Source organism: Lontra canadensis, unplaced genomic scaffold, assembly GCF_010015895.1.
Source record: "Lontra canadensis isolate GAN:19392208 unplaced genomic scaffold, GSC_riverotter_1.0 scaffold56, whole genome shotgun sequence".
Taxonomy (NCBI): Eukaryota; Metazoa; Chordata; class Mammalia; order Carnivora; family Mustelidae; genus Lontra; species Lontra canadensis.
The window spans coordinates 10,385,005-10,609,532 of record NW_022631050.1 but is presented as its reverse complement, the minus strand read 5'-3'; the positions used below and the strand labels follow the sequence as shown (position 1 = coordinate 10,609,532).

The following is a 224,528-nucleotide window of genomic DNA, read 5'->3' as shown; positions in this document are numbered from 1 at the left end:
GTACCTTATTCCTGTACCATTCATCTCCCATCCAGGCGACAAAGTGTGCTGTTGTGTATTTATACCAGACATTCCCCTTGACCTATTATAGACCCTCGTTTGAGAACTAAAGTGTAGACCAGGCATCGGCAAACTACGGCTTGCCACCTGCTTTTAAATGGCCCATGAGCTGAGAATCGTTGTTATATTTTTAAAAGGTTGAGAAAATCCAAAGAAGAATAATACTTCATGACATACTTCTTCCCCCCAAAATGATATGAAATTCTAGTTTCAGCGTCCATGAGCAAAGTTTCATCTGGAGCCCAGCCATGCTCACCTGAACGGTCTGTGCCTTGCTTTTGCACATGGCAACAGGGCAGCATAAGTACAACGTTAGAGCATATAGCCTACAAGGTCCGAAATAGCACCAGTGACACCTGGCAGAAAAAAATTATCCGTCCCTGGCATAAACCAATGCCCTCTTTTGAGGATAAGGAAACACAAACCCAGAGGCAAGCAGTACCTCGGGCTCCCAGCACTGGCATGCGGCAGTGATAACGCTGGGATCACTTGAATCTCATCATGTAGGGGCTTTTCTCATTATACTCCGTGGCCTGGAATCCCAAGGACCGTAGGGGGCAAGTTAGTGACTGAGCGGGCCATGGTCACAAGACCCACTTTTGGGGGTCTTAGCATCAATGAATATTTCCTAGAGAGAGGAGGAAAAAAATAGACAACAAAACCAAAATGCTGGAACTAGTTATGAAGGTGTTGTGGTGAATTTATCATGTCTTCTCATGTGCCCTGTTGGGTGACATGGCCATATATGGAACCTTCTGGTCTGAAGCAGATGCTGCCTGCCCTACAGAGTACCCATCTGCTGCTTGTACCCATCCCCACATCGTGGCTGCTATCTAAGAGCCACCAACGCCGGGGTGTGGAGTGCTTCATGTGAAGGAGAGTACTGGGAAAAGACAAAAAAACAAAAAAACAAAAGGGAGAATCTGGGAGCTGGGGGGAGTCAAACTTGGTTTTCTGCTGGAGGCTACATTTTTATTTTTATTATTTTTTTTTTCTGACTGGCACGCGTCTTCTTTGTTTTGAATAATGGAGATAATTATACATTCAAGGGATCACACTCTAAACCCCTTGAACGATTAAGAAATCTTATTGCAGGCAATCATGAGAAAATGTAAGGGAGGATTACCGGGAGAGACAATGGAAATCATACTTCTTCAAGTCGCTTGCTTAGCAGAGAGACCTAATCACTATTCTCCTCTCTTTCCCATGGTCTGATTGTTGATATTCCAGGTCTGTCTCAAGGAAAGGCCATGCTGTCTCCTAAAGCCTGTTCATGTGAAGTTAGAGGTTTGGATGGCTCCCTCTTGGGAAAGTGCTGCCTCAGTGATTTTGACACTGACCTGTAAGCTCCCACTTAGCTGCCACTAGGAGTACAAGAAAACCTCTCATTATGTTCAGGCTGCAAAGTTCTTTGTGTAGGGGAAGGAATCCTGTGGGTCGTTTGCTTAATTTGACAAATATTTATTGAGCCGCTATCCCACGGCAGACATTATTCTAGAGGCTGGGGATAAACCTGAAAAACTATAGTCCCTGACTTTAAGGGCTATGTCTACTCCAGCCAGACAGATAGACAAGGAAGTTGAAAAATCAAATGTGTGTCATAAAAAAGATGAGAAAAGTAAGGACAGATGATTCAGGGGCTGTTTAGTGGAGCTGAGCAAATTTGAAGAGTAAGTGGAATTAACTTGGAAAAAAGGTTGGAGAAGACGTGGGTCATGAAGCCGTGCAGATGAGGGACATCATGGGTTGTTTATAAAACTAGGGTGGGACTGATCCAACCTTGGGGAGGGGAACAAAAGGCTGGTAAATTGGGAGGGAGAAGGGCAAAGGATGGGGCTGGGAACATCTGTCAAAACCCAGTACTGAGCCTTATCCAAGGATAAGGAAACATCCTTAGACTCTGAAGGCAATGCAGAGCCTCAAGAGTATCTTTCTTTTTTTAAAAGATTTTATTTACTTATTTGTTTCTTTGTTTGCTTGAAAGAGAGGGAGAATGGTAGAGAGAGTGGGAGCTGGGTGGTGGGGGAGGAGCTGGAGCAGAGTGAGAAGGACAAGCAGACTGGGGAGCTGAGCACAGACCTACTCTGGTCTAGTTCTCAGGACCCCAGATCATGACCCTAGCTGAAATCAAGAGTCAGATGCTCAACCAACTGAGCCACCCAGGGGCTCTGCCTCGAGAGTTTCCTCATGACAGTGGGTGATGGAATGACATTTGCCTCTTTTTCATGACCATAAAATACCCCTCTCTCCCCTCATTAGGGACTATATATTTTGACCCCCTGTGCCCTCAGTTTCATGGTATAAAAATAATAACAATAATAGCTAGTACATATTGTATTAACATGTGCCTGCCACTGTGTTAAGCACTTTACCTGAATGTATATCATTTAATCCTTACAATAATCCTGTGAAATAAATAGAATTTCTGACAGATAAGGAAATTGAGGCACAGGTGTTAAATAACATGCCCCAAAATGCACAGGTTTGTTTGTTTGTTTTTTTTTAATATTTTATTTATTCATTTGAGAAAGAGAGATTGAATGAGCATGAGCAGGGGGCCGGGGGCAGAGGCAGAGGGAGAAGCAGTCTCCCCACTGAGCAGGGAACCCTAGGTGGGGCTCCATCTCGGGACACTGAGAACTTGACCTGAACTGAAGGCAGATGCTTCATGGACTGAGCCAACCAGGCACCTCCCAAAATGTACAATTCTTTTTTTTTTCTTTTAAGCTTTTATTTATTCATTTGTCACAGACAGAGATCACAAGTAGGCAGAGAGGCAGGCAGAGAGAGAGGAAGAAGCAGGCTCCCCGCTGTGCAGAGCCCGATGCAGGGCTGGATCCCAAGACCCTGAGATCACAATGTGAGCTGAAGGCAGAGGTTTTAACCCACTGAGCCATCCAGGCGCCCCCAAAATGTACAATTCTTAAGGCAAGAAGCTGGAATTTAAATCAATGCAGTCTTCCTCCAAAGCTGAAGCTGAGCATAAGCCCAAGAATTAAAAAAACAAAAACAAAAAACAGAGCTTCCAACTCTGCCTCTCAGAGACTCTGCAATCATGGGCTTTTGCTGGCCGAAGCCTTCCTTTCATTTAATGAGAAGGGTGGGTTAATAATCCCCTACTTCAAGTCTAATATCAAGATGTTTCATTTATCATGGTGCCTGAGTGGCTCAGTGGGTTGAGCAACTGCCTTCAGCTCACGCCATGATCCCAGGGTTCTGGGATCCAGCCCTGAGTCTGGCTCCCCACTGAGTTGCTTCTCCCTCTCCATCTGCCCGTCCTCCCTGCTCATGTTCTCCTTCTCTCTCTCTCTTTCCAATAAATGAATAAAATCCTTTCTTAAAAAAATGTATTTTATTTCTCGTAGATGTCTGCAGAAAAAGAGGAGGTCAGCATAGCAATTTAATTCTTGCTATTCCTAAGGCAACAACCAAATTTATAAGAAATCAATGTTACAGCATACATATGGTCTCTCTAAGGGATAATTCCCAATCTCTCCTCCCCTCCCTCACCTTCTCAGTCTTTTTTCTCAAGAGTTGGGTGGGAAATCCAGTGACAGACTGATTTCCATAAACACATCTTGACTGTCAGTGGATCAGAAAATATAATATCTCTGGAACTTCTCCCCCCATGTCACTGTCATCAGGTTTTGTCTTCTTTATGGTCCATCAACAGTGACAATAATCCAGGCTCTGTTTTCTCTGTCAATTACACTTTAAGCTGATCAGAGTGAGATTTTATTAAGGAAAAACGAACAGCTCTGAAAAGGCAGGTGTTAAAAACTAACAAAAGGGGGGGGCGCCTGGGTGGCTCATTGGGTTAAAGCCTCTGCCTTTGGCTCAGGTCATGATCCCGGGGTCCTGGGATTGAGGTCCTGGGATTGAGCCCTAAATCGGGCTCTCTGCTCAGCAGGGAGTCTGCTTCCTCCTCTCTCTCTCTCTCTCTGCCTGCCTCTCTGCCTACTTGTGATCTCTGTCTGTCAAATAAATAAATAAAATATTAAAAAAAAAAAACTCGCAAAAGGATTCAAAGGATTCTATGTTAAGAATGGCTAATATGTTTGGTAAATTTGGAGTGGCCAACAGGTGCCTTTTTCTGAGTTTATACCATGATCCATAATAGAGAATAAAAGTCATGATTGGAAAAGAAGAAGAAGGAGAAGGGGAAGGAGAAGGAAGGGGAGGGGGAAGAGAAAGGGGAAAGAAAGGATATGAAGAAAGAAACATCTAGAAAAGGATTGAGAACCATCTCGTGTTAGTTTCCTAGGGTTGTCAAGGCAGTATCACCCTTCAGTTGGCTTTTGATGCTGGAAACATAACTCAGTGGTCTCAGCTTCAAAATTCTTAGACTTCCTGGAACCACAGGTTTAAAGTCTTGGCAAGCTTGAGTCATGGCTTCAGTCTCTGTTTCCTTAGAAAAAAATCTGAAGAGCAAGTGATTTATGGTATGTTCTTCTAGAAGAGCTCTCCAACCCCTGGCCACTGAATGGACTTTGAAATATGCCCACAGGGAGCCTTTATCCAAGGACAATCTCTGAGTGCTTATTATTCACTTTACTAGTGTAGAAGCTCTTTAATCATTGTCTCTGCATTTGCTTTAATCTACAAACTGTCAATTTATTAGCTTGTAATGTGCCTGAAGCTTCTCACCATCGTCCTGGAGAAAGACTAGTTTAAATTCAAAAGTTGATTCTAAAAGTCAGATTGATATGAGAGGATAAAAAATACAAAATAATATAACAATTGTAGTAGAAAATTAAATTTTATTTAGGAAAAGAAGCATTCTATACTTTAAGTGGAATAAAACCTCTTTTTAGCTCCAGCCAACACCTGAAGGATTTTCAGCACCAAAACTTTGAAAGATGCATGTTTGAGAGATGCTCCTGAAAACAAAAGTGCTTAGGAGATACCAAACAAATTATTATTACACACACACACACACACACGTGTGTATATATTACATCATATATAAATTATATGTATATACATATATAAATATATATTTATGTAACATAAATATATATATGAGAACAACAGAGCATCAAGAAAAATAATATTTAAGATACAGGAGTCAAAATAGTACAAGACCAAAGCAGTAATGGGACAAATGTTAAAGAGAGGATGACATAAAAGAGTCCAGGGAAAAAGGACTAAAGAATAACAATGTCCTTGGCTCCTGGATAACCTACAGACTGGCCACAGATGGTCTAATCACTAGAATCATTGAGCTCTACTTATGGGATTCCTAATTTGTTGCTATTTGTTTCAGATCTCTTCCCAGTGCTGTTTCATTCTTAAGCAAAATGTTCACTCTTTTTTTCCCTTACAGAAGCTACCTTAAAGATTACCTGGTTCAATTCATTCACTTTACAAATGAGGAAACCAGGTCCCTAAGAGCTTAAAATGAATCTTTCAAAGTGGCCAAGGTAGAAAGCACCACAGACAGGACCAAAATCCTGGATCTTCTAATGCCCAAACAACACTTCCTTACAAGGGCTCATTCCTTCTCTCAAATAATCACCACTTTGCTCTTAATCAAAGTGGTGATTTCTGCAAAGGCATAGAAATACCACAGGGAATTGCAAATGTCAGATGTTAAAATGAGCAATTGGAAACTATGTATCTATATAGACTCACCCCAAAGTGAGAAGAAGAGAAAATTATCCTGTTCCTTTTCAAGAGGGTCTCAATACAATCTTCCAGCCTATTGGTTAAAAATCATAGGTTCTTCCTGCCCTGTCAATTAGCCATCCTGTTAGTTTCTTAACAGAAATAGAATTCAGGGATTCAAAAGATCTTAGACATAACCTGGACTTACTTTCTTATCTTATGAATGAGAAAGTTGACGTTCAAAGAGAGACACAAAATGATAAAACAGAATTTGAAGGGGTAATAGATATTTAGTCAATCTGAAGTTTAATTTAGAGAAATAGATGTACAAAAAGTACTCAACTATTACAACACCTGTGCTTCCCACCACACCTCTTTGACAACTGTTCATATTTTGCCATATTTATTTCAAACATTTTTATTATAAGAAATAAAACCATGCAGATATTGTCGAAATTCTTTTTCCCCAACCCTAAATCTCCCTGCCCTCCTTGTCAACCCAGGGACAGCCAGTATTAGAAAAATGTTTTAAATCCTTGTAATCTACCATGTATAAAAGTCCATCTGCCCATGTAGATATCAAGGGATCATATATATTCTCTACTAGTTTCAGGGGTTTCAGGATCCTTCAGTCACAATTATTCTGCTTCTGTCCACTTCTATATTTTTTTCCTAGAAATAGTTAGTAGAAAACTACCGTAACATAACAAAACTGTAAATAATTTCAATCTGACACACCCATTTAACAGACACATCAAAGAGGTTACCAGACTTGCCCCAAGTGATACAGTGTCGTCTTTCAGTTAGAACCCAAATGCCCTCCCCCTCTACCCATGTCTTAAGTTCCCTTTTCACTAGAAAACCCCACCTGGTTGTCTTGTTCCCCCTCTTCTAAGTGCTGTGAATGCTTTTCTTCATTTTTTAGAAAGTCACACTTCTCTCTCACACCTCCATTCAAAAAGAAACAATTCTGGGGTTGAGAAATCTCATCCAGAAACAATATACTCTTTAACTTCACACTTCGTTCTCAACAGCGAGGCAGCCAGGCTCACAAACCATTATGAATCTGTCAGCAATTAGAATTCTAAACCCTGTTCGGTTTTTACTTGCTTCAATCAACTTGTCACTGCAGCAAGGATTATCTACTTTCTCAACATAAACATCAACAGGAGTGAGTGCAATGGCTTGCGTCCTGGGCCAAGGCACCGCCAGGGAGAATGTTAAAGAGCACATTCTGCAGACAGGAAGGATCTGGGGCCTTAATGGGCCCTAATTAGAGGGGGCAGAGCCTACTAGCCTTTGTGAAAGGCTTCAGAATTCTGCTCTCTTTAGGATCCAGAGACATTTGGGGAAATGCAAGGAGACTGTTGTCTGCTTCTCCCTTCTCCATTTCCTGAGCTAAAGAAAGGAACACAAGAGAATGCATCCATGCAGTGTTTGCAGTCAGATTCCAAGGGCCCAGGAGGATCATGCCGCCCAACACCCTCATTTAAAGGATTAGGAAACTGAGCTCCAGAGAGGGGAAGACCAGGCCAAGGTTAAACCTGTGACAGAACCCCATGTCCTGACTCCCAACCCTGTGCTCCATCTACCTCACCACACTGCCCTCTGTAGGGTGGGGCTGAGGGGTGGAAAGAACCTGAGAAATGAGGTTCATTCTCCTCCCACCCTAAAGGCTCTCACAGATTTCTATTTGTAGTTAACGGTGCAAAGGACAAAGAGAAACAGTACAAGTGTGAAAACAAGCCAAGCCCAGAGTGCCAGGGACATCTAGAGGAGGGTTTCATTCTACCTCAAATCCCTTGTGAAAATAGTGTGTAAGGACACAAGTAGAAATTGGTTTAATTCCTTTCAACAAACTATTTTGTAAATCATTGTCTAAGGACATTAGAGTTGGGTGAGTGGAGACAAACAGACTTTGACATCTTCCACTACAAATAATAGCTAACATTATGTAGATCAACTTGTTAAATCTTCATAACAATTTTATGAGGTCAGCATTATTATCTTAATCTTTATTTTACAGACAAAGAAACTGAGGCACAGAGTGTTGGGTGATTTGATCAAGATTATGCATTGACAGTGGCAACACTAAGATTTTATACCAGATGGTCTGGCCCTGGAGCCTCCACTCTTGCATAGAAGAGTGGGGTGACCACCATCCTGATTTGCTTGGGATTATCCCAGGAAAGCCCTTGGCCATGGAGAAACCAGGACACTTGATCACATTACACATAACTGCACTCTTTTATATGTCAACAGTTAAACTCAAGCCTTAAGAAGTGATTCAATCAGTCAGGTTGCCATACTTGTCTTCATGCCCTTGGTAGACTGAGGTCAGAGGGAAGAGCGTAAATATTAACACATGCCAGTACCATACTGATTTCCATGATTTGTGTCATTTGAATTCTCACATGCAATTTATATAAGGATCCCCTCCAGTTCTGCATGCGTATAATCCATTAATTCTAATAGTTAGAATTATTCTTCCCTCTAGAGGAATAGTCTACTCCCTACTATAATAGGAAGGAAGGAAGGAAGGAAGGAAGGAAGGAAGGAAGGAAGGAAGGAAGGAAAGAAGGAAGGAAGGAAGGAAGGGGAGGGAAGGAAGGAAGAGTAAGAGAGGATTGGATCGGTTGCATAAAGTCTCAGAGTTAGCAAATGGTAGTGCCAGGATTTGAACCTAGGCAAGCCCCATCACATTGACATTTCTTTACAGAGACATGCCTAGACAAAGTCTCAAAATATGAAAATCCTGCCTGTTTCCCCACCCCCACCCCCGGATATGGGAATTCACACCTAGAAACTTAGGTATAACTCTTTGAGTAGCATTTGTGCTTCCTCCTCCTTCTTACTCAGCTGTGAGATATAGTATCAGCTGGGCACAGAGTGGTGCCTAAACCCTCAGTGCTCACCCCCGGCCCGGTGCTATGTCCACACTATTTCCCCATCTTAGATTCTTGCTCTTCTACTGATGTGCACAGGCACAATTCCTACCCAACTTTTAAGACCAGTTCAAAAAATACCTTCCCTAAAAGCCTTCTGTGCATAACCTGGTTTAATCATTCTGTCTCTTTCCCTAAGAATCTTTTACCTTTTTAAAATAAGTATCCTGACCCACCTTATTCTAGAATCTCAGAGTACATAAATAAAGGAACTTATGCTCTCTTTTTCCTGGGAACCCCACCAAGGCTTTCCCATATTTCCTTTCCCAGCACCCCCACAGTACCTGAAAGAGCACCTGCACAAGCAATAGTCAGTAGTCAGTAGTTCACGGTCAGATGGCTTGTTGAATGAATATGTGAATGCATCAACGCATCTAGTTATGAACCATCATGGATGTATGTGGCATCTGGATAATGAAAACAAATGTCCTGGATTTTTGTGTATGTCATGGGGTAATTTCTTTGGCACTTCTAGACCAGGCTCTACTCTAAAACTAAAGAAAAAGATTAAGACAATCAGCTAGTTGATTGTATTAGGTACCAACTTCTATAAATTTTAAGTACCTTTACAAATTACTTGGTGTTAAGAATAGTGATTTTGAACTGGTTTCATGGAAGTGAATACAGGGCAAGGAATCAGTTTCCACTTTCTTGGTAATAGCACAAACTCACAGTGTGAACTTTGGTTCTCCTTTAGCCCAAGTGATAGGAGAATGGTGGTAGAATTACATGATTTCTAGGATCCCCTCTAGCCCTACGTGCTTACAATCTATTAATTCTAATAATTAGAGCAATTCTTCCCTCCAGAGAATATTCTGTTCTCTTCTTTTATAACCTTGGCTTTCAGAAAATTTAGGATGAATAGTAATATCAATAACAAATCGGGAAAGGACAAGTGGAAGCTACCTGAGGAAGAAAAGGGTGTTCTGTTTAAAGGAAGGAAGCCAGAGATTCTGGAGGGACCTGATGTGTGAAATGTAGGCTGGGGGTTTAATGAGTTTGAGGCGTGAAAAACCCAAGCTTCAGGGCCACATTCTCTGGCAGTGTTGAGCACAGCATGTCTCCATGGCCGTGTGGCCGAGTTCTATTTTAGAATGTACTCACGCCTGAATCCTCTAACACAGCTGTGACCGTCTGTTAACCTTTAGGCATGGTTTTCCATTCAAGCAGATGGCTTTTAGGTTTATTTTGACAGACCTTGGGGAAAAGGCAACTAGAGGAGGTCGAATCCAAAAACCATCAGCAAGTCAACTGATGGCAAAGAGGCGGGCTTTACTGAGATCGAGATGCAGTGAATTTAACCCAATGGGCCAGGGAAGAGAGAAGATTATCTAGGAAGGTCAGAAGCAAATGTAATAGGAAGACTCACTGGACAACCCCACCCATGAAGAAATGTTTCATTCAGCCATCGAGGGCCTCTCAAGGCTTTTCTGCCATTAACGTTCCTTTCTAGCTAGGACATACCCCATGAGACCTTAACCCATGGAAAAAATGAGACCACAGATGAGTGGTTTCACCATGCTCCCACCCTTCTCCCTTCTGGAATCCCTTCCAAGGTCCACAGTGCAGAGCTGTCAAGTCCTGCCCTGAATGTTTGGCTTAAGTGGATGCCCAGCCCAACTGAGGAAGCTGTGTCAGACCTGGATTAAGCTCTCCAGCTGCTGGGAAGGGCTGAAGCAGTCACCATGGAAACAAGCCCCTCATCAATCATTTAGTGACTCACCAGGAGATCATCGGGATGCAAAGGGGACTAAAGTCCCTGAAAGACCACACTTTTCTCCTTAAAAAGGGCTATCAGATGGCATTCTTGAAAAACACGGCAGCCACTTCCAGAACAAGGTGGAATGGCTAGGGTTGCTCCTGTCTCTTGAATTTAGGCCTAGATGCTATGTGTCATGAGCCTGTGAAGACAGGAATGCCCCCATCTGTGTGGATTTTGTTACTACAGCCAGTTCTATTTGATAACAATATCACGTCAAAGGGAGAAGAAAACTTCAGGGGTTATCTAGCCAAAACTAACTATTTTAAAGGAATAACTGAGGATCAAGGATTGAATAACTTTTCCAAGGACCATACAGTGGATCAGTAGGAGATCCAGGACTGCAATTAAGGTCATGCACTGCAAATCTGTTACTCCTTCCACCTTCCTGCAGTCAGAGTAGATTTTACTGGGAAGCTAGTAAAGATTAAATTCAAAATACTTCCTTTAAGGTATCCCTTCCAAGGCTGTGAGAGGGATCTTAGCAATGTATTCCTTTGGCCTCTCTTTCTTTTTCTTTCTCTTTCTTTCTTTTTTCTTTCTCCTTCTCTCTTTCTCTTTCTTTTTCTTCCTTCCTCCCTCCCTTCCTTCCTTCCTTCCTTCCTTCCTTCCTTCCTTCCTTCCTTCCCTTCCTTTCCTTCTTTCAAAAGTAAGATATTTTAACTAAAATGGGTTAAGAATGCTGTTCCTTTCTATTTTGCCTTCCATTGTCACTTTCCTCTCCAGATGGAAACTAGAACGGACATGGGAATTTGTGAAATCTGGCTAAGAGAAAGTTGAGGTAGGTTAACACTTAGTTGGGGGACTGGTAAGATATTAGTATGTGGTTCCCAGTCACTTTCATGAAGAGTGAAGTTATTGTTTATCTTGCTTGATAAAGGATGGGCCTCTGAGAACACTTCTACAACTAGTACCAGTATTCAAAAGGAGGGCATGGCCAAAGTTCAATTCCCTGATGATATTAATAGGCCCTAAGGCATCTAACACAGGAAACATGAGGATAATGAAGAAGAACAAGGTTTAAAACACATGGTTTCAGGGGCTCCTGGTGGCTCAGTTGGTGAACCATCTGCCTTTGGCTCAGGTCATGATCCCAGGGCCCTGGGATTAAGCCCCCTCTTTGGGCACTCTGCTCAGCCGAGAGCCTTTTGCTCTCTCTCCCTCTGCTGCTCCCCCTGCTTGTGCTTTCCCTGTGCCTGTCTGTCTCTCTCTCTCTCTGTCAAATTAATATATAAATAAATAAAATATTTAAATCAATCAATCAATCAGTCAATAAAACACATGGATTCAGGGGGCTCCTGGGTAGCTCAATCAGTTTGGCTCAGGTCATGATCCCAGGGTCCTGGGATCAAGTTCTGCATTGGGCTCCCTGCTCTCCCTACTTGCACTCTCTTGCTCTCTCTGTCAAATAAATAAAATCTTAAAAATTTTTTTTTCCAAATCTCATGTCTTAAATGTGAAAGAAATTTGATAGTCATTTTTCATTATCAGTGATAATTCATGAGGCTAAATGAAACTTGTCTGCTTAGAAATAACAATTTTGTAAGAATACATTTCAATAAACTGAGGAAAAATAGAATTATCTCCTCTTTTTACAGAAAATATTTTTAAAAATGCATAGTCATAAGAAGAGGCAATCAACCAATACGCAGTCAATACCAGGTTTGAATAAAGTATTAAAGGTGTGGGGTGTTTTAATTGAAGTATAATTGACATAAAATGTTATATTAGTTTCAAGTGTACAACATATGGATAGGTGAGATAATTAATAAAGGTAGTATGCTATTTTCTGGATTTTTTATTTTTTGTAGCATTTGTCAGGTTTGTAATAGCTACAATTTTTTGTAATTGCGATGTATTTTGTCATTCAAAAATATTCATTTCTGTGCCTAATTTTGTATTTATAATATTATATTATTTTTTCTTAAAGAGAGCCCGTATGTCATATAAGCTGAATGAAATTTGGATCTGTCCCCAGTCTGTGATACTTCTTTAATAATGTTGCATTCACCACAGGATCACTAAAAATGACAGGACCTGTCCAGTGTGGGGTTTGTGGGTCAGAAGCTCATCCTTACTGTATAATCACTCTAGCACTATCCTCATGGGAATTGGGCAGTTTAGAAGAGTGTTCAGAGTATTTTACTTTGTGCACAGGAACCATCTCCCAATGCCAGTCTGGATCACCTCCCTTGCTGCTAATAGGAACCAAGCCTTATAACACTTCCCTATTACTCATCGGCATTATCTTTGTATACTGCCTATCTCCCAAGCAACCAAACCACTTAATCTCTTTTGATTTTACCAAATCCAATTCATCTTCCAAATATGCACATCCATGAAGTATGTCCAGGAGAGAGGCTATTCCAGCCCATTTTCCAGAAAGAGAAGACTCAATCATAGGGATGAATTATTAAAATTCCAACTACTCAATTCTATCTCTGAAATAGTCCCTACTGAGGGACTTGCTGTGAGGGTTAAATAAGATAACATATATGAACTATCCAAGCCCCAATTCTAGGACATGAGTGCTTGGTAAATGTTAGTTTAATGTTAGATGATTCTTTACCCATAGGTAAGCATTTGCCAAGTTGAGTTCATGAAGCACCCAGATGCCTGGAGGCATTTCTACAGTTCCTTGAAAGAAAATGTGGTCACAGTACACAAGCTTCAAATTTCTCTGCTTCAACATGAACCATGGTTTTTAAACCTGAATCAAGAAACCCAACCCATAAACTTTTTTGCAAACTTGACTGGTTAGAAAACCTTACTGAGAACAGATTTGTGTGTGTTCTGTCACCAGAAAACCTAATCGACTCTCAATGTACTTACCTCCCAGTTATGTGACCTTGGTCAAGTCATTCTACTTATTTCTATTTGATTTCTTTCTTTGCAAAACAAGGATATTAAAAATTTATGGGCCTGTGAGAGAATCATTAAAATAAAGTACGTGGTAAGTTTGAAGACATACAGATAATGAGTTGCCATGTTTGCACCAACAAAGATGGAGGACTGAAGCTAAGGAGCAGATAATTTATTTCACATCCTTCCTTCCACAAGGAAGTGATTCCCATCACCACTTACCTCAGAATTACTAAGTACACGGATAAGGGTGACACATTTAATATGATTCCAGAAAAGAATGTTAATGAACTATGTAGAAGCTAAGATATATTTGACAAAGGGAAAAAAGAGTGAGATAACTTTAGCCTAGAAAAGCTAAAGTTATCTCACTAATGTCTTTATTAACCCTGAGGGGGGATAAGATAAAAACGAAAGTTGATAGAGAAATCAAAGTGAAAGCATATCATCTAAGTAAGAAATATAATCAAAAGAAAAGAAAATAATGAACATTTAAGACAGCAAGGGAAATGTGAAGTATAGTATATGTGAACTAAGTCTGGTTCTTTCATAGAGGAAGTCAATAGATCATCCCTGATGTTGATAAATCAATACACAGAAATAGAAATGTATTTGTCAGAGTATTCAAAGTAACTAACAGCATCACCAGAAAGGTTTAGAAAATAAGTTGCCACTAAGTTGGAAGTTGGCGATGAATGTGGGAAGCTGTTGGTTTCCAACAGAAGCTCTTCTGTATCATTTATTTTCTTTAACATTTGACAAAATACAAAAGAAAAAAATAAATAATTCAGAAAGTCCTGTGTTCTGGTTTGTCTGTGTTCTGGTTATCAAGATAACCTCAGATATTCAACATTTTGTTTTTAAGGATTTGTTTTCAGTCATCTCTTTTCTTCACTCTATATATGCTGTTCAATAGAACAAGACACATGTGGCTATATGGAAATTAATTAATTTAAATAAAATAAAAATTTGGTTTCTAAGTCTCATCTGTCATATTTCATAGCTCATGGCTACTGTGTCTGACAGCACAGAATTATGGTTTCCATTATTACAGGAAGTCCTACAATCTCATCCACATGTACAATTTTAACTACCACTCATTCTTGGATGACTCCTTGATCTTTATCTCTAGCCAAAGATCCTCTCTCTTGAACAACACACCTTCATATGCACCTGCTGGTTAGATAGGAATTATTTTCACTTGATGTCCCATAGCCCTCAAATGCAACTTATCCAAATCTGGACACATTGTATTTTCTGTGAAAATCACTTCTACTCTCTATGCTCCCTACCTGTAGTGTTGAAGTCATTCACTTTTAGTGAGAAGTCACTAGAATCAGATGCCTGGTCTCCACAGCTTGCAGGTCAGGTCACTTTCCCTGAAATCAATGGCAGTCTGGGAGACCTTAGCTTATCACTTCCTTTAGATACACCTCTTCTGGCTGTAGTATCTACTAGGTCATCGCCTTCTGTTTATTCTAGATGTGGCCTATACTCCTACTAACTGAGCTCTGTTCTGAAACCAACAAGCCCCTGACTGGCCCCCTGGGCATCACTCTGCTAGTCTTATACGATTTTTTTTTTAAACCCCGGTGAAATGTCATTCCTCACTTTCCAAAATTATGATACATTCTGAGAATTGCTATGTGTTTTTGATGTAACCACAACGATATCTGGAGCATAAAAAGGATTTTGCTAAAATGAAAATACTATTTTTTTTCTAACATCAAGGAGAAAGCTTAAGCTGGGCCACTGCTCTGTAAAACCTGACTGCAGAAAGGCAATGGTTACATGGCAGCTTAAACATGGACTACTGGAATGGGTTGAACCCCAAATGCCTATGGCATCAGTGTCATAAAAACACATTTACTGATTGCATATTATGTCAGGTTCTGTGTTAAAGGAGAAATTGGGGTATCTTCAAGGACTTCACAGTAAATCAGGGGAAAAAACACTTTAGCAGCTCTCTTTAATAAAAGGGAGGATCCAGTAGGATGGCCAGTTCAACAACCAACCTTGCTATAGTAGGCCTTTTGTACTACAGAAGGTAGAAAGCTAAATATTATAACCTCAGATTCCTCTGTAGCTAGATATGGATATCATCAAGTTCCGACTTAATCCAGGTCTATCTACAAATACACAATCTTGGACAAGTTTATTTGCCTCTTTGTAGTCTGCTTTCTTCATTTCAAGATGGAGGTTGTAACAATATATTCTCGACAGAGTTATAAGATTCACTGGTGCAGTGAATACAAAAACCTTAGCCTCCTGCTTGGTACCTAGAAACACTCAATAAATTCTTGCAATTATTATTAAGAGGAAGAAGTGGAACATCCTTACCATGTCCTGCTTCAGGATAAGTTAGGAGGAAGGAGACAGAAAGCGTCACATTTACTTTGCTGGTGCAGTTCTAGCAGATACAATATAGCTCTGGACCCGGTGGGTCTAATGGAAGCCCCTGATCATTGGATGGTGACTCAGGGGTGTGATCCTGGTGCTTGCTGTCGGAAGAGTAACTTCCTGATTGCTTAGCTTCCTATAAGGCTTTGACAACTAATCCTTAGGTGGACCAATTTTGCCCTGTTGTTCTGGGAATCACTTCTGGAGCTCCAGCCTAGAGCCTGGGCCTCCAGACTTCCTAAGAATGCTGTGACTGCTTAAATCCATCTATTAAAACACTTTGCTTTCAAATAGTGAAGTGGTTTCTATGATGTAAAACTGAATCCAAACAGGATAGAGGCAGGATGAAGGAAGGGCCATCATCTCTCTGCCATTAGCAAGCTGAGGTGGCTGTGTGAGGTCCACGTGGCAGTAACTGGGTCATATCACTAGTCCAAGTCTCCATTTCTTCATTTATAAAATGGAGGGTAGTAGTAAAGCAGTACTCATAAAGGGCATTTGATTCATTCTGCTCACTACGAGGAATTTTCCTTACTACTCGGTCTCAGGAACCCCAATGGAGTAAGTACCACAACTGGATACTTCTAAATCATAGAAAACCTTCTATATCATCTAAAACCATTTGTAAATATGTTCAAAAAATTTCCCCAAAACCACTGGTTGTAGTAACTCTCCACAAAGCTGTAAGTGTGGGCCGAGAGAGAGAAGGAAATGTAGTAGGAATACATATCATGGTTCTCTGGGACACTTACTCATGCAACTTACATGTGACTTCAGGACCTACTTGAGATTTAGCATGTATATATCACCCTCAACTGATGGAGTTCTGCTGTGCATGCTCAAATATTTGACTTGATGGGTCACACAACATTGAGTTCATCATGGGCAATGTAGGCTGTACCACAACTTGGTGGCCTATGGCCAAGTGCTCAGTCTGTAAAATTGCCCAGTTGTGATCCAAAAAGAAAATTTTTATCTAAGAGAATGGAATATCTTTGTTCAGAATCCTAACATCTAGCCAGTGATTCACCTACAGGGGCTGGCCAAAGGTCCCATGCAGGATCTCAATCTGCCACAGATAATACAAGCAACATTGGATCTGCTGTGTATACAACCCGAGTGATAAAATAGCCTGCACTGCAGCCTGGACCTGTTCCAGATCTTTCTCCTATTCTGTGCACCATTTGAAACTAGCAACTTCTTAGGCTAAATGCACAATGGGTTCAAGTAGCAGACAAAAGTGAGGTATACATTACCTCCAAAATCTAAAGAACTCCATTAGGCACTGTGGCTCTCTCTTTGTAATAAGAGGGTGGAAAATTTGCCATTTGCCTTTGGACATGTATCTTGACATGTCCCAGACCACCGATCCCTTAGAAAAGTCAGCTGTGTGACTTTTGATGACAAAGGCCTCAGAATCTGGGGGTGGTATATTTCCATGCATGTGTCACACAAGTGTTACAATAGTTCCTACTCCCTATTCACCTGGTTAAATCAGTATGATCTCATCAGTGAAACACACCAGGGTGATGTCTTACAGGATAGCGAGGTAATCAATTTCCCTTTGACTAGATTCTGACATAGGTTTGGAAGGTTGACATAACACTGAGTGTACTAGTGGTCCCAACAGCTGAAAGCAAACTGCCCCTGATGATCTTTAATAACAGGTAAAAAGAAAAACAAAACAAAACAAAACAAAAACCCAGCATACCAGTTGTCAGGGAATGTATTTTTTGCTCAAGCAAAAAAGAAACTTTCACACATCTGCATTCCTGGTAGAGCTGGAGTCAGCACTTGATTAAATGCACAATAGTCCCTTCTCACTGTTTGTAGACACATAACCAAATTCAGTTTCTAACAAGTCAGTAAAAAAGTGTGACTCATGAGAAGGCATAATATACCCAAAATAATTGTGAGGTTTTGCAAATTTATATTAGCAAAAAACCGGAGAACATGAATGAGAACCAATCCTAAGGATATTAGAGCAGAGTGGAAGAAATATAATATCGGAGCAGACAAAATTTATTAATTACACTGCACCAAGTTACAATTCTAGTTTTGATGCATATAAGCCACTAAAAACAGCTCAAAGAGTTTGCTTCATAAATTACCTAAAACATGGGGCCAAAAGAAGTATATGTTGAGTGAAGTTGAAATGCCCAAGGAAGGTATCCAAAGGCCAAAGTGGATTACTATGTATGACTCCACCTCCCTTCTGTGAACGTCCGGAGATGCTTCCTTCACCAAAGCTATGAGAGATACGTTTATGAGGGAAATCTCGACATGCTTAAGAAGTAGCCCCACTGTGGTTATTCTCTGTCGACAGAAATGGCAGTGGGAACTGCTGCCACTGAATTGGGCATTCTGGATTCAGTGAGGAGAAGGGTATCCTGGGGTGCTGTGTTCTGACTCAAGACACACTTCCATTCATTTCTGCTCAGATCAAATAAGACTTGAGTGGGCTGCCCATTTATTTGTGCTCTAGGGACAAAACAATCAATTAACCAATGCCAAATATCTCTAAGGATCCAACCATGCTGACTACTGTTTTGGTTCAGCTCCCATCATGGTAGCCATGCCCACCACATCCTCTAGATTGGAGACAGGGGAAAAAAAAAAAAAAAAAACCCACTTAAAAATAATTTTGGGTGCCAGGAACCATAGAAGAGGAAATGTCTTACCAATTTAGGGTTAAATATTAAACAGATTCTTTAACAACAAAATTAAAAAATAAATTTAAAAGTCAGGAAGAAAATCAGTAATTACTAGGAACTAGTACAGGTTTACTATGAGTAATCCATAAAAAATTAGTCTCATTTGTTTGTTTGTTTGCTTTTGAGAGAGAGGAGACTGCACATGCATGCATGAGCAGGGGCTGGCGGTGGGGATTGCAGAGGGAAGGAGAGAATCTTAAGCAGGCTTCTTGCCCAGTGCAAAGCCTGACTTGGGGCTCGATCTCACGACCCAGAGATCATGACCTGAGCCAAAATCAAGAGTCAGACGTTTAACTGACTGAGCCACCTAGGCGCCCTTCATTTGTTTCTTAAGTGAGATTACTAAATCAGAAAAGAAAGTTATACACAGTACGAAACTGACCCTAAGTTTCCTGTAAACAAATAGTATGATAAAGAAAACCCAGATTTCCTCAATAGTAATGTGGTGGCAAGTGAAGAAAAACTACACTCTAATCTGTATATGAACTTCCAGGCCTGTGTTGAATATGATATTTTCAAAGAAAGGTTAACCAAAGCGAATACCACAAGTAAGAGACAAGTTCAGTAAGGCTCTCTATAACCCATCACATGAAGAACGGTTGTAGGAACTGGGACTTTCGTGTCAAAAACAAAGAGGAAAACCCCCACACAACTACTTTGTTGGGAGAATACCAGTTAGCTGTCTTTATCTGAGGTGTGACCACGTGGCATACAAAATTGATTTATTTGGGGTAACTTCAGAGGAAGCTGTTAGGATCAAATAGACAAATCTCTAGAGAGGAAGATTTGGGGGCGATGTTCAGAAAAACTTTCTCCTCACTGCAGCTGCTGAGCTTAGTATTAGCTGCTTTAGAAAGCCAGGGATTCAGGGCGCCTGGGTGGCTCAGTGAGTTAAAGCCTCTGCCTTCAGCTCAGGTCATGGTCCCAGAGTCCTGGGATCTAAGCCCTGCATTGGGCTCCCTGCTCAGCAGGAAGCCTGCTTCCCTTCCTCTCTCTCTGCTTGCTTGTGATCTCTGTCTGTCAAATAAATAAATAAAATCTTAAAAAAAAAAAAAAAAAAAAGAAAGAAAGCCAGGGATTCTCTGCCTTGCAAATGTTTTTGCAGAAGCTCAGTCTGCAGCTGCTTCTACATGTTTTGGTAAAGGGAATTCCTGCAATAGGTAAGAGGCTAAAGTAGATGATGTTTAAGGTCCCTTCCAGTCTCAGCTTCTAAAGAGTAAGCAGAATGTAAAAGCAAAGACGAGGAATTTCTGAGATGCATGGTGTGGGCACTGTTGACAGGATGCGAGACACAAGGGGGCTATTTCAGAGAACTTGATTGTGACATATTTCCCATTCATAATGTAGCATCCTGATCCTTCCTATCTACCTAAAAACATGAGTCATTACATCGGACCTACATTTTTCTCACCTCAATTTAACCCATCAATGGTGATACAGTGATTTAGATGTCATGCCTTTCCCTGGGAATGGAAGATATGTGGAAGAAACAGTGGGCCAGAAACAGGAAAGTGGAAGTTGTAGGATCTAATCCTGGTATTACCAAAAAATCACCATCTGTTTTTTGAGCAATTCCTTGCAAATTCCACATGGCTTCACCGGGAGGAGACTTGGGAGATGTTTGCTAAGATCCTTTTAAGACTGAGTACAAATAGCCCATCAGATACAAGATCTAGACTCAGGTGCAACCTCATGACTTTGCCTCTCATTATTCCACATTGGCTGCAGATCTGAAATGAAATCCAGCTCACGTATTTTTTGTCCCAGGTTTTAAGGCTGAAGCGAGAAATGAGCAGAAGATTCTGTGACTCCTCTTTGTGGCTACCGCAGTCAAGTGGAATAAGGAAAGCATGGATCAAACCTCAGTCACTTCCAAGGCCTTAGAAGGAGTCCTTCCCTAGCCTCCAAGGAATGGGTATCTGCCAGGCAGTCGGGAGGCCTGGCCCCTAACTGCTTAAGGAGCACTTTGTGGGAGGTGCAGACCAAAGGTGAGTTTACACATCAGCGACTAAAGTTTCCTGCCACTAAGCATAAGAAGTCACTCATGAGCAGCGTCCCTAAACCACAGCTACAGGATGTGGGCATAAGCCCTTGTATAATTGTTGGCCAGGAGCCAATGAGCATTCATCCCTGTGCAAATACTTGGGTTTTTTTTTTTGGTTTGGTTTTTTTTTTTTTTTTTTTTTTTCGCTGTTAACCTTTGAAAACCACAGGCATTAGTCTCTCTTTCTTCCCCTTGGCACGAGTCATCTTCTTTTCTCCAACTTGGTCTCTTGTGTGTAAAGAATTTCTGAGGAACTTTTAAGCCTAAATTTAATACTTTTGCCCTCCCCTCTCTGGCCCCACCAAATGCCAGGCAGAGGTAAAGCCGCCTTACAAAATATCTGCTGGCTCGGCTGGCTTCCGCAGCTTTGTTTGGGCTCTTCGATCAGATAGGAAATCAGAGAGTTCTATGAGTGACCTTAGCCTTTAAGAAAAGACAGGTAATTTCTGGAAATTCCCCTCAAACAACGATGACCTATTGTTTTCTTTACCTCAGAATTGGCCCAGCAACTATGAGGCCCTGATTTAGATGCTATGCCTTTCCCTGGGAATAGAGATATATGCAAAGAGCAGTGGGCCAGGAATAGGAAATTGGAAGCTTTAGAGTTTAATCCCAGTACCATCTGCTTTTTGAGCAATTTTTTTTTTTTCCAGTTTCTATCACTTTGCTTCATTGTGAAAGGAACGCATAGTGGTTGGATGATTTCCATGCCTCCTTAGCCCCAGGGCTCTGTGCGTGGCTTTCTTAGTATTGCTTGAGCAAGGGGACAAGGAGAACAGGCCTCGAGGCAAAAGATCCAAAGTATATCAACTGGTTTCTCTTTTCTGCCTTAGAGAATGGCCAAAGGTCAGGCCTCCTAGGAGGCCCTATTGCCCACTTGAAGGTCAGGCTCAACCATTCTTGACAGCTACCCTTCTTGTAAACAGAGAATCCACCAACCTCGCCTCTGTACCCAAGTATCCCACATCCCAGTATACCAGTGTGAAAACTGAAGCTAAACTCACTCCAGCAAATGAATTTTTTTTTTAATCCCTGAAGTCTCAGCAGGTGGATGTTACAGAGTCTTAATCAAAAGAAGAAGAATATTGTAACCATCAGAACGACCCAAGATCTATCAAGAAACCTTGAACTATCTGTCAATAAAGATGTTCAAGAAGTTTTTGAAAGGAGATTTATCAAGGACTTCCTGAATGGGATAAAGATCAGATAAAGAAGATGGCCAACCATGACATTTTTATGATGATGTGCCTAATACTTAATGGCTCTTATAAAAACCATATTCCCAAATTAATGATGTCCCTTTCAGAAACTTTATTAGTACAGTTCAGATGACAGTCTGAATGAACAGTCCAGGCTTATAGTAGGTCCCCTGATTTGTGGTTTGTATTTCCTGTTGAGCTTATGGACATGGAACCCAAGTTAGAACACCAAGAATCAAATGGGAAAATGATGGTCAGTAGGACCATAGTGACCAAGGAAAAATTCCCAGGGGGAACTAAATAGAGTTCCCTAGGATGTTGTCCTACTTTCTGCTTCTAAGTCTTATCACTCTACAGGCAGGTACTCAATGGTTTTTTGGGGTTTTGTTTGTTTGTTTGTTTTAATACAATAATTTAACCTCATTTCATTCAGTTCTTACAAGATCTTTATGAAGTGGGCAGAAAAGTTATCACTGTCTCCATTTTACAGATGAGGAAATTAAATCTTAGGAAAGTTGAGGTAATTTTCTAGGGTCTCATTTGACTGATTCAATTCTTTTCAAAGAAAAAATGATTTAATTGTCTAATCATTCATAACAATTAGTTGGAGGATCATATGAGGTCTCTAGCTTTAAAGTGTAATATCAATCACCCATTTGTCAATCCTGTTCATAATATCCACTTCATCTAGGCCCTACATCAAGTGATGGCAGGCTCCCTCTTCCAAGGGGCAACGATTCCATCTTCGACATCCCAACCTGTAAGAAGTTCTTTTTTACCTTAACACTCTTTCTAGATTCCTGAATCCTTTCATTCTCTGGTCATAGCCTGCATTTTAGGTCCCACATATCAGTTTATGGGATATCACACTAGACAGTCTTTGTGAAATGTGCAAAGCATTCTCATGTCATCATCCCTGAGTTCATTCTTTTCCATAGCAAACAGTTTCAGTGTTATTAAATGCTTATCCTATTTGTTAGAGGCTAGACCTCAGGGCTAAGAGACATCTCCCTCCTCTCATCTTTTGCATTGATGGGCCTGCACTGTGCTCTTTAGAAAGTCACTTGGGAACAGTCTGTCCTAGGTTACAAGGGGGACAAATGTGCAGAAAGAAGTCTATTGTCAGTCTGATCCTTAAATGGTAACTCAAAAGAATGTGCTGGACATTTCAGATGCTTCTGCCAACAAATGCCACTATCTTGAGGCAAACAGGGATTTTCGGGCAACAGTGTTATAATAATTTGCCAATTATGCCTGCTTCAGAACCACTGCCAAAACAATCCAACGACTTTTCATTCCACTACTGTTGACAGGACAGCTAAGGATTTCAACATTTCCTTTTACAGTCTGAATAGAAGTTTCCTGCCTTGGGGACTATAACAATATTTGCCATCATGGTGGGCGGGGTGCTATTGAGGGGAAGTGGGTGCTGCGAAGGGGAAAGAGAGAGAAAAAGAGAAATGTTAATGGAAGTAAACAATGACAAAGACTAAATAAAATGAAGGTTATTTAAGGTGTGGGTTTTGAATGTCTGCATCAAATTGATGTTTGTTAATGAATCAGAGGACAAATCTTTGAAATTGAAGAAATAAAATTTTAGAAGAAAAAACTTTAAAAATAAACTCTTCACAAGCCACCCCCCCAAAAAATAGCTGGAATTTTTAACTTGAATACAAACCAATGTGTCTTAACTTTAACTCTTGAGACAGACTTGAAAAGCTGATTGTAATAATATTTATGGTGTTCATCATTCAAAGAAACTTTTCAAAATATACTAAAAAAATTAAATTGTAAAATTGAAAAAAGAAAAACTCAAAGAGATGAGAAGAGATGAGATAATCTCCCGAGTTGTTCATCAGGGAAAGGAAGAGAGAAAATATGAGAGAAAAGAGCAAAGGAAACAGAATAAGATAGGACAGTATTTTTGAAAACATACTCTTCAAAACCTTCTGGGACCCATCAACATTCCACAGGGGGCACCTCTGAGACCCATAAAAAGAGGAATCCGAGGCATTCTCATGTCCACTTCAATCTCAGTGGCCTTACTTCTATCTGTTCTACACATTAAGAGTCTAAAACATATTCCAATAGAAGAAAGTGTCTGCTATTGTAAAATAAAATGAAATAAATGTTTGAACAAAAAACTGCAGAAGAAATGAACCATTAAAAGTTCTTACGCAGGGAGTGATAGGGTCAAATTGTGCTTTAGAAATCTGACAACCTAATGCAGGCTGGATTAGAACAGAGTCAGCCTCAGATCAAAGATCCCAAGTAAAAGGCAATGGCAAAATTATCCAGGGGAACAGAATTAGAGACTTGATCTAATAATACACACCTGTGAAAATGGAAAGGCAAAAGAGTTCATGAACAAGGTTGAAAGAAGAATGAACTTTAAGTTTGATATCTGGGCATTGGGGTACAATGCTAAGCCATACATAAATTTGGTATTGTTATGGTCTGACTGTTTGTGTCACCCCAAAATTCATATGCTGAAATCCTAAAACCCAATGTGATGGTATTAAGAAGTGGCCTCTGGGAGGTGATTCCATCATGAAAGCAGAGCCCTCATGAATAAGATTAATAAAAGAAGCACAAGAGAACCCTCTTGTCCCTTACTGTGTGAGGATATGACAAGAAGTCTGTCACCTGGGAAGAGGGCCCTCACCTGCCTATGATGGCAGCCTGTTCTGAATTCCAGCCCCCCCAAAAATACATTTCTGTTGTTTATAAGCCACCCAGTCTGTGGAATTTTGTAATAACTGTCCAAGCAGACAAAGAAAGATACTATATGAAATTATTTAGCAAGGAATTTAGATATATCAAAACTGATGGCTTTCAGGGATGATGACTGGAACCATAAAAATGCCACAGAGAACTCTAGGATTTTGAAGATGTTGAATGTGAGTGGCTGTTGGAACACTGATATATATGATCAGCAGAAAAAAATACAAAACTGAATCTTGAAGCAATATCAGGGATATAAATATGGACTTGTAATTCATCCTCACAAAAAGAGTAGCTAAAATGATATAGTCAGACCCCAATGAAAGAGGAGATCAGAATCAAAGGACTCAAGATTAAGATCCAGAAAATGCCTACATTTAGAGGACGGAAGAATAAGAACCCAGAGTCTACCCTCAGTTTATGATCAGGCATTCATTGATAACATTATTTGATGAGCTTAAGAGAATGTATTTTCTGGTTTTAGGAAATTTGGTCATACTTACACGAGGTCTGAAGTGTACACATATCAGTCTAGTCAAGCTTTTAGATTTCCTGAGACACTAAGTATTCAAAATCATGTTATAGTATTAGGAAGTAATGAATTGTTTCAATCCAAAACTATGGTGGCCTGAAACAGAATCTTTGATAAATATGTATCAGTGGATGACATACTTAAACACCAAAAAACATCTCAAAAACCAATACTCCCACGGGCAAGGGAATAGCCAAGTTTGTTGCGGTTTCCAATGAATGACATCAGCCCCATGTAGGTTTCAATCAAAATGGGTTCAGTTAGCACCATCAGTCCGTTTCCTCTTTCAGATCCAGTGGAATTCTTGTGGGCATTCTGGATAGCTGGAACAAGCTTAGACGTGAACCCAGACAACTGAAGAGGAAAAGAAGGCACAGTTAGTAAATGTAAAGTAGGTTCAGGGACACTTCCTCCCTAGCCAGTCCTCACCAAAGTGGACAACTCTCCTGAGGCTGCAACGATCCTTATTTATATAGAAATTGTTTCCCAGATTATCAACATTGCTTCTGTTAGTCTTTTATAAATTCATCAGTCAATAGATTATGTACATAATGAAATCATCTGCCTCATCCTGTTTATTTTTCATCCTTCATAATTTGTACAACATTAAGAAGTCAGTTTAATAAATATTTGCTGATAGTCTATTATGAATCAGATACCTGTTGGGTGCTGCTGAAGATTTAATGACAAGTAAGATAGAGTCTCTGTCTCCAAAGAAGTGATACTATAATAATCTAAGAAATGAAGTTCTTTTTTTTTTTTTAAGATTTTATTTATTTATTTGAGAGAGACACAGAGAGCAGAGTAGGAGTAGAGGGAGAGGGATAATCAGACTTCGGTGCTAAGCATACAACCCCAGGTGGGGCTCGATCCCATGACCCCAAGAGCATGACCTGAGCCAAAACCAAGAGTCAGGTGCTCAACAGACAGAGATACCCAGGTGCCCCTAAGAAATGAACTTGTAACGATTACACAAAGTCTGTGAAAATAAAAAGCAAAAGAAGCACAAGATGCTAAGGTAATACAAAAGAAGGAGAAATCATATGTAATGAGAGGATAAGAAATGACTTCAAAAGGCAACTTTTGAGACAATCCTTAAAGGGTTCACAGGGTTTCATTAGGTAAAATGGGGTTAGGAAGAGCCTTGTCAACAGCTGTTGTTTTTTTCCAACCCAGCATCCTTTCTATCATGGGAGATACTTCTTCCAACAGGAGTGCCTCCTTTGTTCTTTGGAGAACCACCCTATCCCATTTAGCCCACAGAGTTTAAGTGGCTCTGACTTGAGCATATGGTTCAGGCCTAGCCAATCAGAGGACTCCATTTTTCTGGTCACAGAGATTGGTTCAGAATGAGCACATGAACAGTATTGTTATAAAACTGATAGAATGCAAGCCTGGAGGTATTTATGGTCATTTTACCACACATAGTAAGAACCTGACTGAGAAATAAGCCCATAAAAGTGAAAGAACTAAGATGTAGAGAAAGATGAATTCTTGTCAAAGTCATTCAAGTTATTAGATCAGTCGACCCTGAACTTTTAAGTTAAGTGAGTAAAAGAAAAATTCCTTTTTGTGTTCAAGCCAAGATGAATTGGATTAAGAGGAGGTAATTCAGGGAGCATTCTAAACAGAGAAACAGTGCTCGCTTCGGCAGCACATATACTAAACAGAGAAACAAGCAAGGAAATGAAGTAGGAAAGCTCATATCTTTTTTTTTTAATCTTATCCAATAAGCTCTTTTTATTTCCATGATCTCTTTCTTATATAAATGTGTTAGGTAAGTCAAAGAATCTATCATGACTTCCATGTTAGAAAACCAAGGTTCATGGAAGGTAAATGACTTACCCACAGTAACTACACTTTCTGCATCACAGTGAAAAAGAACATGGGGAATAAAATCTTATTCACAGTGAGATACAAATCTGTCTCCTAGGCAACTGGCCATTAATCTAAATTAAGACTCTTATTAGAGTATATTCCTATATCAATTCAAATTATTAAGCGTACTATGTAAAGTGATCATTGTTCTTCCCATTTGCCCATGAGGAGATAAATCTTTGCTTTAAGGGACTAACACAAGATTGATGATTCAATGAAGATAGAGAAGCCTGTAGTCCTTCTCTATAATACAATTTTCCATATAGGTCTTATCCTGGGTTCTTAATTTTATATTACCCTTGAGCAAACCACTTCTTCATTCTAGTCTTAGTTTCTTTATCAGTAAGAAAAAAACATTTAAAATTTAGAATGTATCTACTATTGCTAGTTAACCTAACCCATAAGAAAAAAAAAAAAGCCATGCAAATAAAACTTCTATAATTTTCTGTGTAACATTGTAAATTCATTTCCCCTTTTGAGCCTTAGTTCATTCTTTTGAAAAGCATTGAGATCTATGGATTTTAGATAATATCATATCAGAAGTTAAAAAAAAAGATTATGATGATAAAGCAACATAGTTTTCTGGACTACCTCAATATCTCTAGGTCTTCCAAATAAACAGATATATTTGTCTCTCTACTTTTCTTTTCTTTTTTTTTTTTTAAGATTTATTTATTTGAGAGACCAAGTGTATGTGCAAGCGGAGGAGGAACAGAGGGGGAGAGAGAGAATCTCAAGTAGACTCCCTGTTGAGCATGGAGGCTGAGGAGGGGCTCAATTCCACAACCCAGAGATTGTGACCTGAACCAAAATTAAGAGTTGGGCACTTAGGGCACCTGGATGGCTCAGTTGGTTAAGTGACTGCCTTCAGCTCAGGTAATGATCCTGGAGTCCTGAGATCGAGTCCCACATCAGGCTCCCAGCTTCATGGAGAGTTCACTTCTCCCTCTAACCTTCTCCTCTCTCATGCTCTCTCTCTCTCTCTTTCAATTAAATAAATAAATAATTCTTAAAAGAAAAAAAATAAAAGAGTTAGACACTTAACCATCTGAGCCACTCAGGTGCCCCTGTCTCTCTATTTTTCTTTAAAGTAAGAGTTAAAGTAATTGAGTGATACCAAAACATTAATTTTAAAAAATGGACTCACTTCACTGAGGCTAAAGAATGTAACTAACAGAGGAGTAGGGTTTTGCTTGGTCTCCATGGTAACAGCAATGACAGATAGAAGATACTTCTTATTACTATTTGCAGTTCCAACATCCTCTTTGATATCTTAAAAAGGATCTAAACATTGCTGCTTCTGAAAGATACAAGCTACAATCACACATCTAAAAGGAAGGATATCCTTCCTTTCAGCAAATTCCACCAGTGTTTTAGTTGATTGAATAAGAAAAACAGAAAGAAGTAATCTTTCTTCAACTTCCAAAGAGGAGAGTAGAAAAGAAAGAATAAGTTAATACCATGGACATTTAATCACTATGTTTAATAATCATATATTCTCAAGGTCAGAATTGATCTTAAGCTTATCAAGTCACCATACATCTATTGTTATGCCTTGCCACATCCTTACCAAGAAGCCACATCCCTCTCCATGGACATATCTAATGATATGGAACTCACTGCTATCTAACCATGTCTACTTCATCACTGTATAGTGGGAAAATGCTTAGCCTTAGATACACAAGGCCAGGTATGTTTCCTTGTCCTATCAGTTACTGATGGTTAGACCTTGGATAAAACCATATAATCTCACTGAGCCTTACTTTATACATCTGAAAATGGGAAAATAATAATGATGAGGATAATAATACTAAAGGCCAACCTCGTCAGATTGCTTATGAATTTAAGTTAATTAATCAAAAATATTTTATAAAGCATAGTATTTATAGGTACAAATATTTTCATTATTTATAGGCAGAGAAGACTTTGACTTCCACAGTCCCATTCCCTTCAATTCCATACTTGGAATGCTAATTTCTTTAATATGAATCTTAGACTCCAAAATACAATTTTTTAACTCTGATATGAGCTTTTTAAAAGTAACAGAGTTCTCTGGATGCCAAAGGATATATTAAATTCTACTCAGAAAACAGGATTTCAAAAAACATGGCTTGAACATTAAAGTATCTCCGCCAAGTTATTTATAATTTATAAAGGCAGAAATACAGACTTTGCAGAGGGGAAATCCAGCATACACCATTTTAAACAAGTGATCAAGGTTAACATCACTAGTAACAAGGCATATACGCGTTGTGAGCCTACAGTAAAGACAAACAACATCATCTCTCTAGTATCTGCACCAAAAAAGCAGACCACAATTCAATTATGAGAAAACATCAGGCAAACCCAAATTAAGAGACATTCTACCAAACAACTGACCAGTATTCACCCGAAGTGCTAAGATCATGTAAACAAAGGAGGAGTGAAGGATATGATGAACACTGGGTGTTATATGCTACTAATAAATCATTGAACATTATATCAAAACTACTAATGTACTGTATGTTGGCTAATTCAATTTAAATTTAAAAAAAAAGGAAGAATGAGAGACTGTCACAGTTTGGAGGAGAATAAAGGGACAGAACAGCTCAATATAATATGTTACCCTGATCTGAAGCCTGGGACAAACAGAGGATGTTAGGAAACATAAAACAAACAAATAAACAACAACCAAAAAATTTGAATAAGGCCTCTAGTTTACTTAATATTATTGTACCACTGTTGAATTCCCAGGTTTTGATTATTATATTATATTATATTATATTATTATGTAAGTTGTTAGAAGAATTTTAATGACAGGTTCATGGAAACTTTACCATCTTTGCAATTTCCTGTAAGTCTAAAATTATTTCAAAATAAAAAGCCTTTAAACTCTTAATTGAAAGAAAATCCTAAATATTAGTTCCTCAAGATTATTAAAGTTTTCACTTGATCAAGGAGAAAAGTTCCAAAGAAAACCAGGTGCAAGATGACACTTTCACTTTGTTTCTCTTATCTCTGTATTTTTTAATATAAACCTACACCAAAGTTATGCCAGCATTACTGAGTTTTCATTAAGACTCTATTTTCTGACATGAATTACACGAAGACAGTTGGGTTCACTGAAGAATTTTCCATCTGAAAGAAATAATTTATAAATTGTTCCATTTTATTTTTCTGAAAAATTTCCATTGGATGAATTCATTTATATGCAATTAAATTAAATCAAAAAGTTGATTTTTATCCATTTCAAGTTTTGTCATTTTTAAGTTTTCTTCTGAGAAGATTACTTTTAATATTATTATTTTCCTGAGTGTGTTTTTAGTTGTCAATTTAATTTTGTGTTTAACTCTACTAAAACTAACTTTTTTCAGGCCAAATTTTGCTTCTTAATGTAAAAACATGCAATTCTTCACTTTATTTATTAACTATGTGAGGTTACCAGCTGTCATTTTAGTTTTAACAGCTATCAATTTCTATGCGTATATGAATTATTTATATCAGTATTAATACTGTAAACTAACTCTCTATGTCACTAATAGACTAAAAAGCTCTAAAATCATCCAAAAAATATTAATGAAACACCTACACTATTCACCAGGCATTTTCTAAGCACTGTGACTAAAGAGGCAAGACAGTCATCCTGTTCCCATGGATATTACAATCTTGTGGTATGAGAAAAAGTAAATATAGGTGATTTTGATGGTGATAAATTCTAGGAGAAAATAAAATGTGGAAAAGGGTAAAGTAATAGGATTGAGGGTTATTTTAGATATTGAATTCAAGGCACATCTTTCTGAGAAAGTAAAACTTGATCTGAGACCCAAAGGATGAAAAAGAGGCAATCATATGGTAGTCCAGGGAGAAAATAAAAGCACTTGTACAGGCTGTGGGGTAGGGATGAGCTTAGTTTATTCAAGGAACAGGGAAAAAATCCTATACAGCTAGAATATAGTGATTAAACAAAAGAGATTGAAGTGAAATCTTAGGCAGAGAGCATCTTGTGAGCCATATAAAGACTTTGAAGTGATTTTAAAGATTTTTTTTTAAATTTATTTATTTGAGAGAGAGATATCACAAGTAGGCAGAGAGGCAGGCAGAGAGAGAGGGCTCCCCTGCTTCCCAATGTGAGCAGAGAGCCCGATGTGGGGCTCATCCCAGGACGCTGAGATCATGGGCTGAGCCAAAGGCAGCAGCTTAACCCACTGAGCCACCCAGGTGCCCCGAAGTGATTTTAAAGATAAGTTCAATGATGTATGTTTTTTGGGTTTCGGTGGGGTTTTGTTTGTTCGTTTTTTGTTTTGTTTTGTTTTGTTTTGTTTTGTTTTAAATAATCCTGGCTATTCTATGAGAATTTACTGTTAGAGTCAAGAATGGAAACAGGAAGATTAAGGGGAATTTGTAGATCACTTCATTAGCCCAGGCAAGAGATTATGGTGACTTGGACAAAAAGAGCAGTGGAGAACATGAGAACTGGTTGACTTAGGGATACTACCTGAGGCAGAGTCATAGAAATTACCGGTGTAAGAAAATATAGAGGATGAAGAGGCCAGAGGAATCAAAGAAGACACCTAGATTTTTGGTGTGAGAAACTGGATAGAAAGTGATTTCATTATTGGGTTGGGAAAACTCGGTGAGAGAAGAGCTTGCACTTGGTGAGGTACAGGGATCAAGGATTCTGTCTTAGATGTGTGGCTTGAGGTGTCTACCCAGTAAACCTCTAAGTAATTTCTAATGTCAGCTGGATACATGAGTCTGGGGCATGAAGAAATATAGAGATGATAGATCTGTGTCTATAGTCAATGATTCCAAAATAATAATTATAGATCCTGAGGTCAAGAACAAAGTTCATAAAGTGAAGTTAATAGGCTACACAAGATAGGTTATAGGGCAGAGATTAGGAATCCACAAATTCAGGGGCACTTGGATGGCTCAGTGGGTTGAGCCTCTACCTTTGGTTCAGGTCATGGTCTCAGGGTTCTGGGATCAAGCCCCATATTGGGCTCTCTGCTCAGAGGTGAGCCTGCTCTCCCCTCCCCCTCTGCCTGCCTCTCTGCCTGCTTGTGATCTCTCTCTCTCTGTCAAATAAATAAATACAATCTTAAAAAAAAAAAGAAATCCACAAATTCAGAAAGCTTTGTTGGACAAGATGCTAGGCATTGGGGGTAACACATAGGGGATCTAATAGGTAAACTGAGGGTCCAAGTGTTTCAGAGATTTTTCCAGTGATAAATAATTTGTAAGCAACCGAGAAAAGTCTTGGACCCAAGCCTCCTGACTTAAGTGTTAGAGTCCTCTTTTCTATAACATACTGTTATTATGAGCAGTAAAACTCTAATATTTAGCAAAGGATTTATGTTCCTTATTTTTCAGGAATGACAGAAAAAAAATTATACTCAGAATTTTCACACCATGTTCCTTAGAACACCAGATTTCCTAATAGGTTGGATGACCATATGATTTATCATCCAAACCAAGATTCTTTTGAAAAGAAAGAAAGTGTTCTTATTAATGTTGGAACAACAGATATTCCTGATGGTTTGGGGAGAAGATATGGGAAGGCAAGGAAGTAAGATACGCCTGTTGCTACAATCACATCAATTAGAGCTGTTCTCTTTTTAACGGGTTTATATATTTGGGTTTCAAGTAAGATTTTATTTTTAAAAAGTCTTTTGCTTCTAAAAAATTTTTAAAAAACACTATACTATGCTTGCCTAGCAACCTCTAGCTCTGACAGTGTTTTCAAGTCCACAAAGATCTATATTGTCTATGTTCCTATTCATTTTTCAAAACCAAATGCAAATCCTATCTCTCCCACTTGCCTTCCCATCTACTGAAGGTAAAAATTAATATTTTATTCTATCACATTTCATTTAGATCTCCACTTAAATATTTCATCCAGTTTTCTAAGAATTAGAGTCATAAGTGTGGCTGTTTGTCTATATAAGTAAACCAAGGTTTCTTTACCTTGGGACTATTGTTACTTTGTGCCAAATAATTCCTTGCTGTGAGGGACAATGTCCTCTATATTTTAGGATGTTAAGCATCCTCAATAGCCTCTCCCCACCAGATACCAATAGTATCCCCACCCCAGGTGTGAGAACCAAAAATGTCTTAAGACATTGCTAAATGTCCCCCAGGAGGTAAAAATCATCCCCTGTTGGAAAGCACTGAACTAAAGGAAGTATGCATGATGTAACATGAGTATTGGGATCAAACAGATCCAGTCTTAGGCTGCAAATAAGGCACTCATGAGCTGTGTGACTGTGAGCAAGTTATTCAACCTCTCTGAATTTCATCGTTCCTTTTCCATAAAAAAAGAATATTAATAGGGTCAAAGGCAGAGGGTGGCTGTGAAGATTAAACCAACTTTAATAACTGAAGAGTTTGTGTATAAGCTCTCCATGTACAGATACACATATTCATGTATTTCAGGAAGGGCTGGGGAAATGGAATGAGATGAGGCTGGAATGTGGAGACATATTGCAAGGGTCATTAAGGAAGCCTATTACCAGGAATCAACAAATACTGTCAAAAAATCACTGACAATATCATCATCAAACTATGACTTCTTGAAGACCAAAATGCAATTCACCTCAACATTTCCATTGCAAACACCCTCTGGACTGTCAGGATATCTTTTCCTAGCTCGACAAACGTCTTTAGATTAGATGACCGGATGCTTCTCCAGTCCTCATCATCAGCTTCATTCAGAGAAGCCTCTGTGGCCTCAGCATCTAAGTGCTGGGAAGAAAAAGTTGACACTATTTCATATTCCATGAACGTGGCATTTCATTAGCGTCAGATGCAGTTCATTTCTAGTCATTTTGGTGAGCCCTCTAAAAGGAGGAGGGACCATAAAGACAAAGTGACAAGTAGCACATTGAAGGAAAGGCAGACAAAAGGCCAAGTCCCCAAACTGGCTTTTGAGCATCTCAAGCACCTGAACTCAATCTGTGTGACAGGAATGCCGTGTCATCTGATATGAATGCCACCAGCCACATTCTTTTCTCTAAAAGCTTTTATACACCCACCCTTGGCTCCTTCTTCTATTCTAGTCTTAAAGACAGAGGGTCAAGTTTTAACAACTCAAATTACATAGGAGCTGAGTGTTGCTTGGGTAAAGTATAGCAGTGTGTGTGGGTGGGTGGGTGTATTGGAGGTGGGGGGGAGGGAGGGTGGTGGGAGCCCGGAACGTTCTTCTTGACTCTACAGCAATTATTTACCAGCTGAGTGACTGGGCTCCTGGGCTGCTTCAGGTGCCGTCTGCCAGCAGTTCACTGCCTAGAGTCTCAGTTTTCCTTATTACAACCATAACTTGCTTCCTGTTTACACTGGGTAAAGAGACCAGGTTTCATGCCTGCAGGCCCACATTCCTCAGCTGAGAAGTTTTCCAAACCTTCAGGCTATAAGTTTCCCTCTGTAGGAAGTGAAGCATGCTGGGATAAAGAGCAAGTTCATCCAACACCCAATCCTGGAAACCAATTGAAAAGCCACACAGCTGGATAGAATGTTTCTAACATCCTGGTACATTTCACCTGGAATTATTTTTATGGAGACGCTGTCACTGTGGGTATGTTCAGGTGTATAGAGAGAAAAAGGAGGCTGAGACAGAAGTTTCTTTCCTCTAAGAGAGGATCCTCTACATCCTGATTTTCATCCTCTTCCTATTCCATTCCCTCAACTCTTCCCGATTAACACACACTTGTTCTAAATTCTAGCTAAAACGAGCTATTCTTTATTCAAGAACATTTCATATACCCTGGTAATTTGCAGGTTCCAGCCACTTTTCTTTTAAAATGTTTTTTCTCACATCCTTTGATGCTTACATCACTCATACTTTGAGTTTCACTTCAAATGTTATCATACTTGTTAACTTTCGGATTTACTTTTTCCCTCTTCTGGGCTCCCGTAGAAACTTGTGAGTCCCTCTATTAACCGTCTTAGCATATTAAATTATAATTTGTTAATTACCTTTTTTTGCTTTCTCCCTCTACTCTCTAAGTGTCTGGAGGGCAGAATCTGTTTTATTCTTCTCAGTATCCCAGCTTACTAGCACATTGTTTAGCATGTAGTATTCAATGCTAAATGGGCAATTCAATGAATATTTGTCAAATTGATGAGAAGGGAAACTAAGGAACTAAGGATGTAAAGTTACATTTGATTGCCAAAACATGAGTTCACTTTCATACTTCCCTTGAAAATAAGGGTAAATATGCCAGAAAAGAGTAAAAATGATTGGTCTATAGATCCCTTTAATTTGATTATAGATCATTCATGACCCATTCACTATTATTCACCACCTCTGGACTAGGTCATTAGTTCACCCCAGCGAGACTGTCCACACATCCTAAGAACCCAGCAAGGCAATAGTTAAAATAGGGGAAAACTACAAATTACAGATATAAAGTGGTTGAAACAATCAAGGATAATTGAGTCTTGTCATAAGTATAATATATCACATTCCATTACATCAATCAATACACACATACACATATACACAAAGAATTTCTTCAGGTTTATACCCATTTCCTCACTTACTAGTAAATTGATTAGGTTGGCAATAGAGCATTTTATTGTAATACCTTAGTCAATTCATTTAATCATTCTAAGTACACTCATTTTAAAAATAGAGATAGCTATCTTGACCTCACAGGATTTTTGTTAGTTGAATTACATGAAAACATGCAAACTGTAATCAATAAATATCGTCTGATTATACAATATTACATGAGATTATTTTTATATCTTGTAACAAGAAAGTCAATGCTAAAAAATTATTATTTCCTATTTTTACATCTGTTTTAAATGAGTAATGCAAAGTATATGCATACACAGATTGAAACAGGTTGGTGAGGCTCGGAGATAAGCAAGAATGTCTGGAAAAAGGCCATTTGACCATCATATCTGCCAGATGTAGAATGCTATAGAGTTAGTGAGATGAATACAAGAAAAAAATGATGTATTTTGAAGCTGTATTGCATAAATTTGATAGTAATTTTTTAGATAAGTGTTAAGAGACTTAGAGATCGTATGAATTTGGATTTAAGCATAATTAATGTGTCCATTGATGATCTTTCCTATGGTAACTGCCTGACCAGCAAAGGCCATGACTCAGCTTTGACCCAAAGTTATATGATTTGAGACCTCTATTACCAGTTTTTCTTTCTCTCTTGAGCTTCATACCTAAATTTCTAGCTGCCTGAAACCAACTAAGCTCCATGTTCCATGACGTCCTAAACTCAACAAGTCCTACACTGAACCTCCAAATGTACTCTCCTTTAGGTTTTCCCCATTGAAATTGATGGAATCACCATCTACCCAAACCAGAAACTACATCATCTTCAACCTCTTTCTCTCCTCCACCTACTAGATCATGTAAGTTACCTGCTTCCATTAATTCTGTCTTGAATATCTCAAAATTTCTTTATTTTCTCTCCATTCTTACTGACCTTAACTTAAGCCTTTATGCCTATTATTTGAGCCATTATAATTACGATAGGAATATATAAGATAAAATTCCATAAACTCCAGATAAAATAAATTACCCTGTTTCTACGAATGTTACTTGTACCTTCATGTGCCTCCACTCCTCTTCATTTGATCTAAACTTCTAGTTTAATCAACTTAGTACTCATTTAAAAATCTTTGCATTTTTATCTGCCTCCTCTGTTAAACAATGTCTTCCACAAAGATATGAATCTTGTCTCATTTATGTTTGTATCCTGAACAATAACACCTATACTTTGTAGATGTCAGAAAATACTTGTTAAATAAAGAGATGTCAGGTGCCATACAAGAAAAGACTCTGAGTAAGAATAAATTTGGATTTTTTAACGTATTTCTTAAATAAGTCATTCCATTGGATTGTACATAATTTGAAAATTTTGACTATATGTAACCCAGCTCTATAGGATTCCTTTTTCTCTGCTATAATAGACTTGTTAAATTGAGTTAAATTACTTCAGGTATTCAATTTAGTTATGCAATTTCCCCATATTTTTCCACTTTTTCCCAACTTATTTATAAGGGGAATGGAAAAACTAGTTTATATCATCCTTTTAAAATCTTATGTTATGCCAAAATACTCACATGAAAGGAATTATATGTCCACAGAATCATCTTTCTTCTTATTTACTCATTTACATTAATATAACTGAGTGCTAATCAAGGCCCATCTTGGAAAATATCCTAAACACAAATAATATTGTGACATAAAACCAACAACAAAGGAGAAATTAAGACTCAAAGAACTGGATCAGAGTATTCATCATCTGACATCACAGATGGAGATCATTTGTTTTCATAGAGAATCAGGACTTGGGGTGGCCTTTGAATAAGAAATAGTTTGGCAAATGAAAAATGCCAGACTGTTGCCAGGAAGTTAAAAAAAAAAAAAAAAAGCTTTGGAAGAGTAGATTAAGAGAAAAACCTTAAAGGAAATACACTTGACAGATCCACAAAATAGTTTGATTGACTGAAAACCAACCAACTAAACAACCATTCATTATATTCACATCCACACATGGGAGCTCGAGTGCACACACACATACCTGCTATCTTACTCCCATGTAACAAGAGCTTTATAAATATTGAGTTTTCCTTTTAGCCTTGACTAATAAGAAGGCTTTTGTAAAATTAATATTCCATTCTACTAACCACATTCATGGTATTTGGGAGTCAATTATTCTATCACTCTATTTGACATTTTGCTTCTTATCTTCCTTTTAAAATTATTTTATTGTATTTATATATATATATATCAGAATAAAACAAAGTACCATCAGAAATTAGAGTAATGCAATGCCATTTCTCTGCAGTGAATAGAACTTATTCTTTAATCCCTTACCCTGAATGTATTCCAGCAAAGAACACTACAGTAGTAAGCACTTAATGCATCAGATATGAGGAATAAGAGACTTGGCTCAGAAAGTGATGGATGTAGAAACCAAAGATGTTGGTATTTATTTTAACTTACAATAAAATACAATTACTATTAATGCAAAATACATATTATTTTAATGACCAGAACTAGACTTTCTTTAAAGGTGGGAGATTACTTTGGAAGAGTACATTATTAAGCATTTGGGGTTGGATTAGCAGGTGTTAGAAAAAAAGAAACAGACAAAATAATCTGAACTGTTAATAAGAAGAAAAGAAGAAGGAGGAGGAGAAGAAGAAGAAGGGGGAAAAAAGAAAAAGGAGAAGGAGAAAGAAAAAGAAAGGAGAAGAAGGGAAAGAGGAAGAGAAAAGGCAAGTATTTGGGGAGGAGGAAGACAGGATCCAGAGGAGAGGAGAAAGGATTGTGAAGCAATGTATCAGAGTATTATAATTAATAAGAATTTTAAAGACAGGGACACCTGATATTCCCTGTGAAGTTTGGACTCATTATGATATAAATTCCCACTCCATCTCCCTGAAACCCTCAGCAAGTCTACTCTCCCATTAATGCCTTTGTGTAATGGTTTTTGTTGTTCTCATTGGTTTTCATTTTGTTCTGTTTTGTTGCTTTTGGGTGGTAGAGTCAGGTTAGGGGCTGATGCTGATGATGAAGCTTGGGCTTGCAGCATCGTGAAACTGGACTATTACATGATCCATACAATGAACTAACTCAGTGCCTGCAATTAGCTGGAGGTTCACCTGGAGACCATAAGCCCCTGAGGACGTTCGCATCAATCTTGTAAAGACCATTGATCTTTCTGAGAGCAGAAGGGATTTAAGCCAACTCCATCTATATATGAGGGAGAATGAAGACTCCATCTAGCCTATAATCACATATGTTTTTGCCTCAAATCCTTTTTAAAATAGGGGGCTTATCAATCAAAAATATTTTTATACATATGCATACTTGCATGAATAGGTGTGTTGGAAACAACACAGGCAATGCAATGCATGCCATCCCTTCACAGAAGGACTTTAGATGTATGTTGCTAATTTTTGAATTTATACCAAATAGAGAGTTGTGATGTTTGGAAGTGAATGACAGCATATAAAAGTAAATGTAAAAGACAGAGAAGGCAAGAATTTCTTCGTCTATCCCATTTAACTTTACAGTGCTCCAATGAAGTTAGGGGCTTATGGTCTCCAGGTTTACCTCTGGCCTATAAGCACACTCCTATGTGTATATGGATTTTACTGAAAATATAAAAGTCTGATCTTTCTCTGCATTTATAGCTCTAATTGTTTTACTTCCTGCCTACATTTATAGCTCTAATTGTTTTACTTCCTGCCTACTTAGTGTGCTAGCACTGCCTGAATTTCCCTAGGGGGGATGAAAGAAGAGTAGAAAGACTCTCCCTGCCACTATCCCTCCCTGATAAAATCTATTTGGGGAGGTGAGATGGAAAGACAGAAAAATACTCTTAATTAACTCCTGATTGCTTTACCGTGTATGGAGCATTTATATACACATTATCCCATTTAACCTTACAGTGCTCCAATGAAGTTAGGAGGAAGGGCAGTGATCATCATTATGTCCATTTTAGAGAAGAGACTACCAAGGTCCAGAAAGAAAAATGACAAACATGACCAAAGAGCCATATCTGACTTTACTTCATAGTATCCCACACGCCTTCTCTGAATAAAATAATTAGAATTTAATGACATACGTAAAATTATATGTATCCTTTCGGCAATAAACAGAGTCAGACACAAGTATTGTGATTTTTAAATAATATTACACTCTAATTTTTGGTAAGAAATTAGCAAGGAGGAATCAATATGGTTAATATAAGCATTATATATTTTTTATTTTTTAAAAGATTTTATTTATTTATTTGACAGAGAGAGAGATCGCAAGTAGGCAGAGAAGCAAGCAGAGAAGAGAGGGGGAAGCAGGCTCCCTGCTGAACAGCGAGCCCAATGAGGGGCTTGATCCCAGGACCCTGAGATCATGACCTGAGCCGAAGACAGAGGCTTAACCCACTGAACCATCTAGACACCCTGACACTTTATATTTTTAATAAATAAAATAGCTCCACTGTTTATTAAAAAGTACTGCAAACCTTGTAAAGTTTGTATCTGTATAAACCCAGGTTGTATCTTACCTTTTTTTTTGTTTGTTTTTTGGAACAGTACATGTTTTAGAAGCACATAGCTTCACCATCAAAGGTGATCTAAGAGTGATGCCCAAACTGCCTACCTCACAAATTTCGAGGAACTTCTCATTGGAATATTTCATAGGGTGCTCAGTGAAGGTCGCATAAGGCACCTCAGTGGACCATGGGTTCCAGCGGGAAAAGAAGGACTGCTGTTCCAGACTCCCCCAGTAGATCCTAAGGCCTTCTCCTTGTCTCCTACAAGAAAGGAATTTCCTTTAGATTAGCCATTGCCATTAGATTAACACAAAAAGAAAAGGATGGGAAAGTAAGGTAGTGTCTCAGTTAACCTTTATAATGATGCTAAATGACTTGCCTACTAACTAATTGATTATTCCAGGAATTTAGGAGGTAAGAATGAAAAGATAAATTCGGTTCCAAACATGATGAGTTCTGGGTGTTGTTGAGAATCCTATATGGAAATGCCTTGCTGGAAATGTGACTTGGTGTTGAGGACCAAAGCCAGGGAAGGAAATAGGGATATTAATCTCATGCCAATATTCCGATGATAATGGTTAAATGGGAAAGGGACAGGAAGATTCAAGGTGGTCGGACAGGAATTGAAGTGCTGAGGTGGCAGGAAGTTTCAGGAAGGAGGGGAATGACAGCAGTTCCAGTTTCCACAAAAAAAGAAAAAAAAATGCAAGCAGGAAATGACTGAGAAGAGACATGGGACATCAAGAACAGTAGCGTATATATGATCCTTAAGAGGGATGATGACCTTTCAAAATATCTGTGACTTCAGCTTTGGTTCTCTGTTCTCTGCACACATTCCATGCAGCAAAGTTGCAGAAACAAACATATCAAAGCTCATAAAGGAATTGTGCCTGCCTTTTCACACACTACCTGGTATAACCCAGGCCTGGTCATCTGGTAAACCCAAGTGCAAAAACAAGAGGAAGCTTGGGAGTGATGGGAGGGAAGTTGTGGCAGGAGAGTGTGGCCACGTTGAATAACAAAACTGTAATTCCTGTGGTCTCTTCTTTTACATGTGCCCATCAGAATTTATGGTTTGTGGTTTTAGACATTTCTAAATGCAAAGAGATTCCTGGAGGTTAAGCTAAGCTCAGGTGCTTTGCATTCAACAAGCTTTAAAACTAAGTTGCCTGTAATTCTAAACAGCCCCATGGAACATCATAGAGCTCTCATTTCTTCTAGAAATTAAATCCTGGGATCTAGAATAAAAACCCAGAGCTTAATTGTGGTACCTTCACAAAGCTGTCACTTCCTGTATTAAGGAAGAATACCTTTGGGAATGCTATTGTGGCTTCTGGGTGTTTATCCAAGTAGAGATGTGTATAAACACAATCTCACACATAGACATATGCCACCCCTCTTTCCCATTGGCTGATCTCTGAGATTCTATTTTCAAAAGGAAATAAGAAAAGAGTCTGGTTCATTCTACTGCCCAGTTCTCAGATTTTTGATCATTATGTTTGAAAGCTGACACGGAACCATTTTTCTTTTTTTATTTAATCCTTCCCCCACAAAGAAAAAAAAGAAAAGAAAAGAGGAAAAGAAACATATTGTACATACCTCTAAAGTTCCTTTTCTAACCTCTCACCTTCCCAGCTGCTATGCTCACATTTATCATCCCTCACGCCCATACGTTCCTTCATTCTGTTTCTTTTCTTTCTTTCTCTCTCTCTCTCTCTCTCTTTTTCCCCCTGGCCGGGTAATAAACTCTAAGCTCAGTGAATATTCTATGCATGCTGGTTAATGGAGCACTCTGGCTTTAGTCCATTCAAACAACTTGTACAATGGAATTATTATGGAATTATCTACTGCTTCATATGTCAATTTATGTGCTCGGTGCAATTTTGCTTTTATCCAAAGGCAATGAAATATGCCAAGATAGCTTCTCTAATAAGTACACTTTATATTCTTTTACCTTAGGGAAACCTCAAATGAAGTTTAAGCATGAAATTCAAGAGGGACCCTATTTCTAAATAACCAATCAATTTGAGCATGACAATGACATTTCTCAGAAATGTAGCATACTTCTAAATACACAAGTTTATACTCAGCCATCAGAAAGGATGAATACTTACTATTTACATCGACCTGGATGGAACTGGAGGTATTAGGCTGAGTGAAATAAGTCAACCAGAGAAAGACAATTATCATATGGTTTCACTCATACATGGAATATAAAAAATAGAAAAGAGGATCATAGGGGAAGGGAGGGAAAACTCAATAGGAAGTCATCGGAGAGTGAGAAAAACCATGAGACACGACTATAGGAAACAGAGTTGCTAAAGGGGTGGCGGGTGAGGGGATGGGGTAATTGGGTGATGGACATTAAGGAGGGCATGTGATGTGGTGAACACTGGGTGTTATAAGCAACTGATGAATTATTGAACACTACATCTGAAACTAGTGATACACTATATGTTGGCTAATTGAATTTAAATTTAAAAAGAAAATAAATAAATAAATAAGTATACAAATTCAGCCAACCTTCTCTCTTAAGCTCCACTGGTGATATCTAAGAAGATAAATCTGCAACTAAGAAGTCTCTCCAAAGGTAGAATTAAGGCAGTGCTTCTCAGCAAAGACTTTAGTACGAGAGACCTGTGGAAATCTGTCATCTTCTGTTCTGTCAAATGTCATTAGAATAATTATGGAGAATATAGATGCTTTTATGACCAGGAGCATTCTATTAGTTACTTAGGCTCACCATGAAAGATAGCATATGATGTAACAGAATATAGTGAAAAATGCAAAGAATAGGATGTCATGTATAATTTTATTAGAGTCTTTGTTCTGACGCTTAATGCTGTGTGACTGCAAACGAGCTAGTTTCATTTTCTAAATCTCAGTTTTACCTTATGCTCTTTGGCATGTTTCCATGTGACACCTCATGACCTCAGTAACTATGTAAATGGTGTAGACAGCTACGGTCATGATGCTACTGACATTCATCCAGTCAAGGACATACAAGATCTGAAAGAAACCTCTGGGTTATGGCTTCAGTTTAGAGGCATCAAATTAGCCCCCTGAACACATCTTCTGGTGCAAAGACTATACCAAGCATTGTCCCATGATTCCTAGGGAACTTCAGCACCTACCATGATACCTCACAAACATGTAAAAGCACAAATCCGTACCGGTGATGGAATAGCATTTTAGTGTTTATAAACTAGAGAACTTCGTAGCTAGAAGGGCTCTTGGAAGGTAAAACCCAGTGCCTTCTTTCAGGATATGAGAAAACTGATACAGAAGGATCAAGAGCTTCCTTGAAGCATCATTACACACACGGCTGAGCTGTTGAGAGCCCTGGTCTCCCAAGACTTCATTTAGGGGTCTTTTCACCATTCTGGGCTATCATCACAAAATGCATTCCAAGTTAAGGTCCTGCTATTGCACAACACAGCCTTATTTCCAACTGACATATAGTTAAAAGACTCGCCCTGAGGAGACCGTCATCATCTGTAAGCAAAAGGCCTGCCCAGAGATCATAGCTAAAGGTGAAAAAGGAAATCGCAATCACAAAAGGAGCTCTGTGTGTGTGTGTGTGTGTGTGTGTGTGTATGTGTATATATATGTATATACACACACTCATATATATAAATATGTATATATAATATATATAAATAAATATTTATTGTATATTAAATATATAATAATAAATTATATATATATACACACATACGTAAACGTGTGTGTGTGTGTGTGTGTGTGTATACTATTTATGAGATTACAGGAAAATAAAGTAGCCATGGGAGTGAAGAGAGAAATTAAGAAATTACAAAAAAGTTATGTCTTCAGGGTAAGAAGACTGATCTTTCTCACCGAGCTGCTATAGTCAAGTTTATCAAAGTGGGGGTACAGTTCTGGATAAAGAATGTCAACACCAAATTATTATTATTATTATTATTATTATTATTTTTAAAGAGAGAATTTTTTTTTGAGATTTTATTTATTTATTTGACAGACAGAGATCACATGTAGGCAGAGAGGCAGGCAGAGAGAGAGGAGGAAACAGGCTGCCTGGGAGCAGAGAGCCCGATGCTGGGCTCAATCCCAGGACCCTGGGATCATGACCTGAGCTGAAGGCAGAGGCTTTAACCAACTGAGCCACCCAGGTGCCCCCCAAATTATTAAGTAAAGAAAAATTTGCCAGCTTTCTGCTCCAAATCATACTTTGAGTGTAAACCCTGGCTTTGAGCATTATATACCATCTTTCCAATCTTTAGGTAACAACAACTTCATGAGGAACAAGAGGATAACAGGTGAGAAAGTGTTTTGTATGCTGTAAGGCATTGTCCCACTAGCAAATCTTGAGTTCTTAGTGTGTACCATAACGCTTACTGTGTACTATTAGAAACTTTATATTTTTAAATTTTATTTAACTGTTACAGAATTTTTCTAAACATCTTTGGTATAAATAAATGAATTTAACAAGAAATATGATAAAGAATATGACCAGGCTTAATCAGATCAGCAAGTCAAGAACCAGTAAAGGAACAGACTAAGAAGGGGGAGGAGAAATACCAGGATCCCTACATAGACAAAAGCAGAAAAACAAATCTCTAGAACAGAGAAAAACAGAAGGTTCTGGAATAGTCTACATTTTTCTTCACCTATTGATCTCTTCCTCCACCTGACTCTGAGTCTCTGAATACTTATGAGTTTAGCTTCTGTTTTATCAGTGTTTTGATGTGTATAACTTCCTACTTACATTAAACCTATCAGAAACTTCCATTCAGCTGAAAACATCCCTATAGCTCTTTTTTCTTCAGACTGAATCAGCATGGTTCCGTAAAACTTTTCTAATAATTTAAAAATAATCTTTTAAATCGCCTCAGAGGTGAATCCCTGAAACAGTCCCAAGAAGTTTAACTTCACTCCCACAATGTAATTAGCATATTCTCTGTACAGTACAGTGTATTGTTGCAGGTAGAGAAATGAATAAGACTCAGCCTCTGAACTCCAGAAGCCCATCACCCGTTTTACTATCATCTCTTTCCCATACCTCAAATAGGTACAAATAGAAACCCACAGATCTCTTTATAGAAGCAGAAGTTCACCCATTACAATTTACTTTATTCCCGTTTTCTATCATCAGGGAAACCATCTGGATGTGGCCTCCATTCCCACAGTAGTAGAAGAAAGTCAATGTACCCTTCACTTCTGATAAATTTCAAAAACCTTCTAGAAAGATATAAAAGTAGAGGAAAGTCTCCATAAGGATTCATAAGAACTTGGTGGAAGAAGAGGGCTTATAACAGTTGGAGATTTTTAGGATCCTGGACTGTCTGAGTTAGAGGCCTTTTAAGGGATACGTTTCCAATTCTTTCATTTTATAGATGTATAAACTGAGGACCAGAATTTTCAAAGATCAGAGTTCTTCCTTTAGTCTTGTTAATTACATGTTCCACTCAGTGACTCAGACTAGAATTCTACTCAAACATAGTTGTTGTCAGGGTAGAAACCTAAGCAATTACTACTTTAAACCATCATAGCAGCTGAAGAGATTTGCCTTCTACACCACAAAAAACAAAGGCATGTTGAAGAGATGAGGTTTATACAGAAGAAACTATCATCCAAGTGCCAAAGGACCAATCATGAAAAATAAATGAACACCACAAAAAAAGGAGCTTCAAGTTGAATGGAGGGAAAACTTTCTTTGATAACAATTTTCGTAAGACAATACATTATTTTTGACAGGAAAGACTCCTCTCCTTGAAGTCATTTTTAGCTGAACCAGAAAACTATTCCAGCCAGTCACCAGACTGAGTTAATTTGCTCATTCCACACATTCTACTACCTTCAGAGAGAAGCCATGCATCCTTCAGCATAGTACAACATAGCAGTCATACAACATAGCTATTCTTTCTCTTGACTTCCTACTCTCCTTCCACCCTGGCCTTCACAGAGGCTGAGCTAAGGCTTTCAACCACCTGAGAGAAGACGAGAATGAGGAGGCAAGTCCCCAGAAGGAGAGATGGCAGCTTCCATTATTACCTCCATCAGCTGCCCCTCCTTTCTACTCATCTCAGATCTCAAAGCTCCACCACAGAATTAAAAACATAGCTCCAGGCACCAAGCCGAGATTTATGAGGAAGCACAGACATTAAGTCCTGCTCTAAACGCAGGGCGTGTGCTTGTAAGTATGTGAGCAAACAGAGGGAGGCCGCAGGGGAGGAGGGCGGGCTGCCCAGGGGAGAGAGCTGTTCAGAACAACACAATATATTTTCTTAACGTCTCCTTTTTCCCTACCTTACAGCCTGTACTGTTGAAAAGCAGACCTTCTAGAACCATGAAATGTTAGTCCCTTGCTTATTTAATCTGGACAAAAGGGGGGGTAGTTGGCACCCTGGAGGGTATTCAATGCTTCTTTTTGCTCATTGAATGACCTCAGATGAAATATTTTCCATGACAAGAACCCCAAAGACGCTGGCACTGTGTCAGACAATAAGATTTGCAGAATGTGTTTACATTCTCTCTGTGTCCCCAGGCTGTTCTAACCCATCGGCAGGTGGTGCCTTTATCTGCTCTCTTTGCTCACCTGGCTCCCTCCCAGAAGTTTCCAGGCCCTTGGGCTCAGTGAGATTAACCATTTCCTGGCATGGGAAACCAAGAAATTCGTGGGTTATTTTACATGAGAGAGAAGTAAGTGATAAAGTAAAATAGACCAGACCTAAAGAAAGAACTCTGGGGCAATGTGGTGTCATAGCAAAAACCTTGGATGACAGGTAGGACCTGGGTTCAAAGACTAAACCTGCTACTGACTTGCTGGATAATTTGAACCATTTCTTCTCTCTGGGTTCCAGGGACCCTCTATAAAACTAGTAGTTGAACTAGATCACCTCTAATCTCCTTTTATGCCCTGATAAATTAATATCTATTATGAAAAAAATAATTTATATCCTATTTTAGTTAGACAAAAGCCAAAGGATAAATTAGTGACTGAGAAATTCCTAGAGGGCTGCTGAGACTTTTTCTTCTTCTAGAGGAAGAATGGATCTTAAACTACAGAATAAAAGATGTAGGGTTAAACCAAAAGCAGAACCCAGAGAAAGTGAGATGAATTAGAAAAAGAGCTACAGAAAAAGGCTATGGAATCTCTCAGGATGAAAATCCTTAAAAGAAATGTTTATTTGCTTGGGAAACTTAAATGTGCTTGTCCTCGAGGGCGCCGTGTTCAGGGCTAAGGTGAAGAAGACTAAGATCCAAACCAGAGGTCCAACCTAAGATCTTGTGACTCACAGTGTTAGTGTATATGTCTGTGTGTGTGCGCGTGCATGCCTACGTACATACACACACAGTGAATGTTTAGACTAAAGTTACAGTGTGCAAGGTACATAGTAATCACTCCATAAATCCACGTTTAATAAAGATGAATGAATGAATAAATTCACAGAATTCATAGGCCAGTTAGGATGCCTGTGAATGCGAATGCCATATCATTCCATTCTTAGAATCTTACATGTTGCGGTAGTAAGAGCCCTGAATTTGTAGTCAGTAAAATGTGGGTCTAAGCTTATTACTGATGCCTACTTTCTTTGTGGCTTAGAGCTGGGCACAACATCTCTGAGCCTCCATTTCCACTTGCGACGGTCTGATTATTTGTGTCCTACCAACATGTATATATTGAGATCCTAATGACCAAGATGATGAAATCAGGAGGTGATGACTTTGGGAGGTGATTAGGTCACAAGGTAGAGTCCTCATGAATGGGATGAATGCCTTTATAAAGGAGCCCCCAGAGAGCTCCCTCACCACTTCCCTTATATGAGGACACAGGGAGAAGGTGCCACATGTGAACCAGAAAGCAGACACTTCCTAGAGACTGAATCTGCTAGCACGTTGATCATGGACTTCCCAGCCTCCAGAAGTATGATGAAGGAATTTCTACTATTTATAAGCTACACAGTCTCTAGTATTTTATTATAGCAGCCCCAGAAGACCAAGACATCCCTCTTATAAAATAATTGCAGAGAGCAAAATGGAGTCTCTCGTGTCAAGCAGGAGACTGTGTCAAGCAGTGACGCAAGCATTTAAGGTATTGCAGCCAGGAGATCTCACCAGGACCAAGGTCAGCTGACCTCCCCCTAGGACTGATAACGAGCAGAACCCGAGGAGGTCTGCAGAGACCCGACACTGACTGAATCCCTTAAAAAAGAGAAGGATTTTGTCAGCAAACTGTGAGACTCTTCAGACATGACCCCTCTATGTCTGACCACTTAAAAAGGAAACTGCTACAATCTGCCCAATCAATCACCTAACAGAACAGAGATCCTTCCCTCCATGAACATCAGAAGCAGTTAAGTGCCCAGAGCTGACCCAGACCAGCCCTAGGCCTTATCTCAACTGTGCACCCACAGACCGAGTTCGCATTCGTTTGTTTTCTTCCTACACCCTTCTGTTACCTTGTTTGTTGTGTGGCTTGTCTTCTCTCCTGCTCTGTGGGCTGTGTAAGAAGCCAAATTTAATCACATGATGAATTGTCATTGAGTTTGGAATTCTGAACCTGCTTTAGAATTGTGATTTAACTTTGCTTTCTGATTGAACAAAGCTGACATTGCTGAAAGACACAACTCCTGTGTGCGCCTTCGCTGTGTGCTCATGACAATGATGGAGGCTTTGGATCAGATATTCTCTAGAGGACACTCCAAGTATGTGCCAGTGGAACACTCCTGACTCACCAGACTTAATCATTACCTACCTCTGGGTTTCACTTAAATAACATACAGAGATATTTTATTTTCCAGAACTAACATGAATGGATTATTTAGATAGAAATCATTCTAAAACATACATACTTATTTTCTCAAGCAAATTATATTAAATATAATGAGTATTTTTATGGCTTAATAAAAATCATCACAAACCAAATTTTAAGATCTAAAAGGGATTTATTATTAACCATTTGTGTCCTATGTTCCTGATCCCTTAATTTTACTAAAACAAAGACTGAAATCTAAAAGATTACCTGGATTCATACCCGATCTCCTCCTAATATTTTCCTACACTTCAATGCTTCTCTTTATGAAAGCCAACTGCTGTACATGAAGAATAAAGCTATTTACCCAAACTCTAAAAGATTCTTGACTGCCAATTTTCTTAGTTCCTATATCAGCCCTCTCTTCCTTCATCTCTCTTATTTCTTGCTGCTGTCAACATTCTGGACTCTTTCTAATTTGTTTTTTCTGAACTTTCTACTGAGGGGGAATCTAGGAATGCATTACTTTTGGGGTCATGGGCAAATAATTAAACAAAATGACACTCTTTTCTATGCCTTTTCCTGTAAGGGAAATTTATAGCAAAAGCTTTGGTTTCATAGATGATATTTAAATGGAGAGCTAACCCAGTAGTGTTGATGGTGAATAACTTTTAGATGGGGATCTGAGTGGCTCGAGTTTTAGAAAATCCTTTGGGAGTTCTATGTCTATGAGAATGAAATCTGATCTCAGAATTAATAATGATAACCACCTTTCCACCAATGGGGTTGACATGAAATTTTGTCATCCTTCAGGTCATACTCTGGTAGACTGGCACTGTCATATTCTGTATAAAAAGTCCTATACGTTGACCCATCTTTCAAACTGTTTAGAGTATAGCTCCCATAATACTTAATGATCAATCTGAGTAGCAACATTATCAGCATATCTCTGCTAGTATTCTTCAATATAGTCCAGAGAAAATGCTCTAAATAAAATGTAATGGGGACTTAGCTGCAGGAACAGTCCCTTATATTTGAAGGTATCAAATAGGGCCTCATTCATTCCATACATGTTTAGGAGATCTGAGGGTTGATTGACAAAGAGGATATTTCGTGGCATTGCTGGAAGTCTGCCTACTCCTAGCAGTGCTCGGAGTAAATGTCTAGATCAGAACTGTGTCTACAGTGATGAAAGAGAAAGGCAGTTAGAACCTATCTGGTCCAGGTTCTGTTCTTGTAAACAGCAAAGCAAATCAGGAAGCAGTCAAGTCTCAAGAAGGACAATAGTAAGCTTGTTTCCCTTCTGGTTAAAGGATTGAAAGAGACATTCTAGAGTATTAACAATATTGATGCAATAGGATTACTTTCCTCCTTTTAAAATTCCCTACTTTCGGGGCACCTGGGTGGCTCAGTGGGTTAAGGCTTTGGCTTAGCCTTTGGCTAAGGTTATGATCTCAGGGTTCTGGGATCAAGCCCTGCATCAGTATCTCTGCTCAGCAGGGAGCTTGCTTCCCCCTCCCACTCTGCCTGCCTCTCTGCCTACTTGGGATCTCTCTCTCTCTCTGTCTGTCAAATAAATAAATAAAATTTTTTAAAAATTCCCTACTTTCTGTAATAAGCATGTATTATTTTTACACGGAAATGAACAATTGCATATTTAAGATGATGTCATCCATCACAACCAGAGCCACGGCTAATTAGTACCAGCAGTGGGCTAAGACCTCTGCATCTATTACCTCTAGTCCTTACCACAAACAAGTTTGGTTTATAATCTCTATTTCACAGAGAGATCCAAAGCCATCAAGTGGTAAGTGGTAGAAGTGGGATTCAGATTTAGATCTCCCTGGTTCCACACACCCCCACAACTGCATGGAACCCATTGGATATACAAAACAGAGACGAAAATGAACATTGGTGCCAACCAGCTGCGTGTTCCCCTCACAAACCTAAATAAAGCCCATCAATGCAGAGCTCACATTTTTATTTGTAGTTTCTGTTCACCTCAACTAATCCACCTTCTTCCACTTTTCTCCAGAATGCTGATTCCGACACCTAAAGGGGTTTTCAGTTGCCTTTAAAATTCAGAAACAATCTCTCAGCCTCACAGTCGAGACTTTTTGCACTATGGTTCCAGAATTCTTTCATTTCCAAAACTCAAAGCCGCAACTCTTCAATGATCCAACCAAACAATGCGACTTGCTGAGCCCAGCTTACAGCATTTGTGATCATTTCACCAACATGATATTATTCTGTGTATTTGTCTCATATCATCAAATGAACCGCGAACTGTCCAAGATGAGGGTCCATGCATAAATCATATACGTCCCCCGACAAGATCTTATATAAGATATACTTATATAATATAATATAATAATATATTATTATATCTGATTATATATAATAAGATATACTTATATATAAGATATATGATATCTTATATAAGATATACTATCTTACAGTAAATGATTTTTTTAAAATAAGTAGACCCATGGTCTTCACTATAAAAAATACACATCAAAACAGAACAAAAATATTCTCCCTCAAACCAGATAGATCAGGCTGCTGTTTTTGTCTTTCATTAATCTACATTTCTGAATTGCACTCTTTAAAACTGAGCTCTCCCATTGTTTTCTGTTTTTTAAGCGGGGGGGGTGGGGGGGGCAGGGGGGCGGGGGGGCGGTGGAGAAGGTGTACCTAAAAGGACATGCTTAGAGAAAAGCCCAGGATGGAAGGGGCTGTACCTTTGCCTGCAGGTCATCTAGGACCCTGCTCTAAGAGCACTGGCTGCAGGGGCTGGCATGTCATGCCTGTGCTGAGGTTTCTGTGTGTACAGAGGAGAGGGCAACTTTTACAATCCAGGAAAACGCCACACAATAAAGGAAATGATTCGGAGGCATCTCCCTCTATTATGAATGGGGATATTTGGCAAATCACATTAGCCTTGGGTTTGTGTAAGTTTTGGTCTCCTCTCTCAACAGGAAGTTGCTTTTAAGCACCCCAAACAGCCAAGTTTCAACAGGCACGGAGTAGCTAAGTTAAAGGAAAGAAAAGCATCCGAGAAAAACATTTTTTTTTAATCTCCTCTGTTTCCACTTCCTCTTAAGGGAGATGGAGATTAGATTGTCTGGAATACACACAGAGACAATGAGAGAGACCGGTTACCAGAAACTTGTGGTCCAGCTCTCCTGTGTCCTTTGGGAAGCAGACGGGCCACCCAGGAAGGCAATGGGCATATGAGAGCTCTGAATGAGAGAAGAAACTCCGCTCTGCCCACCAATGCTTCACCTTGATCCTGCTCCTGAGTCAGCAAGCATTTTGCCTTTTCCCACTTCAGAGGAATTTGGAATGAAACAAATCTCAAGAGAATATACGTGATATACCTATTTATTTTCCCCTTGATGCTTAAGAAAACATTTTATGGGGAAGCTTATTTATGGTATTCCCTACAGTATGTTGCGTCAGCCAATAAACAATAAAAACCCGTCCATCTCTAACTTCTACACACAGACATGGTCCACCATCAGCATCACATTCTTCCCTGGTCACGGTTGACATGAGCCATTCAAACTGTTCAGCAAGAAAGATGTGCTCAGTGCCCACCCCCATCCCTGCCCAAAATGGATATACTCTGTCACAGGTAAAATTCAGACAACATAAGCATCCATGTTATTTATGAGATACTTTGATATAATAAAGAAGTCCTAGATTTTAGAGAGATGATGCAGACCTGGGTTCGAATCTATGCCTTCACTTATTATGTAGCCTTGGAAAAAACACTTTAATCCTCATAGTCTGTTTTCTCTTTTGCAACATGAAGAGACAGTTGCCTATTTAGCAGAACCGTTGCTGGCTGGGTATGGTATGCCTGACACCTCTCATCAGAGGTTTCAAGCCCTCCTTTAGCAGACCTCTGAAAAGTCAATCAGAAGGCAAGGTATTTCTGAATTCTCTTGCACTCTTGCTAGTTTCTTTTCCATCCACCAAAAACTGCCAAATCATAAATATGGGGGGTGGGTGGTAGTGGAGGACAAAGAAGGAACAAGGGGTGAAATAAAGGCTATGTACAAAGTTAAGAAATACAGACATTTCATGAAACAGAACTGATTTACCTACATTCCACAGTGCATATTTGCTTTGTGGTATGTGAGCAAATGTGTGTGCGGTTTTTTTGTGTGTATGCATTTTTTTTTAATCTTCATGTTGCAATTGTATTGCTTTGCATACATATGAGGTTGGAGTTTTATGATTTTATTTTCATTTAAGATTTACTTCTACCACAGAGCTTTATTTTACTATCCAGGCCCAGAGCAACAATACAGATAGAAACCAGGATCTTCTCTCTTATTTTTTAGGCCTGGTATCCAGTCCCTCAGTGGGGGGCATTGCTTACATAAGTGAGAACAATCAGCCCGTATCTCCAAGTTCCACCCCCAAATGTCACCTTTTAGTTACCCCTCAGGCTTAAGGCTATGTCTCTGGGCAGCACAGTTTGCTCTGGGAAGGACAGGCCCTGAAGGCCAATGTAGGACATTTTGGGCAGCAAATTCTAGGGTCTGTGGTATCCAGAGCATAGTCTAGAATAATTCCTGACAAGCTTTAATTTGTGTTTGAATCACATGGGGACCCTGTTAAAATACAGATTCTGATTCACTTGGTGGAGTGTATCCTGAGAATCTAGAAAACTCTGGTCTTCTAACAAGCTCCCAGGTGATCATGATGTCACCAGTCCCAATAACAAGTAGCTCAGTGGGGGAAGGGTGCAGGGTGTAGGTTAGACAGAGCCCCATGGCCCTGTGGCCTCCTTAGTCTGTGGGAATGGTCACAGCTGGATAAGGATCAAAGGAGGGCTATCTACCATGTGGGACTAGGGCAGGAGTCATGGTTGACCAAGGGAAGGCCCAATGGTTTGTACCTGATTGCAAGGCAAGAATCTAAGAGAAGAGAGTTCTATCGATAATCTGTGGTTAAAGGCAAAATCCAAAGCCTGCAGTCAAGATAGTTTTCCTATCATTCAATGGAATTATCTAACAGAAGTCCTGAAAAAAATTTATTTTTCATCAAGAGACTAGTGTTAAATTTGTTTAAAGATTACTCAAATGTTCAGTGATATAAGTTTTTTATCATAGAATCTCTTCCCAGATAGATAGATAGTATAGATATAGATATAAATAAAGATATATAGGTATAGATATAATGTTCCAACTTTCCAGTGTCCTATTTAAAGTATATGGCCAAGAAAGGAAAACAATACTCCAGTAGTGATCCAGTCAGTGTGGAATACCATGACAACTCCATCTCTCCTTCTAGAGGCTGTACATCAGTGAATTTAGCCAACAATAACATTGGCTGTGCAGGTGACTTACCACACTGCTGACTCACCTAGAGTTCACCATAAAATACAGTTTCTAATTTCTAAGTCTTTTTCACGCCTGCTGCTGCTAAATTACATTGTGAAGAGTTGATTTTTCAAATTGACTTTGGAGAAAGTAGACCTGGAAAATACAGCTCATACTTAAATCCCACCTTTGGCACCTGATCTTTCATAAGGAAGCTTTTGATCAGAAACTATAAGGCAGAACAAACAAACTCTCCTGATGACTTATTTAGGCTAAATGCTCAAGGCAAAAACAAAAGGAATTTAATGTGTTATATTCTGGTAGGGCAGGCATTAAATTAGCAGCTCATCATAAATTGTTATCTCCATTTTAGATTAGTTCTTGAATTAAGGGAGGTAGAGCTAAAACAAATAATGGATTGATGGATGGATGGATGGACAGACGGATGGATGGATGGATTGTTGGATGTATGGATAGATAGGTAGGTAGGTGGATAGATACATAGATAGATCAACCTCCTCTCTTGGCCAAAGCTTAAAAATGGTTTAAGTGTTTAAAAAAATAAGGAAAAAAAAATCATTTAAAAATGAAATCAAATAAATAATTTTTCCACAATATAATTAAGAGGTGGTAGGACATTTCAGTAACCACAACTACTTTTTGCATTATAAGCATTATCCAAAAGGCTGTAGGAGCCACAAAGACAAAAGCTGACCACAGTCTCAAATTAATCCTGCATCAGGCCCACTACAGCAGCATGCACTCTTGGGAACTTCTGATCACTGAAATTAAAATTCGCACATACAAAAAATCCCCCAAAGATACTTGGAGTACAACTACAGTCTTCTTATACCATATCCACTCATATTTCTACAGAGAGCTGATAAGAGTCTCGGAATATCCAAATAGCATCTTCATAACAATTTAAAGGTCAAGGAGATTAAGAACTTTTTTTGCAATTTGAGTTATGCCCAATAGAATATACCTAACTCCTGAACACAAACAAAAATGAATTATCATTTAAAACCACAGAAACAATATCATTTAAAGATGTAGTCCTTTTTCCACTGGATTTTTTTTTTTTTTCCTGCTTTGTCGAAGATTAATTGACCATAGAGCTGAGGGTCGATATCTGGGCTATTCTGTTCCATTGATCTATGTGTGTTTTTGTGCCAGTACCATGCTGTCCTGGTGATCATAGTTTTGTAATATAGCTTGAAATCAGGCAATGTGATGTCCTCAGCTTTGTTTTTCTTTTTCAATATTTCCTTGGTGATTTGGGGTCTTTTCTGATTTCATACTAATTTTAGTAATGTTTGTTCTAGCACTTTGAAAAATGCCATTAGTATTTTGACTGGGATGGTGCTTAAAATGGAAAAAAAGACAGTCTCTTCAATAAAATTGGACAGCTATATACAGAAGAATATACACCATACACAAAGATAAACTCCACATTGAAAGACCTCAATGTGAGACACGAATCCATCAAAATTCTAGAGGAGAACGTAGGCAGTAATGTTCTCGACATTGGCCACAGCAAATTCTTTCAAAACACATTTCCAAAGGCAAGGGAAACAAAAGCAAAAATGAACTTCTGGGACTTCAACAAGATAAAACCCTTCTGCACAGTAAAGGAAACAGTCAACAAAAATAAAAGAGACAACCCATGGAACGGGAGAAGATATTTGCAAATGACACTACAGATAAAGGGCTCATATCCAAGATCTATAAAAAACTTCTCAAACTCAACACCAAAAAACAAATAATCAAGTCAAAAAACAGGCAGGAGACATGAACAAACACTTCTCCAAAGAAGACATACAAATGGCTAACAGACACATGGAAAATGTGACACATCACTAGCCATCAGGCAAATTCAAATCAAAACGACACTGAGATACCACATTATATCGGTTAGAATGGCAAAACTTGACAAGACAAGAAACAACAAATGTTGGAGAGGTTGTGGAGGAAGGGGAACCCTCTTACGCTGTTGGTGGGAATGCAAGGTGGTGAGGGCACTTTGGAAAACAGTGTGGAGGTTCCTCAAAACTTAAAAGGAGAGCTACCCTATGACTCAGCAATTGCACTACTGGGCATTTACCCCAAAGATACAGATGCAGTGAAAAGAACCCAACGTTCACAGCAGCAATGACCACAATAGCCAAACTGTGGAAGGAGCCAAGATGCCCTTCAACAGATGAATGGATAAAGAAGACGTGGTCCATATATACAATGGAATATTACTCAGTCCTCAGAAAGGATGAATACCCAACTTTGGCATCAACATGGATGGAAGTGGAGGAGATTATGGCGAGTGAAATAAGTCAAGCAGAGAAAATCAATTATCATATGGTTTCACTTCTCTGTGAAACATAAGGAATAGCATGGAGGACATTAAGAGAAGGAAGGGAAAAATGAAGGAGGAATAATGAGAGTCTGTGGACTCAGAGAATCAAACTGAGGGTTTTGGAGGGGAGAATAGGTGAGCCCAGTGATGGGTATTAAGGAGGGCATGTATTGCATGGAGCACTGGGTGTTATACACAAACAATGAATCATGGAACATCAAAAACTAATGAGGTACTATATGACTAACATAACATAATAAAAAATAAATAAAATAAAAATGTAAAGTATTGAAATTTATCTTAGAAGCAATACTCATTCAAGAGATGTGTGCTCAGTGGAACTCTGTTCAAAACACTGCCCCGGCAGTATTTATCTGAGATAAACAACGAAATTCATCTTCATGCAGGTTGCTCACAGTCAGTAGGAAAGACGTAAGTGTCCTGAGAAGGAAAGATAAGAGGAGAGAACTGTGAAGATAAGCTATTGTTACATACAGGAAGATTCCACACCTGATTTGAGGATCAGCGAATCCTGAAAGTTGTGACAATCAGAACACGGAGATATAAAATGCAGTGGGCATTCAACGATGAGGAAGATACTCCAAATGGAAGAACATAACATAAAGTCATGAATGTGGGGAAGTATTGGAGTTTTTCTACTTCTCACCCTGGGCCAGGTAAATTCTGAGTATTATTCTTGAGCTTAATCTTTAACCAGTTCCTTCCTGTTCTAGAATGAGGGAGAAATTCTCTCCCCTCACCAACATCCCCTCCATGTGTGCGTGCATATTGAGAAATTGAGGAAGATGCAGAAAAGGGGAGCATTCATGTTCCACATGGCAGCACACAGTTTGCAGGTAGCAGACCCTCTCTGGTAAGTCACAGCCTGGTATAATAAGAAACCTAGCTCCTATGTATTAATCAGATGCTTTAGGGGTTCCTGGGTGGCTCAGTCTGTTAAGCCTTTCTTCAGCTCTGGTCATGATCCCAGGGTCCTGGGATGGAGCCCCGAGTCTGGCTCCCTGCTCACTGGGGAGTCTGCTGATTGGGCAGTCTGCTTCTCTCTCTCCCTCTGTGCATCCACCCTGTCCCACATGCTCATACTGTCTCTCTCTCTCAAGTAAATAAATAAAATCTTTATTTTAAAAAATCAGACACTTTACATTCCTCAACCACACATCTCATGACAATTTTGTGGCAGATATTATTTTCTATATTTATGAAGAAATTAAAACTCAGATTATTCAAAAACCCTACTTAGAAGTATTGAAGTATTTTCTTCAGTTTTGTTTGACCTTGGGGCCTATGTGTTTCCTCCTATGATAAATAAGTCCACTCTCCATCTCTCCAAAGAGGATGCAGGTGGGCTAGTAGTATGTTTTTCTCAAAGTCCTCACAAAAATCTTCAAAGATACAGAGTGTTTTAATAATGTTAGTTTATCATTTCACTTCTGCCTTTGCTCATTCTCTTATACCTAAAAAGAAAAGTGGGCAGGAACACAAATTTTATTACATTATGGGGTGGTATTATGCTATCAACCTGGTTATTACATAATTTAGAATAGATTCCAAGAAATAGCTTGTTTTTGTTATTGCTTTGCTTTGTTTTTGTTTGTTTACTTTTTCTCTTTCTTCCCAACTATGGGTTCTTACATATCACCATAGAGGTAACATAGTTTCTGAATACTGGATTCCAAATCTTCACTTTTATCCTTCTCTTTAAACTTAAATTTCAGTCTTCAAAATCACCAGTCAGTCCCCCATAGACAAAACTATCTGGTGGGAAAGGTGAACTGATAAGGAGACATTCACATTGTTTTATGTACCCAATTAATTCTTAATCTTAAAGCTTCATATAGTATTCCCAAAAGAAATTGTAAAGCACATACAAAAGCTGTTGAATTTGCCAGTGTGACTTAAACCTAACATACGTAAAAGAAGAAGTCAACAGAGGGGCTGGACAAATAGATTGAAGTCGGGTAACAAAAGATAAGGAAAACTCAACCAGGAGTCTATCTTTATGCTATAAACAACTGGGGGCTGAGGAAAGCTTTTAATAAGGGAAGAGATATGAACTTGAACATAACTTTGACTTTAAAGATTAATGGTCAGAACCTGAGGGGTAGGATGAATTTGGAGGGTACAGAGTAAGGGATACCAGTTAGGAGTCTCAGTGTGGATAAATCGTGAGACCTAGAGCAGAGTGTTACCAAGGAGAATAAAAAGGAGACTGAGGGAGACTTCAGGGTTAAAGATAATAGAATCTCGATCTCCACCTGGAAATTTCTTTGAAAAATCGTTCAGTGTATGTTTCTTGCAATGATCCTATGGTCCTGAGGGTTTCATCCCTAGTGAGAAGACAGTGGTGCCTTTGACTAGAGCAGTCCCTGTGGGTATGGGATGGGAGAGAAGTCTATTCCTGGGCCTGCTGGTTTTGAGGGGTCTGTGGTGTAGCAAAGTCATTCTTGACATTTCCCTGCTCCCTTTCCTGACACATCTTTCCCCACCTTCCCTGTGCCAAACCCTCTCCAGGAGTGAAGAGCTCTTTAATTATCCACACCCCAGATCAGGAGGCCTTCAGTGTTAAGTGCAGCAGGAAAGAAGAGAGTGCCTACCCCCCTCCACTCCCCCCCCACCCCCTACAAGGCAGGTTGCCACCAGGGCCTTGACCAGTTTGTGAAGGGGGAGGTGCAAGGTGAGGTCTTCCCATCCAAACAGACCAGGCCTCCAACTCTAGAAACTGGGAGCTAAGGACACTGCCAGAGGAGCCCCCACATCACCTCATTTATAACCTGGGGAATAACAAAACAGATATGGGTGGTATGAACTCTCTCCTCACAATCTGGCTTCAAGTCGCCAACTTTAAAGAAAAGAAATTCCTAATGAATGACATAAACCAATTAGAGAGCTGCCTAAACCAAGCCCAAACCCTGCAACAGAGGCAGCAGGCTCTTAATAGGTGCAGTGATCTGAACAAGGGCCAACGCAAGCAGATGTAGGACCCTGGGACGCCTGAATTCTGGCCTGTCCTGGAAGACAGCCCAATACTTCAGGCTATAGAAGCTGCTCTCATCCATCTCCTCACATTTAAGGATGTCTTTACAAACATGCTTCCCCATGTCCCTTCCATGATCATCTGTCCTGGCTTCTTTGCTCATTGCCATGTGGCATTTAATTACAATATTCTGTAAGAGCCCATCACCAAAGGACATGTGGAAAAGCGTTAAGACGTGGGATAACTTCTCACCCTATAGTTTTCACCTGCTTGTTTTTGCAAACGAGTATGTTTAATTCATAAAGAATTGAGAGTTATCACTTAGATTTTTTTCTAGCCTGAAACTAATATAAGTTTGAAAGGAGGGAAGAATTCAGTCTGTCCAACTCCCAAGTGGTGTTTGTAGACATATATTAGCTGGTGGTGGTAGACCTATATTAGCTGATCAGTCGCACGCCAGGTTCCTTATAGTATATTAGTTTTTAATCCTCCCACAACCCTGTGAGTTGTGTATGATTATGATTATGATTATTTCTATTTTATACAAAGGAAATTGAGAAACAGGGAGGTGAAAGAGGTTTTCCAGGTGGTAAAGGTAGCAAGTTGGGGAGATACACCAGCTCCAAAGTGTGGCACTGTAGCCAAGCTAATATAATTGCTATTTTTACATAAAATTTAGTGGGGAGAGAAAACAGCTAGCAAGTAAGGATAAGCAAAAAAAAAAAAAAAAAAAGACAAGAAAAGAAAAATTGCATCTAATCCCACCACCCAGAGATAATCACTCTTAATATTCTGCTGTAAATCCTGCAATTGCAAAAGTTTTAACTCCCTTTTTGGAGCTCCTACACTGATGCTACAGAAAGCTTTTGAACAAATTACATCTTCTTGTCATATTCAGAATCATCAAGAAAAAACAGGAAAGATATTTTCATGCTTTAAAAAAGTGAATGTGAGAAGTAGTCATCAAGTCTGGAGAATTAGAAGGTATTCCTATTCTGTTGGTACCTGTCCTCCACAAGCTCCCCTAAAATGGCAGCCATGGATAAACAGAGGCATGGCCAGAGCTCTGGGAGGTCTCCAAAGTCGCAGTCAGAGGGGTCCACGGTATTTTCCATAAGCTTGTTCTGTGACCATGGACAAAAACTGAGGCCCCCAGATTCAGTCTGTCCAACTCCCAAGTGGTGTTTATCACTCTTACTCTGCCTAGTGATCAGGATTGTTTTCAGAAGTTAATGAGATAAATATTTATGAAAGCACTTGGAAATAAAGCAGTATGCAAATGAAAGATAACTGCTCAAATCTCTAATAATTAGGGACCCAACTTCAGAAATAAAGATTTTGCCACAAAGTAAAGGGAATTGTGATGCTATCCCTTTACAGCCCTAAACCATAAATTAGTTGCCAAACCATAATCAAAATGCTACTGTAATAAAAATCCATTTTCATAGATGTAGTATATGAAGAGTAATAATTGATTATGATGATGATGATAGCTAATATTTATTTCTTTTGGCACCTTATTTTCAACACTTTGGAAGGGATTTGCATGGTTTTCTCATCTGAATCCTCACACTGACCCAGTGTGGAGCCATATTATCTCCATTTCACAGATAAGGAGGCTCCATTGAAGTTTACAAAGTGTTTTTACATATAAACCAATTGCCTCATTTGATTCTTATATCCCCAATAGTTTTTCTATTTTGTTGGATGATAGAATTATGAATCAGCAAGTCAATTTGCCAAGTTCACAAAATTTTCACAGGGCAGATTTTGTCTAGAACTTGGTCTACCTTGGGTTTTTTTCAACTAAACTGCTGTTGGCTCTGTATTCAAATAATCACAGAAAGCTTCACCACCCAGTTAACTCCTCAAATAACCCAAGGTCCATACATATGATCCCTGTTTTGAAAGGGAGTTTACCTGGCTTCATTCTAGCCTATGTAACTCAAAAGATACCTGCAGAGGTTCTCCAGCATTGGCCTCATGCCAAACCTCCTCCTCTTCATCATCATCATCATCTTCTTCTTCTTCTTCTTGTTTCCTTATTACTACTTAATTTTAATTTTTAAATTTTTTTTGTTATGCTATGTTAGTCACCATAATTAGTTTTTCATATAGTGTTCCATGATTCATTGTTTGTGTACAATACCCAGTGCTCCATGCAATATGTACCCTCCTTAATAGCCATCACCGGGCTCACCTATTCCCAACCCCCCCAAACCCTCAGTTTGATTCCTGGAATCCATAGACTCTCATGATTTGTCTCCCTCTCTGATTTCCCTGCCTTCATTTTTCCCTTCCTTCTCTTAATGTCCTCCATGCTATTCCTTATGTTTCACAGAGAAGTGAAACCATATGATAATTGATTTTCTCTGCTTGACTTATTTCACTCGCCATAATCTCCTCCACTTCCATCCATGTTGATGCCAAAGTTGGGTATTCATCCTTTCTGAGGACTGAGTAATATTCCATTGTATATATGGACCACGTCTTCTTTATCCATTCATCTGTTGAAGGGCATCTTGGCTCCTTCCACAGTTTGGCTATTGTGGTCATTGCTGCTGTGAACGTTGGGTTCTTTTCACTGCATCTGTATCTTTGGGGTAAATGCCCAGTAGTGCAATTGCTGAGTCATAGGGTAGCTCTCCTTTTAAGTTTTGAGGAACCTCCACACTGTTTTCCAAAGTGCCCTCACCACCTTGCATTCCCACCAACAGCGTAAGAGGGTTCCCCTTCCTCCACAACCTCTCCAACATTTGTTGTTTCTTGTCTTGTCAAGTTTTGCCATTCTAACCGATATAATGTGGTATCTCAGTGTCGTTTTGATTTGAATTTGCCTGATGGCTAGTGATGTGTCACATTTTCCATGTGTCTGTTAGCCATTTGTATGTCTTCTTTGGAGAAGTGTTTGTTCATGTCTCCTGCCTGTTTTTTGACTTGATTATTTGTTTTTTGGTGTTGAGTTTGAGAAGTTTTTTATAGATCTTGGATATGAGCCCTTTATCTGTAGTGTCATTTGCAAATATCTTCTCCCGTTCCATGGGTTGTCTCTTTTATTTTTGTTGACTGTTTCCTTTACTGTGCAGAAGGGTTTTATCTTGTTGAAGTCCCAGAAGTTCATTTTTGCTTTTGTTTCCCTTGCCTTTGGAGACATGTTTTGAACTACAACAGTGTACACTCAAACATAGCCAAGCCTCTCTGTTCTGGAACCATTCAGAGATTTTTCCTCCACAAAATCTTATTCCTTCCAAAGAGATCCAACAGCTCTCTAATAAACGCCCATCCTGAATTTCTGATTTCATCGATGACAAACAATATCTGTTTTATTTATCTCTAACAGACTTAAGAGACAGCTTTCTGTGTGAGGGTACTCCAAGGACAAGACTTTCAAGTCATCTTTAACATTTCTCTTTACTTCATCAGTTCTATCAATTCATCACCAAGACTTGGGCTTTAGGATATGGATGAATTTAGAACAAAGGAAAGTAAATACAGTATGCATGAGAGGTGTCATAGTTGGATAGCTTAGAGATGCCCAAGAGGAAGAAATTATGTGAGAACATTCACTGGCAGTAGAATGATGGTACATGTATGGCAAACACTGATATGTCTGAATTTATGAGGTTTTGAGTTATATAAAGAGAATATAAGAATGGACAGACTAAAAAAAGTAGGTTGGGATCATACTGCAAAAGTTTTGTAAGCCAAGCTATGAAACTGTATGTTACTGCTTCTCATATTTGCCTGTGGAATATTCCTAAGGCTGTAAGAGCAAGGTCACTTGCTTTAAACACTAAATTTATTTGCAATCTCTTGTTTTATCCTTAAAAGCATATGATTCGTTTTCCTGCTATATTTCATTTACATGGATTGGTTTTAATTTAAAAAAATAGTATTTTAAAATCCAAACCATTTAACACTGGTCAAAATTTAGACTTCAGATGGATAAGGCATATTTATCCTGTGGCTTCTCAGAGACCCCAGCATATCTCTGTTACTTGCGATTTTCTGTAATACAGCTTGTGAAGCATAAGGAGATAATGGAGCATCACTAAAGGAATTTTGAGGAAAGAGATGAATCAATCAAAGTGATAAATTAAGAAGATAATCCTAGAGTATTAAATTGGATGAATTTGAGGACTGGTGGACATTGGAGGTGGGAAGATGCAATAACTTCATAATGTTCAGTATTTATTTAGTGCTATAGCAGACACTTAAGATAAATAGTCTTAGCTAATCCCAATAATCCAATCATCATCTCCATTTCACAGATTTAAAGAAACCAAAGGAAAGGGAACATAAGAGACATTCTGAAGAGTTGGTAAGTTGGTAAGTGGCTGAACCTGAACTTAAACCAGCACAAGTCTAGAGAGTCCAGGCTCTTAAACACTACATTGAAGTGCTTTGGGAACCACCATATTCATTGAAATGAGAGGTAATAAAGACCCAAAGTAACATCATGACAGTAGCCATGGAAAGGGTTAGGTTTGAGTAATGTGGCAAAGATAGACTTGACAGAATTTGACAACCTGGTTAGATTTGGGGGAAAATAAGGAGTCAGAGATGACTGATTTGTGAAACCTGGATAATTGGGACGATAATGAGGCCATCCTCATAAATAAAGGCCTACAGAAAAGAAGCAGGTTTGTTGGGGAAGCATGAGATAGGAGGAAGATGATGTGTTGAGTTGGAGATGCCTGTGGGGCATACAGGTGGAGACAGCCAAGGGGAAGAAGTGCAGGTGTGGAGTGCTTCCCATCACTGGGCCCCCAGACTTGCTAAAGTTTCAATCAGCTATTTGCAGCCTATTTTCAGGCTTAGACTCACTCTGAAAATTGGTGAGTGACAGGATAGAATTTTCCATAAATGCTCAGAGTTGGAAAAGAAAAAAACAAAAAACTATAAATCCCCTATAAATTCAGCCACTTCATAATAAGCTGGACCTTTTGCAAAATCACCTTACACTGCTTATATTCCAAACTCAAAATATTAGGCACACAAATCAGTGGCTTGAGGATAGATCCAGTAACAGTGGAGTAATTCCTTCCTTCCCTGAAGCAAACTGCTCTTATGAAGGTGAATTTGCTCCTGCATGATAACGAAGTCTATTTGGAAGTTTCAGAAGTGCAATTTAGCTCAAAATTATTTCCTTTGTCTGGAGTGAGGTCTAAGAGAGCCCCTAATCAGGCTGAGGAAGTAAAAGAAAAAAAGAAAGAAGGGGACATTGGGGAAGAGTCCAAAGTTGGCAGAGGAAAGAAGACTTGGAACACAGAAGCCACTGGGTCCTTTAAAATGCTGATGTGGGGGACACCTAACTGGCTCAGCCAGAACAACATGGGACTCTTGATCTCAGGATTGTGAGTTCAAGTCCACACTGGGTATAGAGATTACTAAAAAAAAAAATAAGTAAACTTAAAAAGAGAAGTGGATTTTGCGTTTCAGTTAGTAGGGATTTCGGATCACAGGACAAATTGGGATTGGTCTTTCTAAAAATAAGCATATCACCCCAAAAGTAACAGTGAGTAATAGAGAGCTTTTCATAGTAGTTCTGTCTGTCATACCAGCCTTTCCTTTCCTCTTGCAATATATGTTGACCTCTGGAGCTTGTTCTTACTTTGCACTGCAATCTCACTACAGAGTCCAGAAAGAACCAAACAGAATATGTAAACTTTGCTCTCACAGTTTTTCACAGATAGCAGCATCTGCTGGTTATAGACAATATATTATTCATTTTTTTAACAAGGGAAGGGAATACATTATTGGTCTGAATTTTAAAAATTTTGAAAATGAATTTTATTACTTTAGGCTGAACTTTGGTTGTGTTCACACATACACACACATTCTCTCACTCTCTCTTACTGTGCTGTTTTTGATACAACCTTTCTGTTAAAAATCAAAACACTAATTTCCCTGATTATAGTATTGGGTGAAAAAGTCCTATCACTACAGATTCAGTTCTCTAAATCTGTTCCCACACTGCCACCTCAGAAGTTTTTTCTTCTAAAAATTTATCCAACCATAAAATTTATCAAACCATAAAACATACAACGATAAATGCATTTATGTTATGCTTTTAGAGTTGAATTTTCACTGAAAATTTTTAATAGTCATTAAATATTTTCACATATAATAGTTATTAAATATTTTAAATAGTCATCACCAGTGATTTTTCTGGGCAACATTAACTTAGCATCCTGAACCCAAATAACATCTGTACTGACAGATATTGTGATGCCCCATAGCACTTAGAACATTAAGCAACAGCAGCATCTCTGAGTACTTCCTCTCTGAAATTATCAGCACCAGAGCAAATTGCTCAGATATTAGAGGCACTTTCTAGAAATAATCACAATGCCCTTTGAACTGCCTGGGGCTCTCAGGTATTTCTTGTGTCTTTTCTCATTTTTTTTTTCAGTGTTCCAAAATTCATTGTTTATGCACCACACCCAATGCTCCATGCAATACGTGCCCTCCTTAATACCAGGCTCACCCAACCACCCAACCCTCTCCCCTCCAAAACCCTCACTTTGTTTCTCAGAGTCCACAGTCTCTCATGGTTTGTCTCCTCCTCCAATTTCCCTCAACTCATTTCTCCTCTCCATCTCCCACTGTCCTCTGTTATCTATTAGCTTCTACTTCCCCTCTCCTTTGGGCTCATATCCAAGGCTCATCTCCATCACAACATTTGCAGATTACAACTTAAAACAAGCATTTTAATAGTTCTCAGCAAAGTTTATAGTTTTTCTTTTTTAGACAACTGTAAGTGTCCAGTAGTATTTATAGGGGAACTATACACATTACTTCTATTTGAGTTCTAGAAAATATGCAGACAAATGAAATATTACCAATAAATCAGTAAATAACACCTTCTGACACAGAATTCTGAGATGTAGTATTCAATGACACGTAGATTCACTTATTATGGATTCACTGAGTCCTGACTATGAAGACAATTTGTGTTAAGAGTTTAATGGGAAAGTTAAGGCCCAGCCCAACCAGCAAGTGCTTACAATGGAGATGTGGAATCTTTAAGACATGCAGTTGTGCAAAAAATGCTACTGGAGTCAAAAAAGTTGGCCATTGATATGGGTTAGGAGCTGAAACTTCTTTGGTAGAAAATAAGATGCTTAGGGGTTCCTGGGTGGCTCAGTTGGTTAAGCACCTGCCTTCGGTTCAGGTCATGATCCTGGTGTCCTGGGATCAAGACCCACATTGGGGCTGCTTCTCCCTCTCCCTCTGCCCCTCCCCACCACCAACTGTGCTATCTTTCTCGCTCACTCTCTCTCTAAGATAAGTAAATGAAATCTTAAAAAAAGAAAAAAAAAGAGGAAGATTCTCAAAGACCAAATTAAAGCCCATAATCAGCATCTACATATGATGGAGGCTGTATGTTCAGCATGTTCTGAAGGCCACAGCATTAGACATGGTCCCCCTTTCAAATGTAGTACATTCAAACTATAAAGAGAAAACAATTGAGAATGAGTAGAGCTAAACTCTGGGATATGTAGCAGGTTCTTTTGGCTGCTGTTTACAATAAATTCTGTTGAACTAGCCAACCAAGAGCCATTTACAGCCTTCTTTTCTTTTGCCATCCTCATATAGAAATATCAAAAAAGCTAAAATACTTGATTACTCAAAGTCAGGACGCTGTTCTAGACAGTAAGATATAGGAAGACAACCTCTCTGGAATGAAAAGGTAAAGAAAGACCCACCAGGAAAACCTCTTAACCTTGGTCTCCTTCCCCTTTCTTCCTGTTTGATGTATAGAAGTGATGCTAGGGGAGGTATGGCACCACCTTGTAACCATGAAGTGACAGCATGAATACCACGGTCTTCAGGGGAAGGGCAGCAGAATAGGAAGATGAAAGGAGGCTGAATTCCTGATGGTTTCAGGCACCATCACTGGATGCCAGTGCTGAACTTTTTCAAACAAATGTTAAACCACTATTTGTCTTAACAGCTGTCTACAATCCTTACAACTAAACCACTCAAGCTCCTGCTCTGGTCTGGTACTGTTCTAGAAACCAGGGACACAGCAGTGAACCAAATCAAACCCCAGCTCTTATGGAGTTCTGCTTTTGGTTCACGGACACAGGCAAGAAACAAGCCAACATATAATATGTGGTGGAAATATGTGGTACAGAGTAAAATAAAACAGGGTAAAGCAAAAGGCTGATATGACAGGGAAAATTACTATTTTCCATAGGGTGGTCAGGGTTCTAGGAAGGTGACATTTAAACAGAGATCTGTAGAAAATGAGAGAGCATTTTATGTGATATCTGGGGAATGATTCTAGGCAGAGAGAAGAGCAGATGTGAAGACCCTGAAACTAGAGAATTTATTTACTTGACAATTTTCTAAGAAACACCATGGAACCAACACGTTTTTAGCAGTCTGAATGAAGGGGCAAGTTGTAGCAGATAAGTCAAGTGAGGGGTCAGACTGCATCTTCTTGGTGTCCACCTTTGAGAGTAGGCCCCTGATCAAACAAGACTAAAATGGGCTGGGAAATATTTCTCAAAAATGCCTACTACACATTGATATAAGGGGGCTAGAGTACATAGTTGGAAAAGAGAAATAATCATGTGCAGAAAGTCACAGAAGTCTGTATGGAGAAAGTACAAGGCAGGATTGCATAAGGGAAGATCATGGGTTTGGAGTCAGAAAGACCCAAGTTCAGATCCTACCAGGACCATTAGGACAGCCGGCTCTTGGACAAGAGATCAGCCTCTTTAATTCCCAAGTAAAAGAGATTTAATGTCTGCCTTCAAAGATTGTTGTGAGAAAGAACTAAGTTAAATTATGCAGTGCCTGGCTTATTTATATGCAGAAAAGTGCTGTGAGAAAAGAGTTCTTATGATCAAAGAACTTGTGGGAAAACCACTCTTTTAGACATTCACAATGCACATTAGTCTACCAGCATTCTAGAAGGGCCTTTTTAGGAGACCTATTTAACTCCTGCATTCTGATACTTCTTCATTTACTTGGAGCACTGAACGACTTTTTGATGTGTGTGATTCCATGGAGAACTTTAGACCTGATGTCCTCAAAGGGCCCGGCTCCCTCTGATACAGAAAGGCCACAGTACTTTCTCTCAGTGAGCCCTACAGCACTGTGGGCCCAATTTCCAGAGGTCTGGCAGGCCCTGGCAAGAAAGACTCACAAGTCAAGTCCACTGACACTTTGCAAACTGCATGTGACACCTTTCCTCTCCCAACAAGGCAGCATCCCGTACTGTAGGAAAATAACCAAGGGCATTCCTAAGAAAATGTGGGGAATTTGAAAGCTCAAGTTAAAATGGGGCAGGGGACTGGCAGGAAGTTTTCTTCCTGAAGTTAGTGGAGAAACATTGACGAAGAGTCAGGGAATATGAGCAGAGCTACATTGGATGCCTGTCTCTAGTACATCTGTGCATCCATTTTTTATTAGCTGTCCTTGATCTGCCCCCACTTTTAATATAATTCTGATCACAGGAGAAGAGGGAGAAGTCTCTAGATATCTTGTCTGTTGCCAAACACAAAAACAGCAAAGTAAATTTGGAAGGGTTCACCCCTCTGTCCACATCCTTAGTTTATTTAACTTGAGATTTGGGTTTGGGTCCTGGCCCTGCTAGTTACTAGCTCTGTGATCTAAACAAGTGACTTACTTTCCCAATGACTTAATTTTTCTGTTTTTAAAAAGAAGAAAATAATTTTTACCTTTCAAGATTATCATAGATATTAAATGAAATAATGAGTAGGACAATCCCTTGCCACGCTCAGTTTTACCAAATATTTGTAGAATGATGGCTCGTTGTGCTGACCATTCCCCCATCATAAAAATACCCTCTCTCTTGGCTTCTATGACTCCATCCAATTTTATTTTTAAGGACACTGTTAAAAACAACAATCTCGTAGTAAGCAAATCCAACAGCATTCAGATACATTCTATTAAGACATATTAAAAAAAAAAAGCACTGAGAATTTCTAACAAATCGTATTATAAGAAAATTGTATTTTGTTTTTGAATTTGATCTAAAAGAAATGATTACTGATCTAAAATAAATGATTATTTGGCTTGCTGAAAAAAAAAAAAAATCAGAATAAAGCCTGGGAGTCACAAAGGAGACATTCCCAGTCCGGAATTCTGAAAGAAGTTGAGTACCAGTTTAATGAATCTGAAAATCATTTTCAGTCCATCAGATCTTAGGTGTCTCATTACTTTAAAAAATAGGTACAAACATGATGCACAAATAACTGAGGTTTGATACAAAAATGAAAATGAACGATGGAGGAACTCCAAAGCCTTTAATAATTAATACATAAAACTTCTGGTAATTTAAATTATGGGTGAGGTAACTCAGACCCAATACATTAATTCACCTTGAGAAAAGTTGACTTAAAATTTCCTTTTTAGATATGCATGGTTTACTCAGTAATCATAATAAAAGAGAACCACAAAATTCCACTTCTACAGCATCACTCCCTCTCGACCAGCCCCAGCACGCCAGGCTACAGAGCACTTAAACCCACACACCAAGAGTTTAACTTGAGCTTGGCTGGGGGGCTTGGATGAGACTTTCACTATTCAGACACAGAAAATATTAATTATCATCAAATCTGTCATTATCTTCCCATCCCCCCCTCCACATCCTCATCTTGCCTATCTGATCCTTTCTCCCTCCAGCCAGCAAAATGAAAAGCAGTGATTTGCCGAGTGGATTGTGGTTTTACTCGAAAAGGGGCCAGCTGTGTATGCCTGCTCCGAGTAATCAAAACAAGGAGTTGGGAAAGGTATTCCTTGAACCGCCCCAAGGCATTTTTATAGAAAACCCCAGAAAATACAATTCCATTAAATCAGCTACAAAAGAAAGTCAGAGAGGAAGAGGGGAGAGGGACAGAAGAAGACACTGACTGAGCTTGGGGGCCGGGGGACTAACAGAGAGGATTGCAGGGAAAAAACAAGAAAGCGGAGGGAGAAGGAAGGAGAAATGAGACCGAATAGAATGAGACACAAAACCACGTGTTTCATGCCCTCTCCCCAAGTTTCTCTGCCTTCCAAACTGCGTGTCTGGGCAGATAAAGGTGTTAGAAGAGTGTGCAGAAGCAGCCCCCAGAGCCAGCCTGGCATACTGAAGAGAACAGACGGAACGCCTACAAGATATGACTTCAGGTGCACCTAGATGACCCACTGCCCAAAATAACAGCACTTTATGCATTGACTGATGCCAAAGATTCCACACTTCCTGCTTCATTTATTTTGGAAAGAGCTATGATGCCCACTGACATTGCCTTGGGCTAGGAAACTCTTTCAGCCTTTTGCAACCATTTATAATCTTCTCGTGGTTGCCTTTCAAGAGCTTTCCTGGGTGCTGGTTTGGACCCAGGGTAAGAGGAGAAAATATAAAACTCAGAGGTACCGAAGCCGGAAAGAGTCAAACCAGAAAGCTAAAGTCACTGAGGATAAAACTTACCTACTCGGCTAGAACTCAAACCTATGAACCCCAGGAATGACAGTGATCATCTAGTTTATATTTGAAAATTCAGGAAGATGAAAAATATCAATTATATTTTGATGTTGAATTTATAAAGTTATATGTGTCACATAAGTAGATAACAAAAAATTGTCCCAATATCACATAAACACTCATGCATACACATGCAGATCTGCTCTGATACAGCTCCAGGGTTGTTTGGTTCAGGAGCTAAGTGTCATTTTTAAAAAACAGGCTCTACCTCTGCCTTCGGTCAGGTCATGATCTCAGGGTCCTGGGATCGAGCCCCACATCGGGCTCTCTGCTCAGCAGGGAGCCTGCTTCCCCCTCCTCTCTCTCTGCCTGCCTCTCTGCCTACTTGTGATCTCTGTTTGTCAAATAAATAAATAAAATCTTAAAAAAAAAAAAAACAGGCTCTAACAATCTTTTTGCTTTGCAATCCTATATATTTCACATTAGTTTCTTTCATGGTAGTAAGGTGGCTAGAGCTATGCCAGGTCTCACATGCAGACCTAACAATGCAGAGCTCATTTTTTAAATCAATGAAGGAAACTTTTCAATGAAGAAAACTTTTCCCTGAAGTTCCTTAACAGAATTTCACTTATGTGAGAAGGTATTTTGCTTAATGAGGAGGATCAGACTTTGGGGACAGGTTCTTGGGTTTGAACACAGTTCTACCACTGATTAGCTGTGTTTCTGTGGACCAGTTACTTAACCTCTCTGATCTTCAGTTTCATTTGTGAAATGAAGTTAATAATATTTACCTCATAGGAGGTTAACTGAATTAATGTATATAAAGACTTTATGACAGCATCTGGTTCATAGTAAATCCTATTACATGTTAGCTAATGAGCTTGAACTGGGTTATGCTCATGCCTGAAGCATTAACTGACAAGGGAAAGAGCTTAACCAATCACTCATCTCCTGGGACTGGAAATCCACCTTCCCTGAATCACATGACTTATCCGAGGACAGCTGGATCTGGTTAGAATGGAGGGAGGGGGTAAGGGGTTGTTAGGTAGGCAATCAACATTGGTTACTACCTGTATTATAGACATGAATCCTGATTATAGTCCTGAGATGCAGATAGCATCATCCTCATATTACAGAGAAAAATTTAAGACTCAGAAGTGTGAACTTGCCGAAGGTAATGGAAATAGCAATGGTAGGGTTGGTCCTTGAAACCAGAAACCAGAATGTTTGCTAGTCATATGTTCTCTCCATAATGGCAATCAGCTTCACTTTAATGGAGGATGCAAGGCTTCTCTGAGTCTCTATTAGCAGAGTTTTCCTTTAGCCTTATGGAGGCATATGCTGGAAGGATTCATGCTTGTCTCTGTGCTATGGCTTAGGGAAGGAAAAAATGGAAGAGGAAGTGGTTAAGAAGATCTACAGGTTCTTTAGTTTGCATTACTAATACATGCATTTATTTTTTTTATTTTTTTAAGATTTTATGTATTTATTTATTTATTTGACAGAGAGAGAGAGGAGAGGGGGAACACAAGCAAGACGAGTTGGAGAGGAAGAGGCAGGCTTCCTGCTGAGCAGGGAGCCCAATGCAGGGCTCGATCCCAGGACCCTGGGATCATGACCAGAGACGAAGGCAGATGCTTAAGGACTGAGCCACCCAGGCACCCCTAATACATGTATTTATTTAAATGAACTACGTCTCCTATCACTCATGAGACTCCTACTTTAAAAACAAAAAAAATCTTCTACACTCTGTTAGGCTGGAGGGACAAAGACCCTGTTCATCATCTGAAATACCTTCTAGTGTAGCATGGTGATGGTCTATGAAGGGCTGATGCTGATATGGGATTCATGCTAACAGCAAAATCTCTGAGTAGCAGAGAGAAGGTGTAATAGTATTACTACTGCTCCTGTCCTCCACAATAGGAATTTTACCTAACCCCAGATAACTGAAAGTGGTTACAGAGTTAGCTCAGAGATCTTCCAGATAAATACCCATGGTCTACCAGAATATTCTCACTCCGTGTTGAGAGACCCCTTCCTCTAATTCCTCTGCCTATCTGAAGGACTAGACCCAGTTTACCTTTCATTCATCCATCCCCCTCTGTAACTTTCCTTAAAGACCTTGCTAGAGAGGGAATCACCTCTCTGTACTGTTCCATCCAAAGTCACAATCCACAAGTTGATAATGATACTCCAGATACAATATGGAACAGTCATCAGGGGAATCAGTTTATGTGAGTTCTCCAAATCAGGTGATTTTCTTCATTTTGGTTGTGACCCAGAGAGGTTTTTCATACTACCTTGTACTGAGGACTTACTGTGTGTCAGACATTGGATTAAATACTTCATGTATGTTATCTAGTTTAATCTTCGCAATAAACTGAGACAAGGAAAATTATGCTCATTTTACAGATGAAGAAAATAAAACTCAGAGAGGCTGCATACAAGTTCTACAAGTTACTAAGAATTGTTCTAAACAGAAAATGGTAGAATTGCAGTTAGAATGTAGGTCTATTTAACTCTAAAGGCAGTGTTTTTGGCCACTAGGCTATATCTGGTTCTTTCTGCACCCTAATCATGTTGCAAAATATATTAAAGGACATTCTAGATTTCTGAAATCCACAGATTTACCAGGCGTGCCCTCTGCCTTTGACTGAATCATGCACAGGAATGCTGAACAGGAGAGAACAGGGCCCTTTCTATAAGCTGCCAAGCTCTGTCCTCCAGTTTGTTAGCTGTCCACCCTCTGGGGCAGGGATTGGCAAATGAGGGTGTGTGGCCAGATCTGGTCCACTGCCTATTATTAAAAACAACAACAACAACAACAAAAACAAACCTGAATTGGAACAGAGCTGTGTCCACTCATTTACATATTTTCTATGGTTGCTTTTACTCTAAAAGAGCAGAATTGAGAAGTTGTGACACTCACCGTATCGTCCATAAAGTCTAATGTATTTACCATCTATTCCTTTACAGAAAAGTTTGTTGACCTCTAGTCTAGAATATCCCTGACCTCAAATACAGCCTAAAAAGTCTTGACTTCTGAGGTTTTATGATTTTATATTCTGTAAAAACTTCCTAAGTACCGGGGCGCCTGGGTGGCTCACTGGGTGAAAGCCTCTGCCTTCAGCTCAGGTCATGATCCCAGGGTCCTGGGATCGAGCCCCGCATTGGGCTTTCTGCTCAGCAGGGAGCCAGCCTCCCCCTCTCTCTGTGCCTGCCTCTCTGCCTACTTGTGATTTCTGTCTGTCAAATAAATAAATAAAATCTGTAAGCAAAACAAAACAAAACAAAAAACTTCCTAAGAACACTGAGCATAGACGCTAAGCATGTTTGTCCCTCCATTATGAGATCCATAGCCAACCTTATTTAATGAGCACATGGACTAGGGAGGTGGGGAGAAAGAGGCATTTCTCATAGCATCATTTACCATGGTACTGAGATGAGATATTATGGATCTGGATGAGCAACCTGCTCCCTCTGTAAGCCAGTCTGCTTCCCAGCACCAGCTTCTGTCAACCCACACTGGCCTACAAGACCTACATATCAGGGCTATGATAGTCCAGACTTCTCCTGACCTCTGGACCCTTACTGTTCTTCCCCGACCCAGGGAAATTCTCACCATTATCTAAATGTTCATCTTGGGAACAGCCAAACAGATGAACCAAGTGGTAGGTTCCCCATGTCCTTCACTGCTCCTGAGCCTTGGAAGTCACAGTACATTTTTTTCTTAAGATTTTACTTATTTCTTTTTATTTGAGAGAGAGTGATCAGGGGAAGGGGCAGAGGGAGAGGGAGAGAATACCAAAGAGGCTCCCCACTGAGCACAGAGCCTGACTCAAGGCTGAACTTAGGGTTTGATCCCACAATCATGAGATCACAACCAGAGTCAAAACCAAGAGTCAGATGCTCAACTGCCTGAGCCACCAAGGCACCCCTCACAGCACCATTTTAAATCCATTAAGACTCAATGTCATAGAGGGATGCCTGGGTGTCTCAGTAGGTTAAGCAACTGCCTTTAGCTGAGGTCATGATCCCCAGGGCCCTGAAATCCAGCTCCGTTCTGGGCTCCCTGCTTGGTAGGGAGCCTGCTTCTCCCTCTTCCTCCACTATTCTGCCTGTTCCTCCTCTCTTTCTGTCAAATAAATAAATAAAATACTTAAAAAAAAAAAAAAAAGAGAGAGAGAATGTCATGAAAATAAAAGTTACCAAACCTAAATCAAGCAACCAAAGGTATGAGTAGGCATATATGATAAAGGTCTTAAATATGAATGGATGTCCTCTGTGAAGAAGGTCCATTAGCCAGGAGTCACATAGCCCGAGAAAGCACATGTTCCCAGATCTGAAGCCTGTGAATAGACAGGAAGAATTAGACTTTTCTGTGGCTCTTGATGCAAAGAAAGCACAGAGGGGGGCAGACTGGGCAAAACAGAAGAAGCTTCTAAGAGTTGTAGCTCAATAAAGAGCAGAACAGTTTGCCCGAGGAGGTAGTGAGTTCCCCATCTCTGAACATGTTGGAGCAGACACCACTCTCCCCTTGAGTAGAGAATACAATAGTGATTCCAACACAGAATGTGAAATTGGTCAAGCAGAGCTGAAAAATAGTTCTAGTTCAGGGATTGATGCTACCACTGCTGCTCATAGGGGTGTTTTGAAGTGGCCTTTACTGTGCATAATTTTTCACAACTGACCTCCCTACTTGAATCATTGGCATTCAGGACTTCAAGGCCATAAATTTTCATTTAGTCTGTTCTATTCTGTACACTGATCAAACACTGCTGACTGCAAAGTCCTACTGAGTGACGCATTTTGATTTGGGGAGACTTGAGTCGCAAATGGAAAAAAAAAAACATTTAAAAAGAACTGTTTCAAATAGAATAGAACTGTGTTATAGTCCCATTTTTTTAAATTTTATGTATTTATTTGAGAGAGAGAGAGAGAGAGAAATGAGCAGGAGGAGGGGCAGATGGAAAGGGAGATGCAGCTCAGTGAGGAGCCTGATTCAGGACTCAATCCCAGGACCCTGAGTTTTTGACCTGAACTTAACTGAGCCACACAAGTGCCCCTGTTATAGTCCCATTTTTTTTTTTTTTTTTTTTTTTTTTTTTTGTCAAAGAGAGAGAGAGAGAGAGCAGCACACAAGCAGGAGGAGTAATAAACATAGGGAGAAGCAGACTCCCTCCTGAGCAAGGACCCAAAGTGGGACTTGATCCCAGGACCCTGGGATTATGACCTGAGCTGAAGGCAAATGCTTAACTGATGGAGCCACCCAGGTGCCCTTATATTCCCATTCTTAACTCATCCTACCATCTATATTATTTTCTCCACTGAACTATTAGTTGCTCAAATCAATAATCCTTACCTCAAACGTACTGTTTTCTGATACCTAATGTGGTCTTGAAATTCCCCTGGGATCTCAGGGTATGAGGTGTTGTGTGTGTGCATGTTGCATTTACAGTCCCCCCTCTGTAGCTGGAGAATTATATCTGGGGCAAAGGCAGCATAGAGACCTACCCCCATCTCATACTCCATGCTTTCAGAGTGCTAGGAGGGCTGGAGATTATAGAGGAAGCTGCCTTGGTTGGGCAGAATGCCACAAGGCTACATGTTTCACACAGGCCTCCTGTTCCATGTTATTTCCTCTCTACCCTTCTGTTGCCAAACCACCACAGTTCAGCTAATTCCTCTCCGAGCAGCATCTCACCCAGTGCTGCAATTATAGTGGAGACAGAAATGGAGCTAGAAGTGAAGTAATGAGGAGGCAAAGAGAAGAGATCACCATGATTCATGCTGATAGCATGTGAGGTCAATAAATACAAATTTATTTATTTATTTATTTATTTATAGTATTTATATTTATTTTATATACTATATATTTATATTTATATATTTATTTATAATATATTTATATATTTATATGTATAAATATATATAATGTATACAGTTTTATATTTTATATATATATTTATTTCTATAATCATCATGCATGTATGGTCCATTAATCACCAATTTTATCTGCTAATTAAAAGAAAGAAGAAAGAAATGAAAATTAGGTGTTTTGACAAAACCATGCCCCTGTTGTTCTCTTCCCAAGGAAGCAGCTTGCTGAAGAGGCATGTGTAAGTTCCAGAGGAATGCCAAAGCAGTAATCCTATGTAATTTCAACATATTATTTAGAATGTCCATAGCCAAGCCAAGGGAGTCTAAGAATTCTTAACAATGTCCGGTGTTACACTTTATAGTTCATATACATGATCTTTTTGTCTTAGACATCAATACTTTAAAGTGTGCTTGAGGCAATGTTTGGGCAACAGTCCTGTGGCCTTGATTTTTGGGGGGAGAGAAAAGAGAGAAATTATGACATCATAGCTTAAGAAATTTTGTTCATTGCCCAGTTTTATGGTGATTAGCTTATTTTGCTCTCTAGCAGTGACCCAACATTGAATTCTACACATTTCCCTGGAAACCAACTTCTCCTGACCGCTGCATCCTTACCAATGGGAGCAACCATCTCCTTGCCTCCCAGACCACCAGTGGTACTGTTTCAGCTCCTGTTCTATTCTCCACTTCTGCAAACCCTTTTCCAGCAACTAATCGATTCTGCTGATGCTGCCTCTTCTATAGACAAGGTCACCCTCTCTTCATCTTTACCACCATTTTAGCTCGTGCTCCCTTCCTCTTTCCCATGCTGCTTCAGCAGCCACATAACTGGTCTCCCCTAACACCATCTTCCTGCCAAATCTCCCCTCCCGGTGTGCCTTGCTTTAGCAATCACACAAACTGTGACAGGGTCTTCTGGGCCAGCATTTCTCATTCTCACCCACTCGACAGACTCTACCCCATGCTTGAGGTCCAATTAAGCAACTTTCCACGACAGCCTAGTTATCCGAGCAAGATGCCCCCACAATATTTGTTAAATATATTAAAATAATTGTATTTGCCTCTCTTCCCACCCAGAAATGAAGACTTCGTAGTATGAGATTATCTGTTTTTTTCCTTTGAATTCTCAACAGTTCACAAGTCCAACCTGGAGAGAGTATGTCAAAAACAAACAAACAAAATCTGTTTAAGGACGCACTTCCACATTTAAAATTCAACAGTAGCTTCATAGGGACCAAGAAGGCACAAGCATTTTACAATGAAATTTAAAGCCTCCTTCTTCATTTGGTCCCATTCTAGCCTTATCATCCACTCTGCCTTCATGATACTCAAGCAAAACTGCACCTACTCACTTTTGTCTCTGTTTCCCTGCTCTTTTCCTGACCATATGGCTTTATTTTTGCTATACCTTCTACGTGGAGCACCCTTTACCCCTAACTAGCTCTTTACATCCTAACTCCCACCAATATCCTAGTTCCATCCTTCAAAGACCATGTTATAAACCACCTTTTTTATGTTCCTCAGGTGTAGCTACAGTTGTATAAATATTCTCTCTCATGTCAACTCCGTATAACCTTATGGTTATGCATAACCAATGGCATAACCAATGACATAACCTTACCGCACCTTAAAGCAAAGCTCTCCAGATGCTTGACTTAAATTTTCTCTGCTATTAGAATGTGCACTATTTCCAGCAGGGACTGTGTCACTGAGCTCTGTATCACTATGACACGTAACACAGTGATGTGTGCATTTTTGTACCCAGAGCATGCTTCCTACATTTGAACTGATTGTTTGAACCTGGCTTGAAATGGTGTCTTTATGCATGTTCCTTGGTGCTTGAGCCAAACTGTCAAGTACAAGCTTGATCTTAGAAGAGCTCCGTCAAAGAGGAAAAGGCCTCAGACCTCCCTAAAGGCAATGCATTTTCTATTCTCTTCTTCTTAGAGCAATCAAAAGACACAAATATGAGTAGTACCTAACCTTAATAAATATTTCATAAATGAGTGGTTTTGTAGTTTATAATTATCACAGTCAATTATGACTTTACTTTTACACATCCCTCAAAATTCACAAAAAGCTAAGGTATGCTCTTGGGAAAACTCAGTGGGTGTTATTTGTTTTAGAAAAAGCACAGATCAAAATTAAAGCAAGAATTGAGACCTATTCATATGCTTTCAGATATGATCAAAATCGCCAACTCTCCAGAATTTTTTAAATTGGTGAGGAATTTCTATTGTCAAGTTGAGGGACAAGCCTCATTTCTTTTGGCCTAGAGAAAAGAGAGGAGGTGGCAAATCCTGGGAATTTCTTTGCAAAAATCTGAATCAATGATGAAAGCTTACTGAAATTAGAAAAATCTTTATTCTGACATCACAGTCTTAGAGAATTCTCAGAGCTACTATGTGGGCCCCATGCCTCAATTACTAGTCTCTCCACCATTCACATGAGAGTCATTCAGAGTCCAAAAATCAGTGAGTCCACTGTCCTCTCGAGTCCACACACTGATTTAAGTTCTGTATAATATAAAAACTCCCAAGAGAGATTGGCATTGACCCTGAAATTTATCCGGACAGGCTAAACAAATGGCAATTACATTTTTTCCTATTCCAAGAAAAAGAATATTTCATGTAACAGCACTTGGAGACTAGATTCTATATCCCATCATTAAGATCTTTCCTTCCAGTGATTGTGAGACGCCCCTTTGACCCAATATTTTCCCTTCACTCTAGCTCCAAAAAAATCATCAGAGCTTGGCTGAAGCAGGTGGGAGTAAAGCCTACTTCAGTTCTAACAGACTCCTTACACCTCTGGGTCGGAGTCATTAGCTCTTTCCCTCAAAATCTCTCCAAGGATCAGTGAAAAAAAAAAAAAAAATGAAGTGCACAAATTTAAAAAATAAAGGATTTAAGGTATCAAGGCACTTGGGGTACAAAATAACCTGTCATCAGGCCATTTTCAACATACGTTTTTTCACTGGCTTCCAGACAAACACAACATTATTTCCACATAGGAGTGGGCAGACACTGCCTTAGTCATCTTTTTTGTGCTGGTCAATGGAAAGATCCCAGGGGCAACTTCCAATTTGCCTGGGCATGTCCAAAATTTCTGTGGGTTTTTCTAAGTGTGCTTTCAATTTTAATGATTGCTGAAAACATCTCAATTACAAGTTAAGGGTCACCCCAATACAGTCCATAGCATGGAAGAGAGAGCTCAGAGGGATTTGATAAGGCCCAGCTACAGGGAGAAGTAAGTACTGATCATCTACTTTAGGCTGACCAGTGACGAATAGAAATAAAGAGGTGAAAAATAACCTGTCATCCAAAGGCTAGGCCAGACTCATCAGATAAGGGCATCAGCTATTTGTCTTAAAACATCAAGGATGAATAACATGAAAGTATGCCATTTACATCGTCTACTATGGGAAATGAATTGACTTGTTCAGTGTCTCATAAGGATGATGGCGGCAAAACTGGGATTAGAACTCAAGTCTCTTGAGTTCTAGGACTTCCAAAATTTCACTGCCTGTCACCTCCTAGAGGTACAGTTAGCCTGAGGAGGATAGAGGTAAAGGAAGACATGAAGACTTTTGCTTCTCATACCCTTTGGGGTATCTCTCCTGCCCCCTTTTCTGATTAAGAAGAACTCCTCTGTGCCCCTCAGTACTCCATGTTGACACACAGCAGCACATGTCACAACATACTGTGACTGGTGGTTTACTTGTCTACCTCTCCAACCACACTGAAGCCCTTGAAAAGAAAGATGACTTATTTTATCTCTCCAGAGCTAGGCACAGTGTGTGACATACAATAGGAAATAAGCAGTTGTTGAATTAATGAACTGACTCTTGATTCTATGCAGCTGTAGTGAAAAACACTAGGACCAATAGATGACAGCTTCAAGAAGAGCTTATTTCAACTCAATATAGGAAATGTCATTCTTGCCAGAGCCTCCCAAGAGTGGGACAGGTGAAGCAAGAAACAGTGAATTCTCTTTTTACCAGAAGAAGCTGGACAATCACCTGCCAGGGTTACTGGAGAGAAGAAACCTGCTTTGGGGGGGTCTCCAGTTTAGTGATTCTAGAACTATTCCACTCCAGCCCCCAGGTCTCATGACTGATTTGAGAGAAGAGTCTCTAGCACCACCTTCCTGTAACCTGGGGTACTTTATAAAGGTCTGTCCTCCCTAGAGTGGAATAGTGGGGTTACTGATTCTATTTCATGTGGAGCCTCTGCAGTTAAATAGCAAAATCAAAACCAAACAAAAATGCTGATTTTAGTAGGAGAGGTCTCTGGCTGAGAAGTCAACTTAATCTTCCACTATTGAGTTGATTTGAGTTAGAATGACACATGCTCCTACTCCACAAGAAACATTATGAAAGTCATAATAAACCTGGGTCCCAATATATGCTAGGTGAAGAAAACATAGACAAAGCAAATCTAAAAACTGATCAGAACCTCATAAATCACCTGAACTAAAATGCTCGCATTCAGGCCTCAAAGGGAGACATCTCTAACCACATTCCTAGTGCCTGGTAGGGTTGGCACAAAATCCCGCTGATTACAAGGCCAGAATTCTTTTCATTACCCAATGCTGTGAAGCCCACTATAATATAACACTAATTATACAGGTTCAGGAATACAAGTCAAAGCAGATCCCAAATGTAATAATAGATGCTAAAACTACATATGGGAAAAGCATGCTATAACATGGTTAACCTATGACGTAAATAAATTATAAAGGGATTGATTGCACTGTATTTTTCCCATCAAAGGCTGAGTTGTACTCCTCTATCATGCGGGTCATCTGTGCTGTAAACTCTAAGACACATGATTTCATTAGAATCCAAACCAAATCAGGGTCGTTGGGGCATCAGGGTGGATAGGAAAGGCAAAGCATATAAGCATTACATGAGATTTTTGAATATACTACCTCATTTAGACTGGCCAACTACCATGCAAAGTAGTTATAATTATCTCTATTTTTAAAGATGAGACTGGAGCTCAGAGACATCGAGTGTTTAACCTGTGGTTATACTACCAGTAAATGACAGAGTCAGGATTCAAATCCACATTTGTTCATTTCCCAAGCCCAAACTCCTCCCCAAGGGATCAGGACACCCGAGCTGTCTGTGGCCCTGTACATGGATTTGACTTGACATAAGTACCTTTCCTTCTTGGGGTCTTCGGTCATCTTGAAGGTCCATTCTCTGACGCAACCTCAAATATCTAAGATTTGAAATGAAGATCTAGTATATGTCCTATCCAAAAATAAATAAGGTAAAACATATAATGCACAATTTCCACAATGTCTAGATTGCTTTCTTTTCTATTTTCTTCTATGGCACATTTAGCTGGATTTGTCTGAGTGTTGGCACCAAATGAAGACCTTCAGTAAAGATGCAACGTATTCACAGTTCCTTTATATGCATGATGTGCAAGCTTAAATGAGGCATCTACTGTGTGCAGAGATCTGGAAGCAGCTGCGGCTTAAACAGGCATCATCGTAAACATAGGCAGGAATTAGCTCAGGCTGACAGAAGAGGGCCTTCAAATTGGGGACAATCAACTCTGTGCACTAAGGCTGAAGACTGTCCCTCCACCTTTAAGCCTACAGATCTTAGAGGACTAATCATGTAGAGAAAACAGCCCATCTCTTCAAGCCACTGTGCTGTGGTGAAAATGTCCTAGACTTAGCTATGCATCACGTACCCCAAGGACTTTGATAAGATGCCTTATCTTTAAGGGAGCCTCAGTTTCTTCATTCACAAAATTTAAAATTAACCACCCTCCTGCATTTATTATGGAATGGGGTGTGTGTGTGTGTGTGTGTGTGTGTGTGTCCAAATAATGAGTGCAGGGCCTTGCAGGTTCTAAGACTCTGAAGTACTGAGAGCTGACATTCTCCTTTCTCCAGCCAAAATTTTGCCTGACACTTTCCTTGATTCCCTCACCTCAAAAACAGAGACGTGATTTTTGTGGTAGGCTTTCTCTTTATTTATTTATTTATTTATTTATTTTTATTTTATTTTTTTTTTTAAGCACTCCTATGGTGGGGAAAGCATAGGTTTTAGTGTCTTTGGTTTTAAATCTGTTAAACTACCGGCTGGCTTTTTGTTGCCTTAAGTATGTTTGTTAATCTTTCTTTTCTTCAGGTTCCCAATTTGTCAAATGGGGTAATAATACCTTTTGAGTGGTGATATTTGAATTCACAGTGACATATTGAAAGAGCCTAACACTGTCTGGTCCACAGTGGCTGTTCAATAAATTGTGGTGGGTACTGTAACGATATACTACACTTTTCAAATGGCCAGTGATAAACCAAGGGAAAGGAAAGATATGCACCTCCCCCATCCCAGTCCCCGCTCTCACCTGCCAATCCGAACCCTCACAGCCCTTCCGGCTTTGTCACTGACTTGCTGTGGGGGCCACTCAGTGCTAAAGGAACATGGCCAGTTGTCTTCTCCTGTGGGCTAATACTTCAGTACGTCTGCTGCCACCCAGCAACTGCCCAGGGGAACTGCATGCATTTCATACATGCCCAATTGAAAGCGGTAGTTATTTGAAAAGTCTAAGAAGCAATGAGGGGAAACCTATTTTGAAAACCCCTGCCCCAGCAATGATAATTTATAAATGCGGGAGAGGTTCCATGCTAGGACTGGGTCAAATTTCACACTCCTGACAGGTATAATTTCTATAGAACCACTTGGAGCTTCTTCTCTCCTCAGCATACTACCACTACTACTACTACTACTACTACTATTACTACTACTATTATTATTTAAGAGTACCCAGATAAGAATTTTGAATTATAGAATTTTAGTTCTGAAGGACACCTGGAAGATCCGAGCCTACACTCCCATTGCTCTGCAGATGTTTAAGAAAAAAAAGTCCAGAGAAGAGAAGAGAGAAGATCATCAAGAGCCAGGGTCAGGGAGCTCATTTATAGAAAGTCAAAACTCTAATTCCACATCTACTTTCTGATGCTGATGCTCCCCTCCCTAGATGTTTCTAAAGAGTAGATTTCCTGTTTTCTGATGATGTAAAGAGAACAACACTAAAGATTTAGTCAATGAACAACCTTCTTAGTTAATTACCCTTCTGTAGGTTCTCCTCTCAGCCTTGTCCTTGGGGTCCCGAGCACAGTCCCCTAAAACCACAGTTTATATCTCTCCAAAAAAGGAGACTGAACCAGACACTCTAAAATCCCTTCAAGCTCCAAAAGCCTGTGTTTCTCGTCACTCATTCTCATTTACTGAATTATCATAATGGCACCTTGAAAGAATTTAAACACATCAAAGTTAACAGTTTTTTTTTTTTTTTTCCCCTGCAATAAATTAAAAGAAACAAATCCTGAACTCTGACTCTCTGCCAAGCGTCCCTAAGTTTCCATGTCTTTCCTCCAGGTGGGTTCTCTCTGAGACATACCCTATATAGCCCTGGGGTACAGGCCAACCTGGTAATTACTCTTGCTTTTTCTTATTTGTATGTAAGCTTGTACACATGGGTAAGAGCTCTTTTCTGAGGCAATCCATTAGTCAGTAAACATTCATGCCACCCCTAATGAAAAGGAGTTCGGGGGGTTAAAAAAAAAAAACAAAATAACATATGGTTGGTGATCAAGATATGATTTGAAAAATCATGGGGAGAGTCACAGCATGTGACCTTGAGGTCACACGTTCTTATGGCAATTATATGTTAAAGATGGATCTTGACAGAAGGATCAGAAACACTGAATTTGAGTCAGAAAGTTAGAATAACAGGATTTTTATTTCTGTTTTTGCCTGATGCCCTGCTTTTTGCTGTGTGTTTTTATTCATGTTTTGTTCTGTGTTCTTTCGTTTGGGGGGAAAAAAAAACTGAGGATGTTAACTGGGGTATTTCTAAAGATAGATGATCCAAATACCAGTTCTAAGATTTAATTGCTGATTCTTCAGAGTCTCATTTGGTGAAAAGGAAGGAAAATACATAATATAAGAGCATTTTCCCCACAGAAAGAATAGAAAAGCTAAATTGATGGGGCCTGAAAATCTAACATCTAAATATGGATTACAAGTAAGAAGAACAAAGTTAAGAGTGCCCGGTGTGTGAAAGATCCACATTCTCCAGCTTCCCAGACTCTGTGCTTTGGATTCTAGCAACGATCATGCTCTCTTTCGGAGAACTGATTTGTCTTTTCATTTATTTATTTATTTATTTATTTTCTATTTTATTAACATATAATGTATTACTATTTGTCTCTTTAACACCGAATCCCTGACTTGGATTCCAAATGTGCTTCAGAATTCGGCCATTACGCCACTGAAGACCATAAACGCTTCTCTGAAGAAACCCAGTGCCTCTAACACTGATGGGTTCTCTTGTTATTTAGAGCAACAGACTTTAATAGAACCTCAAACTGGATGCCCTAACAGTAAGTACATAGTAAGTACATGCAGAGTAAGTTTTGGGGTAGTTTTCAAGCATATCCCAGCAGGGATGGGATCCTGCCCTCTGCAGGAATTCCTAGGTAACTACTTCCCAAGGAGGTATTGCTCATTTAAATATAACCTCCTGGCAACCAAATATTTATCTAGAAGAAATTGGGAGTGGCCCTGTCCAATCAGGCACCTGGGTTCAGCCAATTACTCAAAAATAACAGGATTGTGGCATCCGAGGCACGCCTCCTCCCAGGGCTTTGCCAAGAAATAGCTCAGCCAACCCCCACCATCCACCCATCCTTGTCAACACGCCTCCCTGGGCATTATAAGTGAGTGGACAACACCGCACCCAAGATCCAATCCAGGGCATTCTTGGCACAGACCACACTCCCCCCACCCCGAAGGCAAAGTGGCGAGCATGCGTGACAAAATCCTTGCCTGCTGCCCAGTTCATCATAGAATGCCACGTAATGCGATCCTTACTGAGGATGGTAGCTCCATAAACCTCAAGGCAATGTTTTCAGACTTTATTTCCATCCAAGCGAATCTCAAGCAACTTGGTTCCTATGGAATCTGGAGCCATTAATCAGTGTTGCCCATAAGAAAATGATACTCAGACTCTCATATATAACTTCTTTCCACACCTAGGTTAAGTATCCAACATCTCTCATCAAGACTGACTTGAAGATCTGATCAAACTTTTCTCAGTGCTCTAACCCACGCCACACACCACCACCTGTCCTAATCATTTATTTACCACCCATTGAATACACACAGAATATTGTGTTACAAGCTGTAGAAACACCAAGATGCATAAAAGCCTTTCTGCTCTATAACTTTTATGACTCCCTTTGGCCAATCAAAATATAGAAAACCTCCTTATCCTGCCTTTTAACACCATCAATGAACAGGTTTTCCTTCCTCCCCTCTCTCCCTCCCTCTCTCTACCCTTCTTGTCCTCCAGTGGCCTAGGAGGCTAGTCATGGCTTCTGAAACAACTTTCCACACTTTTTATCATGTCTTTTGATAATACTCTTTCCCTAGCCCATGAGGCACTTACTGTTCTCTACCAAAATTCATTAGTCTGTTATATCTTTAGCAATAATTTTCATGCTTAGGAAAACAGTTGCCTAATCAGTGCTCCCATAGTACACTGTCTCTCTCAGTCATTCAGGGTTTGTCGTGTATGTGTGTTATATGAGGCTTAGTTTTCTAGGTATATACTCTCCCAGTCCCAAATTAGATCTCAGGTTTTTGAGAGTAAGGCCAATGTGTAATTCATCTCCTTTCCCCTGTAGAAACTACAACACCATTGTTCTCATTGGTTGAATCACCACATTAATCCTATAAAAACTAAATCTTTCTTCCAGGATCTGGGTACAGCAATATCTAATTTACCATGAAAGAAAACAAAAAACACACAAGGAAAATGCACAATGATGGTAACTATATGAAACAGCTGAAATAATTTTTAACTAAAAAAAAAATCAAGGAATATTTAAAACCAAGGTAATATTAATATTAATCAAGGTAATATTAATTACCTATCATTCTTAATTATAAGTTGGGTTTTGCGCCAGAACCAACTTCCTCTACCTGCCGCGCCTTCAGCAAATTGGACAAAATGCAACACAAGGTGTCTTAGGTAGGCACACCCTGGATTTCGGATCACTTCTCTGTGCATACCTATAAAGTCATTCCTTCTTATACATACCTTCTGCTTGGTCTGAACTGGGAGCTACATTCTCATTCCTAGGAGCATTTTAACAAGTGCTTCCCCTACTCACAGAAATAGATCCCTTATCTCCTGTTAATACGGCTCAGACTCTCCCAAACCAACTCATGAAGTTGCTATTCCCCCCAGAAAACAGGCCCCAGCTCTCTGTTAGCTTGACATGGAGGGACAGGCCTAGAGCTGAGTGAACAATTAACACTCCTTTCCTGCTGAACTTACAGCGCAGACCTGTAGTCCCAGCTGCCCCACTTGGTGACTCAGCAGCTTCTTGGGGGATAGCTGTCTACGAGCATTTCCAATACCTTGAAGAATACATGTAGCGTGTCGTCTCCCTAATAAAAGCAGAGTTAAGTGGAAAGCGAGAGGGAACTAATATGTTTGGAGCGCGCCTATAGCGGTCACCAGCCCGGCATCTCTCAAGTGTCCTTCCCTAATCCTCACAACTCCATGAGGTGGGTATTACTAACCCCATTTCAGAGATAAGAACACTAACCTGAGAAAAGTCACGTATCCAGGATAGCAAGTGACAGATCTGGGATTGGAACCATGGTCTGTGGAATCCTGAACATTCTACCACATGAAACTGCCATCTCTGTCATCACCAGCCTTCAGGAGTTGGCAGAACTGCCTATGCTCTGTTAGGAGGAGGTTTGGTTGTATGTAACAGAAAAAATACCAGCTAATGATGAAACGCATGTTCTCACTTGGTAAAAGAAGATCAGAGGTGGGCAGTGTAGGAGGGGCAGGGAAGTTCCACAGAGTCATTCAGAAGCCAGGCTCCTTTCAGCTGACCCCCGCCACCCTTAAGTTTGATCCTTGGATCCACCATCCAGGATTGGGGCCAGAGCGTTACATCCTTGTTATAGATAGAAAGAGGGGGAAGTGGAAAAGGACAGAGAAGAGTGTGTCCTTGCCTTTTGAGGAATCTTCCCAAGGCCCTCCCATTTCTTCTGGTTACAATTCATTGGCCAGAACCTCATCAAATGGATATACTTAGCTTCCAGAGAGTCTGAGAAATGTAATTTCTCAGTTAGAGCTATGGCTGCCCCCAATAACTTAGGGATTCTGTCAGATGGGGAGAGAGGAGAACTTTACTGAGAACTGGCATAATGACATTTGTACTTTGCAGACATTGCTCCTACTCTGAAGGTTAATTTAAGGTTTTAAAGACAGAATGTGCCAGATTCTAATGCAGTTGGGAAAAGGTAGAAAAAAGAAAATTGGGTCATTTTTATTCATGCTTAGAGATACTCTAAAGAGAAAGTAAAAATTGTTGCTTTTATTTTTTATTTATTTATTTATTTATTTATTTATTTATTTATTTTTGCCATAGTTCGAGGATCAGATGAACCAACCCCGTCAGGCCTCTAAGTGCAATGTCCTTTTCAGAAGAGAGGACTCCCTTGGCTTCCAGGGCCTCCCCTCACACTGAAAGCAATACTAAAGATTTTGTGACCCTAAGCACTGTAAAGATTATGGCCTTCTCTACTCCTGTGTAAGTCAGAATATAAGCAACACAGAATCAAAAAGTAGAATATGTTCATAAACACTGAAATTGAAGTAGTTTCTTTCAAGCTTTGCAGATTTACAATGGCGAGTGAATACATCAGGATTAAGCGCCTGTCACCATTTGGTGACTGTACCCCATTACTGCCATACGCGCAGGGCTTGTCTGCCTGTTGTGCAATCTGATGCTATTTATAATTTTTCTGGGATTTCAGTTGTTCCCCAGTCTTCTTATCCTGAGTCCTGTGGAGTGCAGAACTACCTCGGTAAATAAGGATTAATTTGGGGAGGAAAGTACTGTTCTACAGTATCTTAGTCACTTAGGGAGTATTTGGGGAAGAAGAGGATGAGAAGCCGGGCAGTTACTTCTCAGGAAAACAACAGACTAGACTTTGGTCCAGTCACCTCTTACCTCACTCACACCTAGTGAGGAGAATTTGCTTTGTGAGTTTTTTAAAATACCCTCCTTTTGAGATAAACGCTCTGTTGGATAGATAATCTAATATTCACACGTATTTAAATGAAGAAGAACTTAACCTGTTTCACGCTTGACTGGGTGTTTTTAATAAAGAGAGAAACAAGGGATGACAAAATGAAAGCATGAACCATATGAGTGGGTCGAGGGACTCTGGACTAAGAAAAACAGGGACTGCGAGAGAGAGAGAGGGAGGAGAAGAATGCATCTGCACAAGCTGGAAATAAGTGGACCAAGTACCAACTCGGAACTATTTTCTCTTCACCTGTTCCATCCTTCTCATAGGTCAGCAAAGTAGATGCACAGATGTTTAGCTTCTGCCGCCAACATTCGACTTTCCCAAAGCAAAAGAACTGTCATTGGCCAGAGCATTTTTTGACTGCTGACATTAAAGTAGTTCCTATTCTCTCATTTCATGGAAGCAAAACCGGAAAGAATGTTACAAAAACTTGGTTAATCCCTGGCCCAAGAAATGGCAGAGACCCTAAAGATCATCTAGTTTAACCCCTTTCATGTTACACGTGCATAAATTAGGGCCCTGAGAGGGGAAACAGGTATCTTTTAAGGATATACAGCAAACTGAAGACAGAATATGGACAAAGAATTCAGACTTTTCTTTTTCCCAGAAGCAGAGACATCATATTGCATTTTTAAAGTCTCCTTTAACTAGGATTAATAAGAGCCATGCTCTTATTAAGGTGAATGGGTTAAAAGGAGCTCATCCCCCACCAACCTGCCTCTCCCTGCTACACCCATGGCAATCAATCTCTGATTACCCTGCTGCCTCCATTTTTGGACATAAATCCTTCCCAAGAACTCTGGAAAACTTCACAGGTCTCTTGGTTTGGAGTAAAATGCCATAGCATCACCATGCACATCTGATTTTAATCCCCCAAATCTGTTTCCATCATCACTGATAAAGCCTTATGTTTATATAACACCTTCCCCCAAAAAGCCCAGGGAGATTTATGAACATTATCTCATTACATAATAAGTAATTATCCTAAGAGATAAGTGGGCAATTTTATTCATTTCATACACTGAATCAGACCCATTTCCCAGCAGTCCAGAGACAATCCTGCAGTTCAGAGCGAGGGCTTTCAAACTCGTTTTAACTCTGAGCCCCCTCACTCTCTAGTGAATGCCAGCGCAAATGACAGATAAAAGCAGAATTACTCTAACTCCTCCAAAATAACATAGCTCATCCACAGCTAAACACAGAACTCATCTCCATGTTGGCATCCCTCTGGACCTTCCTAGCGAGCGGGCCATGCTGGCTTGTTCATAGTTCTTCAGAGGTATTAAATTCTCTCCTCCTTCGCACACATTCATTCTTCTCTCTGCCTGGAACACTCTCTCCATAACCCCCTTCACTTTGTCAACACCTATCCATCCTTTTCCAACCCCGGCTCCAGAATCCCTTCCTCAGAGAAGCCTTCCCTGCTCTTCCCTCTCCAATGTTAGGTCCAAATCTTGTCATAAATGCTCTGGTATCCTTCAGATAATAGGCTACCTGTCTTTCGGATGGCCTCCAAAAATGTCTGCTTCCTGATACGCATGCCCTTGTGCGACAGCCTCTCCTGGAGTGTGAGCTGGATTCGCTTGCCTCCAATGAGCAGAATGTGGTACAGATAATCACATAATGGTAATAGATGTCCCCTCCAAGATTAGGTTACTTAAAGATGGTGGCTTCCATCTTGCTCAACCTCTCTTGCTCTCTCTCACTTTCTCCCTTGCTCTCTCTGACGGAAGCAAGCAGCCATATTGTCAGTAGCCTTAGGGAAAGGCTCACAAGGCAGGAACTGATTTCTCTAGCCAATGGCCAGCTAGGACCTGAGCTTGTTGAAATGAGCAATCTTGAGACTCATCCTCTCCCATTGAGCCTTGAGATGCTGTGGCCCAAGTGATCTTGACTGAAGCATTGGAGAGATCCTGAATGAGAGGATCCAGCTAAGCCTCACCCACATCCCTGACCCAGGGATAATAAATGTTTTTTATTTTACACTACTAAGGTCTGAAGTAAATCATTACATGGCAATAGATAATTCACACATCCCATATATGTCCTTCAGAGCATATCCCTGTTGTAAATTTAATCTTATTGCTATGATGATTTCATTACTGTCTGATGGGGCAGAAACTCTCTTTATCACAATAACATCACAGTACACAGCACAGCAACTGGCATGACAAGTGCTTAATAAATGTCAGTTATGTGAACACTTTATCCAAACATAGCCCCATAGCCAGTCAGTCTCCCCAGGAACAAACATGAAGAGCACCTTCCACCTGGAGGCTCATGGTCACCATCTCCCTCTGCCATCTCAAGAAAACCCAATCCAGTCACCATGTATCAGAGTCTATTTCAACTGAGTCTTCTCACACCCATGCCCTCCTTTTGCCACTCACTGGTCTAGTTCAGGTCTCTCCATCAGAGAATCTGTCCCCTAGCCAGCCCCTTTCTCCAGTTTCTGTCTCTCCCAAACCATCTCTTACATGGTTGCCACCTTTAACTTCCTGAGAAGAATGTCAATGGTTTCAGGCTTCTCCCCACCTCCCAAAATTCATCCCTTTACATGTTAATATGACTAAATCCCAAACTCCTCATGTTATTATTCAAAACCATTCAGAAGCTTCCACTATACTTTCCCAACAGCCAGGACCAAGCCCCATGGAAGACTTGGCGTGATCTCAGCAGTTGGGCATTCACCTACCTATGCCTGGACCACACTGCTCCTCTCCATCTCTCTGCCCAAATTTGACTTATCCTACAAAGTTCTGCCCAGATTCCACCTCTTCCATTAGACCTCCCCATACCTCATAGTAGAAATTCTTTTCCCCTCTCCTGTGCCCATGACACTGTTGCCTCTCCACCAAAGCATTAAATAATGCCTGCTTAAAGCATGAGTGTGTATGGGTCTACCTTCTTGTGAGACTATGAACATCTTGGGGACAGAGTCCATGTCTCATTATTTTGTCATGCTCAATGCCTGCCACCTGGCCAGGGCTCAGGAAACACTGAATGTAATTGAATTACTACTCAGAAAGAGCATACCTTTAGGGGGCCGCTTCTATTTGCAACATGCTGTTGGGAGAGCAGATTATTAAATCAGTGTTTTCTTGTTTTTTGCTTTTTGTTTTTTTAAAGCAAAGACCACAAACCACCTCTGAAGCCAAGAAAAAGATGCGATTGGAGTGAAATAAATCGGTACCTTTAATCCTCCACTGACTTTGGAAAAACAACAAAATGCCAGCTTCCACCAGATCATTTCTTTTTAATTAAAAGTTAGCCAGATTCTTCTGGAGCACTCAATTTTCTGGTCAGGTCAACAAAAAGCAACCAATACCTTTCACCGCCCCCCATCCTCCACCCCCACTCCTGGGAGTTAGGCAACCCTTGGGGGCGGAATAGACTTCAGCTGTTTGCTCTGTGCTCGTAATTAGATTGTCTAGACAGGAGATGTTGCTGGAGCAATAGGAAAATATTTTACAAGGTGTTCCACAGAACCACACTTATAACAGTGATTAGAACACACTGACAGACGCAGAGACAGCAGAATTGGCCTGGGCCACGAGCCGGTTTCACCCAGAGCAGAGCAGAGGCACTTTGAAGCTCTTGTCTGGGAAAAAGAAGCCCAATTAGACCTCTGGGGGTACAGAGCAGCTCACTGGCCTTTGGATCCAGGGGAACACTGCTGAGCTGATGGAGTCATGTCTGGGATCCCCTCCTACTGCCCCCTGCATGTGCTGACACTAAGTCAACAGGGGGCGGCTTCTATCTCCTGCTTCCACCAGCATCTCTACAGACAGAATGAGTGGTGGTGACCTCCACAGGAAATTTCCCAAGCCTTACTTCTGCAGCACAGTCTATCCCTTCTATTATGCCAAATGCAAATTTTAAACAGCATGGAGAGATCAATATGTGATGCCTACTCTTGCAGGAAGACATTGCTAGGCATGACCTTCCTGCTCTGCTTTTGTTGGCATATCAATGTGACAGAAATAGTATTTTCCAGCATAAAACCTCTTTAGAGACATTTTTCACAGGAGTAATTGATTAGGTAAAGTCATCTAGCCTTCTAAGATGAATGACTTTTGAAAACTCGCTATACCAATAGAGTACCATAAAGGTATAGAATTTCAATATCAAAAACACACACAAACCAAAAACAAAACAAAAACCCAAAACCAAAAAACGAAAAATCCTTACAGATTTTATCAATGAAGAAAATGAGACTCCACAAAGGGCAGAGACACATGAGGAAAGCCATCAGGACCCAGGTCTCTGAATCCTAAGCTAGTATCTTCCCACCAAACCTAGTAGAGAAACAATAGGTTTGCTTCTGCTGCATCACATACTGGAGTGCTCACTCATACCAGATATTTTTCTGAGCATTGGAAATGTATTATCTCATTTAATTCTCCACACATACCAATGAGATAGATACTATTACTCTCTTCAGTTTATAAATGAGGAGACTGAAGCACAGGCTGCTATGGGACTTGCCCTATATGTTACTCGTAAGCAGATCTAGGATCAGTTCCCTGGGCAGCCTGACTTCAGAACCTGCTAAGTCCTAGAGTTCTCTACCTCCCCATTACAAAGTTCAGACAGGAATGGAGCCAAAGAAATGGGGCCCATTTATCCTCAAAAAGGACAATGCAATTGAGGACTAGTAGGAATCAGGAGCTTGACAAACAGAGGATTTGAAGTCAGAGGACCTCAAGTTTTCAGCCCCACCACTGTCTACTTACATACAAGTCACTAGACCACTCAAGATCACAGCTTCCTCACCATTAACTCTTGTGCGCATATTTTTTTTTTTAATGAGAGAGTTAACAAGTAAGTATGGATTTCTAGAATTCTGTGACAATTTACTTTATATTAGCAGCTTTCAATTTACAAAACACTCTCACATTCATCATTAAAATTGACAGTAATCTATGAGTTAGCCTGGTAAGAATTTTTATTATTGACATTTTATAGATTAGAAATTGAAAGCCAAGGAATTAAAATGCATTGTCCAAAGTTGAACAGCAAGAAAATCGGTATGATTAAGATTAGTCATAGCTTTGGGGCACCTGGGTGGCTCAGTGGGTTAAAGCCTCTGCCTTCGTCTCAGGTCATGATCTCAGGGTCCTGGAATAGAGTCCTGCATCCGGCTTTCTGCTCAGCAGAGAGCCTGCTTCCTCCCTCTCTCTCTGCCTGCCCCTCTGCCTGCTTGTGATCTCTCTCTCTCTCTCTGTCAAATAAATAAATAAAATATTTTTAAAAAAAGATTAGTCATAGCTTTAACCTGTGGTTAATCTCACAGAAGCTTAGTCGTCTCTCTTCTACTTTTTTTCTTTTTTTTTTAAGATTTATTTATTTATTTGAGAGACAGAGAGAGGTAAGGGAGAGGAACAAAGAGAGAGGGAGAGAGACTTTTCAAACAGACTCCCAGCTGTGCATAGAGCCCAACATGCGGTTCCATCTCACAACCCTGAGTTCATGACCTGAGCCAAAATGGAGCCAGATAGACACTTAACCGAGCCACTGAGAGGTGTCCCTCTCCTCTACTTTTCCGAAAGGTTACAGATACAACAGGATCATGAAAATGGGTTTCTAATTAAAATCTGAAAATAAATCCAATAATGATAGAAATAAGGTGTAGGGTTCCATTTGAGACAAGAAATAGTAACAAACGCTATGTACTAGCAACTAGTTGACCTAGAGCATAAACCAGGTCTTGTACCATTTCCTGACTTTGTCTCTGGTTAATGTTCTGACCCAAAGAGAACTGGCCTTCATCTCACAAATACCTAACCCACAGCCTCTAGTCCTCTCTGGCTATTGCTCTCTCCTTCACATGAAGCCAAAAGGCAAGCAGCAGATAAAACAAAACAACTTTGTTTTGTAAGCCCCAGTGTGTGGGATTTGTTGGCACACATTCCACTAGGTTCCAATAGTCCTCTTAGTGGCTTCTTAAGAGAAGCAGAGCTACATTAACAGGGGGAGATTACCTTCACCCAGAGGGATGGAGAAGAGGAAAGGAGCAGGGACAGGATGAAAAACACAGAGGCAAGATCATAAGAAGAGGAGGAGGAAGGAAGAGAAAGGACTGGACCAGAAGGGAAGGAGGACGAAAGGGAAAGAAAGAAGCAAATAAAATAGTATTTATCCAAAAATAACACTGGACAGGGAGTTGGAAGAATTGATTTCGAAACCCAGCTCTGATACTAAACAGCGGAGGGTGCCCCAATCCCAGAGCCTCTTTTGTCTTGCCTCAACTCTAAACTGTATTCACTCAGCCTATTTCTTCTTGGGGGTTGAAGGGCAAATGGCACAGGGTGGGGGGGTGGGTAAAGCTGTTTGGTAAACAAAGTCAGCATTACCACCTACAGCCAGAGGAGGCTAATATTAAATCACTGCATTTTCTTATGAGAAGGGAATTTTCTCTGACTCTGTCCAAGCTTTCCTCTGGGATGGGCTTATGATTATTTAGCAGCTGGTTTTCCCTTGCCTCTTCTCCTTCTCTGCCAGCTGCTGCCTGACCTCCGACCTTATAATGGTGACTTAATGCCCAACCAAGGAGGGCCACCTGACTTGGAAACAAAGACAACAATCAAATCAACCTACTTAGTTCCATGTTAACAAAAGCTCTTATCTGAGAGAAAAATCAGAACTCGTTAACAGCTGATATCTATGGGGCATATTACAAAATGCTTTCAAGCTATCTCATTAGAACCTTACAATATGACTATTAATGAAGCAGAATGATGATCAATGTCACCTTTTTTGAGAGATGAGGAAACAAAGTTAACAACTATAAGATTAGGGCTGAAACCCGGGCTCCACTCCTAGTCCAGCAATCTGCTATGGAGGTTTGCTAGAGAACTGAGGGGACCTTAGAACACCACACGCCTTCCTCACACTGTGTTCCTACTATCTGGGGCCCAGGAAAGCCCATTTACATTTACCAACATGCCAGCTGCTGGCACAGGCTTTCTCTCCCTAACCCCAGAATGTCAATCTGGAGAAAGCCACACAAGTTAATTAGGAGGGCTGGAATTACATCAACTCTCTGTGGTAATAATTGGGTGCCTCGTGGGAAATAAAATAAAATATGCCATAAAAAAATGAAATTTGTCTGGTAAAACTAACAAAAGAAGGGAGATGAAAGATGAGAGAATGTGGGAATAGTATGAATATGCAGATTTCTTGGAGGTTCAATGTAAGCTATTTAAGATAACACATCGAGTGGAAACACATTATTTAAATAACCACTGAAGTAACTAAAAATGATCGGTATAGGCATTTTTTTAAAAAGTGAATGACAGAGAAGTACAAAAAGAAGATGAAAGAAATGTGTTCTTATTCGTTAATGTGAATGGGTTTATATTAGGAAGTCACTAGATATTAGTCAAAAAGGCTAGGATAAAAATACTGTGCTAAGTTACACCTCTAGTCACCCACAGAAAAAGATAGACTATAAACCTTCTTGTTAAAAGAAAAATACCCGCAGAACACCTAGGTGGCTCATATAGTTAAGCATCCAACTCTTCATTTCCGTGAAGGTTATGATCTCAGGATCAGAAGAGTAAGCCTTTGACAGGCCCTGTCAGCATGGAGTCTGCTTGGGATTCTTTCCCTCTCCATCTCCCTACCCCTCTTCCCCTCCCCCTGCTCAGGCATGGGGGTTCTCTCTCTCTAAAATAAATAAATAAAATCTTTTTTAAAAAGAGAGAGAAAATACACTCAATGGAAAGCAAAGGAAATCTAGAAAATATGGCAATATGTTTAAAATAATATAACAATACAAAAATCAAGACGGCGGAATAAAGATTATCATTGTCATATCATTATAGGTAAGTAGGTTCTTCTTACCAATTTAAAGAAAAGACATCCAGGTTGGATCACAAAGCAAAATTCAATCATATGTTATGTATATGAACATATGAAAAACACAGAGACTCGTGTTTATAGTATGAACTAGGCAAATATATATGAAGAAGATGCAAAGAAAACCAATTTAAGTTTTACAATATTCACCAGACAAGAACAAAAACAGGCAAGGCACTAAAGAAGATAAAATTTATAAGGAAAATATTATAATATAAAATAAATATCAAATTCTGTAAGTGTTCCTATACTTACAGATTGAAATATACTAATCGTCTGTCTTAAATAAGACAGTGTCAATATTCATAATGTAAAGTCATGAAAGAAAAAAAGACATAGTAATTAAGGAAAATTTAATTTTTGACTCTCAGTCTATGACAGATCAAGTAGCCAAAAAATAATAATAATTGGTTAATTAATTAATAGGCAAAGACAGAGAAGACATATATAACATAATGATAGTGGATCAAAGTACCAGTTATCAGGTTCTATACACAGAAACAGAGACTGCACATTCAAGTATTTATGAAATGTGGATAAAAATTAACTATTTAAGTGTAAAAATATTCAGTAAATCCAAAAACACAGAAATAGAGAAGACAGTCTCTAAAAACAATGTATACATCTAGAAATTAATAATATATCACAAAGGAGTAAAAATCCTTCTAACTTAAAAAAAAGTTACCTTAGTCATATCCTTGAATCAAAGATAAAACAAATGAAAACAAAAGGGCATTTGAAATATAATAAAACATTATAGCTAGAAAAGCATAAGTAAAGAAAATTTAACATTCATAAAATTTATGCAATTAATACAAAATAACTCTAAATAAACTTTAAGTGAAAAGGTTACAAAATGCACAACAGAATTTACACAAATAGAGCAACAGGAAATACAAATAAATATAAAAAATAATAAATGGGAAAATGAACAAGTAAACTCAAGAGGTGGTATTTTGAAATCAACTATTAGCTACTCAATTACCTACGTAAGGAAAAAAGCATTACATACAAAATAATCTTTTATTATTACTTTAATCATCTGTCTTCTTACTTCTCTCAGTTCAATGAAAATTTAGAAACCTGAATGAAATGGAATGATTTTCTAGTAAAAAATAAAGAAAATAGCTATAAATAGAGAGAATATCTAAATATGCCAATATGATAGAGAGAATTGAGAAAGTTGTAATGCTACTTCCCCTTAAAAAGCACCAGGTCCAGTCATGTTCATAGGTGAAATATACCAATCATCTTAGTAGAAGATAAAGCCATTTCTTTATTTGGTAAAAATCAAGAAGGGGAGGGGAAACATTGTCTTTTAATATAATTACCAAAATCTGCAAAGATGGCCCAATAGAAGATAATTAAATATCAATCAAATTTATGAATATTGATATGAAAAACACTTTCAAAAGTTGCAATGAATATTCAATAGAATATTTATACCTTGAATATATAAAAATGTCTCAATATTAAGAAATATGTGACAGTACTCATGATATTAATCAGATCTAAGGAGAAAAATAGTATCTCCAAAGATGTTTTCTATAAAAGCGTTTGTAGAAATTCAATATCTAGGCATAGATGCCCAGCAGACTAGCTCTTCTGAAGATAACAACTAGAAATTCTACACAAAATACCAAAAAACAAAACAAAAGCAAAACAAAATAAAACCCAAAATACCCATCTTCCTCCCCATAAATATTCTACCTATGGCATTAGAGAGTAAATAAAAGAAGTCTCCACAATGCCAGGAGGAATAAATTTGAAAGTAATCAGTATACAAATAATCAACAAAGTATGACCTATCCTTAAAAAGGACCATCAATGGAAGCAATCCATTGATGACCCATAAGCTTGAAATGACCCTTAAGTTGGAATTATCAGGAAGAACTTTAAAGTAATTATTGTAATTATGCTAAGTAAGATAAAGGAAAATATATCCATAAAGAAAAGAAAATATATGAAGTATTTTAAAAGAAATAGAAAATATAAAAGAGAACTAAATGGATGTTTTAAAACAAAAAGAACAATTGAAGTAAAAAAAAAATACTTGATAGACTTAATAGCAGAATGGAATGAAAAAGAAAAATGTCAGTAAATGTGAAGTTACATTAATAGAAATTGCCAATATGAAGATGAGATAGAGAAGAGACTCGGAAAAAATATAGAGACTCAGATACCTGTAGGATAATACCAAAATTTCTATTATACATGTAATTGAAATATCAGGGAGAAAAAACACAGAGAATGGGACCAAAAAAGTTTTAAAAGGTAATAAGCCCAAATTTTCCAAATTTGTTGAAAGATACAAATTTTAAATGCAAGAAGCTCAGGGAATCCCAAATACATACATGCCCACACACATAACTAGGCACATCACAGTCAAACTTCTGAAAAGTAAAAATAAAAGTAATGTGAAAGCAGCTTAAGAATACACAGAATAGCAGTTTAAATAACTATGAACTTCTCTTCAGAAATTATGGAGGCCAGAAGACAGTGGAACAACACCACGAGAGTACTGAAAGAAAAGAAAATGTCAAGTCAGAATTCTCTAACTAGAGAAAATATCATTCAAGAATGAAGGCTAAATAAAGATGTTTAAAAAAAAATTAAAATTATTTTTAAGTTATATTTATATATATATATATATATATATATATTTATATAACCAGATTGCAGTACAAGGAATAAAAAATGAATTTTTCATATGGAGGGCATATGGCATCAAAAAGAAATCTAAGTCCTCTGGAACAAATGAAGAGTATCAGAAATGAAAATATCTATTTAAGTATAAGATACAATTATATATCCTAATCTCTTCAAAATACATGTAATTTCTTTAAAAAAATATTTAATTTATTTATTTATTTGAGAGGAGAGAGAGCAAGCACAGGTGTGTGGGGGGGGATGGGGGAGGGCAGAAGGAGAGGTAGAAGCAGACCCATCCCTGCTGAACAGGAAGCCTGATGTGGGGCTCTATCTCAGGACCCTGAGATCATGACCTGACCCAAAGGCAGATGCTTAACAAACTGAGCCACCCATGTGCCCCACATATAATTTCTTAAAGTTTATAACATTATTGTGGGGGGTTTTAAATGCACATACAAGTAATATGCACGACAACAGCGCCATGAAATTCAGTGCAGAGAGGATGTAAATAGTGCTACGTGCATATTGTATATGTGTATGTATGAAGGTAGGTATATATTTTAATGTATATTATGATGTTTTTACATACTAAGGGAGACTTTCTGTCTGGGGAGAGATAGCCCCTTTGGGCAATAAACTCTTGGAGAAGTTAACTTTTAGAGATAGTCCAACCCAGAGTACACCATTGATATGCATATAAAACAACCCAAAGTCATACCTCTTCTATCTGGTCCATATACCCCATGAGGCAACATTCTTCTGCCTTAATTAATCCAGGGTCAGGTACTAAAAAACAATGGATTACTCCTATGGCTTAAAGTCCACGAAAATTATTAAAACTAGCCAATCCCCAAATTAATTACCCTGTCATGCCTTGCCCTTCCTGTAGAAACTCCAGTAAAGGCCATGGTCAAATTTCTCTCATAGCTCCTGCCCTTTCAGCCTCCTGACTGCCACTGGTGAATTCCCCTGTGGCCCAATGTGGTACGGTGACCTCCTATCTGGGACCTGTGAGTATAATAAACTTCTTTCTTCTAAGGTGCTTTCTCATTTTCGCCTGTGACCACACCAACTTTATCATACCATATCCAACACTTACATTCCTAGAACAAAATGTTTACAAGGTTTCTATGTTTGAAATACAGCATTAAAAATTTAACTCTAAGTAGACTGTGAAAAATTAAATACTTACATTATAATTCCTTCAGGAATGGTTCTCAATATGGAGTGATTTTGCCCTTAGGGTACATTGGCAATGTCTGGGGACATTTTTTGATTGTCATAACAGAAGCAGGGTACTACTGTCATCTAGTGGGTATAAGCCAGAGTTACTGCTAAACATCCTACAATGCACAGAACAGCTTTCCACACCAAAGAATTGTCCTGTCCAAAATGTAAATAGTGCTGATGTTAGGAAATTCTGCCTAAAGTAATCACAAAATGACATAAATGTTATAGCTAAAAAGCCAACAGAAATATTAAAATTGAATTAGGAAGATTTAAATAATTAAAAAGACTTGAAAAGAGGATAAAGGAATAAAAACTAGAAAGGGGAAACAGAAAACAAGTAATAGGTAGACTCAACTTCAATCAAATTAAAATTATATAAAATGTAAAAGGATTAACACTCCAATTAAAAGGCAGAGATTATCAGAATGGATTAAAAGCATGATTCAATCATGTGATCTCTATAAGAAATTAGGTTTGGGGACACCTGGGTGGCTCAGTCAATTAAGCAGCTGCCTTCAGCTTAGGTCATGATCCTGAGATCCTGAGGTCCTGAGATCAAGTCCCTCATTGGGCTCCTTGCTGGGTGGGGAGCCTGCTTCTCCCTCTTCCTGCTCTGCCTGCTATTCTCCCTGCTTGTACTCTCTCTCTCCTCCCTCTGTGTTAAATAAATAAATAAAATCTTAAAAAAAAAAAAAGAAAGAAATGTAGCTGGAGTACAAAGATGTAGAGAGTAAGTGGATTTAAAAAAGATTTACTATGCAAAAAAAGTATTAAAATGATGGAGTGGATATAATAAAATTAAATATAAAAATAAACTTCAACACATAGAATGCTGGTAGAGATAAAGAGGAACAAACATTTCATAATAAAAAAAGCTCAATTTTTCAGGAAGTCATATTAATTATAAATGTATATGTACTTAATAAAAGACTCTCAAAATACATGAAGCAAAGAATAATAAAATTAAAGAAGCAACAAGAAAACCCCATGATGATAGATTTCACCATTCTTTTCTCAATAACCAATAAAAAGCTAGACAAAAATCTGTAAAAATATAGATAACCTAAACAATGCTGTCAAATATAATGAACTAAATGATATTTATAGAAAACTACATACAGAATTTTTTTCCAATGAACAAGATCATTCACAAAGTTGTACTACTGTTCAGTCAGTAAAAGAAGTCTCAATATATTTATAAAGATTAAAATCAAAGCCATATGTTCTCTAAGTTAAAATTAAATATATTAAAATCTTAAGAAGACTCAAAATATTTGGAAAATGCCAAAACAATTTCTAAAGTAGTCATGGTTCAAAGAAGAAATCACAAGAAAAATTAGAGACTACTTCTTGCTGAATGATAATAGAAGCACAATATGTCAAAATCTATGAGGTCCAGTGTAGGCAGTCCTTTGAAAAAAATCTAGACCTTTAACCACTCATATCAGAAAAGAAGAAAGGGCTAAAATTGATACCCTTGGGTTTCAAATTAAGAAGTTTAAAAAAAAAAAAAAAGAAAGAAAAGGTAAGCCAAAAAGTAAGTATGAGAATGGGGAAAAAAATAAATCAAAGAGCAGAAATCAACAAGATAAAAATCAAATGAGAGTGAAAATTAACAAAATTATAAGCAAGTTCTTATAAACCAAAAAAAATTGAAAAGTCCATTGGAAAAAAAGAAAAAAAAAAACCCACAAATCACCAAAATCAGGAAAGAAAAGGGATGTCACTAAATATCTTATACACATTAATGTGGTAAAAAAAAGAATGTTATTAACATGTTTATATTTTCAAATACCACGATGTTGCTAAGTGTAACAAATTCCTTGAAAAATAAAATTTACAAAAATTAACACAAAATCAAAGAATTATGATGTTACCCAATATTTATAAAATATTGCAAATGTGAAATAACAGACCAATATCTCTCATGAACATAGACACAAAACTCAATAAAATATTAGCACACTGAAACCAACAATGTGTAAAAAGAACAAAACATCATGACTAAATGTGTTTATCTTAAGAATTCAAAGTTGATTTAATATTTGAGAATCCTAGTATAAATAGGATTTTTTAATTAAGCAAGCAGACAAAAATAAATATGCATAAATAAACATAAATTCTTTAAAAAGTCTTAAAAAGAACAGAGAATTAATTCTATCAGATATGAAAACATAATGAAATATTATAATAATGGAAACCACTTTGTACCTTAATAAACAGATAAATGGAATGGTGATTCCAGAAATAAAGAGAAATACACATGATAAAGGTTATATGTTAGAGAGGACAAGATGGAATATTGAACAAATTTTGCTGAGAAATCTAACCTGCCATTTAGGTAAAAAAAAATAAAGCTGATTGCATATCTTTTTCCTCACTTAAGGTAAATGCTAGATGAAATGCAAATTTAACTATTTAAAAAAATGAAATTATAAAAACACTGGAAGAAAATTTGGAATATATTTTAAAATTTCAATGTGGAAAAAGGCTTTGCAAAAAGAAATAAATGTAGAAAGTTGATTTGAAAGACTGATACATTTGACAACCCAAAATTCAAAGAAAGTAAAAAAAAAAAAAATAGCCTATAAAGAGAGCTATGACAAGCTGAAAAAAATATTTGTAAAGTATAAGGCAGAACAGAGGACAAATTCTTTTATAGATGAAGAACTCTTACAAATCAATAAGAAAAAAATCAATGTCCCAATAGAAAAAAATATAGGTCATTGTCGTGAATAGGCAGGTCACAGAAAAATAAATAAAAGGGCTTTCTAACATAAGAAAAACATCCTCAGCTTCCTTCAATTTCTAGCGATGGAAATTAAAACAAAAATGAGTTGTTTTCCTTTATCTCACTGGCAAAGCAAGAGAAGATTCATAGTGTGTGATATTGGTGAAGATATGTGGAAAAGGATACTTGTATACTTTGTATAAAGTGTAAATACTGTAATACACTCTATAATACACTTCATAATAACGTATAGAGTATAAATTGGTGTTATCTGTGTAGAAGGCAATTTGACAACATCTATTAGTTAAAATTCACAAGACTTTTGACCTAATAGGAATTTACATTATATGAATATTTTCACATCTGTGCCAAGTCCTTTACACAAGAATAGTTATAGTAGCATTGTGTGTAATAGCAAAGGTAAAAATAAATATCCATTAATGAAGGGCTCAATAAATAAATTAGCTTTCAAATAAAATATTCTGTACTATTAAAAAGATTGAGGTTGATCTATAGATGATTATATAATAAAATCTCCAAGGCATATCATTGAGTAAAATATCTTAAGGGAAAACAATTTATGACATGTGTTCCCATTGTGTAAAGTAATTTATGACAAATGTACATGTGCAGATATTTACTTATAAATATGTATAAACACACATAAATGCATACAAAAACATTTGTATTCTTTTATATTTGCACACTATTTCTTTAAAACAACAACAACAATGTGTAACTATTGGCTATTACCTAGGGAGATAATGCTTAAGAACTGAGAGTCTGGGGTGAGGGAGAGATTTCCTGAAAATAAACATTTTAAGATGTTTAAAAATATATTTGCAACTGCTTATATTATTGAAAAATCCAAAAGTTTGAAAACTTAGCAAAAAATCAATTTGTTGCATCTTACATCTATGAAAAGTAAATTAAAAAACAGATCTTTGATATGGTGTGCTTTTTGTAAAGAAACCAACCACTTGACTGAATTGCACTTTTTTTTCTCTGCTCTTACTATTTGTTAGGCCCAAGGCCAGGTGTTTAGAGAAACAAAACTAAACAAACAAACAAAAACAATGTACTTGCCCTCAAGGAGCTCACCATTCAAGGGGAGCAGCTCACATTCAAAGACTCAGAGGAAGACTGCTGTCCTTCTGGCTTAGATATAAGATATATAGAAAAAACAGTTCCTTCCAAAACCATAACAAGAGCTTAGTACAGCAACTTTCTACAGATCTCACCAGGTATCATGGTGAATGCCAACACATCACTGAGATGGTTGATGTCATCTCCACTAAGCTGACAGGGCAGAGCTCAAAGAGACTTCTTTTAAGAAGAGCTATTAAGGGTGCCTGGGTGGCTTAGTGGGTTAAAGCCTCTGCCTTTGGCTCAGGTCATGATCTCAGGGTCCTGGGATCCAGCCCCACATTGGGCTCTCTGCTCAGCAGGGAGCCTGGTTCTCCATCTCTCTCTGCCTGCCTCTCTGCCTGCTTGTGATCTCTGTCTGTCAAATAAATAAATAAATAAAATCTTAAAAAAAAAAAAAAAAGAAGAAGAAGAAGAGCTATTAACCATCATAGATTCTGTCTGCTCAACTTACTGAATAATTTCAATTTCCAAAGGCATTACACTCTTCCCACCTCTACTCCTTTGGCTGTGCTGTTCCTTCAGCTTGGAATGTTAAATTTTTGTTGTCCTTCTTTGGCTAATTCCACCCAACATCAAATGTAGGCTCAAATACTTCTCCAGAAAAACCTTTCTGATTCTCTACCACACAACTTAGGTTGAGAATCTTTCCTCCATGCTCCCACAGCTCCATCCACTTTTACATTCAACCATTTGTTTCTCATGCTCTCATATTAAAGTACGAATTTACTTAAAGATGTGTCCCTGGTGTTTGACACACAGTAGAAACTCAATAATTGATGAAATCAACTGTAGAGCTTCACTTTTTCCCTATGGATTCACGAAGCTTACCATACTAGCCTGAACTTTGCGACTGACTCCCTATGTGACACACCCCCACTGAACCACTATTCCAAATCTAAGACATCACACTCACTTGTCCAGTGACATCCCAGGAAAGACAAACTTGCCCAGGCAGATTCTGTAGACGGAGCTCAGGGGAATCCGCTGCAACTGCACACAGCTGAGCATGATAAAGTCATATTTACAGATCAAGAGAGTCTTGTCTGTGACCAGCAAAATCCTCTCCTTCTCATTGTTCCAGTGGTCTATCCTGTAGGAATCATCACAGAGGATACGAGTTAATGGCATGGTCTTTCCAAGTTAAAGATAATGGCACTCCCTGAAATGCCTCTACTAACACGGAAAATAGGGAGATTTGATCACCTCAGAAGAGGGGTTGAGGGATACCTAATGCCATCCTCTCTCTCTCAGTCCAGTTCCATGACCAAGGGAGGAGGGAAGATGGAAGATTGCAGAAAGAATATGATTTCAGAGATGAATACCCATGAAGAGATCCATGAGGGGAATGACAAGCTTGTAGTGTGTTGACAGACACCTGATTCATGTTCCTTCATATCTTCCCTGTTTGCTAGAAAACCTTCATCTTCCTCCAAGGACACCAAAACATTGTTTTTTTTCCCCAACTCAGTTCTTACTACAAACTTTACTCACCACACACTAGTTTTTTCTAATCCCCAAAAGTTATGTTGCTGAGTGAAGATAAAATGGAGACAAGTGCACTGACTCCCTCCCCCACAAGCCATCTGCTCATCCTATCATATCCCTGAACAAGTGAACTGGTGTTCTTTTGAGCCAAGGACAAAGTAGACACTAGATAAGTGTTTACTAAATTGATTTGCTTTGGCTTTGAGAGCCTTTCAGGGCATGAATGGAAAATTCTGACTCCAACAGAATCTCCACCAGAGAAAACAAGAAATCCAAGCAATGCTGTCTGGTTAGAAGAAAATGCACATGGTCTGGAAATCCTCTCACTCACAGCAATTTTGCTGTCTATCTACTATAGTCTTTAGGATAAAACACTCACGATTTTTATTAGATTTATTTCAGTACATGTTTTGTTTTCCTTAGGTGACTTGAAAAGGGTGATCTGTGACTGATTCATACCTGAATCCTCACTACACAAAATCAGTCTAATGTAAAGACAGAAAGGACACCCTACTCCCATCCATTCTCACACAGTAACTACAGTGCTATTTTTAAAATACAAACAGAATGACATCACTCCCCTATTTATTTTATTAAATAGCATCTCTTTGATCTTAGGAGCGAATCCAAGTTAGGAGCAAATCCCACGGACTGTAGCATTATCTCATAACAGGTTAAGAACCCTAACTGTCCTATGATTTATAGGTCAAATGCCTCATGCAAGAGGATTTCTTCAGTTTCTATATAAACATGGTACACCATTATGTTCTCTCAAAGCATCCTGATCCTCCTCCTTTTTTGGACCCATTGCTTTTTGTAAGGAGGAATGATAAGTAAAACGTTTAGAAGTAAGTACCATGTGGACACTGACTGATCAGAATGAATGCCAAAATACAGAGGGAAGACAGTGGCAGTCAGCGTGAGCTCAGTATTGTGTGTGTGTATGTGTGTTTGTGTGTGTGTGTTTCAAAAAGGTAAAGCCTCTATCCAGCTCCTGTCAAATAGCCTACAGTAAATAAATTCCTGTTGAGTGAATAAATGAGTGCTAATCAAAAATTTTGAAGGTTGTTGGGCTAGATGAGGGCAGAGCTAAAACTTCCAGCTCTATAACTTACTGACTCTGTAGGATTGGATATTTAACCTGTCTTTGGCTCCTGCTCCTTACCTGCGAAATGGAGACAATACTAGCACTCATCTCCTAAGTTCGGGGAGAGGATTAGGGGAAATGATTCTCAATCAGTGCTCTATAAAATCAGCTGTTATGATCAGGGGCAGGGACCTCAGTCACTAAGGAATTTTGGGCAACCCAGATATATGCCTTTCCTCAGTACAGCATAACCTAAACCCACACAGGCAAGACAAGCCAAGAATTAAATCAGTGCAAGGAAAAGGAGACATGTAAAAAAGAGGAAAAAAGATAGAAGAGAAGAAAAGAGAGAAAAACAGAAAAAGGAAAAACAAGAAGACTGGGATCATTGATAGAGGTCCTGTTGTAAGGTAGCCATAATGTGGTAAGAGTATTAGCTCTACATCCCCCACAACCCTTTGAAGAAAGTCACATCTGAAGTCAGTCAACTAGAATATGGTAATAGGATCAGTGGTGCAGAGTCTGAGAGATTTGGTTTAAATCCTGTTCCACCAGTGTCCCTCCACTTCAGCGACACTGCCATACTCAACTCCTGACGCACTGGGAAAAGGAAGGAATTCTAGATGATCTGTTTAACACTCTCAGTCTTAATCAGAAAGAGACTGGGGACTCTGAAATGTCTTATCGGATATCTACATAAATTTCTCTAAATAGCTTGCATCTACTTAGCAGCAAGTTAAAAGCTGCTGCCTAATAAACCAGACTTGGTTTTAGTCTAAAAAAACCACAGCTTTTGGTTGAATGGTTTTACTGAAAATGTCAGCACTCCATAATGAGATTTATTTTAAAAGGTAAAGGATTTGGGAAAAAAGAGAATTCTTTTTAGGAACACAGAGTGCTCTGCTGTGACACAGATTTTGCATAATTTACATGTCGGGAAAGTCTGAATTCAAGTAAACACACAGATTTATAAATAGTTTGGGGCCACATCTCTAGCTCCTGGGTGGTATATGTATTTATTTAGACTTCAATTGCACCTTTTTCCCCAAATAACTCATGGAAAAAACATTGAATTTCATATCCCCAATATTAACATAATTGAAGTTGGGTTGGCAACAGTATCCACCACAAATATAGGGATAGGAGTAACAGTGAAATATTGTGGAGATTTACAAAGTCCTTGGATATTGATGGTCCTATTAATCCTCACAACAACTCTTTGGACTGGATGTTATTACCTTCATTTTAAAGACAAAGTAGAGACATAAAACCCAGCCATGGTATTGGCTTTCTTCCCAGTACCATTCACCTCCAAAGAGAGGGTCCTTCAGGTGGTATGAGAATGTGGTAAAACCCACTTCTGGAAGAAGCTGACGTGATGATATATACCACTCCTGGGACTGTTCTCTCTGGGAAACATTTCTCCTGAGAAAACACACATTACTGTCCCTTTCAAACGTTGTCCTCTTCCAGTGTTCCCAATCATGGCAAAAACCCTCCTTCCAGTTATGCAAGCCAGAGACATAGAAGGGAGTCATTCTGCACTCTCCCTTTCCTTACCTTATCTGCAAGGTCCTAAAAATTTGATGCCCAAAATATATCTCAATGCCACCCACTTATCTCCATCTTGACCTTCACCTCCTCTTGACTGGATCAAGTCTTCCCTCATCTCCTGCTTAGACTATCACAGTCATCCTCTTACTAGTTCTGGCTACTAGTCACAGAGACCCATTTTGCCTACATCTACTCTTGTTCCCTCCTAATCTCTCCACCTTTTGAGGGAGACCTTTTGAAAAAAACAAATTTGGCCCTCACCTCTCCACTTTGGCTTCAGACATTTCAATAATTCTCCAGAGTTCTCATAAGAAATGACAAAAGTTCTTCACCAGGTCTGAAATGCTCTCCACAGTCAAGCCCTACTTACTTCTTCAGCCTCATCCCAGGTCAAGTCTCTGCACTCATTCTTCTCCATCTTTCAGTTTCTTGTCTTCAACATCCCTACTCCTACTAAAGTGACTTTGCATTTGTTGCCTCCTCCTGGGATTCTTTGCTTAACTTCTATAGTGCTGAGCTCAATTACTCCTTACTCAGGCAAGCCTTCCCAGACCTCTGTGACTACTTCTGCTCTTTCTAATGTACACTTACATAATGCCGCACACTTCTCCTTCATAGTGCTTACCCCAGATGCAATTTTAGTTATTTCTATGATGACCTAATTAACATCTGCCTCCTCTCCTATACTATGAACACAACAAAGACAGAGTTAGTTCTGTACATCGTGTCTCCGAAGTTGCACGTGTCCAAAAAATATTTCTGAAATGAATTAGTAAAGAATGAACAATCCTTGTGCTGCACAAGCCATATGCCTTGGCTCATGCTGTTTGGGAATCCTATCCTCACGTTTACACATTGAAATACTCCCCCATAAAATAGCACAGTTTCAAAAACTAATCAGTAACATTGGGAAAATGTTCATGCAGTGTAAAAATCAGAAAGAGAGGATACAAAATGTTACTTTCAGTATACTTCCAACTTTGTAACAACAAATCCATAGATCAAAACGGTAACTGATTATTTCTGAGTGCTGGGGTTTTTCATGTTTTTATTAGCCAGTATTTAATTTCTTTTGGCAATGAATATATTCTACTTTCATGATAAAAAATATTAAAAAAAAAAAAATCTCACCTATCCTTCAAGTCCCCAGTTTAAATGCTATCTATTTCATGGGGACTCACCCTCACCAGTCTCCAGCCTACCTCTTGCAAAGCAGATGTCATCTTTCTTTGCATTAAAGACACACAAGCTTGGGGCGCCTGGGTGGCTCAGTGGGTTAAGCCTCTGCCTCTGGCTCAGGTCATGATCTCAGGGTCCTGGGATCGAGCCCCACATTAGGCTCTCTGCTCAGCAGGGAGTCTGCTTCCCCCTCCCCCTCTGCCTGCCTCTCTGACTACTTGTAATCTCTCTCTGTGTGTGTCAAATAAATAAATAAAATGTTAAAAAAAAAAAAAAAAAAAGACACACAAGCTTTTTATCAGAGCCTCAGCTGTGGCCCAGGTCACAATCTGCTCTATATTACAGTGATGTTTACCTCCAGAATATCCTCTTGTTCCCCACATTTGATGAGAGACCCCCCCCCCAGTATAGAGAGGTGTTTTAGTCCTGTCTGGGTCCCCTCATTATGCCCAACACAAAGCCGAGAGAGAAATCATAGCAAGTGAGCAGAGCATGAAAGACGAAAACCGTAAGATTCATCCTCTTAGTTGTGAGACTCACTGTCTCCTGGCAGAGGCTTTGCCATATCTCCTGTTGCCACTGTTGTTCCTCAGCACTAGTGTCATTTCCCAATTCGATGAGGCCTGGACACCCCAGTGTAAAAGGGAATCTAGGAACTCCAGATTTGTGGTTTCCTGGGATGACAACAGTTTTGCCAGCAGAGGGCAACAGCGAACCAGCAATGACAGGCAACCGGGCAGAGCAAGTTTCCAGGGCCCCTACCCTGTCACTCAAACCATCCAGATGCTTTCCTAGTGGCCCCAGCCCTACCCCAACAATACTTTCAGTGCTCTTTTAAGGCTGTGTCACATCAATTCGTGGTTTAGAAATTATTTTCGTCCAAAAATATTTTTTCTAACATTATTCCTTCACACTTACACACATGTATGCGTGCGTGCACGCACACACACCCACACCCACCCACACACACACACACCATTCAGTAGAAACATCTTTCCTAATATTGCATAGACTGACTATACCTCGTTTACAAATTCATCTTCCTTCGTGTGTCCCTCCAGCCTCTTAGCATAGCCCAGACCTTAAAAGAGGAAGACAGTTTCTTGGCTAGCCAGAAATCGGAAGCCCAGGAGGAAAACACTGAATCATTCATTCCACACATATTCCCTGAGCACCCACTGGGTTCCAGGCCCTGAAGAGAATCCAATTTGGGTTTGCTCTTGAAACATAAACAGATGAAAAATGGATGGCATTGAAGCAAAGCAATTTTCCTCCCCCTGGGTTAAGTGAAGTCTTAAAAAACCTGTAGCTAAATAATTCACATTAAATTCTTTCAATCATTTGGTTTTTCTTTCCTGGGCACTCTCCAATTTGTTTAAAATAGGGGACCCTCCAAGTAAACATGGTATTCTAATAAAAACCCGATGCCCACAAACCTTCTTTGTTCTCAGATCCCCTGACCTGACTTCCTGTGGTTCGGTTTTCTCCCCACTACCCCACAGAGCTAGGCATGTTCCAAGCTCCATGGTAGCTATTGGGAATAGTGAGAAGAATATTCTGCTTTTAAGGAATACACAATTTTCTAAGACATGAGATGAAATCATGTATGGAAGAACTAATATGGCACCCAAAGCTGTGACGAGATTTTATAATATTAACACAAGTCCACAGACTCAGGTCTCCAGATTCCCAGCCCCTGTTCACAGAGCTGAGGAAAAGGAACCCCAGGAATCTACCTATTTCATGCCCTTGAAGAACATTCTTTTATCAACACTTCATTTCCTGCTATTAGGTGTAAGATCTTTGTGCTGAAAAAACATACGTTGCAAAGCAGGAATGATTCTTGGGAATAAACACATGCAAAAAGTTTTTAGGAGTATTAAGTTGTGTGTGTGTGTGTGTGTGTGTGTTTAACACTTCCTTAATGTATACCACTGTAGGATAGACAAAGTGTCCCCATAAAACATAGAAGGATGGACCTGGAAACATCCATTCATGTACCCACAAAGACTGTTTTTTTCCTGAGTAAGAAAAAACAATGGCCATTTTTTCCCTCAGAAAACAACGGAGTCTTTGAATTCTAAAAGATATAATGAAACTATAAACAATCAGTTTTTACTTAGGAAATTATACACATATATAATTTATATGTGTGTATGTGTATATGCAAATATATATATATATATGTATGTATATATACACACATATATATGCCAATTCTAAAGCTCCTGAGATCTACATGCATATGAATAATTCTGCCATTCATTTTTCTTAGGTTATAATCACAACCCTTCATTTATTGGGGGTCTTCTCTGAATCAGGTAGTGTGCCAGATATTACACAAATATTACCTGTTTTAATCTGCATCAAACAGTCTGGATGAGTACAGGTGAGGAAATGGAGACTCAGGGAGGTATAACAGACTGAATATTTATTTCCCCTCAAAATTCTGATGTTGAAGCCCTAACTTCCAAAATGACGGTACTAAGTAGTGAGGCCATTCAGAGGTGATTAGGTGTAGAGGAGGTCATGGAGATGGAGCTCCCCCCATGAGATTATGGGCCTTATAAAAAGAGGAAGAGCCTCTGCCTTCGGCTCAGGTCATGATCCCAGGGTCTTGGAATCAAGCCCCGCATCGGGCTCTCTGCTCAGCGGCAAGCCTGCTTCGCCTTCTCTCTCTGCCTGCCTCTCTGCCTACTTGTGATCTCTCTCTCTGTCAAATAAATAAATAAAATCTTAAAAAAAAAAAAAAAAAGAAGAGGAAAAGACAGAATTTTCTCCCTCCAGGATGTGAGGATACAATGAGAAGGCAAGCCAGGAAAAAAGTTCTCACTGAGAACCAAATCTGTGGGCATCTTGATCTTAGACTTCCCAGTCTCCAGAACTGTGAGAAATAAATGTCTGTCATTTAAAAGACTCTATGGGCATTTTGTCACAGCAACCCACGTTGACTAATAAAGGAAGCTAAATTTTTCCAAATAACATAGCCTGGCTTCATCCAAGGTATGTTCCACCTTAAACCCTTATGCTCTCCTGTCTACAAAAACACCACTTATTAGGAAGGTAATGAAATCTCATCATGTAATCAATTAATATTGCTGAGTGTTTATACACTTGATACTTGAACAACATAGGTTTGAACTGTGTGGGTCCACTTATATGCAGATTTTTTGGTAAACAGAGCATAGTAGTGTAAGTGTATTTTGATTTTCTTAATAGCATTTTCTTTTCTCTAGCCTACTTTATTGTAAGAACACATATAACTTTCAAAATAGGTGTTCATTGACTGTGTTATTGGTAAGCTTTCTAGTCAACAGTGGGCTCTTGGTAAAGTTTGGGGAGCCAAAAGTTATAGATGGATTTTTGACTCAGTACCCATAATCCCTTCATTGTTCTAGGGTCAGTTGTGTTTTATTAAAGACATTATGTAGGTGTTCACACTGTAAAATCCTCTACAATTTTCCCTGTTCTTAAAAGCTTATACTCTAATGTGGAAGAATATAAATCAGTACTATGGTATTGAGTGATAAATAATAACGCGGAAGTTTGTATACTTGTATATGCTATGGAAATCCCAGCTGTCTACTATTGATTTAATGTTTACTTTGAATAATATTTTGGACTAAGTTCTTTGTATAAATTACTTCATTTATGCTCACAGAAAACCCGTGAGGATGTATCATTATCCCCATTTTATAGATGAGGAATGAAAACATAAAGAGGTGAAATAACTTGCCCAATTCTGGAACTACAATTCACACTGAGGGTGTCTGCCTCTAGAAAACATACTTTTGATTAACCACTCTGCTACTGAAAGGCATTTAAAACTCCCAAGGAAATGAGGCAAGGCTCTGGATAAAGTGTGCTTGAAGAATTTTTTTGAAATAACTTGATGCAGAAGGTGGATTAATTAATTTTAGATAGAGGGAACAGTATGTGCAAAGACAAACAATGACATGTACAGAATGACTTGTTAGAAGACACATGTTTGCACAGTATGTAAAGGAAATTCATGAAAACAGATTTACCATAAAAAGGGAAGGTAGAACCCAGGAGGATTCTGATTCAGGGTTGCTGAGATGGAATCCTGGACCTCTATCTTTTTTTTTTTTTTAAGATTTTATTTATTTATTTGAGAGAGAGAGCATGAGAGAGGAGAAGGTCAGAGGGAGAAGCAGACTCCCCGTGGAGCTGGAATCTGATGCGGGGCTCAGTCCCAGGACTCTGGGATAATGACCTGAGCTGAAGGCAGTGGCTTAACCAACTGAGCCACCCAGGAGCCCCTGGGCATCTATCCTTTTAAAAGATATCCAGAGGCAGAACCAAGGTTTTGAAAGGGCAAGACACTGTTAGGAGCTGATCTCTCAGGCACTGAGGTGGAACCATTTTGAGCCTAAACCCAAAGAATTTAAAGGTGGTACTGGAAGATGTGTGGATTTACCCAACTTTTCAGAGTGGAATGCTACAGAGTATTTCTAAAGATTACTTTACCAATGCAAATAATTGATCATGACCACCCTCACTTTATCAAAAGTTCTTTAACCACCAGGAGTGAACCTCTTCTGCTTCTTAGTCTCCCAGCCAAAATAACTAACCAGAAGGGATCATTGTATTATGTCATAGTCCCAACCTAGTCCTGGTGTACCAGAAATTGCTTTGTGAATGTTAATTCTTTTTTTATGTCCCTGTCCTGAAGACAAACAGCCCTTGATCAGTAGTTTTGCTGATACTCCTGTGAGCTTTAGACTCATTTTAACCGCAAATGGGTCTTCATTTCATGGTACATTTCACGTGCTAGATTCCTGAGCAATGGTGGGCTTCCTGTCACACAGACCAGAGTTAGAGATGCAGTTCTGACCCTTACTAGCTGTGAGATCTTACAGAAGTTACTTATCTTTTCTAAAATCCATTTTCCACGTATCTAAAATGAAAATAATAATAATACAGATATACTTCATAGGGTTGTTGTGAATTTTTAAAATAGTGTTACAGAGCATTTAGTAGAATGCAAAGCACACATAATGCACTTAGTTTTCATTGACTATTAATATAATGGTGATGGTGATGATGATGTGATGATGAAGGAAGAGGAGGAGAAAATGATGATAAAGAATTCTTTTAAATTCCCTTTAAACACTTTTGCAGCAGGGGTGCCTGGGTAGTTTAGTTGGTTTAGAATCAGAATCTTGATTTCATCTCCAGGCATGATCCCAGGGTCATGAGATGCGGACCCAAGTAGAGCTTTGCCCCATGTGTGAAGACTGCTTAAGATTCTATTTATTTGAGAGAGAGAGATAGAGAGAGAGAGAGTGCACAGGCAGGGATGAGGGGCAGAGGGAGAAGGAGAGAATCTCAGTCAGACCACACTGAGTGTGGAACCCAATGCAGGACTGGATCTCATGACGCTGAGGTCATGACCTGAGCCAAAATCAAGAGTCAGACACTTAACCAACTGAGACACCCAGATGCCCCAAGGAAGGTATATCTTTAGAGAAGCAATACTAGATATCTAGTCCAGACATAATCCCCTTTAATGATCCAACAAATATTTACCGAGCCATAATTATGCTCCAGACTCTACTGGTATAGTGGTGAGCCAAACAAGCCCCTGTTCCTCTCATGCTTACATTCTAGGAAGGCACACAGACAAAAGGAAATGGACACGTAAATGTGGAGACCTAGGTAAAAGGGAGATGAGAGTATCTGTGGAAATTATATCTAGGTGAAGTGAAGAGCTAGTGCAAAAGCCCAGAGACAGGCTCCATCACTTTTCATAAAACAGCAAGGAAGCCGGCATGACCAAGGTGAAGGGAGCAAAGAGGAGAGTGGAGGGAGATGTAAATGGAAGCCACATCCCATGCCAGAACAAATACAGTTTCTTTGTGATTTATGAATGTTTTTCATATTAAATGGTTGTTATCCTCCACTTTTCAGATGGAGAAACTAAGCCCCAATAAAGCGACATGCACCTAGTACTGAGTAACAGAGGCAAGACCAGAATCCAGCTCTTTGGACACCCCTAGCCCAGGCAATATATATCCCATCCAGCTGCTTCTCCCACTTATTTTTCATACACAGCCAGGCAACTTTGCTTTCCCTGTCATAGTACCATCAGTAAGAGGATATTTTAAAAGCTACACAGAAGAAAAGACTCTGGGCACACCCCATCCTTCTCTCTTCTCCACAAAACAACTGAATAGCTGTTAAATAGCTCAAGTCCCCCCAGCGCACCAGGGGCTAACAGGAGGCCCACCCCCTGAGGAGCTCTCTCCTCCCCTGAGTTGACTTTGGGGGTATTCACTTGATCAGAAGCCAAAAAAGCTGGCAGGAGAACAAGGCCTAATTTTGAGAAGGCGGCAGAGAAGAAAGAACAGTGGGACAAGATACAGCAAATGCTCACTTCGTGCCACCTCCATTGTATTATTCTTTTTAACTGGGAGAGATGTCTATTTACTGCACCATGTCGGTTCAGCTCTTTGGGTACAGAAGACACAGCCCAGATTGGGCGAGCCCAGAAAGAGGCTCTAAGGAATCCCATAGAAATCCAAGAGCAGGAACCATTGCGCAGTTGGGCTTTATGAAAGCTGGAAAGCCACAAGGATCAAAAGCTATTCCCTCGGGGGCTGTCTCGATCATGACTTCTGGGTCTCTCTGCACACTGCATGTTTCCTCTCGATTGCCATGCTCCCTTGCTTACTACCAGTGTTTGTTCCTCTTTAATTTCACCTTGCCTATGACCTTTGTTTTCTTCATCCTAACTGGACATGAACTTCCAGACCCACTTTCATAGCCATGATAGCTGTTCCTCCCTGTTCAAATGCTCAAGATCTGGAATTCTTTTGGTCCTGAGCTTTCCTTTGAGCTGTCTTTTTGGATCATGGGCCAGTTAATGGATCAGCTCCTCTTTGTCCAATCAGCTATGGCCAGGGGCTGAAGTCACAGAGCAGAACATAGGAGCAGTCAGTGAAATGCACTTTAGTCTTCATTTTCAGAACTGTTCCAGCTATTCTGATTCCTAGGTCTCTATAAAAATTTTAGAAGTGTATTGTTTATAGCTGCAAAAAACCTTGCCGAGATTTTGAAAGGAATCACGTTAAACCTACAGGTCAAACATTGGAGAATTGATATCTTGACTATACTGCATCTTCAGATCTATGAATATGGTATGTCTCTCACTTATTGAGGTCTTTGATTTCTTTCATCAGTATTTGATAGTTTACAGCATGCCAAATCCTATACATATTTTATTAGATTTACACAAGTATTTCTTTCTTTGGATGATTATAAATGTTACTGTATTTTTAATTTGTATTCACTTCTTGAGTGCTAGCCTATAGAAATACAGCTGATTTCATATGATCCTGTACCCTGCAACTTCACTAAAGTAATTTATTACTTCTGGGAATTTTGTTGTAGATTTCTTGGGTTTTTCTACAAAGATCTTCATGCCATCTACAATTAAGGACAATTTTTATTTCTTCCTTTCTTATCTGTGTGGCTTTTATTTCCTTTTCTTGCCTTATTGTGCTGGCTACAGCTTCCACTACCAAGTTAAATACTGGTAGTTAAGAGTTGACTCTTTTGCCTTCTTTCCAGTCTTAAGGAGGAAGAAAGCACTAGTCTTTTCCCACTAGCATGCTGTTAACTACAGGTGTTAATAAATATTCTTCATCAAATCAAAAAAGTTCCCGCTGCATTTTTTTGAGAGCTTTTATCAGAAATGTGTGTGTTTAATTTTGCCAAATGCTTTCTCCGCATCAATTGATCTGAACGTGTAATTTTTCTTCTTTAGCCAGTTAATATGGCAGATTATACTGATTAATTTTCCAATACTGAACCAGTTTATATCCCTCGAATAAACCCTACTTGGTCATGATATATAATTATTTTTATATGTTAATTTCTATTTGCTAACATTTCAATAAGAATTTTTGCATTTATATTCATGACAGATATAGGTTTGTAGTTTTATTTGTGACTGTCTTTGTCTGGATTTAGTATCAGGTTAATACTGTCTTCATAGAATGAGCTGGGAATTGTTTCTTCCTCTTCTATTTTCTGAAGAAGATTATGGTAAATTGGTGCTCATTCGTCTCTAAACATTTCATAGAATTGTCCAGTGAAACCACCTGGGCTGGGGGATTTCTTTTTTGGGAGCATCTTTAATTATAAATTCAATTTCCTAATTGTTGTAGAGCTATTGAAGTTATCTGCTTCATATTGAGTGAGTTGTGGTCATTAGAGTATTTTGAGGAATTGATCCATTTCTTATAAATTGGCAAATTTATGTGTGTAGAGTTTTTAGCTATAATCACTTATTATTTCTTGCACTTATTATTTTGTTGTTTGCAGGGTCTGTAGGGATATTCCATTTCATTTCTGATATTAATAATCTGTATCCTCTCTCTTTTTTTCTTTGTCAGCCTTGTTAAAAGTTTCTCAATTTTATTGAACTTTTCAGAAAACCAACCGTTTCCTTCGTTAATTTTCTCTATTTTTTAAAAATTATTATTGACTTCTTCTCTTATCCTTATTATTTCCTTCCTTCTGTTACTATTAAGTTTGTTTTCTTATTGTTGTTGTTTTCTAGTTTCTTGATGCAGGAGTTTGGGTTATTGGTTTGAGACTTTTCCTCAGTTGCCTTTGGCATTCTTCCATTAGTGCTACAAATTTCTCAGGACTGCTTTATCTGAATCTCACACATTTTGATATGTTATATTTTTATTTGAACTCAGCTTCAATATACTTTTGATTTCCTTTGAAACTTCCTCTTTGACTCCTGGATTGTTTAGAAATATGTTGTGCTCTTTCTAACAGTTTGGAGATTTTCCTGTTCTCTTCCAGTTATTAATATCTTGTTTCATTCCATTGTGGTGGAAGAACACTTTCTGAATGATTTCAATAATTTTAAATTTGGTGAGGTATGTTTTGTGGCTCAGGATATGTTGGATCTTGGTAGATATTCTTTGGGTACTTAAAAAGAACATTAATTCTGCTTTTTCTGGGTGCAGTGTTCTATAAGTGCCTATTGGGTTCTGTTGGTATGGTGAGTTCTTCTAAATCCTTGCCGACTTTCAGCATATTTGTCATATTGTTTATTAAGGGAATGGCATTGAAGTCTCTAACTAGAATCATGGATTTGTCTATTTCTCCTTCCCATGCTATTAGTTTTCATTTCACATATTTTACAGTTTTCTTGTTTGGTGCAGGCACATTTAGGGTTGCTCTCTCTTCTTGGTAGATTGACCCTTTTATCATTATATAAGTCTTTCTTTGCCCTGGGTAATTGTCTTTGCTCAGATGTCTCATTAATTCAAAAAGCACAGCATTTCATTTCTTAAACTTTTTTGTTCTTCCTACTAAAGAGACCAGTGGAAGCAGAAGTTCCCACTTCTTCACACAGATTACTCTTCTTAGACTCACCCTATGTTCCCTAAAACAGGGCATTTGAGGACAGCCTAGGTACCTCATAGAGTAAACACAGTTTACTGTTTGTGAATCAGGCAGCATGTTTATTCATAAGACTCTTTAATAGTTGTTTGTATAACAGCTGTAGAGGCCCAAATGCGTTGATAGCCTCAATATTAAGGTTGAGGTCTTATTTGTTTTCTTTATTGAAACACACATTGGCAGGCCCCAAAATAATCAAGATTAAGTTTAGATTATTGGTAAATCATTTTTAGAACCTATTACCTTTCTAAAAATGTCAAAACCTTGTTTGATATCTTTCAGTAACTCAAGAAAGAAATGCCTATGGTGGTCACGAGGGAAACATAATGGCAGTGGCGTGTTGTAAACTGTAAACTCTTTCTAAAATAATAGTAATGATAATGATGATGGCCCCATTTCATTTCCTTGGTATAAATTTTCCTACTACACTGATTTCAAGATGCCAAGCTAAGGTCACTGATCATGAGAGGCCTACAGCTGGCGCTCATGACTGGGAGAGACCACCACCCACCACTGCAACAAGGGAATAAAGAGGAGCCAGTATAAGGTAATGAGGAGTGACATGATGTTGCCAAACTAGAAATACATAATCAATTTAAAGCATTTGAATGATCCATGGATCTCCGATTTGTGGCTGCAGGAAAAAAATGCAATCCAAACTCCTTAGCCTGGCATTCAAAATTCCTGACTTTCTGCTTCCTTTCTACCTTCCTAGCTTGTTTCTAGCTTTTTTTACTCTGGATCACTATAACCCAGATACACTGAACTGTTTGTGGTTCCCAGAGCCTATGTCTGCTATTCTACACATATTCTTTCCCTATTCCTCAGATGTTCTTCTTCATCATATATTTTTGGAAATTTCTCTTTCTTCTTTAATCCTGGGTATCCCTTTACCTAAGTCAACAATACGAAGGCAAAGTTCTATGCTCCTGAAAGATCATTTGCAGGACTGTAGATCAGCATATATTATATTCTGACTTCATTTACATATCCTCCTTCCCTCCAGACTGAGAGCTCCCTGAGCAAAAAATCTTGTCTTGTTACTTTGGTATTTTCATCACTTAGGGTGGAGTCTGGCTTATGGGAGGAGCTTGGTGAATACACAAATGAATGTATGAATGAGTCAATATAAAAATAACAATAACAATAATAATAATAAAAGCCAGCTCTCAGGTGGTACATACACACATTGTATGTGTTCTACAAACATTGTGAGTGTTCTACATATATTAAGTAATTTAATCCTTAAATTAATAACCTGTTTTCCATCCCCATCTTATAAGTAATACATAATAATATAAATATAAATAATATATAGTATATATGTCATATATACTATATATTATAAATAATAAACAATAATATAAATAATATATTGTTTATATAATTTTATATATTATTATATATTATGTATAATTGATATGTTATTTATATAAATAATGAAGTAATAGTTTTATTATTTATAAAACTGAGGCCTGGAGGATATAAGAGATTTGTATAATCAAAGTCACATGGCTAGTAAGTGATGGAACTGGGCATTTATCTGCATCAGACTTTTTCACCTCTTGGCTCTTTCTGACTCCTCCCTAATTGGTAGCAGTCTTGGGAAAAGAAACATTTTCAAACATTTCTGTGACTGCAGTAACTAAATGCCCTCGCTGTCCTATAATTCAGGTCACTCCAGGACCATCAGCTATCTGGATGTGTCTGCTGCCATGGGGAATTTATAGAGAAAGGCAATGTGTTTAATTAAGTGGTTGTCGAAAACACCCACCCAGTATAAATGGTTTCTGGCAACAGAGGTGCTGTTGTTGCTGCCAGAGTCCTGCCACAGGTCATTAACATCTTAATGGATTTGAGGCTCTTTCCAGCTTGAGTGCTTTCATGGGAGGATGCAAGGGGTCTCTTGGAGGCCCAGGGAAATGGAAGCTGGACTCAATGGATGGACCATGTTAGTGTCAGTGGAGGGCTTCAAACAGGAGATGACTCTATCAGAATTAAATTCAAGTCAAGTTCCTGATGGGTTCTGAGCCCCAACATGCCAGACACCACTGGGAGGTGGACAGAGATGGGCTTGGACAAATGTGAATCAGAATCAGGCTCTGCCTCAAGGAATTAATCCCTCACGGTATGTAACCTATGCTATGGGGTGTAATGTGACCAGAAAGAAGAAAGGGAGCATTCTGAAAGAATTATATGGACAAGCTTGATAGACATATCACCTCTGAAGATCCAGAAAGTTCTGAACAAACAGAATGGAGGGAACGGCATACGAAATAAAATGAGGGAGTACAATCATGGCTATGATGCCAAAGCACTGTGTCGGGAACTTTAGGAAACCAGTGTGCTTTGAGTTTACTTTGAGAATTTGTTCACTTTGAGAATTTGTTAAGGGACATCATAGTAAATAGGGCTAGAGAGCCAAATTCATTCCATAATACACAGGGTTTTAAAGATACAGCAGAAGAGTATGTAGGCAGTGGGGAGCCACAAAATTCCTCAGACGATAAGCACAAGAGTGACCTGAACAAGAACTTCTTAAATTTTAATGTACAAACGAGTCAACTGGGGAACCTGTGAAAACAGATTCAGGTTCATGTTCCGTAGGTCGGGGGTGGGTCCCGAGCATGAGCCCTGTTAATAAATCCCTAGGTGGTGTTGATGCTACTACTCATTCCAAGACCCTTCTTTCAGTACAAAGGTCTAAAAGAGAATGCATGTAAAAATAGATGGGGATGGGTAGGAGATACACTTCAGAATGTCAACTCAATTTGCACAGTAAGTTTATTATTCAGGACTAAAAAGATCAGAAATCCGTGGTTCCAGAGTTCTTTGGGGTCTTTCTACTTTTCCGAAGTTATCAGTAGCAGTATTTTTTATTAAAAAAGTAGTTCAATACTCCTTACAATTAGACTGGAACAAGATAAAGGATGATGGGCCTTAGCCCATCTGAGGCATCCACCCACCCCTATAGGTATTGGACTTTTTAGTTGATTCAGGGAAAACACTAAGTAAAGTCAGATGAACAACAGGAGCAGAGTAAGATCTGGAGAGGAAAACAGGAAAATGTCTCTGAACCTGCTCAGTGAGTCTCTGTCCTCCTCCCTTCAGACAGCAGACAATCAACAAAGAAACTGGACCCAGGCACAAAAAGTATTCAGGTAATTTAAACTGTGGTGATCACTGTCTCTGGAGATGAAGATTCACAAAAAGCAGCATGAGACACATAATGAGAAGACAAGGAGGCTGGGCGAGGGGCCCTGTGAAGTTAAGCACTACTGTGACCTTAATAAGTGGTTGCCCTTAGGCAGGACATTTAATCTCTGGGTTTCTTCATCTGTAAAATAAAGCCAATAGTTCCTTCTGGCCTCCCCCCATTGGTCTGTTTGAGGATCAAATGGGAGAGCAGCTGAGAAAGTGATCACCCACAGTGCTGCTTTCGGGATCTATTAGTGCCTGGGGCACCCTGTGCCTGGGAAATACTTCCCAGTAGTCTGTTCCTCAACATCCCATTCTCTCTCAGGATGGATCTCTTTTTATTTAAGCTTCCAGGATAGCTCTTTCTTCTGGGAAATCTAAGTTAAGCACCCTTCCATTTACCCCACCCAGCCCAAGAAACAGAATTCTGATTTTATCCAACCTGTTCCTGCTAGAAGAACGACAGACAACAACCCAGTAAGGGCCACAAATGGAATCTGGGCACAACAGCAAAAGGATCATTTTAGCAAAAGTCAGGGCCACAGAATGCACTAGAGCCCCAGCTCTGTTACTCTCTGAGCCTTGATTTCCTCACCTCCAAACTGGAGGTAATGTTTCCTATCTCAGAGAACTGCTATGAAGATTGGATTAAATGAAGAAGAACGCTTTTTAACTACAAAGTGCTATAGAACATGACTTAAAAAAAAATCAAAACATAAACGGAGAATGCCTTATATATTTTCCTTTCTCTTTCCAACTGTGGAGTCTCATTCTACCCTACTGGTAAATATCTCTTACTGAGGGCTTCAATGTAAACAAAATAATATCAATCCTTAAATTTGCATAGCCACTGATAGTTTGGAATTAATCACCCAGTAATAGATGAATGGTCAAGTAACTTTATAAAAGCTACATGGAAAAATATGAGGAAGAGCCCAAGGGAAGTGCCATTTAGAGATCATCTAAGTCATGTGTATTATAACAGTATAATGGCAAGTGCAGGGAAATCACTTATCAGAACACGTGGTACAATTTAAATGTTCAATAAGTCATTTATTAATATTATTTCTGATCTTTGGCAAAGATGCATGAAGAAAAGCTGGAATAAAATACACCAAAAATTAACAGTAGTTGTGCTTCTGTCAAGAACATTGAATTTCTAATGGACTAAAGACTATATTAAAACAAGATAAACTCAAAATGGATGAAAAACCTCAATGTGAGGCAGGAATTCATCAATGTCCTAGAGGAGAACACAGGCAGCAACCTCTTCGACATGGGCCACAGCAACTTCTTTAAAGATACATCTCCATAGGCAAGGGAAACAAAGGCAAAAATGAACTTTTGGGACTTTATCAAGATAAAAGATTTCTGCATAGCAAAGGAAACAGTTAAAAAAACAAAGAGGCAACCCAGAGAATGGGAGAAGATTTTTGCAAATGACACTACAGACAAAAGGCTGATATCCAAGTTCTATAAAGAACTTCTCAAGCTCAACACCCAAAAAACCAAATAATCAAGTCAAAAAATGGGCAAAAGACATGAATAGTCAGTTCTCAAAAGAAAACATGCAAATGGCTAACAGACACATGAAAAAATGTTCATCATCATTACCCATCAGGGAAATTCAAATCAAAACCACACTGAGATACTACCTTACACTAGTTAGAATGGCAAAAATTGATAAAACAAGAAACAACAAATGTTGGAGAGGTTGTGGAGGAAGGGGAACCCTCTTACACTGTTGGTGAGAATGCCAGTTGGTGCAGCACTTTGGAAAACAATGTGGAGGTTCCTCAAAAACTTAAAAATAGAGGTATCCTATGACCTAGCAATTGCACTACTGGGTATTTACCCCAAAGATACAGATGAGTGAAAAGAAGGGCCACATGCACCCCAATGTTCATAGCAGCAATGTACACAACAGCCAAACTGGAAGGAGCCAAGATGTCCTTCAACAGATGAATGGATAAAGAAGATATGGTCCATATATACAATGGAATATTACTTAGCCATCAGGAAGGATGAATACCCAACTTTTGCATCAACATAGATGGGACTGGAGGAGATTATGCTAAGTGAATTAAGTCAAGCAGAGAAAGTCAATTATCATATGGTTTCACCTATTTGTGGAACATAAGGAATAGAATGGAGGACATTAGAAGAAGGAAGGAAAAAACAAAAGCAGGAAAATCAGAGGGGTAGGCAAACCATGAGAGACTATGGACATCGAGAAACAAACTGGGGGTTTTAGAGGGGAGAGGGCAGGGGGATGAGTTAGCCCAGTGATGGGTATTAAGGAGGGCACGTATTGCATGGAGCATTGGGTGTTATACGCAAATAATGAGTCATGGAACACTACATCAAAAACTAATGATGTACCGTATGGTGAGTAACATAACATAATAAAAAAATACCCTAATTAAAAAAACAAATGCCAAAACCTACTTAAGTTTACTTCGCTGCACTGATAGTGAGTAGCAGAAGGATTCAAACCCAAGTCTTCTGAATGCAAATCCAAGACTCTTTCTATGACGCTAGATGGCCACCTTGATTTCACTTCTTTTGTATTGTCTGTATGTTCAACATAGATAGAGAATTGGATTTCATATATTTATTATGCCAAAGTGCTAGGATAGAAACTTTGGTGGGTTTAGGGGAAGGCAGACAATAAAACACACTGTATTTTCCACAAAAATGAAGAGTGGGAGTTACTTGACCCCCAGCCACCAGAGGCAAGACTTCTCATTTAAGAATAAGAGGAATGAGAACACCCGCCCCACCACTTCAGACTAATGTGTTGGAGAGAAAGATCCCATCTCCTCCTGCCTCCTTAAGTATCATATACAAAGACATCTTGAGTACATTCTACTGAAGAGCTACTTCATTGCCATTATAACACAATTTTTGAGACTTACAGAGTGTCAAGATGTTCTCCTTGGTGCTGCCTTAATGGATCATTTCTGAAACGATACACACAATTTCTTCAATAAGTTCTTTCCCAGTAGGGCCAAGAAGGACAGTGAGAGGAGGAGATAAAGTTAAGATAAATACCATCCTGTCTTTATAGCTATAGAGGCATATAAAGCTCCAGGATGGGCTGGGCTGGAGGCCTGGGTCCTAAGTAGAGTCTTCTTAGGGTTCTATTCTTAATGGTTTCAGCTAACTGGGAACTAGCTGGAGTTGATGGTTGCATCTCTCCAGTTCTTCATTTGGCCTCTCTGTCCATCCTCCTCATATCCTCCACACAAGTGCCTTCAAACTAATTTTTCTAGTTTTACTGAATAATCTACCTGTATACATTTAGAACATCACAAAGCAGTTCCTCTGAACTGGGGTGATAGCCCTTGGAAAATGCCTTTACTGACTTAATGCTATTTAATGCCCTTAGAGACTATAGAAGGCAAGACTATAAGAAACAAATGTGTGAGGATCACTGTCGCTTTTGAAAACACTACTTAAGAAGATAGTACCTAGATCCCTATGTAAAGCCATCCACTCAACATCTCCATGCAGATGCTCTATGAACACCTCACACACATTTTTCCCCAAAAGTGTACTCAGCGAGTTCTAAAAAAAGCAAATGACAAGACTATTGGGATAATTAAAAGAGATTACATGCACCAAGTTCTTTCTGCAACGTTCAGGATATGGCATGTTCTCGATAAAGGAGAGTTATCTTTTCCTTCTAAACCAGGGATGGCGGTAGAGTGAACCCATGTTTCCCAGGCCAAAGACCACCAGCTGCCCTGAACTCCTTCCTCAAAGATGGTTAAACACAGAGATCCACAAAGTCCGGCTCTATAGGTTATTAGTTCACCTCTAATCCCAAACGCACCCTTCAGCACATGCTCTATGCTGAACAGAATTCTGTGAAGCATTTCTTCTTTAATGTGTGCCCAACGTTACACTTTTGCAGTAGAGAGCACAAGAGGGATGAAATAGAAAAAAGAGGATTTTTATAATTTCTACCTCATACTGGGGGTCAGCAGTGCAGGTGTGAGAGCAGCAATGGCCTGGACCCTAGCCTCAGGCCCAGAACACGGACCCTCAGCAGCCTTGCAGCCTCTGCTTGGCAGTAAGCTTTCCTCAGCTGCCTGTTCAGGGTTCACCCCCTCTTCTGTGAAAAAAGTGACTTTCATGGAACTGTATAATAGTTTTTTGTTTGTTTGTTTGTTTGTTTTCCTAAATGCTGGAAAAATATTTCAATATTTTGGTATATTATTATAGTATCACAGCCACAGACATGACATACTTTTGAATTTCATCGGCTTTTTAAAGACATTCTCTCTTGCTTTCTGGAGTTCAGACAGTCCACAGAGCCATACATTGAGCTCTAATCTCTCATATTTGCTGACTTCCATGGTTTACTTGCTGCCACCAGGGCTGATTCCAAGTGACCAATATGGTGGCATGGAAGGTACAGATGAGAAGAGGTGTGCGATAACACCCCTTCCTGTAGCATTTCCATGATACAAATACCAGAGGCATGAAGAGCAAATGGAACAACAAAGTGAAATCAAGAACGTCAGAAAGTAAGGAGGCTTGAGTTCGTTATCTTTGCTTTAAATTGAATTTACTTGGTGTGGAATTTTATGTTTTAATAATTAACAATCAGCTCTCAACATTGCTGAAATGGTAACATTCACCGGTCATAAGCCAGCGTGAACCGGTACAGGCCTCCACTGGACTGGACTCCGCTGACATTGCATGGTTTCTAATCCATCAGCCAGACTTTCTGCCCCTCCACCCCTGTACGCTGATCCTCCACATATCAAAGATGTACATACTCTACTCCGTCAGCCATGATTTCAAATTCAATAAAGCCCTGAAAATGGCGACTGTGATGCAAGCCAGACCTGAACCCTCATGCAGCCATCACTCTACTTTTAATGTCACATATTTTCCTGAAAAAATGTTCATGCGTTTGATTATGGGGAGCTGTCCCAGACCTCTCCTGGGGACATCAGATAAAACACATATGCATTGTTTTCCCTTTCAAAAATTTGAAAAATTCTCAATCTGATTCACATCTGGTTCCAAAAGTTTTATGTAAGGGATTGTGGGCCTTTAGTGATCCTTACAAAGTAGAAATAGAGTCACACTTTGGTTACCCATCAGTGCCTCCCCGTAGCCTATGGGGCAGAATCTAAGTTCTTAAACATGATACTCAAGGCCCTCTAGCCCTCACGATTGTGCCCACATCACCCTCCTGTATCAAACCACTTCTGGGACTCTCACCACTTAAAGGTTGAGTTGAGCTCATTAGTCACCCCACATCTACACATCACATCCTTTGGGCAAGAATCAGAACCCAGCTAGGGCAGGAACGCAGTCTGCCTTCTTTGCTTTATCTGTTATATGATCTTCATCTGCCTACTTCCTCCTCCTTCACCTCCAGTTCTCACCTGTCAAATGGCAGTCACAAAACCAGCAAGGCTGTCACACACATAAAGCAAGTTCATTGACACCAAGTTAGCTTGTCATGTGCCCTATAGTTTAAAGGAGTCTTCACTCTAACATTCTGAAACTGAAAAAGTTGTTTGAAAGCAAACATTCTTTAAAAATTGCTGGATAGTAGCTAGGGGCTTCTCATTTCCATAAAAGGAGTTAAGCATTGATGTGCATAAAGCCCAGTCATTCCTACCACACAGAGAAAAGCCTTACACTTGACAAGAGCCTTGTGTGGTTGGTGCAGTTGGGGAAGCTGACCTATAGAACAGTCTCTGTAACTCATAAGAACAGAATGGATGGGTCTCATCCCATTAGAAAAAAGAGAAAAGGAGGGCAAGAGTAGCCCCAGGCTCTCACCTTTCTGGGCCTGAATATTTATAGGTTTGTTTAGGTGTGTTGTTTTGTTTTGTTTTGCTTTGCTTTGCTGTTGTTATTTTGGGGATTTGGGATTTTGTTTGATTGTTTTTATTGTTGTGTTTGCCTTCCCTACATTGGTGCACTACAAAAACTTAAGTGTGAAAGGTCATTCAGAACCTCTAGGCATGCCTTTCCTTTGACAAATGCCTCCCATCTTCTGCTTGAACAGTCACAGTGACTCAAGCCTATTCATTTAGCCCAGATGCCTGACCCATCATAGTTACAACTGGCAACTTGTTCCATGACAAGAAGGCGGTCTCAACCAACTTTAAGGCTTAATAGGCAAAGAAAAGCAAACAGCAAATTCTTACTATGGTAGAAATGACTTAATTGCATAAGACTGATGAATCAAAGACCTGTACCCCTGAAACAAATAATTCATGTTAATAAAAACAAATAATTTTTTTTTAAAAGTAGCTTTTGATGGAGCATGGGAAGAGGTGTAAAAGGATTTTGGCAGAGAGGAAGACCAAAGAGAATACAAAGGAACTACCATTTACAGAGGAGAAATGAGGAGCGCCTGGCTGGCTCAGCTGGTTAAGCATCTGACACTTGGTTTCAGCTCAGGTCATGATCTTGGGGTCTTGGGATTGAGCCCCATCTCAGCTCCATGCCCAGCATGCAGTCTGCTTTGGATTTTCTCTCCCTCTCCTTCCCCCTCTGTCCCTCCCCTCTGCTTTCTTGCACTCTCTCTCTAAAAATAAATAAATAAAATCCTTAAAAAAATAATAATAAAAGAGGAGAAATGGTTCCAAACTGCAAATGGAAGAAAGTCTGACAGGGAACAACAATTGTTTAAAATTCCTTATGAACAAGATACATCCCTCATTACTGTCTATGATATAAAGAAATACCACAACGCAAAAGAGAAGCAGTTGCCAGATAGTCCTTACCAACTCTTTGAACTTCCTATTATGTTCAGAGCTAAGTGTAAAACTTGGGTCTTTGGGGCATAACTGTCCATATTTATCTGAAAACTCCTGGATTTATTAATCATCCTAGTTGATGTTAAATCAAACAGAATTATGATGCTAAGTCTCAATGCAGATCACATTGTTTCATTTATCTTTGGACAAATGATATATCTAGGCCTTTATAATCACTGAACAAAGACATTTAAACAAACAAACAAACATAAAGCCAAATTTCTATACAAATAAGACTATTCAAACATGTACCATTAAAGAAATTACTGATTCTATTATTTGAGAATTCAAAATGCCACCCCTGATTTTGAAAGACTGGGTTTGTACATTTTTTTCTAATCAATGAAATGCACTGTAGAAAAAAATAGGTGTCTATTTCTGATTAGACCTTCAGATTTTAAGTAGACATCAGTCCTAATCAAGGTAGACGTTTTATTTGCACAAATCAAATTTTACTTTGCAGATGGAAGGTGGGTATGAAATGTGCATTGGTAAAAGTCAATCAGTAAAAAACCTGAATTATAGATCTTTCTTTTCATTAGAGATAACCCAGAGATGAAGGAGATAGAGATGGATGGGACAGTAATAAAGGCAGGGACAACCAAACAAACAAAAAAAAAAGGCCTTTACCAATAGTTAGAACTTGTGAACAGAGGAGAGACACTGACATATGTTGAAAATCCACTATGGGGTGGGGACTTTGCTAAGATTTTTACCATGCTGTCTCATTTAGCTCTTGTAACAATTCCTCAGATGCATATTATTATCTCCAGGGTATACATGAAGAAACAAATGCTCAGAAATGGTCAGGTTGGTTTTCCAAACTCATTTTCACTCAATTCTTAGAACCCATTTGAAACAATAATGTAATATGGTGGTCAGTCAGATGGATCCACAGGTGATCTGATTCTACATTCCACTGACTGAGGGAGTTTTGTTGGCTTGGAAGGTTGAACATTCAAGTGTTACCCAACCCCCCACTTATCCCCAACCCTCCCCTCCAAAAAACTTGGTTAAAGAAGATGTCCTGCCCAGGGGTGAAAGATTAAATGATCCTCTACTCAAAGTATATAAATTACTGAGCTTTTCTTCTGGATTCTCTGAAGCAGGAAACCTTACTGAACCAACTGAGTATCCAAAATGGAGTTCTAAGTACAGTCTCCATTTAATATTCTTGATTCTGTAGGAGGAAAGAGGTGCTTCTTTCTGTTATTATGTAAATTCTATTATATGAATATATTACTGCTATTCTGTAGCAGAAAAGAGATGCCTCTTTCTCTTATTATATGAATATATTATTATGTGAATATATGTGAATATATACCTTTATCATTGTAAAGACCATGGCATTCCTAATAGTCTGCTGGTAAAAGTCACAGATTCTAGAATCTCAGGGTAAGACACAAAGATAACCATCTTCTTGGTGTCATTTGCAATTAAAGCCCTTAGAGCTAAGATAGGCCTTAGGATGAATAGAGCACTTATTAAAGGAAAGGAATCAAGTGTTAGACTTGGTTTTTATCCTAACTCTGGACTGGTGGCCTGTCTTCTCTATCCTGCATGATTTCCCTGGTTTCATGACCCAGGTTATTACACAAAAGATAAAATTCAAACTGTATACATTGACCTCATTCATCTTTTTAACCTTCTTTTCCACTGTCCCCAGAGTGTGATGGGTTAGTAGCCTGATGTGCTGGAAGGAGAGTATTTATAAGAGACAGATTAGAACCAAAGAGGTGGGTGAGGAGGCCCCTGCAATAGTCCTTGAGAGCCATGATGAGGGCCTGTAAGGGAGTCAGAGTGATAGCTGAGTGAAGCGACTAACTAAGAGTCCAACCTAGCCATGCATCAGCCATAGGGCACCATGAAACTTTACTCTCTCTAATTAGGGGATATGTCAAGCAATGATCTTACCTGACATCCAGAATAAATTCTTCCACATGTCTGTCTCCTATTTTGTTACAGTGGTCTTAAGGAAAATGCCAGATTTCCACTGCCCTTCACTTAGCCATAACTACTCACTCTGTCAAGAGCCAGAAGCCTTGAATTTTCTCTCCAGAAGTCTCGGCTATGTGCCCTTTCAAGTCTTCCATGGCAGTCTCAATGGCCCCTGGCTGGATGGAAAAAAGAAAACACCTAGTTTAGAGAAAACTGAGCCCTCTTTGTACTTATGATTAGTGAGTATAACCCACAGCCTCCTCCGGAAAGTCGATGGGAAAGATAGCTCTTGCATTTGTCTGTTTGTCCTAGGCACAGCCTGCCGGGGAGCTGAGTCTTGAACTCTGGTATTTACAAAGCTGTTCTCCTTGAATGGGAACAAAGTGATCCAAGTGCTGTCTCCCATGATCCAACTCATACTTTCTCACAGAAATGAAGACAGCCATTTTCAGAGGGCCAGTTTTCCTCAATAAACATGTTTAACAGAAATTTCAAAACATGTAGCAATAGATACATTTTTAAAATCAAACGTTTCTCTCTTCAAAGAGCACATGGCAATAAAACACCTAAGAGAAATCCTTTTCTAATATTTTGACCATAATTGTAGCTGGCTCTGGGCAATTAGCTTTTTTGTCTCATTATCTTGCATTCTTTACTCTTCTCCAAACAGGTGCTCCCATGCATGGGCCTACCTCTAGTTAAAAGTTGATTAACCCTTTTCCTGATAAGATATTCAGAGATCTCTAACTCAGTGATCCCTAAACTTTCAGTGCACATCAGAATCAGAAACACAGATGTCTGGGCACTGTTTCCAGCTTTTCTGATTTAGTAGGTCTGGAATGGGCCCGAGAATTTACATTTCCAACAAGTTCCCAGGTGGTGCTGTTGGTGTGGGCTATACTATGAGAACTATTGTTCTCTAGACCATTATCCTCAACCTTGGCTACACATCAAAATCACCAGGGGATCTTTTAAAAATCCTAATGCCCAAGCTGCACACCAGGGCAATGATACCAGATTCTCAGTGGATGGGACTCACATATCAGTACACCAGGATTTTTTAAAGTGTCCCAGATGACTCTAATGTGTAGACAAGTTTGAGAACCACTACAGCCCAGAGATTATCTAGCCTGAGCAATTTCATTTTATAGGTGTGGAAATGGAGGCCATTGTGGGGAAGTAAGTTGTCAAGTTCATTCAGCTAAGAAGTGGTAGAGACAAGACAAGAAAACAGACATTTCATTGCCCCGCCTACAAGGCAGTGCTGGCCTCATCCTCATTCCTGAGCTACTGACAAGTAGGTTGTCAGTTCTTGAATATTCTCTGTGTAACAGGACTTTGATACTAACCACCTAATCTTTTCTAAATATTAACATTCCTAATCCCCCAGCCTGAGACCCTTCTCTCATGAAAGGAGACCAGGACACTAGTCTGGCCTAGGACCCATTCAAATGCATTTTCCTCTTGGAGGTAGAGAGGTGGTAGATTTGGGTTTGCTCGCTTTCTCAGTCCTATGATGAAAGGCTTGGAACATTTTGGCCACAGAGTCCATTGGTCAAGAAAAAGACCTTAGAATAGGAGAATCCATATACAAAAAAAAAAAAAACAAAAAAAAACCAAAAAAAAAAAAAAAAAAAAAACAGGAAAAGAATGGCACTGTTTCAGATGAAGTGATAGGAATGGCACGGAGCTTTCTCAACTTAGCTCTGCCCCTCCCCCTCCAACTCACTGGACAGAGCCCAAGTCATCCAGGAAATGTCCATTAAACAGAGTCAAGTGACCTGGGCTCCTGTTCCAGATCTGTCGTAAATCAGTCCTGTGATCTGTAGCTAATGGTTTGAGCTTCCTTGGCCTACATTTCCTTATCTACAAAGACAAATGAGGAGACTGAACCAATGCTTTCCAAGCCAAGCTGATGATGGAAGCCTCCTGGAAGTCTTTAAGAAAATATGATCATAGCCCTGATACTGAGACATTCTGAGTTCCTCATTTTAACACATTTCCTGCTGAATGGAACAGTCAGCCAGTGGACTGAATGATTTCTGACTACTTTGTCATCCTCAGCTGCTGGTTCATGGGTTGTCAGGGAGCTAACATGGCTGCCTATGTCTGCTGGAAACTATAAGTCATAAAATCAGTTAGTTCTGGAGGATTAATCAAGTAGGCCTTGAGCCTCTGCTGACAGAGAAGGTTGTCCCAATATCACTGTTCAACCCACTGGCAGGACCAAACTAGGCTGGAGAGAAATCCCTTATGATCCCATGACAATGCTCCCATCTCCCAACCTGAGCTCCCCGGGATACAGCCTGACTGCACCAGACCTACTGCTCAACATTATCCTTTCTTTGATGACTCATCAGGCTATTTTTCCTGTCTCTCCTCTTATATCCACATAATTTCTTCCTCTAGCTAACATAGCTCAGTAGTGAAACTAATACTTTTCAGAAGAAGAAAAAAAAACTGTAAGTGAAATTGGAGAATAATGAAATAATCCTAAAATAAGCATTTTGTTGAATGCTTTTGCACCAGGCACTTTGCCAGAACATGTGAAGATGAATATAAAATTGTAGAGTTTCTCAAAACCTTACTTGTCTTTCCTATGGAAAGCAATTGGCAAAATCTATCAAAATGATCTATCCTTTGATCTACACATTCCACTTCTGTGAAGTCATACTATGGCTGCTCTTGCATATGTGAAAAATGACAGATGTATAGACAGCGTTCTCCACAGACTTATTTGTGAATAGCAAAATTTTGGAAACAAGGCAAATATCTATCTGTAGGGGACTTGTTAGATATAATAGGGGACACATCCATACAATGGAACATGATGAATATGCAAAAACAATTAGAAAATCTATGCTAATATGGAAAGATTTCAAAATGTATTACTAAGTGAATGAAAAAATGTTCAGAAGAAAGGGAAAATATGCCACATTTTTTATAAAAGAGAGAATAGATAAGGATAAATATTTGCATGTGCTTATCTATGCTAAGGCAACTCTAGAAGGATACCTAGAAAATGTTAATTGTGGTCCCCATAAGGGGGGAGGCACTTGATGGGACAGTGGCTAGAGGTGACGTTCTACTGTATACCTTTTCAAAACCTAAACATTGGACATCACTGTGGTTTTTATGAAATGGCTGGGAAGTCTCTAGAGTTCTGTCAGTGAGTGTCCTCACTGAGTGTGGTGTCATCACACCTTTAGCAGAAACAGTCGTTGGGCCTTTATGGAACAGTTAGTTATAATCACTGTATCTTAATATTTTACTTTCTTCTGTTTGCCATTGTTAGTTAACTGGAATAAATTAACTGCTGCCATTCGATGTAGAAAATGAGATAGTGTGTGAACACTCTGACTTGTGTCCAGGACAAGGTTTAGATCTCAAACTTTCTGCTCACCATGAGACCCATATTATGTCCTTATTATTCCAGATATCAGTTTACTCATTTGCTGGGTGGGTAAGATAATATTAACTGTAACAGAGCTGTTGGGAAATGCCAAAAACATGTGGGAACATTGAATAATAGAACACTGTATTTTCATTCTTATTGTTATTATTAAATGCAGGGAAAATAGTTGTGCCAGGATTTGGGGGTCGAATGGTCACAGCAATGGAACAATTAGCTCGAAGATGCCATGCTGCCTAAGACTAATAGGAAAGTACAATGGAATAATAAGTACCCATCATTGAATATGTGTATATTTCTAATGTTAAATTTGAAGAAAAATTATGAGGGGGATCCTTATTTATAAGTTATTACACAGCTGAGTAGGCAATATCTGTTCTAATATTTCAGCGCTGAGTATCTTCAGTCAAAACAAACCTACTAAAGGAATTTCAAAGATGTGTGTGTGTGTGTGTATGTGTGTGTGTGTCCCTATCTTTCCTGAAACTAGACTAGCCAGGGGCCAGTTGTCACACAAATAATACTCCCATCTGCTGGTAATAGTTTACCATGTACTAAATCCTTAGACCATAAGAGGAGAGGGCAGCACAGAAAGGAGTGCTCCCAGGGACTCACACACAGTAAGATCTCTCTTGTGGATACCATCATGCCCAGATAGAAATCACTCCGTGGTAAACACATATGGGAAGAAAAACAGCTCTAAATTGGATGCAATTTGTGAAGTCCAGGGCAAATTTGTCTCTCTTTGAAAATAAAGGTAATGTTTCTTATGTTATTATTGGTAAGTGCCTGCCCTCAGAAAGAAACACCACTTTTATTACAATCTTCAAGGGATTTCACTGTAAGGAGGGGAATCAAGAAACCTTTTGCCCAGTGAGATGTGTAATTTCTAGACCAGGAAGAAGCTCACACAGACAATAACAATACAACTAATATATTTAGTTGTTCCCAATGCAAGAGCAAGACACAGGGAACCCTATAGTAAGAGAAGAGGGGAAGGGAGAGAGTATGAAAGCCAAATTAGTGTCATGAAAGCAATGACATCTTGCTACACAATGGGAAGTCCCAAACCTGCTTATTAAAGTCTCGTTCCTCACAATAGAACACAGGCTATAAAAAGGCCATGGGGAACCATTAATTAAATATTAAAAGATCAAATAGTTTTAGTCCCATTAGTTTGTATGTAATTTACATTCTCAAGTATAAATTTAGAGATAATTCCCCATCCCTAATCTCTTTCAACTTTCTGATAAGGTATCTGCAAATATAGAGTCCTACAGGGAGTTTAAAAATATCTTTCCCCATGCGTATCAAGTATTGTTCCTTTCATAAGAAGTTGCTTTTGAATATCAGTCTCCACAACTGAAGGGATTATCATAATATACCTCGAGTTATTAGCCTTGAGTGGTACTTTTGTTCAGAAAAGGCACTAGGCCTTTTTTAGATATGTCTAAGCAATAAAATAGCAAATGAACAGAAACAGGAGGAAAAAATTATCCAAGCAGAGTGATGGCAAGTGCTTCAGACATTCATTCCTATGAACTCTCAGTCATTGTCCAAGGTCAGAGGCTCTGGAGGGGTGGTAAAAAGTGTCAGGAGTCCTGGCTCTTAGTCTTGGCATGGCCCTTAACTGCTGGTTGACTTTGGACAAGTCACATCTTCTTTGTGTGTTTCAGGGGTTGGACTAGATATTCCTCTAAGGCCCCTTCTGGCTCTGAGCAAGAATGTCTCTATGTTGGAAGGCCACATTTCAGGAATAAATAATAGTCTGGAAGTCTGAGGATAGGAAGCAATATCCCAGATACCCCATGAAATAACATGAGAGGTTTAAGGAACCAGATTGACTTCTTTTAAGATCTGGTATGACCTAATGCATTAGAGGTATGACCTAATGCATGAGGCTATGATGCTTAAAAAATGACTCTTGGGGACATCTATGTGGCTGGTTCAGTTGGCTATGTGTCTGACTCTTGATTTGGCTCAGGTCATGATCTCAGGGTCATGAGATAGAGCCTCTTGTTTGCCTTGGATTAATTTAAACTTCCAGAACAGTCACATCTTTGCATATGCAGTTTGACACTCATATAATTGACTTTATAATTGACTTCTTTCTTATCATAACATTGGGTATCTGCTCTTGGTACCTAAGAAATTCCATGCCATTCTGCCACAGCAAGCCAAAGACTAACTTTCCTTTCTGGGTTAAAAAATTTAAGTAGGAAGGGACATCTGGGTGGCTCAGTGGTTAAGCATCTGCCTTCAGCTCAGGTCATGATCCCAGGGTCCTGGGATGGAGCCCAGCATTGGGCTCCCTGCTCAGCAAAGAGCCTTCTTCTCCCTCTCCCTCTGTCTCCCAGCTTGTGTTGTCACTCTTTCTCTCTGTCAAACAAATAAATAAAATAAAATCTTAATATATATATATATAATATATACATATATATATTATACATATATGTGTATATATATATGTATATATATACATAGGAAACAACATGTCCATCAAAAGTTAAATAAATTAAATCATATCTCTATAGTGGAGTGTTATTGAATGGTGAAAAATGATTTTATGGAAGTTTAGCTATTGACATAGGAAATATTTTTATGCAACCAATTGTACATGTGAGGAGGAAAATACGAGAGAATATACACCAAAATGTATAAGCACACACTCAATATACTTTGGTTAAAGTTGGGCAGGAAGATTACAGTGACTTTTACTTTGCTTATTGACATTTTCAATAAACCACCTTCTGTGAAATGGTCTTAAAACATTTAATAAAATACTTGATCAAGTAATTCCTCAACTCATTTACTTACTGTTCTGAATTTACAACCTATATGCTTTAAATTCTTGTACTGTAATAAACTTATTTTTTTTTAACTTGGATCTGTAATTTTTTAAATTTTTTTAAATTTCTTTTCAGCATAACAGTATTCATTGTTTTTGCACCACACACAGTGCTCCATGCAATTTGTGGCCTCTCTAATACCCACCACCTGGTTCCCCCAACCTCCCACCCCCCACCCCTTCAAATCCCTTAGATTGTTTTTCAGAGTCCATAGTCTCTCATGGTTCACCTCCCCTTCCAATTTCCCTCAACTCCCTTCTCCTCTCCATCTCCCCTTGTCCTCCATGCTATTTGTTATGCTCCACAAATAAGTGAAACCATATGATAATTGAATCTCTCTGCTTGATTTATTTCACTCAGCATAATCTCTTCCAGTCCCATCCATGTTGCTACAAAAGTTGGGGATGAATACCCCAATATATACTATGGAGGCATAATACTCCATAGTATATATGGACCACATCTTCCTTATCCATTTGTCCGTTGAAGGGCATCTTGGTTCTTTCCACAGTTTGGCAACCATGGCCATTGCTGCTATAAACACTGGGGTACAGATGGCCCTTCCTTTCACTACATCTGTATCTTTGGGGTAAATACCCAGTAGTGCAATTGCAGGGTCATAGGGAAGCTCTATTTTTAATTTCTTGAGGAATCTCCACACTGTTTTCCAAAGTGGCTGCACCAACTTGCATTCCCACCAACAGTGTGAGAGGTTTCCCCTTTCTCCACATCCTCTCCAACACATGTTGTTTCCTGTCTTGCTAATTTTGACCATTCTAACTAGTGTAAGGTGGTATCTCAATGTGGTTTTAATTTGAATCTCCCTGATGGCTAGTGATGATGAACATTTTTTCATTTGTCTGATAGCCATTTGTATGTCTTCATTGGAGAAGTGTCTGTTCATATCTTCTGCCCATTTTTTTAAATGATTGTCTGTTTTGTGTGTGTTGAGCTAAAGACCACCTTGCTTAAGAATGCTTGGATCAACCAGGAGATCAAAGAAGAACTTAAACAATTCATGGAAACCAATGAGAATGAAGACACTTCGGTCCAAAACCTATGGGATACAGCAAAGGCGGTCCTAAGGGGGAAATACATAGCCATCCAAGCCTCCCTCAAAAAAATTGAAAAATCCAGAATACACCAGCTGTCTCTACACCTTAAATAACTGGAGAATCAACAACAAAACAAACCAACTCCACACATAAGAAGGGAAATAATCAAGATTAGAGCAGAGATCAATGAGGTAGAAACCAGAGATACAGTAGAACGTATCAATGAAACTAGAAGTTGGTTTTTTGAAAGAATCAATAAGATCGATAAACCATTGGCCACACTAATCCAAAAGAAAAGAGAGAAAGCCCAAATTAATAAAATTATGAACGAAAATGGAGAGATCACAACTAACACCAACGAAGTAGAAACAATCATCAGAAGTTATTATCAACAGTTATATGCCAATAAGCTAAGCAACCTAGATGAAATGGATGTATTCCTGGAAAACTTATTTCCTTTTAATTGCTTCATGGGATCACAGAACTATGAATTGGGAATTGGAAAACTTGAGTTCTAACCCTAGCTTTAGCACTTGTTACTAGCCTCTTGGGGAAGTTGGTGCTCACTAATGGTTATGACACTGGACAAGCATCCCTCTCTAAGTGTTAATGTTGACTAGCTCATTGGTGTTCCAGGTGTGGTCTGTGGACAGATTGCATCTTATTGCCAGTAGATATGTATAAGGCTTTCCTCTAGGCCTACTGAGTCAGACGAGCATTATCACAAGATTTCCAGGTCATTTGTCTGCATGATGAAGATGGAGAACCAGGGGACCAGATCATCTGTCGATCTTGTTTCAGCTCTAAGAAGTGATACTTTACGATGAATCTTTCATAGATCTGAATCATTCAGAGCCAGGTTCTTATCGAATTATTCCCTGAGAAGTGAATTAGTTTCCTTCACTCAAACCTCTTTACTACTATAGATGCTATACATCTACATTTGTGTCTCCCTCTGGAAGTCATGGTGAGGTCACAAGCATCTTAATGTCATTCCCTATGACCAAATACAGAAATGGGAATGTCAAATCAACAGGAAAGGAAGAAATCATTCATTATAGCAATGAGATGCTGCTTATGAAACGTTAATAGACGTGCCATGCATTGTACTAAGAATATTTAGAAAATCAGCCTATTTAAACCTCTGTATAAAACTGGTATTTTATCCACTCATTACAAATGAGGAAATTTATAGATAGATAAAGATATAGATAAAAAATATAAAAATACATATAAAGCACATTCATTACACTCACATGCTCACAGAATATTATATATATATAAATACACACACATACACACACACACACACACACTGTCTCTTGGTCTGAAGGAGAGCAAACGCTGAGTGCCTTGAGCATGTAGCCCTCTCAGCCCCTAAAGAGTCCTCAAGTCTACTTTAAATTCATTAACAAGATTAGAAGCTTTCCCTCCCAGCCTCGTGAGAATTTAGGGCTTGTTTCAGTATTCGCAAGGGAGAAGATATTCTTCACATGGACTGGAGTCAGTCACTGGCTCCCTTAGGAAAGGGCCGTAAGTGCAATTGTACCCGATGGTGGGAAGAGCACTGGACTTACAGACAGGAGATACGGATTCTAGCTATAAGCATTCCACCAATATCATGTGACTTGGCCAGGTCACTTCACTCCCCTGAAGCTGTAATATGTCCACAATGAAACAAAAATGATAAGCCCTCCCTGGCCTACCTTACAGTGTCACTCCAGGGGACTTCACTGAATAAGTTACATAGAGCCACACAAATAGAAGCACCACTCAAACAAAGAAAATTCCATGGTGGCTTTACACTGTCGATTTAGCTAAGCTAGAACAGCATTTTCTAGAATTTCCTTTCCTATCTGTTTCCCAGTTAGAGTTGGCCACGAGAGACATTAGTGTCAGGCCTGCAAGGCAGAAGTGACACCTCGGTCATTTCCCGGCAGACCAGTGCAGGCCAGTGGCTTGTGTTCTCAGCTCGTGCTCTCAGCTGCTTCACTTGACAGCATGGGGCAACTTCAGGCCCATCAGCAGAGGCAAAGACGACAGCTTTGCAGAGCCGCCCCCACCAGCCAGCCCTCATAACTGCACCCGCTTCTGAGCACGATGCCTCTCTTACTTCGTACCACTCATGGTTGTTATCTCATCAAGCTGTGACTGATACATCATCATTACCAAAGAGGAGACGACTTTAAGGGGGTGCTTTGATTTCCTTCCCAGATGTACCTTACAACTTAATTTTGCTTATTCAATAAAGTTCACAGGCTTTGGAAAACAAACCATATGCTCCGCATATGTTAACACACACACACACACACCACACACACTGAGTCAACTTAGTTAAACTTTTATCTTAACCAAAGATGTTCTAAAAACTACCAAATCAGGATTTGTTAAAGCTTTATATATTGTCACATCTTAGCCACAATTTATTCATAAGATTGAGTCGAAAAAATTTTTTTTTCAAAATGTGTCCCATGTATTGCTTCAAAAATGAGATGGTCTCCATTGCCACACTGTGCAATCCCATTTATCGACTGACTGACTGTGGCCTGTGAGCCAGCAATTACTGTGTTAACAAGAACCCTGAAGGATTGGGAAAGAATACTGATAAGTAGGAAGGAGAGTTTGAGAGAGAGAAAGTACTCAAACCCAGGAAGCACTCTCCACTTTATCTAAATGCTAGAGGTTCAAAATTTCTTTTCTTTTCTTTTTTTAAGAGAAAGAGTGAGCAGGGAGGGGCAGAAGGAAAAGGAGAGAGACTCTCCTGTAGACTTGATGCCCAGGGCAGAGCCTGACATGAGGCCCGATCCCAAAGCCCCCAGATCATGACCTGAGCCAAAATCAAGAGTCAGATGCTCAACAGAATGAACCACCCAGGCGCCCCATTCTTTTTTATATCTAGACGTACAAACTCCATATCCATTACTCATTCTTCCATCTGCTCTCTCAGCTCCAATGCTCAGGAGAAAGAGCTCAGGTCCAGACAGCAGGCAAGGGTTTGGGATTTCGAAGTGCTACTCCCACACTATAATCCCAGTATCCCAGTGTAGACCCTGAGGTTCAACCTATTCTCAGCAAGGCTTTCTACCCCATCACCCCGTCTTTTTCAAACATGCAGCAAATACCCACTCTGTGCACACAGATTTATATTCCAGCTGCTTGGATTTTCTCTCCACAGGTCATTAATCTGTGGAGATCAAGGTTAACATGAACACAGGACTGAGGAGCCAAAGATCCATGGAAACCGGATAACCAGCTTCTCCTCAACACTACATGGTTTTCAAAAATAGACATAACTTCTCTGAAGTTCAGGTCCTTCACCTATAAAATGCGACAAGGATAGCTACTTCATGGTTATTATGACTGTTAGGTAACAAATGTGAAAATACTTGGTAAAACTTGCATGTATAATGATATTAGAATATTTTAAAGAGTAGTCTTGTGTAGTATTTTAGAACGTCAAACTGTAGCCTCAAAAATTTTACCCGTGTAGCAAAGTACTTCCGTGAGAAAAAAGGTCGGTGATAAGGATTGGGGTAGAGTGTTGATTCAGTCACACTTGGCTGCCTTGAAATCTGCCTTGGCTCCGGGTCCTTGCCTGGGTCCCTCTCCTCCATGGACAGCTGGTCAGTCTCAGAGGGTTGGTCATCTCCCTCTTGCTTCAGAGACACAGGGTGGAATCCCTCAAAACTCCTAATCGTTGACATTTCTTCTACCTAAAACAAGGGAAAAAAACAATCTTCTCAGTAGAAAAAAAGGAAGGGAAAGAAGTCACCTCTGTCCTTTGCTCTGGCAAAAAGTTGGCAGTGTGCAAATGATGTTCCTGAAACTGACAAAAGCACCCACATATTCACTAAACAAAGGCACTAATGAATCAGTTCAATAACACAGACACCACCACCCTGTTAGGCCATTTGGTGGGGGTGTATAGGAGGGGTGGGAAGCAGAGACCCTCTAGACAGACAAAAGGTGGCTGTAAGTAGATCCTTCCCCTGCACCCCCACCCCGCCTTGAATCCCAGAGGACAGGAAGCGGAGTATGGAGATGGGAGTATAATAATTACTAAGCAATCGATCTTTAAGATTTCATAGAATTTTTGCTTAAAAACCCATCAGCCTGACAACTTATTTAACACTTAAAAGGAATGATAATGCACCTTTTCCTATGCTGCTTGGGTAGTAATAGGGCACAAAAGCACTTAGAACTGAGCATATTTTAACTCAAAAAACAACAATTCCAAAATTTTATCCTAGGGAAATAATGTAGACAAATGCCCAAAGACATCAATATAGAAGGTAAATTCATCACATGTGTCTAATAGCAGAAAAATACACAACTTTATGTCTAATAGCAAAACACTGTGTGTAACAGTCACGTTAGACACTCATGCAATACTGTTTCTTTTTTTTTAAATATTTTTATTTATTTGACAGACAGATCACAAGTAGGCAGAGAGGCAGGCAGAGAGAGGAGGAGGCAGGCTCCCCGCTGAGCAGAGAGCCCAATGTGAGGTTCGATCCCAGGACCCTGGGATCATGACCTGAGCTGAAGTCAGAGGCTTTAACCACTGAGCCACCCAGGTGCCCCTGCAATACTGTTTCTAATACCAAAAGAATATAGTAAAACGAAGAACCAGTCAGTAGGGAATTGGTTAAATACTTTATATCATAAAGTGAAATATAATGTAGTCATTAAAAATGTAAGTGCATATTTTTATCATGGAAATCTATCCAAAATATATTGTTAATGAAAAAATATTATGAATAATTATGAATTATTAGATTCAAATGGGTTAAAAATAATTCGAAAAGACAAAAAAGAAAGAAGAAAGGAAACTGGAAGTTCAATATGTATATACATGTATTATGTGGCAGGGTTAGAAAATATCTAAAAAGAAATAAAATAGAATATTTATGGTTATTTCTGGATGATAGGTGATTTTCATTTTTTGTTTTTATAAGTCTCTGGATGCTTGCAATGATTATATATGACTCAAGTAAAAACACAATAAACTTAATCTATTTTATAAATACACAGCACTATTGAACAAAATAAATAGAAAGCACACACCACTCTAGTAAAAAGCGCCCCCACATCAGGTCACCATTTCCAAGCTGAGACCAGATAGTCTGGCCTGCAGTAAGTACACTGTCCAGGCTACACAGAAGGTGGGTTTTGTGCCCTGCTTCACTGTGACTGGGAACGCCATCTTATTCTCAAAGCTGCTTCAGTGTTCCTAATCAAATAAATCCCATCTCCTCAATTCCTGTGAAACACTAGACCATGAGAAACAGCCCCACCCCCAGCAAGTGTACATTCTTAACATTGGAATTAGAGTATTCAAGAGAAGTAAAAATAGTATGAGCATATAACCTATTGCCTAAAGCTGGACACTTTGGAGCATGAAAAGTGCACTATTAACAATTATGTCAGAATGAGAGGAGTAAACAGGGATTCTCTAAGACAGAGGTGGACGTACCCAGTCACCCTGCGATGTTTGAATGCAAGAGAAAACACAGCTGGTCAGGGGACTCTGCAGGTCACATGACGGTTCCCCCGTTGGATCCTCCCAGCAACCCTACAAGATGGTTTTACCTGTATCTCTCTGGGAATCACAGCATTTAGGGACCCACCCAGGGCACACTCAGATAGCTGTGGGGGCATCCGGATGCCCACCCTGGTCTCCCAACTGGGCTTCCAGACCAGTCCAGCGCGCCCATCCTGAGGCACGCTGTGTTACAGCAGGATGGCTTTGCTGAGTCTTCAGTAATTTTTTTAAGTTAAATGCACAAAAGGCAGAGATTGGCCTGTAGGAAATACAAGGCACACCCATAGAAGCAGGAGAAATCGCGTGTGCGTGCACTTTGTGTGTGTGTGTGTGTGTGTGTGAGAGAGAGAGAGAGAGAGAGAGAGAGGGAGAGAAAGACAGAGCAGAGACAGAGACAGAACAATCAGTGAAGTACTTCAGCCTCCCTGGCAGGTCTGCCGCCTCAACAACCCAGCGGGCTGTTAGCAGGAAGAGTGTTTCTGGAGTTCCCTGTAACCTGTTAAGGAAGGTTTGTGCCTTTGGGGGAAGGAAAGCCTGCTTCTGTATTTGCCACACTCTGTGAACGCATGCCTCACAACAGACATCTGCAGAAGGCTCCTGTGCCTGGAAAACAGGGGGAGGACTTAATTTGCACCACTTCCTCTCCCTCAGGCTGTCTTCTCTGGAAACACTCTGGGAAGAGAATTCAGAGCACTTTGAGACCAAGCTGTTTGAGATCCAGGAAAGAGGGGGAAACTCAGCTCCAGTTCAATTCTTAACAGCCATGAGTCATGGACAATGGAGTCTGGCCACCTTAATCCAGGATGATTCCAGCTCGGCTCTGGTCACGAGGACATCTTTGCGAGGACAGCAAATGTAACTTCCTCTACAACCTCCTCAATATGAGAGGAGCGCCCACATCGAAGGGGCCAGCTCCACTCCTCATCACCCTCCGCCCAGACAATATATCTCCCCAACTCAACAGATAAGCTCTTCTACCTCTGCCCGAATAGTGGACATTGAAATATTAAAAGCGTATTAATACTGAAAACAAATCCAGACAAATTCAAATGTTTTTGCTGCTTCACATGGATAAAGCATGCCTTGCGACAGACCCATTCGGGGCCACTTATAATTTAAAAAGATCATTATTCTCTAACACTCCATGGAATCTTAAGTATTAGCATTTAGTACTCAAGTCGCACAATTTCTAAGGGAAGTAAGGTCAAGGCTTAGAAAAGAAGTCCATGCTTTTTGACCTGATCTCATTCCAGAAAATTCTAAAGAAGCAAAAGGGAGTCACATTAATTGCTTATTGTGGGAGGTAATGAAAAACTAGAAATCAAGTAAACACCGAACAGCCAAGGAGTTGCAAAGTCTGTCCAATGGATAGCCTGCAGACATTTAAAACAACGTGCATAACCGATGTCAGAGCAAGGAAGTGAAGGACGTATCTTTCCAGGTGAAAAAAAAAATCAAAAGCAAAAAAAGATTTCCTCTAGATAGGATGATTGGAATAATTTTTTACATTGATAAAGACCATAAGGAAAATACTTAGATTTATTGAGGTAGTTGGATTGAAAGTTATTTTTTTGCTTTAAAAAAAATTAAATTGTGTTAGTGCTGCTTTTGTAATAAAACATACAACGTTTAGTAAATATGTTGATTTGCGAACTCTGGAGACTTTCTGATATAATATGAAACTGGCCCCCGACACAGAGGGCAAGGAGAGATCAGACAAAGAGCAGTAAGTGGCCGGTTTAACAGGCAAGAGAACTTAATGTGAGTTGTCTTTGGTGCTTCAAAACAGGCACCTCTCTGCATATGCTCGCTAGAACCGTAAAAGTTTATTTAGTTTTTAAAGACAGATTTATTTATTTGCTTGCTTATTTATTTATTTATCAAAGAGAGAGCACAAGCAGGGAGAGCAGCAGGCAGAGGGAAAGGGTTAGAAGCAGGATTCCCACTGAGCAGAGAACCCGATGTGGGATTCAATTCCAGGACCCTGAGATCATGACCTGAGCTGAAGGCAGACACTTAACCAACTGAGCCACCCAGGTATCCTGCTTTTTTTTTTCTTTTTTTAAGATTTTCATAATCTTAAAAGTTTATAGATATGGCATACTTGGATTCCATCATATATAAGGTCAATACAGTCTCAGCAACACCTCCACTCTCTTTTCCTCTCTCTCTCTCTCAGCTGTGTCCTGTCTCTCCTCAGCTGTGGCTCCCACTGTGGGAATAGTGGGTGGAATGTACATTTCAAGGGCAGGGGATGGGGGAGAATTTTCCAACTGCCCTGGGGCTAGCTAGCTCGAAGGTCAACTAGTGGTCATATCTTCTGCATGACCTTCAATGTAATGCCAAGTAAATATCTAAAGCAGCGCGATTCTTCCTTCAATCAGATGATAAGTCTTCTATATTTTTCAGCTGCCAGCAAATTCAGAGCTAAATTTAATACAGTATTGCAGTAAATAACTTATTTCTGGGTCCTCATCTAAGTATACCTGCCTCACTATATACATGCTTTCATCTATCTCTCTACGATCTTTTCTGATAGTATTTCAGAAGCACATGGGGCATAAATTGTGGCTGGAAAATCAATGTCTAGTGCAACTCCTTCATTTTGCAAACTTTGGAACACTCAGGTGAGGGCCTCACCCAAGGAGCTAAATAAAATCAAAACAGGACTTCGGGTTCTTGTTCACTGCTTCAAGTTAGAGCACTTAGAAGAGAAGCTGAGAAACAGTTACCAAATTTACATGTTGATCAATTGGAAACACTTTTGCGGAATGTCTCAGTCAGTCAGCTCTGCTTTGCTCTGGGCTGGGAGATAAAACTCCCAGGAAGCAACTTCTCCTGCATCCCCAGCAGGTGCCCAGCACCCAACCCCAGGAGCTAAAGCTTTCTCCTCTACCTCGCATCAGGTTGACTTATCTGTTAAGTATGACAGGTACAGTGCCTATGGTCCACAAACCTTTTAGGGGCTCAGGAAACATGTCAATTTATTTTAAAATCAGAAAAGACAGTTTTTATGGTCAAAAGAAATGTTTTGATTTAACCACACTATTTGATGACATAGAAATGTAAGTTTTAATATTGACAATGTTATGGTGGAGAGGCCCATAAAGACAAAAGAGTTTTAGTCTCATGAAAATGATAATGTGACCCTGAATCAAAGCTCCATCCTACTACTGAAACTGGCTCCTTAATATTCCATTCTGGGAATATTCCATTCCATTCTAATAAACCATCAGATCTAGAAACATTCCCCACCCCTTCCAGTGCCTCCAAACTCCTTATTCTGGAAGATTCTCCTCCACTATGTACTGAAAGATTTCTGTCTTTCTGTCTTGTGGACAAATTGTGCAATCTTAAGATAATTATTTTTTGCTTTATTAAAATCAAAGAGACATCCTGAAGAGTTGACCCCAATAAATATTTGTTTTCTAGAAAAGTGTATAAAGAACTATGCTGAAAAGTTCTGGTCAGCTTGAAAGAAGTAGCTGGCCACACTGAGTGGCCACAACTCCAACCAGAGGCAAAGAAAGGGGGAGTTTGGGGACTTTTTCCTTCTCACAAGAGTTTAATAAAAAATAGGACAGACATGACAAAAAGTATCACAGAGATACCAGTAAAATAAATAGCAGTAAAACTCAGGCTGTTTCATGGTGGACCTCTTTTCAAGGCCCATCCATGCCACTCTCCAGCACTATCTTTCCCATTTTTCCATCTTCTTTTAGGAAGCCTTGGCTCCTCACCTTCTCTGCCTCCCTGGCAAGTCCGCACAGCTGTTTCTCCCTTACTTTCTTTACTTTCCTGGCTTCTCCCATGTAACTCCATAAGTCTCCATGGGATTGTTTTTAACCCTATGTAACCCTATTGCAGGTGCCTTGTGATTTCCGTAAAGCTTTTGAAATTTTAATAGCTATTTAAGTATCCCCCTTACCACCTTTCTGGATCTTTGGGCAGACAATGCCTAGTTAGGAAACACTCATCTGTGCTAGCCTCCACATTTTGTCAATGAGGAAACTGAGGCCCAGGTGGGTTCTGTGTCTCCTCTGAACTTGACCAGTCAAGTCAATTAAGAAGAAGTGATAAAGAATGAAGTTATAGCCACCACCAGATTAAAAATACTATTTCCAGAGGATTATCTGTGGGCCAGCCAGGAGCTTAGGAAAGTCCATGGTTTTCTGACAAGAACTGCTACCTCTTGCCAATGAGGTAGCGCGGGGCTGGAGAGGGAGCGTGGGCGTAAGTTCCTGTGGCTTACCTTGCTTTTGAAGAAGTCAGCTGCTTTTCTGATGGTGACACATGTACCCACGAGAAGGGGTTAACAAGCTCGAGGCACATCCCCAAAATAAAAATCCACTTTTAATTCTGACATTTTGTAAAGGTAATTTATGTGAATTTATATGCGCAGCCTTTCCTGAGTCTCTGTGAGAACAGCCAAGGGATGTGAGGTGGAGAAACAATACTCACACCGCAGAACTCCAACGAGCCCTTCTCTGTGCCAGCTGAGATAAGAGAATTGGCAAACAAGCCTTCACAATTTCACATTTTGTACATTAGTGATAACATGCCAGCAGGCTGCTCTGTATCCTGGAGGAAAGTTGAATGGATGCAGGGTCTCTTTGATCCCAGCTGGGCCCCCCTGGCGGGCAGGACCTTGTGCTCATTCAGGGCCAAGGGGGTGGGGGAAACACAGGTCCGGCATGAAGAAGGCATCCCCACTCACTCACTGGGTAACCCTAGGGAAGTCCCTCTTCTTTCTGTAACATAGATTCCTTGTCAACAAAAATGAGAGGCCAGACTTCATGGTTTGCATAAATGAGTAACTCATTTCAATCAAAACTTTTCCACTTCTCCGGTTTTGGACCTTTTCTGAAGCTTTCATTTGGAGAGAACACTATGTGAAAGTTTGAAAACTGTTCGAGTGATTATACCCAGGTTTCCTTCCAGCTCAACAGTGCTACAAGATTTGGACTTTTCTTCAGTACCCACAATATACTAGATCTAAGTTTGGAGAGGTTGCTCATGTATGGTTTTCCCCCACCTCATCTTCACTCTGTGACTCCCACGAACATGGTAGTTCCCCTGTGATGCACAGTCTATAGGGTCAGAGGAAGAGAATTGCCATGTCATGAATTTGGGTGCCCATTGTGAAGACTCTGGGATGTTTGGCCTCTGACTTCCCTCTAGTGCAAATGGCTATCTACATTGACCAAAGCTACTAGGGACATCCCCTGGGCACCTCACTCAAGCCAGGGCTGGAGACACACTGGGGCCCAATAAGTCTTCTTGCATATAAGAAGGAAAACATGCAGAGATTTGCTGAGCCCCTCACACCAGATACTAATTTTTAAAGGGGGTTCTTCAAAAATGTATATGGGAAAGAATTGATAAAGACAAAGATATTGGCTAGAAAATTTTGTGAGTTTACAGATCCCTTGTGACTCCCTGAGATTAATTTTCTTACACATTCCACAAACACTTCCACCAGTCTCCAAGGTGGGTTTATGGTAGGTCTTGGGTTCCTGACTTGTAGCACTTATCTTGCTGTTGTGTCATCCCCACAATATCCCTGTCTTCACTCCTGGGCCATGAGCAACTCAAAGCACTCATCTTTATAGCCCATACTTGGCCTGGGCATGACAGAGAGCAGGTACCAAGTACAAGTTCTCAAATGGATGCCCTGCTTGTTTCTCTGTCAGGTCTAAGTTCGAAAGGCAAGGCTTCTGTCAGATCTATTGTTGCTGGCACATGACCTCATACTTCATACATGAGTACTCAGTAAATGTTGGTGGGCTGAGTAATGAAGCCCTGTGCACAACATGAATGGAAACATCTTCTGGACAGGCACAGACACAGACACACATAGAAGCACATTGCACAGTCTTTCCTCAGAGAAGCTCACAATCTAGCAGATAATTACAGACTTTGGTGAGCAAGTCACACTAGGAGAATGCACACAAACACTGTGGAAAGAGAAGGCAGGATTAACAGGGGTGAGCGGAGGAGGGCTGAGAGTGTGGAAAGTTAAAGTTGTAGAGAAAGGCGCTGTAGAGCCAACAGCATGTTCGAGATGGGCAAGGCCAGTCCTTGTACAGCTGTGAGGTGTGAAGAGCATTGTGTTCAAAAGATGACAGGTAATATGGTGTGTGTGATTGAAATGCCAGCTGCCCACCTCCAGCCCACACCCCTTGAGGATTGGTAACACTTGCTGAAAATTGCCACTCTCTGGCAGGATGAGAGTCTGAAGTCCTCCTCACACCTCCTCTCTGCTGTCACCACACCTCTATCCCTGCTGGAACAGCTCCCTCACAGGCAACCCAAATGCAGCATCAGGGCTGGCACTGGAGTGGTTTAACTCGCCCCAGATGCTTTGTGAGATTAACAGCATCACCAAGGACTGAGAGAAGTCCTGGAGGGGTGAGTCACATTGGATACAGTCCAACTTTGCACCATTCATCTGTGTCTTCTTTCTTTCCAGGGTAACAATTTCTTCCTTGTGTGTTTATTATTTGAAGGACATATCTGTTTCTTTTTTTTTTTTTTTAAGATTTTTATTTATTTATTTGTCACAGAGAGAAAGCACAAGCACACAAGCAGGCAGAGACAGAGAGAGAAGTAGGCTCCCGCTGAGCAGAGGGCCTGATGCGGGACTTGATCCCAGGACACTGGGATCATGACCTGAGCCGAAGACAGTGGCTTAACCAACTGAGCCACGCAGACATCCCAGGACATATCTGTTTCATCCACATAGCCAAGTCACTCAGGTTCTCCCCTTCAGCACCCCAAATAAATGGAGTTCCCCCACAAAGATAAATTCTGGAGGTAGCTATTAATATAAACCTGTACAAGGATTTGTGAGTTGGGGAGGAGGTGGCTGGGGATGTGCTTAAAAAAGCAGAAGGAAGCCAACGTATAAGCCAACTGGTAAGCCAGGAATCACATGTAATGACTTATCTCACACAGTAGAGAGGTGTCCTAAATTTGCAATTGACCTGATGGTGAAGAGCTTAGGACAGGGAGGGGACAGAAAGTGGTGGAATTCTCCTCCTGGGAAGAAGAATAATTAAGGCTAAATCACCAACCTTCCAATCCCCTCCAGAAGATCAGAATCTTTATTCTTTGACCAGAATAAAGATGCCAGGTCCAGATGATGTGCTTCAAGGGGACTATAAGACCTCAAATATGGTTGCCACATACAAGTGAAAAAGGAAGGAGCAGAGAACTCAAAAGAATCAACAAAGGGCAACAATTCAGCCTACTGCAGCCTCTTTTCTTCCCTCTCCAAAGTAAATAGGTTCCCTGATTTTGAAGCCACTGATTCAGAAACTAGATGGTGATGAGGCTTAGAAATGAGAACAAGTCTCTTTCCCAGTTATTGGGATATCCCAGGGGAGTGTGTGGATTATGTCACCAGGATTACTACCTGCCCAAAATTAGTCTCAGTGCCAGGGAGCAGTGGTAGCACACATTCCACAACCAGATGTTCCTGGCTAGGAGCTTTGTTGAGGAAGTCACCCCCAAGCCTGGGTTTCCTGCTGGGCCAACTGTAACTTCTCACATATTTTGTGAAATTTGGGGAAAGACATTTATCCAAATGCTGACAACAGTATTCTCTCCAACCACCCCCCCCCCCAAAAAAAACTGCATCCTTTATTATTTTAATGACATTTTTATTAGAAACATTTTTTACCGAAGTATGACATGCATTCAAAAAATAATAAATGAAGGATCATAAAATAAACACACCCAGGTAACTACCACATAGGTCCAGAAATACCATAGTAATGGCACATTGACAGGATTTATTTTTCTCAAAGTAAATATTCAGTTGGTTTCAAATGATGGAATCCAAGAGCACTGCCAAACATTTTAGATATCTGACAACACCCTCATTTTACAAATAAGAAACCAGATGCTCAAAGGAGTGTCTTAGTTCAGGTCACAAAGCAAATTAGAGGAAGAGCAGGGTTTCAGGCTCCTCTTTCCTGTTCTTATTGCCCCCAACTCCTAGGAAGGCTTAGCTGGCCTACAAAGAAGAGAAACCTACTCCTTGTGATGACTCCTTTCTCCAAGAGTCTGAGGTTCGCTCTCTCTTGACTCCATAAAGCTCATCTCTGAGGAGCTGTCCTGGAGACACTCCTCTAAAGCCCACACAAATGATTGTTTCCTCTCTGATGGGCTCCTGGTGTCTATCTGACACATGGTAAAATATTTGTTAAATGGAATAATAAAGGGACACTTCACGATGTCAACCGATGCTTCTCATTCTCCCTCTTCTGTTTCCATGATCAGACTGGTCATCTTGACCCATGGCCTATGAGATAACCTTCCCCTTTATTCTGAAGAGGATGAGGGACCACCAACTGTGGTCCCCAACATGAGGAACAGTAAAAAGAACCAGAGAATTTTAGTTGAGATGAAAGAAAATATGGAGGACACTGAAGCAGTCTCTTCAGATATCTAACAGATTGCCAGGAGAAAAGGAGCACATTTATTCCATTTGACCTTGGAAGCATAAGGAAGGTGAAGAGTCTTGTTTTTCATGACCAAGCTTCTAAAAAAAAAAAAAATGGTCCACCCATGCTTTCTCTATTTAATTTTATCTCATTCACATCTGAACCCATAGAAATCTGTTTCTCAGATTTTGTGACAATCCAATAGATACTTTCCATTCCTTATCCTTCTTGATCTTCTTTAGCACAGTTGATTGATGACATTATCCTTCTAGAAATTCTTGTATCCTTCTGACCCTTGGAACTGCACATTCCCAGTGGTCTTTCTACTTGCTTGTTCACTGCCATGTATTTCTTTCAGGGAGACCCCACCACAAACGCACAGCACACACCCATGTCTCACACGCTGGTGCTTGTCAGAGCACACTCTGGACGTTCTTTCTAAGCAAGCTCCATCATTCTTACTGCTTAGCCATAATCTGTACGTCTATGACTCCCAAATCTGTATCTCCAGTCAGATCTCTCTCCCAAGCTCAAATCCATCTAAACAACTGCTTAATACATACGTCACCTTTGTTGACCCACAGGTACTACAAACTCATTTTTAAAGTTTTTTTTTTAAATTTATTTTTATTTAGTTACTTGACAGAGATCACAAGTAGAGAGAGAGGCAAGCAGAGACAGAGAAAGGGAGAAGCAGGCTCCCCACTGAGCAGAAAGCCCAATGCGGGGCCCAATCCCAGGACCTTGGGATCATGACCTGAGCCAAAGGCAGAGGCTTTAACACACTGAGCCACCCAGGTACCCCAAACTCATTTTATCCAAAGAGGAACTCATCATCTTCATATCTCCCCTGTAAACTTGTTCCTCCTTTTCAGTCCAATCTCAGTGAATGAGGTCACAGCTATACAGTTGGCCAGGCCAGAAGTCCATCTGATTCTCTCTTCTTCCCCAATACTTAGCCATCAGGCCCCTAGTCCTGTAGCTCTTAATTCCTCAACATCTACTGAATTCTTTATTATGCTCCACTGCTATTGCCATGGCCTGATGGTCACCTCTTGTGGATCATTTTAAAAGTCCACTAACTACTCTCTCTCTAATACTTCCCTCTCAAATTCATGCAGCATATAGCAGGAAGACTACTCTTTCTAAAATACAAATCAGATTGTGTCACTGGCCAATTAACTTTCAATGAATCCTCATGGCACTCCAAATAAAGTAGGAGCTCCTGAGTATTGCAGGCATGATCTGAACTCCTACTCACCTATAGAGGCTCATGTTTCACCAAGTGTTTTCCCTCCGTTTTCTTTTCCATCTTCTTCTCCCATCTTCCCTGCTATATCCCAGCATTCACAACCTGTGCTTCGGCCACACTCCTCTACCTTTAGACTGATAAATTCACCATGCTCCTTCTCAGTTCCTTTACCTGATAACTCCCGTTGCCTTTCTTATCTCAATTTAGAAAGCAGCTAGAGGCTTCCCTGACCAATCTTGCCTCATAACTTACATGCTTTTCCATTGTTTCTCCTTGTAGACTGTGTTTATCATTATGACAATACTTGACACACTATATCACAGCTATCTCTTAACTCTCCTTAACGTTCACTTTATCCTCATTAGTACATAAAATAGTTGATGGGGACAGAGTTTTCTTACTGTGATATGCTTAGCACCAAGTAGAGCACATAATCAACATTCATTATGTGTTAGCTGAACAAATGGATCAGTCATAGATATCTTTATTCCATAGAGCACCCATGACAGAAAAGCAAAGAAGGTTCAGCTTAGAGAGTCTCTCTTCTCAGATGTGATGGAATCAGACCTGAAAAGAAAAGATTTGAAACCCTTTATTCTGAACCAGGCTCCAAACTGCCAGTTCCCATAAGTTTCACAGGAACAGCAATTTGGAAATGCAATTTTTCCTGTGCTCTCCTGTGACCATGATCTTTTAGCAACCAGTTCTTTAGTCATTGCCTGTAATTGGTCTCCCTGAGTAGTTTGTGAGCTCTGGGAGGGAATGAACCATGGCCTCATTTGTCCTCTTGGATGCCCACAGGATACTTAACCCTATGTTCAGTAGAGTTTGCTCAGTCACAGCGGATATTGCAGAAGACATCTGCACCACCAGAGACAGAGCAAGGAGAAAGTCACTTCTGCCTCAAACTACCCTGATGGGTAGATGACAAATATGACCACCTTTCCTGAAAGCAGGTCTAGGAATGGAAGGAGTAGAGGAGATCTTTTCCTGAAACCAAAGGGCAATATTTGGAAACAGACACTTGAAAGGGGTAAAACAAGACCAGATAGGGAAGTCTGGTCTTAAAAACCTGGTCTTAAAAACAGATACTGTTAACTTCTCATCTTGTTGGTCACCATAACTGAAAGACAATCCATGGTTTTTGTTGTTGTTGTTTTTTTTTTTAAGATTTTATTTATTGGACAGACAGAGATTACAAGTAGACAGAGAGGCAGGCAGAGAGAGAGGGAAGCAGACTCCCTGCTTAGCAGACAGCCCGATGCAGGGCTCCATCCCAGGACCCTGGGATCATGACGTGAGCCAAAGGCAGAGGCTTTAACCCACTAAGCCACCCAGATGCCCTGACAATCCATGTTTTAATAGTGAAATATACATTGAAGTCCAATGCTGAATACTAAACAAGACATCAAATGGCACAATATTTTTTAGCTAGAAAAAAGTGTTAGAGTAATATCATCCTAAGGCAATTTTGACCCAATTCCACTCCTCCTAGGGAAGAATGTTAACACCTGGGATTCAGCTTGTTCTACAAGATGCCAGGAGGATCCAAGTAGGTACAGAGAATACCGCCCAGAGAGGGAAAAGGTAAGAGAACTAAAGCAAAGCATTATTCTCCCATCCAAATAATGAAGACCAGCATACAGGTATAGAGAAATGAGGACAGTTCTGTTTCAAGAAGGACATTCACATTCATTATAAGATGATTTAAGAAGAGTGGACAGGTCAGAATTCTAATGAATAAGAAGGTAAAAAAATATATATACTGGGGCACCTGGGTGGCTCTGTAGGTTAAGCCGCTGCCTTCGGCTCAGGTCATGATCTCAGGGTCCTGGGATCGAGCCCCTCATCAGCCTCTCTGCTCAGTGGGGAGCCTGCTTCTCTCTCTCTCTCTCTGTCTCTCTGCCTGCCTCTCTGCCTACTTGTGATCTCTCTCTGTCAAAAAATAAAATAAAATCTTTAAAAAAAAGAAGTAAAAATATATATATATATTAGCTTGCTGTAGTTAGATAACAGTCGGAGATGAGGAATAATAACATCTGTCACAAAAGGCCTTTTTGTTTTCTGTATTTCAATAAGAAAACAAAATATGTTAGTACCTATGAGAATATAATTATATATGTACATAACTAAATAACATGCACATAAAAAAGTCCAGAATATTAGAAAATAAGGATAAGTGTATGTTTATGTGTGGCCTCTGCTACATCTACTGTTGAAGCAATAAGCAGCATGACATAGAATAGTTAGTAAATGCACTGAGAAAATTAAAATGCTGCTGGTGATATTCACAGTTCCTTGGTTCTAGGAAGGCTCATATCAAGGCTGGCTTCCTGGGGAAGAATGCTGTTTGGTTATGCTCAGCCTTCTGCAAATGTATGACTTCACGCACAAAGCAATCAAGGGGGTGTAGGAACATGGACCAGGGAAGGATCAATCCAGTCATTTGTAAGTGTCGTCAGCAATGCCATCTTCATATGTTAAGTGTACATATATGTTGTAATAATACCTCTCAATTTCTTTATCTGTGAAAATCTGCCTGTGGATGCCTGCCCTGCTTACTCTATGAGATTGTTCGTGAAGATCAAATGAAAAGGTTTTGAAAGTCCTTTGCAAATGATAGCGAGCACCTTGATCTTGCATCTTTTGAAGAGCCATTAGTATATTATCCTAAAAGAAAGAGGAGTTAATAAAATAATGTCTGAGCAGTAGCTTTCCCATTCCCTGAAAGATGCCAAGGGGAAAGTGGTCATGTCCAAAGCCTTTAGGGAAAGCGACTCCTATCTTGCTGAAGGCAGTTACTGGCAAAATGCGAGGGATGATAGTGAGGAGACACTGTGTTTAGACGAGGGATGTGCCAGATCTTCCCAGGAGGCAACCATTCCAACTAGGCCAGGAGACCAGATAGAAAATGAAGCCCAATTTGATGCCAATGTTTGCCAGAGTCATCCATATATACACTTCCTGCCTCTAGAGTATCTCTTCAGAATATCAACTTTGTAAAAGAACATCTGGGGCTTATATAATATGTCCTATTTGTGAATGGAGAAATTCAAGTCAATGGATAAGTGTGGCCACTGTTTGAGAGCTTCTCTTTCGAGGTAAGTATTACCTAGTGTAGGTTGGAGTACAGTGTTACTGTTTGGCAGTATCTCTGCATCTAAGAACTTCAATCATGACCCTGCATGGTGTTTAAAGAGATCACTGAACTGTTTGACATTTTCCAAAATAAATATATATTTAAATATAATATCCATGAAGGATATCCTATCTTCCCTTCTTTTTATTTTAATGTAAATTTTACTTAATTAACATACAACGCAATATTGGTTGCTGCAGTAGTTGTCTTCACTTCTTATTGAGCTAGGGCCAATCTCATACCCAGTACCATCCCTGGTTAATATTATTCATCACTTCTTCTCTTGCATCCCACCCAAAATAAGGAAAGTCAGGCTCCAAATGCCATTAATGTTGGACTGTGAAATTCTGTTAAGAAACAGTAATTTTCCCACCAAAGCCTAGGCAGTGGATAAAATTATTTGAAAATGCTAGAGAGTAGTTGAAATCAACTCCTTCTTTGGAAGTGATTGGATGTACACTCTTCAGTGTAGGAGGCAGCTTATTTAATGCTAGTTCAGTATCATACCCAGTATAGATGTCTCTAAGACTGTTACTTTGTTTCACTAATAATGGTATGTATTTAGAGATTTAGATTGCATGGTAAAGAATGTGAGATTAAACAGTACATTTTTAGATGCTGTGCTGACATATCTGAACAAAGAAAGAGAGATATTATTTAAAAATAACTGATATCTCTAGCATATTTTAAATTCATCATGTTCTAGTGGCAATGCCAACTCCTTTTTAAAATAACACTACTGTTTAATTTATAATTTATTTATAATATCTAATATAGTTTAGATAGAATATTATATAACTAATATAATAAACATAGTACAAATATAATAGAAAGACATCTAGGTATTTTTTTTTAAAAAGACTACAGAATAGGACAGAGCATGATCTTAGTTTTTATACAAATAAAATATGGCTATGTATAAAATAAAGTTTTACAAAGATAACCACAAAAATGTTAACATTGGTTCTCTCTAATACTGGGATTATAGATATTTTTCCTTAATTATATTTTCTAATTTTCTACAATAAAAATATTTTAAAGTGGATAAAATGAAAAAGAAGTATTAGTTCTAGCCAAAACATTTGAAAACTTAATGGTTTTTTAAGCACACACATTTTTTAAACTTTATTTTATTTTTTCAGTGCGCCAAGATTCATTAAGCACACACATTTTCATCACAGATCTCTTATTCTCCAGCACTCAGTGGCAGAGATAAAATAAATTCTGTTTTTTTACAGAAAATGCATCAAAATTTGGCCCTCAGAAATTCCCCCAAAATTAAAGTCAGAAGAAGGCTAAAAATCATACACAGATAAAGACTATTTTCTGTACACAGATAGTTGGGCTATTGGGCAATGACTTTTGTCTACCCACTGATATGCAAAGGCTGTATTCAGGAAATAAAATCAAAAGAATGTGAGAGATGGACAAAGATACTGTCTCTTAGGCAAGTTTTATCACAAAGAGTTATGAAATCACTATGTGGACCACAAGTTCCGAACCAGTTATGTAAATTCTGTAAGGGAAAAAGGTGGGGGAAACATTTGTCTTAGAGAGATAGTCCAATACACTTCCAATAAGCAGATCCTCTGAGAACAAAGCCCTTATTTACAAGTGGACTGGACAGAGTAATTTGGCAGAAGTTGCAGGTTTCCAGCAAAAGGTCACAGCATGGGATGTGGAGTTGGAGAAGAGGCAGCAGAACCCTCGTTTTGAAGAGAGTCCTGGGGAAGTGGCAGGGAGGGGGCCTGTTGAGGGGAACCCTTCCACACCAACCTGACCTTGACATAGGTCAGATTCAAAAACATCAATTTGAAACAAACTAGCATAAAATACTTTCCTTCATACCCGCTGCATTGTGCCAAACAGACTTAGAAGTCATACTATAACCTATCTTTCTTGAGAAGAGGTCAAGAGAAAATGCCTGGCCAAGGGAATCCACATCCCAAAACACAGCCCTGAATTTCCTTCACACCTGCTAACTCTTCAATGATTCTTTGTGCGTCTCTCTGAAATACATCCTTTCTTTTAGCAGAGATGACTTCACTTATGTGGTATTGAACAGGTTCTTATTTTCTTTTCCTTTTATGCTTTTTATTCTCCCCCAACTTTTGTAAAACTTTCATTTTTGTTTGTTTTCAGTTGTCAAGCTGCAATCCTGTTTGGGAGCTGGGCCCATCAATAGAAGTGGCTAAGTTACACAACTTAGCTTCCTTTCCTGGAGCCTAGAAGATGTCTTTGCTTTTGATTTAAGTGCTGCTTTGTGGGGGATGTGTCAAAATCACTGACCCGCAACTCAAAGGCACAAATGTTTAGAGAGTTAATTAAACCAGTTCTTCCACAAGACAATAGACAAGAAATAGTAGAGACATAAATTGATTCATTTCATGCAGTCAATTCCTGTATCAGGACAGAGACTGGCACAGTAGAGAAATCTTTGGAGTCAGACAGGTTTGGGCTTCAATCCAGACCCCACAACTTACCAGCTGCCTGAGGTTGGGTAGCAATTTAAAAATCCTTAGCTTCCATTTTTTCAAATGTGTATAGATTCAATATTTACCTTGCAGGACAGGATAGGAATGAGAGGAACTAATGGTTTAAAAACCTAACAAAGTACCTAAACTATAATAGAGTGTTACTGAAAGATTTCCAGGAAAAGGAAGCTAGAATCTAATGATCAACAGAATCTATGTTAGAGACACTTGAACGGTTGGGATCAGAGCATGTAGTAACTCGTGATGGTGGGGAAGTCTTGTAGTCTTTCATACAAGCCTCAGATTTGTAAGTCATTGGGTACGTTGACTCAGATGTGAGTCATCTCTTCTCTCTGGGCACTGTCTTTTTCACATAGAGGAGGGGACTTGAACTACTTGGCCCCCACATTTCCTTCCAGTTCTGCCCACCACATTTCCTTCCAGTTCTCTTAGTCTGGGACTCAACACAGGCCTGGTTTGGAGCCCTCATTCAAAACTGAAGTAGAGAGCTAAAAGGCCATTTTCAAAGCAGATGAAATACCAAAAATAACAAGATGGAATACATTTATTTTTATCACCTTCATCCCAGTACAAATCAAAACTTACTAGTCCTTGGTTATAGATTTATAGAGTCACATCTTTAAGAGAACCAGGGATACAAAATCAATAAGAAGAACAAGTTACTAGTTTGTTTTGGTTTGGGTTTTTTTTTTTTAATCTTTTTTTTTTAAAGATTTTATTTATTCACTTGACAGACAGAGATCACAAGTAGGCAGAGAGAGAGGAAGAAGCAGGCTCCCTGCTGAGCAGAGAGCCCGATGCGGGGCTCAATCCCAGGACCCTGAGATCATGACCTGAGCCGAAGGCAGAGGCTTTAACCCACTGAGCCACCCAGGCGCCCCTTGGTTTTGGTTTTTAATTCAACAAGCAAGAAACACCAAATATTGGGAACTTCTTGTCTGGTTTCATTAGCTGTTCCCTCCAATTAGTGAGGGTGGCACTTTGGAGAGGATGCCCTTCCTAGGCATTCATCCTGCCCACCTGCCCCATTCAAGGTCAAGTTGTTCTCCTACCACAACCAACCACAATGTTGTGGGTCATGGCCTCCTTTCCACCCTCTGAAGTGACCTAGCCATAACTTCTTGGATCCATTCACATAATGGAAGCGTCCATTGAGAGGATTTAATCTTAAAATAAAGGATTTCATCTTTTTCAACTGGCTATATAACTACAATTCAAAGATGAAACAAAACTAGATCTTCTTGTATGAAGTTGAGAGCCTCATGGAAGGGGTAATGATTTAAGCATCCATCCTAAATTAGATAGGTTTAAAATTAAAGATATTTATTGTATCAACTATGTGTACACACCCCTAGTGGAATATAATGGAACCATTAGAAATCATATTTTTAAGACAGTTACATGATGTATAAAAATTCACACAATAATGTTAAGTAAAAAAGCAGGTCCAGTGTTACACATAACCTAGGTTTTATTTTTAAAACCTAAAGTATACATAAATAAGCACAGAAAAGTCCTAGAAACTAACATACAGAAGTGTTAAAGTGAGCTTCTCTCTAGGAGGGGAGGTTGTAAAAGATGTCACAGCATAAGCCTGTAGTCAAATATTAATTGACATGAAAAGATATATTATTATGAAATAGAAATGCAGATTAAAAATATTATATTAAATATCACCCACACATGTATTAGAAACACATGCACCAAAATGTTATGAATGATTATCTCTGCATGACTGGCTTATGGATGATTTTCACCTTCTTTACATTTTTCTAACTTTTCTAAATTTTATTTTTGCATTAGACATACATTATGCTTATGCTTGAGGACCCCCAAAGTGTGAAAACTAATGTTTCAAGGATGTGTATCACATGAGTATGTCAGAGTCATGGGGGTGTGGGCACAAAAGGAATTGATTGAAATATAAGAATAAACATCTAAGACCTCAGAAAACAGGTGGAAAAAGAGGCAATCACACAAGAAATCTTATCAAAGGTAGTGGTGACACAAGGAGCTTAGAAGGGCTCCATCCTAGTCAGAGATCATTCTACCTATAGGCTATGGAAATACACTTGTTTTTAATGCCCCTCTTGTAGCCCCACCCTACCACCTTAAGACAGCTTTCTCTCGCTATCCAAACTCATTTGAGACAGATGGATTTTCTCAACAAGATGAAGCATTACCTGCACATAAGGTAAGTGCGCTTCCCTTTGGAGGGACTAGAGATTCCTCTAGGTCAGAAACCATCCTTTGTGCTGCTTTGTATCCTCCCCCCTCCCCTCAGTATCAACGCCCAGTGCTCCCAACAGAAGGATGCTTACTAAATGTTTACTAGATACACCACATGGGGTACGGCAGAGGACAAGGGTAGAATAGCGAGGGGAACCCATGGGTAATCTGCCTAGCACTACCAACCACAGCCCGTATGGCTTCCATGACAATGATTTGAAGAGATTTTGGTGACTTGACAGTGAGGCGAACAGTGGTAACACAGGCAAATAAGTCCTGTATTGAGAGATTTTCATTTATAGGAATTGATACTGATGACCATTTGGAGCCATTTAACATTTCTTATTACATTGTAGGTCATACATAAAAGCAAAAGGAAAAGGAATCTTCCCCTAAATCTACCATGCAGAGAAAATGAAAGTAAATTTTCATGTGCGTTTTTTAAGATTTTCATTTATATCTGTAGATAATATCATTTTTTACTTCCAAAATGAAGTTATGCTGTAAATATTGTTTCAAAAGCTGCCTTTTACACTTCAGATATTGAGGCATATATTGTACATATACTTGCTATGTTGAATATTACACTGGGTGCCAAATACTTGGCTTTAACTGCATTGGCTGATTTCAAACTCATCACAGCCCTCTGGTCCAAGTATTGGAGTTACCCTCATTTTACAGATTAGGACACTGAATCTCAGAAAAGTTGAGGAATTTGCTCAGGATCACACAGTCAGTGATAAGAGCTCTAAGTTGATCAAAATTCTCTCAAACCTCAAGGCTCTGACTTCTGTCAGTGCACTAAACTATTCAGCTAATAAATAATTTCCTACAGTAGCATATTGGGGGCCATAAAGGCTTTGTTATGCCATCATCACTATTTATTTAACTCAACCCCTATTGTTTCTTATTCGTGTTGCCGCTTCTTTACCTTGCTTTTTTAATGACTATGCACTGAAGATCCTTGCAGGTAAAACTTTTCAAGATCCTTACATTTTTCCTTTGTATAAATTGCAGAAATGGAAATGCTGGGTCAAAGAGTTTGTAGATTTCAGGTGTTTGATAGATATGGCCACATTACCCCTTCCAGAAATGTTGTAAAATTTAAGTATCTGTAGAATCTGAAGACAATTTATATGTGAAATCTAAAAAAGAGAAAGAGAGAAAGAAATCAACCAACCAATCAATCTAAAGTGAAAACAAAAAACAAAGCTCATAGATAGAGATCGGTAGCTGCCAGAGGTAGAGATTGTCAGATGCACAAAATGGTGGAAGGGATTAAAAGGTAAAGATTTCCAGTTATAAGATAAATAAGTCTTGGGATGTAATATACAGCATGGTGATTACAATTAATAATATTGTGTTGCATATCTGAAAGGTGCTGAGAGGGTAGATCTTAAAAGTTCTCATCACAAGGAAAGAAAGACTCTTGTAATGATGTACATTACATCATTGATGTAACGTAATAGACATTAACTAGATGCATTACGGTGATCATTTCACAATATATGCAAGTACCGGTTCATTACACTGTGACCTGAAACTAATATAATGCTACATGTCAATTATATTTCAATAAAAAATTAAAAAAATATATAGTCAATTTTCCTGCATGTCAGGAGAGAATTTTGTAATTTTAAAAAATATGTGTTTTGCAATTAATGGTTTAAATGAGTCCAGTATTTGCTTTATCTTGCAATGCTTTGTTAAAATTATGAGTTTGAAAGGTTGGGAGGATGTGTGTGTTTGGACTTTTATTAGTTTCATTGTTTGGTCTTACTGATCCACAAGAATTCTTCATTTTACTAAATGCATAAACAAACAAATGTTCATAATGTCAACAGCTCTTAATGATTATAGTAACACTACTAAAAGTTACAGGTGTGTGTAATGATGGTATAACATTTTCAGTATAGGCTTATTGGTTATACAGGCTTAGGTATGTCTGACTAAAAGGCACAATGAACCACACCAGTTGGCTTCTAAAGTTGTAAGTTTGACTTGCCTAACTTACTAACTGCATATAAGAATATCTTGAACTTGGGGAATCTACTTTTTTTTCCTGTGTGATATAAATTAGTTTTCACAGTGCAACTCTACATGGTACAAAATACTTCATTTTAATTTATCAATTCAAACATATTTTGGGGAACCATTTCTGTGCCAACCATGGTGCTGGGGAAGTCAGAGAAATGGAGAGTAGAAGAAAACCTGCAAATAAAATTTCTGCCCTTAAGGAGTAAATTGTCTATAAAAGAATCAGATCTGCCAAAAGATAATTATAAGATGGCTGGATAAAGATCTAGATAGGCATCTGCTCAAAGTGCAAAGAAGAATTCTAGGGGCAGTGCAGAGTCATGCTGAGCTGTCTGAAGCTATATGGATCTAAGAGTTCTTATACGAAGCAAAACACCAAACAGACATGTGCTTTTCTGGGCTGGGTCAAATAATATAGGTTTCAATGTATCCCTGATTACAGAGTAGTAATATCCCAGTTGGAACCCACATAGGGTTGAAGACCCAGAAATTTGTGGTTGGAGCTCCATGTAAACAGGAAGAGCTTTAATCATGTATGGACTTCAAGTGGAAAGAAAGCAGCAGACGCCATGAAGGATGTATTATATATTGAATTCTTAAAAAAAAAAAAAAAAGAAAAAGAAAAAGACAAGAAATTGCATTCTTGTGATCCAGCATGGAAATGGTTCAACACGAAGTCCTGTGTTGACCATCCTTGGAAGATTCTTTCCAAATATGACAAGTTTGCTCTGATGCAGATGCTGAGTTCCCTCCCAAGGCCCCAGACATCCCACATCTGGTTAAATCACACCTACAGTTCAGGAAGCACTGCTGTGAAGTCCAGATTCCCTGGGATGTATGAAAGGGACTTAAACAATGACAAAGTCAAAGCTTCATAAAGCTTTATAGAGCATTCTAAGGCTCCGAAATTATCTGTGTAATATGAGGCTGTGGCAGAGAAGAGAACAATGAATTTGACTTTCAGAGCCCAGATTTGAGTCCCATTTCTCATTAGATTGCTGTGAGGTTTGGGACAGATGACTTCAACCCCCTGAGCCTTATTTTCCTTCCCTGAAAAAAGGTAAGATGATTACCTTTACCAAGACTACTTCACAGAGGTAGAAAAAAGAAAATACTTTATGTGTATCAGTTAGTTTATAAGCTCTCTAAAAGTATTTTTTGATCATTGCCTCCCACCCTAAGGGGGGGGGAAATGCCTCCCTCTTTCCCCCTCCACTTTGTGTCCATTTTCTCTGGGTCCTTCTACAAATGAGCTCCTTGGAAAGAACATCTGTATTCATCAGCTCCAATTCCTCTTATTCCATTCTCTTCAGAACCCACCCAGCCATACTGCTTTCTGTGTATTCAGATCTCTGACCTCATCTCCCTCCACCTCTCAGTAGCATCTGTGCCATCTGGCCTCCCTCTTCTCCTCAGAAATCTTCTGCACTTGGATCTCAGACAGCATGGCACTCACCTAGTGTGGGCCACCACTCCAGCTGCTGCTTCTCCATCTTTTGTCTTGGTTCCCATGGAACCAGAGAGAAGTAGTGGGTGGTGGGAGTAGAAAGAGTAGTCTGCTCCAGGTACAGATGGTAAAGAGACACACTGTCTATAGAAAATGTAAATGAAAAATACTCTTCATTATTACCATGTGCTGAGGATTCTAAACAATTTCAGTGAAGATCTCTCTACTGGTATAGAACTGCCCCCACCATGCCCCTTTCCCTTTGGTACACTGTTGACTGGGTTCTTCTCACCTTCCTAACCCAAAATCTTGCAGTATCCAGGTCAGCCCCTCAATCTCTCACTTACTTTGTTTCTTTGTTTCTTTCTTTCCTTCTTTCTTTCTTCTTCTTCTTCCTTTTTTTTTTTTTTTTGGTGTATACTAACTCCTTTGAAAATCTTATTTAATTTCATTGATGTAAATATCATGTATATATTGGTGACTTTTTGTCTTCAGTTCAGATATCCTCATTGAATCTCAGATTTGTATATAAACTCACTAATCCACATCTCCAACTTAACCTGTCTAAAAGTAATCTAATGTTCCTTCAAAACTTGTCCCTGCCACGGTCTTCTCCATCTCAGATAGAAGGCAGTAGTAGTACTGGTACTGATAGAAAGCCAGTTGCTCATCAAAAGCCTTGGAGCCATCCTTGGCTCCTTCCTGTCCCATTATTCACCATTCAATCCATCTCAACCATAAGATGCAAACACATGTCCTCATCTCTGCCATTACCAACCTGTCTAAGCTTCCACATCACTTATCCAGATTATAGCAGTAACTCCTTTATGAACCCCCCTGTTTCTGCCTGGCTTCTCCCTACCCCACCCTCATCTATTCTCAACACACAGACCAAGGACTTCCTTTGAAATGTAAGTTAGACCATGTCATTCCTCTGTCCAAAAATCCACAAATGGCTCTCATTTTACTCAGAGTGAAAGTCAAAGTCCTTATTGTGTCTTGCAGAGCCTGCATTTCACTGTCCCCTTCCCCACCCCGCCATCATCCTTCTAGCTTTATTTCTAACGATTTTTCTGCTCAGTCTACTCTCTGCGATATACTTTAAAGGGACAGGCAGATATGCTTCTGTTTGGGGACCTTTACCCTTGCTACTCTAGATGTGTGGACCACAATTTGCCCAGTTATTTACATAACACATTCCCTTGTATCATTAGGATCTTTACTCAAATAACAACTTATTTCTCCTCAAGCACCCTCTCCAAAATCTCAACTCTCCAAGACTTCCTATATCTTTCCCTATTTTTTCTCTATATCTCATATATTCTATATTTTACTGATTGATTTATTTTTCATCTGTCTCATGAGACATGGAAGCTACTTGGGGGCAGAGATTATTTATTTTTGTTCATTGTAGAGGTTTTCCCAAACCCTAGAATCCATATTCAATAAATAGTTTTGAAAGAATGAAACTTGAAGTGATGTTTGTATTGAACAGATATTCAATGGATACCTTTAAATGAATCTCTGTGCCACGTCACCTGTGTACTTCCCTTCAAGCACAGGCCTTTGAGATGTGGGTACAAAGCTGATCCAATCTCACAGACAAACATGTGCATGAAAATCAGAACAGTTTGGTCAATTACATAAACACCTTGTGGTATGTGTGGAAACATTGTTCTGGTGACTGGTGGAGTCCTTCACAAGACCAGAACCTTCCCTTCGGTCCATCAGGAATGCTATAAACCACAGTGAAGCCTTCAAATATTTGCGGAATTCTCCAGCAGTGTTTTAAGGAAAGAGCTGAGGACTAGGACATCCAAGAACCTTCATAACTATTCCTTTGGTGGGGGTGACTGCTTTCCAGACCAAAGGAAAAAGCTTATCAGCTAAAAATAACACTCTATATCTCACAAGAACTTATGCACATCACTTTTACAACTTTCAGATAACCCAGAAGAATAAACTTGCTCTAAAAAAAAAAATAAATAAATAAATCTTAACCTTTTCCTCCCACCAAGTATCCCTTACAAGTTCTCAACATATTTTAAAAAATATTTTAATCCATCTTTGTAATTCTTCTGTATATTACCACTTTGCCTCGGTCCCTAAGCAGCTGATACTGTCTACCATGTTTAGAAGTGTTCGGTTCTGTTTTTTTCCTCTTAATTTTTTTCGGAAAACCTAAAGCTAAACTTAGTGGTACCTACATGGATGTTCTGTCACTGCCAAGGTATGGACTTGGGTAGCCATGAACTTGGATTAAATGTCCGGTCAATAGTTTTAATGTTCCTTGAATCCACCACGTTGTGCCTCCTCTGAAGCCCTTAGCTTGTCACTCAGCACCCGAGATCTGGTACAGACCCACCTTTCTAGCTTCAATCTCCCTCCATCCCACTGGCCCTATATGCACCCACAACGAATACTCTCTCTCTCAAGTACACTTCAGATAGCACTGAATGAGTTTATTTAAATTCTTCTTTTGCTAGAAACTCTTCCTACCTCTATCTGTACAAAGCCCAAGTCAAATACCATTTCTTCCTTACAGCCATCCTGGTGACAACCTACATAGTTTCCATGAATATCTCTTTACTCAGAAAAACCAACAACATTGGCTTTCTTCTTGTTGTAGCATTTATTATTTTTTATCCTGTATTGTGGTTATTTGTGTAAGCCCCTTTGGGAAAGTGTCTTTGCTCTTCATCCCTAAATCCCCCAACTTAGGATGATGCACACTGTAAGTGATCAAGAAATGATTATTTTATTAGTGAATGGATTACAGAAAATGTATTATTGGGCTCGTGTCCAGAATTTCAGCAATTTGTTCTGTATTCTTTGGGAATGTGGAGCATTGTGTTGTATTCTATGTGCAATCACACATCATAATTTCTTTTCTTATTTTTGTGACATTGATCTATTGAGTAGAGAGTATTACCCTGTGCTTTTCATTTTTTCTCTTGTGGGCACCCAGAGATTGTGCTGCAACCGTGTCAGTAGCTGAATACTTAAGCTTCCTAGTCACTGAGCTTTGACATTTGGTTTAATATACTGGGTTGGTATCAGGGCCAATGGCATGTCCTGCTAAGTCATCATTTCTCTTCCTACCTCGCAAATAATAAGAGGTTAGGACTAAAGAATTAATTTCACCTCCTCCCTGGTGACATTGATCTGTGGCCTGGCCTATCACTGTGTGGAACTAGGTTTCCCCTGACACAGAATGATTTGAGCCCATGACAGATTAGAAGAGACTAGCACTGACAAATGAAAATACATGGTAGCCGAAATCAGGTCCCACAGGCATGTGAATGACTGAGGAATGCATGGTCTGTCTACAAGAAGCATATGCTGCCCAGATATGTTATGTTTTCCATGTGGGTATTTGTACCCACTATATCCAGATCTTCTGATCTTCCTTAAAAATGATATATCTGAACTTTTACAAGAAATTCCCTGGATGTTAGATACTTGCAACCGGTTCAGTTTGGTTTACCACTGCACCACCAACAAAACAAATCTGAATGCTGGACTCATCTGTGGCCACTACCTGCAGCCCCTGGATTAAAGGAACGCTACACCTCAACCCTGCCATTGAACTCCATAATTCTGAATTCAAGATCAATCAGCATGACAACCAGTTAAACCGGGTGATACCTCTCATATCTAAAAGATACAAAGATGTAGATTGGTTGAACAAAATGAAGATGCTGCCATTGCTTGCACGTCTCCTAACCCTACATGTAAGAAGAAGTTCCGGAATTTGGCTGAAACAAATATTGCGCAAGAACCAAGCTAATAAGGAAAGCGTCTTCTCTAGAAAACTCCCCTACTCTCTACAGGGTATAATATTTCCATCAAATGCTAAGAAAAGGCCAAAGTGCTGTAACATGTTTCATTGAAAGGAATCTTAAAGGACATCTGGGTCCAATCCCCCAAATGACACAGCTCCTGCTTCTGCTGAGGGATCCCGGCACTATTCACTATGCATCATGGGCAGTGAAAGAGTAGGAATGTGTGTTTGACTGACAGCTTTAATGATTGCTGGCCTTGTGGCCTTGTGCACATCATGTCATCTTTCTGGGCTTCAGTTTCTCCATTTTTAATACGGTAATTGATTAAGTGACTTCTTCAAGATGCTTATAGCCGGGCACTAAGAATATACAGAAGTCTGCCAAAGACGGTGTAGCATGGCAACCCACTGCATTGTGGTGGGCTCATGGGGATGAATATTAGCACTGTCATAACAAACTCAAACACAGGCACATACACACACACACACACACACTTGCACAAAATATTTCCTTCCACAACTAAGAATGATACAACCTTTTGAGCATGAAGGGAAAATGATAGCTAAAATTAGCATCTTAAAAAATAAACTACATAATCACTGAAGATGAGATTTTCTTAAAACTATAGAACAATGAGTTATAATGATAGCTGTCATAAGAGAGGAAATTGCAGGAGTCAATTTGAAAAGGATTTGGGGGTGTTCCCTCCCCCCCTCATTGAGATCTGTTTTCCACATACCACAGGAAGATGGAAAAGCTAAATATTTCCCCAGGGCTTTTGTGAGCTGTGCCTCATAAGGTTCCTGCTGACATTAGGAGAGTGTCATCCAGCCCCAGATGCAAGCCTTCTCATACAGAGAGTGAGAGCATATTTCAGGCTCCACGGAGCCATTTTCCCACATTTGCATATCACTTTTTGGTTTGCAAGACCTCTTTATATACATATTCTCATTTATTCTCTAGAAGCAGCCCTATCTGATGGAGCCTATATAGCATTATAAGATCTGTCGCGGATGAGTTAAAAAATATCCCTCCCAGCCTGCCTATAAGGAAATAACACCTTTCGTTTCTCATTGGACAGTGCAGGAAGCCCTTTCACTTTTCGTGGCTTTTTGAGATAAGTATGACCTGCTGGGTCATACAAAAGAGGAAGAGAGGGATGCCTGGGTGGCTCAGTGGGTTAAAGCATCTGCCTTAGGCTCAGGTCATGATCCCAGCATCCTGGGATCAAGCCCCGTGTAGGACTCTCCGCTCAGTGGGGAGCCTGCTTCCCCTCCACCTCTGCCTGCCTCTGCCTGCTTGTGATCTCTGTCTGTCAAATAAATAAAATCTTAAAAAAAAAAAAAAGAAGAGGAAGAGAGAAGGAGGAATCAAATCTAATCTTGGCCTTAGCCTGCTGATCTTCCTAGAACAAATCACTTCCAATCACCAAGCCTCTGTTCACTAAGCCATTGAATAGAGAAAATTATACCTATCCTACTGCTTTTATAAGGCAGTTGAGATCAAAATCAATATATAGATAAGTATGTAAAGTAATTTTATAGGCTGAGGAATGCTGGTCTACAAACCTCATCAAACCTGGGCAGTAAGGACGAAGGGAAGACTTTCCTGTGGGCGAGGTGAGCTGCAAGCCTAGACGAACAGCCTGTCCATGGTGGAAGTGACCAAAAAGCCAGGCAAGGGGCTAGGAGCAATTGACACAGAAAGAGAGAGACCCCATCTCCTTGCAGAACCCGGGACAAGCCAGCTGGTCTTACCTGACAAGGCTGTGGCTGACCCTCAAGGCTCTTCTTTCTCTTCTTTGATGAGGGGGACAGAGCACAGAAAGTGGTTGGCTCAGCTGAAGCCCAACACAAGGGTGCCCTTGGGTTGTCACCCCCTGAGTCTGAACCCTACCTCACCGAGTGGACTGCAAGTTAGGAGCCCGGTCTCAAACAAAGGATCCGATGAAAGGATTGAGGATGTTTACAGGGCGGAACTCCACCTGTCAGGGACAGGTTTGTGGGTGGGGCCTTTCTCATTCTAGTGACACACCTCTCTCTCCTCCTCTTCTTCAAGAAGACCTGGATTTTCCTGTCAACTTCCTCTCTGACTGAAATCTTCTCATGAGGTGAACAGGAGAAGCCTCCTATTCTTTCCCTCACGTCATCTGCAGGCTCCCAATTAGCTACAAGGAAGCTTAAGCCTGAAGCTTTCGTTCTATTGTTAGTATTCTCCTCTGAGGACTTGATTTATTGGCTATCTGGGATCCCAAGCATCATTTCCACTTTCCATCAGAGATATAGAGGACATGCAGAGCAATCTGTCTCCGTGAGAAGACAGACCCACGTGCAACACCATCTCTGGTCAGTATTTCTTCTTGAGTGTTTGCCACATGGCATGGTTTTCCGTTCAAGTGTATGTCCCTCTCATTAGACTATGAACCACTGTAGGGAGGTGACCATGTCTTATTCTCCCATACATTCCCCACAATGTCCAGCATGTGGCAAGGACCAAATAAATACATACTGAATGAATGATGATCAAAGAATATCTGCTAATGAGTCCTAATCTGACATGGAAAGGCTTTGTAACCAATGGGAGAGAACCACCAGCTCCTGAGCTGATATTTTTGGTCATCTGTAAACTGGGGATATCATTCCACCTTCAGAGATGTTGCATTTGAAAGGATAAGCATAGGAAGTGAACCTAGGATAAGAGTTGACACAGTAACCACTGCTATAAAATATAATTCCATCATAATTAATTGATCTTGAAACCCAAATAAGACTTTTCTACATAGAAAGTCATTATATGAAGTATGAACAGTAAAAAGACATCATATGTCCGCCAGTCTTTTTACATGCCTCCATAATGTCTAGGACATAATCAATGAGTAGTTAAGTGAGTTATTCAATGAGTAATTAACTGAGCAACCCTCTTGGCCATTCTCAGTTCTCAGTGTAGACAAGGATAGAAAAATGAACTAGACACCGTGTCTGGCATGAAGACTCCAGAAAATAAAATATGTAGAAAGTGATGAGCACCTGAGCACCACAGATAGGATCAGAACCACTGCTGAGGGAAACCCTGAGGAGGGAGAATTCCAGGAAGGCTTCAAGACGGAGGAGACAGCCTTAGCTCTGGGTTGGTAGGAAGAGTTGGCATTCGACAAGTACAGACGATGCAAGTACAGAGATGGACTGTCCCCTCATGTAAATGATTTAAGCCTTCCATACTACCAACCCCAGGATGAAAAGAGGGCTTCACATAAGCAGTATCTAGGTCACTCCACTTCTACACCACAGAACTACAGGGCCATGAGACATGATTTCAAGACAAATATTATTTCCACTCAGCCATGGTATCTTTCTGGTACTCAGCGGAGAAGAAAGTGGCTGAGAGGTGCAGGATCCCAGCCTGGGACCAAGTCATGCATCGCTGTTTGAGACACGTTGTTTTAAAGGGCAAGAGATTCTGAAAAGACATCTATGTCCACGGGGCAGCTGAGGATCACCAGGCTTCCAATGGCCACAAGATGCTTCTCCCAGCCCCGCTGTGCTCCAGCCACCCTGCAGCCTGCAGTAATGGGAGGCGACAACTCTATAGCCAGAGAGGAGGGCACAGCCATTGAAGATTGTCCCATAAAAATCCTAGGCTCTGGACCCTCTTTGCCACTCCCTGGAACTAACTGGCAAGTAGCTATGTTCTTCCCTGGCCTCAGGTGGCTCTTCTATGCAATGGGAATTCTAACACAGACCCCACACACCTGCCCAGGCTGGCGAGGGAGAGCATGAGATTCTGGAGATGAGATGAGCTTTGTTAATGCTAAGTCCTGCTGTGAATGTGCAGCACTGTCACGATGGGACATATGATGACATGTGGGATTTACCTCGCCTCTGCTGGCTTCAGGGATAGCGAAGGCTGTGTGCAGGTGTCCTGGTGGCTGACAAATTCCACCACCAAGGAACCGAGAATCACAGAACCATTTTTACCAGAGAAGCACTTAGCCATCATTTCTTTTGATACCTGGTCCCTTCTCTCTCTTCTGTGATGGCCTTTACAGTTCCCTTTTTACTTTAATCCTGCTGTCACTGACAGAAAATGTAAGCTGTTGCTTATTTGGGTCAGGAAACATGGGTTTATTAGATCTCCCCTCCAGCCATTTTGCAGGGGGGACAGGGTGATCCTGATGACTCTAGCTGCCCTCTCCCTGACTTCGGCAGGGTGGCTCCCTTACAGCCACGGCCCGGGCAGCAGATGGGTGGGAGAAAGGACAGGTCAGCATGGATCCTCACCAGGTCTGAACCAGAACCCAGGGCTTCCTCCTCATGCTGAGAAGGACTGACACACAGGCATACACCCTGGAGGGTAAATGGGTTGTGTCTGTAGCAATCCCGCATCCCTGCTCCCCAGCCCTACCTCCTCCCTAGGAGTCTTTTTGTAAAGAGGAACACGGGGATGATAGCCAGACACTGAAAGACACTGCTGTCAGAGCCAACAGGAACCTGCAGGCAGGTTACCCGCTGAGGAATGTAGGCAACATGAATTTCCCTTTCTCTTGAGTCCTACAGCACACAGCAGGCTTCACTAGCGTCACTCTCCACTGTGGTTAGTCTTCTCCCCTGATCCTTATCTGTCTGCTCTCTTTACAAGGAAGGAGCCTTGTCTAAAACATTGTTTTTGGGACCTAGTACAGGACAAAGGCAATAGGGGTGCTCAAGAGATATCTGACAGAGGGAAGAATGGATGGACAGACCGATAGATGGATGGATGGATAGATGGACAGACGGACAGACAAACACACAGGTGTATGAACTACTCTGCTCCCCTCTGTGGCCCAACAAGGCCCGGCCACTGGAGAAACGACAAGCAGGAGGAGAAGCACGACGCTCCCCTGTGATTTTGACAGGGGACTAAATTCAGCCCAAAGCATCTTTCTTCCTCTCTCTATTTACTCTGGACAATCTGTCCCTTATCAGATGAGCTCAAGGCTGGTTGGAAATATGCGTATTTTATTTGACAATATCTTCTTCTTCCAGTTTTGTTTTGCCGCACAGACATTTGTCTGTTTTGCTGTATGTTGTGTATCAGATAGGACTCAGACAAACTGCTCTGGCTTTCTCAACTGTTTTGTTTTCTCCATTCAGTTATCATTGATCACATTTCCCTTCCTGCATCTCACTCTCGTTCCCCAATTCCAATTTCACCCACAGTGAGAAAGAACAATTCCATGGATACCCAGCTCTATCGAGGACTACAGAGGGCACCGACGTTACAAGGCCAGAGAACCGGTCCCCAGGCCGCACAACCTTCCATGGATCACCTTTCCCGGCTTCGCCCGCTTCTTTGCAAAATAAAGTCTGCTCTTGACTGCCGCGGCATCTGTGTGGCAAAGCTTGAAACTCTCTGGCCACCAAGCCGCACTAAGGCTTGTGCCATTTTTCACATTCACTGCAACCGGGGAAGATTTCTCATCTTTAGCTTTGGTTCAAGGCAATGGTCTGGTGTCTGATGGACTAATGAAGCCCCCCCCCCCCACTAACTCTCCCTCCAGATCCCCATCCTACTCCCTGATCCAACCCACCCAGGGTGGCTTCCTGGGCAAAGAGCCCACGCAGAAGCCCAGAGCCCTGTAGATAGAAAGCCCCATGCTGGGTTGTGTTCAGCTGTCACCGTGTTAAAAATCGTAATTTTTGGACAAGGGGTCTGCATTTTCACTTTGCACTGAGGCATGCAAACAGTGTGGCCAGTCTTACAAACCCGGTCCCCCAAAGCAATATAGAAGGAAAACATCAGAAGAAGAGAACAACGGAGCAGCCTTGCCAGCCACTGATGGAGGCACGAAGGGCTCCCCACATGGCAGAACCTGGCCATGGAACGCCCTTCACTGTAAATAGTTTAACCAAAGAGAAGACAAGGTGGGAGAACATGAAACTTTCCACAGGCCCCACCCCTATCAAGCTTCCCCATCTGGGGTGGATTGGGGGCCTGACTCATGCCCAAGGTGTGGCTCGCCATTCCTGTCAGCACACTGAGCTCCTCCCTGCTCATGGAGCTCAGGAGGAAGTGTGGGTTGCCCTGGAGTGAACACGGAAACCATCCAGTCACCACCTGACACCACAGAGCTAGACAGGGTTTCAGAGAAGCCCTCACAGGCCACCATTTATCAGGGAAAAAATCTGCCCCAGGTTTGAGAACAGACTGACCCACATATACACTGGGAGTCCATTTCCTGTGCTGCTCTCAGCATTAATTCCCTTTTGACTGACTTCTCTTTTCTATCTGTTTGGGATCCACAGGGACAGACCCTACTTGTCTGTCACACAAGTAACATAATCCCACCCCAGGTACAGTGACCAGCAGATTCCACTGCTCAACATATAGATGTCAGATTAAATGGAGGATGAGCCTGGTATTTTAAATCTGCAGTACAATGAAACTATTACCACTGGCTTTTCTCTCCTACCAAAGTTTTTCTAATAACCCAAGTCAGATCATATGTCTCAGTAGAGACAAAATCAAAGGAGTCAGGCAAAACTTGACCAAACTTAAACATGTAAATAAAGAGCCTATCATAAACAACATGCAAGTAAGACAAGGTTTTGAAACACGGAGACTCCAGCTCCAAGGGCACCTGAGGGGGCGCTCAGTGGGTTAAGCCTCTGCCTTTGCCTCAGGTCATGATCCCAGGGTCCTGGAATCAAGTCCCACATCAGGCTCCCTGCTCAGTGGAGAGCCTACTTCTCCCTCTGACACTTTCTATAGCACTCATGCTCTCTCTATCTCCCTCTCTCTCTCAAATAAATAAAGTATATTTAAAAAAAGAAGAAGAAACATCGAGACTCCAAGGGAAGCCTGAAGGGCACTAGTTAAGATGAAAAGAATGACACACCTCTGTATGTACGGAGAGTCACTGCTGAGGGCTGGCTCACTAACGTTCTGGTTGTACTTGGGCAAGCATACGCTTCGGAAAGTTTCCCTCTCTGGACTTAGGCTTCCTGACCAACAGCACAAGAAGGTTGGACATGCTCAGAGCGAGGGTGCTTCCAGGGCTGGCCTTCGGTGCTTCTAAGAACCAAAAGGCTATCAGGGCACCTGCATGGCTCAGTGGGCTAAGGCCTCTGCTTTTGATCCCAGGGTCCTGGGATCGAGCCCCACATCAGGCTCTCTGCTCAGCGGGGAGCCTGCTCCCCCTCCGCCCACCTGCCTCTCTGCCTACTTGTGATCTCTGTCTGTCAAATAAATAAATAAAATCTTTAAAAAAAAAAAAAAAAGAACCAAAATGCTATCATCTTCATTTCAGTGTCATGACTTAGGAACTGATTTCCAGAGTAAAATTATACTCTAGAACCTAAGTTGGCATGACAAAATAAGGAAAGCAACAAAATAATAAGTTCAAAAGTTGAGTGCTGACCACAGGAGGTGACCCAGAGAGGAAGCTGCTAGAGAATTTTTCTGATGCTAGAGTTACAACCCAGGTGATGGAGACACATCAGGATGGTGTATCCCTGTAACCTCCTTGGACAAGAGGGGGGGCCATGGGGCCTCACTGCCCAATGATGTGATTTAGACCGAGCCCTGCCCCCATGTACAGTTGCTAGAACAGTCCCCCTGCTCTGATGGGATGTGTGAGAATGAGGGGGATGGTGAGCTGGAGACCAAGACCATACTACTGAGGGTCTGGAAATCTAGGCCAGGAAGCTTATACTTTATTTTTATCATTATTATGTGTTGGGGACTCTGTTGAGGGATTCTATCTTGTCATTTGATGAGTTCCTGTGGGCTGTGACCAGATTGCAAGCAGACAGCCTCAGATGTTGCCCAGATCACATGGGGAAGGGCCTGTTCTAGTTCCTGTCCTGGCCACACTCCCACAACATAAGGAATTTTGCACACAGGGAATGCTCTGTGACCACCTGAGCCAAAGCCGGCCCCACAGTTTGGGTTTCATGACTCCAATCTCAGCGTGGACCTTTAGGCCACTGCGTCCTTTAGTGCAAGGCCCGGAAAGGACAACCCTAAAGACAGCATTTGATGTGCAAGCAGTTCTGGGACTACCTGCCTGAGAATCTCCTGTAAAAAGTGTATATTCTCAGGCTTCATTCTTGATTTACTGGATTAGTACCCCTGGGGTGGGCCCAGGAATCCCCATGTTAAGAAGTCCTGCAGCGTGGCTGGTGTGTGCCTAAGAGTTTGAGATGAGAGCACGGCACTTTCTCAGTCTCCCGACAGAGAGCTCCAACCTGGAGCAGGCTGCACAGAAACCCAGGACGGGAGCTCGTGGGGCGAGGCAGTCTCTGCCTCACAGAAGCAGTGGCAGAACCTGTGTGGCCAGAGCAATGGCTGGTAGAACAGGTGAGGTGTGTGATCAAGTCAGAAGACTGGTGATTGTCCCTAAGAGACCCACGAGCGTTTTATCACGGTCCCAAATTCTGGGATGGATCCCTAGGCCCTCACTGACTTACTGGACATGAAAGACCTAACAACGATATGCCAAGGGAGAAGGGAAAAGAAGATGTCAAGGGATGGGGTCACGACAAGTTGTATGACACCAAGGCCCACAGAAAAGAGAACGGGAAGGGTTTTGTGAAGTGAAGGAGTTCCCTGAAGGGCACCCCCGCTTCCGGGAAGACTCTCTACCACATGAAGGGTGTGAGGCCCGTGAGGACAAGCTCCCACTCCCTAGAGTTTTCTTCAGGCGCGTTTGGGACCCCAGGTGACGTGGGAACTGCAGAGGGAACAACATGCCATATCCATTTTCAGAGGGTGTCAACACCCTCCTTCCCACACCTGCTGTTCCCAAATATCACAACCTGATTTTTTCTCTCCAACCTCCTGTCTTGATAATGATTAAATATTCATGGATTGCTGTGATGCCAGCATACTTTGTGAAATTTCAGATACCTTTTTTTAAACGGAAGCTTTTTTTTTTTTTTTTTTCCCCTGAGATTATCCCACTTTTGAAGAGAGGTAAAAGGAATGACAAATGCCAGGGACTCAAAAAGGAGAAACTGAACAGAAAGCTAATGATATCCTAAGTTTTCACGACAGCTCTTCCGGCCAAAAGTATCCCATTCTAAGAAGGAGAGAGCACAGAATTTTGAAAACAGAGACTTCGAAGAGCAATTGTTCATATTACAAAAGAATTTTTCATTTTAGCACAGGGCCCATTTATACGGCAAAGTCCCATGTTCTGTGGAAAATACAAGCAAATGCACATATGTATTATTATGCAAAAATAAGTTCACCTTATTTGAAAAAAAATGTGTAATTTTAGAATCATAGACTATTAGCTAAAAGTTAACAGTCTCATCTTACCCAGTAGTTTCCAGAATGAGTTTCAGGGGGCCCTGGGAGTCCCACTAAGGTGCCTTGGGGACTACCAGGAGAGACAGACTGATCCCCAGGGAGAGTGAGGAGGTGCCATCCCAATTCAACCAGAGCAACTCCCCTGCTCCCTGGGTATCCATTAGAGGTCCCTGTGACTTACAGTTTTTTAAGAAGTTGTGGGGGAGGCTCCAGTAATATCCATAGAAACCTAATTCCTTACGCTGACATTTTGGGAAACCAGAACACAGTGAGGAATGACTGTCCTGAAGTCTTACCTTTCGTTTTAGTGTCAGAGCACTTATTTTCCCTTTCACTCTCCTTTATTACCCCACAGAAGTCTTCAGAATTTATTAAAGTTACCTGTTTAGTTCCTAGAAATACTATGGTTTAAGCCTCATCCTAGTAATTCATTAAAATATCCAGAACAATGGGTTATGAAGTCATCATAAACTGAAAGTAAGATGCAAACTTTTTGCTTCCTGAACAAGTCTGACATTCTTAAAGGTCTCCAGATTAGCTGAATAATGTCAGTGTGGATCACAGCTCTGTCTTGAATCATAACACAGATAACTTGGGCTAGCACATTCCCAAATTTTACTTAAAATATCAACTAAAGCAAGGTGTCATCAAATTGAATCAATGCCTCAGTGAGATTAGTCATTCAGAGGAAAAACACTAAGAACCTTATGTTGGATCAGCTTGTATCCTATATTTATTTATTTCTAGTGGTTTAACAAATACCTATAGAGTACTTAATTATGTGCCAGAAAGTGCTATAAGGGCCTTATGAATATTAATCATGTGTCCCCCACAACAGCCATGTGGAAAAAGTCCTACATGTCACTGCCATCTCACAGGTACGGGGACTGGGCACTAATGACTAACTTGGCCAGTATCACATCGCTACTCAGTGTGACAAGTACAAAATGTGCTCTCCTAGGTCACAGTCAACATAAGGGTACTGCATCACCATCAGGATTATTGCACCAGCCCCCCCTCCCCCAAATGTACTTCAAGACCTCCAAAGAGCAGAACCAGGTAGAATCTGCACCATTAGTTTCTTTTTTAAAAGAAGATTGGTTTATTTATTTGAGAGAGAGAATAAGTGAGTGGAGGAAGGGGCAGAGGCAGAGAACCTCCAAGGATATAGGGCTCAGTCTCACAACCCATGAGATCATGACCTGAGCGGAAACCAAGAGCCCAATGCTCAAACGACTGGGCCACCCATGTGCCTCTGCATTAGTTTTATTATCACCAATCAGCTGATAATATTATCTCATCTTAGTGTCTTGTACTTTGCCAAAACTGTGTTAATGCTTAATGGACATGACAATTCTGTTAGGGAGCGATGGTCATTAGACTTATTTTGTAAATGATGGAAGAGACTCAAAAGTTAAGGAATATGCTGAAAATCATACCCTTAAAGGACAAAGCCGGAGTTCAGCACCAGATTCATCTAACGATATTATGTATGTTCTAGCACAGCTCCTCAATGGATTCCTGCTGGTTGGTTTATTTTATCCACAATGTTTTCATAATTTTTGCAACAAGATGCTAAAATCTAGTAATCGGGAGACTTTAATGAAAAAAATCTAGCACTGATTGTGTCTGAACCCCTGAAACTTATCAGCAAACTTCCAAAAGTTTGCAGAGCCCTAGTCAAAAGTCACTAAGCTACAATATAATTGCTGTGACCTGTGAAAATATTTTCTACTGCAAAGTATCACTGCAGAGCATAAAGACCAAGATTACAACTGGTAATTGTTTATTAACATTGAATTAAAAACAAAATGTAACTTACATAGTGTGATGCTTTCAAGGTTCACCCACCTTGGAACTTATATCATACTTCATTTCTTTTTATGGCTAAATGATATTCCATTGTCTGGCTACCCCACATTTTGTTTATCCATTCAGGCATTCGTGTTTGCCAGGAGCCAGGAGGAGCAGGGAGTGGAGAGTGACAGCTTTGTAGTTAGGGCTTCCTTTTGGGGTGGTGAAAAGTTCTGGAACTAAATAGTGGTGAGGATTGCACAATATACAGGTATACTTAATAGTTAGAATGGTAATTTTACTTTATGGGTATTTTACCACAATAAAGAAAAAAGGCTTTAATAGTTCACAGATCTTCCAAGAAGCCTGACTTCAAAGAAACAGTAAACTCATTTGGATTCTTTGTTTGATAGCCTTATGTGTACTCTGATCTCCTCTGAAAGAGAAACCAGCATCACTGATAGGAGCTTCAAGATCCTATCATGATACCTGAAGTCATCTCTCCAAATTTCCCAACTTGTATTTTATACAAGCAGCCTAGATTCATCTGTTTTCAAATGATTTCTGAGGCTGTCCATACTCCGTGTCCTTATTTTCCTTTTGACTGAGAATCTAGAACACCATCACCTTTTCTCTCCCATATCAGCTATCAAAGACCAAGATAAATGTCATGATCTGGCTGTTGATAGAGCCAGATGCAAACACCACTTCTGATACAACTTATTGTATCTTCCTTGTCATATTGCTTACCCTCTTGCTCAAAAAAGCTCTCCATGTTTTCTCATTGCAAATCAAACTATTATTGTCCTGTCATTAAAAACTCTTAACAATAATGCCTTACCCTTATTCCCCATTTGTTTCCTTTCACAGATCACACACTCCATCCAAACTAAACAATCACCATTTCCCCAAATATGTCTCACACACTGATACACCCTTGCCTTTTCTTGGGATGTGTCCTCTGCTGGGAGGCCCTCGCCATCCCCTCCACTTAGAGTGAATCTTGACAGTTCCCACAACCATGCCAGACTCACCTCTTCCATGGAGCTTGCACCAGATCATGTGGTTCCTTCCACCTTTCAGATGCCACCCACGGTTGACTTTGACCCCCTTCCCCAGCTTGACACTATCTGTCTCATGTCATGATTTCTAGACTGTGCCTTTCCCCGACTGATCTGTGAGCTCCTTAAGAGCAGGAACCATCCTATTAATCGCTGTAAGTCCATCATCCCTTTATCATAATAGGGACTCGGTTAAAATGTTTCTCATGGAATGGAATGAAATAAAATAGAATGAACAAAGGAAAAAAAAAAAAAAAGAATAAAGACCCAGACATAATCATTGCATTTAGACCAACCACCAGGTTTCTCCTGAGCCTAGACAATGGAATATTTTGTGTAGTCTTGGCACCTGAGAAAAGTAGTTGGTGAGGGGAGGCAGGCAGATGCTGATAAGAAGAACAAGAAAGCAGGATTTACTAAACTGGGGTGAGGGGGGCAGCACTCTATTAAATACTTAAAATATTTGTATCATTTTATTCTTACCCTAGCTCTTCATTTTATGGCTGGAGAAACTGGGGAGAAACAAGAGTGAATAACTTGGGGTGCCTGGATGGCTCAGTCAGTTAAGCATCTGACTCTTGATTTTGGCTTAGGTTGTGATTTTAGGGTCATGGGATGGAGCTCCACATGAGCCCTGCTTCAGCAGGGGGTCTGCTTCTCTCTCCCTCTCTCTCTCTGCCCCTCCCCCTGCTCTCTCTGTCTCAAATAAATAAATAAATCTTAAAAAAAAAAAAAAGAGAGAGAGAGAGAGAGCCAATAACTTGCCAAAGCTTCCATGAGTGGTCTGGTCTACAGGCTGTGCTGTTGTCTCATGGCAAACTATTTCTCTTAACAAATGAAAAGTGAGAGAGGCCATGCTTGCCTCTCTAACCCTAGCCCCCAGGTGGCTCTTACACCAGATTACTTCAGTTTATATGTAATTAAAAAAGCAATAACAATAAAAGCCAATACCTCCTAAATGTCTATCATGTACAAGTTAATAGGTACTTTTAACACATTGTCCCAAATTCACCAACTATCCCATGAAGGGAATGTTATAAATCTTTTTACAGAGAAGGAAATGAAGTCTGGTGATTTGTCCAATGTCATGTCACAGTGAAAAGCCAAAACTCCAACAAGATCTTTTAAAGGTCCCCTTTCAGTTACGTTTCATTGTCTCTACAGAGTCTAGCCATAAGTAGTATATTAAAAGGAGTCTCCACCAAAAACAAAAACAAAACAAGAGGCCATCATGGCAGGAACTGCTATCTTGAATATGAAGAACACAGTAAGAATTTTCCATTTGGTGGTTGAGATCTTTATCCCTCAGAGAGGAATATGCATGGAAACAGGTCTAGCAGGTGAAGAGGGTGGGGCAGTGCCAGCATCTCACCACTTCCTCTGAGCTTTTATCTTTCCAAGAGTTGTTTTATTTTGATTCCTGTTGCCACCACCAAGGGAAGTCCCCATCTCCCAGGGCTGGGGAGGGGGAGAAGATGAGAGAGGTACTTTCCCTTTTTTCTTTGCAGCTTAAGGTAAACATGATCTTTCTTCTTGTTTTCCTTAGCACAACTGAGACAGGCTGACATATTCAACATGAAATTTACCAAACACTGAGAAAAACCTGAATGGAAATAAAGAAAATAAGAAGCACACAAAATAGATGACTGATTACAAGACTTCTAACTAGAGAGGAGGGTTACAGAGCACCAAGTTCTATCATATTCCCCTAGCCAAAGATAACCTTGAGTGGGTTCATCCTTCCGCCAAGAAGAAATCACCCAGTCAAATCCCCAGAGTTAACTTGCTGACTGCCTTGGGTTCTTCCGCTAATTCTGGTTTCTTTTCATGAAATTCAGCTCACAGATCAATTGCCAAAAGATACTGATATCCGCGAGTCTTAAAGAGCACTGCCACCCACCTCAGTTCAGGCTAACGATTCTGTCCACCTCCTTAGCAACCAGACGACCCCTGCACCTATCCACTCACCCATCCACCCTAGAGGCATTCCTTTGGAACTTGAATTTTAGGATTTATCATGACATTAAATAGAGAGACATTAAACACTCTCTTCCAATGCTCACCAAAACTGATGACAGTGGATGTTTACAGCTCACGAACCCCACAGAAAAACACTCCATCAAAGCATCACCTACCACAACAGAGTTTACCCCAGGACTGTGGGTATGAATCTGCAGTACCTGAGAAAAACAGGTGTCCTATCTCGCATTTCTCATCCCATATTGCACTCCTAGGACCAAGAATAACATACAAGATAATTAAACCACACCAGCCACTGAATCAGATCATTCTTGTCCAAGATCCACGGCTGACTTCAGATTGTTGGTAATAACAGTACGAACACATAAATAGCAACATCAACGTGAACCAACACCGCTTGCCTTATATTCCTGCAGTGCTCTCAAATTTATGAGAGTTTCCCATCTCTCATCTCTACTGGGCCTCCCATCAGTTCTAAGAAATCGCCACGACAGTGGGGGATAGCTCTGCCCGTCCCTCTTCCCAGCCTACTCCTCCAGAATCACTTCTCACCTTTCCCTCTGTGTCACCTTGACTCGCCAAGCTTGTTTATGCTTCTCTCCTTTTGTCTGTCCTATTCCCTCTGCCTGAAACACCACGGCCACCTCGTCCCACATCTGAAGGAATATGCCGTCCTCCAGAGAGATCCATTCCTTGGGAAACCTTTGGTCATTCTCAGAGTTGGGTCTACCCTTATCTCTTCATTGAAGAGACTGGAAAGAAACTTTGTTACCTTTTTTTTTTAAGTACATTTCTCAGATTAATTACCATTTTGAATGTTTTTTAAAGAGTATACCACGATTTCGTGTTGAAACGAAAAGCTGTGAGCCCAGAATGGCAGAGACCCAGGGCAGCAGGGTGTAAATGTGGTGTGAGAGGAGTGCATTTTTATCATTATAGGAATAACTGCCAGCTCCTCAGAAGAAAATCCTGGAGACAATAAACTTTATTATCTTAACAGCTTTCACAATCATTCTTTTTAAGGAGAAAATTGCCTTTGTCTCGGACTAAAAAAGAAAAAAATACCTTGATAAGTTCTTGGGATAGAAAATGTGCTTTTTTGAAGGCAGCTTCAGAGAAGTGGGCAAACATCTATGGTGAAAATGAGAGTAATTTGGTTTCATTCCTCAGAAGAGGGAGTGTAAAAGGAAAACAACAGAGCTATAAAGTGGAGGAAAGAGGCAGAACCACCAAAATGGAGACAAAGTGAACAAAATGGGGTGAGGCCCTTGAAACCCCATGTCTCCAGGGAACAGGAAAGGGGATGCCTGTTCTTCCCATGTGAAGGTAGTAAAAGGCCCTAGATCCCCTCATCGCCTCAGAGCCTCAGTTCTCCCATCTGAACAAGGAGAATAATGATGAAACCTAGCTCCTGGGGCTGTTTTAGAAAGTGAGTAATAAAAATGAGTGGGAGAACATTTTGAAAAACATAATGATGGTGACTACTTCCTACAGAATACTGTTTGAAGGACCCTTCCGTGTTGACAATGAATGACTATGGTGTTGATATTCAATATCTTTTTTTCATGATAAATAGTTTGGCTAGAGTTTTTGTTTTATAAATGTGGCCCCCGAGAACCAAAATGTGACATAACATTTATAAAGTAGCACAGTAAATAGATAATACCTCTGGTATTTTTCCAACCTTTATCAGTATATGTAATACACATTGCACAATACATGGCAACCATCATTCAGCCTTTATTCCTATACAGGCTGGGTTCTCTACAGCCAGAATGGAGAGAAGTGGCAGAACTTATGAACTTATGTGACTCCTGTCACAGAAACTGCGTGTTCCAAGTCATCAGGCTGGCCCAGGGAGGACGATGGGGAGCATGTTCACATGGCAGATCTGCCGTTGCTCCTGGGAGGCAGTAGTATGCTGATGTTTTGATTTGTGTTTTATTTTCATGGAAACTTCCTCCCAAAGGGTAAAGGATGCCTGCCACACTCCCTTAACAGACTACTCTCTTCCTTCTTCACTTTTCCTGCTCTCCCTCATCTTTTGCCAAAAGCATCATTAGACAAACCAGAACAGAAGGTGGCCAGAACCTGGCCTGTGTGTCTGCCTCGAAGAGCTCCAAGCCAGAAGGAGGTGCCCCTCACTGAGTCCCTGGCATTTGATGTTCAGTCTGGAAAGGAAGAATGGCCATCTGCCTTGGACTCTATCAAACAAAGCCTGTTCTCACTGCTAAGTCCCACGGACATGTGAATCGTGGACCAGGTGGAATAGAAGCAAGCTCTCCAACATGGGCTAGGCAGGGACAGTTCTAGAGTCAGAATAATCCCCAACAGGATGGCAGGGAAGAGAAGATGAGAGAAGTAGGTCAGTGCCTACTCTTCAAGACCCAAGACAGAATGGGGGGGGGGGGCAGTGCTGAGACCTTGGCTGGATGAACACTTGTTCAGGCCTCCCTCCAAAACACACAACTGAGGTCGGTAAGAACCAGAGAACCAGGTCCAAGGAGGCTTGTAGGGTTAATTGGCTCCTGCACCTGCAGATCCCAGGTGAAGAAACTGAGATTTACAGCAGCTGAGTAGCAGAGCCAGAGTCATGGTCGGGTAGCCCATCTCCTTGACCGAGAGTTCCTCTCCCACACCAGCATGCCAGGCATCACTGGCTGAGCTTAGCCAAGTGTAGTGAGGACAGAAGCACAGTGGTTGTAAGTGACTGTCTCAGTGATGCTCGGTGTAAGGAATCTGTCCCACAGCCTGAGAACCCCATCAGCAGACCATCAACAGGCCTCCAGATAATACAGTTTACGTCAAAACAACTTTTATTTCCTGAGTGTTTTCTCAGCTGTGCCTTAAAATAAAATGTATGTGTCTAATCTCATCCAGCTCTGTGCTGCTTCTGCCATCAGAGAGGTGGGAGAGGGGGGTTGATGGAGAGGCTGCAGAGAGCGGGGGACTCTGCTGGGTGAACCCGGGAGAAGGGTGGTACCACCGCAGCCACCCCCAGCCAGCTGAGCTGGCTGTACGCATCCTCCTGGCTCAGCCTCTCGGCCACATCAGAGCAGAAAGGGCCTGGCCATACAGCCCCTCAGCGTCACCCTAGCAGGTCATCCCCATCTCACCATAGGATACCCCATCCTTCCAGCGGTTCCACCACAAATTCTTAGAGTTATCCCTGCCTCTTTTTCCCACGTTCTTGGCATCCAGTCCATCAGTAAACTGTTGACTCTAACCCCACCCCCCGCCTGTATTTGTTTCTTATTGCTGCTCTTGGTGCATTGCCACAAATGCAGTAGATTAAAAGCCACTTTTTTTTTTTTCTTGTAGTTCTGGAGGTCAGAAGTCTGCCAGGCTGCATTTCTTCTGGAGGCTGTAAGAGAGAACGTTTCCCTTGACTTCTCCGGCATCTAGAAGCCAGCTACTTTCCTTGACTCATGACCCCGCACCCTATGTGATGTCAAAGCCAGCAACATCGCCTCTTCTCTCTCTGCTTCTTCATCACTGTGTACCTTCTAACACCACTGCATCCCTCTTAGAAGGACCTCTGTGAGCACACTGGGATCACATGAATCACCCAGAATAATCTCCCCATCTCAGGATCTTTAATTTAACCATGTTTGAAAAGGCCCGTTGGCTAGAAGGTTCCAGGTATTAGGATGGGGACATGTTTGGAGCCTTTTTCAGTCTACTACATAGCCAAATGCTGATTATTTTCCCGGGACCTTTCCCAGCTACTACCCTCATCCCAGCCTCCATCATCCCTCACTTGGGTTATGGAAGCAACCTCCTGACCAGTTCTCCTGCTTCTGCCATCCCTCTCCCAACACCACCTCCCCCAACACCACCTCCCCCAACACCTGGTCTTTTTTTTTTTTTTTTTTTGCATTATGAACATTAATGTGATAATTTTATTTATTTTTTATGTTTTTATTCTCTAATCTTACTTTTTTAAATTTTATTTTATTTTTTCAGTGTTCCAAGATTCATTGTTTATGCCCCACACCCAGAGCTTCATGCAATACGTGTCCTCCTTAATCCCACCACCAGGCTCACCAAACCCTCACCCCTCTCCCCTCCAAAACGCTGTTTGTTTCTCAGAGTCCACAGTCTCTCATGGTTCGTCTCCCCCTCCCATTTCCCCCAACTCACTTCTCTCCATCTCCCAATGTCCTCCAGGTTATTCCTTATGCTCCGCAAGTAAGTGAAACCATGTGATAATTGACTCTCTCTGCTTGATTTATTTCACTCAGCATAATCTCCTCTAGTCCCATCTATGTTGATACAAAAGTTGGGTATTCATCCTCTCTGATGGAGGCATAATACTCCATTGTATACATTGACCATATCTTCTTTATCCATTCATCCGTTGAAGGGAATCTTGGCTCTTTCCACAGTGTGGCGACTGTGGCTATTGCTGCTATGAAGATTGGGGTACAGATCACCCTTCTGTTCACTACATCTGTATCTTTGGAGTAAATACACTTCTCCAAAGAAGACATACAAATGGCTAACAGACACATGAAAAAATATTCATCATCACTAGCCATCAGGGAAATTCAAATCAAAACCACACTGAGATACCACCTTACACCAGTTAGAATGGCCAAAACCAACAAGACAGGAAACCACGTGTGTTGGAGAGGAGGTGGAGAAAGGGGAACCCTCTTACACTGTTGGTGGGAATGCAAGTTGGTGCAGCCACTTTGGAAAATGGTGTGGAGACTCCTTAAGAAATTAAAAATAGAGCTATCCTAAGACCTGGTCTTCAAGACACAGGAGTCAGAATGGTTTATTAGAAATGTAAGTCAGATCCTGTCCATCTTCTTCTCAGATGTCTTACGGCCTCCAAAACCCCCATGATCCAACCCCAGCAATTCCAGCCCTTCCCTCCTCTGGCTGCTCTTGCTCTTGCTCTGACCCTAACACACCAGCCTCTAGACGGGCCCTTGGATGTGCCAGGTCCACTGGCGCCTCAGAGTATGTAGCCCATGCTGTTCCCCCTGCCTGGACGCCCTTCTCCAGAGGCTCACAGGGCTCATTCCCTCATCTCCTTCAGGTCTTCGATCAAATATCACTGTCTTAGCAAGACCGACCTTGTCTGCCTGCCTGAAAAGGACATCTCCATAATACAACCACCTTCCCACTCTCTTTCCCTGATGTAGTTTTCTTTCGAGCATTGACCCCCATCTGCGATACTATATGTTTTACTGATCAGTTACTCTGTCTCGTGCCTTCCGCACCACAGAAGTGCACACTGTGTGGAGGCACGTGTTTTTACTTATTTTGCTCATGGCCTCAGCACCTGGCACAGAGCAGTTAATAGGCTCTCAACAACAGTTTGAGGAATCAGGGAGTCAGTGAGTGAAGTTTCTTCTCTGAGGCTGTTTCCGAAACAATGAAACAAGGTAACAGTGTCCACTCCGCAAGCTTTGCAAAAGGTATTCTGGCCATCCCTCGGGTTTTCCTGCACAGCATCCAAACTTTCTTCCTACTTCTGAAGTAGATCCCACGCTGAGAGTTATTGGTAAGATATAGTACATTCCTTCCACCTGAGAAAAAGCTTTCCTCACCTTCCCTGCCCTTCCCGGCATGCAGATGATGGACACGTGATCTCAATTAAGGATCCTTTGTCTTAACGCTCTCTTCTAGAGCAATCTAAAATACACCTGTTACCCCTTTCATACAGTAGCTGTTGGCCCTTCAACAACATGGGCGTGAACGCCACGGGTCCACTTACAAGTGGATTATTTTCTATAAATACAATATAATTCTGTAAATGTATTTTCTCTTCCTTAAGCCTGTCTTAACATGTTCTTCTCTCCAGCTTACTTTGCTGTAAGAATACATATATATGATACATGAACAAAATATGGCAGTTGTCTGCTCATGTTATCAGTAAGGCTTCTGGTCAACAGTAGGCTATTAGCAGTTCAGTATTTGGGGTGTCAAAATTTTACATGGATTTTCAACTGTGCAGGGGTCAGTCTCCTTAACCCCCACATTGTTCAAGGTCAACTGTGAGAGAGCGCAGCAATCCTACTCCTTCTTAGGCTTTCCCTTCACCAAACAAATGAGTCGAGGGAGCAGACAGGATTGTCTTCTATCACACATCACTCTGTAGAGGAAACCGCGCAGGCACAGACTTCACTGGGTGCCGGGCTTTCCTCCAGCTTAGGAGCAGCTATGTTCATGGCTATGGCATGACTTGAAAGAGGGGCTGTGGCAATGAACCACAGCAACCGGAATATGTCTCTCCAGATGTTACAATATGGAGTACACGGTGCAACTTGGCAGCAGGAAGAGAAAAGATTCTGAGAAGCAGAAACCAGCAGAGGCGCTGAGTTGTGCTGAAGGAGAAACACAGAATGAGGCTCATGTCCTCTGATATCTGTGGTCCCTAGAGCAGACCCAGGGACCCCTGCTGGATCCAGACCACATTCCCATTCTAGGCACCGAGGTTCGACAGTTAAGTCAGAGACGCCTGTTTCCACATGTGTGTACCCTCCATGACTCGATTTAACTTGGGTTTCCCTTTCTCACATCCAAGATTGCTTAACACCCTGCAAATTAAGGACGAGCTAATATCCCATTCCCAAGCCCTCTGCACTGCCATGGTTTCAGCTCTACCCGGGGTCAAATTTCCCTCTGCAGGATACATCTCCAAAGCTCTTAGACGTGAAGTCAGAAGACTGTTCCTGGCACATCAGCTCTACCTCTCAACTCGGATCCACTCTTTCTCTACCAGGGAGTCCCTAACAACAGTGTGCCCGGAAACCGCGAAACCCACTTGCTTTCCTGAATGCCTGTGCTTATGGAACCCCAAGGACAAGTAGTGCAAAGAGACTCACTTTGGAGATATGCTTGCCATTTTAATTATGTGTGCAGATCATTGCACAGACGTCTTTAGAAGAGAATGGGAGCCAAAGCTGGACTTTTACTAATTGAAAATTACTCAGCAGTTTTAATCAAAAGATTAGGGCTTTTTTGGTAACAGAGACAAAAACTAAAGAAATCCAAGCCATTGTCAGAGATGGGAGGTCCTGGGGAGTCAATTCTGTTATTTCACAGGTGGAAAAACTGAGGCCCAGAGAAGAATGTCTTGCCCAGGGTCACATTTGTAGGACCTGGGACCATCAAGCCTACATTAGAGATGTCATAACACCCAGTCCCAACTTTCTCCATTAATACCCACTCATCCCTGCCTTCGAGGAGCTAAGGAGCTCACTGGACAAGCCCACACATACATGGGGAGCACTGCATTCCCTCCACCACTCTGTCGATTTTTATTCAAAATAACTCCAAGAAAAAAAAAAAATGTGACCACCAGGTATTAGGGAAACTTTACTGAGGTCCCAAATATCTTCAGTATCCTGATGGGTCCCTATAAATACATTGACAATCCATTGAAAAAAATTAGTTATTGATTCTGTACTCTAAGCCAGGTCCCAGACCAAACACGGAAGGTTTCTTTTAAGGAGTTCATGCCTTAACAAAGGGAGAGAAGGTGAGAAACCAAGAGTTACAACTGAATGAGGTAAGTGAACAGGAGATGGCCACACGGTGTCTAAAAACCGTGCAAAGACGTTCCTGCCTTGCTGCTCTTTATGACAAGACAGTAGGCTAAGTTGCATTTCCATTTTGTTTCATAAAACACAGAACAGCCCCAACCCATTCTAAAGTGTGATATCCATTCAGTTAATGTTTATTGAACTTGGCACTGGGAACATAAAAGGACACTGGTCAGCGTGCCCTCAGGAAAATAACAATTAACCTAAGTAATGTAGGCAAGAATCGATGCTAAAGTAGTTGTTCAAGCGTGTGGAAATGTTGTGAACATAATCAAGTACTGGGCAAGTCTCTGAGTGAAAGTTAACATCATTTTGTGAAGGTCTCAAAGAAAAGGTGGGGGCCCGCCTTGGAAAGATCTGACAGATGTCAGCTGCCAGATGGCAAGAAGGAGGCAGTTCCGGACACAGGCTTGCAACAGAGAAGTTAGTGTGGGCAAGTGAGAGCAAATTGACCCCATCATGCAGAGAGAGTGGGCAAGGCGTGAGGGAAGACAGGGGGCACAAGAAGGAGTTAGAAGAAATGCTGTTGGGTGGGTGGAATTTCTGTTTTGCTTCAGAAAGAGCGGATCTGAAAGGGCAGGAAGATAACCACGTTGGTGGAACAAAACAGCTTTAGTCATCAGGGACCAGCCCCTCTTGACCTGCTCTTGGACTGAAATCTCTCTCCCTGTGGCAAATTCCATCTAGAGGCTACATGTCTTCACAGAACAGGAAGACCTGTGCATCTTGAATATTCAGACTCTTGTAAGAAGGCTAGTGAATGCTTTTCCAGAGTGCTCTTCTTGGAACGAAAGCAACAAATTGTATGCTGTTAATAAATGTCAGAGGGTTCCTTCTACAAACTCCATCATAGATGATCTGTGGGCTGAGAACAGCGTGTATGCTGTAGATGTTGAATGTGAATTAATGCAGTAGGCAGCAGGCAAGTGATGCTCACTGGACCCTGCAGGGGTGGCTGGTCTCTAGCCACCAACCTGTATTTGGCCTCTGGCAATCTAAAGTTGCTTGAGACTGGGTGACATGGGGATATACATCGCATGTTTAGGAAAGTCAGTGTAACCATAAAATGGAGTCACCATAAAATGGAGCCTCCAGGGCTGCAAGTGGTTCTACCTACAGGGGTAAAAAGATGTTAATTTTAAAAAGATCACATCCATTGGGTTTCCAACAAATGACATTTTTAGAAAAGGCAAAATTGTGGAGAGAGTAAAAAGATCCATTGTTGCCAGGGAGTGCAGGAAAGGGATGAAGAGATGGGATGCAGAGGAGTTTTAGGGCAGTGAAAAGAGTATGATACCATGATGATGGATGTCTGCCATTACACACGTGCCCAAATCCATAGAATGTGCAACGCCAAGAGTCAGCCCTAATGTGAACTATGAACCGTGGGTGCTAACGATGTGTCATGTCAGGTTCCTCCACTGTGACCAACGCACTCCTCTGGCAGGGGGTGCTGGTCATGAGAGAGGCTGTGCATGTGTGGGAGGGGAATGTGTGCAGTATCTCTCACCTTCCTCTTAATTTTGCTGTGACAAAAACTGCTCCAAAAAAACAAAATCTCTTTAAAACATAGAAACACAAATAATATGATTTGTCATTAATTAATGGATTAATTGATGGCAAAGGGAAAGATCTAGAACCTAATTTATGAACACTCATGTACATAGAAAGGATAGGACATGGTTACCTCTAAAATTAGAGCAGGGTGGTCATGTGAGGAAGGAATCCTCCAGAGTGATAGGTGTCACAGCAGGTCCTTCTGAGTCTCAGATGTTGTCTGAAAGCCCCCGTGTGCATGAGGGTGGCGGGCTGGGAAGGAAACTTCTGCTTCAATCAGAATAGCTACGACTTCGTCGACTTTACACAATGAGCTTCTGTAGGAGATCTGAAATAATGACAGTGTTCACAATGAGTGAAAGCATGCATGATAGACACTTGTCTGTATGACTTTAGCAGCAAAATGTGGTCCCATCATTTTTTCTGTTCACAGACTTGTTGCCTTGGCCAGGCGTTCAGCGTCTCCCATGTGCTAGCCTTAACCTTCTTCCAGTTTCTGTCTACGGCTTCTTTCCCATGTTCCTTACTTACCAACAAGACTAACGATTTGCAGCTCATACTTGCTTGTGCCATTCCTGTGTTCCTGCTCCTGCTGGTAGTGTTAACTATAAGACAGGCTTCCAGACCCAGCCCAAAGGAGTCTTCTGAGCCCCCAGAGAGGTGTCCTCTGCTTTGGTAACACTTAGTAACTTTTCTCTAAAATAGCATTTTTTTTAAGTTATAATTACTTGATGGTGTGTCAGTTTCTTCCATTAGACAGGGAGCTCTCCAAGGGCAGCAATGGTGTTTTGTATATCTCTGCTTTGTTAACCAGGTAAGGGAGTGCCTGGCCCCTTTGAAGGGTTCCTTGAGTGAACAGTCACATTCAAGTTGCAGTGACCAATAGGTCCCACCAGATGGCAGTGTGTGGACATTTTTTTTCCCTTACCAATCAGAAGGGAGGGGAAGGTTTTATAGCAACTTGACTTTCCTCTCTGTCCTTGCAGACAGACAAATTTCTGCAGACATCAGGACTTTTGACTAGGCAGTAGAATTCACACTGCTGAATCGGACCCTCAGGCAGCCATTGTATTCCCTACATACCACTGCTTTCTGAAAATATCCCTCCCTTAGGCTGAGAAAGGATTATACTATTTAGTGCTCTAGGACAGAGAAACTTGAATTTGAGTTTCTTGGTGATGCACAAAGTGGCCATCTTTTCGGCACTTGGAGAAAATGGCCACCATTACCCACTGATTGCTGCCGTCCATTGAGGTTCCTCCCGCCTACCTCCATCTGTGAGAACAAGACAGCAAGCCTAAGTCAGCCCAACACATGGGCTTACTTTTAAATATTGGGTCTTCCTGGGTTCCTGCCTCCTTCCTCACTCAAGAGCTTGGCGGGTCAGGTTCGGGAGAACTGTAGGTGCTCTAAGCATAAAGCTTCTGGCCTCTTCACCTGTGAACCCTATGTTCAGCTGTGGAGCTCCTCATAAATAAAGGGTTCCCAAATGGAAGACCTCTCCAATCCAAATGAAAAACTGAGAGAAACATCCCCAAATGACTTCCCACACCAAAAAAACCCAAAGGCCAAAGGGCCTTATCTTTCTACTTCTGTTTCTGTGTCTCAGCTCCATTCACTCGCTTCCCCTCTTGCCACTATGTAATCTCCTGAATTGCCTCTACCAGCATCCATGATGCTCTAATTCCTCCAGATTTGCCCTGTTCCCATGGACTTCTTTCTCTATTGCTAGAGAAGTAGAATAAGAGGCAAGAAGATTCTAGAGCGCTCTACTTCTTTTAACCAAATAAGGCGATCTCGCTTCTAAGGGCATCTAACTCTGTGCCCCACCCTTTCTCGCCAGACAAAATGCTTTGTTCAATAAGTAGTAGAATGGTTGAGCCACACCACATGTTCTGGAATCAGCAGCAGACCTGGGCCAAATTCTGGTTCTGTCACATCCTGACGGTGTGAACTTGGGTGAATTGCTTACCTTCCCCAAATCCTATTAAATGGGGAAAGTGTATACATACCTCAGAGGGATGTTGAGCCAATTAAATGATAAGGCATGTAAAGAGTTTAGCACAGGCTGGTTCATGGAGCACTGAATTCATGTTAGCAATTGCTGTTAGCATTAGCAGAAACAGCCTGTGGAAGGCATGGCTCTCCAGAAGTAATTCCTGGTACTATACTCAACACAGTTCCAGAAACTTCTAAGAGCACAAAACTCTTCATAAATCATGCCAGGACCTATCCTTTCAATGAGACCTGTGTTGCTTTCACAGATTAATTTTTTTCATTCAGTAGGACTTACTGAGCTTATAAGCTGTGGCAAGCTCAGAGGCAAGCTCAGAGGAGACTGATACAAGGATGCCTAGACATGGGCTCTCTTTTCAAGGAGCTCGTGTGCACTGAATAGGCCCACTTGCTAATAATTGCAGTATGGTAGGATCAGTGCCCTAACACGGTATGGATAAGACACAGCAGAGAGAGGGAGCCTGAGCTCCAGCACTCCTTAGAAGACATTGTAGACCTTTTGTGATCTAACCCTTGCCTTGCTGGCAATACCTATTGCCAGAAATATTTGTCTGTCTGAGAATGCATTTTGTTGTTCCATATCTCTAACCTTGACACCTGAATGAATTCCTTTCTGCCTGAAAAAGCCCTACCAATCCTCCAAGTCTGCCTAAAGGTAGTGTCCTGTGAAAAGTTTTCTCATCTCCATCAAGGAGACTTAGAGGCCTCTCCTCCCATCAGCTGTGACCTCAGTGAATGTGGGAGCCACGTACCTTTATTCTCCCCCTAATGCTTGGCTCAGTGCCCAGCCCAAACGTGACATTGAGTACAAGTGACACAGAAGTGAGACCTGCCTCGATGCCCACTCCACACAACCAGTGTTGCCCATGCTTCATTCAGTGCCAGGACAACTAGCTGATCTGATAGGAGATCACCTGTCCCCAGGTCACACAGACCCATTATAGGAAAGCTCTGCTGCCACAGAAAGTCTTCTAATGTCATCCACATACACCAGTTTGGCCTAGCTCTATTCATCAGAACAATCCCGAATAAATGTGTCCATATTCTATTCAACATAGCAGCCCTTCATATATATGAAGACATTAGACAGATATAACATCAATATAAGATCCTCCTTTGTGTTCTTTTCCTTCAAACACACACAGCTAATTAAGTCATCATTAACATCCATTTTTAAAGTGCCTAACATATGCTTAGTACTTCTTAGAAGATTTGTGTGTCATAAATTTAATCCGGACCCCTCCACCACCATCCACACACACATACCTTAAGTTTTGACGTGTTTCATCATGTTGGTTTCAGTCCTGTGTTCTAGAAGCTCTAGACCATTTTAGATTTTAATCCTGTAACATCATTATTAATATGGCATTAATTCATTGAAAACATGTACCAAGCATAATACCAGGCCCCTTTTTAAATTCTCATATTGAATTGAAAAGACCAACAACCATATTGCTTCTTTACAGGTCTGAGGGTGAACGGTCAGAGAGATTAAGCCCTGGCCCCTGTCGTTTGCTGATAGGTGTCAGGGACAAGAGGCAAGGTCAGTTCAGCCTTCCTTGAAGCCAGCATCCTCTCCTCTAGCCCATGCCATCTCTAAGTGCCAGTCCCTGGTGTTTTCTCTTCATATTAGTCTGGAAATTAGTCATCTGAAAATCTGTACATCTCTCCTTCTAGTTAAACTTCCAGGTCATTCATAAAAGGTATTGACCAGGAAAAAGTCTTGGTCCTTGCCAGAGACTTCTTTCTAGCTCACAAAAAGATGTTCAGCAATCCCTCAGAGCCATTACTGTGAAACCAGTGACCATGGCATGAACCCTCTCAGAGTTCACCATCTCACATACAATCGGATCATGGGAGGTCATGTTAAGTCCACTGCTAAAATGTCCTCATCCTGCTGATTCACCAATTCAGTGGCACAATAAGAAAAGGAGATGCAGTATGTCTAACAGGATGTGTTTGCAGTAAACTTGCATTAACTTCTAGTGATGGGTGCCTTTTCTTCAAAGATGCCCACAGATTAATTGTGTAACAATCTGTTCCAAAATTTCGGCAGGAACCTAGATAAAACTCATATAATTCCCTGGCTTCAGTGTTTATTCCTGTGATAAGATCCAAAGGAAACCCCTTAATTAAAAGGGGAAAACATTATGAATTTGCCAGTATTATCTGTTCTTTTATCAAGCAACCCTACTGACCACCACCACCACCACCCCGGCCCCGGCCCCAGTTAACATTTCAATGTTCAGGTTGACAGCAGAACTTCCCACTTCTTTGTTTTGGAGTATGATGTTACATCAGTATTTCAGATCCCTTTTCCTCTTCATGCCTCTACATCACCTGGCAGAGTGGTTGAGTAAGTATTCATAACCCCCAAATTGAAGATTAAAAACTTTTCAAAACTGTAGGAACAAATTGTTGCCTATGAAGCATGTGGACCTCTGGAGTCAACTTCCAGGAAAGTGCTGTCTTCCACGAGCACATTAAATCCAGAGGATATGGATGGTGTGCGATTATCCTCGTTGTATCCCCAGTGCCAGGAACATGATAAATGCTCAAGAAGTATTTGTGATAGCCAGCAGGGAGAAGATGGTAATGAAAATATGTACACCTTTGGGAAACTCTGAGTTTTAAACTCATCCTAAAATGAGGAGGAGGACCTTGACAGGAGAACCTTTATAGAAAGCAGATGTGATCAGAGGTCTATGGGAAGAGTTCCCGAAGAGTCCTAGAGGAGTATGGGAAAGCCACAGAGAGGGGCAAGAGGAGAGAAAAGAGAAGACGGGGGAAGGGCCATGAGCTGTGCAGAAGCAGTGGAATGAGCCCTGATGATGGACATAGAGGTCCAAGGTTGACTCTCATGTCCCACTATGAACTGTTTGCCATAGAAGAAATCTCATGCCTTACAGAACCCCATTTCCTAACTGATGTGACAGACGCAAGAAGCCACATCATGCAAGAGTGCCATGAGCATCAGACGAGGTAAAGCATATAAAAGCACATTATCAAATCAGTATCTCCTCCACCTGTATCTGCACTGGAGTCACCTTGAATGGAAAGCCTGGATAGAAGAGAAGTGGATTACCAAACAGATTTAAGATGGACTAAGAGTCTGCTTCCTCCATGTGGACCCTTGGGCAAACATGAAATGTTTCTGACTTTGGAAAAACGCTGACCTCCACCAGGTAGAGAAGACTGCGCTTATGCAGCTCCAGGGCAGCTGGGAGATGGAGCCATGCAAATATTTATCCAGGGCTGGGTGCCCTCTAGTCAGCGAACCCTCAGCACATCCTAACCTGAAAGTATAATCTTTGGCAGAGAACCAATTATCCCCATTTCTGGTACTGATAGACCACTATCTCTAGCCAGTTGGGCCTGAAATCTGGGTCTTCGTTGTCAACCCCTGTATCAGCCTAAGAGGAGGGGGAGGCTGTGACATCCCAGGGCTGTCATCCTGAGAAATCTTTGAACTGCTCTGAGCCCCAGTATTCTCTTATGTCAAACAGAGAGGACACCTCCTGCTCCACTCTGTTTCAGCATTTTATGAGACTCAACAGACTGTTATAAAAGCTTTTGAAAACTTTAAGATGCTATTAAAAATAGATGGTCTTAATAATTGCAATCTTACAGGACCAACTGCCTTTGTGTATCCTGTACATAGAAAATCAAGTCCAAAACTCTCAATTTAGTGATACCAAAGATATTGGTTCAAAGAAGTGTGACAGCTAGTCGTGTAATTGTTCTACTTATTCTCTAAATAAATAGCTTGAATCTATGGAGTTCTGATGCCGAAGAAATTAAGAAAATCATCACCACATTAAAGGTGCAATTTTTTTTAAAGAAATACACTAATGAGATGGTAGAAAGTAGACTGACAGCAAAGTAGGTTTGTAAGTGTTTGGTTTTCCTAATTAAATGGAGCTAATGAGTTTCTCCACTGAGCCCGAGTGCTGGGCTAAACAGTCTAACAAGCCTCAGATTCTGTGATCTCAATAAGGGATGGCCAACTGGAAGCTGAAAATACCTGTGTCATGGTGTGATTCATCCTTCACATCTTGGAGTGAAACCATCCCATCAGAATGCAGGAGCAGGTCATAAATGCCATGGGGGGTTGAAGTGAGATCCTACAGGGATCTACTCAAAGCACTTTAGTGCCACGTCACTATGAGGTACAGAGAATCTCAAAGTGGAAGCCACCACAGATTACAAATCAGGGCTGGGAACAAAGAGGTCAGGAGGAGATGAAATTTAATTTGGCCAATTATAATTGAGCATGGATTTGGGGGTGGGATACACAGATAAAAAAGGCATGACCCCCCATGTAAAGCTTTGAAACAAATTGAGGAGATAGATATACATAGTAAAAATAAAGACAATTTAAAACATTCTCAGTGTTTCCATGGTGTCTCCAGATGTAATCAATCCTTCGACATAGTGGATGAAGCCATTTATGACATGACCGACCTCTCTCCATTTCTGGCCCCGTCATAAACTTCCCTCCCACACACTCGAGGAGCATGAAGGGAGCTTCTCTCAGCACTGGTGTGTTGTCTTTGGGGCACTCATTCCTCTGTAAGGGTTTCTCTTTCTGCCTGAGATGCCTTGTCTCTCTCACCAGATGTAGCCAACTGTCCAGAACCACATGGGCTGTGAAGCCCTTCCTATAGCTCCATTTCTCTCAATTCTCAAACTCTAAGCTCAGCTCATTCCTCTTATGGAATTTGGCACTTCCATCTGTCATTTTATCCCTACTCATTTCTCAGGTCTCCATTTAAATACAACTTGAAGAAGCATTCTTTGATACCTCACCAACATCTAAATCAGGGCGTCATCTTATTTTCTACTAGAATCCTCTTCTCTTCCTTCATAACACTTATCACAGCTTTTAAGTGAGTAATAAACAAATAATATTTGTCTGGGTACACATGTCCACAAATGCTCAAGACTGTAACTTTGATAAATTTCAAGGGCTATCTGTTTTGTTCATCATTGTAGATTCCAACACACATTGGTACTCAATATTTGTTGAACAAATTCCTCAAAGTGCTCAGAGTACTTCATATAATCTTTAAATATAACAATTAGTCCATAATAATGTAATTACTTATCCACATTTTTATCCCCACCTCTGGAATTTTGAGCTACTCCAGTCTTGGTGAGGCAGTCCCCAGATCATCTTGTATTTTGGCAGTATTCTAGATCTTATCACCCTGTATCTTAATAGGCTTCCATCTGGCTGCCACCTTCCTAGGGCAGGAAAGGAAGGTTTACATTATATCCCAGGTGCCTAGCACTGTGTCTAACACACAAATGGTTTCTAAGAGAATGAATGAATGAATGAATGAATGAATGAATAGAACTTTTCCCATTTTCTCCTGACCCTCCAAAGTACTCTTCAAATGTTGGAAGAAATTTATGTCCCAGCACTCTGGTGTCTCATACACCTTCTGTGCACGAGTTTCCTACTTGGAGCACATCCAATAAAACCCACAACACCTCAGATTTACAGAATAGATACATAACAAGGGCATTAACTTCCTCAAAAAAAATTATTTTTTTCTCCACAAAATAATGCAGAGACCTGTAGGCACGAAGGTCCTCCCCGCCATTGAGTTTCAAGGATTACATGATTTACTGAAAACTGTTATTGATGAATTTTCCAAGGAGAGGAATATTCTGTAAAGCTCACTGTAATCTGGTAAATCATTGCCAGGTAGGACCTCTGCAAACACCATGCTCGCTGCAAACACCATGTTTGCTGTGACATGGACATACCCAAGCAAGCCCAATCATGGGACCAGGCTAGCAAGGGGTGTCCATGCTGCATCAGAAAAGGAAGCTGGAGGAACAAGAGGAGCTGAATGAGAATATGACATGCCTACAGGGTACATGACGGCCTCTCCAAATACCTAAGGCCTACCACCCAGTTAGGCTTTATGTATATGCCTCAGAAGAAAGACTCAGGATGGGGGTGAGATTTATTTTTAATGTGAGAAAAAACTACTTAAAGAGTTGCACAGAAGAGAACAGGCTGCCATGGAAGGGATGGGCATCCCAAAAGCCACCCCAGTGTGACACATGAATAAGAGAACAATGGTGGCTTGAGCTGTGGGGAGGTACATAAGCATTGGATTTGGGTTTGGAGAGAGTGAGGAAGAAGTAATGGATACTGATGACCACCATTGATTGAGTCAGGTACTATGCCTAAGCAGTTAATCCCCCACCACATCCTACATCATGAGGGTACTCTTACTACCCTCTGTTTCACCAAGGCACAGACTGAGGCACACAAAGGCTCAAGGTCACCAAGCTAAGGATGGCATCAGGATTCAAGCCATGGTTCATCCAATTCCAGAGCCTGTGCTTTTAGCTGCAAAGACGGCTAAAGTCCCATGCAACCCTAATATCCTGGAACTCTCTGAATATTGAGGTATCAAGAAAACAATCAATCAACCATCTCAAATGTAACTAATGGAGCTGAGTCCTTCGCCTTCTCCTTTCCCTTTGTCCGCCAGTGTAACTCCTATGCTTGCAGATACAGAGCATCTAACTGGGTTTCAAGTTTACTGTGTGTCTCTGTGTATATGTGTGCATAGATCTGACAGGGCTAGTTCATTTCAAGTAACCAAGTATGTCTTTGGACAGCTCTTGTCAAGATCCAATAGAAGAGCCAATTCCAAAAATATGTTCCTTTAGTGGTTTTTTAGGGTTCTCTGCTCTGCACGGATTGACAATGTGGTAACAAGAGACATTCTGGAGACTGGATTTAATGCAACCATATGCTAGACAGAATGAGAACCCATATTGCAACAGACCAGCCGGTACATTTCCATGTTAACAGAAGCTTGATTGCAAATTACATTTAGTCTCAACAGCTCAGTTCACTGCACACAGATGCCATGGGGGACTGTAAAGTTAGCGAGATGTGGGGGAGTACAACTAACATTTTTTTTTTTTTTGAAAAAAAAAAAAAATTCTTCAGCTGATAGAATGCCAAGGAGCATCAGCGCTGATGCTGAAAAGAAAATGCTGCTATATTTGTTTTGCCAGGAAAAGAAAAATAATCATTGTCGCGAGTTGTTAGTCAAATTATGAATATGAGCTCGGCTGGTAATTGTCTGATAATACAAACAGCGATATTGGGGCTGTCAGAGGCTGCACGCGCTGCTTGACAGCTAACATGTACATGCTCTCTGAACAAGGAGTTGGTTCACTGATTCCAAAAGTCAGGCTGACAGAAGGGTGGCTGAGAGGAGAATTTCCCCAGGATCCTGGCCCCATGTCTAGGATTGGATCTGGGTCAACTTTCCAAAGTATGGTCAGCATCTGCCCCATGGGAAGGAGGATGTGTGGAAGTGTGGAAAGAACACGACATGGGTTTGGATGGCTGGTCTGTCTCCTTCTTACTGTGCAACCCTAGGTAAATCATTTAACCTCTCTGGGATTAGGTTTCTTCATTTCTAAAATGGGAATGAGAATTCTCAACCAGGTCCTTCTCCCAAGATTAGCGGGAAGATCAGCTGAAGACAGTGAACACGTAGTTCTCTATAAATGTTGAGGCTGTAAGTTGCCTTCTTGGCTGGATTTCTTTTTGTTCCCATTTTAAGAGCTGAGCTGAAATGATTTCTTGTCCATTTTCTCATGGCTGGAGCAGAATTCTTTCATCTAGTTACAAGCCCCCTTGAGTTAGAATCATTCTTCTTCTTTTCTGCTGAAGAATCTGGCCACAGGGCACTTCTCACCAACAACCCAGCCTGACTCCTTTATCACATGCCTTCCCCCCTAGGGAAGCTGGAGGCTTTCGGAAATTCCAATCTGGTAGGTACAATACCCCATTCTTTCCATTCCCCTGTTCTCCAGACTCCAAGCTGTGGTAGAGATCATTCTGCTTGACATTTCATGTTCTCCTCTTAGCCTCTAATTCCCAGAACCCCTTGCAGTTAAGTGTGGCCATCTAGCTAGGTTCTGGTCAAAGAAATATGAATATCAGTGAAATTCACAACTTCCCAGCCTTACCTTTAAGTTATCTGTGCATACATGACCCATCCTCCTTCTCTTTCTCCATCTACGCATTGAGGGCAAACACAGGCCTATGAGAGAACAGAGCTACACACAGAAGGAATTCAGGCCGCTGAATGATGATCTGGAGAAGAACTCCTGGCAACCTACACTGGGCTAGGAAGTGAATAAGAAATGAAGTCTACACTCTTAAACCTCTATGGCTAATTTGCTGATCGTTAAAGTAACCAGCCTACCTTAAAACTCAGACAAACGTCTATCTTATATAATTACATAAAGGACATTGTTATCGGAAACACAGTCAGCAACACATCAAACACTCCCCAAGCACTTTCACACCTCCAAGTCTTTGCTTACCTGGCCATTTTCTCCCCTTGTCCCTCAACCCCAACTATACTTGGCTACCAAGCAAACTCTCACTCCAGCGTCCCGCTCTGAAGCATCACCCAGATGCAAGGAATCTCTCTATCCTTTGGGCTTTCCCAAATACATACATACCTTTTACTTGATTATAGTGGAATTATGGTCTACATAGGTCTTCCTCCTCTTGAGGCAGGAACCCTGTCTTCTTTAAACCCCTGATTAACATCTGAGAAAGCACCCTTTCATCTTTTGGCTCTGTCTTCATTCAGCATCCATGGGATTGCGTGCCCTGAGACTATCTTCCAGCATAAAGATGGAGGAGTAGAGGGGCAAACATCAATGCCTCTGTAACTCAAGATGTCTTATTACAGCTCAGGGAAAGCAAGTTCACGACCTCATTCCTAAACATCTACCAACCAAGGCCTGCACTTGACCGTTACAGAAATGTGAAGAGTGGAAGGGTGTTGGTTGGCCTGAGGAAAGCAGGCATAACTTTAATGTGTTGCGGGCATAGGGGAGGACACATTAATGGGAGCCTACTCCTCCCTGCTCACCCCACTCCTCTTCGCACCCCACTAGGACCCCTTGTGATCATCCTTCAAAAGGTAAAAAGCCAAGCTGTGGCCTGTTCCCTTCTGAGTCCAGCTCTGCCTGTCAATCAGGGCTGCATGGAAGATACAAATTGGAGTTCTGTTCACAGCAGGACCTGTATACTCACATCAAACACTTTCCCTGTAATGTAAGGACACCCTACAGGGTTTCGTCTCTGAGAGAACAAACTACTTTAATTTTTGTTTTCCAGTGGCTATTACTGTCATTCTATTCATTGTTTTGGTTTAGGATCTGTTCCTTCCCCCTACTTTGGGGTTTTCAGAAGCTAGTTGATCTTCTCATTTTCTTAAAATTTGATATTTTGGGCTTCTCTATTGGTCACTCTGACATCCTCATTGGCATCAGCTGTTCTGAGTTAACTCCTGGAGATTGCTCAGGGATATTAAGCTAGGCAGAAGGTTGGCAAGATTAGAGTCCCAGATAGGGAATGAGAAGCCCAGGTGGGCCCTAGCTCTACTACCTATCTACTGTCATTTCACATTAGTCTCTTTGTCTCTAAAAATTGGAGGGGAAATATGAACTCTGTCCCTCTAGACTACCAGCTCCATCAGAGCATGGTTTATGTGTATTTTGTTCAATTGTAGCCCTATACCTATCCCAACACATGGTATGTGGTAGATAGTCAATAAAGATTGTTGAGTGACTGAATGATTGTTGTGAAGACCAAATAAGCTAATAGACACAAAAACACTTGGCAAATCCTGTGGCAGTGTACAGAGAGAAGCATTACTACTGCACAGATGGGAAATGCATGGACTGTCCCCAAACTGAAGAGTTACCAGGCTATTTAAAATATCAGAAGATATTTTGGCAAATATATTCCGAATGTGCATAATATTTTTGATGTGGCCCAGGGTTGCAACTGAGATGGGAGGCAGGCTAGAGAGCAGATGAAGAAAGGAGAAGGCAGTGTGGATTAGAGAGAACCAGGATGTTCCTAGGTGGAAAAGAGTGACAAGAAAGGGAGGAATCTTATGCTCACTTGTTCTAACAAAACAGGTTTGATTGGCTGCCCAAGAGCACTGGAATCCAGAGTTGGATAAAATTTTCCCAGAGTCACTATTTTCTAATATTTTCATATTTATTTATAATCAGACCAAATCTGAAAAATGACTTAAGGCAGCACTTGTCAAAATAGGCCCTCAAAGCTGACATTTGAGCCAGTCAAATCTCATCTCATAGATGGGAGACTTAGGAAAATTATGTGTCTCAGGTAACTCAGCTAGATGTGATACTCAGTGCTAGCCACATTCCTAACACAGCTTTCTGAACCATAGATTGCTAGGGAAACTAAGAATACTGGCCCATAGCAAGAAAGAAGAAGAAAACAGACACACAAAAAGAACAAAAGTACAACCACTTCCTGGACTCCCTATGGCTCTTCATCCTCTGGTTCCAGCTCAGTTCCAGACCTAACTATTTCCTTGCCCTTGGATGCTGACACACTCACATCCTTAAAATAAGTTTATCTTTGTAGCCCAGCTAGCAGCATTGGGTTTTGTTCATGGGAATGAGGAGTCTTTAGCAATCCAACTACTAACTAGTAGTTCCTTGAGGGATCAGGTGTCCCCAGACTTCTAGCACAAAGCCTTGCACAGAGTATGTACTCAGTAAAAGTAGGATATTGATACTGAAGCTTCAGGAATCATCCCTAATACCTGCTCTCCTCTCTCAGATAACTTCTCCCAGAAGGTTCTTGTACTATAACTGCCAACATACTCACCCCATCTTGCTTTCTAAACCAATGTCTCCATGTCCCACAGCATAACCCCACTGGTTCCCATCTAGACCCAGGTAGTAATGGGGGAGGCAAAGAGATTAGAGACCACTGTACTAGAATCGTAAGCTTGTTTATTGCATCAAGTTCATAAAGTGTCAGCCATAAGTTGTTGAATCAATACTGAAGGAAGTAAAAGAAAACAAAATCATCATTCTAGTCTTATGACAGGAAGATGAATAAAATATAGTTTCCAGCCCTTAAGAGCTTACAATGTGTTGGGAGACAGATACAAACACACACAACTAGAATATGATTTAAATATTATAATAGACACAGAATAAATAAACAAATATCATAATAAACTTAAGTGCAGAGTCCTCTGAGAACTCAGAGGTTATCCCGGGACATGGGATCAAAGAAGGCTTCAGAGAGTAGGAGACATTTGAATTGGACCATGAAACATGCGTAGGATTTCCCCAGATGGCAAGAGTCAGGAAGAAGGGCATTCTAAGCAAAGGAAATAACAAGTGCAGAGACAAGTAGGGGTGGACAGATGTGACAATGATAAGGGACTATAACTCATCTGGAATGACTAGACAAACATTGGCCAGACATACCCTGGAAACAAATGTCCACGGTTAATAAGTTTGGAAAATGCATCCTTTATTCCCACTTAGAAATTTAAAATTTATATTTGCTTATCAAATTGCTTTGAGAAATCAGTGAGAGGACTACATGGATAGTCCAGGAAAAGATGGTGGAGATCCTGGAAAGGGAAGAGCAGAAATGAGTTCAAAGAAGGATGCAGGAAAGCAAGATTGCAAATGGAACACAATCAGGACTTCTTCAAATGCAGAAGAGGAAGAGGAAAAGGACTTAAAGGATTAGGTTTTAGCTTGTTGGACTGAATGGAAGGCAATGCAACTGGACGAGAAAAGGGAAGTATTTGGGGAAGATAACATAGATTTGGCTTCAGTCATGTTGAATGTGAGCTGGCCAGGAAGATATCCACAGATAGCTGACAATACAGGTCTAGGTTCCAGAAGTAATGTAGAAGTTCAAGAAGATGCTGGACAACCAATAGAACCATTATAGAAAATATCTAGCTCTGGACAGGGTATTGGATTGGATGAACTCCAAAGTCCATTTGGCCCAGAGCTAGCATGATTTTATGGCCAGAGGGACACACGCTGAGGAGTGTAGATGGTCCAGCCTCTGCCTGCTGACCACATCCAAGTGGGTAACTTCCTACAGCTGCCCATGGAAGTAAAGACAGCAAAAGAAGCTTGACATCTGCACAGATCCCAGCAAAAGGAAGGATTTTATTCTGTTTTGTTTGAGATTTTATACCTAAGTAATCTCTATACCCAACATGAGGCTGGAACTCACAACACCAAGGTCAAGAGTTGCATGCTAGAAGTGGTTTTAAAGAAATATCTTTCACAATGATGCCTGCGTGGCTCAGTCAATTGGGCGGCTGTCTTCAGTACAGGTCATGATCCCAGGGTCTTGGGATTGAGTCCCACATTGGGCTCCTTGCTCAGCGGGTAGTCTGCTTCTCCCTCTACTTAGTTTTCTCTCTCTCTCTCTCTTTCTCTGACAGGTGAATACATAAAATCTTTTTTTTTTTTTTAAGTGTCTTTCATAAGTAATATTTTGCAGTGACCCTGGTAAAATGGCTCCCTTTCTTTTGGCCTGGTATCACTGAGAAGAAACACTGGAAATACAAGATATTCAAGAACAAACATGGACTCTGGGTGTGTTCCTGGAAATGTACTCCACTGACCTTTCCTAGGAACCAGTACAGCCCGAGAGAGCTGAGAGAGCATGGGCTGGGAGTCAGGTGGCCAAGGTTCTAGTGCTGACCACCTCATTAAAACACTGTATGTCCTTGTAAAAATTACCTACCTTCTACGTATCTCTATACCTTTATCTACACCTCTATGAAATATGCTTAAATAATAATACCTGCACAGCATATCCCAAGTTATCAGGAGGGTTCAATGATACGGGATTGTTTTGTGAAAGATAACCTTAGTAATGAAGACTACTTCATTACTAAATATTCATCCTAAACTCTTAGAGCTGCAAGGGGTCCCAGGTACTGATTAATTCAATACATGATGCCTATTTTGCAGATGGAAAACCAAGGCCCAAAGGGATCAGAGTATTTACCCAAGGTCAGACAGAGGCAAAGCTGAGCTAGCAGTAACATGAGCTCTCTTTCTTCCAAGCCACTGCCTTCTAAAGACCAAGAGCTGGTACCAAGGCAGGAAAGAAATCATAAGCTGGAAAGAAAATGTGGTTGAATATATAGTATTCAGAATTCAGAGCAGTAAATAAAGTCTACAGTGTGAGTAGGCCAGCTAAATCTATTTGCCCTATATTCCTATAAAGTGGGTAGTCTCCTTTGTGTCAAACTGAGCTGACTCCAGCTGTCTCCCTGATCCCTTGATGATTTCACACACATTATGATGGTGAACATTTTTATAGTGATATCCTCCCTAACCAGATTAAAAATTCAAACATATTTATTCTACTCTTTTCTATAGATGCTCTCCTTTCTAATCTAAGGGAATGTTCTAGGTGGGGAGCAATGAGCTGGTTTTACTCACGACACTCCTGACATCAAATGTGTGTAGGAGGGTTTCCCACACCAACTGATTCCCCAGCTCTCTAGTACTAACATAGAGTTAGAGCAGGTCCTACAGGCTAAGAACTCTTTCCCACAAGTCTGCCCCCACTTCAGAGGCCCGTCTTACCACCTGTACTTCTGACCAACTGGCTATAAATTCAGCAGGTTCCCACAATCCTCTCCTCAGATTTACTACTTTGCTGGAACATCTCACGGGACTCAGGGGAATATTTTACTATCACAGACTTATTACAAAGGATATAAATCAGGAACAGACAAATGGAAGAGATGCATAGAGCAGTGTATGGGAGAAGGAGCATGCTATCTTCCTACCTTCCTAGTACCTCTGAGTGTTCATCATCTCAGAAGCTCACTGAACCCCATGTTTTGGGACTTATATCGTGGGTTTATGATATCACCATGCTTGATTAACTCATTGGCCGTTGGTGGTTGACTCAAGTTCCAGCCACTCCACCTCTGCCCTTCTCCAGGAATTGGGAGATGGGACTGAAAGTTCCACCCCTGTAATCATACCTTGATTTTTCTGGTGATAAGCCCCATACTGAAATTATCTAGGGACCCCCAGCAGCCAGTTGTCTCATTAGGGAAAAAAGATAGCCTATCACTCGGGAAATTCCAAGGGATTTATAGGAGCTCTGTGTTTAAAAATTTTTGTTAAAAAAATGCTCTTATCACTGCTATCACTCAAGAAATTATGAGTTTTAAGGACTCTTTGCCAAGAACCAGGGACAAAGACCAAATATATATTTCTTATTATGCGAACAGGAGCCATAGTTTATTTCTTTCCTGAACTGTGATGAGAGTCCCTAACCAATCTTCCTTGATCTTGCTTCTCCATCTTTTCCTCCCTACAGCTGGCATTGTTACTTTCCCACAGTGTCTCTGCTTCTTCCCCTCCCCATCTTCACAGCATAGAGGACAAGGCCCAAAACTGCATCTTGGCATTCAAGCTCCTTCCGGATTTGGACTCAATCTGTCCTTCAAGCCTTATTTCTTCTCCTCCCTCACCGTGCACGACGCATCAAGCTCAACCTAGACTCACTGCTAAATCCTGAACACACGTAGGCCTTCTTCGCACCAGTCTCTCAATCTAGTGTACCATTTATCAGGGCCCACTACTGGTTCCCTCACACCCTTGTGGTCTTGGGCTTTTCCTGTTTCAGCACATATCTCCTTTTATAATATCATGATAGGTATGCCTGTCCACTTCCTCATTAGATGGTCCTCATGTCAGCTCATCTCTCCTTTCCTCACAGCGCTCAGCTCAGTGCCCAGAAACCAAGTCTCAGAAAAATAACTTCTATTACTTGAAGGAAAACAAATATGTACACCACACCAGAAGTGAAGACTATCATATAAAAACAAAACAAAACAAAAACCAGTGTTGGTTGAAGAGGAAATTTTCTACACGTCTTCAGATCAGAGTTGGTAGCTGGTTCTCCAGAGAAGCACTTGGAAAAATCATTTTACCTGTTCCCCTTCTTGTATGTTCAGTTGCCTAAACCGCTCTGAAGTCTGTAAAATGGCCAATATCTCCAATCAGAGCAGTGTTTCCTTTCCAGACAGGAAGACTGCTGCGAAAGAGAGAAGCCACGCTTGTTTTTGCGGTCTGGGCTGCGACGATGACTCATCCCCTAAAGCCAGAGGCTGTCTATTTTGATCTCTCTATGTTCAGAGTCTATTTACGGTGGCAATTTTCTTTCTTTCTCTTTCTCCTTTCCCACCCCTGGTGACTTATCGGAATGGTCACACGCATTTGACAAACGGAACCCGTATAAGGAGGGAGAGTGCATGATTGAACATGCTTTCAGCTAAAGCCCACGAATGAATGCTTGTGTTTACAGCTCTGATGATAGGGTTCCGGTAATGACTTGGCCTTTTTCTCCTTGATTGAATATTCCCCTGGGCCTGCCAGTCTGGGTTCCTGTTATTTAATGAGGACATTGGAGCGCAACCTCAAGATGTCTGCAAAAATGACCTTTTCTTTGGGCTGATTCCAAATGCAAAGAAAAGTAGAGCCCAAGTTAGACAGGGTGCTTCTGGAATACAGCTTTGGAATTCACTTTTTCCCTCTGAAGCTCAGAAGCCTGGAATCACATACTATCAAAGCCAGAGGGAACCATAGAGGTGATCTGGTTACAAGTTTTCATTCTGCAGATGGAGAAATCCAGGACCAGAGGGAAAAAGCAAGCCACCGTAAATCATACGGCAGACACAGTCACAACAAATTCAGGCTTGGAACCTGTCTTAGAGTTGTAGTCAGTGTTCTTTTGAATGGCTGGGGATTGAAATTAATGGCTGGCTAAATGGTTGCTTAAATAAAGGAAAAGCTTCTCTTTATTTCCCGTGTTACACCATGACGGCAATATGCCCTGTTCTCTCTACAGTCCACACAAGAGACGGGCAGCATGAGCAAACAAACTCACTTCTACCTGTTAGCTCAGGATCTCACTGTTGACATTAAACACCAATGTAGGAAAAGCATAAGAGCCAGTGGTGGAACGTCTTACCTGGGACAACCTTAGAGCTCCCACATATGCCTTAATAACTGTCTTCTCTGCATTTTTGGCTTCCCTTGTGAAATGGGACATAAGCTTACTGACTATAGCCTTCTTTGGAAGTTTAAGCAAGAAAATATGATCAGAAAATTCTTGGGATATAAAGCTCTGTTCTACTTGTGAGAAGGATTATTACTATACTACTAGACTCCTATCTATGCGGTCTTACTTTCTCCAAGGTGACAACTTTATATTCTCCTGTCAAAAGAAATCCCTTCATTCTAAAGGAGAGATTTTAAAGATAATTTTTAGATGTAAAATTTTTATATACTCATTCTAGGCTATTTGGAAATCCAGAAACATATTTTTTAAAAAGGAAAATCATTTATAATCTTGTTACCTAGGTATAACCACATACACATACAATTTGAATCAAGTTATTATAATCTTGTCTTTTTTGAGCTTTTTTCCAGATCATTAAATATTGGGTATATGTGTGTGTGTTATATGTGCATACTATTCCAACAACAGAATGCATCATGATATATTTAAATGGCATAATTTCACTTTTTTAAATGTTTTATTTCAGTAAGCTCTATACCCAATATGGGGCTTGAACTCACAACCCTGGGACCAAGAGTTGCATGCCCTTCTGACTAAGCCAGCCAGGTGCCCCTGGCATAATTAGTTTTTAACACTTAAGGAGTATTAGGATTTTCTTAACATATGTTTAAAGATTGCATGAATTCAGCTAGAATTTCTCTGAGCCTTACTATGGATAGGGCGATACATTGCTCTCTTGTCTAAAACAGGACATTTTATTTTTTTTAGAGTAGAAAGTCATACTATCAATAATTATGCCATGGCAGAAAATATAAATCTGAACCACTCCGAGAAAAGTGGGTCATATGATCATACTACTTATAGTTATAAGGAATTTTAAGAATATCACTAACTGGAGGCAATATGGCGTAAGGCTAAAAACACATTTTCTAGAATCAGAACATTTGGGTCCGAGATCTAGATCCACCATTGTAGGCAAAAATGACATAAAGGCACTGAATCTCAGTTTCCTCATCTCTAAAACAAAAGCTATTACCTGAATCAACTGCAGAAAATTTGAAGAATAATATAAAGGGAAGTCTGTTGTAGCTAGAATAAGGTCTCCTGTTGGACAGATTTTTTTTTTTTAATGACATTAGTGTAATGGAGCTAGATTCTCTTCACATCACCATTCTTCACAAGGGTGTCCTAAACAATTCACATCCTGCCTGAATATGCAAACTCTGATAGGAGACAGGAGAATAAACCACTGACCCACACAAGGAGAATCTATATTTGCCCCTTGCTGGATCTCATTACACTCCACACAAAAGGATAATTAGTGTTCTCTGTAAAGCTGCCCTTTAGCTTTATTGACTACTGGTTAACATAATATGCTCTAGTTTGGGAAATCTTTTGGCCATGACAGTCCTTTATCATCTGATGATATTTGGGGCACTGGGATTATGCCCATATGGTCAGTTCTAGTCACCAAAAATAGAAGTTTAACTCTTCCAGGTACCATACATAAACTAATTCCCAATTTCCTAATGAGGAGCATGCTTGAATTCTCTGAAGCCTTGTGTTGCCTTCCAGGCAGGAGAGGAATCATGGGCCCAAAGGCAGTCAAATGGTTCTTTTCTAGTTGTGTTCTTCTCTATGAATTAGGAGAAAAAGTCTAAAATGCTCATAACACTGCAGACTAAGGCACCAAGATCTTCCCAACATGATCATCTTGTTGGAGATGTCCTATACCACACAGAGATGACCGTGCAGTGAGGGCTTGATAACTGACTGCCTTATGAGACACTTGCCCTTGTCATAATCATAGATGTGACTATTTTTCAGTTCAATATTTGGTTGAGAAGTTTCATTATCCCTTTTATAAAAAGTACCTTAAGTATGAATCTTTGACTTATCAGCCTTCTTTGGATTTTTTTGTACACTTCTCTTTCCTTCACTGACCTCATACAATGCCTTGTATAGAAGTGTTTGATCAATACTTGTGAAATGAACAAAATTATCCCTACCTCCTTCCCACTGCACATCTGAAACAATCATACCTTTACAGTAACCCAAATTCTTTCCCTTTTTCCTTCACCTGTGCTTATAGGGAAAAGAACAATAAACTTGGAATTACAATAACTGAATTTAAACAAGGTAACTGGATAAACCTACAAGTCTTTCCTATGGAGGAATGCTAATTAATTAATGTAGAAGGGATAAGGACCACACTAGGCACGGCAGCAAGCAAGATCTACCAATAGATGCTAAAATTGGTGGATGAAAGTTTAAGTGGACACAGGATTTCAGTATGGTCTCAAAGTAACTCCTCTAAAAATATTTAGTAATCACAAAGGGGAAAACAGTAAGTGTACAGTGGAGAAACCCAGCAGATGTCATCTTTAGCAAGTGGTCAAGATTAATATCACCGATACAACATGTCAACATAATAAACATGGTATGGATTGAAAAGGACTATCTCCTCTGTGGATTCCTTCCCAGTGCCTTCCATAGAATCCTAAGAAAACATCAGACAAACCAAAACCGCAGGACATCCTACAAAATAACTCATCAGTACTTGACAAAAGCACTAAGATCACGAAAGACAGGAAAAACCGAGGAACCTTCCAGATGGTAGGGGACTAAGGAAACATGACAACAGACAGTGATGTGGGAAGCAGAAATGGATTCTGGGAAAGAAAAGGGTCACTAGTGGAAAAATTCGTGAAATCTGAATAAAGTCGGTACTTCAGTGGAGAGTAGTAATATACCAAGGTGAATTCCTTTGATTTGATTATTGTTCTATGGCTATTTAAGGTGTTCATGTAAAAAGGAGTTGCCTAAAGGGGATACAAGAGCACCCTACTAATTTTGCAACTTTTTTGTAAGTCTAAAATTATCTCAAAATAAGAAGCTTAAAAAGTACCTGAGCTTGAAGGCTGGCACTGTCACCGTCTGTGGCATGTCCTTAGGTAAGTCACTGAACGTCTCTGAACCTTATCCTGCATCACATACAAAACTAGAGGAACACCTACCTTTTGTTAATGCGAGGACAAAGTTAAAAAAAAAAAAAAAAACCTGAGCTCTTCCTCCCCTTTCTAAGACTTATTTATTTATTTGAGAGAGAAAGAAAGAGTGTGCACGAGCAGGAGGGGCCAAGGGAGAGGGACCGAGAATCTCAGGAGACTCCAAGCTGAGCATGGAGCCCTATGCTGGGCTCTATCTCAAGACCCTGAGAGCACAACCTGAGTCAAAATCAAAAGTCGGACGCTTAACTGACTGTGCCACTTAGATGCCCTCTAAGGGTGTTTTTAAAACTATAAATTCTGGGGTGCCTGGGTGGCTCAGTAGGTTAAGTATCTGCCTTCAGCCCAGGTCACTATGCCAGGGTCCTGGGATCAAGTCCCACATCAGGCTCCCTGCTCAGTGGGGAGCTTGCTTCTCCCTCTGCCCTTTCCCTTTCCCTCCTCATGCTCTCTTCAATCTCTCTCAAATAAATAAATAAAATCTTTAAAAAAAACAACTATAAACCTTTCTTTAAAAATACATTATTTTTATTATTATTTAGCTCCATTACTATTTCCTGCCCCAAACATGTAGAGTTACCAGATAAAATACAGGATGCCCCACTAAATTTGGATCTAAGATAAATAATCATTCTAGTCTAAATATATCCCATGTAATAGGTGAAACATATTCACCTTAAAAAATCATATTTTGACTATCAACATTGAAACCAACGGGTATCCTATATTTTTATTTACTAAATCTGGCAATCCTACTTCTACCCAACTTCTAATTGTCAGTTCCTTTCTTTAACACACTTCTTCCTTCCTCAAGCCTCTTTTTACACAGTGCTGATGCTCTCTGCTCTGAAGACCCTCTGGCATAAAGATCTCACCCCAGTGCTACAGCCTCAGCTGGTGCTCCAGGAGGGGACACAAAGGTTGGTCACTAATAGGAGTTTGACTCTGGCAAAGCAAGGTAACAGGGAATGTGCGACTCAGAGGAATTTTCTCTCTGAGTTGTAACTGTGCAAAATTTGTTTTTAAATTTTTAGGGTATTTTTACTACCCACCCCTTAGAGCCGCCCAGTGATCGGAGTGTTATGTAAATTGGTAAGCCAAAGGAAAAATATCAGAGCTACCGAGAGCACAGATGATGGACCAGCTCTTGAGATCTGTGGGGAGGGAATGAGAGAAAACGAGGGAGCATTTGGGCATAATGCTTTCCCGTACGTTAGCGGACCACATAGGAGAAGTATGCCTGTGCCTATTTCCTGATGAGAAACTGAGGCTGAGGGAAGAAAAATAACTTAGACTCTCTTTAGCTCACCCAGAAATGATCACCTTTTTGCATTAGGGCCAATCATTGTACCCACATCTTTCTTTGGCATAGCAGCTGGTCATCGAGGTTCTGCTTGAAGACCATCTCTTCTGGGAGTTTGTACCCCTGATTCTCCAAACCAGGCATAAGGTTTGTTTTTCTTACCCTCCACATTACTTTGAGAAAAGCCTAAGACCTTCACCTGGGGTCACAGCCACGTGTGTCTGCATTTTATTTCCTTTTTGGCTTTGAGGGTAAGGATTGTGTCATGTTCATGTCAAGATTTCCTCCAGTGCCTCCAAAGCAAAGGTGACACTTTCTAAATCAGGCGGGAAGAGGCCCAAGTCCTAGACCAGATTCCCCACTCACTTGGCGTACAGGAAACAGCACATACTATCACAGCTACAATTTTATCATTGGCAAATAGCTTCTGCTTATTCCCATACATAATCACCCAAATGACTTTGGAGATCCTTCCGGTTCCCGCATTCTGCCCTCTGGGACTCTGGTTTCTGATGGAGCAGCCATCCGAGTCATGGTCTCCTGTTGCCAGTGCCTTCCTGGCTTCGGAGGAGGACTTCCCATGGGTATCCTCATTTTCCCTTTCAGTTGAGACTCCTATGTTCCCTTCTCCCTACCTCAGAGGTAGATCAGAAATATTAAAAGAAAAGATCTTCTGTAGGACATGCCCCGGGCTCTAGGGACACCTGAATGAGAATAATCGGGTTTCCATGAATCAAAAGCATGAACTCTTAGGGCGTCTCCCTCTTCCTTCAGGAAGGATGCTTGCTGCTTCAAAGGGTAGAAGCGATTGCATTCTAACTAACAGTAGTCACAATCTCCAAGTGTATGCTTTGCTTTAGAAGATATTCCTGCTGGATTTAAATAGAGTATCACAATTCATCTTTCTGGGCCAGTGGTTACCAACCATTTCACAATGGAAAGCACGTGAATAAAAGCTGTTCTCTCTTCTCAGTGTTTGGTAGAAAGCAAGAAAGATAAAACCAGCAACCACGCAGACAGCGCATACCACACGCCACGTACCCAGCCAAGCAACTCACATTCATCATTTACTCCTTCCTGATGTCCCTACAACTTTGGTATTGTCATTCCCATTTTTTTTTAAGAAAATAAAAGCTTGCTTTTATTGATGTACCCACAGACGGACCCATGATTTGGAAAGGAAGGTGACCCTAACAAGACACTCGTGGTTAATGCAAATGAAACACAAAGCAACAGGAGATGGCTTTACAGTCTCCTGTAAAAGTGTCTCCATAAGTTAGGGAAACAGACCACTGGCTGGCTGCTCTCTCATTTCATCTTCTTCACGAACTCCTCTCAGTTCTTGATGGAGGCCTTCAGCTCAGGGATGGCTTCTGCTATCATCTTCTCTTTGAAAGGGGAGATCTTATTGATGCCTGGATTCTTCTGGATGCCCTTTGCCCCCAGGAATAATGGTGTAGAGAAATAGGCCCCGTCTGTTTCTTGGGACTTAATGAAGAAACACTGAACAACTCCTTTCTTCCTGTTCATTGCCTCCAGAAGGGAGAAGACAAACCCAGCTCCCACATAGCCACGGACAGGGTGGCAGAGCCTGCTCTGGCTTAGACCTTCACCTCTTCCATGTGGGCTTCTTGAATATTCCCAGTAACAGTTGTCAACTGGTCCTGGAGGAGCGTCCACCTTGAGAGTGCTCGGGGAGATCGGAGGATGATGGTCTTCCCAGCATGGCCACCAGTGACAGGAACATTGAGGCAAGCAGGAGCCAAACCCCTCAGTACTATAATAAAAGTCTTGGCTCTGGCGATGTCCAAGGTTGTCACTCCAAAGATTTTATTGGGGTGTGTGCTCCGTGTTTCTTGAAAGCTTCTGTCGTCATTGGGATGATGGGGTTAACCAGATGTGAAAGGATGCCACTCATGCCTCAGGGCAATGCCAGGCGCAGAAGGCAGCCAGGGTGGCCACAATTGGGGCACTAGTGTTGGACAGGTCACCCCTGTCATGCCTGGTTTCCTCGGGACTCCTGCTGGAATAACCACCCCATGGCAACCTTTCGAGCAGTCTGGCAGCTGCTCTGGTGCGAGGCAGCCCTTCCCGGTTGCTCCAGTATCCCCATGCAGCTCAGACCTGCAGCCACTCAGGGTGTATGATTGGCTGAAGCTGCAGAGCAGACTGGCACCAGCAGGGCAGGTGAGGGAGGAGAGCTGGGCTGGAGTAGGCAGGGCACGCACCGCAGGTGGAGAAGCTGGCTGGAGGCAGCTGATGCCGAGGACCTCCACACTGCACAGAAACCCCTGCCCGCTCTGCCCGGTGTCTGGTATGGTCATCCCATCTGAAAGCCGAGGAGACCTATGCTCAGTAAGTTTAAGTGAACTGTCCAAGGTCACAGAGCTAGCAAATAATTGGAGTGTGATTCAGACACAGACCAAAGCCCCCAAAACATGTGTTTTTTTTAAGTGATCTACTGGCCACTCATTTGAAAATGTTTAAAAATCAGAAAGCATCACACACAGGCATTGTCACTTAACCCACAGAACATACCAGGGAGCGAGGAGGCAGGTATTTATAAATCAATGCAAACTTGTCCCATTATCATACAGCTGGTAAGTGGTGAAGCTGGAAATCCAGCCATTGCCTGCTTCCATGACCAGCGTCCCTCACTGAAAGAATCATAACCTTCAAGTTCTTTCTGAAAGCAGAATGGTGTATTATATACAAACATATATATATATATATATGTATATATATATATATATATATACACACATATATATGTATATATATATAAAATACTAGAAGAAGGTCATGCCATCTTACAAGAGGACAGCTCGACCCCCTTCCTGTGTCTTCTGAGTCAAATTGACGTATTTTATCTGGAACAAGGAGTTTTCCTGGTGTCAGCACCTCATAACCCGAAATGGACTTTTCTCCTTCTCACGCATCATCCCCAAACCAAAACTGCTAGCGAAGTCCTGCTTCCAGAATTTTTATTATCTGTAAGGATGCTGCAAACTCAGGGAAGGAGCCAAGCTCTGTTCCAGGCACAGCAGCACCTGCAGTGCTGACGGGGAGAAATCCACCTTGCACTTGGTCATGGTCAAGGAAGTGAATTTGATCGGAGATAAGAAAGATGGACTGCCATCAGAGTAGTGCCCTTGCAGAAGCACTTTGCTGATTGTTAAAGACTTTTTTTTATATCAAACAAAATCTAACAGAATGAACTAAAAAGCCAGAAGCTCCATTTTCTGAGCAGGCAATGAAATCTCTAACTAGGGGGAGAAAGGAAAAAAGGAGTCTGACATAAGGAATTTGGCAAAGGGGGTGAGGGGGAGTTTGGATGGTCTTCCCTGAAATGTGAGGCCCTCAAGCCCCCAGAATCCTCAAGTAGGACTGGAAGGTACTGCCTCATTTGAGCCTTGTGATTAAGAAGACACATGAATAGGGAATCCAAAGAAGGATTAAGTGGGAGAGAAACTTTACATGAAAGCTGTAGCTTTTTATTTCTTTGCCAATCCCCCCTCTGCGGACTTTAAAAAGCAGGCAGGTTGCAGGGGGTGTTAATCGACTGTAAACAAACAACTCTGGAAAAAGATCATATGCTCTGAGAGGCCCAGGGCTCAATGAATAATAAGCACCTTCACTCATACAGCACTTTATAGTTCAGAGTACACTTTTAATTAGATCATTACTTTTGATCCTCAACAATGAGGGAAGGTCACCTGGGATTAGTAGCCCATTTCATACCTGAGAAAGCTGAAACCAGGAGAGGAAAGAAATGTGCCCACAGTTACACAGCTGGCTTATAGCAGAACAAAAACTTGAACCTCCGTCTCTGACTCAGGAATACAGGTTTTCCCCCTTTTATGTCACATTATCATAATGCAAATGTTGAAAAAAAATAACGCCTCTGGTTGAGTATAAGCAAGCTTCCTGACATCATACCAAAATTAATTAAATGAATAAAATCTACTTTTACCATCCAAGATTGGAAAACAAAAAGTGTAAGTAAAATTAAGCATGGGCAAGTACCTAAAAGATTACCACCTACTAACCTGAATTAAAGTGAATCACTTAGAATCTTATTCAGAGATCTATTATTGCTTTGGTGGAAAGTGTATTTCACTTTCAGGCTAACAAACAAAATGTTACAATTTCTTTAAAACGGGTATTTTATACAAAGATAGGTCTAATCTCTGTCATCATTCAGCCAGTCCACAAATATTTGTCTTGCTACCTGCCAATGACTGACCTTCCCAAACGGAATGTGAAAACACTTCAGTAGATTGGTTTCATAGAGGAAGACATAAGGACCATTATTTTTGGCACTGACCGTGAAACAACAAATGTTTATTTAAGATAAATATTTTCCTCCTATGTAAAATGGGGAGGACATTGTCTCCTGCTACCAGGATTATTTAAAGGAGCATTAAGTGAATTAACAGAGACCATTCAGATGGATCATCTGTATTTTTTAAATAAAACACTTTGTTCTAAAAACCTCTTCTAAGAAACATGTACATATGAAACAAGTAAGAGAGAAAGTCTCCACTTGAGGGGAGCAGGTGGCAGGGTTTGCACAAAAGAAAATCCAAGTCCTCCCGGCCATCGACGTCTCCAGCCCAGTCCAGAGTCCGCACTGCGCAGAGAGAGCTCCCACCACCCCTTCATAATCCCAGCATGCCTTGCACCTGCTCCTTCCACTAAGCCACCATGTTTCACTGTCATATGGAATCTCTGCCTGCCTTCCACATGAAACTGAGCATTCCTTGAGGATGGGCACTATGTCTTAATCTGTGCCCCTACTCCAGAACATTCCCTACTGTCTCAGTTACACAGACCTCATTAATTAATGTGTTCTGAATAAATGCATGAGTTAGTGAGTGAGCAAATGAAGTCTTTAAGAAGGTAGTGTTCTTGAAAAAGCTGTGAAGTCTTTAAGAAGGTAGTGTTCTTGAAAAAGCTGACTCACGAGAACAAATGCAATTAAGATAATACGCGTTGCATTACTCTCCTGCATTTCAGAACCTAACAATCATAAGGTACCATCTCTATTTTGTAAATGGAGGGGATGCCAGCCTTGATGGACCTGCAAAAGCCAGCAAGTCAGGGTCTGAGAAAGACGAATCCAGGAATATGGTTCTCAGACACATACCTAGTCCCAAGGAGAATCACTGCTGTCAAGTTAATCAGCCAAACCCTTCTGATTACCAGAGGTCAAGAGCACAAGCAGCAAACCACTTCTCTACTGGCTTAAGTGAAGGAGAGGCTTGATAGAGTGCCAGGAAGTACAATGAATGTTTTACCTTACAAATGCTGAGGAGACAACATGTTCCTTTTAGCATTAATTGCTTCATTCAAAAGAAGCCGTTTAGAATCAGTCTGCTCTTTTTCCTTGATGAGCAATTTCAGGCTGCCTACCAAAGCTTTTGTTTGTTGGGAGGAGAGAGGAAGAGAAAGCATTTTGTTAAGGCATTTTAATTTTCATATTTAATGAAACAGATTGGGTAGCAGGTTCCTTTGATTTTATTTCCCTGTTCCCTGAATACCTTCTTGTGTATTACATATTCTGCGGCAGCTTCCTGCAAGAACTTTGCTACATTTCACAAGTTAAGGCTGTCAACTGTTACCCACTGAATCAAATATATTTCTTGTGCCAATATTCAGTTATTATTATTGTAACAGACCAATCATAAATCTCAAAACTGGAGAGAATGAGAACATGGACTGTGATTTCCCCATATTCTCTTGAGCACATAAAATTATGTAACTCTCTGAAGCCCTCCTATTATTGCTGCACCTAAAATGCTTTGCATTCTTCGCAGGAGAAATCCTTTAACGGGGTTACTTTTCCTTAGTGTGAGAGAATCAATCAATCAATCAGAAATTTCATTGGTTTTAATTCATTAACAAGGATGGAGAGAAAAATCACTACGGGATCGGAGTCGGGAGGCCAGGTCGCTTGTTCCAGCTATTCTTTATTATGGGGTTTTCTTCTTTTTTTCTCCCTGATAAAAAGAGGGCAAAAACTCTGTTTTGTTCATATTTAGAACAAAGCCGGAGCAGAGCCGGGCCCATAACAGGGCCTCAATCAAAATTTGTGGAATAAATGAATAAGATCGTTCAACTATTTGACGCGGTTTTCCTGAGCCTCAATTTCCTTCTTTGTTAAAAACCAAAAGTGTTGATTATGCCTGTGTTTCCTACCTCACAGATGAGATAAATGATGGCTTTGTGAAAACTGTTGAGTTATGCACATAATTAAAGGAGTAGCATCATTAGTAATAGCAGCAGGTCTGTACTTGATCAGCTGTGTGACCTTGGCCAAAACATTTCAGTTCTCCAGGCTTTCAATTTCTCACCTGTAAAGGGACAGGATTGGACTAGATGATCCCTACATTTCCTTCCAGCTCAAACCAGTATCTTTAAACCATCAACAAATACTTAGGTAGTACCTACTCTATGCAAAACAGTCTTCTAGGAAAAAACACAAAGGCATAATCTAAGAGAGTTCAAAGAAAAATAAAAACAATAACATTTCTAAAATACTTCCTCTTGGTTATTTTTCTAATATAAAAGCAGGCCATTAGGGAAAAGCATGGGAAGATGTGAAAACCAGATTTCACAAGAAAAGTCATTTGGGGAAATCAAAAATTGAGTTAGCTGCTGGTATGCATCTTGTGGAGATCATTCTGACCTTCCAAATCGCTTGGGCAACAAACTTGGATTTGACATTTGGTGTTGGCTTTTACAATCTACCTAATGAGAAATATCTTTACAAAGAGTGACAGCATGCTGCTTAAAACTGTTCAAGAAAATGGAGATTTGGGGAGAAGGGGAAGCCAAGAAGTAAAGCAGCATAAATATGTTATTGTGATTTAAACACGTGACTTCCTTGAGTGTGTAGACAATTCCAGTCACAAAAAGAATACAAAAATGCACAGCTCTCAGAGGAATTCATTGATTCAAGGAGTCGGAAAATCTCCTCCAGAATTCAGCTGATCCAGGGAACCCATCAACAAATATAAATGGTATATAGATACTAGATACTACAGGGAATTAAACATGTAAGACCAGAATACCTGCCCTCAAGATTTATGAGATCATCCATGATATAAAGTAAAAAATCCTTCTAATCTAACACCCCCAAAATTAATTTCATACTTTTATCCTCAAATCTACTCTTTTTAATTTGGCCTATCTTAAAAAATTCCATCTCAGTTCACAACTTTCCCTACACAAACCAAAAAAACAACAGTTTCCTTGATTCCTGCTTTCTTAATTTCCTATGCCAAACGAGTTACCAAACCTTAGTGTCATAAATGACCCCCATGAAATAGAAAGGCAGGCATGGGAAGACCTCTACGAGGAGGAGTACATTCATCAGAATAGGCAAGGCCCTGCTTCAATAAAAAAATTATCGACGTATCAATGGTTTAACACAACAAACATTCACTTCTTGCTCATGTTGTAGCTTGATGGAGGTTGGCTGTACTTGGTAGTTCTTCTAAGCCCTCATTCAATGATTCAAGTTGCTTCTACCTTTTAGCTACAGTAAGAATACTGTCTTCCAGATTCAACATAAGAAGAGAAAGGGAAATAGAATATAGGAGCTACTTTTAAAGGTCAAACTTAGAGGTGGTTTATATCTCTTTTGCTCACATTCTGCTGGCCAAGACTCAGTCCAATAAAACTCAGTCCTAATCTAACATCAAAGAGGCTAAGAAGTGTAGTCTCAGCAAATCCAGGAAGAGAAAATTGTGTGGTAAACTCAGAGTGTTATCTTTGCCATGAGGGCTGACACCTAAATTAGATTATCTCTCCTGTTTAAAGAGATTTTTCAGGCACTAAGATCCACACATTCTCAGGGTTCTCCACCTAACTGACAGAATCGACTCATAATTAAAATCTTCCTACAATTCTGTGACTTCATCCTCTAGGACAATAAAAATTTATAGATCTGTGTCTTTACTGTCACCTACCTCACTCTGGGATAAAATACTTTTGCTCATACTGTACTGTACGGTCTAATAATTTACCATTAGCATTTCTACAGGTGTCTTCATTTTCTATTATAGAATAAATATGTCACTATTCACAGGTTTTCCTATTCTTGCCACAATCATTTGAAACTGCAAAGATTCCAATAAGACCTGGGCTCTGATGGGGATATGTGTGATGGGGGAAAATTCAGAAAATTTTCAAAACCCTGAAATCACTCAACACACAGCAGCAAGGTTGACCAGGTTTGCCTTTTCTGCTGTAATTTAGACAAAATCCCTTGAACCTTCCTAACACTCCATCCTCTCCAGGCACATTTATCAACTAACCCTCATTTATCTTTCAGGCCTAAACCTAGATATCACTTTTCTTTGGAAGACTTTCCTGGCCTCCCAAATCAGCCTGGATGTCCATATTATGTGAATGCAGAGTACACTGTTCTTATCTTTCTCACAGCTCTTGCCAAACTCTGGGCTAATAACATTGATTTTTTTTGGAGGGAGGGGTGTTTTGTATTCCTCAATGAGCTCTTTGACACAGATGGACTGGGTCATTGTGGTAATGGTGATGCTGGCTGTGTCTCCATATTCTAAAGCCATTTAGATCCTCAAAATTAAGTTTGTTGAATGAATGACTGAACATATGCTTGCATAAGGGAAACTAGCAACTAAATAAATCTTGGAATAATTTTCAGGAGACCAAACAATGTCGGCAGTTGGTGACCATAGTTGAAGCCCACGTGGATGGGAATAAGAAAGTTTCAGAAGGATTAACCATCATAAAACTTGCTCTGGTCACCTCAGGTTAGGAGTTCTCATACTCCATAATCAGAAGACCTATAATTCTTTAGGCCTTTCTTATGGCAGTGAACACATGTCACTTTTTGTCATCACGTCTTTGTCTTATGGCTTTAACTAGATGGTGAACTCTAGAAGACAAGGACTGGTCTCTGTCTCAGTATATTTCTCAATACTTAGTTCAATGTCCTATGCGTAGTAAGACTCCAGAATATGCACTGTAGATATTGAATCCTATAAATGCATGCTGAGTTAAAAATAGATACACCATACAGAATTTTATATCTGAACATTTGCCCTGTGCATTCATGTTGATTCCAATCCCATTGTAAGGTCTCTGTTCCTAGTCCATCTCCCATCTGATAGTCTAATATAGAAATATCAATAACAAATAATTTGTAGGGCATAAAGCAGATACAGGTCTTCTGGGAAATCCTTATTCCCTATGTCTTAGTTTTCTTTTTTTAGAAGTAAAATGTAGCTACCGTTGTTCTGTCTAAATCAAAAGGTGGTATATAACTCAAACTGGATATGGTTTATGATCAAACTTGTAATGTGAGAAAGATTTTTAACCATTTTTTTAATCTTTATTACATGCCACCTGAAGGCAGATTGGCTACTGTCCTTGGAGGAAGAGACCAGCCTCCCATCTTCATGTGATAATTCCCCCCATGTCAACCAACCTGTTTCTCTTTATATCTTCCGGAGATCAAGCAATTTCGTTTTTGTCTATAAAATGCTCAAATGGGTAAGAAGAGTAATTCAAACTATATTCTAGACCAAATATCCTCTTGTTATTCAGTTCTTCCCATTCACATTACCAATATATAGATAATGACATAAAATGTCATAGATTATCCAAAAAAAAAAAAACCCTGAAAAACTAAAACAATATTAAAATGTCTCTGATTTGAGCAATAAGAACTTCACCCCATTACCAAATTCTCAAAGAGAAACTGAGGTTCCCAAATTAACATTCCTAGCTATTGTACATTTTGTTCCAAGAAACAAAATCTTTCCTATTTCTTTTTCATTTCAGCCAGAGCATCTGTTAGCTCAGAACTGTAAGCAGAGCATGGGTTCCCATACCACCCCAGCCTGAGCTCTCTACTAATAGAACAAGAGTAATTCCTTAAAGGAATTACTAGGCCCTTTAAAGGGCCTTCCAAATTTAATTAATCCAATAAAGCCTTTCTCATGTCCCACTAGCTAAAAAACAGCAGAAAGTTAATATACACAAATGCTATCACAATACCTGTTCCACACACTCAAAATATAAACAAAACAAAACACACACACACACACACACACACACACACATCCCCAGCCCTTAGAACCAAGATCTCAGTCAAAATGACATACCTGGATCTCACTCAAGGACTACAACATTAAGACACACGTAGCTATTCCCAAGACCCAAGCAGAAAACCAGGATATCTGACTAAAAGAGAATAAAGAGGGGAAAAAAATAATATCTACACCTTATTAGCCTTACCAATCTCTTTGTCCAGGGTCTACATCTTAAAACTGAAACTTAGAATAAAATGTCTTATGATTATATTAAAAATAAGGATATTTACCCTAATTGTAGGT

General features: G+C 40.3%; 1 protein-coding gene and 1 pseudogene across 3 annotated transcripts; both read right to left on the bottom strand.

Annotated features, from left to right (window-relative positions):
* Positions 1–24,776: 24,776 nt before the first annotated feature.
* TPRG1 (tumor protein p63 regulated 1) lies at positions 24,777–219,475 on the bottom strand. Of its 3 annotated transcripts, XM_032875627.1 has the most exons (7): positions 219,444–219,475; positions 201,918–201,991; positions 141,744–141,974; positions 131,030–131,121; positions 105,171–105,347; positions 39,845–39,998; positions 24,777–25,200 (listed from the first exon to the last, which is right to left on the bottom strand). In XM_032875627.1, the coding sequence occupies exons 2-7, from the start codon at positions 201,972–201,974 to the stop codon at positions 25,006–25,008; spliced, it is 906 nt and encodes a 301-aa protein (XP_032731518.1). In that variant the 5' UTR covers positions 201,975–201,991; positions 219,444–219,475; the 3' UTR covers positions 24,777–25,005. The 3 variants fall into 3 exon arrangements, with proteins under 3 accessions (XP_032731518.1, XP_032731519.1, XP_032731520.1); XM_032875628.1 differs by lacking the exons at positions 201,918–201,991; positions 219,444–219,475 and adding an exon at positions 170,398–170,574; XM_032875629.1 differs by lacking the exons at positions 201,918–201,991; positions 219,444–219,475 and adding an exon at positions 164,865–165,192.
* On the bottom strand, positions 215,452–216,467 carry LOC116878162 (annotated as a pseudogene).
* Positions 219,476–224,528: the final 5,053 nt, after the last annotated feature.

Coding starts and splice junctions, on each gene's coding strand:
- TPRG1 (XM_032875627.1), bottom strand. CDS start 201,974: ATGCGTAGATGGAGAAAGAGAAGGAGGATGGGTCATGTATGCACAGAT. Junction 131,122..141,743: donor GGAAGTACTTTGCTACACGG/GTAAAATTTTTG, acceptor TTTTCCATCCAG/CCAGGGGCCATTGAGACTGC. Junction 105,348..131,029: donor GGCTTCTGGCTCTTGACAGA/GTGAGTAGTTAT, acceptor TGATTCCTACAG/GATAGACCACTGGAACAATG.